Source organism: Hemiscyllium ocellatum, chromosome 45 (assembly GCF_020745735.1).
Source record: "Hemiscyllium ocellatum isolate sHemOce1 chromosome 45, sHemOce1.pat.X.cur, whole genome shotgun sequence".
NCBI classification, from domain to species: domain Eukaryota; kingdom Metazoa; phylum Chordata; class Chondrichthyes; order Orectolobiformes; family Hemiscylliidae; genus Hemiscyllium; species Hemiscyllium ocellatum.
The window spans coordinates 15817080-16032846 of NC_083445.1; the positions used below are offsets into that span (position 1 = coordinate 15817080).

The 215767-nt window shown below is 40.5% G+C and overlaps 2 protein-coding genes across 6 annotated transcripts in view; both read left to right on the forward strand.

Moving 5' to 3' along the window:
• The first annotated feature begins 15854 nt into the window (after positions 1–15854).
• Positions 15855–197178, forward strand: brd4 (bromodomain containing 4). Of its 5 annotated transcripts, none has more exons than XM_060855027.1 (22): positions 15855–15911; positions 91874–92192; positions 108442–108579; positions 111269–111407; positions 112322–112626; positions 113346–113744; positions 126512–126640; positions 128862–129068; positions 132947–133161; positions 135825–135875; positions 138247–138533; positions 147994–148113; positions 157641–157763; positions 174278–174339; positions 176711–176948; positions 178612–179178; positions 180064–180170; positions 182095–182260; positions 188059–188189; positions 190834–191060; positions 193213–193426; positions 195496–197178. In XM_060855027.1, exons 2-22 carry the CDS (start codon positions 91908–91910, stop codon positions 195562–195564), a joined length of 4179 nt encoding a protein of 1392 aa, XP_060711010.1. In that variant the 5' UTR covers positions 15855–15911; positions 91874–91907; the 3' UTR covers positions 195565–197178. The 5 variants fall into 5 exon arrangements, with proteins under 5 accessions (XP_060711010.1, XP_060711007.1, XP_060711008.1 ...); XM_060855024.1 differs by lacking the exon at positions 15855–15911 and adding an exon at positions 16404–17123; XM_060855025.1 differs by lacking the exon at positions 15855–15911 and adding an exon at positions 16404–17123 and having other exon boundaries at positions 176714–176948.
• A 12586-nt stretch (positions 197179–209764) lies between these two features.
• Positions 209765–215767, forward strand: part of LOC132835924 (epoxide hydrolase 4-like) — a 123685-nt gene continuing 117682 nt past the window's right edge. Inside the window, exon 1 of the mRNA XM_060855035.1 lies at positions 209765–210032. Coding sequence (XP_060711018.1) covers positions 209790–210032 — 243 coding nt within the window. The 5' untranslated portion in view covers positions 209765–209789. The remainder of the gene's footprint in view (positions 210033–215767) is intronic.

A 215767-nucleotide genomic window follows, 5' to 3' on the forward strand; every position in this document is an offset into this window, starting at 1 on the left:
GAATGATTAGGGATAGTCAGCATGGTTTTATGTGAAGGAAATCATGTGTCACAAGCTTTATTGAGTTTTTTTGAGGAAATCGCCAAGAAGATCAATAAGGGCAGAACAGTAGACATTATTTAAATGGACTTTAAGAAAGCCTTTGACAAGGTTCCGTGTGATAAATCAGTTCTTAAAGTTAGATCATATGGGATTCAGGGTGAGTTTGCCAATTGGATACAATTATTGGTTGAATGGCTGGAGACAAAGGGTGACAATGAGGGGTTGTTTTTTGGACTGGAGGCCTGTGACCAGTGGTGTTCCACAGGAATTGGTGCTGGATTTGCTTTTGTTTGTCAAATACACAAATAATTGGTGGTATAATGGACAGTGAAAAAGGTTATCTAAGAATACAAAGAGATCTTGATCAATTAGGTCAATGGACAAGAGAGTGGCAGATGGAGTTTAATTTAGATAAATGCAAGGCATTTTGTTGAAACAAACAAGGCCAGGAGTTACACAATTAAAAGGTGGGCCTTGGGCAGTGTTGTAGAACAGAGAGACCTAAGTGTTCAGATACATAATTATTTGAAATTTGCTTTACATATACATAGGGTGGTTAAGAAGGCATTTAGCACATGTGCCTTAATTGTTCAGATGTTTGAAAAAAGGAATTGGGACGTTGTGTTGAGGTAGTACAAGATGTTGGTGAGGCCTCATTCGGTATACTGCGTCCAGTTCTGATCACTCTACATGAATAAGAAATGCTTGGAGGGATATGGTCCAAGTGCAGGCAATTTAATTTAGGATTTTGTTTAGCATGGACTGTTTGGACAGAAGGATCTATTTCTGTGCTGTGTGACTCTATAACTGCAAGTTGGATTGGGATTGGGGATGGCTTGACTTCAATCATAGACATTTGTTTGTTTAGTATATTTGAATTTATGTCATATTAATCAATCATTATAAAAGTAAGGAAAGCTGTAATGGAAAGTGCAATGCTTTGAAAGTGAATTTTCAGTCCAAAATGGACATTTTCTGCTCATTTTCCTTTCAATTTGTAATTGTAATGCTTTTTCTTATTTGTACACACTGTGTCCAAATGCAATGTTGTAATATTTTGTTATCGAACAAATGATTGTAGATGGACCAGGTTTTACTGACCTGATTATGCCTTTGCTTTCCATTCATGCACTTTTGAGTCAGAACGCATGCTTTCCAAGTCCCACTCTAGTGACTGAGTTTTAACGATACCAGTGTCCAAGTATAAAGACCAGAGAAGCTGAATTTGTTCTCCTTAGATGTGGACCAATAGATGTAGAATTTTATAATTATTAAGGGTATAACTCTGGTAAATAAAGATACAATATTTCCAGTGACTAAATGGTTGATAATAATAAGATATCAATTTAATGTGTTTGGCAGAAGAACTAGAGTTAATGTGAACAGAGATATTTTCATATAGTGAGTGGTTAGGAGTTGGAACAAATGATGGAAGATTTTGGATATATATACAAAAATAGCCTTCAGAAAGAATTGTATACACACTTGAAAGTAAAGGAGGTATATTGAAAACAGTAGGGCAGTGGAACTAACTGGATTGTTCTTCAAAACAAGGTGCCAAATGGCCTCCACATATGTTTATTATGCTAAAGCCTCCTGTGAAGCATCTTGGGCATCTGTATTTCAGATGAAATATTAAGTTGAATCCCTTTTTACTGTTGTAGATAGATATAAACAAGACAATGGCACTCTTGTAAAGAATAGGGTGTTACCTCATTCTTGATAAAACACAGAGAAGTAGAGCACAGAACAGGCCCTTTGGTCCACAATGTTATGCCAATGTTTAATCCTAATGTAACTTAACCTCTCAACTCACTGCTATCCACGTGTATGTCCAGCAGTCACTTAACTGTCCCCAATGACTCTGCTTCCACCACAACAGCTGGCAATGCATTCCATGCAATCACAACTCTCTGCGTAAACAACCTACCTTTATACCTTCCTCCTTAAATCTTCAAACTATGACTCCTCGTACCAGTCAATTCTGCCCTGGAGAAAAGTCTCTGGCTATTGATTCTATCTATTCCACTCATTATCTTGTATACCTTGATCAGGTCTGCTCTCTCCCTCCTTCTCTGCAGAGAAAAAAGTCCTTGCTTATTCAATCTTTCTTCATAAGGCAAGCCCTCCAGTCCAGGCAGCATCCTGGTAAACCTTCTTTGCACCTTCTCCAAAGCCCCTGTATCTTTCCTATAGTAGGGCGACCAGAACTGGACACAATATTCCAAGTGTGGTCTCACCAGGGACTTGTAAAGCTGTAGCAAAACCTCACTGCTCTTAAACGCAATCCCTGTTAATGAAAGCCAAAACACCATATGCTTTCTTAATAACCCTATCCACTTGGGTGGCAACTTTGAGGGATCTATGTACTTGCACACTCAGATCCCTCTGTTCCTCCACACTGCCAAGAATCCTGTCTTTAATCCTATATTCAGCATTCAAGTTCCAAAATGCATCACTTCGCATTTATCCAGGTTGAACTCCATCTGCCATTTCTCAGCCCAGCTCTGCATCCTGTCTATGTCACGGTGCAGCCTGCAGTAGTCCTCTATCTATTGACGACACCTCCAACCTTTGTGTCATCTGAAAATTTACTGGCCCGCTCCTCAACCTCCTCATCCAAGTCATTTATAAAAACTACAAAGAGCAGAGGCCCAAGAACAGAGCCCTGCAGGACCCCACTCAACACTGACCTCCAGCAGAATGCTTTCCAACTACAACCACTCTGCCTTCTGTCAACCAGCCAATTCTGAATCCAGATAGCCAAATCTCCCTGTATCCCATGCTCCTTGACTTTATGAATGAGCCTACCATGGGGAATCTTATCAAATGTCTTGCTGAATTCCATATACACCACATCCACTGCTAGACCTTCATCGACCTGTCTTGACACTTCCTCGAAGAACTCAGTAAGATTTGTGAGGCTTAACCTGCCCCTCCACAAGGCCATGATGACTGCCTTTAATTACACTATGCTTTGCCAAATAGTCATAGATTCTATCCCTCAGAATTATTTCCAAAACTTTGCTGACCACAGACGTAAGGCTGACTGGTCTGTAATTGCCAGGGATTTCCCTATTACTCTTCTTGAAAAGAGGAACAATATTCGCCTCCTTCTAATCCTCCGGTATGACTCATGTGGAGAGTGAGAAGGCAAATATCATTGACAGCAGCTTAGCAACCGCCTTTCTCGCTTTCCGGAGCAGCCATGGATAAATCTGGCCTGGCCCTGGGGACTTATCAATCTTAATGGGCGGCACGGTGGCACAGTGGTCATGGGCGGCACGGTGGCACAGTGGTTAGCACTGCTGCCTCACAGCGCCAGAGACCTGGGTTCAATTCCCGCCTCAGGCGACTGACTGTGTGGAGTTTGCACGTTCTCCCCGTGTCTGTGTGGGTTTCCTCTGAGTGCTCCGGTTTCCTCCCACAGTCCAAAGATGTGCGGGTCAGGTGAATTGGCCATGCTAAATTGCCCGTAGTGTTAGGTAAGGGGTAAATGTAGGGGTATGGGAGGGTTGCGCTTCGGCGGGTCAGTGTGGGAGGTTGGGCTGAAGGGCCTGTTTCCACACTGTAAGTAATCTAATCACTTAATGTTTTCCAAAATTTCCAGCACATCAACTTCATCAATCTTGATCTGGTCAAGACTGTATCCCAGTTTTCATTCAAGTTTTCACTCAAAGTTTTCATTCACAACAGGTTCCCTTTCCTTGGTGAAAACTGAAGCAAAAGACTCATTTAGGGCTTCCCCTATCTACTCAGACTCCACGCACAAGTTCCCTCCGCTATCCCTGATCGGCCCTACCTTCTCCCTGATCATTCTCTTATTCCTCACATATGAGTAAAATGTCTTTGGGCTTTTGCCTGAAATGTCGATTCTCCTGCTCTTTGATGCTGCCTGACCTGCTGTGCTTTTCTAGCACCACACACCCGAATCTAGTCTCCAATGTCTGCAGTCCTCACTTTCGCCTGTTAGTTCAAATATCCGAACAAATACTTTTCCCTGAATCAGTACTACTATGAAACAGTCTATTTGCCATTATCACATGAACAAATTAATATGGAATTTTATTCATGACAACAGTAGCTATAATTTAAAAGTACATAATTGATGGTTGATACGTGCTCGAAAATGGGTTTCAAGACTGCTACAAATATCCAATGTTGTCAAATTGCTACATTCACCTGTCAGAAAATAGCTATTGAAATCTGCTACAAAGTGATTGGGTGTAAGAATTAAAAAAGTCATACATCTGTCCTAATTGGTACCGTAATCTTTGCTGATTGCCTTTCACTTGATTGCACTTAATTGCTGTGAACTTTGTTGCAAAAGCAAATAATGGGGACGATAGAAATCTGAAATAAGTATAGAAATTGCTGGATAAATTCAGGAAGCCTTGCAGGAGACAGACAAATAGAATTATCAATAATCTATCTTCAGAAGTCGAAAACATAGCAAGGAACAAGTTTGGGAGTGGGGAAAGGGGTCACATGAAAGCAAAGAAGGATTCAGAGTGACTTTGGAATCTAAGAGTTGTTGAAGGTCACGATCCTTGACACTTGACAGGAAAGAAGAACTTTTTAAAAAAAATTCCATATGACGAGCATATAAGATGAAACTGTAGACTAGTACAAATCTGAAATGAATTGTTTCTTCTGAAGAAGGTGCTTGAGAATGCATATATGGACAGGGAGATGAGCTCATAGGTATCAAGATCATTAGTTTGAAGAATGCTAAATATCACAGAAATAACTGCAATCATGAGTGTTCTGAATGATGCAGGGTCTTCTTGTTCTAACAAAATCAGCAGAATGTCGAATGGTTTTGGATGTGCAATACTTGCTTATTCCTATAAGACCAGAAGAGCAGAAATGAGACCATTCGGCCCATCGTGCCTTCTCCACCATTTGATAATGGCTGATAGATTTTTCAACCCCCATTTTCCTGCTTTCTCCCAAAAACTTTTGATCCCCTTGATAATCAAGACCTTATCCATCTCTGCCTTAAATAACTCAATGATTTGACATCCACAGCCCTCTGTGGCAATAAATTCCACATATTCACCACTCTCTAGATATAGAAGTTTCTCCTTATCTCCTTTCTAAAGGGTCTTCTCTTTACTCTAAGGCTGTGCCCTCGGGGCCTCGTCTCTCCTGTCAATGGAAACATCCTCCCAATGTCCATGCTGTCCAGGTTGTTCAGTATTCTATAAGTTGCAATCAGATTCCTGCTCATCGTTCTGAACACCATCAAGTACAGTGAGATTTCCTATCATGATCTGCTTAGAATCAGCTGATATTGAGTTTCTGTAGCTCCAACCAATGTGATCACTTTTATGGATATAGTCTATGTCAACGTTGTGTTTAGGAAGTAAACAAGTAGTAATCAGACATCAGTTCTACTGCTAACATGCACTAATAATGAAAAGTCTTTCACCAGCTATTTCCTAGTGAGTTGAGAACATAGGAGAAGGAATAAGCCATCAGGCTGTGAGAAACAGAACTCACTCAATTAGCCTGAGACAAAGCCTTGGAAACAAGAACAATTTATTGCAGCCTTGCAAGTACCAGACGCTTCTGCAATCAAGCAGAAATGCGCGCGAAAACAGAGCCTGTTAGCATTCTTATTCAGTTTACAAGTTGCGGAATCACGCCTCTCTTTTCCCATCCTATCATAAGCCGATTATCTCACTTGTTTTTTCTCTTATTTTCTTATCTGGCTATCCTGCTGTCCTTGTCTGCATTCTTTGTTCCTTGTTTGTTACCGCTTGTTCTTTTATCCAGTTTTTCTTATCATACTATAAGCTTTTTGTGAAATTCCCCTTCTGCTTCTTTTTGTGGTCAACTACAACACTTGAAAGTTATTTCCTAGCTTAAAACTATTTTCTTTAAAAGACCTTCTATATTCATTAAAGTCTTAGCCTTAAGTATGCTACATGCTACAAGAATTCCGCAACCATTTGTATAATGTTCCACTTCCCTTCCCCCCACTACACCCCCTCCCCAACCTGCAAAAACAACATCTCTAATCTCCCACAAAGCCAGTTCCATTCATCCTGTAATTCCTGTGCTCGTTGACTGACATTGACTTCTCATTAAGCAATGCTTCAATTTTTAAAATTCTCATGTTGGTTTTCATATTGCTCCGTGGCTTTGCAACTCTTTTGTCACTATAATCTCTTCCATCCTTACAACTCATTGTGATATTTGCAACCATCCAAATCTGACATCATGTGCAACATCAATTTTAATTGCTTCACCATAAGCAGCTATGACTTCAATTACGAGTGCCCTAAGGTCTGACTTTTCATCCTTTACTCACTTATTACAACTTTACTCTTATATCCTGTTTGGTCATCTGCCCTAACATTTCCTGATGTGGTTTGGTGTTAAATTTTGTTTGATAATGGTCCGTAGGATGTTTTACATTGTTGAAGTTATTTCATAAATATATTGTTGTTGTAGAGGAGGAGAAATGGATAGTTTGGATTAAGGTGGCTCCAACTTGAAAAGTCTGTTGGATGAAGTGTGGAACCAGAAGGAGAATTTCCAAACAAAAACTAAGGCATACAAAGTGGATCCTACAGCTGAGGGCTACAAGTCTAATAAAAAGGGATTCTGATTATGAAAGTAAATCAGAAACAACTACAAGAATAAACAATAAGTGCTTCTGCTGGTATTTAAAAAGACTAGCTAATAGCACCCTTGGAGGATGTGTTATGATGTTGTGGCTTTAAGAGGTGTATTTTGTCCTTTTTAAAAGAAAAGACAGGTTTTAAGGCAGAGGTGGCGACCATCCTCTGAAAAGATAAATAACTGGTGAAGCCTTGGGTGTTTTTTTTAAAGCTGGAACAATAGCAGCAGCCTGAATGGCTGTGGTCAATCTCTCACCAACAGGACCAGGAGTTTGTTTTTTTGGCTTTTATTAGCAGAGCTGCTGGGTTGTGAAAAGCTTCGAGTAAAAAATGAGGTCTGCAGATGCTGGAGATCACAGCTGCAAATGTGTTGCTGGTCAAAGCACAGCAGGTTAGGCAGCATCTCAGGAATAGAGAATTCGACGTTTCGAGCATAAGCCCTTCATCAGGAATAAGAGAGAGAGAGCCAAGCCGGCTGAGATAAAAGGTAGGGAGGAGGGACTAGGGGGAGGGGCGATGGAGGTGGGATAGGTGGAAGGAGGTCAAGGTGAGGGTGATAGGCCGGAGTGGGGTGGGGGCGGAGAGGTCAGGAAGAGGATTGCAGGTTAGGAGGGCGGTGCTGAGTTGAGGGAACCGACTGAGACAAGGTGGGGGGAGGGGAAATGAGGAAGCTGGAGAAATCTGAATTCATACCTTGTGGTTGGAGGGTTCCCAGGCGGAAGATGAGGCGCTCCTCCTCCAGCCGTCGTGTAGTTGTGTTCTGCCGGTGGAGGAGTCCAAGGACCTGCATGTCCTCGGTGGAGTGGGAGGGGGAGTTAAAGTGTTGAGCCACGGGGTGATAGGGTTGGTTGGTTCGGGCGGCCCAGAGGTGTTCTCTGAAGCGTTCCGCAAGTAAGCGGCCTGTCTCACCAATATAGAGGAGGCCACATCGGGTGCAGCGGATGCAATAGATGATGTGTGTGGAGGTACAGGTGAACTTGTGGCGGATATGGAAGGATCCCTTGGGGCCTTGGAGGGAAGTGAGTGTGGAGGTGTGGGCGCAAGTTTTACATTTCCTGCGGTTGCAGGGGAAGGTGCCGGGGGTGGAGGTTGGGTTGGTGGGGGGTGTGGATCTGACAAGGGAGTCACGAAGGGAGTGGTCCTTGCGGAACGCTGATAGGGGAGGGGAGGGAAATATATCCTTGGTGGTGGGGTCCGTTTGGAGGTGGCGGAAATGGCGGCGGATAATACGTTGTATGCGCAGGTTGGTGGGGTGGTAGGTGAGAACCAGTGGGGTTCTGTCTTGGTGGCGGTTGGAGGAGCGGGGCTCAAGGGCGGAGGAGCGGGAAGTGGAGGAGATGCGGTGGAGGGCATCGTCGATCACGTCTGGGGGGAATCTGCGGTCCTTGAAGAAGGAGGCCATCTGGGTTGTGCGGTGTTGGAATTGGTCCTCCTGGGAGCAGATGCGGCGGAGACGAAGGAATTGGGAATATGGGATGGCGTTTTTACAGGGGGCAGGGTGGGAGGAGGTGTAGTCCAGGTAGCTGTGGGAGTCAGTCGGTTTATAATAGATGTCTGTGTTGAGTCGGTTGCCCGAGATAGAAATGGAAAGGTCTAGGAAGGGGAGGGAGGAGTCTGAGACAGTCCAGGTGAATTTCAGGTCGGGATGGAAGGTGTTAGTAAAGTTGATGAACTGTTCAACCTCCTCGTGGGAGCACGAGGCAGCGCCGATACAGTCATCGATGTAGCGGAGGAAAAGGTGGGGGGTGGTGCCAGTGTAGTTGCGGAAGATGGACTGTTCCACATATCCTACAAAGAGGCAGGCATAGCTGGGGCCCATGCGGGTGCCCATGGCAACTCCTTTAGTTTGGAGGAAGTGGGAGGATTGAAAAGAGAAGTTATTCAGGGTGAGGACCAGTTCAGTCAGTCGAAGGAGGGTGTCAGTGGAAGGGTACTGGTTAGTGCGGCGGGAAAGGAAGAAGCGGAGGGCTTTGAGTCCTTCGTGATGGGGGATGGAGGTGTACAGGGACTGGATGTCCATAGTGAAAATAAGGCGTTGGGGACCGGGGAAGCGAAAATCCTGGAGGAGGTGGAGGGCGTGGGTGGTGTCCCGAACGTAGGTGGGGAGTTCTTGGACTAAAGGGGACAGGACCGTGTCGAGGTATTGGGAGATGAGTTCGGTGGGGCAGGAGCAGGCTGAGACAATGGGTCGGCCGGGGCAGTCAGGTTTGTGGATTTTGGGCAGGAGGTAGAAACGGGCGGTGCGGGGTTGTGGGACTATGAGGTTGGAGGCGGTGGATGGGAGATCCCCTGAGGTGATGAGGTCCTGGATGGTCTGTGAGATGATGGTTTGGTGGTGGGAGGTGGGGTCGTGGTCAAGGGGGCGATAAGAGGAGGCGTCCGCGAGCTGGCGTTTGGCTTCAGCGGTGTACAGGTCAGTGCGCCAAACTACCACCGCGCCTCCCTTGTCTGCGGGTTTGATGGTGAGGTTGGGATTGGAGCGGAGGGAGTGGAGGGCTGCACGTTCTGAGGGTGAGAGGTTGGAGTGGGTGAGAGGGGTGGACAGGTTGAGTCGGTTGATGTCACGGCGGCAGTTGGCTATAAAGAGGTCGAGGGCGGGTAGGAGGCCTGCACGGGGTGTCCAGGTGGATGGGGTGTGTTGGAGGCGGGAGAAGGGGTCGTCAGAGGGTGGGCGGGAGTCTTGGTTGTGAAAAGCTGCCACATCTCTCTTTGCTACAGCTGAAAGCTGGAGTTCTCACTCTCTCAGAATTGGCTTTTGATGTCCATTCCTCTTGGATTGGAGAACTGCATTTGAGATGATCTGTGTTTCAAATTTGCCTTTGGCATGGGTGTGTTTATGGGATATTGCTATATTGGAACAGTTAACTAGTAATAGTTAATGTATCTATTGTTCTGATAAGTTTTCCGATAGAATTAAGTTATTCCAATTCCTTCTCTCTTTTGCTGTATTTTACAGCAGTGGGGTTGCTCATCCACAATGTTCAGTACCATTGAGGACTCCTCAAGTACTGAAGCAGTCCTTGTTCAAATGCAAATAATATTCATGCCACACAAATGCTGGCAATCACCCTTTCTAATAAGACAATCTAACCATCACCCCTTGACATTCAATGGTATTACTATTGCTGAGTCCACCACTATCAACATTCCTGGAGTTACCATTGCCAGAAACTCACTGGACTCACTATACAAACACAGTGGCCACAAGAGCACTTAAGAGGCTATGCATACTGCAGTGTATAAGGAACAAGTCAGGACTGTGATGGATCACTTACATTTGCCTGGATGGATGCAGCTCCAACAATACACAGGAAGCTTGACACCATCCACGACAAAGCAACCCACTTGATTGTGATTACGTCTACAAGTACCCACTCCCTCCACCACTGACACTCTGTAGCAACAGTGTGTACTGTCTACAAGATTCGCTGCAGAAATGCAACAAACCCACAACCACTTCAATTTAGAAGGATAAGGGCAGCAGCTACATGGGAGCACCACTACTTGCAAGTTCCCCTCCAAGTCATTCACCTCCTGACTTGGAGATATATTGTCTTTCCTTCAGTGTCACTGAGTCAAAATTCTGGAATTCCCTCCCTAAGTGTATTGTTGGTCAACCTACAGCATGTGCACTGCAGCAGTTCTAGAAGGCAGCCAACTCCACCTTCTCAAGGGCAACTAGGAAAGGACAGTAAATGCTTGCCCAACCAGCACTCCCCAAATCCCCTGAGTGAATAAAAAAAAGGGACTCATGGCAGACAATCCACCAAGACATGATGGTCTACATCCAAGGGTTTTAAAGCAAGTGGCTGCAGAGATAGTGGAGGCATTAATTAAACTATTTCACAACTCACTAGATTGCAGGAGGGTTTCAGTGAATTAGAAAAAACACTAATAAGAGGCCACTTTTCAAGAAGAGAGGAAGACTGAAAGCAGGAAACAATAGACCAGTTAGCCTAACATTTATCATTGGAAGTGCTAGAGTCCATTTTTAAGGAAGAAACAGCAGGACATCGAGAAAGGTTTAAGACGATCAAACAGTCAAATGGTTTTATGAAAGAAAAATCATTTTGGCAAATTTGCTAAGTTCTTTGAGGCAATTAACAAGCAAAGTTGATAAGAGACAGCCAGTTGATGTAGTGTACAGTATTTGGCCTTCCAGACGGCATTTGATAAGGTGCCACATTAAAAGTTATTGCACAAGATAGGAGCTCACGGTTTTGTGGGTAATATATTAGCATGGATCAAGGATTGATTAACACAGAATATAGTGATTATAATGAGGTCAGCCAGGTGGATCTCATTGAATATGAGTTCTGTGATTGGGGGCTGTTAATCTGACCCAATCAGGGAGCCCTGGCTGACAGATAAAATCATGTCTGACATTCTAACAGCTGGCTCAAAGGGAACTGGACTGATGTCAAGGACTTCCCATGTGTTAATAGAGGGTGACCTGCTGACAGGATACTAGCCTCCGTGATGTTATTTTCAGAGGTGATGGCAAGTCAAGATTAATGGGTCTTATTACTTTTGGTCTTTCCAACCCGAATGGAATGCCAGAAAGATCAGTCCTTTGGCTTCAATTATTGACTTGGGGGAAGTGGGTAGAATGCAGTATATCCATATCTGCTGATGATACAAAAATAGGTGAGAAGGCATGTTGTGATGACGGAATAAGAAAAAGAAAGAGCATATAGATAGATTCAGTGAGTGGTCAACACTTAGCAGATGAGGTTTAATGTAAGAAATGTGAGGCTATGCACTTTGGTCAAAAGGCAGACTATTTTTAAAAGAAGTTGCCAAAGAAGTGCAGCAGAGGGGTTTGGGTATTTGTGCTCATGAAACACAAAACTTTAGCATGCAGGTGCAACAACTAATTAAGAAGACAAATGTAATTTGGGCTTTTATTGTTGGGGTTGGAGTTTAAATTTAGGTAAGTCTTGTGAAAAGCATAAAAAATAGCAAGAGCTGCTCCCAAAGTTGCTGAATATTTTGTCTGATTTTAAGAGAAAGTGAGGACTGTAGATGCTGGAGATCAGAATTGAGAGCCTGGTGCTGGAAAAGCACAGGTCAGGCAGCATCAAGGAGCAGGAGAATCGACATTTCGGGGATCAGTTTCTTGATGAAGAGCTGATGCCTGACCTGCTATGCTTTTCCAGCACCACACTCTCAACATCTTGTCTGATTCTGTCATTTCTTGCCATGCCCTGCATCGCTCAGACCGATATATTCCCAAATATAATTTCCAAATTAGATTAGATTACTTACAGTGTGGAAACAGGCCCTTCGGCCCAACAAGTCCACACCGACCCGCCGAAGCGAAACTCCCCACATCCCTACATTTACCCCTTACCTAACACTACGGGCAATTTAGCATGGCCAATTCACCTGACCCGCACATCTTTGGACTGTGGGAGGAAACCGGAGCACCCGGAGGAAACCCACGCAGACACGGGGAGAATGTGCAAACTCCACACAGTCAGTCGCTTGAGGCGGGAATTGAACCCGGGTCTTTGGTGCTGTGAGGCAGCAGTGCTAACCACTGTGCCACGTGCCGCCCATAAATGTGTCCCCTTATTGTGCTTGATAGAAAAGCTTGTGTTTGTAAAAATGTCATCAAAGCTCTTGAACTTGGGAAAGAAAACATTTTCAGCCAAAGTCTCTAATCCTGAATGCTTTTCCTTGATCCTGCTGGGACTGCTTATTGTACAAATACCAGAATTTAGGACCCTTATAAATTTGAATAGCTTGCCAGTGATCCTTGTTTAGATCAGGTGATGCATAGCCACTTAGATGAGGCAATGAAAGTAGCAGGTAGATGTGGAACTGTGGCATGTCGGGTTTTTGGGGAGACAGCAAATACAGCATATAAAATGTATGGTCCATAAGGAGGCTATTTGGCCCACTGTGACAGTGACAACAATGAAAAAACTAACATTTGGTCCACATCCCTGCAGATTATGGCACTTCAAGTGTATATCCATGTATTTTCAAAATACATAGGGCATCTGGTGCCCTAGTCATTGTTAGCATTTGTTAAAATATTTTCCTTAATACTCTGCCTCAGAAAAAAAGCCTCTGTTTATGAAATACTTTTTTCACATCACCTCTGAGCTGAACTTAAACCCTTCACCCAATTCATTGTCAAAGTCTGCTTAGTTGCTTTACATGTTTATATTTGCTCTGTCCCAATCACAAAAATTGAAACACTAATCCTGTTTTTGTCACTTACTTCTGCAATGCATCCAGACTTCATGACCTGCATTTCACCCTGCACTAAGATCCTGCTCACCAGTTACCTTTCCCTTACCAAATTACACTAATTTCTATTTTCTCCAAGGCATGAATTTCAAAATCTTCTTGCACTTCATGATGTTAGCAGAACAGCTGCACTGGAAAATCAATGCTATTTCGAGGACTATATGCTAGAAATTATCTCAGACATTTAATATTTCCATGTCATTGATTATTAACAATAACTGATTATTAACTTAATTCACTTACCCTATTTATTTCTTTTGAAAGAGCTCACTGCTAAGATTAATTTGGAGCAAAAATATTAAATAATGGAAAATAAAAAAGGAATCAAGCAAAGGGATTAAAAAAACATTTATTTGTTTACTCTAACTGTTTAATATATTTTTAAAAAGTGATACCGGTTGGGAAACTGAAAAAGAAGTAATGATAGAACACCTGATCACCATGGTTTCAATAATTACAATTCTGCATTTAGCTTCAGAAGCTTCCGTAACCGTGGTTTCAGTAATTGTTTACATTAGCTATAAACAGGAACTTTGAAAGTGAGAACCAAAGTAACTCAAATAAAATATTGGCATTGCTTCAGGCAAGAAAGAAGAATTTAATCTGTGAATAGTGTAAAGCATGAACAGAATATGTGTTGCAAAAGAAAATTTCTGCACATTCACAAGAATAGTGAACATGTGAAATGAATTGCTACGAAGAGCAATAAGCATACATAAGAGGAAAATGGAGTGGGTTCCAGAATGAAGAGAGAGTAGAGGGGACAGGCATGAATCTTATTAAATATGATGAGAGAAATGACTGTTTGGAACAGAAGTCAAGAATTTACACATATTAACTGGGTGGGCTGAATAGCCTTTCATTTCTCTTGCTCGTACGTCAGCTTCTTTAAAGATTCTTTTACTTTATAGAGGTAGGTGTCTGCATTGAATCCATTAAAATATTTACTTGCAATATTTATTCATCATCATGGAGGTTCTTCCATTCATTTTTTTGCCTTCCTTATTTGAAGATTCCACCTCTTTTCATACATTCTTCTTTACATCGCTGTTGAGTAGCTTTACCTCACTGCATTAATATTGAGTCTGTTGGAAAGCCATTTGAGTTCTTTACTTTACACAATTACTGAGCTTTACTGAATACAATGCAAAAAGTGAACCTTTTATCTGATCACTGTCCCTATACCAAGGAGTGGGGAGATGAACAAAGCATTGAATTCATTTCAGAGATTGAACTAAATTTTACCCTTCTAAATGACTCAGATCTCACGATATGCTTTCCCTACCACACAAAAAGTTGTTCCAGATTGCCAAGGATGGTGTCTCCGCCTGTTTGGCCATATTTAAAATGGCACTTGAATGAATAATCCATAAATGGAGCAGGCTTTTGAGGATCAGCAGTATATAGCCCAATTTGATAGTAATTTTAAAGAGCCCTCAAAGGGATGATGGGCCACATGACTTCTCCCTGTGAATGGTGAGCACCATACAACACCATCTCGACAGTACTGGCTTGATGTAGATGCAGTTTTAAATAGAGTATTATTACAGTCAGGCTATCCTGCAGTAGGTTTCTTCAAGAATGATTAGAAGTTTCTCAATCACTGACCCTGCAGAGCAAATATTGATGTCAAATGCAGAATTTGAGAGAGAAAAGCACTTAACGCTCAAAAACTTAAATGCCAGATTTGATATTTTAGCACTGATCTCCATATGTTTTCCCCAAATACAAAATCTGAACTATCATATATTCTATCCTCATATCTGTGCTACCATTTTTTCAGTCAGAAATTGCAAATTAATAATAAGTCCGAAGATTAATTTTTGTTCATCACCTGTCATTCCATGTCCTCGTACATTCTTGTTACATTAATTTTAGACATATCTCAGCAGCAAAGACCAAAAACTACTGAAAAGTCCAAATTTTCAGATCTATGGAATTCGAAATGGTTTAAATATTTTCATGAATTTATGATACAGAAATACAGTACTCAAGCAGAAAAGAACGCAATAGAAGAAGAAAGTATGAGCTATGAATGAATGGGTGCATTCCTAGTCAGGAGATTGTGAGTTCAAGTCCCATTCCAGATAACCAACCACCAAAAACCTAGGCCCACATTCAGTGCAGTACAAAGGGAGTGCTGAGCTGTTCTTTAAGACAGATATAGAATATCACTCGATACTTTTCAAAGTAGAGTTTCATCTTCTCAGTTTCCTGGCCTTCATTTATCATCTAAAACATTTTTTGGTTATTGCTGTGTTACAACCCGGGTTCGATTCCAGCATCGGGCGACTGTGCACATTCTTTCAGTGTCTGTGTGGGTTTTCTCTGGGTGCTCTGGTTTCCTCCCACAGTCCAAAGGTGTGCAGATTAGGTGAATCTGCTATGCTAAATTACCCATAGTGTTCAGGAATGTGTAGGTTAGGTGCATTAGTTGGGAATAAAAGTAGGGTAGGGGAATGGGTTTGGGTGGGTTACTCTTCGGAGGGTTTGATGTTGGAATTGTTGGGCCGAACAGGCTATTTCCACACTGTAGGGATTCTAATTCTAATTGGCTGGTGGATGTCCTATGTTACACCAGGAGCTCTTATACTTCATTAGAGTTGAGTTAGCGAAATGGAAGGTCCTATTTTTAAACCAAAAATTTAAGAACTGTGGATGCTAGAAATCAAGCGAAAAAACAGAAATTGGAGTGGAGAATTCAGTTCTGATTTGAAGGGTTGTTGGATCCGAAGCATTAACTCTACTTTCTCTCCACATATCCTGTCAGACATGCTGAGTTTATCCAGCAATTTCTGCTTTTGTTGGAGGTTATACTTTACCTGGCCTTCAACAGTTAATGGGCCCATCAAGGGTCAAGAGGGGGCGGGCCCCATCGGTTTTCATTGACAGCTGGTACGCACAGTGCGTCTGACGTCACGCAGAGGCCGAAAAGGTTGTGTGGAACCGGGACGCCGCGCGCGCACACAAACACAGGTAAAAAAAATTACACAAACAAACAAACAAGAATTGAGAAAGCGATCAAAATCGAAAGCTTGGGTCTTTAGCAGCGCACTACGCAGTTGGGGTTTTCTCACGGTGGGAGGTGGAAGGAGGTGAAGCCAAAACAGGGTCAAACCTCGGCGAAAAGGCGCAAGTGGAGAGAGGGAAAAAATACACAAGAGTTGTGGAGCGGCCTATTGAGGCCTGTGTGTTCGGAGAGAGGCGCGGCGACCTTCGCTGTTGGGGCCGACCGTTGTTCAGTAATCGGACAATCAGGGATGGTAGGCCGAATTCCGGCCTGGTGTGGATTTCGAAAGCGGCTTGCTGGGAGGGCGGAAAAAATTTGGGGCGGGGGGAGGGGAGGGGGGGGCTTGAAAATTTGCGGCGGTCGAAGGCTCTATCGTCACGTGTTGTGTCATGACCAGTGACGGCGCGAGCGCTATGTCACGTGATAGGGACCCCGCCAATCCCACTCCGTCATGGCGGAGGGAGGAGGCGGCGGCGGCGGTGGTGGCGACGGCGGCGAAGAGTTGCCCCGTTACCCATTTTCTGTTACCTCCCGCCTCTTTCCTTTTTTCGTCCCTCCTCCTTTCCCCGACCGCGAAGCACCTTTTAGAAATTTTCCCACCGTTACGAGCTTCCCTTCCGTGGGGTCTGCTCTTCGACGCCACAGTTTTTTTCAAAAAAAAGACGTCCTATGACTCGCACACTGAGGTGGTGGACCAATGGTGGGGAGGATTTGAAGTCACGTGGCAGGCACAGTCCAATGGAATGGTGCGGCGGGACGTCACGTGCCCCTCTCGGCGAATGGGACCGGTCAAGATGGCGGGCGCTATATAAGGTGTTGTCGAGGGGGTGGGGGTTCTGCCATCTGGGAAACGGAGACTTTGGTTCAAGGGGAGTCGCTTCGTTGTGGATTTAAAGCGCCGGCTGTGTGTGGGTGGGTTGGGGGTGGATTCAAGGGGTCGTTAAGGGCCCAGCAGCGTTGGAGAGAGAAAAACCGGCCCGGAGGGAAAGGCAAAGTTTCGACGGGGAGGGGGTGCTGTGTGTGAGAAGGTAGAAGTGGAAAGTCGCTCATACACTCACCCTCCCTCCTCCCCTCGCATCTTCAAAAGGGCGCCGGTTGCTTCTTCCAGGAGCTAAGGGTGGATTTTTAAACGGCAAGATGGAGCGCGAGAGCGGTGCCTCGGCAGGCCCGACCACACGGTGAGTGTCGTGGCTGGGCCAAGGCTACCCAGCGGTAGTGGTCCAGTTGGGGATGGGAAGAGTATGATAAGAAAGGAGAGTCAGAATTCAAGGGTGAAGTTTAGAGGTGAGGTGGGACAAATGGAAAAAGCAGGAGGGAGAGGCCCGATTGTGGGCAAGGTAGCGGGTACGAATCAACTTTTATTGTTGTCGGCGCAGAGCGGGAAACTGCTTCCTGACGCCATTTTGTGTGAGAGAGGCCCAGAACCGGGGCGCACTCGGAGCTCGGCGCCACTTTCACATCTGTTTGTGTGTGTATATAGAGTGTGTAGCGGAAGAGCAACGTCTACTTTCCCAGGGACCCACATTGCCATTGTGGCCACACATCATTTTTAAGCCGTGTAGCCAGTTTTCAATCCACCCACAAGGAATGCGGTGTCCGCCTGTTAGAAAGGTACTCTATCTATTAGTTCTTTCCCCCCTTCTCTAAAGCTTTGCATTTGCCTCCATCCGCTGTAATGGTTACAGGACTGAAGTGCCGTTAGTTTCGCAGTAAGCAAATGTATTTCTTGAAAGTCGCTGTTTTAAAACGTGCAGTTCGGATAGAAACGTCGCTCGGACCGCGTAAGCGGTGGCGTCGGAATTAAATATGCTTAAGATATTTTGATATTTTCCCCTTCATAAGAGGCAATTTTAAGTTGTCCATCTGTGTAAGGTAGTTGCTACTATTTGTTTACTTAGAATATAGTTTCATATGCCGATCAGTTCCTGATGCATAAATGAATGTGTATAGAGTTGTGATTTCTTTTAAGTTGTATATATGCAGCGGCGTTAGGAACCTTGTTTTCTTTGGTCGTTGTGTAGTTGCAGGTTTTGGCATTATGGGATACGTAGTTGCTCCATTTACACTGACTGGAGCGATGCTAATATTACAATTACAGGAACCAGAGAAGATCATTCATACACTGTAACCTTTGCATGGCTGCATTAGAATTTTGTTCGGCACAAATAAATCTATCAACTTCAGATCTGGTTGGGACAAGCAGATTTTTGTTGTTGTTGTGCAGTGTCTTTTTGATCACATTTTATTATCTATGAAATGTTATGAAACTGATGCACCTAATTCTTTTGACACTAAACATCTTGCACTCACTAGGAATTTGCTCGTCTGATCCAAAGTGGGTGACTTCGCACTTTCCCTGTGCTGTCTTGCTTTTGCTCACTTGTATAGTTATTTTTGTCTGTTTTTTTTATATATATCCAGCTCATATCTGCAAGTTGGTATGTCAAAGTTGTTCATCTAATTCTAGCGCATATAAGCAAAGGTGAGGTGCTCCTCCATATCCTGGGGTAAATCTCTAGTCATATTTAGCCAGTCAGACAACTCTTTATCCCCTGTCTTGGTCTTATACATCTATCTAATTAACAACTCTCATCTCTGTTAACTTAATTTTTCTGATATTTTATTTACAAATTTCTTGTAGAATCCTAACTGATTTGCTTTCTGGAATTCCACAGCAACAAATTCTTTGACACTCCCTTATTAATGTTTAAGGAATTTTGAACTTGGGTGATTACCCCTCACCTTAACTTCTGGATGGATAAATGATTTACCATTTAAACATGGTTAATATAAAGTTATTTTATTGATCTTGAGTACGTAAACCAAAAGCACTTTTTGGGGGTAATGCATTTTGTTTGAAGAATGCTTGTTATGATAACCTCAGTCTTGCTGTTCTTCAACCTTACATTTGCTGTGCCAATGATTAGCATGGCCAATTTTTATCTAACCAAATGCCAATATGAAAAAGGCTGTGTTGTGATTTCATATTATATCTTATTAATTATGCTATATTTAGTGTACGTTATCAATAGTAATGTGTTTTTTTTGTGGCTTAATATTTTCCAGTGAATTTAATATAATAAATTATAGCTAAACTCAAGACCTTAATGCACATAAACAATGGATAATTAGATTACGTTTATTTTATGCTAGTTTATAAATTGCCATAATGTTGAACTTTATCTGCGTTAATGTAAAGTTTTAGCTTTGTTTCTAAGTGTCTGCTATTTGCTTTTAGCAAATGGAGCATTTTGATGCATTTGGAAGTTATGCAATAAGGGAACTGTGATCCTCTGAAAAACTTGGTTGTTGTGGTCTTGGAGGCCAACTTATAATGAATCTATAAAAATTATGTCATGTTGCTATTGTTTTCCTGATGAAGGGCTTATGCTCGAAACGTCGAATTCTCTATTCCTGAGATGCTGCCTAACCTGCTGTGCTTTGACCAGCAACACATTTGCAGAAGTACATTCTTGACCTGTTAAATCTGTGTCTGCGGAAAACGTCACTGCTTTGTGTGCTTATGGATTCAAGTTGTAGTTCTCTTGGTTTTTCAAAGCCAATTTGAGGTGCTTTTACCATGCGAAATAAGAAAATAGTATGCACATGCAAAATAATCAGTGTGGTAGATAAGTTGAACTTTACATTTCATCTATGTAAATTTGATTTGCTCGTCACACTGTAACTTAGTGTCCTGATTGCCCCAGGGATGATGTTTTCCTTGTTTGCTTGTTCATTATAATTCAATGATGAGAAGCTAAAAGCATGTGGGAGAACTAAGCTGCCATTGGGACTAATTTATTGACCAGTACAATTTTTGCTATGTCAAGTATTTGGATTGTGACCTTTTCAAAATAAATCAGTCAAAGCATGAGGTGATGAGGAACTGCTTTCTGAAAACAGATGCAGTCAATTTGAAGGTTACTTCACTGTATGCTTTTGATTCCTGCAAAGGAAGTATAAACTTTTAAGATGGCAGATTTCAAACAGGAATTCCTAGGGAAGTATTTTGGAAGTTGAACAGCTTGGGGGATTTGGTGAAAGTGCCTCTTCATAATCTGTGGGAAACCTGCCAATATTGGTTTCTTTCTATACCATGAATAGATTGCACCGATGAGATTCTGTCTTCCTCCTTACCCTGTTTTTTTTCCCCCGTTTTCCATGGACATGACTTTTTTAATAGGATGTTATTTCCTTGTATGCTGCTGCATTTCTATTTTTGGAGAATGTGAAATCCAAGTGAATGTTACCACAAACTCCATCCCTTCCTTTAGTAGCTGTATGAGGCCGAATCATATTATTTGCAAGCTTGCTTCTGTGTTTGACCTGGAGATGAGTTTCCAAACCCAACCATGTCAACAATGCGGCTGCCTTGCAACATGCGTCCTGTCTTAGTGCAACTTCAAAGACACTTATCCATGCCCTTGTCTTCTTTAGGTTCCACTACTCCAATTCAGTCCTGGTGGCCTTCTGCTTTCTTGTCTCCAAATCATTAAGTTCATTCCAAATCTACTTTGTTATTTCAGTCTAAAGTTCAGTTCACATTTCACTGTTGTGCTCCCTGATCAACACTGGCTCCTGATTAAGAACCTCACTTAAATTATCATTCTTATTGTTATGTACTTCCTAAAAATAAGGAATGTCTTGGAATAGTGTGATTTTGAAGGTACTGCATAGATTCAAGGCAAAGTCATGCAATGTTCTGTGCAAATAGTTACACGTAGTTTGAAATGGACATCTGTAGATTATGAAAATGATACCATGCAGAGATCACAAACTGAAGTAGAGAAATTTTAGCTTTGCAACCTAACAACTGCACTGAACAATAAGGTAAACTGTAGATCAAGGTCACTAAAAGGTGAATTTGCTGACCTTGTAGAGTTGAGAGCTGGTGGGGTGGCTTAATGAGCATATGGTGTCATTTAAACTTATTGGTGGTGATTTAGTTGTACCTTTTGCACTTCCAATGTGTTTATTGGTTTGTGTTGATCTAATGAATTTAGTCTTTGAATTATTTGGTCTAGACAGTTAGTTAACAATTTGTCATTATCATCATGCTAAATTGAAAGGCCTTTAGACTGATTTATGGTGTTGAAACTGAGCATCCATAATTCATCAGAATTATTTACAACTGCAATCTGTAACTTCATGGACTGACATTCCTTTGTTTTACCATTGCAAATAAGCTGAGAAATAATTCCAGTTTCAATGAAGAAAGCAGGGGAGCATGACAGGAGAAACAATAAGCATGCCAGAAAAAAGTTTCTACGGGTGAAACTAACTGCGAAAATGTGGAAGCAAAATGCAGTCGGCAGGGCTAAATGATCTCCACAACCAATAGATCAGTCTTTTCTCATCTAGTCGTGACTGGTGTGGAAAATTAAGCACCTTGGAGGAGTAATCTCCAGAGATCCCCAGAGTTGAGAATATGGAAGTCCAATACATCAGTGTAATAGCCAGCGTTGATGTATATGTAGTCAGTGGCTGATCCATCTCAACTGCCTGTTGTTCAGAATGACATGCCAGTCTTCAACTAATTTGGTTCATTTCTTCATAATATGAAATAGTTGAAAATATTGGATATTGTAATGGCTATGAGATTTAGCCATATTTTGGCAATGACATTAACTGATACTAAGTACCAACACTGGCATCTACCTAAAAATCTTGGTAACCTGTCGAGGTCTGTCCTCTGCACAAATGACAAATCTAACACTTAAATTACTGACCGATCAGTCAAATCATTAGCTAATTTATCAAAAGAGCTATCCAGTTTTGTCGAACAGTACTTGAAAAGGAGTATCCTGCTCTCTAATATTCAGGTTCAGTTCTGTCAGTGCTCCTGACCTCTTTCCAGCCTTGGTCACATGGACAAAAGAACTAAATTCTAGACATGAGGTGGGAGTGAGTTCAAATGGCACCTTGATGTCAAGATCAGAATATGCTAGGAAGGAACTCTAACAAATCTGGACTTAATGAACATTGGGCAAAGCTCTTCACTGATTGGAATTGTACTAGTGCAAAAAAAGGTGGGTTGTGGTTGTCGGAGGTCATTCATCTCCGTCCAAGGGCATCATTGCAGGAGTTCTTCAGTTTAGTCTCCTAGCTGCAACAATCTAAAACTACTTCATCAGCTTCTCTTTGTGAGGTCAGAAGTGAGTGTGTGTTTGCTGATTGAGATGCTGAAGCAGTCAGTGTGCACAAATTCAGGACAGCATTCAAGTAAGGGCTGCTGAGTGAGTAAGGTTGTCTGGTACTTATTGTTAGGTTCTTTTTCTTGAGATTCTTACACACTTGATGCAACTGCGATATGCCAACTTCTGTGAACAGCTAAAATTTATTAAAACATGTACAAGGTTTGGAGGAACCCTTAACAAGGCGTCGCGGTGGTTATAAAGCCTGACGAGATCTTTGAACAAAGGGGCCAGTTTTTCCTTTATACAAAATTTTTTTCATCAGTTAGTAATGCCCACAAGACAACCCTCAGCTGCTCCCCCATAGTCATGTGCAGTTCAGAACAATGCAGTGACGACTATTTCCAGAAAGAATGTAATTTAGATCATTCCTTCAAAGCAAGATCTGATGTAAATCACTTATTTTTAAATGGCGGGCTATAGTCAGAATTTTAATTTTAATGTTCTTAGTCATCTGCTATTCAGAATCAATATGTAAATTTTTTTCCATACCTGCAAATCAGAGAAACTTACCACCTTACCTACAGGGCATCCAATTTCATACAGGTCAGCAGAGCAAATTAACCCCTTAACATTCTCACTTGAGGTGGGAATGACCATATTGAATGTGCCATTAAACTCTGCATCAACTGTGTGATTACCAGATATTCCACCCCCCCCCCGCCCACCAAAAAAAGCATGCAGCATTCTATGCAATGACTGTACGAAATGCTATAGGGCAAACAGGCAGACAACTAGTAATCTGCATCCGTGAACACAGCTAGCCATTAAACTCCACAGCCGGCTGTCCCTAGTAGCCGTACACAGATGACAAGGACTACAGATTCAGCTAGGACAACGCTACGATTATTGGACAAGCTAAACAGGACAGCCAGAGAATTTCTACAAGCATGGCACTCCGCCACAGAATGTATCAGTAAGACTGAGACCCAATATACTGGCCACTACAACAAACAACCAGAAACAGCAAAATGGAACCAAATAAATTTTAGAAGGCACAGTACAGCAGTGCTTCAGAGGACGCTCCAAAGCACCAAGATGTCATCTAGACAGGGGAAGAAATATCTGCAACTCAATATCCCAGCTCGGTGAGCAGACGCATGACCATGACAACCAGCATCTGAGCTACAAATCTTTATACAAACCTCGAAGAATTCCGTGAAGATAAGAGAATGGGTAGATGTCTTGCCTGTTTAATGTTTGGGAGAAAGGAATGGTGCAGGTCTGTGAAGGATGGGCTACATTCCGCTTTGATTGCTGATTTTTACATAAGGCCATGAGACATAGGAGTGGAAGTAAGGCCATTCGGCCTATCCAGTCCACTCCACCATTCAATCATGGCTGATGGGCATTTCAACTCCACTTACCAGCATTCCCCCGTAGCCCTTAATTCCTTGTGACATCAAGAATCTATCAATCTCTGCCTTGAAGACATTTAGCGTCCTGGCCTCCACTGCACTCTGCAGCAATGAATTCCACAGGCCCACCACACTCTGGCTGAAGAAATGTCTCCGCATTTCTGTTCTGAATTGACCCCCTCTAATTCTAAGGCTGTGTCCACGGGTCCTAGTATCCTCGCCTCATGGAAACAATTTCCTAGCGTCCACCCTTTCTAAGCAATGTATTACCTTGTAAGTTTCTATTAAGTCTCCCCTTAATTTTCTAAACTCCAATGAATATAATCTCAGGATCCTCAGCCGTTCCTCGTATGTTAGACCTACCATTCCAGGGATCATCTGTGTGAATCTCCGCTGGACACGCTCCAGTGCCAGTATGTCCTTCCTGAGGTGTTGCGACCAAAACTGGACACACTACTCCAAATGGGGCCTAACCAGAGCTTTATAAATTCTCAGTAGCACAATGGTGCTTTTATATTCCAACCCAATGACAAATTAATCCTTCAGTATTAATCCTTGTATATGTCTCAGTTAAATGTTATACAAATAATTTGGTTATTTTGCAACTTGAGAATCTTTGGTTTTTTTTAAATCAGCTTGCATTTTTGCAAACCATATCCTGTACTGTACAAAAAGGAGTGGTGTACTGTGCAGGCTGTTTCCTCTGTAGATTTTCTAGTTGGAATTTTTTGGTGAAATGCAAAGCTTATGAATGAGTCTGTGGGGGAATGTAGGTGGATGTGCAGTTGATAAATGCAACAGTTCACTGACAAGTGGAGAAGTGCAAAGCAGCGACAGTGATTTTGAGGTGGATATATCTAGGTCTTTGGGAATATTCTTTTTATTATGATGAAAGTGAGAGTTTTTTTTATAACTGTGTGTACTGATTCCATGTATTGTTAATTTACGTGGTTGTGGCAAAGTCTGTGCTGCATAGGGAATTGTTAATTGTTGACTGGGGTTGAATGCTGCCATAATTGAAAAGTCTATATCGTTTGATGTCTGGATTGTCACTTTAGAGCCAAGAGTTGTATCTCTGGAGATGTCGGTCTGTGGCTGTGAAGGGCTTTAATGAACTTTATACTTTGCTTGACAATGCCTCTCAATGCCCAAAATGATGCTGATAGGACAACTTTTTTATCGGAAAATAAATCTTTCCGGGTCCTTCACAATTTTAGTGCTAATGAGACATTAAAGAGTTAATTTGCTTTACTGACTGCAAGAAATTGAATGCCCTGGGGTAAGGTAGTGTGTATTTGCCCTATAGGTGGAATGTGAGAGGTTTACATGGCCATTTCCTTGCCATTCAGGGGTAACTTCGATTTTTCATCCCCTAATCAGAAATCTGTAGGAACATTTATAGTTGGAATCTGACTACTCCCCTAAACAAAGGAACCTCGATTATCCAAACGTTCTTTATCAGACCAAGACATCAAGGTAGTGATACTTGGCTAAATTGTGTTATCCGGCATTCAGTTATCTGAACAAAATATTCCCTGCCTGTGTCATTTAGATAATCGAGGTTCCTCTGTAGTTGCAAATCGTTTTTTTTGTAACAGGTTTGACTGTTTAAGGGATGATTTGCATTGTATCTTGTGTGGCCTATTGCAGTGAGGGAGTGACTGGGGGTTTTCTTGTGGGCATTGTAACTGTGATTTAAAGATTTTCTAAAGGAAGGACTGTTTTCTTCAATAAGCTTTTGCCACAGCCCCATTGCCCCTGCGATGTTTGTTAAAGATTTCTCTAAAGCTTGTACTGTACTGTGCTTAATAAATTTGGTTGCTTGTTCACAGAATTTGGTGTGTTGCAGTTGAGTCGTGTGTAAAAACCTCAAAACTTAACTTTCTGGTTTTGATATTTACCCTTGATCCTTGGTAGAATTTTATGAATGATGTCTAGTTATTGGTTCACAAACTCTTAACTAGTAACCTCCACAACAAAGATGTGTGTTAGTCAGTTGAAGACAGCATATTAGATTCTTGAAGCAGAGTGCACATAATGTCAGGAGAATTATACCATTTCCCACCGTTTATTTGGTTTTCACTTTTATTTAAGACCACATTCAGTAAAGTCTGATGTTTGCAGGATTTACAAGTATTCATTTTGTAATGGTTTATTAAACCAGCTTATCTTGAGCAATATGATTCATGTGTTATGATGGAATTGAGTAAAAAATGAGGTCTGCAGATGCTGGAGATCACAGCTGCAAATGTGTTGCTGGTCAAAGCACAGCAGGTTAGGCAGCATCTCAGGAATAGAGAATTCGACGTTTCGAGCATAAGCCCTTCATCAGGAATAAGAGAGAGAGAGCCAAGCAGGCTGAGATAAAAGGTAGGGAGGAGGGACTAGGGGGAGGGGCGATGGAGGTGGGATAGGTGGAAGGAGGTCAAGGTGAGGGTGATAGGCCGGAGTGGGGTGGGGGCGGAGAGGTCAGGAAGAGGATTGCAGGTTAGGAGGGCGGTGCTGAGTTGAGGGAACCGACTGAGACAAGGTGGGGGGAGGGGAAATGAGGAAGCTGGAGAAATCTGAATTCATACCTTGTGGTTGGAGGGTTCCCAGGCGGAAGATGAGGCGCTCCTCCTCCAGCCGTCGTGTAGTTGTGTTCTGCCGGTGGAGGAGTCCAAGGACCTGCATGTCCTCGGTGGAGTGGGAGGGGGAGTTAAAGTGTTGAGCCACGGGGTGATTGGGTTGGTTGGTTCGGGCGGCCCAGAGGTGTTCTCTGAAGCGTTCCGCAAGTAAGCGGCCTGTCTCACCAATATAGAGGAGGCCACATCGGGTGCAGCGGATGCAATAGATGATGTGTGTGGAGGTACAGGTGAACTTGTGGCGGATATGGAAGGATCCCTTGGGGCCTTGGAGGGAAGTGAGTGTGGAGGTGTGGGCGCAAGTTTTACATTTCCTGCGGTTGCAGGGGAAGGTGCCGGGGGTGGAGGTTGGGTTGGTGGGGGGTGTGGATCTGACAAGGGAGTCACGAAGGGAGCGGTCCTTGCGGAACGCTGATAGGGGAGGGGAGGGAAATATATCCTTGGTGGTGGGGTCCGTTTGGAGGTGGCGGAAATGGCGGCGGATAATACGTTGTATGCGCAGGTTGGTGGGGTGGTAGGTGAGAACCAGTGGGGTTCTGTCTTGGTGGCGGTTGGAGGAGCGGGGCTCAAGGGCGGAGGAGCGGGACCCCGCTCTCCACCGCATCTCCTCCACTTCCCGCTCCTCCGCCCTTGAGCCCCGCTCCTCCAACCGCCACCAAGACAGAACCCCACTGGTTCTCACCTACCACCCCACCAACCTGCGCATACAACGTATTATCCGCCGCCATTTCTGCCACCTCCAAACGGACCCCACCACCAAGGATATATTTCCCTCCCCTCCCCTATCAGCGTTCCGCAAGGACCGCTCCCTTCGTGACTCCCTTGTCAGATCCACACCCCCCACCAACCCAACCTCCACCCCCGGCACCTTCCCCTGCAACCGCAGGAAATGTAAAACTTGCGCCCACACCTCCACACTCACTTCCCTCCAAGGCCCCAAGGGATCCTTCCATATCCGCCACAAGTTCACCTGTACCTCCACACACATCATCTATTGCATCCGCTGCACCCGATGTGGCCTCCTCTATATTGGTGAGACAGGCCGCTTACTTGCGGAACGCTTCAGAGAACACCTCTGGGCCGCCCGAACCAACCAACCCAATCACCCCGTGGCTCAACACTTTAACTCCCCCTCCCACTCCACCGAGGACATGCAGGTCCTTGGACTCCTCCACCGGCAGAACACAACTACACGACGGCTGGAGGAGGAGCGCCTCATCTTCCGCCTGGGAACCCTCCAACCACAAGGTATGAATTCAGATTTCTCCAGCTTCCTCATTTCCCCTCCCCCCACCTTGTCTCAGTCGGTTCCCTCAACTCAGCACCGCCCTCCTAACCTGCAATCCTCTTCCTGACCTCTCCGCCCCCACCCCACTCCGGCCTATCACCCTCACCTTGACCTCCTTCCACCTATCCCACCTCCATCGCCCCTCCCCCTAGTCCCTCCTTTTATCTCAGCCTGCTTGGCTCTCTCTCTCTTATTCCTGATGAAGGGCTTATGCTCGAAACGTCGAATTCTCTATTCCTGAGATGCTGCCTAACCTGCTGTGCTTTGACCAGCAACACATTTGCAGTTATGATGGAATTGATCATGGTCTTAAATAAACTTTACAGGTCAAATTTGCAATGCTGTTCCTTATTAAATAGTGTAATATAATAATGTTTTTTACTAAGACTATGCATTTGACATGAATCCCTGCACAAAAGTCAGTGTAAATAAAATGAGGGTAAACATTGCAAGGTGTTTTCTTGCACAGCATTGAAAAATGTTTTCATGTTCTTTCAGTGAATTTTGTAGCTCCATGTTGTTCCATTTCCCCACTTTTTTGACAGACAGAAATGTCTTCCCTTTCTTAATTTTAGCTGCTAATTTTAAATACTATTGTCTCTACAGTGTTATGTTCCAGGCAGCACTGCTTTTGATTCTGAACTGATTCTGATCCCATGTTTTCCATTGCAAGAACTGCCACCTCTGAAACGTCCGTTCAGTGTTCAAAATACTTAGCTGTATTTTGTCCTTGAAACTCTTCACTGTGCAAAATGTCAAAGATAGGTGACAATATTCAGTTTTGTATTAAGTTACATTCTCCTTGAGTTTACTGTCTGAAAGTGGGTCCTTGGTAGTGTTTGCCAAGCCATGAAGAAGTTGCAGATTTTTTACTTACCTACACAGGGCAGGGATGCATGTTTCCCTTTTCAGGGATAGGGATCAGACTACTGCATTTGATGTCAACAGAGCTCATCAGATCCCCTTTAACTTAAATTCTTCAGCCATTATGTATGGTTGGGGCAGACCCTGAGTAATTGCTCTTTCAATCACAGATTCTGCCTTTTCTACTTTGGTTTCTTAAGATACAAAATCTACCATTAGAAGTACTAAGGGAGGGATGGAACATAGTTTGGAGTTTGAGGACTAGTTATCGTGAAAGATAAGGCAGTCCTGGGACCAGGAAACGAGGAGCAGAAAAAATGAGATGGCCAGAAACTCTAATGAGGTAACATTAACCATTTGTATTGAGAATCTCTTCAAGGGTAGCAAATGAGTGAGATGATGTTCATCCTGTTGTTAATTTCCCTGTAATCCTGTGGTAATGGTTGGGGAGACTGTTGAATATTTTTAGAAATTGAGAACAGTATTTGGTGATGAGGGTCATGGTTTCTTTTGTTGTAGCTGTTAAGGTGCATTTAATCTGCAGGTATAAGTTTGACCGATTACTTGTCAGCTGATTTCAGTCCTCAATCAAAGCAAAGCACGTGGAGAGAAGAGTTTTTCCTCCTTGATCTCTTCTGACAACTGCTCTCTGTCCTTCGAGAGCCCAATGTGCACAGAGACACGAGTTCCACAATGACCTATATAGTCATTTTACAAGGAGGAGTGTCCACATAAGGCAACATTCATAATGGACAGGGTGACCATTACAATCAGTGAGTGTCAATAATAAAGATTAACTAATTTGCTGTTACACATTGAATAACTGGCTTCACATAATGAATAAGTTTCACCTTGTTAAACTGACCTTACATACTGAGTGCTTCCAATATTGTTAAATGGCTCTGCATAATGAACGCTTTTCTCCCTTGTTAACCCATTACCCTTGCCTCCAGCACCCCATTGTTAATTGTAAGTTCTTATCTGATCTGAATCTTGCTCAGCTGAACCTCTTATTTTACTAAACTCAAACTTAACTCTTACTCTGCCTGCTCATACCCTATACACATTCTTAGTAGCCCTGGTGTCTTGACCTAAGGTTTTCAGACATTTTGATCTGCTTTACAAACTATGAAAAGCACTTGAAGTGAGCTGAGTCCAGGGATTGTGGTGAAGTTTGATTGTTAACATGTGAAAGATGAAATACATTAACTTCTTTGGCCGTTGGTTTTTCTTAATCACTCTTTCAAAAATAAATCACTTTTTTTCTTGACCCTACAGTGAATGAGTGAAAGAGTAGCCCCATAAAATCAACAAGTAACCCATGACCAAATTATATTTCCAAAAAAGCCTGAGGTGGTGAGCTAGCTTTGCTATTTCACTGTCTTGTAATTTGTATACTACTTTTAGAGTTTTGTTCACTCATGTCACATCTTCTTTGACATTTTACTCCCGTAAGATATGATAACAGAAGAGAGCCATTCAGCCTATCATTGTCTGCTGTGCCATTCAGTGAGACTAAGGCTGATCTGATGACCTTCGACTCCTATTCTCTTGATTTATCCTTTACTGATTTGCCAATCTCTGCCTAGTCCTGATCGCAACTTGATATTACTTTTTCTGTATATAAGAGCTTCCTAGCTTGATTTAATTTACTTTGCCTTTGATCTGTAAACTCCCAGCTCCTCCTCCACCCATGCATGAGTTGTTCTAATTTATCTCTGCTGTTCCCTAATTTTCATACTCCATAGTTAGGTTTCTTCTGTAAATCTTTGTCCTCTTGAAATTCCCCTGAAAGATGATCTTAATGACCATTATTTTGGGTACACGGTCTAAAATTCATCACTAATTTTAACTACTTGTTGGGAAGCAGCATTACTTTTCGCTGAAGAGAATTTCAGGCTTTTTCAATGGGGACTTCCACACTCATTTAATTATTTCATACATACCTGTGCAGTTGTGTATGGGCACCAAGTTAAAATGGTTGGTCAATAGTTTGCCATTGAAATGACGGAGATGAGTTGTCCAAGATATTATATTGGTCTGCTTCATATGCATTTTTTTGTAATCTGCTGGTTAGAGACACAAGCAGAGGCACTTGGTGACTGAATATGTTACTTTGTGTTTGTAATTCTGGGACTTTTAATTGGTTTTATAATCTCCATTTATAATTGTGTATTTCTCCTGAGTATAAAGTTCAGTTGTGTTCTTCATTGCCAATAGGTTTCTGCTGGTTTGGAGAGCTCATTTTGCATTTAAACTTTTCACGGTTCTGTCCATGTGGGCTCGTTTGCTCACTTGTGGAGGAATCCGTGGATAAACCTGCTTTCCTTTTTGATTGACCCATTGGGGGATAGAGGTTCTGGTATAATGAGAGTTTCGTCAATGCAAATTAGTTATAATGTGATTGACACATTGTGGATGCTGTTTGGATATCACAAACTTTCTACTGAATGGATATAGTGATGTTTCTATAGTACAAGGTTGCAAAGGAACACAACTATTGCGTTATACCAGAATACCCTGTACATTCAATTTAAATACTTCAACATCAAAAAACCCTACTAATGTATGGCTGGAAAAGCCTTTGTTTAGATTGGCTGTATTCACTATTGCTCTGGAACTCATCTCAAATGTGGGCAGTCACATATATATGTAGTCTTATCAATATACTTCAGTTTCTTCCTTTATTTGTACTTTCTGTCAAAGTGAATAGTGTGGTATTAGGTGCTCTTAGAATCATTTGATCTTGGTTAGTTGTGAAGGGGTTAAATTCAATCATTAATTAGATCATGCTCCTTTTGAGACTGTTTTGCAGTACTCTAAGCAGTGAATACTCTTAACTTTTTGTGACCTCAATATTTAAAATGGATGAAACTCTTTTATTTTGTATCACATTTTACTTATGAACTGTTATCAGACTAGTTTCCGGATGCTAAGGCTCAAATCCCACCAAGGTATCTGGTAGAAATATGACTATAATGAAGAATGTGGAATTGAAAGCTAGTCTTGCACAGTGGCCATGAAACGGTTGCTTATAAAAGCCATCTAGTTCTCTTAAACCTTTTTTTTGAAGGAAAGGGCACCTGCCACCCTCACTTGGTCTTGTCTCCAGAACACAGAATTGTGAATGACTCTTAACTATCCTTTTCAGTTGATCTACAAGCTGTTCACTTACTATAAAGAAGAACTGCATTGGCACTTCAGCCAGTACTTTCTAAACTGACAATGGCAGATAAATGGGAACACCACCTGCAGATTCCACTCCAAGGTACGCACCACCCTGACTTGTAACTAACTCGCAATTCCTCCAGTAGTGGTGGGTAAAGAATCTGCTCCACAATTTGGTGACGGTTGATATATTTCTTAACCTCATTCTCTTGTCAACTTCCTGTAAGCCTTTGCCCCTTGCCAGTCAAGAACTTGCCTATCTCTTTCTTAATGACTTGGCCTCCAGCTCCCTCTGGAAAGACATTTCTCATCTTGGTTCTAAAGGTTTGCCCCTTTCACTGTGAGGCTGTGCTCTTGGGTCCTAATCTGTCCTGCTAGTGGCAACATCTGTGGTCCACCCTGTCCAGGCCCCCCATATTCTGTGTTTCAGTTAGATAGCTCCCTCTAATTCTAAACTCACATCAAGCATAGATCGAGAATGCTCAAATGACCTGCTCTCTTTCACCTTCTCAAGGACAATGAGAGCTAAATGCTGGCCCAACCAGGAATGTCTGCATTCAAAGTTTTTGTTCGAGATTTCATGCTTTTCCAGTTTACTGTTTTTATATTGGTATTTATTCATTGGATTTGTGCATCATTGCAAGATTAGCATTTTGCCCATTCCTAATTGGTCTGGAGAAGATAATCGTGAGTTACCGCATTCCCTGTGATGTGAGAATATCCAAAGGTCTGCCAGAGTGGAGAGTTACAAGGCTTTGACTTTGACACAACAGTGAGGGATCGGTGATTGTAGATTCAAGTCTGGTTAGTGGCAATGGGAAAATTTGATGATGTTCCCATGCTTCTACCCTTGTCCTCCTTGGTGGTGCAGGTCATATCTTTGAGTCGCTGAGCTACACAGACCTTTGGGCCCAACTCATCTATGCTGACTAGTTTTTCCAAAATTAATCTCCGTCCCAACATTTGCCCCATATCCCTCTAAACGCTTCCTATTCATTATGCTTATCCAGATGCCTGTTTAATGTTGTAGTAGAACTAGCCTCTGTTAGGTTATTTTTGGAAATTCTTGTGCACTTGATGCAACTGCAATATGCCAACTTCTGTGAACAGCCAAAATTTATGAAGTACAAGCTTTCTGGAGGATCACTTAACACACTTGGCAGTGCTTGCGGAGCATGTCAAGCAAGGCTCTCTGAACAAGGGAACAGTCCTCCCTTTTTAATGCAGAATTTTACATCACCATCAGTAATGCCCAGAAGGCATCCCCCCCCCCCCCCAATAGTCACATGCCACTTCAAGACAATGTAGTAATTTGATTATTTCTGGAAATAAAGTGGTTAGGTTATTCCTTCAAGCAGTGTGGGCTAGGTTGTCGTATTCTGTCTGCAAAACAACCCCCCGCCCCCGAAGGTGTCCAATTTCTCAGACGTCCAGCAGAACAAATTAACCGTTAACATCTGATCTCCACTGCTTCCTCTCGCGGTTCATTCCATTTTCCCACCACCCTCTGTGAAACAGTTGCCCCTTAGATCCCTTTTAAATCTTTCCCCTCTCACCTTAAACCTATGCCCTCTTATTTTGGACAACTCCTCTCCTCCTCTTCCTTCCCCCCCGCCCCTCAGATTTTATAAATCTCCATAAGGTCACCCTTCGGCCTTGACACTCTAGGGAAAACAGCCCCAGTCTGTTCAGTTTTCCCCTATAATGCCAATCTGGCATCATCCTTGTAAATCCTCTCTCTACAAGGTTCACAACATCCAAAGGGACTAGAATTACACACACACACTATTCCAAAAGTGGCCGAACCAATGTCCTGTACAGCCACGATATGACCTCACAACTTCCTGCTCCTCAGATGCTGCCTGAACTGCTGTGCTCTTCCAGCACACTCTAATCTAGAATCTGGTTTCCAGCAACTGCAGCCCTTGTTTTTACCATACTCAGTGCACTGACCAGTAAAGGCAAGCATGACAAACACCTTTTTCACTCCTAGATACCTGCGAATCCACTCTTTTAAAAAAAAACTATGAACCTGCACACCAAGGTCTCTTCTGCAGTACTCCCCAGGACCTTAGCATTGAGCATATACTCTTGCCCTCTTGTACAAGGAGGTATGGTTCTTGTCAGTCTCTGTTCATCAGGTGCTAATCAAGTTGGCTGCTTTGATATAAATAGTGTTGAAATTCGTCTGAAAATAACTATAATCTAAACTTTATTTTTTTAGAAAGAGAAATATAGAAGTTAAGCATTCCTTGCACAAAGTATGTTGAATTTGTTGAAGTGCTGTCCATCAGAGGACGTTTGAGGCAAAGTCATTGTCTATTTAAGGCAGGTATGTAGGCTCTTGATAAAGGGTTCAAGGGTTGTGGGAAAAGAATAGTTGAATAGTGGAAGAGATGAGGTGCTGGAATGGTCCCCTATGCCTTGTTTTATTGTCTTTGAAAAGATGGAGCAATATACATAGTGAAATGCCAATTGCAATAGGTAGCGAGTGCTTTTAAAAACAAGCTGTGCAGTCCAGTGTAATGTTTCTAAGACTCATTGTAATGAAATAAAATTGTGCAATGTTGAATTCATCAGCAATTTTGTCTAGAGATCTTTGTAATACTCTTAAACAGTGTGAAATTCATTTGTTGTTAATAAAACAGTGGCTTCAAATGTTGTATGTGTTTGATTAGAAATGAATCAAAAGTATTAATCAATGTATACCAGAACTATAAACTTGACATTGCTCTAGCCTTAATTTTTCACCCTTTTTCTACTTGATAAATGTCTCTGCATGTGGCCTTGATGAGGCCGATGCTTCTCCTACTCTGATGTCTGCTGTATGGAGGTTGAACCTTGGACCACCATAACTCCTTTCTTATTATTTGTTACTACATGTTGCGTCTTTGCGGGATGATTTGGAAAATGTTTTGATTCAGTTGTGTTCACACTCAGTGAAATAGATGTCGATCACTCCAGGGTATCAGCACGTGATTTGTGCACGTACTGTATTTACTCACGTGATAGTCTTGTGTAAAGGTCGACCCCCTGTTTTCACAAAAAATTCTGGAATTTTCCATTTCTCATGTAAATGTCGACCCTAGTTCTTCACAGATAATGGGAGTTAGTGTGTCAGTTAAGGTTTTCAATCTGCTGGTCCTCATGCTCTGTTCTGGGTCTTCCAGGCTGCCGACTGTTGCTCTTTGCATTTTCAGAATGACTATAATTCATTTTTTAAAATTTGTTTTGAGACTAGTAGTCAAAAAAATTCGACTATTACTCTTGCATGTACGGTAATTCTGAAGGAATGATGTCGTGCTCCAAGCAGTGTTCTAGATCACAGTAAACAGACGTCTCTCTGCCAACATGTTATTCAGGTGGATGGAATAAAATGTATACACTGTAGAGCAGGGAGTTTTCACTTGCCATTGAATCAACACTTGTTCCTCCAATGCCAAAACAAATTAACTGGCTACTTATTTAGTCACTTTAATTGTAGGACCTTGTTCTGGAAGCATTTGTTCTTTTCAGTAAAGAAGTTGTGATCCTATAAAATCTATTATGAAATGTTTGGGATGCCCTGAGTGAATGACTGTTTGTTGTTATTTCTGGACTAATTTTAAACAGGAAGAGCTGTCGAGGCTGGTATACTGGAATGTTTATTTTTGGTAGACTTCATTTTAAGTGGTGCAGGCTAAGATTTATGCTGATACTGTGCAATGTTGGTAATGTGTAATGCATTAATCTGGTTGCATTCCTGCATTTAAGTAATCTACATTGAAAGTTTTTTGTTAATGTAAAATGTAGGTAGGCTGTTCGCAGATCAAAAATGACTTCCACAACATCGAAAGTGAATTAAACATGCTAATGATGAGTGCAAGAACATGAATTGCTGCTACAGTCAGACCCATCTGTTCGTTGTTCTCATCACCCAATATCTGGATTTGTCCTTCGACAAAAGTCCTGTTTGCTGAGAAGTTAACTCTGAAAGTCAGTGTTCAATGCATTGGGTGGTGGTAGTTTTTGTAAATCACTGAATATAACTAAAATATTCCCTGCAATTTTATGTAATCGCATGATTGTGAATATGGCATGTGAAATGTGCGGCTTTGAAAATCCATAGTTAAGAATAGAAAATTGTATGTTATGGTAATATGTATGGTTGATTTTTCTAGTGTTGCATCTAGCATGTTCTAATGCAATTTTAATGTAGACATTAAAATTTGTGTAGCTTGCAATCTTTGTTCTATATTTTGCTCCAGCATTATTTCTTTATTTCTGTTCATTGAGAAACAAGATGTACCACATGAAAATGTCTGAAATACTTGTAATAGGTGAAGACTTTTTTTCATAGCACAAGTTCAAGTTCAGAACAGTACAATTTGGAAAATAAGTATACAAATTGCATGGTTGAAATGTGGTTTCACTGATATTCTGCAGATACTACCATGTTCTGGACTGGATTGTGTCCCTGAGATTTTATTTGCATGGTCATGACTATACCCGCACATTAATGTTCATTTTGTATATGCGGAGTCAAGTCTCTGGTGCCTTCATACCCGACTGCTGATCAGGATAAATTTGTTAAAAGAAAAGACAGGTGGTTTTCAAACTGTTTAATATTTATTCTGAAAGTTAGCTTTGGGGAGAGGGAACGCCAGTAAACTGTTAATGCTAAAGAGTGGAATGCATAATTTTTTTGAAATTAGGTGAGAGCATTTAATGTGTTTTTTAGAATGTAAATTTGAAACTACTTGATATGGTGGATGTTAGAAGCGATTTAAAAAGTAAAGACTCTGAATATCTAGAAATATATTAATCATAAATAGGTAATTTGACTTTGTATCTGTAAGTAAAAAGCCTGAATACTCTGTTTATAAATTCCTTTATCATTTTCAGTCATATATCCCATCTAATCATTCAATGAAAGCTATACACTCTGAACTGTTGAATTGGAAGCGAATTCTGCACTCTTGATTCTGGAGCTTCCTCTCTGTATAAAATGTTCTTTCCAGTGCGTCTATCCTGTAGTTAGTATATTCTAAACATTGCTGCAATTTCTCCTGAGTTATCTTTAATTGTACTATGACACTAACCCCAAATTCCCTCCCTTTCGCTGCTCCATTGTCAGCATAAATGGCAACTCTGCATGTTACCAGTCAACAAGAGAAAATGATAGTTGAAAATGTGTCGCTGGTTAAAGCACAGCAGGTCAGGCAGCATCCAAGGAATAGGAAATTCGACGTTTCGGGCATAAGCCCTTCATCAGGAAAATAATACCTGTTTAAATGCTTGGTAAGTGGGTTAGGTGTTTTGGCTCAATCCTTGATGGTGAAATATGCTATTGCAATAATGAGTATTTTTGGGTATCTCTTTGTACTATGCCAAATTTTTCTGACAGATTTTAAATACACACCTCTGTTTTGATGGTATCTTATATATTTGACTTGAATTCTGTTCGCTTTCTATCTAAAGTGCTCTCAATCTTGCATCTTCAATGTTATTTTTGTCTGGATCTTGGAACATAGAACAATATTTTTTAAAAATTGAATGTAATCTGTAAATGTAAGTATTACGTTTGGGATTAGAATGAGTTGCTGCCAATGAATTAACTAATATCTAAACATTGCAAAATTAAACTGTGGCTCTCAGGAAAAAAACACGCTTGTTCCTGCATAGATAACAATTTTCTGAATTAATGGGCACCTGATATTGTTAGGTTCTTTTTTTCCTTGAGGCTCTTTACACACTTGATGCAACTGGAACATATCAACTTCTGTGAACAAGCAAAATACTAAATATTGTACAAGCAGAGAAATCCATAACACACTTCACAATGCTTGTGAAGCCATGTCACCGGGATCTCTCCGAACAAAGTAACAGTCCTTCTTTTATATAAAGTCTTTACATCGCAGTCAGTATTGCCTACAGGAGAAATCCCAGCCATCCCCCCCCCATAGTCAAGTGCCACTCAAGGCAGAATGCAGTGACCTGACCATCTCCAGAAATGATATAATGTATCCCTTAATGGTCAAATCTGTTGTGAATCATTTTTTTAAACTATGGGGAGTAGTCAAAATTCCAATGCAATGTTCTTATTGATTTTGGTTAGGAGGGTGATGCAGTTCTTTTATTCTGAATAACTAGGAATTGGCTCTGAATGCCAAGAGTTGGAATATAAATTCCTTGCAATCTACCTGTAAGTTAGAGGCATCCTATCCTCACCTCGGACATCCAATTTCCTACAGGTCAGCAGAGCAAATTAATATCTCACTGGTGCAATTATTAGCTTGTACACTTAGACACTTGATGCAACTGTAATATGCCAACTTCTGTGAACAGCCAAAATTTATTAAGCAAGTACAAGCTTTGAGGATCACTTAACATTCTTTGCAATGCTTGCGGAGCATGTCAGGCAAAGCTCTCTGAACAAAGGGACCAGTTTTTCCTTTATACAAGATGTTACATCACCATCAGTAATGTCCAGAAGACAACCCCCACCCACTCCCCATCGTCACATGCCACTGAAGATGCAATGTAGTGGTTTGATTATTTCCAGAAACAGTGTGATTAAATTGCATCTGAATAACAGGAAATGGCTTGTAGGTTTTTTACCTTCTCCCTGCAAGACAGAAACATACCACCCTGTCCCCGGGGCATCAAATTTCTTGTAGGTCAGCAGAACAAATTAACCCTTTAACACCTCATCATTACAACATTTAAGAAGCACCTGGATGGGTGTATGAATAGTAATGGTTTGCCCACCAAGAGTACATTTTGTACCCATGCCATCCTGACCCCACATGCTCATAAAGAGGATTTTGTGGAGTTGACAGGGCTCTTTCTGCCATTGTCCTTTTTTTTGAGGTCATTGCCAGGTGCACTGTTTTTAAATCAGCTGTTAATCTAGTTCAAATTATTTACTCATGTAAAGTACTTCCTCCAACTATTATTCAACGTGGAGTTCTGTTGCATCAACCAAGGGAGGATGGTACCTGAAGCCACAAGACTTCGTGGGGTCCAGAGTAAATGTTGAAGATTCCAAGGGCAACTTCTTCCTGACTGCCACTGCGCTGGCACCTCTGTTGGATTTGTCCTGCCTGTGGGACAGGACATATCCAGAGGTGGTGATGGTGGCATCTGGGATATTGTTAGGTATGATTCCGTGAGTATGATTGACAGTCAGTATGTTGCTTGACTAGTCTGAGAGACAGCTCTCCCTATTTTGGCACTGGCCCTGTGTGTTAGTGTGGAAGATTTTGTGGGGTTGGCAGGTCTGTTTCTGCCATTGTCTTTCCTTTGGGTGGATCAATGTCAGGCAGCCTTTGTTGTAAATCATCTGTCAATGTAGTTCAAATTATTTACTGTTATGAAATACTTTGAAATGGTTTTCAAATATTGAGCGATGATCTTTGTTACAAATTATATTATTGCATGTCGCACATTCAGGAAGTTGGTGGTTTTGTCATTTTAGTACAGTCTCTCATCAGCTTCTACTTTCACCTTTTTTCTTTTGTTTTTCATGAACATAACATGATTTTAAAAGTCTGGCAGTTTTCCAAACCAAGCAGTGATTTTGGCATGATGAGCTCCAATTCAAGTAGTTGCATGAAACTGCAACTACTTGAATGTAGTGAGTTAAATTTTTTTTGTTAATCTGGTAGTATTGTAGATATTATGGCAATGGATTCTTTTCTGAAACTAGCAGCTCCAGAGCTTAGTCTAAATACTGTACTAATTTGGCCTCAACCGGTTTTCCCAACTTTCCTTTTTTGGTGAATTAATTATAGATCTTTCAGAAAGTGGGAACAATAATATCTTAGTCTCATTATCAGCTTCAGTTCTGTTTGCAGTTAAGTGTGAATCTCTGTGTGTGTTTCTTTAATGGAGCTCCAAGAATATTTTAAAAAAAAAACACCACCTGCCTAACTGATTAGAGTTAATTTCCTAGTTATTCCGAAGCCAATTTACATTGTCATCTCTCAATATTTACATTTTCATCTCCTATTCAGAAATCAGTAAGAGCATTACAATTGGAATTTTGAATACTCCTTGTAGTTAATAAAAACGATTCACGACAGATTTGACCATTATTAAGGGATGATTTGCATTTTGTTGTTTCTGGAACTGTGGTCATTGTATTGTCTTGAGTGGCATGTCTCTGGGGGAATGGCTGAGGGTTGTCTTGAGGATGTTACTGACTATGGTGTAACTCTTGTACTGTATAAAGGAAGGACTGTTTCCTTTGTTCAGGGAGATCTTTTGACACTATTCCACAAGCCCTGTGAAGTGTTGAGCTTCTCCAAAGCTTGTACTGTACTGTTGACTTTATTAATTTTGGTTAACAGAAGTTGGCGTGTTGCAGTTGTAATAAGTGTAAAAATCATAAAAAGAACATAACTGATGAGATAACGAGGTAGTGATATACATGAGCACTATTTAATAGTGAGCTTGACTTTATCAATGTTCAGCTGCTAAACTTTTGAATAATGTGTAGTTTTCGGTTTCATTTGGTTGGTAAACCTTTCAGTGGACTTGATGGAACTGCAGCAAGTGAACCTCTGAACAACCAAAGTTTTTATTAAGCAAGCACAAGCTTTCTGGAGGAACCCTTTAAAGTGCTTTGCAGGGCTTGCAGAGCAGTGTTAAAGATCTGTTTGAACAAAAGGACAGTTCTTCCTTTGTACAGTACAACAATTCCACATTACAGTCAGTAACGCCCACAAGACAACCCCTTGCCATTCCCTTAGTCACATGCCACTCAAGACACAATGTGATCACATCATTTCCAGAAACATTGTAATGTAAATCATCCTTTAATGGCCAGATCTGCTGTGAATCTTTTAAACTGCAGGGAGTAGTCAGAATTTTAATTGCAATGTTCTTAATGATTTCTGAATAAGGGAATGATGTGATTCTTTTACTCTGGATAACGAGGAAATGGGCTGTGAATGGCTAGAGATGGGAATGTAAGTTCCTTACATTCTACCTGTAAGACAGAAACATACCACCCTACCCTCTGGATATTCAATTTCCTGCAGGTCAGTAGAGCGAATTAACCCTTTAATATCTCATTCCTTTTATTGAGATGGTTATCATGGTATGAGAAAGACGTTACCAGCTTATTCAAAGAATCTTACAACCAGTGCTTAAGCAAGTAATCGACAAACAGCATACAATGATTATAACAACAAAAGTTACTAGCTTATACAATAGATAGAATACCCAGAATGCTCCAACCTGGGGAAAAAAAAGTGCTTATCAGTAAAGTTCATAAATCCACAGACCTTAGTGACCATTCCACCCCCTCCCAAGTTGAGGGGGTGGGGTGGAATTAACAGAATTACCTAAAATATCCTTCACTAAAGTCCAACCTGAAGACACAATCCAGTCTGTCTTTGCTTACCCCTCCATGGAAAAATCTGAATTCTTGGATATATATTTAACAAACCTGGCGGGACTTCAATCCTTGTGGAGGTGCTTCAGATGGAGGATATCAATGTATCTGAGTGTGAAGTGCTGCAGCAGCAGGGTAGGTGAACATAGCATTCTTTGCTTCTGCTCTGCTGTTAAATGTAATAAAGCCAACTGGCTGTTGTGAAGTTACCTTGATCAGCAAGCCTTCATATCCCTTAAATGATTGAAAGACCAGGCTCATCTGGTTGAATGCCCTTGCAATATGAAGGGGTCCAATGAAATCTTAAAAAGAATTGACCTCTCGACCTTAAATTCTAAAATTCTCTAAAAATCTTAACCAAATATCAAAATTAAAATGCAGTCTTCTTTTTGTAAACACTCTGCATTTTAAAAAAAAGCAAAGAACTTATGATTCTGACAGCCAACTCATTGGCGTACAAGTGCGTAAGATACCTCTGATTCTGTAACTGCAGAGTCCTAGGCAATTGAGGGGTTGATTGAGTGGTAGGTTAAGGAGAGAGAGATCAAGGCAAATGCGGTGGCTCAATGGCTAGCACTGCTACCTCACAGACCAGGTTCGATTCCAGCCTTGTGTGACTGTGTGGAGTTTGTACGTTCTCCCTGTGTCTGCGTGGGTTTCCTCCGGTGCTCTTGGTTTCCTCCCACAGTCCAAAGATGTGCAGGTTAGGTGACTGGACCATTCTAAATTGCCCATAGTGGTAGGTGCATTAATCAGAGGGAAATGGGTCTGGGTGGGTTAATCTTCGGAGGGTCGGTGTGGACTTGGGCCAACTTCTATGAAGAACCAAGGTGTTATTAAGTAAATACAAGCTTTCTGGAGGAACTCTTAATACACTTCGCAGGGCTTGCGGAGCTGTGTCATAGATCTCTCTGAACAAAAACACTTCTTCCTTCATACAGTACCAGAGTGTCTCATTACAGTCGGCAACCCCCTGCCATTCCCACACAGTTACATGCCACTCGAGACACAATGTGGTGTAAACCATCCCTTTAATGGCCAGATTTCTTGTGAATCGTGTTTTTTTTTACTGCAAGGAGCATCAATTTTAATTGCACTGTTCTTACTGATTTCTGAAGAGGGGAATGATTATAATTCTTTTCCTCTGAATAACGAAGAAATGGCCATACAAATGAATCTGGCAAAGGATGGGAATGTAAATTCCTTACATCTGACCTGTACGACAGACGTCCCACCCTAGCATCGGGACATCCAATTACCTGCAGGTCAGCAGAGCAAATTAACCATTTAATATCTCACCGGTCTGTCTTTGTTGACCATGCCTGATGCTGAGTTCCATACAGTTCAGCCACTGAAGAGTTTTACCCGCGTTCCAATTGTCAAGTAGTCTTGGCAAACTGCGCAATACTGAGCCAGGATTGTAGTCAGTCTGGAATACCTTGGTTTGACATGTACATCTGTACATTGAGATGTAGCTAGTAGTGAGGAAGGTTACACTGGACGCGTGGCATGTTCAGGATCCATATCCTTTCAATTTAGTGTACGTATTTATTGTAATATGTGGAGTGAATCAAATTGTCTGAAGACTGACACCTTTTTGGAAACTTTGTACCTTGGCAGTTCTGAGAGGATGGTTACAAATACTTGTGCGTTCCATGTGTTCTAATAGACGTTCATAGGTGTAATCACATTGCAGGTTTGAACTTGAACGTGAGGTAGGCACACTGTGTCGGCTGCTCTTGTATTTTTACACTTGTCTTGTCAACATTGAGGATGATTATGTTCATGGAGAAGCTACTGCCTCCTAATTAATTGTCCACCACCATTCAGGACTGGATGTGGCTGGACTGCTAAGCTTTGAGTTGATAATTGATTGTGGAATGGCTTATATTCTAAATAGCTTAAATTATGTAATGTGCTGCCTTCATTTCGTAATTATGTTGTCACCTCTTCTTTCATGTGCTTGATGTCACTGAGTACAGTCCTTTGTACTGATTGAGCTTGCGTTTTGATGCCAGGCCCTATGCATTTTATGTTGTGGTGGAATATGATTTTGCTGTTCTGAATCTGTTGTAGTTTGGTAGTACAATTCAATAATGAAAAATGTCATTGTGAAGGTGCGTCTTGATTCTCACCCCACTGTTATAAATCATCTGCAGCACTGTGCATGCACATAGTTGCTCTCCTACAAGCTTAAGCCATTTAAAATACAAGTATCACTTGAATAAATCATTGTTTTAATCATTTAAGATGTGACTCCTACTGGCCTGTATGTTGTCCATCCTAAATTGCCATTAAAGATGCTGATCAGATGCTGCCTTGAATTGCTGTGGTTCTTTGGGACAACTTTGTACTTCTGCATAAGTTGCCAGGCCATTTCAAGAGCGGAGAATCATCCACATTGCTGTTGTTCTGGTGTGGAGAGATGCTTGCTTGTCCTCAATGTTTCGTGAGGCAAATAGGTTTTACTCATGCTCCAGGAGTTTAGTTATCAGACTACTTCAGATTTACCAAACCTATTTAATTAGTTGAATTCAGTTTGACAGTTGGAGCTGAGATTGAACTTGTTTCCAAATTATAAATTGAGGCATCTGGATTACTTGCCCTATAGCATAACTAAAGATGATTGACACTTCGATTCAATCTGGACATTGTTGCCTAAGCTGAGTATTTCAAGTATTCTGTTTTTGCATCATGTTCCTAATATAGCATCTAGCTTGTCAAATTTAATCTGCCCCAATATGGATAACGTCACTGATTTTGAGTTCTTCATATTTGAGGATGCATGTCAAAATTACTTTCTCTTCAATAATAACTGACAGAAATGTGCGATACTATGTTGAACAGCAGAAAATGCATTTCAGTTGACGAAATGAGTTTGATTTTGTAGCAAGTTGGTGATTTTTGTACCTCCAATGTCTTTAGATTACTTAGTGTGGAAACAGGCCCTTCGGCCCAACGAGTCCACACCGACCTGCCGAAGCGCAACCCACCCATACCTCTTCATTTACTCCTTACCTAACACTACAAGCAATTTAGCATGGCCAGTTCACCTGACCCATACATCTTTGGACTGTGGGAGGAAACCGGAGCACCCGGAGGAAACCCACATAGAGATGGGGAGAACATGCAAACTCCACACAGTCAGTTGCTAGAGGCAGGAATTGAACCCAGGTCTCTGGCGCTGTGAAGCAGCAGTGCTAACCACTGCCACCGTGCCACCCATTTCCACCGTGCCATCTTGTGGATCTGCCTGCAAGTGAACAATGCCCCGAAGGGATGTACTGTTATACTGCATGTAGAATCAAATTAAGTCATGTATTAAAAGTCATCTATCTTTACTGATGTGTGTGCATATATATCCAGCTCCCTCTGCTCCTACACACGTTCGTATGTGTTCTTTCTGCCAGTCATACAATTGATTGTCATCTCCCACCTATTTGCCCACTCCATTTTGCCTGTGTCCTTTTATGAAGTTCCATCACCCCTTGCTCTGAATTTATACTTGGAAATTGTCCCCAACACGCTAAGATCTAGATCATGAAGGGAAGGCCCTCCTTGGAAAACCCAATTACAAACCTTCCTTGAGTCTTAAAAAGTATCCTTTGACTGTTGTTTCATGTCCTTCAGCCAATTTTGTAACCATATCAATACTATTCCTCCTTATTCCCAAGCTAAACTTTCCTCAAGTCTGTTTTGTGCCACTGTATTAAATGCCTTTTTGAAATCAGTGTTTGCTACATCATTTGTATAATACCCTTATCAAGCATCTTACCTTTTGGAGAAATATCCAAGTTAATGCTGGTCTTTCGTAATCAGTTCACATTTTTCCATCTGAATATTAATTTGAATGATTTTCTGAAAGCTTCCCACCACCAAAATTAAACTGACTGGTCTGCAGTTGTTGGGCTTATCCTGAAAAAGGGCATCATATTTTTCACACTTCTTGAACCACCTCTTTTGTCAAAGGAAGACAGATTATGGCTGGTACCTTGGAAATATCTTGCATGCAGCTCATCTGTCAAATACCAGCAACAGCCTATCTGTTACTGCTATTGTCAAACCTAAACCCTGCTCGTGAGTTTTCTCCTCTGTTACAATGGCTTAGGTAGCATCCACTTTGGTAATACTAGATGCAAAATATTATTTATTTAATACCTTTGCCGTTAGATCGCTTGTCTCGTCCTTTTATTGGCCCTACTTTCTTTACCACCTCTTTTACTAATTGTGGCAGATCCTTGTCAGGTATTGGCAAAATAAATGCAAGTGTGCAAACAATTTAAAACTCAAAATAAGCATTGATTGCCAATATGTACTTGTCAATGCACAAGAAAGATAACTGAATAAATGCCATGAATATACAAAGTTTAGTATTAATGAAATTGCACCCAAGTTTCAATAATGTATTCTACTTGTTTAGTCTGAAGATCACTGATTATCTTTACGAGGTACTTAGTCCGAGGGCAAGTAGAACATGAATTGTTGGCCAAGAGAATTACTGTCTGCAGTAGTGCTGAGCTGTCGCACAACAATTATTTCAATAAAGACCAATACAATTGAAACCCAATCTTGCACACACAAAAAGAACCTTGAAAGAAAAAAATCCTCTTTGCATTTCACACAGACCTCGTCTTGCTTCCAGATGGCAGCCGAAATATGTTTTTGAGCAATGCTGACAAAAGCTGTGCTCTTCTTGTGTAGATTTTTAAGCTGTCTTAGCACACTGAAACTGTACCTATTTGTTATTACTAAAGTTAGTTGTAAAACTCTCAAATGCTAACAAGCACGAATTCCGAAGTTGGCAAAAGCACTCTAGTGGTACTTGTCAGTGGTTTGAGGGTATGTAGTATGCTTTTGAGTATTGGTAGGCCAGGAAAACCCTGGTGTATGAGAGCTAAGAAATTATATTCACCTTTTGAGGCTCGTCTGGAAGAACCAGTCTGAAGTTGATTCACTTCAATGTTATTTATGTATTTCATCCATTGATTTTCAAACTTTTAGTATGTCTGTGATGCATGATATGTTATAGGAAATGCACAACTTTTATTGGTGCATCTCATCTCGTGCTGTAAGAGTTTGCAGTGCTAAAGATGGACATCGAACTTTGGAGTAGGTCTTTTGGCCCTTCAAGCCTACTACACCATTCAATAAGGTCATGTTGACATGGTTTTGGTCTTGCTCCACTTTTCTGTCTGAACCCAGACGTTTTGTTGGTGTCTGAAAATTCAGGAATTACAAACTGATGGGAGTTTTAATGTTGATCTGATTTTGTTTCTTAAGAATCTTATTTTTTTTACACTGCTTCAGTGCAGTTGAAATCAGGTGAGAGATGGTGTCAGCACAGATTGAGAAAACTGAAAGCAGCAATTAGTTTATTAAAGCTTGTACAGGCTAGGTGACCCCCTTTGACTCTATTTGCAGGTGCGCCAAGTCGAGTCAGTTTCAAGCACTGAACAAAGGACACATCTTTTGACCGGTCAGTTGGCCATACTTTCAGATACTCTGGCCACTCCCCCACAGTCACATGCCATTCAAGACCGCCCCCAGTTACTCAGTCATGTTACCCCAAATCCAATGGCAAGATGAGATCATCCTCAGTGATTTATGCAAGTGCTCATGACCAAATTCTGGATAATTGTTATGCAGGTGATTTCCTGACTCATGATTTCCCCAAGACCATGCAGGTGCTGCATAACGAGCTTCAGGGGATGGCCAGAAAGCATTCCTGGATGGAAGAGATTGAATTATAGCTTAGCTTGACAACAGCAGGGAAGTAATAGCAAATGACTATCTAAATGAAGTGTAAATTACAATGGATGGTCATCCACTTTCTTTCATGATTGTCAACCCTGTCCAAAGTGCAATTTTCCCTTTAAATATTACATTAAATGGGAATATCTCTCTTGTAATGTTAAAAGATTAATGCCCAAGATGACAGTGGAAAACAATTGCCAGTTAGTTTATCACCATGACCTTTCCTACTTCAGCTTATTCTGCAATCCTGCAGTTGAGATATTTTGGCTTTCATGTTTCGAGTTTGTTAGCACAAATGTGCTTTCCTGAAACCTTACTCATGTCATGTCTCAATGCTTTACTCTATGATCCACTGTTTTGAGGGCTTTGAATTTCACATTTTAAGAAAACATTATTTATTAAACTGCTTTGCCCTTCCATTTTCTTTCCTCTTCTGAAGCTGAAATGTTTTTCCAGATGTTGGCTACCTCTGACATTCTATTGGCAGACATTTCCTCTCTTGACCTCTATACACACCTGCTTTCTATCAAGAACTGTTGGATAAGCAGCTGGGAGTTGGTAACTCTGGCTGTGTATTTATTTTTGTACCGTAACCCATGGATGTTAAAAGTGGAAGCACTTCCGGTTGTCTGTTTTAGAACAGTGAACTCAGTGTAGATCTGTGATCATCCTAGCAGATACAGTACTGAATGAAAGTAGACATCAGCATAAATACCACTCTTCCCTGGCTGTTTTCAGTTCTGAAGGGTCACTGGCCTCTACGTTAGCTCCTGTTCCCCTCTGTACATGCTGCCAGACATGCCGAGTTGCTCCAATTTGTTTTTGTTTCTATTCAGATTTTTGTTTGTAGTTTATTTTCTTTTCATGGTTAATTAACTGCTGCATCTATTCAACGTATGCCCAACTTGAAGTTCTCCTTTCTCTGGAAGTATTTGTTATATTCGATCTTGTTGTTATCATTACTTTTATTCTCCCTCCTAGTATTTAATAAGGTATTTGCAAAAACTTGCTTATATCGCAGTGTCTCATTCCTTTGGCTCAGACTTGGCCACATTGATTCCAACTGGATTCTCCTCTCTTTTTGTTTCGAATCTACTCAATCACAGAAAGGTTCATGATGTGCACTGCTTTTCAGATGGCTGTTCTTGCCACATTCTGAGATTCACGCTCGGTATCACTTATCATATATATAATCTGAGCTTTCTCCATCAGCACCACCTCATACAGTCTCAGAGCTGTCCTGTCTCACCCATTGCTTCTGGTTCCATTTTATTCTTTTGGCTCATTTTTCTTTCGAAAAGGAACTGTCTGCCTTTCAGGCTTGAGGAATGCAGGCTTCAGCTGCTCAGAGGTACTCGAACCCTCTGTAACCTTCCCCTTCCTTTTTCTTAATTCCATCCCTTCTCCTAATCTATTTCTTGTCAGCTATTTATGATACTGCTCTCTGCCAAATATGCTGTGCTCAACAAAGGACATGGTGTTCTCATTTTTGTGCAAGCAATGACATTGTACTCTTTCATTTCTTTCATCTGTGCCCTTTTAATTGGACAAGAGTCCTCTCCCTGTCCCATACATCGCTTCACCTGTCTGAATGCTCTTCCTGAGCCTGGACCCCACTGTCTAGCCTCTTAGCTGCACTTGACCTGCTCATTTAGACAGTTGAAGTGCTCACACTTGCCTCAATCTTTCTGCACATCTTGCCTGTTGTTAACTTGCTATGAACTGACTGCATGCTATGCCCCCCCGATCAAACCTGCCAAAATGGATGATGCTGTTCATTGTCATCATGACCTTGTTGAGGTTGAGTGCCAGATCTCTAGTGGCACCTTTTGTTTCCCCAGTCCGTAAATTATTGGAGCAGGTTTAAGCCATTCAGCCCATTGATTCTTGATGCCTCACCACTAGATCATGGCTGATACGTTAAGTGGATTCTCCTACCTTCTCTCTGCAACCTTTGATCCAGTTGCTAATCAAGAAACTTTCAGAATTTCTCCATTTCTCTCTTAGAATGCATGTGCTCCACAAAAATGCATTTATCTGTAAAAGTGACCCCCAAGCTTCCAGTTGTTTTCTGCTTCCCGCCAACATATTTGTTGTAGGTCTGGTGAGGTTTGACACAAGCTGGAGCAATGATGCCATTACTTGTCTACCTTTTATGGCCTTCAGGTCTCCATGCGGAGCATGAACACCGCCTTCAGAACACTTCCTGAACCCAAATCATGAACTGTTTTCTCCATACCTGTTGCTAGACCTGCTGGGTTATTTCAAGTTTACTATTTTTGTTTGTTTTATAAAACTCCAGCAGCTGTAGTTCGTTCTTTCATGTTATCACAGTGGATAGTGCCTTACCAGCTAAGCCTATAACAAGCTTCAAGTGAACATGGTTTAATTATAGAGTCATGGAGATATACAGCATGGAAACCGACACTTTGGTCCAACGTGTCCATGCTGAGCAGATATCTCAACTTAATCTAGCACCTGGCCCATGCCCCTCCAAACCCTTCCTATTCACATACCCATCCAGATGCCTTTTAAATTTGCAATTGTACTACCCTCCACCACTTCTGACAGCTCATTCCATACACGTACCACACTGTGGAAAAAGTTGCCCCTTGGATCTCTCTTATATCTTTTCCCCTCTCACCCTAAGCCTTATACCCTCTAGTTCTGAACTCTTTCCCCACCCCAGGGAAAAGACTTTGTTTATTTACCTTTTCCACGCCCCTCATGATTTTCTAAACCCGATGCTTCAGATTCTGTTCCCGCAATTCTCACTGTTCACTTTGAAATTGTTTTGTTCACAAAAAATGAAAAATATGCATTTTAAAGTGTATGTTCTAGGCAACCAATTTTTTAGAAATCCATGTTGCTGGACTTAAGAACTGAAGTTGGTTATCCCTCACAGGATAATGTTAAAGTGGGGATGGTTTTTATCCTGTGGCTTAAATATATGCTAAATAAACTTGATTGCAGTGAGTGGGTTTGTGGTTTACTTCCAATATTGCCTGGTATTCTTAGAAATGGAAGAATAGCTACATTATTATGATTATGTCTTGGAAATGGAGAAAGTGAGGAGTGCAGATTCTGGAGATCAGAGTTGACCAGTGTGGTGCTGGAAAAGCTCAGTAGGCTAGGCAGCATCTGAGGAGCAGGAGAGTTGATGTTTCGGGCATAGTTTCTCATGAAGGGCTTATGTCTGAAAGGTTGACATGTCTTGAAATTAACTTGTTTGCTTAAATTATATCTTGACACTCTGCTTATTAAGTAGAGCTTTTGGGTGATTTGTACTCAGTTTTATGTATGCAGGGAATCAGTGGTGCAACTGTAATCAAACACTGTTGATCTTAATCTTCCCATATGATCGACTGCACATAACTTGAGCTCTAGTGTCATAAATGTCCATGTCCCTAGTTCTGATTCATTCCTTCAGTCTTGCATTTTAATTTTTGATTTCCGGTTTCCTTCCATTTTCTCTTGAAGGTACTGACTTTCAAGAGTGCGTAGTTCACTTAACAGTAGATTTCCAACCAGCCATTCTGTTGAGTTGAAGCATGAGTAGAGGTCATTGCAAGAAAATTGAACCACAGAATCAGAGTTGTTACCGTGAAAAGGAAGCTCTTTTGGCTATTTGCCTGCTCTGGCTGTTTAAGCATTTTGACTTGGTGCCTGTAACCGTTCACATTGAGAGATGTGTAAAGGAACAGCGGGTAGATACAGGTAAAATAGTTCACTTGGTTGTTGAATCGTGAATCCTAGGGACATCATTTAAGAGATGAAAGAAGGTGGTAAATCTGGGGGCATAAAGGGTGGATGGGTAAAGGCACTTGAGTGTTTGATCCACCGTGATTGTATTGAATGGCAGAACAAGCTTAATGGCCTATTCCTATGAAAATAATCATCCAGCATCTTGAGTGTCACAATTAAACCTGCATTCAACTCCCTTCCAGATAAGTGCATTTTGATTTTGGAAGCTTTCTCAATTTGCATTTACCTTTGCAAAGCACTCTTAATATGCATTCTTGTCCCCAGTCCTACCTACCATTCTCATAAAGCTGTTCCTCTAAACTCCTGGATGTAGCAGGCTTCCCCTTGGTAGTTAGAGTTAGAAGATACTTCTAGCAGATTTAGTTGTTTTTGAGAGAATGTTACCAGATGTACGTTCAGTTATATAAATTTTTTCTTTTCTGAAATAAGAATACAAAATGTCATATCTGCAGACAGAAACAAAGGATTACTGTAGGTAAATTTTTGCTTGAACTTGAAATATTAGCCATGTTACAGTTTTACAGCAAGTGTAGAGATAGGAACATGTGGGATGGATCAAAAAGCATAGGGAATCATCAAGCTGGATGCTACTGTAAGGATCCCAAGGTGTCTTATGTTGAGGAAAGTGGCTTGAGCCCTGAGTAGAAAAAAAACAAACTCCTGATTATTGTGGTATTCCTCAGTTTGGTGCAAGGGCAAGAGGAGAAACTTTGATTTATGTCAGGAAAAGGAATCTCTTACATGGAAATAATAGTGGAAGTGAGTTTTGGCGAGATGTTTAGGTTTAAAATGTATTTATAAGAGGTAGTGGTGGTTGTACTTTAAATGATTATACCGTTAAGATGTTTTGTTTCAAAAATGAAATCTCTTGTGATTTCATGACTTAGTTATTTTTCTTGTTTCTTGTTGGAAGCTTGAATTGAATTAGAGAAGATGTTACGGGGGATTGATAAAGTAGGTTTATGAAAGATATTTCCTTGTGGGCCAATTTAGAGTGTGTGATCATTAATTTTAGGATAAGTGGTAGCACACCTAAAGCAGATGAAAAATTCCTTCTCAAAGGATTGTGAATCTGGGATTCTGTGAAAACGCCAGAATTCAACGGATGTTAAACATTCAGTTAATTCAAGATAAGTGATTTTTACTTAATCGGTCAATTGGCTATTGTTAAGTTTCTTTTTGTGATTCTTAGATACTTTTTGCAACTGCAATACGCCAACATCTGCGAACAGGCAAAATTTATGAAGCAGTACTAGCTTTGGAGGGACTTGTTTTGTAAATATATTTATTAACAAGAAATATCAACTTCTTGGAAATAAAACCAGTACAATAAAGAAAAGCGCAAATTACAATAAACTGTCTACTAATTGTCAACCTACTCCCATGATACAAAACAATCTAACACTGCAAACAACACCAATAAATAAATGGCTAATAAAACAAATCGAAACACAAAAAGCAAAATAGTAATGATCGGCGCAAACTCCCAAACAAAAGAACGGGTGTGTCGTATATATACCAACATTAAGTTAGAAGTCTCCCTCCAGAGCTCAGCAAACCTAACCATCCTGGTTAAACAAATGCCCTAGCTAAAGTAGCAGACAAATCTGTATCCAAATAACTTTTTTTAAAAAAAAACACCTGTCATATCTTAGGGGAAAAAAAGTCTGTTGTGTGGTATACCATGTTTGTCAATAAAAAAAATCCAAGGGAATGTGCTCCACAACTAACTTCTGCCATACCAGCAAACCCAGCAGGTTCTCAGACACCCAATTCATCAGAATGTTCTTCAGTGCACAGTAAGTAAGGATTGTCTCTTCCAATGCCTGTCTAAAGATAAATTTGGGAGACCTATGAGGAGAGGTATCGGGTCTACCTTGACTTGGGTTCTTAATACCCTCCCTGTCTCTCCCGCCACAGTGCTCAAATAAACACTGAGCCTGTGCCATGTCCAGAAGTGACGGGTAAGAGTACTTACACATTTTACATTTGGGGCACATTGAAGATGCCCTTTTTAAAACTTCTCCAGCCAGTCTGGTGCCAGCTGAACCCTGTGCAGAACTTTAAACTGTATAGCGCATGTCCTCTTAACAGATTGAGATCTTTCGCACATTCTCTCGTATGTCCTTCCATGTTTCAGAAGAGATCTCCACTCCAAGCTCTTGTTCCCAGACCTTAACTGGTTAATGTCCTATATCAGTCTCTGTCACCCAGCAGGCAATAGAGGGCACTAATAGGGTGCTTGTGGAACATTGGAACAACCTCTGTATCAGGCTTATAGGGCTGAGTGAGAAACATAGCTTTCTTCTGGATGAAATCCCTAACCTGAAGGAAAGGAAAAGGTCTCTAGGCAGCCCGACTACCCCAATCAATCCTAAAGTTCGCAGACTTCACCACGTTGGTGATGACCGCGGCCATAGGGTGGCGATATAAATCTTCTTCCTCCCCCTCCCCCCATCTCTTTCCTCCTCCCCCTAATCCCCCACCAGCAAAGACCCCACTCAACCAGAACTGCTCTAAGACTTAAGGGATACAGGCATTCCACCGTGCATCTAAGGAAATCGCCTAACCTTTTAACTGATCATTGCTGACCTGCTCAGTAGCCTTATAATATTAGAAGGCCTACGGCCCCTTTAAAATCTTTTTAGGTCCTCTTTGCCAATATGGGCTAACGTCTTCTCCAATTTCAGCACCAAGATCATAGATGGAATCCTGAAACCTGAATTTAATAAGAGATGGGCCTGTATGAAGCACAATCCTCAGGAACCTTACCCTTAAGAAATATTAGCTTCTCTCTCAGGTGGTGGTAAGCATTCATGCATACCACCAGGAGTGATTGTACATCTCCAACATTGGCCCTGACAGAATCCCTATGAACTCCTTAAAACTCACCTGGGAGACCATCAGGACTAGGTGCTTACCCCCTCTGAAGTTGCCTAGCTGCCTCCTGTATTTTCTGGGCATTAAGGAGAGAGGTCAGTTCCAAGGTTACCCCTAGGAAGTCCAGGCTTCCATTTTAACCCACTTATTCTCCTAACTTTCAGACTGGTACAATTTCACAAAAATTCCAAAATGCCTCATTAAACCTTTTTGGCATAGAATGTAAGGACCTCTACACTGTCTCTAATTGTTTTAATGGATTGGGGAGCATGCTCTTTCCTAGTCAGATGAACTAAACACTTCCCTGGCCTATCCCCATACTCGAACAGCCTTTGTCTAGCAAAAGCACGTTCGTTCTTTGTGATTTATGTAAATATTGCATTTAAGGCAGCCCGGAGGACTGTGATCCGCTGAACCATAGTCACCGAAGCTCTGCAGTTTTCAACTGCGTCTCCAGTAGATACTGCTGTTCCCCTTTCTGTAATTTCTGGCTAGTTGAATAGGAAATAGCTAATCCCCTAGCAAAGCCCTTAGCAGTCTGCCATAGCATAGACGGACTACTAGGCATGCCTGAGTTGATGGTCAAGAATTCCTGAAACTCCAAGAAGTACTCCACAAATTTGAAAACCTTAGAGAAAAGGATCCAGATGCCTATACCGCAAACCTCAATCCTCACTCTTGGTCTTCACTTCTGGATATACTGCCACATGATCAGTTAGCTGTGTTCCCAATTTTACAACCCATAATCTAGCCGCGAAGGATTGAGGGAGCCCAATCCGTGTGTGCCATTTTATATGGGTTTGAAAAAAAGTGAGGTAGGATGAAGGCACCTCCAAATATCCACCAGCCCCAACTCTTTGCATTAGTCAGTCACCTACTTGGCCTGCAAAGAAATAATTGGGGCCTACTAGGCATCTTGCCCACTGTCTGATCCAAAAGGCAATTGAAATCCCCCCCAAATAATAATGTGCTGTGTTACAAAGGCACTCAACTTAGAAAAGGTACCAACCAAAAATTTGAGGGGATGTGCCGGAGGACAGTAGATATTTAAAATGCCATGGTACTCCCCATGTATCACAAACCATCCTTGCACATCTTTCACCTGCTCTAATAACATGAGTAGAAGATTTTTCTGGATAAGTACTGCCACTCCCCTACTTTGAGTGGTAAAGGATGAAAAGAATACCTGGTCTAAACCCCCTCCCCCAGTTGTAGTTTCAGGTGTTCTCCATGATCAAGGAAATTTGACGTTTCGGGCAAAAGCCTTTCATCGGGAATCGGGCTTTTGCCCGAAACGTCAAATTTCCTGTTCCTTGGATGCTGCCTGGCCTGCTGCGCTTTAACCAGCAACACTTTCAGCTCTGATCTCCAGCATCTGCAGACCTCCCTTTTTACTTCTCCACGATCAAAATGGGCTTCCTGTAACAGAGTGATATCAACCCTTTCCTCCTTAAAGCTGGAAAGCACCTTTTTTTCTTTTAACAGGCGAATGGCTTCCCTTGATGTTCCAGGTGCACCATTTAACAAGATACTTAGCCATATCCCGTTTTAGAGATCCTTGAACCCTGTTTACAATGCGCCGGCACAAGTAAGTAAAGACTCAGTCGCAAAAACTACTCTAACATAACTACAAGCAACTATTGCTACCAAAGAACTACAAGGAAAACCTTACCTTGAATGGGAGACCCCTGTCCATATGGGTTATTCACCCTATCCGCCCCCTCCACATCAATTCCTGAGAGTCTGTCTGGTCCCTGGACTTTGAAGAGGGGCTACTGCTGTGGCCTCTGGTGTACCTGCTGCTGAAGGGGAGTATCCTACCTGCTGTTTGCTTGTTTCTTTTCCCACTCCCAAATATTAATGAATGTTTGTTTTCTGTAAGGTTTTGAACTAATAATTCCTCCAAATAAGTTGGCCAGGGATGGCAAAAAACACCAATATGCCTTGGCTGTTAGGCAGAGCTGTCCACAGCAGTTCTACAGAATTGCCACCATCTTGCTGAGTCCTTTGGAGGACCCTTAACACCTGAGGCATGGTACATTGGTGAAAACAAGCAAAGGCTGTGGCTGCGGATGAATAGGCACCGCACAACAATCGACGGACAGGAGTGTTCCCTCCCAGTTGGGGAACACTTCAGTGGTCCAGGACATTTGACCTCAGACCTTTGGGTGACCATCCTCCAAGGCGGACTTTGGGACAGGCAGCAGCGAAAAGTGGCCAAGCAGAGGTTGATAGCTAAGTTCCATACCCATATTGAGGGCCTCAACTGGGACCTGGGTTCATGTCACACTACAGGTGACCACCATTGCACGATACATGTGCACAGACATACCTGCACACGCATGCACACCCCCCTACAGGGACATGCTCTCACATGCATCCTGAGACTTGGACTACTCTACATTCATGTGTGTGCGCACGCGCACACTCACAGTCGCTCTCAATCCCCCCACCCCAGACACACACCCACACAGATTTAAGACACTCTGCATGCACATACCCATATGCACACTCACAACTACCCAACCCAGACAGGTGCACACAGACACAGATCCACGTGCACACGCCCATGCGCACACATACGTTTGTGAGGTGAATTTGTACTTGCAAAGTTAGATTGTACTTTGCTCAAAAACTGCATGAATTCATGTAAAACTCTGTTATCTCACTTTTTAGATTAGAATCAATCTAAACATCATGGCAGAAACAGAGAACACGGGGCTAACACCTTGAACATATTGTCTAGCTGACACCAATTGTTACAGTTAACCTGAGAATGCAACTTTTTTTTAAAAAAAAGTTTTGTGATTTACACATGAAAGAAGTGAAACTATCATGGTATTCGAACAGATGAAAGACTCAACAGACAAGGTATTTTTCAATGTATAATTTCAGTTACATCACGCTGTAAACTTTTGCTATAAATTCTGTTCCTTACAATTGTGTCCTCCACAACCACATGATGAAAGAGTGGCACTCCAAAAGCTAGTGTGCTTCCAGTTAAACCTGTTGGACTATAACCTGGTATTGTGTGATTTTTAAGTTTGTTTCTAGCTTTGTTTAAATATTGGGAATTGGTCTTTTTTTTAAAGACTGCTTGTTGAGAAAAATTGTAGTGTCCTTAACTTTTCAAAACCTGCCAGTGCTCTTTCTGAATGTGATTTTTCACAGTATTTGTAGGACTGTCATCTTGGAGTGCTTTTAATTATGGTAACATTGACATGGCTATTTATTGGAAATGTATTATAGACATGTCCTTTTGGGCTTATTTATTGAGTCATGTATGTTAGTTTGCTTAGACACCTTTTCAATAATGTATTCAGTGCTTTCAAAGCCTTTAATTTGTAGTAAATGTGACCCAATACTATTTTAGGTGGAAATGCCAATATTGCAGTGTAAGAGATTTGTTTAATTTGGGTACAGTATACGAATGCTTGCCTTCATGCAAACTTTAGTTGTCTTCAAGTTATTGCAGAATTATAACTTCACTGTTGAGTGTAACTAAGAAGATAGACGTAATTTTTTTGAGTGGGTGATCTTTTGGGTTATAGAAGTTACTGAATTTTAGGTTTGTGGTTCATTGATTTTGTTGTTGAATCTGCAATTCACTTTAAACTTGACTGTTAACTTGGGCATACTGCATCAGGATTGTTAGCTCTATATGAATGGTTGCTTGTGATTGAGATTCATTTTTATCTTTTTCATTAAAGTATCCTTGAGATTTATCCCATGTATGTTACACAAATTGTATTATGCTTGCAGAGGGTACTCAATGAATAAATGCTTTATTTATATAGCCCCAGTCATTGTGTTGATTTATATTATGCTTTTCCTCTGCCACCATAATAAATATCATATTCTGAGATTCTGTTTTAAGCATCCTTCACAATGGAGGAGTAACTTGAGCCATAATTTGTGAAAATGCTCGACTATAATGGAGCTGGTGAAACTTTATTTATTGTCACTTTGGAATCTTGTTCATTTTAAGTTTGTTTTCAATTATATATGGTTGCTGTTAATCAGAAGTTTTAATGTGTACTCTGATCGGTTAGGAAAAATTTTTTGTTTGAAAGGCAGAGGTGAATTCATTTAGGCTCCAATGGAACAGACAAATTATTATTGTAACAGAACTAGGCACAGAGTTTAACTAGATATTACATACTTATAGGAATGCCTTTATTGTTCCAAGGTATATCTTGGTTGCAGGGGAGAAGGTGAAGAAGAGAGAGCAACAGCTATTTGGGGTTTCCTCTTCCTTAATTTGCTTAAACACTTAATTGTAGAAATAGACTTTCCATTCATCTGCTGTAAAAATGTGATTAGTTTGAAATTTGGATTGTAAACTGAAAGTTACACTACAGCTCAAAATGGGCAAATGCAATTCTAGTTAGTCCTCATTCACTGTAATGAAAGGAAATAATTGCGATCTGTTGCAGATGTGAGATCAAGATGCGTATGTTAGAAGTGGTGTAGTGGTGATGTCCCAACCCTAGACTGGGAGGACCAGGTTCAAACCCCACCTTTTGAAGTGTAATAACATCTGACCAGGTTTATGAGAAAAGTGGTCAACTTTAGAAAAAGTACCTTTAAACTTAATATTGAAGGCAAAGAAGTTCCAAGGCAAGGTGAGTTGGTAATATTATTTTAAATCATAGAACTGTTGCGATCCAGAGGAAATTTTTCAATTAGAGATGGGAGGACGTGTCTCAGGTATAAATGAATATAAATGAACAGTTGATAGATCACATTTTTAAAAAGTGAGAAGAGGAATAATAGCAGGTGTTGATAGCAAATCAACTTGTTGCCCTGTTTTGCTCCCTCCAAAGCAAAATGCTCAGACCCGTTCATCTTTATTCTGGGCCCTGGAGGAAGAGAGAACGATCGCCTTCGTGCACAGAGACCTGAGTTCGCGGTCTTCTCTGGGCCAACAGTTTCTCAATGAACTATTTTACAGGGAGGACCATCCAGAGAAGACAACGTACATATTAATCTGTTGCAGTAGCAGAGACCAATCCCTTTACTGTTATACAATGAATGTTCTTAACCTTGTTAACTTAACTCTTTCCCTGCCTGCTTATACTCTATACACATCGCCTAAAAAAGCATAAAGTTTGACAGTCTCCTTGCCTGGATGAGTGCAGTTTTAGTTGCTGAAAGAAGTAAACTAGAAATTAAGTCTTTCACAGTTTTGCTGTTAAGTTCTTTTTCTTGAGACTTTACACACTACAACATATCAACTTTGAACAGCCAAAATTTTATTAAGCGCAGTACAGTTAAAACTTTCTGGAGAAACCTTTAATACACTTCACAATGCTTGCAAAGGGATCTCCCTGAAAAGACAAGACAACTCCCAGTTGCGCTCTCTACGTCACATGTCCCTCAAGCAACAATGCAGTGACCACATCGTTTCTAGAAACAGTATAATGTAACTCATCCCATAATGGTCAAATCTGTTGTGAATTACCTTTTTTTTTAAACTACAAGGAGTAGTTAAAATTTCAACAGCAATATTGTAATCTATTTTGAACAGAATGATAATGCAAATCGTCTAAATGGCAAGGGGTGATAATGTAAATTCACTCTGACTAGGAATGGCAAGAAATGAGAATGTAAATTCCTTATAATCTCAGAGGCATCCCACCCCAGCCTCGGCACATCCAATTTCCTGCAGGTCAGCAGAATAAATGAACCCTTTAATATCTTATTGTAACCCATCACAAATTGTCACCCTCTATGTATTATAAATAATGTTATACCGTTAGCACACAGTCCTCCTTGGATAAGCTAGGAAAGTACATGGCCAGTCATTCTAACATAATTTGTAGGTGTTGGAACCATTTGTTGTTTGATGTTATTGTAGAGCAGGCGAAGGGTGGTAACAAACAGTTTGGACCAGTGTCAAGCAGGGCTGTGTCGTCATCTCAATACTTTTAAATCTACTCCCTTCAATCATTCACCTCACCGCTGATGCGCTCCCCTTTTTGAGTGGAGCTAACTTAATGAAACAGTGGAAAATTATTGAACCTCCACTGTTTTCAAGTTTGAAACTCCAGTTACTCCAATCAGTGTCAATGAACTGCAGTATGTGGATGATGCTTGCGTATGTGCAGTTTCGGAGGATGTCGCCTAGACCATTGTCAACCCCTTAACAAAGACATATGAGGTCTCACCCTGAACATCTGGAAGATGAAGGTCTCCAATCTGGCCTGGCATTGTGGAGCTCAGTGCTGATTGTCAATGTCCATGGGAATGCCTGACCTAACACTTCCAATATTTGGAGTGTTATGTCAGGCAAGGGGCTTACTGATGGAGATCCAGCATCATGTCCAGTGTGTTAGTGCAGCCTTCAACCACCTGAGGACAGTGTTTGAGGACAGCATCAAATCCAATACCAAGCTCATGGTTTACAGAGCTGTGCTGAATCTCTTCTAATAATCTCTTGAGACAGTAGACACCTCAAGGCGCTGAAACAGCACCACAAATTGTGTTTGTATGAGATTATGCAGATCCATGAGGACATCCACCTGACATCCCCAGCATCAAGCACTGATCACCCTTGATTAGTTGGCTACAATGGGCTGGGCATATCGTGAGCATGACAGGTTTAGGATCTTTGTTGTTTCCCTGAAGTTCTTAAACACTTGATGTAACTGCAACACACCAGCTTCTGTGAACAAGCAACAAAATGTATTAAACGCAGAACAGTACGAGCTTTCTGGAGGAACCTTTAACACACCTCACAGAGCTTATGGGCTCGTGGCAAAAAGCGCTGTCTGAACAAAGGAAACAGTTCTACCTTATTTAAGAATGTGCAAGCAAGGTGACCCTCTTTGATTCCTCCTCTCCCCCCCCCCCAGTAACTGTGCAAGGTTGAGTCAGTGAGGTACTCACAGCACATTCCCTCTACACTGGTCAGCTGGCCATGCCCACAGATGCTCTGGCCACTCCCCCACAGTCACATGCCACTCAAGACAACCCCCCCCCCCCCCCCCCCCCAAAAAAAAACCAAAAACTCAGTCAGCTGCTAGCCCAAGTCCAGTGGCAGGACCAGCTCATCTTCAGAAACCATGCAAATGCTGATGCTTTAATCCTGGGAAATCGTTATGCCAAGACAATGAAAGTGTCAGATACCTCAAGCCAGAAAGCATTTTTGAATGGAAGAGACCAAACTGATAGTTTACTCCCCTGCCATTGTCAAGTTAATGTCTAAATGAAGTGTAAATTATGATGGAAAGTCATTCGTATTCTTTCATCACTCTTGTCCCCACCCAAAGACAGTTTAATTCTTTAAATTACAATAATGCCCAGAGAGAGTCCCATTTAATCTTTTAACATTACAACAGCGACAAGACTCCTTAAGCAGTTGCTGCCCTTCCAGCTCCGATATGGTAGGCAAGCCCAGGTGGGCAGAGGAAGTGCTTCGTGGTGCCTTCAAAACCTTACTAAGTGCGCTATTTCCACCGACACGTGATTCAGTGGTGCAACACTATCCAAAGTGGAGGAGGAGTATTTGAGAGGACGTTTAGCACTTTGAGACTTGCTGTTAGGAAAAATCAGAAACTAGGCAAAAACAATGCAGGGCTTGCGCTGCCACATCCATTCTCTTACAGTGACTGTTACTTGCCCCATAACAGACCCTGCAGAAGCTGCTTCGATCTGTACAGACTCCAACATAGTTGCCTTGAGAGTGGATGAGAGACATCCTTGTCTGTGAGGGGTCACCAATTATGATTGGTGGGAAGACTTTTGGGAACCTCAATGAACGATGAAAGAAACACTTGGAAAGATATTGGTTAACTGAATATGCAAGGGTTAATAAAAGATTTACAAAGATTTTGTCAGGGTTGGAGGGTTTGAGCTATAGGAAGAGGCTGACTGGCTGGGGCTATTTTCTGAGGAGCGTTGGAGGCTGTGGGGTAACCTTAGGTTTTTAAAATCATGAAGGGCCTCGATAGTGTAAATAGACAAATCTTTTGTCAGGACAGGGGAGTCCTGAAGATGTAGGTTTAAGGTGGGGGGCAAATATTTAAAAGGGATCTAAGGGGCAACTTTTTGCGTAAAAGGTAGTGCATGTATGGAATGAGCTGTCAGGAAATGGTTGAAGTTTATATTTAAAAGGCATCTGGATGGGTATATGAATAGATAGGATTCAGAGGGATATAGGTCACATGCCGGTGAATGGGACGTGATTTATTTGGAATAACTGGTTGCTTGGATCTGTTTCTGTGCTGTACATCTGTGACTGTGTGACCATAGATTAGTTGCAGGACAGCAGCGGGCGGTTTACTCTGTCTCAATGAAGGTTTTGCAGAAGGAATACATTAGCATAGTGCCATTCTTTTTCACCTCCCTGGATAGGTGCATCTCTGACAACCTGTGAAGCTTAGTCCCATTCAGGACAAACCGGCCCACTTGATTGGCATTCAGTCTACAGCCCTGAATATTTTCTTCCTTAGCCCCCACAATGGCAAGTGCATACCAACTGTAGGATTGACTGCAGCAACTCACTCGGACATGTCTAACAGCACCTTCCATATCTACAACCTCTATTTTGAGGAGGACAAGGACAACAGTTGCAAGGAAACAGGCAACTTCTCCCTGTTGTACACCATCCTGATTTGGTGTGATCATTCACTGTGTCAAAGCATATGTATGTCATGTGGATACTCAGTGGCCACATCTCATTAGTAGATAAATGACAAGGCTGTTCCATTAGTTTCACTGTTGTATCTCTTTGTTGCAAAAATTATTGGACCACAATCTGCAATAAGGGAAAATATTCTTTTTATTTCGCAAGTTATGAAGCAGTTTAATTTCTTTAGGATTTAGAGATGAGAGAGATGGTTAGGTGGTGATCTAATAGGGATTTTCTATTAGCTGATATGGAGTTGTGATGGAGGTGACAGGTTTTCTCTTGATAAATGGATCAAATAACAGGAGAAAACACATTTTGACAGTGGTTTTAAGTTTCTTGGTAAGATGAGAGATTTTGTACGTAGTTTCAGTTGAAACACTCCAGATCCTATGTTGGAAGCAGCCATTAAGTCTATGGTGAGATGAGTAGGTGCTTCTGAAGCCTGCAGGGTTACGGGCAAAACAACAGTATAAGCCTAAGTGGTAATTCTGTTATGCAGATGACTTATATTGGTTGAGGTTGATTTCTGCACACGAAGACAGTGAGTTGCATTTAACCCTACTGCGAATCCTCTTGCAAGGATGCCTGCCTTGAAGAAGTTTTCCTCCTCTCTCTACAAGAATTTCAGTGAGTCCCTCCCCCACTGCAACTTCCAGGTCATTTCCTCTGCCCTGAAGCGCATTCCACCTATCCACTTCACCCTCTCCTCCCTGACCTATCGCCTTCATCCCCTCCCACGCTCACCCATTGTCCTGTATGCTACTTTCTCCCCACCCCCACCCTCCTCTAGCTTATCTCTCCATGCTTCAGGCTGACTGCCTTTATTCCTGATGAAGGGCTTTTGCCCGAAACGTCAATTTCGCTGCACTTTGGATGCTGCCTGAACTGCTGTGCTCTTCCAGTACCACTAATTCAGAATACATTAGGAAATATGTTAATTGTAAGACCTGAGTAAAGATGACATCAGTGTCATCCTGCGCCAACTGGTTTATCAAACTAGAATTCTCTTTTTAAAGAGCTAGACGTGAGAATGTGTATAACACATGAGCAGTTAGGGAAAGAGTAAAGTTTTGGTTTGCGTGACAAAGGCTCAGCTGGCATGTATTTGACCAGATAAGAATTTGCAGTAAACAGTGAGGTATTGGAGGCAAGGGTAGGGTGGTTTAACGAGATGAAGAACAGCTATTGTATAATGCCAGTTGGCTTAATCTTTACAGTAACGGTCATTCAATTAATAAAGGTGTTGCCTTATTTGGATCCTGCTCCCTGTAAGTGACTATATAATTAAGCATCTGTTTGAGAGAAGACCGAGAACTTGTGTCTTTGTGTACGTGGGAATAAAGATGGAGGTAGAGCTATGCTGTATCTGAGTGTTTGCTTCGACTGATGTAGAAACGGGATGATAATTGTAGACGAGGGGCCTTCTGAGCTACTTGTTTTTTTAATTCTGTCCTGTACTTAGGCTGACCTCTTTCTGACTTCCTGGTTTGGTTTCAGCTCCCTAATAAGAAGGGGGAATGCTTTGGTCTTTAGTGTGGTTTGTTTACCCAAGTATTAGGGAGAACAAAAGCTGTTTGAAGTTTGAACTTGGTCTCGTTGTTTTGTGAATGCAGATTTTTAGATATTTCTGTCCCCGTTTCATTGACTTTTGGGTTGAAGTCTCAGGATTCCATCACTTAATGATTTTTTTGAATAATGCACTGGAGTTTGAAACTTAATGTTGATACCTAGGACTTCATTATGCAGGCACTGGAATAGGAGCCAGGTTCTTCAACTCTGTCAACCCTGTTGATTGAAAAAAACTGTACATCAGAGTCAGTATGAAAAACTTAGAGATCATTCAGGGGGTTCATAGCAGATAGTGGGTGATCCTACTCTCTATCAGGGCATCTCTTCAGTTATTTGCTATGTAAAATTTTAATATTTGCAAGATAAACCACCAATAGTCATTAACTGTGGGTTTTTACTTGAAACCTCCATTTGCTCAATAGTTAGGATCTGAAACTTGACTATTCCTTGTTTCTGGAAAAGCGGCATTTGTTCTGATGCCTCTGTATTTGTGGATACTGTTCTGCGCAGTACAGTGGAACGTCGGTCATCCAAAGGGGACAGGAGGGTAGTATTTTGCTCATTTAATTGAATTCTGGATAACATGGTTAAGCTAAGCACAGGATTATCTGGCAAGATCCTGATATTTGGATAATCGAATGCTGGATAATTGAGGTTCTTCTGAAGAGAAGTAAAATGTTTTTTTAAACCTGGCATGTGAGGCTTCAATTGATTACCTGGTGTCTTCCATTCTAATTTGATTTCTTTATCCTGTATGTTTGTTAAATATACAGCTTGTGGCTTATCCTTAAATGAAAGAAGAACTATGTAGTTTATCAATGGCTGAAAGTTGGCTCTGATATGTGGATTTGGTTTCTGTATGCTGTGCTGACTTGTACTAAAACCAGTTGCATTTTTGGTTGTATTAATTATTTGTGTCTTTTATTGTTGCATCGTGGATGTGAACCACAGCATTGGTGAAACACACATTAATGGGGCGAAACAAAATAAGCCTAAACTGGGCTGAATGGCCTGTATCTGTTACATAAAATGCTATCTATGCTGATTTGTTTTTAATTTTGGCATCGTCTAATTGGTTTGGAAAGGTTCTGGCAATCTGTTAAAGTTGGCCAAGAATAAGAGCCAACTTTGTATAGCTTCAGTAATTAAGCTTTACTTTTAGGATACTCAAATTGCTGGTGTAACATGAGCCATGTATCTGGTATGGAATCTGTTGACCACTTGCACTATTTGGAGAGGAGGGAGGTATCCCAGTTCACTTTTCTCAAACAATGTGAAATGACTAACTGGCCTTTCAATCTAGCTTTTTGTTCAGTAATCTGGTAACTTTGAGACCTGCAGTAGTATACAAATCCAAGTTTCTTCCTTTGTGAAATATGCTTAAAAATAAGTGACATTCTTGCTACTGAATGCAGGTTCATAGTTCCTTGAAAGTGGAGTCATAGGATAGTGAAGGTATTTGGTGTGCTTTGCTTTATTGGCCAGAGCATTAAGTATAGAAATTGGGAGGTGATGTGGCTGTACAGGCCATTGGTTAGGCCACTTTGGGAATATTGTGTGTCATTCTGGTTTCTCTCCTATCTGAAGGTTGTTGTGAAACTTGAAAGGGTTCAGCAAAGATGTACAAGGATGTTGCCAGGGTGGGAGGGTTTGAACAATAAGGAGAGGCTGAATTAGCCAGAGCTGGTTTCCTTGGATTGTTGGAGATTCTGGTTGAGAATGTGTACAGGGTAAAAGCAGGCAGGGAAAGAGTTGAGTTCTGAGTTTAGTGGAATGAGGTTCAGCTTGAGCAAGGCTCAACAGATAAGAACTTGCAGTTAACAATGGGGAGCTGGAGGCCAAGGTAATAGGTTAACACGGTGGAAAAGCATTCATTATGTAGAGCCATTTAACAATATTGGAAGCATTCAGTATGTAAGGTCAGTTTAACAAGGTCAGTTTACCTTAACTGGCTTCACATAATGTTAAAGAACATTTATTGTGTAACAGCAGATGGCTTAATCTTTGCTATTGACACTCACTGACTGGGTGACCATTACAATCAATAAGTAAATTGCTTTATCCGGATGGTCCTCCCTGTGAAATGAATAAATAATTCATTAAGAAACTGCCGTTCTAGAGAAGGCATTGAACTCTTGTTTCTGCACATGGGTGATCATACCCTCTCCCTCCAGAGCCCTAAATAAGGATGGAGGTTAAAATTACACTGTCTGAGCGTTTTGCTTTGACTGAGAGGTGGGGGATGGGTACGGAAGAAAGGGATGACTGGGTGACCTTTATAGGGATTCATAAAATCATGAGGGGCATTGATAGGATAAATAGACAAGGTCTTTTCCATGGGGTGGGAGAGTCCAGAACTGGAGGGCAAACTTCTAGGGTGAGGCAGAGAAAGGTATAAAGGGGACGGAAGGGACAACTCTTTCATGCAAAGGGAAGTGCATGTATGGAATGAGCTGCCAAAGAAAGTGGAGGAGGCTGGTACATTTGCAACATTTTAGGTGGCATCTGGATGGATATATGAATGGAAGAGTTTAGAGGGATATTGCCCAAGTGCTGATTAGGTTAGGATATCGGTTGGTATGGACCAGTTGGACTGAACATTCTGAACTGTACATTTCTGACTACTGAAAATGTAAAGGAAGCTGAAGCTAATATCTCTTTAGTTTGGAAAGGAGCAAGCTGTAAATCATAAGCACGGCTGAAAGACTGCTTCTAAAGTTAAAGTTTGTGCATTATTCAACAGCAGAGGGTACAAGTACTTTTGTGACAGAGTCAAGAACACCTGAAGAGAATAAAACGTAATTTGTTTTGCTTCCTGTGGAACTGAACATATACACTATTTTCTAGACCAGTGTTCCATATTTACCAAAACAGCTATGTACATCTTCATCTTAACTCCCAGTTGCATTCAGTAACTGTAGCATCAAGCCAAAAAAAGCTCTGATCTGATTACAGGCATGTGCATGATTTGCTAAGTTTTTTTTGCCTATTTCCCTTTTTTTTGTGAGCAAGGGGGAACATGCCACCTTGCCTCACTTAGCATGACAGCAGTGTTGAGGCAGAGAACTCTGCTTGGTTAGCGAGTGCCCTGGTTCAGGTATTCACGCTGAGCACTAATGTTTTCCCACAAACGTTCTCGGTCTGTCCAATGTATGGTAAATTTGTTTAAGCATTCTTACTGTGAGAAAAGTCGTCTACCTATTTTAAGTAATGTGAATTGTTTGCAGAATGCAAATTAACCTGGGCATTCCAACTTATTGAGAAACACTGTTTTTAACCTCTCCATGTGTCAGAGTACAGAAACTAAGCTATGCAATAACTAGTCCAAATAGTTTTAAGCAATGTTATCTTTTGCATTACTCTCCATATTAGATTGCTTTCTTCAAAGAATACTGCTCAGAATCAGCTCTGTTGCATTGGACCTTTGCCAGGCAATTAATTGAGACGGCTGTTATGAGCAGCTTTCACCCTGAGTAGCAGCTGTTGAATTGAGTTCATTGGGAATGGAGATTGAGGAAACAAATATCCTGTTCACCAATTGCCCTACTGACATATATAGTGTGCTCTGTGCCAACAAATGCTCTTATTGAGGTTGGTGGGGGGGAGAAAGAGGAATCTCTTTCCCTTTGGTGAAGATTACATTTGCAGTCTTGAAAATGTAACCAGGATTGTAAATGTGCGATTATTGTATGCACGCACATGTTGCATATTTAGTATTATAGTCCTGAAATGGGAAATGCTGTTAAACACATGAACTATAAAGCATTTAAAATACAGGCCATTTGGCACAATAGATATAACCTGTAATTTATGCTTTTACACCTTTTTCCCTTGTGCTACATCTCTGCTACAACACACATGGGAGAGAGAAAAGAATCCTCCATCTGCCATAATAACAAGTGGGCTCTTTTTAGTGCATCTTGTAACAGCCTACAAGAGGAATGACTTAAAGGCAAAAGGTTCCCTCAAGCAACCGTCCTCTCATTCTTCATTAACCCTTATTCTCTCCCTTCCTGCAGTCAGGTTCATACACCACTGAAGAAGTCTGAGAAAGCAATTTGTATTACTTTTCTAACACTTCAAGTATTTTTAAACGTAATTTTCCTCACCTGCGTTCCTTTTTCAATAGTATGTCGCACAATACAAAACTTTGACCAAGCGTCTGGCTGTCTTGTTTTGAGAGTTGGTGCAATAAGCTTTTTATTTTTAGTCCAGTGCATCAAAAACATGCTAATCCCTTCCTCCCTTGGTTTTATTTTGAATGTAGTGCAAGTGTACTCCTGATTGCATTTTTACATTCAATGGATTTGTTCTTAATTTTCCCATAACCTTGCATGATTAGTAGATGAGAAGGATGAAACTGATGATCAGCCATGTTATCTGACATTATTTGTAACAATTTACACCATGCATCATCACAAAACTTAAGATCCCATGGAATCTATACAGTGCAGAAAAGAGCCATTTTGTTCCATCTGGTCTCCACGGACCCTCCGAAGACCATTCACCCAGGTTCACCAATATCTCCATAATTAGCTAATCCATCTACCTGCACATCCCTAAACTTTACGGATACTTTTAGAATGGCCAGTCCAACTACCCTGTACATGTTTGGAGTATGGGAGGAAAGCAGAGCACAAACTCACTCAAACAGGGTGAGGACTTGTAAACTTCACTGGTCTCCTCCCTATCAGAATGATGTTGTGAAATTTGAAAGGGCTCAGAGAAGATGTACAAGGACGTTGCCAGGTTTGGGGGATTTGAGCTACAGGGAGAGGCTGAAGAGGCTGGGGCAGTTTTCCCTGGAGCATCGGAGGCTGAGTGGTGACATTTATAGAAGTTTATAAAATCATGAGGGGCACAGATAGGGTAAATAGGCAAGATATTTTCCCTGACGTAGGGGAGTCCAGAATGAGGGGGCATAGGTTTATCGTGAGAGGGGAAAGATATAAAAGAGACCTAAGGGGCAACATTTTCACGCAGAGAGTGGTGCATGTATGGAATGAGCTGCCAGAGGAAGTGGTGGAGGCTGGTACAATCCATTTTAAATAATGTAATTGTAATGGGTATATGAATTAGGAACAATATTTTTAACATTAAAAAGCTTTTTTTAATATGCAAGAGATTTTGACAGATACTTTTGTGGGTGGTTGCAACAACAAAGCAGGATGGAACTAATGCGGTGAATTTGCTTCAGCCCATGTGTCGTCTTTTGTTTCGAGTAAAGACCTTCCCACCCACAGCTGCTCTCCCCCTCCATGTAAGCACCTTGTCAGCATAATTAGGGTAGGTCCTCTGTGATTAAGCCACAGCTGGAATGTGATTAATATTCAGATTTAACCAAACTACATCCCTCTTTTGAATAGCGTGTCTTAATGAGCCGGATGTTTTATGTAGATAAAGCTCCTTTTTTTTTGACTGCCTATTTGTCAATCAACCTGTGTGTAAACAAAGCAAGATATTCACAAGACTAAGTCAGTAGTGTAATTGGTGCACTTGTTACTGTGTATAATCCTTTTAACTTCATTGAACAGTCTATTAGATTATTGGTTGTACTGTATAAACGATTGTGGTCAGTTGTAACTGAAAACCGTTGACCCTAGAGAGTTTTTAAATGAATGATGTGTGCTGGTATTTCAACGAGCACTTGTTTAAAATTGCAGTTGTTATATTTTAAAGTTCTGTTCGAATGCAAAAAAGTGTGTTTTAAAGTTACAATCCAAAAGCAGATAAGAGTAACTGAGTTGATGAATATTGATACATATGTTACAGGTATGAACAATACTCATGATAGCAGGTTAGTAATCCAGTGGCAGTGACAAATTAATCCAACAAAAATGAATTCACATCCCACCGTGGCAATTTAAGAAATCTTAAATAATGAGGTCTTGAAATAAAAAGCTAGATTCATTTAACTGCAGCCATAACTTTCAGATTGTTGTAGTCAATTATTTTATGAAGAAAATTTGCTGACCATTGTTAGCTTGGCTTGCATGTACCAACAGGCCTAGACCAAAATAGTTGTTGAAAACAGCCCTTAATTATCTTGAGTGACATTCCCAAGAAGAGAATACATTGAAAACTATCCCAAATCTAAATGTACATGGTGTTCCTTTGGAACATTGTTGTGTTTGAATCATGTTGTTTGAGTTACCGAAGCTTTGATTTGTCATTGTGCTGAGCTTTAAAGAAATTGAATCGTGTGGGGAGAAAAGTATGCAACACTTCAATTTATGTAAGTGGATCTCCTGTCATGTTATCCCATTTGACCTCAATTGATGACGTGCAATTCTGAGTCTGTGGATTTGAGTCCTACTTAAGGAGAACAGTTAATTGAGACTCACTTGTTAGAGATAATGTTGAAAAACAGTTATGGCACAATACAGGCCTACAATGTAGTATGATTTTGTCAGTGGGAACAGGGATCCTGAGTAAAAATGAACTTGACAGTTCCTTGCTGTCTATTTTCTTGTTCTGCAGCATCTCTTGCCCTCCCTCGTTACCCTGTGACTTAAACTGCATAGTGCTCTAATAGCTTCAGCAGTCCCATCTCCATTGGACGCAGTCCATGAAGCTTCTCCTTAATTTCTGACCTCTTACTCCATCACCATTTTTCTACTCTGCCTCTCCACACCGTACTTGGCCATTATGAGGCTTTCTCCAGCATTCTGCATGCTATTTCATTGTGTTGTCATGGGCCAGTTATGTAAGTATTCTGGCTGTAAGAGATGGTCAGAAGCTGGGGATTCTGCAGTGAGTAAGCTTTTTTACTTTTGACTCCCTTAGTCTGCCATCCAAGAAGGCACAGCTGTGCTCTGATGCAGTGCATTTGTTTGGATGGAAGTCTGATCGTATTGAAGAAGCTTGATACTATCCGGGATTCAGCAGTGTACTTAGTATCTGTTCTTTTTTCTGAGATTCTTGTACACTTGATGCAACTGCAATGCGTCAGTTTCTGTGAACAGCCACTGTATTTTATTAAGCAAATACAGTACAAACTTTACATGCTTGCGAAGTGGGTCAAGAGGTCTCCCTGAATAAAAGATTTGGTTCTTCCTTTATATAAAATCTTTACAGCACAGCCAGTCCCCCCTCAGTCACATGCCACTCAAGACACCATGCTGTGGCCTCATCATTTCCAGAAACAGTGTTATGTAAATCATCCCTTAATAATCAAATCTGTTGCAAATCATTTTTTTTTGTAAATATAGGATGCGGTCAGTTGTTCTAACTGATTGTGATTAGGTGGTGATGCAAATGGCTCTGAATGCCAAGGAAATGGCCATGTAAATGGCTCTGAATAGACTATAGGTGCAGGAGTAGGCCATTCAGCCCTTCGAGCCTGCACCGCCATTCAATATGATCATGGCTGATCATTCCTAATCAGTATCCGCTCCCTGCCTTATCTCCATAACCCTCGATTCCACTATCTTTGAGAGCTCTATCCAACTCTTTCTTAAATGAATCCAGAGACTGGGCCTCCACTGCCCTCTGGGGCAGAGCATTCCACACAGACATCACTCTCTGGGTGAAGAAGTTTCTCCTCATCTCTTTCCTAAATGGTCTACCCCGTATTTTTAAGCTGTGTCCTCTGGTTCGGCACTCACCCATCAGCGGAAACATGTTTCCTGCTGCCAGAGTGTCCAATCCTTTCATAATCTTATACGTCTCAATCAGATTCCCTCTCAATCTTCTAAACTCAAGGGTATACAAGCCCAGTGGCTTCAGTCTTTCAGTGTAAGGTAATCCCTCCATTCCAGGAATTGACCTCGTGAACCTACCCTGCACTCCCACAATAGCCAGAATGTCTTTCCTAAAATTTGGCGGCCAGAACTGTACTCCAGGTGTGGTCTCACCAGGGCCCTGTACAGCTGCAGAAGCACCTCTTTGCTTCTATATTCAATTCCTCTTGTTATGAAGGCCAGCACGCTATTAGCCTTCTTCACTACCTGCTGTACCTGCATGCTTGCCTTCATTGACTGGTGTACAAGAACACCCAGATCTCTCTGTACTGCCCCTTTACCTAAATTGATTCCATTGAGGTAGGAATCTGCCTTCCTGTTCTTGCCACCAAAGTGGATAACCATACATTAATCCACATTAAACTGCATCTGCCATGCATCTGCCCACTCACCTAACTTGTCCAGGTAACCCTGTAATCTCTTAACATCCTCATTACATTTCACCCTTCCACCCAGCTTTGTATCATCAGCAAATTTGCTAATGTTATTGCTGATACCATCTTCTATATCATTAACATATATTGTAAAAAGCTGCGGTCCCAGCATGGATCCTTGCGGTACCCCACTGATCACGGCCTGCCATTCCGAAATGGAGCCGTTTATCACTACCCTTTTGTTTCCTATCAGCCAACCAATTTTCAATCCAATCTAGTACTTTGCCCCCCAATACCATGCGCCCTAGGTTTACTCACTAACCTCCTGTGTGGGACTTTATCAAAAGCTTTCTGAAAGTCCAGGTACACTACATCTACTGGATCTCCCTCATCCATCTTCAGAGTTACATCGTCAAAAGATTCAAGAAGATTAGTCAAGCACGATTTCCCCTTCATAAATCCATGCTGACTCTGTCCTATCCTGTTACTACTATCCAGATGTGCCATAATCGCATCCTTTATAATAGACTCCAGCATCTTTCCCACCACTGAAGTCAGACTAACTGGTCTATAATTTCCTGCTTTCTCTCTCTCTCATTTCGTAAAAAGTGGTGTAACATTAGCCACTCTCCAATCCTCAGGTACCGATCCCGAATCTATCGAACTCTGGAAAATCATCACCAACGCATCCACGATTTCCCGAGCCACCTCCTTCAGTACCCTGGGATGTAGACCATCAGGCCCCGGTGACTTATCAACCTTCAGAACTAACAGTCTCTCCAACACCAAATCCTGGCAAATATAGATTCCCTTAGGTTCAGGTCCTTCAGTCACTGTTACCTCAGGGAGATTGCTTGTGTCTTCCCCAGTGAACACAGATCTGAAGTACCCATTTAATTCTTCTGCCACTTCTTTGTTCCCCGTAATATATTCCCCTGTTTCTGTCTTCAAGAGCCCAATTTTAGTCCTAACCATTTTTTTGCCTTGCACATACTTGAAAAAGCTTTTACTATCCTCCTTTATATTATTGGCCAGTTTACCTTCGTACCTCATTTTTCCTCTGCGTATTTCCTTCTTAGTAATCCTCTGTTCTTTAAAGCTTCCCAGTCCTCTGTTTTCCCACTTACCTTTGCTATGCTATACTTTTTCTCTTTTAACTTTATATGTTTCTTAACTTCCCTCGTCATCCACGGCCGCCCATGCCTCCTTCTGAGATCTTTCTTCCTTTTAGGAATGAACTGATCCTGCAACTTCTGCATTATATACACAAATATCCGCCATTGTTCCACCACGGTCATCCCTGGCCCATTGAACTTTGGCCAGCTCCTCCCTCATAGCTTCATAGTTCCCTTTATTCAACAGAAGTACTGTCACTTCCGACTGTTCCCTCTCCCCCTCAAACTGCAGATTGAAGCTTATTGTATTATGGTCACTACTTCCCAATGGCTCCTTTTTACTTCGAGGTCTCTGACCAATTCTGGTTCATTATACAACCTGCCTTCTCCCTGGTCGGCTCCAGCACCAGCTGCTCTAAGAATCCATCTTGGAGGCACTCCACAAGGTCTCTCTCTTGAGGTCCAATACCATTCTGATTCTCCCAGTCTACCTGCATGTTAAAATCCCCCATAACAACTGTAGTAACATCTTTGTGACAGGCCAATTTCAGTTCCTGATTCAACTTACACCTGACATCCAGACTACTGTTTGGGGGCCTGTAGATGACTCCCAAGAGTATTTTGCAGCTCTATCCACACTGACTCTACATCCCCTGACTCTAGGTCCCCCCGCGCAAGGGATTAAATATCCTCCCTTACCAACAAGGCCACCCCACCCCCTCTGCCCGTCAGTCTGTCCTTATGATAGCACGTGTAGCCTTGAATATTCATTTTCCAGGCCCTGTCCACTTGAATCCACATCTGTTATCCCCACAATATCGTATCTGCCAATTTCCAAAAGAGCCTCAAGCTCATCCATCTTATTTCTAATGCTTCGTGCGTTCATAAACAGTATTTTTAATTTGTTATTGCTCTCACCCTTCCCATCAACCCCTATTCTACTCAACCTTACAGCATGATCCCTTTTCGAATTTTCTGCCTCATTGAATAATGGGGGATGATAATGTAAACTCCTTAAAATCTATCTGCAAGTCAACGGCATCCTACCCTAGCCTTAGGACATTTAATTTCTTGCAGGTCAGCAGAGCAAGTTAACTTTTTAATATGACAGTACCCATCCACCACCTTCAACATTCAGTTGTCCCCACAACTCCATGATGAACTGCAGCAACTGAAGTCCTCCAGCATTTTCAGCAGCTGACAGCACTGACATATGTACATGTCTATCCCAGCCCCTCACCATCCTGACCAGTATCATTTCCCCTGCTACCTGGACTTCTAGGATTTGTGCACAACAGAAATTTCCACATACAAGTTCATGCATCACTTGTCGATCAGTCCAAACACAACTGCAAGGCAGACCTGCCGCTTCATGGGAGTGTTGATGTTGATTTAGTACCACAGCAAACTTTGCCAGTTTATCAAGAAAAGCAGTTAAAAAGAAAAATACCTCGAGCGACAGATTTATCATATATTTGGGATTTACTGCGACCTGTATAAATGTTGTAGATCAGAGACCAAGGGTTCAAGTACGTATTCTTTGAAATTTGCATTGTGTGTAGACAGGGTAGATTAGGTGGTGTTTACCATGTTTGCAGTCACCGCTCCTCTTTTGAGGATAGGTGTTGGGAAGTCATGTTGAGGTTATGAAGGATGTTGGTCAAGCCTCTTATGGTGTAATATGTTTTAGATTAGATTAGATTACTTAGTGTGGAAACAGGCCCTTCGGCCCAACAAGTCCACACTGACCCGCCGAAGCGCAACCCACCCATTCCCCTACATTTACCCCTTTACCTAACACTACAGGCAATTTAGCATGACCAATTCACCTAACCTGCACATCTTTGGACATGTTGTTTTGATTGCCCTCATAGGAAGGAGATGAAATCAGAGGGGTAAGACAGATTTACCAGGATGTTGCGGGAATGGTGTTTGGAGTTACAAAAATCTGCTAAATTGTAATGTTAAAAGATTTAAATGGGAATATCTCTCGAGACATTAAAGGGTTCAACGGCACTCTTTGGGGATGACAATCATACAAGAATGCAGATGACTCATTTTGTTTAGATAGTTATATTCTACTACTCTCTTGTTGGCAAATTAAATTATCATTCAATCACTTCCATTCAGAAATACTTTCTGGCCATAGGTATGTCGCACCTGCATTGTTGTGGGGCATCACTGAGTCAGGAAATTGTTTGCATAACTATTCCCCCAGGATTAGGGCATTAGCATTTGCATTATCTCCACAGATGATCTTATCCTGCCATTGTATCTGAGGTAACTCATGACTGAGTAACTGAGGGTTGTCTTGAATGGCATATGACTGGGATGTGTTGATAGAAGTATCTGTGAGCATGACCAAATGACCTGTATAAAGGGGATTTGTTTTCTTTGTTCAGGGCCTTACTTTGACTCCATCTCTCATACCGAGGGGGTCAAAAGGGGTCACCTAGATTGTACAAGCTTTAATAAACATTAACTGTTTGCAGAAGTTGGTTTGTGTGAATTGTCTTGTGTGCAAAACCTCAGTAAAAGAACCTGGGACTTTGTTTCACTGGAGCAAAGGAGGTTGAAGGATGACCTTCGAGGTTTACAAAATCATGAGGGACAGAGTTAAGTTGAATGATGCGTTTTTCCTAAGGTGGTGTAGTTTTAAGATGAGATGAATAAGATTTTTAAAAAGACATACACAGTGGTTTACATTTGAAATGACCTGCCAAAGGAAGTGGTGGATGCAGGTACAGCTAGAACATTTTAAAAGACATTTGGGGAAGTGCATGAACTGGAAGGTTTGGACGAATATGGGCCAAACACAGGCAGATGGGCCTGCTTCCAGGTTGGGTTGGAGGGCCTGCTTCCAGGTTGGGTTGGAGGGCCTGCTTCCAGGTTGGGTTGGAGGGCCTGCTTCCAGGTTGGGTTGGAGGGCCTGCTTCCAGGTTGGGTTGGAGGGCCTGCTTCCAGGTTGGGTTGGAGGGCATGCTTCCAGGTTGGGTTGGAGGGCCTGCTTCCAGGTTGGGTTGGAGGGCCTGCTTCCAGGTTGGGTTGGAGGGCCTGCTTCCAGGTTGGGTTGGAGGGCCTGCTTCCAGGTTGGGTTGGAGGGCCTGCTTCCAGGTTGGGTTGGAGGGCCTGCTTCCAGGTTGGGTTGGAGGGCCTGCTTCCAGGTTGGGTTGGAGGGCCTGCTTCCAGGTTGGGTTGGAGGGCCTGCTTCCAGGTTGGGTTGGAGGGCCTGCTTCCAGGTTGGGTTGGAGGGCCTGCTTCCAGGTTGGGTTGGAGGGCCTGCTTCCAGGTTGGGTTGGAGGGCCTGCTTCCAGGTTGGGTTGGAGGGCCTGCTTCCAGGTTGGGTTGGAGGGCCTGCTTCCAGGTTGGGTTGGAGGGCCTGCTTCCAGGTTGGGTTGGAGGGCCTGCTTCCAGGTTGGGTTGGAGGGCCTGCTTCCAGGTTGGGTTGGAGGGCCTGCTTCCAGGTTGGGTTGGAGGGCCTGCTTCCAGGTTGGGTTGGAGGGCCTGCTTCCAGGTTGGGTTGGAGGGCCTGCTTCCAGGTTGGGTTGGAGGGCCTGCTTCCAGGTTGGGTTGGAGGGCCTGCTTCCAGGTTGGGTTGGAGGGCCTGCTTCCAGGTTGGGTTGGAGGTTTTTGAGATTCTTACACACTTTTTTATTTAGAACCAAATTTTATTTAGCAAATACAGTACAAACTTTGGAGAAACTCTGAATGCTGTTTGACACGTGTGCGAAGCGTGTCGAGGTCTCCCTGAACAGTAGAAGAGTTGCACCTGAGTCGGTAAAGCCCACAAGACAGCCCCCAGTCATTCCTGCGCAGTCACATGCCACTCCAGATAATACAGCGGTCACATCACTTCCAGAAACAGTACAATGTAAATCATCCCTTAATGGTCAGATTTATTGTGAATCGTTTTTATAAACTTCGGGGAGTATTCAAAACTCCCAATTGTAATGTTCTTATTGATATCTGAATGGGGGATGAAAATGTAAATAGTAGGAGATGACGATGCAAATTGGCTTTTGAATAATGCAGAAATGGCCGGGCAAATGGCTCTGAATGCCAATAGATGGGAATGTACACTCCTTCTGTTCTACCTGTAGAACAGAGACATCCCACCCTGGCCTGGGGGCATCTAATTTCCTGCGGGTCAGCAGAGCAAATTAACTCATTAATATCTCAGAATGACTCTGAATCTCTGTCTGAATAGTTGTTTGAGGGTGTGAAAGAGAAGGCGGTCTGCCCGTAAGTCTTATTTAAGGCAGTTTGGAATAAATATTTGTGATATATGCTGTAATAAAGTGTAAATGTTGTGTATACCACTGCATTACATTATGACTTGGTGTGTCTTTAAACATTAATCATGTGGACCTCTTCATAACCATAATATTTGGGTCATATGGTACACTCCTAGTCCTATAGGTGCCAGTTTTAAAAAAATGATTGCTGCGTGTTACTGTTCCTTCATTGTCTCTGGGTCAAAATTCTGGAACCGGCTTCCTGAAAGCGTTGTGGTGGTGCCTTGCTGCCATGGACAGCAAATGGGTGACCCGCCACTTTAAGGGTAATATGGTTAATCGGTGTTTCCCTAATCAGTACATTCCATGTCTTTTAAATAAATAAAAATGTGTAAAGTCCAGTTAGAAGTCTACAGTCATTCCTCTGATTATCTAACCTGTCAGAACCTCGAGCTTCATTCTTATCAGTCAATTTGGTACTTGGTATATTGAGGCCATTCACAACGTCTTTGAAAGCAGAAATCATGTGTGCAGAAACCGACCTCTTCAGACTTCATTTATTGGTCTCCAGAAAAAAGCGGAATTGAAGAGTCTGTCAAAGCAGTAATTTAAGATTTGGTTTGATTTTTCAAAATCTGAGGTTCTAGTTAATTGTCAATATGGTTAACCATTAATGTTATAATGTAGAAAATGTCTGATTTGGTTTATTGTTGTTACATATAGCCATGAAACGTTATATGTGAGTAGTACAGATAGATCATAGGATGCTTAGAGCCAGGCATAAATGTTATGGCTGTACAGGAAGTGCACAAAGCGCGGATAATGTTATTTGAAATTGGTCCAACCAACAGTCTTAACTGCAGGGACGAAGCTGTTGTTCAATATCTTGGTTTGTGTTCAAGCTTCTGGATCATCTGTTGACAAGGTTGCGAGAGGGCATGACTTGGGGTGGGGAAGGTCTGTGGAACCTTTGCATGGCAATGAGAAGTATAAATTAAGTCCCATGCATGGGAGGTTGGCTTCTATGATGGTATGGGCTGTGCACACAACTTTGTGTAGTTTCCTATGGTCCTGGACATTGCAGTTGTCATACCGTGATGTTATGCACCTGAATAGAATGCTTTCTGTGATGCATCTGTAAAAGTATCTGTGAAATCAGTATCGTGAATGTGAAGTTTTAGCTGCATCAGTGGGAAAAGCTACTGCTTCATCATAGAATGACTATTTTCCCTCAAAGGAAGTCATCTTAACTTTACTCAGCAAGTTGTGTGGGATGGTTTGGAAGATGATGGCAACTCTAAATTGGAAGTTACTGCGTTGAAGGTACAGTTTCTTGATTCTTTTGAGCTTGCAGTCCCCCACGTAGTGGGAGAGTTGCTATTGATTGCAATACCTTCACATTTTAGGGGTAGGGACCTCTGATATTCCAGATCTAGTTGAGGCAGCTCCAAGCATCTGCAGATTGTTTTCAGAGGTTTGACAGGGTAGCAGATGTATTGATAATAGTGTTGAATTGAGGAAGCTGTGGTGGATGAGACAGTTACTACATGTTCTTGAATGCTTTTCTAGGCACTCTTATTTGATATTTGAGCTTTGGATGTTAAATATTGCTTTCTCCACGAGATTTGTCAGTCTTGTTTTTCCCCCACCAAGTTTCCTGTTGAAGTTTGTTTGGTCATTATACTGAGGTACTTCTCAATTGACCGATAAAATAGATTGATTAGCAACTGCAGGAGTAAAGCTTGCAAAAGGAAATTGGTTTTCATTCATAGCAATGTTTCTGTTGTGCATATGTTAGGTTCTTTTTCCTGAGATTCTTAATGCACTTGTTGCAACTACAATATGCCAACCTCTGTTAACAACAACCAAATTTTAAGTACAGTGCAAGCTGTGGAGGGTCTCTGAACAAAGGAACAGTCCTTCCTTTTAATGTTAAGATTTTGTATAAAGTCAGTAATGCCCACAAGACGACCCTAGTCACTGTCCCCTCCACCCACCCCCCAGATACTCACGTGCCAGTCATGACAATGCAGTGACCATATCGTCTCCAGAAACGATATCATGTAAATTATCCTTTAATGGTCAAATCTGTTGCAAACTACAGGAAGTAGACAAAATTCCAACTGTAATGTTCTTTATTTTGAACAGAATAATGATGCAAATGTAAATTGAGTAATAGGAGATGGCCAGGTAAATGGCTCTGAATGGCAAGGGATGGGAATGTAAAATCCTTACAATTTACCTTTTAAGTATCCTAGCCTTGGGGTATCCAATTTCCTGCAGGTCAGCAGAGCACACTAACTCTTGAATATTCCACACAACCCTGACTCAAACTGTAACTATTTTTGTTTTCTAGCCCTAGTGTTATGAATCCTAAATTTACTTGGCAGTGAATTCACTACTGGCTTGACTTCAGGGATTGGAGACCTAAAAATGACATTTTTAACATTCCCATTTTGCTGTTAACTCAGGATATTCCATGGTGACAAAGGGCAGAGAATCTCAGCTATTATTCCTATCTCAGACTAGACCTCTGTATATCTTTGAGATTATACTGACAGGTGTCCAGGAGACTTTAAAGGAGTCATGCTGGCCATACTGTTGTGCTTTCTAATTGTTTTGGATGGTAACCTCCTTTTGAGGCTGGAAAATTGAAAAAATGGGGCAAATTACAATGGAGGTGAAACAGCTATAACTCCGTCAAAATACCTGCCTCAGCTCATGACCCCGAACTTTCAGCTTGTAAATCCCACTTGGGCTCCCACACTTTGGCAAGCACTGCCATTCTGTATGAAATGTATTTTGTATAGTTGTATAATTATTTAAACCTTCTAATTTATTCTAGATGAACGTGGAAATTATCTTTTGTCTTACTATTGTTTATTACCAAAAAAGGATGTATATTATGAATTCTCTGGAATTATGTATTTATATTGAGAATTGGATTTCTCTCAAGCAGGGGAAAGAAGGTAATTGAGTATGAAAAATTATAGGATTTTCACATGGTGTTCAGAGAAATTGACCTAGTTACAGAATTTAATGCATCATTTGAAGTTTAAAGTGGAGTTCATGAAACTGAAGGCTTAATGCTGCCCAGCAAAATTTAAGCATCAGATCAAGGCCAAAATACGATCATGTACTTCTGTCATGCTCCCTTGCATCTCAAGCCAGGACAAGACCAAACCAAAAATGTCAAATGATGTACAATCTAGAAATCTTTCGTCATCCTGTAAGTTTATCAGAGAGCGGCTATGTAATCTGGATGTGAAAATCCACCAAATGAGCAGTTATTAAATTTAGTACTTCAGTGATTGAGAATTTGAAAGATGCAATGCAAGTAGAAATTCTAGTTTGGATAAACTAATATGGTTAACTTTCTTCGGCACTGAGCGCTTTATTTATCTGTTTTTAATATATTGGCTCCCGGATCACGCCATGTGTAAATGAGCCATAGCATACGAGGGACTGTTGACACCCCTGACTTCACTTCAGTGCTCCTATCATTGATTTAACCCGTCATCAATTTTCAGACAATCATGTTTGGAAAATTCACTCCTTTTCCAGCCTGACCTTTCCTGCTCTTTCCTGCTGTTGTGCCTTTTTTTTTGCACGTTTTACAAATATAGCTTCTAGGTTGAGGTATAATTTCTAAAATTAAGGTTATAGAGACATCTCATTTGAAAGATGAGTAAGAGGTCTCATTTCAAGCTCGACCTATGTTTATGCCAGTTAAGTGCGCAAACACTGCAACATGGGTAACCCCTATCTGTGTCCTGATAGGAATGATGTAACAACAGCTAACTTAATGGGGATAACCTTTTCAAGGAATATTCCCAGTCAAAGCAGTGTTTTGAAGGCGAAGGATGAACAAAAGAAGAACTTTAACCATTTTAGATTAAATGAGAGGTAATTAGTTTGTGTCTCAGGGGCATGCCATGTGTGACATGTTGTAGACAAGCTACCTCTACAGCAACATGTTTCACTTAGCTTGTGTGTTTGTTTCTCTGATACAGGCAGCAAGAGAACTTCCAGCAGGGTCAGCTTGGAAGGTGCTGGGAAGGCAGTAGTGTAACTGGCACTAGTCAAAGCAAAGATGTGGAGGCTGTTGGGAACTAGCTGTGTTCCTGAGTTGTAGTCACGAAGTGGGAGTAGCATGTAGGGCCCATGCTTGGAACTCTAATCTTGTGCAAAAGGAATTTAAATTAGTTCTGTTTGGCAAAGGAAGCTGAAGGGTTCAGAATTAGAACGTGAAATCATTGGAGAAGAAACAACCTCTGGAAGTTCAATGCAGAAAATGGGGGAGATACTAAATGAGTTATTTTGCATCAGAATTTACTGTGGAAAGGGATATGGTAGATATACACTGTAGGGAAATAGATGGTGACATCTTGCAAAATGTCCAGATTACAGAGGAGGAAGTGTTGGATGCCTTGAAATGGGTCAAGGTGGATAAATACCCAGGACCTGATCAGGTGTACCCGAGAACTCTGTGGGAAGCTAGGGAAGTAATTGCTGGGCCTTTTGCTGAGATATTTGTATCATCAATAGTCACAGGTGAGGTGCCAGAAGACTGGAGGTTGGTAAACGGGGTGCCACTGTTTAAGAAGGGTGGTAAGGACAAGCCAGGGAACTATAGACCAGTGAGCCTGACAAGTTGTTGGAGGGAATCCGGAGGGTCAGGATGTACGTGTTTGGAAAGGCAAGGACTGATTAGGGATAGTCAACATGGCTTTGTGCGTGGGAAATCATGTCTCACAAACTTGATTGAGTTTTTTGAAGAAGTAACAAAGAGGATTGATGAGGGCAGAGCAGTAGATGTGAACTATATGGACTTCAGTAAGGCATTCAACAAGGTTCCCCATGGGAGACTGGTTAGCAAGATTACATCTCTCCGAATACAGGGAGAACTAGCCATTTGGATACAGAACTAGCTGAAAGGTAGAAGACAGAGGCTGGTGGTGGAGGGTTGTTTTTCAGAGTGGAGGCCTGTGACCAGTGGAGTGCCACAAAGATCGGTGCTGGGCCCTCTACTTTTTGTCATTTACATAAATGATTTGGATGCGAGCATAAGATGTACAGTTAGTAACTTTGCAGATGACACCAAAATTGGAGGCATAGTGGACAGTGAAGAGGGTTACCTCAGATTACAACAGGATCTTGATCAGATGGGCCAATGGGCTGAGAAGTGACAGATGAAGTTTAATTCCGATAAGTGCAAGGTGCTGCATTTTTGGAAAGCAAATCTTAGCAGGACTTATACACTTAATGGTAAAATTTGTGAGAAGATTTTTAGCTCGGGTGCTCGTTGTTGTGGTCTGTTCGCCGAGCTGGGAGTTTTTGTTGTAAACGTTTTGTCCCCTTTCTAGGTGACATCTTCAGTGCTTGGGAGCCTCCTGTGAAGCGCTTCTGTGCTGATTCCTCCGGCATTTATACTGGTTTGAATCTGCCGCTTCCGGTTGTCAGTTGCTGTCCGCTGCAGTGGTCGGTATATAGGGTCTAGTTCGATGTGTCTGTTGATACGAAACGACATGACCAGCTATCCCTAGTAGCCATACACTCAGATGACAAACAACACACATTCGATTGGAACAACACCACTATTATAGGGCAGGCCAAACCGAGAACAGCCAGGGAATTCCTAGAGGCATGGCACTCATCCACAAATTCTATCAACAGACACATCGAGCTAGACCCTATATACCGACCACTGCACCTAGAAAGGGGACAAAACGTTTGCAACAAAAACTCCCAGCTCGGTGAACAGAACCACAACAACTTAATGGTAAGGTCCTAGGGAGTGTTGCTAAACAAAGAGACCTTGGAGTACAGGTTGAAAGTGGAGTTGCAGGTAGATGGGATAGTGAAGAATGCATTTGATATGCTTTCCTTTATTGGTCAGAGTATTGAGTACTGGAGTTAGGAGGTCATGTTGCGGCTGTACAGGACATTGGTTAGGCCACTATTGGAATATTGCATGCAATTCTGGTCTCCTCCTATTGGAAAGATGTTCTGAAACTTGAAAGGGTTCAGAAAAGATTTACAAGGATGTTGCCAGGGTTGGAGGATTTGAGCTATAGGGAGAGGCTGAACAGGCTGGGGCTGTTTTCCCTGGAGCATTGGAGGCCGAGGGGTGACCTGGTAGAGGTTTACAAAATTGAGCATGGATAGGGTCTTTTCCCTGGGGTCGAGGAATCCAGAACTAGAGGGCATAGGTTTAGGGTGAGAGGGGAAAGATATGAGACATCTACCGGGCAACTACTTCTCACACACGGTGATACGTGTATGGAATGAGCTGCCAGAGGAAGTGGTGGAGGCTGCAACATTTAAGAGGCATTTGGATGGATATATGAATAAGAAGTGTCTGGAGGGATATGGGGTGTCAGGTGGGAAAAGATTGTGTTGGGATATCTGGTCAGCATGGACGCGTTGGACCGAAGGGTCTGTTTCCATGCTGTACATCTGACTTTAAGTGCCAGACTGGAAACTGAGGAGAACCAAAGTGAATTCTTTCCACTGTGGCGGCCATTTTGATTGAACTGTGAAGAAATGAAGGAAGTCTCAAAATTGTTTATTGTACTGTAGAAGTCATTGGAAATAAGTGCAGTATTAAATGTTTTGATTTAATAGGGTTAATTGATTAGTGTCTATGAAATGTAATTTCAGTTTAGAAACTTAATTATACAGTAGAAGTTTTTCAATGTGCGATCTTGTGCATTTCTTGCTGTCGAGTTTGACTTTCCTTTTTAAGGTCTCCCTTAAGCAGAAACGTGCTTCAAAGACGTTTCTAGAAAACTACTAAATCTCAATGTGAAAATGCAGATTTCTCAAATACTTAACGAAATTTAAGACTGTTAGAACAAGGTTTGCTTCACTGCTGGAGATGGGGGAATCAGGAAATGTTGAGATCTACAAGCTTTGCTGTTTTAAGGCTTGATGGTATTGGTATACAGTAACTTGATAAGTTAATATGCTTGAGATTAACATACGTGGTAAGGTCACATAGGATTCAGGTAATTTATTACTTTGGATAGGAGATTGGCTAACAAAGCTGAGAGTCTGGATAAATGGGTCTATTTCAGGTTGGTAATTGTGAGTGAATGAGGTGTTGTAGGATTTCGTCCTCTGGTTCTGACTTTTTACAACCTATATTAATTTATGTCAGGAATAGAAAGTAGCCAAATTTGCATGTGGCCCAAAAGGAGCTGGGAAAGTCTGTTGCAACGAAGGAATATTATTCCAAATGTGTCAGGGTAGCTGAATGGACCAAAATTTGGCAAATGGGTTTAAAGTTGATAGATGTGAGGTGATCCATTTTCGGCTGAAGTGTAGGCAACTTATCTAGAGAAGACTTATAGTGCTTTGGTGTGGCGGTATATGGGTGTCCTTACACTCTTAACAGAGAAAAATAGTATGTGGAAAATAAGGCAAATGGATTTTGGCACTTATTGCTAAAATATAAAAGTGAGGAAGTGTTGCTGCAACTGGTACAAAATATTTGTGAGACTGCACGTGGAGTACCGCATACAGGTTTTGCCTCCTTCATTGAGGGATATTGATGCATTGGAGTTTGTACAGAGGAGATTCATTAGATTGACTCCAAAAGTAAGGGTTTGTATTTTGAAGAGAGAACAGTTTCAACTGAAACTCTGTGTGGAGTTGAGAAGAATGAGAGAAGATCTCATTGGGGGATATATGGTTCTAAAGATGATCAACAAAGTAGACATAATTTTCCTGGTGGGGAAAACTAGAATGAAAGGTCATAGTTTAAGGATAATGAGTAGTGGATTTAAAATTGCTGAGACATTACTTCTGAGTGGCATGAATCTATGGAATTTGCAACCCTAGAGTGCACTGAAACAGTGGAGTAAATTTGAGTAGGCGGTGCGATTGAGGACTCTGGTTCTGTACTTGGATATCAGTAGGATGATGGGAGGACCTGATCAAAATTTATTATCAAGGGAGGCCTTGATTTACAATGGCCCATGAGATGATAATTCCACTGATAAGAGAGATGAATACCTGAGGGCACAGTATCAGAGAGAAAGTACAATCCTTTAGGACTGAGCTAGATGGTGAATCTGTGGAACTCATTGCTGCAGAGAGCTATAGAGACCAAGTAATTGACTGTATTTAAGACAGGGCCTTGATTAGTAGGGCGAGCAAGGGTTATGGGGTGAAGGCAGAAGAATAAGGTTGACAAACGCAGCCCTTACTACAGATAGTTCTGCAACATGGTGTGTTCTTGTGCAATTCCTGTTGTTGAAGAATTGCACTTCAGAAGCAGCGTTTAGTTTTGGCGATGCAATTGTTTTGCAGCCAACGCATGTTTTAAAAGTTCGCACTTTAGAAAGAGTCTCTAATTCATCAATTGTGCTAAAACGAATTAAAGTTTTGGAACACGTTATAGCAATGACCTGTATCTCTAAACTAATGGCTAATTTCTGAACTGATGGTTATAAGCTTGACATAAACATTCCTATCTATTTACATCATTCGGAGTCCGGTGAAGCACTTAATGTTTTGTTGGAATTGATAAAATGATGGGTAATTTCTAAGGGAATTTCTGCCTTGATTTTCTATTTTAAATGAAACTTTATAAGCATTTCTGTTAGACTGTGTAGACTGAAGGACTAACGCTAAGCAAAACTATTCTGGGCAGGAGTGAAAGGAACAGGGTGGTCATTATGGGAGACTTTAACTTGCCCAACATTGACTGGAAATGCTATAACTTTAGTATGTCGGATGGATCAGTTTTTGTCCCATGTGTGCAGAAGGATTTCCTGACACAGTATGTCCAAGGGCTGACAAGGGGTGAGGCCACATTGGATCTGGTATTTGGTAATGAACCAAGGCCAGGTGTTTGATTTAGTGGTAGGTGAGCACTTTTTGGAGAGTGACCATAAATCAGTTACATTTAATTAAGCAATGGAAAGGGATAGGTACACACCGCAGGGCAAGAGATATAGATGGGGGAAGGGCAATTTATAATGTGATTTAGGCAAGACTTTGGAGGCATAGTATGGGATAACAAAATGCAGGGGATGAGGACAATTGAAACATGGAGCTGGTTTAAGGAACAGATATTGCTGTCCTTATATCCCCTGTCAGAGAGGGAGTGTTAAGGTAAGGCAACTGTGGTTTACTGAAGAAATTTTATCTCCTTTTAAAAGGAAAAGGGAGGCTTATGTGACGTTGAGATGCGATGGTTCAGATGAGGCAGTGGAGAGTTAGATTAACAAGGAAGGATTTAAAAAGAGAATTAAGAGGAGCAAGGAGGGGACGTGAGCAGTCTTCAGGTACAGTAAAGGAGAATCTTAAAGCTTTCTATAGGTAGGTGAGGAATAAAAGGATGATTAGGGTAGGAATAGGGCCAGTCAAAGAGAGAGAAGCAGAAAATTGTGTGTGGACCCTGTGGAGATCAGAGAGGTGCTAAGTGAATATTTCTCATCTGTTTTCATTCAAAAAAAAGGGGGAATATTGTTGAGGAGAAGACTGAGATACAGGTTATTAGACTTGAAAAGATTGAGGTTGGTAAGGAGGTGGGCTTATCAATTCTAGAATGTGTGAAAGTAGATAGGTCCACTGGGCTGGATGGGATTTATGAGGAATTTCTGGGAAGCTGAGGAGGTTGTGGAGCCTTTGGCCTTGATCTTTGTGTGTCATCCTCTACAAGTTTTTAGTACCAGAGGATTTGAGGATTAAAAGTTGTGCCCTTGTTCAAGAAGGGCCAGGTAATTATAGATCAGTAAGCCTTGCATCTGTTGCAGGAAAAGGTTTGGAAAGGATTATAAATGAGGATTTATTACCAACTAGCGAGCAACAATTTGATTTCAGATAGTCAACATGGTTTTGTCAAGGGCAGGTCATGTCTCTCAAACCTCAGGTTTTTTGAGAAAGTGACCAAGCATGTGAATGAGGGTAGGGCATTTGATGTGGTATACATGGACTTCAGTCAAGTCTTTGAGGTTCCACGTGATGGGCTGTTGGAGAAAATGTGGAGGCATGGGATTGAGGGTGATTTAGCAATTTGGATTGGAAACTAGCTTTCTGTAAGAAGGCAGTGAATGGTGGTTGATGGAAAATATTCAACCTGGAGTCCAGTTATTAGTGGTGTACCACAGGATCCGTTTTGGGACCACTGTTGTTTGTCACTTTTATAAATGACTTGGGCGCAGGCATAGGTGGAAGGGTAAGTAAGTTTGCAGATGACATTTAAAGTTGGTGGACTGATGGACAGTGTGGAAGAATGTTGCAGGTTGCAGGGGGACTTGGATAAACTGCAGAATTGGGCTGAGAGGTGTAAAATGGAATTCAATGCAGGTAAATGTGAGGTGATTCACTTAGGAAAGAATAACAGGTGGGCAGAATACTGGGTCAATGGAAAGATTCTTCGTAATGTGAAGGTGCAGAGGGATCTTGGTGTCCATGTACACAGATCCCTGAAAGTTGCCATCCAGGTTGATAATACTGTTAAGAAGGCATACGATATGTTTGGCTTTATTGTTGGAGGGATCGAGTTCCGGAGCAGTGATGTTATGCTGCAACTGTATTAAAATCTGATGCGGCCGCTCTTGGAACATTGTGTACAGTTCTAGTCATCCCATTAATGAAAGGATCTGGAAGCTTTGGAAAGGGTGCAGTGGAGGTCTACCAGGATGTTGCCTGGTCTGGAAGGAAGGTCTTATGAGGAAAGGCTGAGGGATTTGGGTCTGTTCTCGTTGGAGAGAAGGTGGCTAAGAGGGGAAGATGATCAGAGGATTAGATAGGGTGGCCAGGGAGGGTCTTTTTCCGAGGATGATGATGTCAGCTTGTACAAGGGGCATAGCTGCACATTGAGGGGTGATGGATTTTTAAGACAGATGTCAGAGGCAAGTTCTTTACGCAGAGTGGTAAGAGTTTGGAATGCCCTACTTGCCAATCATGTTGACTCAGCCACATTAGGGACATTTAAACAGTCCTTCGATAAGCATTTGGATGATTGATGGGATAGTGTAACGGATGGGCTTAGATTAGTTTAGGTCGGTGCAACATCAACATCCGAAAGCCTTTTCTGCGTTGTTTTGTTCTATGAAGTGGTGAGACGACCAATGAGGGTAAAGCATATCTGCCTGATGCAGTTGGTATCTGTCCATGGCCTTAACAATAGGGTCACTTGTGGAAAAGAAATCCTGCCTTCACAATATATTCTCAGAACTTTGCGTTGTTATTGCTATCACTGTGTTAAATGGGGCAGATTTCAAACAGATCTAGCAAATTCATATTGAGCATGCATGATGTACTGTGGGCCTTGAGCCAAATTGTACTCCAACACAATCTGCAATCTCATGATCTGGCATGTCTCCCACTTGACCATTTTCATCAAGCCAAGGTATCAATCCTAGATCAATAGTGAGAGAGGGTGTATGAGGAGCAGCACAAGACATACCTAAAAATGAGGTATTAATCTGATGAGGCTACACAGCAGGACTACTTGCATGCCAAACAGCCAAATCAGCAAATGATAGGCCTAACTGATCTCACACACATCCAACAGATCAGATCTTAAGATCTGCAGCCCTAACGCATCTAGTTGTGGCGCGTGAACAATTAAACAACTTGGTGGAGGAGGACCCTCAGCAAATATCTCCTTCCTCTGTAATGGAAGAGTCCAACACTTCATTGTAAATATAGCAACCTTACCTCTTGTAACAATTTTCAGCCAGAAGTGCTGAGTATGTGGTCTAGCTTTGTCATGTTCCCAGCATAACAATTTGATTTGCTCCGTGATATTTATTGAAAGGGACTTGAGGACAGTTCTGCTATAACGCGCTGCTTCAATGCGGATTGGCTTTAATATGATTCAAAATTTTAGACTGTTATTTGTAGACTGCGAACTTTCCTATATTGGCTATACAGCAATTACGGCCTCGTTAGTTTAAATAGCCTTGCGAGGTTTTCTTGATATGAGATCACACTGTTAGATTTTTTTTGTTGATATTCTTACACACTTGATGCAATTGCAATGCGGCAGCTTCTGTGAACAGCCAAAATTTATAAATCAAGTACAAGCTTTTTGGAGGGACCCTTAACACTCTTCACAGGGATCATGGAGCCGTGTCAAGAGTTCTCTGAACAACAGGACCAGTTTTTCCTTTGTCTAAGATGTTACATCACCATCAGTAATGTCCACAGGACAACCCCCAGCCACTCTTCCATTGTCACTTGCGACTCAAGACGCAATGTAGTGAGTTGATTTCCAGAAACAGTGTGATGTAGATCATTCATTAATGGCCTGATCTGGTGTAATCAATTTTTTAAAACTGTAGGGTGTAGACGGAATTTTAACTGCAATGTTCTTAGTCGTTTTAAATAGAAGATGTAAATTTTTTTAACATTCTACCTGCACGACAGAAACATGTTGAGAGTGTGGTGCCGGAAGAGCACAGTAGGGCACCCTACCCCCAAGACATCCAATTTCTTGAAGGTCAGCAAAGCAAATTATCCCTCTAACATCTCAGCATGAGAACAGAACTTCTGTTATATCAGAACTGATTGTGTTGTAAAGGCTATGGGTCCAGATATTATTCTGGTAATACTGAAGATTTGTGCTCCAGAGCTTGTCATAACCTTAACGAGGCTGTGCAGAGCAGCTCTCAACACTGACATCTACCCAACCATGTGGAAAGTTGGCTATGTTTATCTTGTTTCGTATGTACAAGATGTATCCAACCTGACTGACTACCACCTTATGTTCTTGATTATCAGTAAGGTCATGGTGTCATCAACAAATCCTGTCCAGCAATAACCTGTTCGCTGACACCACGCTCTGGTTCCACTCGTTCGAGACCTCATTTCATCCTTAGTTCAAATATTCCATAAGTGAAGTGTGACTGCCTTTGATCTCAAAGCTGCATTTATAGAATCATGTCATGCAGCACAGAAACAGGCCTTCGGTCCAAATCATTCTTGGTGACCAATTTTCCCAAATTAAACTAGTTCCATTTGCCTGCATTTGGCCCATATCCTTGTAAGCCTTTCCTATTCATGTACCTGTTCAACTGTGTTCTAAATGTTGTAAATGTATCTGCATCTCCTGCTTCCTCTGGCAGTTAATCCACATATGACCCACTCTGTGTAGAAAAGGTTGCACCTCTGGTCCCTTTTTAAATCTTTTCCCCCCTCACCTTAATATATTCTCTGGTTTTGAACGCCTCTCTCTGAGGGAAAAGACCATTCACCGTATCTCAGCCCCTCATGTTTCTAATAGACCTCTACAAAGTTAGACCTCTACAAAGTCACCCCTCAACCATCTCAGCTCTAGTGAAAAAGGTGCCAGGCTATCTAACCTTTCCCTGGACTACAATCCTCCAGTCCCAGTAACATTCTTGTAAATATTTTCTACACCCTCTCTAAGTTAATAATAATCTTCCTATAGCAAGGTGACCAGAACTCTACACAGCGGTCAGGGGCATTCAGCCTCTGATCTTCGGGTGACGATCCTCCAAGGCAGACTTCGGGACACTCAACAATGCAGAGTAGGCAAGCAGAGGCTGATGGTCAAGTTAGGAACACACAAAGATGGCCTCAACCAGGACCTTGGGTTCATGTCACACGGCAGGTGACCCCACTACACCATATATTCTCATACACACACACACACTCACACAGACCTCATCTCATGCACATGGTGTCACATATACACACGCCCCACATTCTCACCCACGAATACGACCTCTCACAGGCATATACTCCATCACACACGCAAGTTTATGGGGTGAATTTGCATTTGCAGATACATATTACTTTGCTTAAAAAGAACACCGTCTGCAAGTAGTCAATCCATTTATTATTTTATAAACTCCTACTATGGAAATAAAACCAGTTTGACTCAAGATTTGGGTTAAGACTCTAACCTCACACCCTTTTAATGCACTGTCTGAGCTGAGGTGTCACTTTTTTTTCATAAAACCTTAAGTTATCTTGAAGGTGACGGAAATGAAGTTCTGGGCTTTACATATTGATGAACCAAAGCCTACAACCCATTCTAGAAGGTGAAGGACTTCACAACAATCTAGGTTTGTTCAGTATATCATTTCAGTTGCATGACACTGATCTTTTGTTAGGCGAAAGTGAGGACTGCAGATGCTGGAGATCAGCTGAAAATGTGTTGCTGGAAAAGCGCAGCAGGTCAGGCAGCATCCAAGGAGCAGGAGAATTGACATTTCGGGCAACATCCTGAAGAAGAGCTCATGCCCGAAACGTCAATTCTCCTGCTCCTTAGATGCTGCCTGACCTGTGCTTTTCCAGCAACACATTTTCAGCACTGATCTTTTGTTATAAAGTCTGTCTTGTGATTCTCTTCTAAAACTACCTGATGAAGGAGGAGTGTTCCAAAAGCTAGTGCCTCTAAATAAACCTGTTGGGACGATAACCTGATGTGATTTTTTTAAACTCCTATCGATGAGCCCAGTGGACTTGTGCGTTTAAGTGTGCAACCACACAGGAGTGTGGCATACTATTCTATAATAAACAATCCCTGTGCATCAGAGAAATTAACAAATGTTGTAGCAATGGTTACTGGCTTTTGGGCACAGCTAATTGCAACCATAGTCTGGAAACAGTTTTTGATGTGGCCAGTGGCTGCATATGTTTTTTATTGAATCTTTGCTAAAGTTCAGTATTGTAATAGCAATCCCAATAACATTTGGCGTGGTAAGATGAAATTTGGGCAATTCTGGGAAAGCAGGGTCTTGAAGTCATTTTTGAAAGACGCTGTACAAAGCATGAAGAGTTGGAAGAATTGAGGCAATTACTTCAGGTGTAGCTTAAGTTAATATTCATATGGTGAAAGTGGTTTATTATGAATCTCACTTCAGTAATGATGCAGACTCATTTGAAAGTTTACCCCGAGTATTAAATCTGAGTTGCTAGATGGGGTATTGAGTATAAGTACTGCTGCATGGGGTTTCAAGAGGCTCTAATTCCACCCTCTCTCATTCCAGGTTACCAGGCGAGGTCTACAATGGGATCAATGGTATGTCAAGTGAAAGTGGTCCAGGGAAGAGATTAAGAAAATTGTCAGCGATGGGGGATGGCCTAGAAAGTACACAAATGTCTTCAACACAGTCACAATCTCAACCCCAACAACCAAGTAATGTTATCGGCAATCCACCCCCTCCTGAAACTTCCAACCCTAACCGATCCAAACGGTTGACGAACCAACTGCAGTTTCTCTCAAAAGTGCTCTTGAAGACAATATGGAAACATCAGTTTGCATGGCCTTTCCAACAGCCTGTGGATGCTGTGAAACTAAATCTGCCTGTAAGTTGCTTGTTTTACCTTTGAATAAAGAGTTTTGTTTTTATTGCTTTGTAGGTCTACCTTGTCCTGTCTTCATGGAAAAACCATGTTGTTCAGTTACTAACGTGTCTGCAAGTATTGGAAACCCTGCTATATTATTGCCTGTTAACTTGGGATTTATGGGAGTAACTTCATTGTTCCCGCTGTTGGGATTGAGGGCAATCAGACTAGAATTAAACATACTATATTAAGTGTTAGTCTAACTTAGCAATATTTGCCTTTAAAGCAGAAGGCAAGGATTCAGGTTTCACTCCAGAAACCTGTAATATTTGAAGAACTGTTTTCTCAGTGTCCTTTTGCTTGGAAACTATTTTGTTGATTGCTATTTGTGGGACCTTGTTGTGATGGTGTGCTGAATTTGTCTCCAGAACAAAAGTGGCTGCAATGCACAATTAAATTAATAGGAGGAAGTGAACTGCAGATGCTGGAGATCATGCCTGAAACATAGACTCTTCTGCTCCTCGGATGCTACCTGACTTGCGCTTTTCCAGCCCCACAGTTTTTGACTCTAATATAATTTAATAGCCTGAGTGATATACAAAGGCAGTTTCTTCATATTTTATGGAGCTCATTCAACCACATGATAACTCATTTTGGGACCCTGCTTTTAACAAAGGTGAAATTTTTCTGTAATTTACATTTTGAAGTCTAAATTACTTGAGGTACGCAGTGATTACCTACGATATGTGTCATATATTGCATTGCATTTATGCCTGTGTTCAAGTTCAGTTGTGATCCACCAGGTACTAAGGTCCCAAGTTCAAAATACTGTCAGTGCAAATAGTGAAATTCAAAAACGAGTGTCAGCTGAATTATTTTGTGGCATATCTGGTTGTATATGCAAACTCCATAGTGGAGAAGCTCTGAACAGTTTGTTGCACATTTGTGGCAGGTTAGCTGCAAAATAGGCATTTACCAGAACATAATCTGAGATTGATTTCCAGCTGCTGAGAATCAACTTTTCACTAAAGATGGTGTGGAGGTCTTGGTGTGAATGTTTCGAGCACTGTCATTGATCCTTTGTGTCCAGGTGTCTTTTTAAACAAATTGGTTTAATTTAAACTGTTGTAAACTACCTGGTCGGATTCCAAACTAGTTGTTTGTATGGGAACAGAATTAGATAATTGACCCTGGACATCGTCTAATCAATACATATTCAATATTGTCAGTCAAGGTAAATAGCTTGCATATCTGTCTGGCCTGATCTAATTTGGTCGTGAATTCTGCAAGTTGCTATGTAAATTCTATTCTCAGCATGCTATTCAGTTGCCATTTTTGCATTGTCCCAAAAGAGCTGGTATTTTGAGACATTCGACTGTCTGAGTGAATGGCAGCATGGTGGCTCAGTGGTTAGCACTGTTGCTTCACAGCCCCAGGTACCTGGGTTTGATTTCAGCCTCAAGTGATTGTCCTTGTGGAGTTTGCGCATTCTCCAGTGTCTGTGTGGATTTCCTCCACAATCCAGATATGTGCAGATCAGGTGAATTGGCCATGCTAAATTATCCATAGTGTTCAGGATGTGTAGGCTCGATGCATAAGTCAGGGGAATGTAATAGGGTAGGGCAATGAATCTGGGTGGGATACACTTCAGAGGGTTAGTGTGGACTCGTTGGGCCAAATGGCTTGCTTCCACACTGTAGGGATTCTATCTGTTCGATGAACAGTCTTTTGATTGCCTGTAATGCCAGCATATCCTTCTTTAGATAAGGTGGCTAAAACTATTGACAGTATTTCATCTATGGTCTGATGAGTGCCTTGTATTGTTTTAACAAGTCCTTCTTACATTGTTCAAATAAAGACCAAGATTCCATTTGCATTCTTTATTGTTACAAAGCGGAGGTTGACCCTTGTCTGATAATTAAAACTGAAGCACCTAGAGAGGAGCATCTTGCTTTGTAATCTGATAAGCGTGACAAGTGGGAGAACTTGCCCCTCTCCGCTGCAATCTGTTGTAAAGGTGTGGTGAAAGAAAATGAAATGTTTTCACTCACTCTACAATTAACAAGTAACAATTTATTTGCCTAACTCCAACAGTGAGCAAATTAACAGAATTCCTAACAAATTGAACAATTACTTCCTAACTGAATTAAATTCTGTTGGGATGGTGTTTCAGTAGCAGATTCCACATATATCCAGTTAATAAGAACAATGAATTAAATTGTAGTTTGTCAAAGGTCACAATGAACTTTGTATCATCTTCTGTCATCTTCCTGTCTAAAATGCCACCTTAGTTATTTTCTGGTGTCAAAAATATTCGCTGAATATGCCATGTGCCTTTGCAGGTAGATGCTGCTTTTTTTCTGAGTGCTGGAAAGTTCTTCATCTTGAATTGGCAGTTGACTGTTCCTTCTTTGTCCAGTTGCTCCTTTGTTATATACCCCCATCAGACATCAAATTCCTATATGATTGGTCTCAAGTTGTCAACACCAGATTTGAATTTCATTGGTCCTTTGTCTCCAGGTGTCTTTTTAAACTAACTGGTTGAATTTAAACTGTTGTCTGGGTAAAAATGCTGTGAACTGATTGGCTTTTTGGTACAGTGTGTCAATTGGAACACTTGCAAATGCTGCCCACAGGCATTCATTTTCAAAACTTTTAAGTATTAAAAGCAATTAAAGGAATGATGCAGTGCTTTCTTTCATTTTACAATTTTGCCATTTTAACACAGCAATTCACAACCCCTATTATCTACAAAACTTTATGGTAGCTTTTTGTGACTCATACACGAGAGCTCCCAAATTTGTTCTTCAGCTGTCTGCAGTCTTCCCTTATAAAAAAGGAGGGAAATTTTTTTGATCTTACGTTTTCTTATGTGATCCATGCTAAAAACTACCTCCAAAATCCCTTCAGTAGTATGGAACCTTTTGCAAATCAAAATATGATGCATCTGTTGCTTCCTGTTTATTTATTCTGCTTGATGCTTTCTCAAAGTATTCTATTGAATCTGTCAGACATGTTTCTCCTTCACAAAGCTGTGCTGACTTATCTTGCAGTTGTACAGTTAGGTGAGGCTGCACTTGGAGTAATATGTTCAGTTTTGATCACCTTGCTTTCTGAAGGATGTTATTCAACTGGAAGGAGTGCAGAAGAAATTTACAAGGATGTTGGCTGGACTCTAGGTTTGAGTTATAGGGAGAGGTTGGACAAGCTCGGACTTTTCTCTTTGGAGCATAGTACACTGAAGGGGGTCCTTTTGACGTGTATAAGATCATGAGGTGCATGGATGGGGTGAATCCACTCTATCTTTTTCCCAGGGTTGGGAATCCAGGACAAGAGAGCATTAGTTTGAGCTTAAAGAAGAAAAGACAACCTGAGGGATAACTCTTTTGAGGGTGGTATGCATATGGAAAGAGCTGGTATTGGAAGTGCCACTTGATTATTTAGTAATTTTGTCACCCTATCAGAGTCTGCTGCTATGAAAACTGATGCAAAGTATTTAACTCCTTCACAATTTCCTGGCTTTCCAGTGTTATTTGCTCAACATCATTCTCTAAGGGGCCTATGTTCACTTTGACTTCTCTATTCCTGATATTACTTAAAAGCTCAAATAAATCCCAGTTGTCTGGTTTACTGCCAATGTTTGCCACACTATGTATTTTTTTCTTTCAATTTGATGTATTTAATGTCCCTGGTTAAACATGATTGTCTCATCCCCTTCCCAGAATCCTCCTCCCTTACTGCAATATGGCTTTGATTGTAATAACTAGAAGATCATACTTGTTAACCTATATGTACACCATTAATTAACATGTAAGGCCATTTTCTTTGTATGCTGTTTGTAGAATTTAGGATGAACAAATTTTTAAAATTCCATTCAGAAGATACTAATGTTGAGTTTATAATTTAAATTCAGTTTCTCACTTGAGTTTGGTGCTTTTTAGGGACCAGCGTGTTTAACAAAAAGGTTTAATCTGAAGTTTCCAGACCAGGATAATTTAGAAAACTTCTGATTTCTCAAAACTGAAAACATAGCTATTCAGATGTTTGAAGGCCATATCGGCAGGTTTGCTAAAGATCTAGTGAACGATCGTCACAGACCAAATAAGCTGAGAGAATGTGAAAGAGTTGAGATACTAGGGTAATTTCCTGGATTTGGATATCTATGGCAGAGAGTATTTTTTAATGAGCTGATGTGGGCATCACTGGCTGGCCAGCGTTTGTTGCCCATCCCTAGTTGCCTTAGAACCGGTGGTGGTGAGCTGCCTCCTTGAACTGCTAGAGCCCATGTGCTGTAGGTTGATCCACAATGCCTTTGGGGAGGGAACTTCCATAATTTTTAACAATGATTTTCTGTCCAAGTCAGAATGGTGAGTGGCTTGGAGGAGAACTCGAAGGTATTGGTATTCCCATGTATTCGCTGCAGGTGTCCTTCGAGATGGAAGTGGTCATGGGTTTGGGAGGTGCTGTCTGAAGATCTTTTCAATTCCTACAGTGCACCTTGCAGATAAGACACACTGGTGTTACTGAGCGTCAGTGTTGAAGGGAGTGGATGTGGTACCAGTGAAGCAGGCTGCTTTGTCCTTGTCCTTGTCCTTGTCCTGTATAGTGTCAAGCTTAGAGTATTGTTGGATTTGCACTCATGTAGACAAGTGGGGACTATTCCATCCCACTCCTGATTTCTGCCTTGTTGATGGACTGGCTTTGGGCAGTCAGGTGAGTTACTCACCACAGTATTCTATGTCTCTGACCTATTTGTGGTGTTGTCCTTGTCATCTGTATGGCTGTTCGGGGCAGCTGGTAGTCTGTGTGGATTGCTAGTTGTCTGTATGCTCTCTATTGTGTTTTGTGCAGTCTTTGCATGAAATCTTGTAAATTACGTTATTCTTGCACATGATCCACATCCATGAACAAACTAGCCACAACTGCTCTCCTGAGTAGCCATACGTACAGATGACAAGGGCCACAAATTTGACTGGGACAACACTATGATCATAGACAAGATAAACAGAAGACTGGAGAATTTCTAGAAGCATGGCCCTCATCCATGTACTCCCATCAACAAACACACAGACCTAGGCCTAGTATACTGGCCACTACAGCGAACAATTGTAAGCAACAGGAATGGAATCAAATGAGCTTTCAGAAGAGACAATGCAACAGTGCTTCACAGGAGGCTGCAAAGCACTGAAGATGCCACCTAGACAGGGGAAGGAACATCTGCAAATCAACTTCCCAGCTCAGTGACCATACCCACAACTATGGCAATTGCTACCGGAACAACAAATTTGTACGTAGACCTTGAGTAAGTCTTCAGTACTGTTGCCAGAATGTTGTCAGAACCCGTAGCCTTTGCAGTACCCATTGTATCCAACTATTTCTTGATACTACAAGGGGTGAATCGAATTGCCTGAAGACTGGTATCTATAATGCTGGGGACTATTGGAGGAGGCTGAAATGAATAATCCAAATGGCACTTCGAGCTGAATATTGTTCATGCTTCAAGCTTTATATTTTGTTTGGATGTGTTGGGCTGTTCCATCTCTGAGGATATTTGTGGAGCTGCCTCCTCTTCCAGTCAGTTGTTTAATTGTCCACTATTCGGAAGTGGCAGGACTGCAGAATTTAGATCTAACCTCGTTGTGGGATTGCTTAGCTCTGTCTATCACTTGCTGCATATGCTGTTTGGCATACAAGTAGTCCTGTTTGACTTTACCAGGCTGGCACCTCATTTTTAGCTATGACTGGTGCTGCTCCTGGCAAGTCTTTCTGCACTCTCCATTGAACCAGGTTTCACCACCTCCTTGCTTAATGGTAATGGTTAAGTCAGGGATATGCCAGGCTACAAGAATACAGATTGTGCTGGGCTACAATTCTGCTGTGGATGGCCCATAGCACCCCGTGAATGCCCAATCATGAGTTGCTAGATCTGTTTGAAGTCTGTCCCATTCAGAACTGTGATAGTGCCATGCAATGTGCTGCAGGTTACACTCAATGTGAACATGAGATTTTATCTCCACAAGGGTTGTGTGCAGGTCACTCTTGGCAATACTACAATGGACAAATGCATGTCTAGCTGACAGGTTAGTCAGGATGAGGTCAGGTATGTTTTTCCACTTGTTGGTTCCTTCACCACCTACAGGTCCAGTTCTAGCAGTTATATAGGACCAGTAGTGTTATTGCTGAGCCACTCTTGGTGGACATTGAAGCCCCTCACCCGAGTTTAAGGGGTAGGCCATTTAGGACAGATGAGGAGAAACTTCTTCACCCAGAGAGTGGTGGGTGTGTGGAATGCTCTGCCCCAGAAGGCAGTGGAGGCCCAGTCTCAGGATTCATTTAAAAAAGAGTTGGGTAGAGCTCTCAAGGAGAATGGAATCAAGGGTTATGGAAATAAGGCAGGAACAGGATACCAATTTGAGGATGATCAGCCATGATTATAATGAATGGTGGTACAGGCTCGAAGGCCTGAATGGCCTACTCCTGCACCTATTGTCTATTGTCTGTTGTCTATTTACATTCTGTGCCCTTGCCATCCTCAGTGCTTCTAAATGTTCAACATGGAGGAGTACCGATTCACCAGTTGAAGAAGGACAATATATGGTAATCAGGAGGTTTCCTTGCCCACATTTAACCTGAAGGCATAAAACTTCATGGAGTCCAGTGTCAATGTAGAGGACTCCCAGGGCAACTCCATTCTGACTCTGTGCCATTGTACTACTACCTCTGCTGTGAGTGTCCTGCCAGTGGGACAGGACATTTCCAGTGATGGTATCTGGGGCATTGTAAGGTTTAATTCCATGACCATGACTATGTTGCTTGAATAGTCTGTGAGACAACTCTTCCAATTTTGGCAATAGCCCCTCAGTGTTAGCAAGGAAGACTTTGAAGGTTTGGCAGGGCTGTTGTCTTTTTCCAGTACCTAGGTCGGTGTCAGATGATCTGTTCAGTTTCATTTTTTTTTGAGACTTTGTGGCGATTTGTACAACTGAATGACTTGCTCTCTGAAATGGCCTGACAAGCCAAAGTCAATCACATTGCTGTGGGACTGCAGTCACATGTAGGCCAGACCAGGTGAGGACAGTAGATTTCTTTCCCTGAAGGACGTTTTTCCAACAATCATCAATGATTTCATGGTCATCGGTTGATTCTTAATTCCAGAGTTTCTTCATTGAATTCAAAATCTGCTATCTTCCATGGAAGGATTCGAACTGCGGTCAAAGAACAAAGAAAATTCCAGCTCAGAAACGGGCCCATTGGCCCTCCACGCTTGTGCCCATCCAGATCCCCTCTCACCCTGTCGCCTATTTTGAGGAACTGTATCCGTCTGCTCCCTGCCCATTCATGTATCTGTCAAGATGCATCTTAAATGACATTACCATGCCTGTGTCTACCATCACCTCTGGCAACGTGTTCCAGGCACCCACCACCTTCCATGCATATCTCCCCTAAACTTTGCGCCCCCCTCCCCCCCAACTTTGAAGTTGTGATTTCTAGTAATTGAGTCCCCCACTCTGGGATAAAGCTGCTTTCTATCCACCTTGTCTCTGCCCCTCATGATTTTGCACACCTCGATCAGGTCCCCCCTCAACCTTAGTCTTTCTAATGAAATTAATCTTAATCTACTCAACCTCTCTTTGTAGCTAGCATCGTCCATACCAGGCAACATCCTGATGAACCTCTACTTCACCCTCTCCAAACGGTGGCTCAGTAGTCAGCACAGCTGCCTCACAGCGTTTAGTTCCCCCCTCGGGCAAGTGTTTGTGTGGAGTTTGCACGTTCTCCCCATGTCTGTGTGGGTTTCCTCTGGGTGCTCTGTTTTCCTCCCACAATCCAAAGATGTGCAGATCAGGTGAATTGGCCATGCTAAATTGCCTGTTGTGTTCGGTGCATTAGTCAGGGATGAATGTAGGGGAATGGGTCTGAGTGGGTTGCTCTTCGGAGGGTCTTTGTGGACTTGTTGGGTCGAAGGGCCTGTTTCCACACTGTAGGGAATCTAATCTAATCAAAGCATCGACATCCTTTTGGTAATGTGACAATCCGAACTGTACCGAGTATTCCAAATGTGGCTGAACTGAAGTCTTATACAAGTATAAGATGACCTGCCAAATCTTGTACTGAATGCCCCCTCTGATCTTGGAAAATGTACTGTATGCCTCCTTGACCACTCTATTGACCTGCGTTGCCACTTTTAGGGTGCAATGGACCTGAAACCCAGATATCTGTGTCAGTTTTCCCAGGGCTTTTCCATTTACTGAATAGTTCACTCTTGAATTGGATCTTGCAAAATGCATCACTTCACCTTTGCCCGGATTGAACTCCATCTGCAATTTCTCTGCCCAACTTCCCAGTCTATTTATATTCTGCTGTATTCTGACAGTCCCCTTCACTATCTGCTACTCCACCAATCTTAGTGTCATCTGCAAACTTACTAATCAGTCCACCTATTATCTTCCTCCAAATCATTTACATATATAATCACAAACAGCAGTGGTCCTAGTATGGATCCTTGAGGAACACCACTGGTCCTAGTTCTCCTTTTTAAGGAACTCCCTTCCATTACTAATGTCTTCTGTTGCTGAGCCAGTTTTCTACCCATTTTAGCTCGTACACCCTGGACCCCATGCAACTTCACCTTCTCCATCAACCTACCATGGGGAACCTTATCAAGGGCTTTACTGAACTTTAGTTTATGGCTGTTAGGTATGAACAGGTAGGGTAAGGGTTAAGTTTTGATTTTTGTGTAGAGCTATTTAACAATAAAGGAAGCAGTTCAACAGGGTGAAAAGTATTCATTATGTGAAGCCAGTTAAGGTAAAGAACTTTCATTGTGTAACAGCAGATGGCTTAATCTTTGCTATTGACACTCCCTGATTGTAACGGTCACCCATTAAATATGTATATTGATGTATCTGTATGCTCCTCCCTGTAAAATTAGTACATAATTAAGAAACTGGTGTTCCAGAGAAGGCCGTCAACTTACTGGAATGGGGGTGGGTTTGGGATGAGATCTGGACCTTGAGTGGTTCTCGGAACTCAAATTGTAGGGTCTAACTTTTTTCCCCTCCTAGATGTGGGTGTTGCTAGTATATCCACCATTGGTCTCTGCAGATACTTTCTATTTTAGCTCAAAAAGCGCACAACCTGCAGGCAGTCAATCCATATAACATTTTATAAATTCCTACTTTAGAAATAAAGCCAGTCACACTCAGGATTGCGATTCAGACGACTAACTTTAATATCTTTAATACGTTGTCTGAGCTCATGTCACCTTTTGTTACAAAACGTAAGTTATCTCCAAAACCTGACTTATAAGAAGTTCAGGGATTTACATATTGATCCATCAAACCCGCAACCCATTCCAAAAGATGAAAGACTTATCAGCAGTCTGGGCTTGTTCAACATGTTGTTTTAATTGCACGCCGCTGTGATCTTTTGCTATAAATTCTGTCTTGGAATCCTGCCCCCTAGTTATTTGATGAAGGGCCACCACTCTGAAAGCTAGTACTTCCAAATAAACCTGTCTGATTTTTTTTTTAATCCATTTGCTAAGGTCGTTCCTGTTCTGGTTGTGACATTAACTCCTTTTTGTTGTCTACACCCTGTACTCGTAGAGTCGTGACTGGCAGTGGTGTCAAACCTGGCTTTAAAAATTAGTCCAGTGACCCTGCCTTCATTGCTTTCTGGCTTCAGAGAAAAATTGGGTATCTCAGTTTTCATTATTTGGAGATGCCGGTGTTGGACTGGGGTGTACATAGTTTAAAAATCACACAGCACCAGGTTATAGTCCAACAGGTTTAATTGGAAGCACACTAGCTTTCCAAACGTCGCTCCTTCATCAGGTGTTAGTGGAGGGCTCAATCCTAACACAGAATTTATAGCAAAACTTAAGTGTGATATAACTGAAATTATACATTGGAAAAATTGATTGTCTGTTAAGCCGTTCATCTGTTAGAATACCGTAATAGTTTCACTACTTTCATGTGTAAATCACAAAACCTTTTTTAAAAAGTTGCATTCTGAGGTTAGCTGTTAACAACAATGGTGATAGCTAGACAATATATTGAAGGTGTTAGCCCCCTGTGTTCTGTGTCCATTCCATGATGTTTAGATTGATTCTAATCTTAAAAAGTGAGATAACGGAGTTTTACATGAATGCATGCAGTTTTTGAGCAAAATACAATGTAACCCTGCAAGTACAAATTCGCCCCACAAAATGTGTGCATGTGGGTCTTTGTCTGTCTCTGTCTGGGTTGGGGGTTGAGAGTGTGAGAAAGTGTATGTATGTGTGTGTGTGTAGTGAGTGCAGAGTGTCTTAAGTTTGAGAAGGGGTGCATGTGCATGAGTGTGGGAATGTGCGTGTCTGTAAGGGTGTGTGTGGGTGTCCCATACAACCCTGTCACTGTAGGCGCTGCAAGACGTGTCAAGAGTGTGGACATAGATACCACCATTGCATGTGGGGACACCTCCCACCTTGTACATGGCAGGTATTCATGTGACTCAGCCAATGTTGTCTATCTTGTTCATTGCAAGCAAGGATGCTGGGAGGCATGTTACTTTGGGGAAACTGAGCAAAGGCTACAACAATGGGTGATTGGGCACCGCACAACAATCAACAGACAAGAGCGTTCCCTCCCAGTTGGGGAACCCTTCAGTGGTCCAGGACATTTGAACTCTGACCTTCGGGTGACCATCCTCCAAGGCGGACTTCGGGACAGGCAGCAACGAAAAGTGGCCGAGCAGAGGCTGATAGCTAAGTTTGGTACCCATAGGGAGGGCCTCAACCAGCCCCTTGGGTTCATGCCAGGTTACAGGTGACCACCATTGTGCACGCTCGCTCCCGCTCCCGCTCCCTCTCTCACATACAGGCACTCCTATACACATGGAGAAAGTGAGGTCTGCAGATGCTGTAGTATCAGAGCTGAAAATGTGTTGCTGGAAAAGCGCAGCATGTTAGGCAGCATCCAAGGAACAGGAAATTCAACGTTTTGGGTATAAGCCCTTCATCAGGAATGAGGAAAGTGTGTCCAGCAGGCCAAGATAAAAGGTAGGGAGGAGGGACTTGGGGGAGGGGCGATGGAGATGTGATAGGTGGAAGGAGGTCGAGGTGAGGGTGATAGGCCGGAGTGGGGTGGGGGCGGAGTGGTCAGGAAGATTGCAGGTTAGGAAGGCGGTGCTGAGTTCGAGGGATTCGACTGAGACAAGGTCGGGGGAGTGGAAATGAGGAAACTGGAGAAATCTGAGTTCATCCCTTGTGGTTGGAGGGTTCCCAGGCGGAAGATGAGGTGCTCTTCCTCCAACCGTCGTGGTGTTATGGTCTGGCGATGGAGGAGGAGTGGGAGGGGGAGTTGAAGTGTTGAGCCACGGGGTGGTTGGGTTGGTTGGTCCGGGCGTCCCAGAGGTGTTCTCTGAAACGTTCCGCAAGTAGGCAGCCTGTCTCCCCAATATAGAGGAGGCCACATCGGGTGCAGCGGATGCAATAGATGATGTGTGTGGAGGTGCAGGTGAATTTGTGACGGATGTGGAAGGATCCTTTGGGGCCTTGGAGAGAAGTAAGGGAGGAGGTGTGGGCGCAAGTTTTGGATTTCTTGCGGCTGCAGGGGAAGGTGCCGGGAGTGGAGGTTGGGTTGGTGGGGGGTGTGGACCTGACAAGGGAGTCACGGAGGGAGTGGTCTTTTTGGAACGCTGATAAGGGAGGGGAGGGAAATATATCCCTGGTGGTGGGGTCCGTTTGGAGGTGGCGGAAATGACGGCGGATGATACGCTGTATATGGAGGTTGGTGGGATGGTAGGTGAGAACCAGTGGGGTTCTGTCCTGGTGGCGATTGGAGGGGGCGGGGCTCCTCCTGTTCCTTGGATGCTGCCTGACCTGCTACGCTTTTCCAGCAACACATTTTCAACTCCTGTATACATATACACGTGCACAGACGAGCGCACAGAGACCCACACACACCCTCACAGGCACACTTACTCCCACACTCTCATATGCACCCCCTCACAGACTTAAGACACCCTGCACTCACTACACACACAGGCACTTTCTCACACTCAACCCCCAATCCAGACAGACACACAGATGGACAAAGACCCACATGCACACGCACACAGTTTATGAGCTGAATTTGTATTTGCAGGGTTACCTTGTACTTTGCTCAAAACCTGCATGAATTCATGAAAACCTCCGTTATCTCACTTTTTAGATTAGAATTAAACTAAACATCATGGCATAGACAGAGTACACAGGGGGCTAACACCTTCAGCATATTGTCTAGCTATCAACATTGTTAACAGCTAACCCAAGAATGCAACTTTTTTAAATATATAAAAAGGTTGTGATTTACACATGAAAGAAGTGAAACTGTCATGGTATTCTAACAGGTGAAAGGCTTAACAGACAATCAGTTTTTCAAAGTGTAATTTCAGTGACATCACACTGTAAATTTTTGCTGTAAATTCTGTTAGGATTGAGCCTTCCATTACCAAAAGCTCCGAAAGCTAGTGTGCTTCCAATTAAACCTGCTGGACTATAACCTGGTGTTGTGATTTTTAACTCCGTTTTCATTGAAAGCTTGTTTGTTTTAACTTACGTGGTGTAATTGTAGCCTCTGGAAAAGAGGAACATGCTTTCAGCTTCCCTGCTGTCATATTGAGCTGAATGCTATCGCTTCCTTGCGACGCTGACTTGTAAACCCAGTTTTTGATCAGGGTTGGGGGATGAGATCTGGACCTTGAGTGGTTCTCAACACAAATTGTAGGGTCTAATTTTTTTTCTCTGTGGATGTGGGTGGTGCTGGTAGATCCACCATTGATTTTTGATTGTTCAGCTATTGCCAGTTCAGAATCATTCCTTGATGCAGTTAACGCTTTCTAGTGTTGGTGTTCTTGAGTAGGTATTGATTAGCGATATGTGATGTGGGGGGCTTGAATTTAACTGGTAGATTTAAGGAAGGAAATGGAGGTGGACGTAAGATCAGAATTTCATGTCACTCGGAAGCAAAGTTGTGGTTACTAAAGGTGGGTAGATGAGATTTTGGATAACACAAAAAGCTAGTTTAGAGCAAAACAATCTGTGGTGGATGGTTATGTAACATAGTTAAAGTATCTTGGCGAGAGCACTGGCTATCTTTGTGCAAGTTATTGCTGGTGATTATAATCTGCAATATCGTGTACTGCCTTATGTTACTTCATAGAATTGGCTGGACTTAAGTGTGTATCCCCGTATAGCCTCTTATTAAGCTGATACTTCATTCTGAGGTGATCTTCTGCATCTGTTACACCTTTCTACATTTTGCTTTCAATCAAACTTTTGCATATTTTATAATCAATTTGTTCATAGAAATTAAGTACCTCTCTAGAGCAGGTAGCACTTTTAACCTAACTCAGTGGGGCCAAAGGAGTAGGTGATGTGACTTTTCATGAGTTTATCGTAGTTCATGGAATTTGCCATTTATGCCCATACAATCCTTTTGGATGTATTTGCTTTCATGGTGGCATGTGGGCTGGCTTCATTGTGAAGAATATACTTGGTCTTCACAAGTACCGATGAAAACTGTTTCTTGTATATAGCATTAACCGTGACTTTGAGAATGAGGTCAAAAGCAGTAGATTTTACTTGGACTTCCATCAAGTCTGTGACTATTCTGGAGGCAGGTAAAGCTGAAACCAGAAACCTGAAATGGAAGGGATGCAGCAGAAGTTGGTTTGGTATAGAGAAAGTGCTGTTTTTAATCGTTAGTTGTAGTTGTCTTTGCCCCAGGATGGGCGATTTCAAGATTAGGAGGCACATTTTTAAGGTGAGAGGACAAAAATTTAAAAAAGATGGGCAAATTTTTTGCACAGGGTGGGCTCAAGTGAGGAACGAAATTCCTGAGGAAGTGGTGGACGTGGCTACAATTATCAAGTGTTTATAAGACATTTGGATAGATACATGCACAGGAAAGGTTTGGAGGGATATGGACAATGAGCAGTCAGATGGGATGAGTTTAGCGTGGGTTGATGTTCAGCCTGGGGTTGGACTGAAAGACCTGTTTCTGTGCTGCATGAGTCCATGATTCAAAGTAAGCTGTTTGCTTACATATTTGCTCAACATTGGCTGTGTTCTGTCTGGAAGCTATGCTCTTAAGAGACTTTGACTGTGCAGTAGTTGGTATCATGACCAAGCTTCACCTGTATATTGGAATGTTCAACCAAATGTACAGAAGTTATTGTGCCATTGTTCCTTTTGGAGTCTTCCACTGGATTGGTAGTTGCAAAGAAAAGCTGGGTGAAACTTCAGCAAGCATTATTGAAATCTTGCAGATCTGGCTGCCGCTGAAGAGAAACAAAATTTTGAGTTCAGTGACTCTTTTTCAGAACCAGTCCCTTGACTCGAAGTTGACTTTGCTGATTTTGGAAGTTGCTGATCACAACTGAGTGATTTCTTCTTCCACTTATTCCTCAGATATAGTTTTTGTTTTCATGGCACTGGAAGCTTCCTGGTGGTTTTTCTGATTTACCATATCAAATGCATATTATTGAATTTAGTTGTTTAATACATTCATCAACAAGCAGAGGCTATTGCTGATGAGGCCATCATTTATTGTCGATCTTTCAACCCTAAACTGAGTAGCTTCCACGATCGCTTTGAGGCAGATTTAAAATCCAAGTTCACCATGTTGCTATCAATTTGACCAGTACGTAAGGTAGACCAAATATTTAAAAGATGTCAACTAACCAGCTTGACCATGACTTATTGTGACATTATATATTATACGTTCTCACTTTTCACTTCAATACTTACTGGCTTACCCACTGAGGTGTGGTTTTCAGAGTTGAACTTTTTATTATGCGTTTGTAAGATTTGGGCATGGCTGGGAAAATTATGCTTGAGAAAGTGCTGGTGAGTTGCAGTCCTGAACTGTTGCAGTCCATGTGGTGTAGGTAGACCCTCAGTGCCTTTTGAGAGGGACTATGACCCATTTGTATTCAAGTGTTCTGCGACTTTGGATTATTGAACTTGTGCCCTGAGTTACAGGTCCAATGAAATATACCATTCTGCCAATATCTCCCATGTTTTAGCACAATTCCACAAAGCTTTATTTGGTTATAAACAGAATAGAATTGGCGACATGGGTGAACTACTGAAGAGGACGCAGCTCTGAAAGATGGACCATACCTCCATGGAATTTGTTTCGATTTTACGAAAACTACGTTTCTTTTTCATTTGGCTTTTGGAAGAAATGGCTAAAACTACTTTAAACAGTTTGCAGCTCTGAAAATATTTTGGGAGGAGATGCTACATGTTGATCGCAGGGTCCTGGGCCCACTGAGCTGAAGAGCTGTGATACTAATTGTGTTGTGCCTTAGGTGTGAAGCCACTTTGGGAACAGATAACCAAGCAGTTAAGCATCCTATAACCATAAGCTCCACTGTTGTCTTCAAAACTCTGTCCATATTTCAAAGCATCTTTTTTAACCTTAACTCTTTAGGAAGCCAGATTTTAATTTTTTTTTCCCTGCGTTCTGCTTCCCTCCCACGTTGTGTTGGAAACATCCTTGGTTGGGAACGGCATAAAGCTGGGCATGTTTTGTGATTGGCATTTTTTCCCTTCCAATTTTGGGATTGGAATGCATGGGGGTGATGTATGCTTGTTTTTATGTTGGGCTTCGTGCAATGCCTGCAGAAATCTTTATTCTACCGTATGGTATGTTCTTGAGCATAATGTGCTCTGCGTTAATGTTCTTTAACAACATAATGCAATGTTTAATTTTGAACTTAAAAATCATTTCTGAGTGAAGGAAGGCTCAGGAATATCGTGCTGCGTTTGTGGTAATAGTGGGTTCTCAAGTTGACCATTGCTTTCAGATGTGGACTCTTTCATCATTAACTATTTATTTGGCAATTTTGTTTCAATTTTTAAAATTACTAAAGATGACAAGGTTTTCACTTAATGTTCTAGTTGGGTTTCTTATGGAAGCAGTACTTTGTCGACTGTGCCTAACTTATGGTCATTATTTCACCTGATTGTATTAACTGTTGATTTTGGAATTGTCTCTGTAAACTGAACGTGAAGGTTCTACATGAAGTTGTCTGTATCAATGCGTTTGCTCTCATCTAGCACTTAAATGGTGCTTATGGAGTCAATGGTTGCATTAACTCTCAGTGGAGAACATGTAGATTATTAATGAAGTTTGAATGAAATTTTGTCCAATGTGTGGTACAAGGATTACCTTTGCACCTGAAGGCTGTAATTTTAAATTAACAAGTGATTGTACTGATCTGATTAATCTCTTTTCAGGATTATTATAAAATCATTAGGAATCCTATGGATATGGGAACAATTAAAAAGCGCTTAGAAAACAATTACTACTTGAATGCCCAAGAATGTATTCAGGACTTCAATACCATGTTTACCAACTGTTACATTTATAATAAGGTAAGATCTTGACATATTTAAAGTAAATAACATGGAGAGCAGCACATAATACTGTATATGTACAGCACCTCCATGTACCAGGAAAAGGCTCATAATTAAACTTCCTCCTTTTCTGAACTACTTTGCGTGAACGTAACCGAATCACATCATTCAGCTGTTACCTCACCCAAGCTACCAGTTTTCTATTGTAAACCTAGTTAGATAGGAACCCCTTAAGATTAAGTTCTCTTTGATGTCGAACAGTATCCAAAAGATCTGCTCCTGGATGAATGCACTTTTATGCATGTTCAGATAGGCGCTCCTCTGCTTAATACAATGTTATTCAGCATCAATTAGGTGCCAGTTGGAAAGTGTATGCAAGTTATTTTGTCACTGAAGTGCATGTTTGGTACTGGGTATGAGGGAATGTTTTGTGATACTAGTTGTTGGAACATTCCATTTTGTGGGGTGTCAGATGATGCATTTTATTGTGTACCCTGCAAAACAACAGTATTTTGATTTAACAGATGGAATCAGTAACTTTAGGTGAAGACACAGGTATTGAACATTAAATGCTTGGTGTTGTGTTGTGTTGCATCAGTTTGTGCTTTTAATTTTGTATGAAGGGATGTGATAGTATTTTGGAAAATAAAATGCTGGGTAACTCTGAAATGAATAATTTTAGTGAATACTTAAATGAGGTGATTAACGTTGCTTTATCAGCGATTGTGTTGAAATAAGAAAACTTCAGAGGGTATAAATGTCTCTTTGGTAGGTTGAACAGAATTGGAATCACCATTCACTGTGTGTTGCAAGACAGTAGCTGTCTGCAGAAAAACAATTGCAGCTACGTTTGCGAGCATGTGGTGGTGTCATTAAAGATTGATGCTAAATGATTACATTTGTTTGGATGATGTGCAGTTTACTCATTAGTAGTACTCAGTATTTGATCTCAAATAGTGTCTAATTCAGAAATGAGCCCGGAATTGCTTACGACCCTGTTAACTTTAGGAGCAAATTACTGCAAATGCTGGAAAATAGGAAGCCTTCAGAAATGAGATAGAGAGTCCAGTGGCAGTATATTTCTGTTAGGGTGAAAGCAAAGGCTGGTAGATGTAGGGATGACTAAAGAGCCGGAGGGTTTGGTGCTTAAAAAAAAGGAAGCATATGTCAGGTATAGAGAAGATCCTTAGAGTATAAAGGCAGTGGGAGTATACTTAAGAAGGAAATCAGGAGGGCAAAAAGAGAACATTGCTTTGGCAAATTGGGTTAAGGAGAATCCAAAGGGTATTTACAAATACATTAAGGACAAAACGGTAACTAGAGAGAGAATAGGATCTTGTGTGGAGCTGCAAGAGATGGGGGAGATATTAAATGAGTATTTTGCATCAGTGTTTACTGTGTTAAAGGACATGCAAGATATAGAATGCAGGAAAATAGATGTTAACATCTTGAAAAATGTCTGTATTACAGAGGAGGAAGTGCTGGATGCCTTGAAATGCATAAAGGTGGATAAATCCCCATAACCTAATCAGGTGCACCGTAGAATTCTGTGGGAAGCTAGGAAAGTGATGGTTGGGCCCCTTTGCTGAGATACATGTAACATGGATAGTCACATTTGAGGTGCAGAAGACTGGAGGTTGGCTAAGATGGTAAGGACAAGGCAGGGAACTATAGACCGCTGAGCCTGATATCAGTGGTCGGCAAGTTGTTGGACTGAATTCTGAGGGACAGGATGCATGTGTATTTGGAAAGGCAAGAACTGGTTATGGGTAGTCAACTTGGGTTTGTGTGTGGGAAATCATGTCTCACATAGTGAAGAAGGCATTTGGTATGCTTTCCTTTATTGGTCAGAGTATTGAGTACATGAGTTGGGAGGTCATGTTGTAGCTGTGCAGGACATTGTTTAGGCCACGTTTGGAATATTGCATGCAATTCTGATCTTCCTATCAGAAGGGTATTGTGAAGTTTGAATAGGTTCTGAAGAAATTTAACGTTGTCCGGGTTGGAGGATTTGAGCAATAGAGAGAGGCTGCGGGTGTTTTCCTTGGAGTGTCGGAGGTTGAGGGGTAACTAAGATCTTGAGTGGCATGGATAAGATAGACCAAGTCTTTTCCTGGGGGAGGGGTCCAGAGCTGGAGGGTATAGGTTGAGGGTGAAGGGGGAAAGATATAAAAGAGACCTAAGGGGCAATTTTATGCAGTAGTTGGTATATGAATGGAATGAGCTCGTGCATTTGCATAATTGAAAAGACATTTGGATGAGTGTATGAATGGGAAGGGTTTGGAGGGTTATGGGCTTGCTGGCAGCTGGAGGGTTTGGTGTTTAGGTTGGGTTAGGATATCTGGGTGGCATGGACAAGTTGGACCGAAGGGTCTGTTTCTGTGCTGTACATCTCTAACTATGACTCTATCACAGCAAGTCAGGCAGTGTCCATGGAGTGAGTAACCCAACGTTTTGAGTAGAAATGATTCCTATTCAGAACTGACTTGAAGTGTCGGGGAACAGCATTTCTGCAGTAGTGAGAGGGTTGTCCCGTTTCCTCCCCCGGTCCAAGCAAAACACTGAGAGACCGTATAGTTTTATCTCCATCAGTTTCCATTCACACTTTCTTTCTTTTTAACTTAGATTAAGAACTAAACATCATCTTTGCTTATTGCTATCATTAAATTGTCGCTACTGATTAATATTATTAAACTTTCATTAACAGCAAGGAGATGACATAGTCTTAATGGCAGAAGCTTTGGAAAAGATCTTCCTTCAGAAAATTTCAGAAATGCCACAAGAAGAGATTGAAATACCCATACAGCCTACCAAAGGATCACGGGGTAGGGGCAGAAAGGAAACAGGTAAATGTTTTGTCTTGTATTCCTTAATTAGGGGCTGATTCATTCAGGCTATCTCATACTTTAAACTTTCCATTATAGTATTTGGTATTTACATAATCAGTAAGAAGTCACTTAAATGGGTTGGAGCCTTATTGATTAGTCGGTGTATTTTGTCTTCACGTGATTTTTTTTTCTTCCTTCCTGGAAGATTCCAAATGTTTCATTCCAGCAAATGTGCACAGCATGCTAGACATACAGTTGTAGAATGTTTCCCAAGTCAGTGTTCTCCCAGGAAGTCAAAAGCAATCAACGGACCGCTATCCTATTTAATGGCAATATTTTACTTGAGCATACCAGTTTTGACATCTTCCGATATTGAGATATATTGGGAATCATTAAAATGCCAGCAAATAATTATCCTTTACTGTATGGAAAAGCAGCAGCGGTTTTGTGCATAGCAAGGTACCATGTCAAACACAGTTGCTAATTAATTTACACTGTTTGAGGGCAAACTGTTAACTAAGTTCTTAGTATAATTTACTGTGCACAACCTTTCCATAACTTGTACTTTTGTGGAATCCAACCACATTCATGTGGTACATCTGTGTTGAATCATTTCTTCCTTTAGCATCCTATCAGGTGAATTTTAGTTTTTTGCGAAGTGTTGTCGATTATTCTTACTATTGTATCTCCCCTAATTGAGATTGGCTTGTATGGTGGGAGAAGTATTGAGGTGCCTCATTTCTTAAAAAGGAAACCTTAAAAGAATTGTCCATTGTTTTCTGCTAAATGCTGATTACTATAGAGAGTAAGTGGTGTATAATAGTTGTTAATGGTTAATCTGTGTGTGGGACCAATTTCAAGATCTCTGGTTGGGGTTGAGATTCAGTCTGGTTAAATATTTAATATAGATTATCATTTTGTTTTTTGTTTAGTTCAGTCTAAACCCAACATGTCAACTGTACAGACTGTCACACAGACGACAATGCCAGCATTGGCACCAACACAGCCACAGCCGCAACCACCCCAGCGGGCACCTCAGGCATCTCAACCACCACCACCACAGCCGCAACTTCCGTCTGTATCAGTGCCAGCACCCACACCCCAGTCATTTCCTCCAGCGACTCCTGATTTGATAGTACAGCCACCAACGACGACTGTGTCGCCACATACGTCAGCTCCTCCGATGCCAACCCTCACGCCAACAACAGTAATGACAACCGCTTCGCAGCCTTCAAAGGTCAGTAATCTTTCAGTAGCTTTTTCACTGGTTTTGTCCTCTCTATACTTTCATCTTTTAGACTTGAGTCATCTAAATTCCAACAGAATTTGAATCAGCAAAATCCTGAATGTTTTATCAAGTATACTTGTGTATTTTTTGAGTGGATAAACTGCTTACTCTGAATTTTGCAAAGGATTTTTTGGTAGTATTTTGTATAACCCCTATTTAAATTAATTAGTTGTAACTCATTCATTCTCCAGATTGGGTACTGGGAGAGCAGATGAGTGAGAAGGCCCAACAAAATTGCAGCTGAAGTGTTTGATATCTATGTTTATTGCAAATTCTAAACAGCTCTCCCAAAGCAAGGAATTGTCCAAAGACACACTCCTTCCTTTTGCTGTATCTGTCCAAACAATGCAGTATTTAATGCAATTGAAGACACTGTCAACTTTTAAGACAGACATTGTCTGAAGATGCATGTCACCAGCTGTGCTTGTGTTTTCATTCATGGCTGTGTTGTGCTTTAAGTGTGAATAAAAATTAACTCGCTTTCTAAGAAGCAGTCAGACTTGGGAACTTTAATTTGTGTGACGGTGGAAGAACACTTTGAAATAGACTTTAATTAGTTGAAGGATAATTATGTGAATTGCTTATCTCCCACCCCCAGAGCATTGTTCAGATGATACTGTCTTTAGAATTGCAAGAATAGAGTCTCAATTGTACATTTCTCTTTGCAGCATAAAAAGGGAGTGAAAAGGAAAGCTGATACAACAACTCCAACAACCAATGTTGCAGTGAAGAGTAGAGAGTCTTCTCCTTTAGTGACTGAACCCAAACCTGCAAAGATTCCATCTAGAAGCGGCAGACCTCCAAAACCTGTCAAAAAAGAAATGCCAGACTCTCAGCAACAACACCTAGAAAAAGCTGGTGGTGGTGGTGGGGTTGGTGGGGTGGTTGTTGGCAGTGGAAAGGTTTCGGAACAGTTGAAGTACTGCACTGGCATTCTAAAAGAAATGTTCGCCAAGAAGCATGCAGCCTATGCCTGGCCCTTCTACAAACCTGTGGACGTGGAAGCCCTGGGACTGCATGATTATCATGACATTATTAAGCACCCCATGGATCTCAGTACTATTAAAGTAAGTTGATACCTACAATCTTGGTTGCTGAAATTTTAGAGCATGAATTATGTAGCAGCATTGAATCTAGTGTGTTGATTATGTTGTATGTGAGGACTAACCTAAAAAAACAATTTTTTATTATCCACATTGTGCATGTACAATCCCAAACACAGGCAGTTGAAGCCATTTAAAGTTGAGTGGGATGATACCTTAATGTACCATTATATATATTGGTCATAGAGTGCATGCATGTAGTCTGTAGAAAGACTAATTTGGACCCAGAAATGTTTAAATTTGTTACGTTTTGGAGTCGACCTCTGCCTAAGCTCTTGTTCCCATTATTAAAAGAACGCTGAGAATGACTTTTCTTGGTGTTTTTATATTGGTCGACAAAAGTTTGAACACAGATTTTTATTTGAATAATCATACTCTGATGTAGCACAATAATTAAGACTTTAAACAATGTTTATTCAGCATAATCTTTTGAGAAAAATGTTCTGAATCTGAAATAAAATAAAAATTGTTTGGAGCTGCTCATGTTTATTAAATTTAAAAACATGACAATATAAAACTGCAGAACTGCAACCTATCTAAGGTTAAGAGCTTCATTGTTTATTGGAAAAAATAATCAGATAGCCCTATTTACCTGTGCTTGTGATAATTAAGGTAGCTGATCAGGCCTTAGCTATGTTTCATTAAACTTTCAGTAATTTCTTTACCCTGTATAAAATGCCTTATACACTCTCCAGCCTTGTTGACTGTGAATGTTATCTAAATCTCAACTCAATGAATATTAAATTTATGTTTCGAATTTGTCCATAAAACAAATTGGAAGAAAGTTTGTGAGAAGATTTGTAGCTCGGGTACTTGTTGTGGTTCTGTTTGCCGAGCTGGGAATTTGTGTTGCAGACGTCTCGTCCCCTGTCTAGGTGACATCTTCAGTGCTTGGGAGCCTCCTGTGAAGTGCTTCTGTGATGTTTCCTCCGGCATTTATAGTGATTTGTATCTGCCGCTTCCGGTTGTCAGCTCCAGCTGTCTGCTGCAGTGGCTTGTATAGTGGGTCCAGGCTGATGTGTTTATTGTTTGAATCTGTGGATGAGTGCCACGCATCTAGGAATTCCATGGCTGTTGTCTGTTTGGCTTGTCCGATAATAGTAGTGTTGTCCCAGTCGAACTCCTGTTGCTTGTCATGAGTGTGTGGCTACTAAGGATAGCTGGTCGTGTCGTTTCATGGCTAGTTGGTGTTCATGGATGCGGATCATTAGCTGTCTACCTGTTTGTCCTATGTAATGTTTTGTGCAGTCCTTGCGTGGGATTTTGTGCACTACATTGGTTTTGCTCATGCTGGGTATCGGGTCCTTCGTTCTGGTGAGCTGTCTGAGCGTGACTGTTGGTTTGTGTGCTGTAATGAATCCTAGTGGTCGCAGTAGTCTGGCTGTCAGTTCAGAAATGTTTTTGATGTATGGTAGTGTGGCTAGTCCTTTGGGTTGCGGCATGTCCTCGTTCCGTTGTCTTTCCCTTAGGCATCTGTTGATGAAATTGCGCGGGTATCTGTTTTTGGCGAATATATTGTATAGGTGTTCTTCTTTCTCTTTTTGCAGTTCTGGTGTACTGCAGTGTGTTGTGGCCCTTTTGAACAATGCAACTTTTGCGTGTGTTGGGGTGGTCGCTTTCGTAGTTCAGGACTTGGCCTGTGTATGTGACTTTCCTGTATACTTTTGAGGTGAATTGTCCGTTTGGTGTTCTCAGTTGTCCTTTGCTTCCTCTCTAGTGAATCAGATTTCTGCGAGTGTGGCGTTGATGATCCGGTGTGTGTTCTCTATTTCTGTGTTTCTAATGATTACAAAGGTGTCATCCGCATATCTGACCCAGAGTTTGGGTTGAATTTGCGGTAAGACTATTTGTTCTAATCTTTGCATTACCGCTTCTGTTATGAGTCCAGAGATGGGTGAGCCCATGGGTGTGCCGTTGATTTGTTCATATATTTGGTTATTGAATGTGAAGTGTATTGTGAGGCACAGGTCGAGTAGTTTGAGTATGCAGTCTTTGTTGATAGGTTCCCCGTCTTGTTGTCTGTTCTGTATGTCCTCTGTTGTTTCTCTGGCTAGGATTTTGTTGATAGAGGTGAACAGTGCCGTTACATCACATGAGACCATAGTTTCTTCCTTGTTTATGTGTATATTTCTGATGTCCAAAAATTCCTGTATTGATTGTATAGTGTGTCTAGATCCACTGATCAGGTGTTTTAGTGGATGACACCTTCGTAATCATTAAAAGCACAAAGAGAACACACACCGAATCATCAATGCCACACTCACAGGAATCCGATTCACTAGAGAGGAAGAAAAGGACAACCAACTCCCATTGTTAGACGTGATGGTACAGAGAACACCGAACAGAGAATTCACCGCAAAGGTATACAGGAAAGCCACACACACAGATCAAGTCCTAAACTATAAAAGCAACCACCCCAACATACACAAAAGTAGTTGTATCAAGACACTGTTCAAAAGGGCCCCAACACACTGCAGTACACCAGAACTGCAAAAAGAGGAAGAACACCTATACAATGTATTTGCCAAAAACAGATACCCACGCAATTTCATCAACAGATTCCTAAGGGAAAGACAGTGGAATGGTGAAGGGCTTATGCCTGAAATGTCAATTCTCCTCCTTAGATGCTGTCTGACTGGCTGTGCTTTTCCAGCACCAAACTCTGACCTCAAAAAAGTTGCTTAGTTGTAAAAAGATTAGCTTTTGTCTTCCCGTCCTAATTAATTTCTTAAAGGAAACAAGGCTATCTTTCCCTTCACTATGTCAGTGCTTACACAGCTAATTATTTTGAATGATGTGGTTAGTTATGACTCTTCATTTTGCTGTTAGCCTGATTGTGAAGCAGCAAATTAATATCAATTTTTATTTAACCCATTTCTCTAATCAGCCTGTTCTGAAATATTATTATATGCCTCTGGTGAGACTTCAAACTGGTCCTGCTGGTCCAGGGGTAAGACCACTGCCACTGTCCTACAGAGCTTCTAAGCAGTAAATTGCACCGCATGAAATTGATAAGCTGCATCTGACATCTGTATCTTGTGCGCTTGATGATCACGCTAGAATGATAACTGGAATCTAGATTCAGACCTGATAGCAAATCTGTCTTGGTTTCTTAATGTGCTCCCCCTGTTGCAGTAACTTATTCTTCCTTTTTAAAAATGGCAAGCTATAAATGTGTATAAAGTCACCCAAGAGTTTAATGTTACAAAGTGAGTTTTGTTAAACCATCCCTTTAGGAATTCCAAGAAATACGTCTATGTAGGTCATCCAAGTGCAACTCCAGGTTTGTTTGGCAAATTCCCACTTGTGTAAACTTGTAGCCAGAGGATGTTATTTCCAGTTTTAATAAATATGTTGTTGCACTTCCTCTTTATTAAAAAGCTTAGACATTGTTTTACACAGTTTGTTTGAGGTTGAGGTATCTCATTGCCAGCAGGTTGGTATCTAAACCTAACAGTTTTCCACTTCTCGAGTCTTTTTATGTGCAAGTACAGGTGTTATTTGGACAAGCTGGATAAGTGGGCAAATGCTTGGCAAATGCAGTATAATGTGGGTAAATTAGATCACTTTGGGAGCAAAAACGTGAAGGCAGATTATTGTCTGGCTATGAAATGAGGGGTAGGGGTTGGAAGTGTGTATTGAGGCTTGGGTGTCTTACACCAGTCGCTGAAGGTTCAACCAGTTGTCAAGGCAAATACAAAAGAACCTCGATTATCTGAAGGATACGGGCGGGGAGTATTTAGTTTGGTTAATCGAATGCCAGATAACATTGATTAGCCAAGAATTGGGACGTTGGGATCTTGCTGGATAATCTGATATTCAGATAATCGAGGTCCCGCTGTAATATGTTGGCCTTTAAAGTTTGAGCCCGGAGCTGGGATATCTTGGTGTAAATACATAGGATCTTAGTGAGACCACACGTGGAATATTGTGTGTAGTTTTGGTCTCCTTATGAGGAAGGATGCTCTGCAGGACTTACTCATTTAATGGTGAGGTCCTCGGGAGTGTTGCTGAACAAAGAAACCTTGGAGTGCAGGTTCATAGCTTCTTGAAAGTGGAGTCGCAGGTGGATAGGATAGTGAAGGCGGCGTTTGGTATGCTTCCCTTAATTGGTCAGAGCATTGAGTACAGGAGTTTGGAGGTCATGTTGCGGCTGTACAGGACTTTGGTTAGGTCACTGTTGGAATATTGCGTGCAATTCTGGTCTCCTTCCTATCGGAAAGATGTTATGAAACTTGAAAGGGTTCTGAAAAGATGTACAAAGATGTTGCCATGGTTGGAGGATTTGAGCTATAGGGAGAGGCTGAACAAGTTGGGGCTGTTTTCCCTGGAGCGTCAAGAGGTTGAGGAGTGACTGTAGAGGTTTGTAAAATCAGAAGGAGCATGGATAGAATAAATACCCAAGGTCTTCTCCCTGGGGTGGGGGAATCCAAAACTCGAGGACATAGGTTTAGAGTGTGAGGGGGAAGATGAGACCTCGGGCAATTTTTTCATGCAGATGGTGGTAAGTGTATGGAATGAGCTGCCAGAGGAAGTGTGGGAGGCTGGTACAATTGCAACATTTAAAAGGCATCTGGATAGATATATGAATAGGAAGGGTTTGGAGGGATATGGGCCAGGTGCAGGCAGGTGGGACTAGATTGTATTAGGATATTTGGTCAGCATGGACGAGTTGGATCGAAGATGCAGGGCGGATGCTTCGATGACTGGAGAATCCAGAATTAGCAGTCAGTGTAAGGATATAGGGTAAGTTATTTAGTGATGAGATGAAAAATTTATTTATCCAGAGAAAGTGAACGAGTGGAGTTTACTACCACACAAAGCAATTGAGTCTAAAGCATTGTATGATTTCAGGGAGTTGGAGATAGTATGTGCGGCTAACGGGATCAAATGATAGAGGAAAAGCAGGAGCTGGCTACTGAATTGAATGATCATCATGATAGACCAGGTTTGAGGGGCCATATGGTCTACTGTCCTATTGCTTCTTTTGGACCTTTGCACTTGAGTGTCAGTGCATGTGTTTACTGAGTAGAGGGCACTAATTTAATTTAATTTCTATTGATAGGGATTTGTTTTGTGTGCTCCTCATTCTTGAGATTTCCAATCTTTGGTGCACTGTTAGTGTGAATTGCTAGATTGAACGTCAGCGTCTTCCCTAAAGCCATTCTGGGAGACAGTGATGTAACTAATCTTTATGATATGGCTAATTTTTAGGTTGTAAAGCTATCTGGGATAAAGGTGTGTAGACTGGTGAGTCAAAGAACTGGAAATGAATTAAAATCAGGGAATATGAGCCAAATTAAGAAAATTGCACTTAATTTCAGTGACTTGTAAGGTGCTTAGCAGAAGCAAAAAATTTAACTATTTAATTTCATTTATGGTTCTGTGTTAAAACATGTATATTACAAAAATGGATGCTGCTCATATCACTGTAAAAAAGTAAGTAATAGTCAAATTGTCTAAAGTAGAAATAGATAACTTGGAGGCACTTAAATGGTTGGCAGTGCTAAGCTTTTAAAATACATAGCTGTGAGATTTCTCTTTTAAGTTAACTGATCAGCAGTGTAACTTGGGCTGCAGTTTTCCAATCATAAGGAAGGAGGGTTCCCAAAGAATTAGAGTTGAAATCTTTTCAAAAGGAATGAAACAAAATCAATTACCTGCTAACCGAGCAACCTGACTTCATTGTAACTGTGTCTAGAGGTTATTGAAAATAACATTTATTAATATTTAATGTTGACAACCAATAAGAATTTGTTGTTTGCAAATCTTATTTGACTACTTTGATATTTTTAAATTGTTGGGAGAGTGGATAAGAGCAATTTTTAAAAATGTACTTCAGAGGAGTTTGATGAAGTGCCAAATAACACAGCAAAATACATGCCTATGATATTAAGGGGCAATAGGAGCAATGGTACAGAATTCAACAGGAGCACCTGGATAAAGTTGCATGGGATAATGCCTTATTGTATCATCATATACATAGAATGCATGCATGTAGTCTATAGAAACACCAATTTGGACTTTAAAATGTTTAAAAATTGTTGCATTTTGGAGTTGAACCCTGCCTAAGCTCTTGTTCCCATTATTAAAAGAATGCTGAGAATTATTTTTCTTGGTGTTTTAAATACAAATCTATTTTTATTTGAATAAGCATGTGATCTAGCAAAATAATTAAGACTTGAACACAAAAATGTTTATTCAGCAGTGGTAATTTCAAATACAATGTTAGCATTATAAAGGGGTGTTTCCTGTGAACAGAATTAGAAATACTGTTATTTCCTCGACCTCGACCTCGATTTGAGTACTCATGGCACAATTTATGAATGACCCAATATTAAAAATCAAGATTTGGGAGGGTATAGACTTGTGAAATAGTTCATGGTGGAGAAAATTCAAGTGTGGGCGGATGCATTTTGGAAGGAAGGACAGGCAGTGTATACTAAATTACAACTAAATTTAGTGGGAGAATAGAGAAGCATTGGGTTTACTTGCAGGAACTTCTGAAGATGACATTAAGATTTTGTAAAAATGTGTATAAAATTTATAACTTTGTAAATGGCATATGGAAACAAGGTCATTGAATATGCCAGTTTTGGAAAACTCGCTTTAGGATAGATGCAAGCTCTTGGAGGTTACAATGGAAATTTACTTGCATAAGGGAATTTATGTAGTGAGACAAGAGAATTTGGGGTTATTCTTGAAAGTCCAGTGGTTCCATAATGTTTTAATAGAGATTCAAGATGTTGAATGGTTTTGAATGTCATTTTCTTTTTATTTAAACCTGGAATTGTGAAATGAGGCCAATTGGATAGTTTCTTCAAGCATTTGGGAGTAGAGTGGATTTCAATCACCACCATAGCCTCAGAGCTACCTGTGATCATAAATTGTTGGTTATGTTCCTTTAAATTTTAATTGCAGTAATTAATTGCATAAATCTTTCAAATCCGAGCACTTTAAATCCTTCCATAAAACCAAAGTACCACAGCTGACTAGAGTCAATGTTCACTTGACGCAGGATAGATTCGTTCATCCCATTCTTTTCCTTCTCAAGGAAGCAGAGAGTTAATTTTTGAGATGTTTTAATGGCCATGGAAGTGGTAGAGATATCATGAGGCATGAATTCATGGGGGAATATACATTTTAAGCCTACTGATTGCTGGGAAACAAAGTAAGGTTGAGGGCAATTAGAATAACTGGAAAAGATTGACTTTAGATGAATTTTACTCATTTTTGGGGACTGTACTCCATGTTGTAATTCCATATGCTTATAATCAAAGACCGCTTAGTCTGTTGACTTGACTACGCTACAGTTTTTAATGTGAAACTTCTTTAATATGTCTTGGAGCAATTTCATAGCATTTTATTTGCAGTTACAACTATCTTGGTATGCAGTGTAGAGCTTAGAGCAAATATCCGTTGCATCACATGGTTGTGAAGCAAGTCGATTTTTTTAGCATCTTGTTTGTGTTGGTAGCTTTTCAAGTTGTAAATATTCAGTAATTTACTCAGTCCTCCAGAGATTGGGTAGGTTTTGAGTCGGTTGTTCACTCCTTGCCTTTATTCCCAATTATGCAATCCTTACCATAGGCGCAGTGATCCTTGGATCTTTTAGTTGCTGATGTGTATTAACCTATTAATTACCTGTTGAGTATTTGACGTTTTGAAGAAATTATTTTAAGAAAATCTATCAAGATTATTTGCTTGGATTGTAGTAACTGGATAAATGCCATATTTCATTATCACAGTGAACTAGTTATTGAGCAAAACAAAAAGGTTGCATTATCGCAAACAGCCACCGAAGCAACAACTAAACGTTTTCAATATTTAATGTGGCAATGATGCATTACTATATTTTTTAAAAAATCTGATTTCCTCTTGCTAGTATTTGTCTAGCATTCTTGTCAAATGTTGAACAGTGCAGGCCAAATAATTAATTGCTATTCATAGTTACTAAGCTGCAGGATTTAAATGTGAAAGAAATGCCATTGAGAATGTTCTGAATTCTTGTGAACATGTTAAATATAACATTAGACACAGAACAATCATATATGTCATAACTGACTACAAAGCAACGTCAAACAGAATCTGGGGCAACAGTACGTCTGTACCCGACAAGCTCAATGCATTCTACGCTTGCCTTGAAGAGAAGGTCAGTGAGATGATGTCACCAATTCAGACAGCCTCGGATGCACCTGTACCCATGGTCGCTGCCACAGAATTTAGATTGGCCTGTTTGAGACTGATGCCACAGAAAAGACTGACCAGGATGGAGACACTGGTCTTGTATTTGGATCCTGTGTGGACCAGCTGGTGAATTATTCCTAGACATCTTTAACCTCTCCTTAATATGATCTGAAGCCCCCACCTGCTTCAAGAAGACAGCCATTATCCAAGTGCTGAAACGTGTTCATGCAGCATACCTCAATTACCATCCGGTGGCTCTGACCTTCATAATTATGAAATGCTTTGGGATGGTAGTGAAAGCTCATGATCCTCTGCAATCTGCCTACCCACGCAACAGGTGCACAGCAGACCCTCATCCCTGGAACATTTGGATAGCAAGGATACCGATGTCACGCTCCACCGGCAACACAATTACAAACAAATTCGTCTCTGAATTCTGAGACCTAGGTTTGGCTATCCCCTCCAATTGGATCCTCAACTTTCCTGCCCATAAACCATAATCTGTAAGTATAGGCGGCAGCACCTCTTTGACCATAATCCTTATTGGTCCCTTCAAGAGTGTGTACTAGAGTGTCCTCAGCCCCCTATTATCCTCCTTACACACTCCGGACTGTGACCAAATTCCCCTCCAACTCCATTTACAAGCTTGCTGATGACGCTATTATTGTAGGTCGGATTTCAAGCAACAGCGAGACAGAATACCGGAAAGAGAGTGCTGTTGTCACATCATGCTACTAAGCACTCGATCTCCATTGATGTCAACAAAATGAAGGAGTTGGTCATTGACTTCAGGAAGCAGAGTGGAGGGCACGCCCTTATCTTCATTAAAGGTGCTGAGGTGGAGTTGATCATAAAGTTCCTGGCAGTGGTGATCACCAACCATCTCTCCTGGTCTATCCACGTTATTGTGGTGTTCAAGAAAACATGACAGCATTTCTATTTCCTCAAGCAGCTAAAGAAATTCGGCATGTCCAGAAGGACTCTTAATATTAGTAGATGCGCCATAGAAAGCATCCTATCTGGATGTGTCACTGCGTGGTATAGCAGCTATTTTTCTCAAGACCACAGGAAACTGCACTGTCCATCACACAAGCTAGCCTTCCATCCATTGCCTCTGTCCATATTTGCTACTGCCTCGGGTAGCAACCAACATAGTGAAAGCCAATTCCCGCACTGGTGAACTTACTTTTATCCTCTTTGGTCAGGCAGATAATGTAAAAGGTTGAATACATGTACAGACTTTAGAACAACTGCTTCCCTGCTATTATCAGACTTTTGAGTGTATCTCAGTCCTTTTCTTTTGAGTGGATCTCTCAAATGTTAATTCTGATCTCTCTCTGCAGCTATAACACTGTATTCTGCACTCTGTTGTCCTACTCTGATGCACTTATACATGCAGTTCGCACCATATAATCATGCAAGACAACACTCTTCACTGTATCTCGGTAAATGTGCAACAATTAGTCAATCAATTGTTGAAATTGCTAAAAACAGATCTTGTAGACATAAAACTCCTCATCACCTATGAATAATTTAGTTGTGGCCTCATAATATTATCTATGCATTTGCTGCTGTTTAAAGCAGGCGACAAGTGCTGCAGCAGCTCCACTGCCAACTGTAGTAAAAGGAATGCCTCCATTGTTTTTGGCTGTCTGCTAAGTTGAGCATGACAAATCTTCAAGTTCCATATCAGGTTGCAAATCTTATACTTCTGTGTTTATGAATGTGGATTTGTCACACCCATCGCAGTCTTTAAAATTCTTGGACTTGAAAATTCTTTGTGCGCTTTTCATTTAAAAAGGTAATGTAGATTTTGTAATATGTTTTTATTTTTGGTCTTCCCTTCCATGTTGGCACTTATCATCCAGATTGCCTTATTCTCTCATAAGGCCTACTTGCTGTGGTGAAACTGTTCCATTTAATTCTTGTATGGGATCAAGGAGAATTGAAGAGTTGGAAGGAGAAGATATCAAAGTCCTCAAAAATGAAACTGAATTGATGATCCTTTCATATTTTTAACTTGTTTCATTTGTGTGTTCCTCAATGCAATATAAGAAGCAAAAAGGGGTTTATTCTCAAACTTATAAATTTCAGTTGCATTTACATGGTCTTTGGAGAAGTCTGGGAAATGTTCTACAGTCTCACAAGGATCACTCAGCTTACTTCTGTGCATCCACTTTGTAAGGCAAGTTGATCTGTTTGTTTTGGGGCATTGAGGACCTAGAAATACGTTAGGAACTTGGACGAGATGTGAGGTTAGATGGAGGAATTGGACAGAAATCAAATAAAATTTTGGGAGGAGATTTTAAATACTTTACTAACTGCCAAGCCTCAGGATGTGTAAGATCTAATAAGAACCAAGGAAAGTTATGATTTGGGGATTTTTCAAGATCAGAGTGTGATGGGGGAGAGCTTGGAGAATGTATATGATTTTCCCCACTGCAGTAGATGTGGCAATAAAAGACTACTTGGTGACTTCTGCTGCCGTTGGACCTGTTAATAATAATATTAGAGATGAACCAGTTTTTTTTTTAATATTGTGCTATCATATTAGAAGCTAAGGTCATGTATTTGAAACCTCCAGTTATCATCAATAGATTATGACTATAAATGTGAATTGGATCGATAGAATATTGCTCACCATGTGGTTGCATAGTGGTTCAGTGGTTAGCATTGCTACCACACAGCAATGAGTTTCGATTCCAGCCTTGGGCGACTGTCTGTGTGGAGTTTGCACATTCTCTCCATGTAAATGTGGGTTTCCTCCAGGTGCTCAGGTTTCCTGCCACAGTCCAAAGATGTGCTGATCAGGTGAATTGCCCATACTAAATTGCCCTTGGTCTTAAGTGCATTAGTCAGAGGGAAATGGGTCTGGATGGGTTATTCTTCGGAGGGTCGATGTGCACCTGTTTGGCGGAAGGGCCTATTTCCATACTGTAGGAAATCTAATATAAAATTGATTTGTTTTCTTGCTTATTGTTTGTAAGGTCCTAAGTTGCAGACTGTCTCTCATTAGCTCAACTTAGAAACAAGTGATCCATTCCTAAAATGTTTAATTTCTTAATTGAATATCTTATTTATGTCGTACATATATTGTTGTTTTGAGCAATCTCGCTGACTCCTAATGATGTGATTGTCTGTTCACTCTCATTGTTTTATCATTGGTCAATCATGATGTCACCTTCTGTAGATCCTGTTGCATAATTATGGTTACCACAATTAATGTGTACCTCCATGGGTTTAATCAGTTGGTTAGGCATTAATAACCATGTCCCTGCTTACTCAACAACTAGATTGTTCAAGCCTATTTAAATTTTTGGTCTATAATGGAATAATTTTTTTTAATGAGCTTACCTTGCATTTGATGGGAATTTCTGCTATTGGTTGGGGGGGGGGGGGGTGGTATGGGGGAGACTGTTGTTGAATCATTTTGTATTTTGTGTGCATATTGACTGTAATTTCCTATATTACAACAATGACTATGTTTCTAAAATCCTTAGTCAAGTACTTTGGCCTGAGGCCTGGAATGGTAATATGAAACAGGACAAGTGTTTATTCAATGGGCTTACTTTCCATTTGTGATTAAATGGTGCAGCTCATGCTGCCTCTTATGGAGTCCAAAGCAAATCAGTGTCAGGGGTTGGGAGTCAAGAAACAGACATTCAAGTTGAGGAGCACGTAGTGAATAAGTAAGTGTTTACAATTTGAGAGTCTGGGATCTGAATAGCAATGGAAGGTGACTGAACAACACCGTTAATATGTCTGACTTGTTTCTGATTGACATCATGTTCTGTGTAGCACAAAGTATATATTTCAGGTTATTTCTACAAGATACTACAGAAGGACAATTAATTAGTATTTTAGGATACACATAGGTACTGTTGATGTTGTGCTTCAGTTGTGATGGAGGCATGTGTAGGTGGTGGCAGTTTCTGTTGTGCAAAATGCTGTTGAGGGGTTATGAAGAGCATGGGAGCATAAAAGAGGAATCATTGAACTGAAAGCTTTACGTAAGTGATAAGGATGTACTTAATATGAACCTTGGGGAGAATAAGGAATTGTTGAATAACATCTTTGTTTTCTTGTGATCTGTGTAGAGGGATGTTGGGATATTACACTGCACTTCGTGCATTTTTCTTTCCTGCTTTATATAAATCTGGTTACTATGAAGAGTAGAGGATAAAATTTTCCCTTTATCAAAAAAGGCATTTTTAAAAAAAAGTTCATGTCAGAGCAAATTGTTCTCCACTTCCTTGCTCCTTCTGGAAGGATTCACTTGTCTCGTAGACTTTTTTATACTTGTAACGTTGCTCTGGAATTTTGGGTGCACTGATTTTGATACTTTTGATACAGTTAGGTTTGGCTGTATAGCCCAGAGAGTAGTATGCAAGTCTCATCAACATTCCACCCAAAAGCTTTAGAAATTGTAATATTTTTGTTTTGAACGAAGTTCTGTAGTTCCAGCAGTACAGTGGTTCCTAACTGATTACAAACATGCTTGTGAATCTCCCATGTTTTGACTTAATTTCCTGTTGTTCTTCTAGTCAAAAATGGACAACAGACAGTATGGTGATGCTCAAGAATTCGCTGCAGATGTTCGGTTGATGTTCTCTAATTGTTACAAGTATAATCCTCCTGACCATGAGGTGGTGGCCATGGCAAGAAAACTGCAGGTTGGTTTGGTACTTAACAGGGATATGCTGTATTGAGTTTTGCTTGTTGGTCTGTAAAGTTTTTTTTAATCATGCCTGATGAATTGCTTCAGGATAAATAACTCTGGTGTAATCGGTATTTGCTCCAATTTTTTTGTTGGAGTGAGTTCACATTCTTGGGAGGGGTGGGGGTTGGTGGTTGGTGGAGGGGAGGAGGAGAGACACTGACCATTAATTTTTGGTCACTGAAGTTTCAATCCAAAGTCTATCATTCTCTTGCCTCTGACTGTGAATGTTCAGGATATGCTTGCAATAATCCAGATTGATACTTGTGTCATATTAATAGTAAATTCTGTTATTAGAGGTGCTGCTTCAGTTGATGTACTTGGGTCTCACCAGTCTTCTCAGTTGGCATTTAACTGTTTTTTACTTGCATTGTCTTGCTGATTACACTTCGTGCTTTGGGAGGTCCTGAGGCTCTGAACAGTGACTTCCTAACAAATGTGAAAATACTAATGTTTATTGCCTGTCATTTGTCTGGTAATAATTGGAAATTGCTGTTTGGTTCGAGTTGCTCTATTTTGAGAACAATGGAAAGGGAACGGTGATGAATTTATTGGAGTGTGGTGAAAGAGTTGGGCATGTTGAAAGTTATGAAGAAAGACTCCAAATTGTCTTCCAAATTGAAGCACAACGTTGAGGAAAGTCCTGATATTTTAAAATTGAAAGCTTTTATTCATAGATCAGTTTGGTTTAAAAATAAGCATTCGGCAATGTAGTTATGGAGACTGAAAAAGAAATGAGAATATTTTTAATCTGAATTATTATAACATGGAATCAAGTGGATTTGGAAAGTATCCAAGCATGGATGCTTGGAAACTATGCCTCCAGCTAAAGAACGACTACTGATTAAACGCGATGCAATGTATGGCTTCCTTTTATGATTAATTGCTACACAATTTATCATTAAGGGAGATTTAGCTGAGTGTGAGCCAGTACTGAAGCCAACATTCACTGGTATTAAATTTGCATCTTTTAGACCTTTTACAGTCTTCCAAGTTTTCAAATGAAGCAAACCTGGAAGATAAACTTTCAAAACGATATCTCTATGCCCCCACTTTTTGGTATCCTAATTTTTGTAAATGAGTTAAAAGGTATGGTTCTCATTGGTACTCATGTCAACCTTAATTTCATCCATTTACTGTTGCACTATCTCTTATTTGAAATGGGAGAAGAGGAATTGCTCAATTCTTGATATGTTTTGTGACACAGTTGAGTTTGATAACATTATACATTTTTGTGCTCACCAGTAAATTACAAGAAGTCTTCTTTTAATAATTTTTTCCGTTGTTTTTCAAGTAAGATTTTATTAGCAGAGAATCCATTCCCAACCTAAGAAAGCTGGAACTGGCTCTGCTAGCGCTTAGAGCACTTTTGAACCTAAGAGGGCACTTAGCAAACTTGTCAGTTTGTCACCTTGTGGCCAGGCTGAACTTGTTTCCAGTTCATCTCTACTGGTTTACGTGAGAAGATGCTTGAATTTTGACTTAGAGTTAGTCATGAGGCGCTAGTGGAAAATAATAGACTTGAAATGATGCTGTACATTTTGAGTAATATTATGCTGAATAACATTTTCTTTTTAAAGTGCAAGGTTAATGGTATTTATTCCTGAAGTAATTGAGATAAAAGTAGGGAAATATTGCTGGGCAAGGCATTGGTAAGACTGGAGAATTGCATGCAATTTTACTCCCTTTAATTGAGAGATGTAGAAGAATGAGGGGGGATCTGATTGAGATATACAAGATGCTCAAGGGGATTGACAAAGTGGATGCGGAGCGGTGTTTCCTCTTATAGGGCAATGTAGGACAAGAAGTCACAGTTTTAGGAAAAGGGGTAGCAGTTTTAAAACTGAAAAGTTACTTCTCTCAAAGGTTTTAGAGTCTATGGAATTCATTACCCCAGAGTGTAGTAGTAGCTGGGAAATAGAGTAAACTTAAGAACTCGATAGGGTTTTAATGTGTATTGGAGTGAAATGTTATTGGGAATGGGCAGGGAAGTGAGGTTGAGGCAGAATTTGGCCACGATAGTATGGAACGGAGGCACACTGAGTATTGCGTGTGCAGTATTGAACGGAGGTGAACTGCCTACTTCTGATTCTTGTCTGTGCACTCATCCTAGTACTCAAAACAGGTCGCTGATTAAAAATTGGCATTCTTCATTTTGGCGTTTTTGTCTTTGTCAGGATGTGTTTGAGATGCGTTTTGCAAAAATACCGGATGAACCTGTTGAGCCAGTTGTTCCATCTCCTCCTCCTTTGCCACCTCCGACAAATCAAGTGTCATCCTCTTCCTCGAGTGACAGTAGCAGTGACAGTTCTTCTGACAGTGACAGTAGCACGGATGATTCAGAGGAGGAGCGGGCGCAGAGGCTGGCTGAGCTTCAAGAACAGGTACTGTCTCTCAGGTGACTGTACAGATTTATTCTGCATAATTTCAGTTTGCACTTTTTTTTATGATCTGTGATAAGCAGGTGAAATAAACAATCCACAGATCGTTTGTAGCTTAAAAAAAATTGTGGCTTCTTATGTAAGGAAATCTTTCATTAGGAATTATAATAGTCAGTATATCGACTGCAAATTTGAAATACAAAGGAATCTCAATTATCCGAAAGACACAGGTGGGGAGCATTTCATTCGGTTATTCAAATTCTGGGTAATTGAATGCCAGATAACATAGTTTAGCCAGGATCTTGCTGGATAATCAAATGCCAGATAATTGAGGTTCCTCTGTATATGGCTTGTGATTGTAGTGTTTATGCATCAGTGGGTGTGATCTAATCATGGGTAGCATTGGGCAAAAGGCTGAAATATTCTACTTTCCTCCCAAAATTGAGCGTTTTGAGACTAACAAGTGAGATTGAGATTGTCGCCCTCTTTGGGATTGAGATATAATTTGTGTCACTTGAACTTGACTGTTTGGTGCACAGTGACTTTGTTCGATTAATTTGATTAGTTCATGAATGAGATTATGTGGCCTGATTCTCTAATGTTCACATTGAAATGTTGTCTTCGTCTGCAGTTACCCATATTATTTATATTTCTATGCATCCTGCATGTTTGTATAATTTAATTCAGGCTTTTTGGATTGCAGAGCGTTGCAAGGACACTGCAACAACTAATAACTCACACAGCATAACTAATGAAGCATTTTTCTTTATCCGAATGATATCCCCAGCCACTGCTCCCTTTTTCATTTGTATCCTTTACGTATCTTTTTTGTGTCTCCATGTTGCTGTCACTTCCACTTAAATTACATATTCAGTCAGTTCTTAGTCCAAACCCATCTATGGCTTCATTGTTTCTGTATGCATCTTTTGGATTCTTAGCCTGGTTCTTATGAATTATTTTTCACAAACATGATTTTTAAGTTTTAGCGTATTGTGCCTAATGACCTGAAGGTGCTGTTATGATGAGTAGGGCACTGGATTAGAACTCTGGAAAAGTACCCAAGATCAAATATTAAAACAGGACAGAATACAGATAACTTGATATGTTGGGCTATAGTATAGTTTCATTGCAGTTGTACATGTAAACAATTGGCTATATTCAAAACAAATTTTTTAAAAAATTACGTACAGTTGAGTCGCACGTTTCTCTCTGGGGTTGAATGTTAAGAGCTTTATACACCAAACTATTGAAACATTATTTCTAATACATTCATGAACTTTGTGTCTAGCAAAGCCAGCATGTATTCCCTTGCTCTAATTGTCCTTTAATTTGGTGCCATTTGATTACTACAGTTCATGTGGTGTACACATTCCCGTAGTGCCATTCAGAAGGAAGTTCTGGATTTTAGACCAAAGTGAAGGAACAGCAAAATAGTTCCACATCAGGCTGGTATATGGCTTGTAGGGGAACCTGCAGGTGGTTGTGTTTTCATGTATCTTTTGCTTTTGTTTTCCTGGATGGTAAATATCAAGAATTGGGCAAGGGATTTGTAGACTATTTGTAAATTGTTAGTGTAAATGACAGGTTCAGTATTTCTTTTTCTGATTCTAATCCCCAGAATATTGGTGGGGTCAGCAATGGTAACGCATCAAGAACGTTTGGTTTAAATTTTTTTGCTGGAAGTGGTCTCTGCCCAGCACTCAAGGCATAAATGTCACTTAGTCCAAGTTTGAATGTTTTTCAGGTTTTGCTGCATGCAGGCAAAGAGGGCTTCACCATTTGAGTGAATGGTAGTAAATACTGCACTTATCAGTGAACACTCGCGTGGGGTTAGTGTTGATAATACAACATAAAATCAGAAGTGAGTTTGCCTTCAATTGCATGTTATTTCTAGCTTCAGTATTACTATTATGTAGATTGCATTCTTTGGGGTCTAGTTTGAGTTCAAAATTCAGACAAAATCTTAATTGCACCTGCTTTCTACTGGTGAATACATTTACAAATGACCTTTAACTTTGGATCAGTTAAATAGTTACTGAATCAGCTGCCTGATATTTTAGATTAAAAGTGCTTGGCATTGATTTAATCAGTAATGTCTTAGCCCATAGTTCAGTGATTAATGAAATTATTACACCACATTTAATGAAAGGTCAAATTTGTTGTTTGTTCATAAGTCTACATTTCTCCTTACGAAGAATTTCATCTGGAAGCATTGCAATTTTTCCATGTGGATGGTGACATTTTGCTGTCTTCCCACTTGTTGAGGCATTTAATTATAGTCTATTTCTTAGAGTTCAAGTGGTTAAATGTGTTAATCTTGAATATACTTGAGTTCGTCACACTCCTGTCCATACCTGGGGAATATTTAATTAGATGCTTTATCTCACCTTAATCCTGCTAGGCAGATAAAATTAAGTTATGGCAGTCAAAGGAAAATCAGTCACAAGGTGAAGAAAGAGGTCCTTTTGATAAGCTAAAAGAAAAATGATGCTTGGCAAAAGCTGACATTTTTAACATAGATGCAGTCATACATAACAATAACTTGATTGTATTCATTCTGAGGAACAACAGAAATGCCTATTGTATGCTTGGAAACCTTTGAAAATTAGATTGAAGTCATGATATCAGAGTTGTCTGAAAGATACCAAATTAACTAGTAAGTGCAATGCTTGAAGATGAAATCCTTTAAGGAGAAATGTAGACTTAAGAACTAGCAACAAATTTGGCCCTTCATAAAATGTTCTATAATCAGTTCATTACTTTGATCTCCGAACTATGGGCTAAGACATCCCTGATTACATTGCTACCAAGTGCTTCATTGGTCAAAGTATTGAGTATGGGATTGGAAGGTCATGTTGCGACTGTACCTGATTAGGCCACATTTGACACAGTGTGCGCAATTCTGGTCGTCTTCCTATCAGAAGGATGTCATGAAACTTGAAAGGGTTCAGAAAAGATTTACAAGGATGTTGCCAGGGTTGGAGGATTTGAGCTATAGGGAAAGGCTGAATAGGCTCGGGTTGTTTTCTCTGGAGCGTCGGAGGCTGAGGGGTGACCTTATGGAGATTTACAAAATCGAAGAGCATGGATAGGATAAATAGACAAGGCCTTTTCCCTTGGGTGGCGTAAATCCATAACTGGAGGGCATAAGTTTGGGGTGAGGCAGGAAGATATATGAGAGGGGGAAAGATTTAAAAGGGACCATAGGGCAACATTTTCACACAGAGGCTTGTGTGTGTATGGAATGAACTGCCAGAGGAAGTAGTGGAGGCTGGCACAATTGCAGTATTTCCAAGGCATTTGGACGAGTATATGAATAGAAAGATGTTGGCCAAGTGCTGGCAAATGGGACTAGATTAAGTTAGGGTATCTGGTTAGCATGAACAAGTTGGACCAAAGGATCTGTTTCCATGCTATATGTGTCTCTGTCTGACTCTAAGTGATGGGGATTTTTCAGCAGATGCTTTAATGCAGGAGGCAAGTGCTTGGAAGTTGCAGCATTGTTGCTTTATCATTAATATTGATACCAAGAGGAAACTACCTTCTGCATGTCTTGATTGTGAGAACATTGAATGTTCAGTTGTGAACATTTTAGTGTTTTCTGAAATACTGTGTTGCATCTAATCTGTCATAACCTGACCTTTGAAATAATTGACCGTGTCAAATTACAAATTATTAAAGAAAAGAATGTTTTCCCATATCCCCTTTCCTCCACACCTACACCAAACCTTGATCTTTATGTGGATGTGAACCCATGAACTTGAGTGAGTAAATACTAAGCAACAGCTGTGTGTTCTGACTTGCATGCAAACTGTTCATATGGGTTCATCAGTTTGTGGAGTGAACTGCAGTTAAGTCTGACAAGTTTTTTTTTGTCACAGTTGAAAGCGGTGCATGAGCAGCTGGCTGCCCTTTCCCAACCACAACTGTCAAAACCAAAGAAAAAGGAAAAAGACAAGAAAGAGGAGAAAAAGAAAGAAAAGGAAAAAGACAAGAAAGAAGAAAAGAAAAAGAAGGAGGATGTGGAGGAAAAGAAGAGGAGCAAAGCTAAGGAGCAACAGCCAAAAAAATCAAAGAAGAACAATGCAAATACCAGGTAATTCTGTTCACTAAGTTTTATATTTAGGACCAGTTTCAAATATGAGTGAGTTTGCATAAGGTTGGTAGCTCAGATTGAGGTTCAGGATGTAAGCTTGCTCACCAAGCTGTAAGGTTTGTTTTCAGACGTTTCATCACCATACTAGGTGAGCCTCTGGTGAAGCACTGGTGTTATGTCCTGCTTTCTATTTGTGTTTAGGTTTTCTTGGGTTTGTGATGGCATTTCCTGTGGTAATGTCATTTTCTATTCTTTTTCTTGGGGGAGTTGATGTGATCCAAATCGATGTATGTTGGAGAATAGCAATCTCTTGTAAATAATGACTTTAGCAAAGATGAGTGGAGGCAAGGCAAGAGTAAGTTCCACACTTATACAAAAAAAAAGTGCACATTGATGTTTAATTTGTTGATCTTGACACTGGAAATGATCAGATTTCCTAAACATGGCCAATCAAGGACTGCATTGCTAGCTTCTAGCTCTCCTTAAATGCTTTGTGGAGGGTTTTTTGTCCACGATAAGACCCTGTCAGTGTCATAAATGGATGGAATGTTTGGCCTTTTGCATACAGATGGAAACTGTTTAACCTATCAGGGATTGCTCAAGGGTTTGTAATTTTAGACCAAATAAATATGGTATTAATCCTACCTCTAAGAAGCTCCCAATATTTAGATCCTTGCACTGTATAGTATGTTGTGGATGTTACAGTTCAGGAGTGGAGCGGTGACTCAGTGGTTAGCACGACTGCATCACGATACCAGGGACCCAATTCCTGCCTTGGATGACTGTGAAGTTTGAACATTCTCCCTGTGTCTGCGTAGGTTTCCTCTGGGTGGTCTGGTTTCCTCCCACAATCTAAAGATGTGCAGGTCAGGTGAATTGGTCATGCTAAATTAGTGCATTAGTCAGGGGTAAATATAGAGTAGAGCAATAAGTCTGGGTGGGTTACTCTTAGGAAGGTCGGTGTGGACTTGTTGGGCCAAGTGGCCTGTTCCCCATACTGTAGGGAATCCACTCTAATAAAACTTCTGTTGGACTTGTATGAATAGCAGCTTTTTACAGTCAGATGTTTCAAGGTGGTGTGCAGCAATTTAAATACTTGAAGTATAGTCGCATGTTTAATAGGAAATCAGTTTGAATATTTTAAATTTTTATAACCCATTGTGGATGTCTCTAAACTTTAAGGTACTAGACATAACCTACATTAAAAGAAATCGTTCTTTTAACAATGAACAAAGATGATCTAGTGTGCTTTGTCCAAAAATAAGGCGTAATAGTATTGTAATATCAGGGAATATGAGCACAAAGACTAGGTGACTCAACAATGATCCTGGGTATGTCTGCTCTCCAACTCATTTCTTCCTTGCGTAAACAACAGGTATCTTCCCAACAATGTGGAAAATTGAGAGGTGTCCTATCGCAAAAAAACTAGACATTCAAAGCGCTCAATTATTTTTCTGTCATTGAGTTCAAAGCATTTATTCAGGATGATTTCATAAAGTGCTTATTTTAGAGCCAACTGGGGAGCCTGTTGTTCTATGCATGGCAGTGGGGACAGGATTAATTAGTAACCTTGTGGTAAAAGTCTATTGGCTAGAGACGCCAACATAGAGTTTCAATTGTAGGTGTCAGATTCTTTTTTTAAAACCTGAATAAAAGTAGTGAATGAAGCTAAATCAAACTTGTGAATTATGAAACTAGAGTAGAAGCTTTGAGAGTAGAGATGCAATGGTATTTAGAATCTTCAAAATAGAAGTACTTTCAAAAGTGGACCCAAACAGACCTGAAGACATGCTGAGTTCAGTTTCTTTTGTTGGGGGGGACACCCTACATGGCCTGAACTGATCTAACAGTGGAGTATTTCAACACTCCATCCCCACAAAATGACCTGAACTCAGTATGCCCTCAAGTCTTGTCTGGTCCAATTCAGAGACTTGGGGGAGGGGGGCAATATTGCTTTAGGTCTGCTTCATTTAAGTAGTGTTTCCTTTTCCCAACGGGCCCCAATGGACCTAGTGTATCTTGATAAATGCCACTCTTTTGATTTGTTTGTGCCTGATTCTTCTCCTTTGCAAAATTACTTAGACACCAATGCACACAGTATGTGTGCACAAAGGTGTTGGGTACCATTACAGGAGGTAATAACCATTCTGAACTATTTAAGTGATTCATTAAGCGAGGTGACAAAGATTTCCCAACACAGTTGCAGAACCTGACCTGTCCCAAAAATTTGAATAGACATATTGTGACCTTGGTTTTGACTGTACTTTGGGACAGTAGATTAAAACTATGTAAATCTATATACTGTCTTCTAATTGAATTCTAAATATATATTATGTCCACCAAAAATACCCAAAGTCTTTGGATAAAGGATATCTGACCTGTCTTTGCCAACTCAAAAACAAATCCTGATGTGAGAGAGAGGCTCTCTGAGCATGATGCATCATTTATGGCTGTTTAGGAAAGTAAAGAGTATTGCCAAATTCAAAGAAAAACTTAAGCTTGAAAAGATTAATGGTAGTTCAGTATATTGGCCTGGTATGAAGAACCAGCAAAGAATAATTTAGAGGGAGAATGTAGCTTTCTTGCATTCTAGCTACTCATCTTGAAAACAAAGATTCTGCGTGTATTTTTAAGAAAAGAATAAAGCTAATGTTTCTTTCTAGAGAGTCTGGGGAAATTGATGGAAAACAAGGAAATGGCAGAAGCGTTAACAGGTATTTTTGTATCTTTCTTCACTGTAGAAGGCTGAGAAAATTTCTCATACAATTGAAGATCAAAAGATGAAAGGGAAACACTTAAAACAATCAGCATCACCAAGAAAAAGATGCAGGGAGGACTGACAAGTGAAGTGTGGTGTTGGAAAAGCACAGCTAGTCAGGCACCGTCCAAGGAGCAGGAGATTTGGTGTTTCGGGCATGAGCCTTCCATCAGGATTGGAGCAGTCAGCAGTCCTCACGGGCCTATGCCTGAAACATCAATTCTCCTCCTCAGATGCTGTCTGACCTGCTGTGCACATTCAGCATCTGTAATCCTTGCTTCTCCTCCCGATAGAAGTAAAGGCTGACAAGTTCCGAGGAGCAAATGGTCTCCAGGTTCAAGTTCTGAAAGAAATGGCTGCTGAGATGCATTCGTTACAACCTTGCAGAATTCCTTACATTCTGGAAATCCATAGCTTGTACTTCAAAGATTAGAAACAGAAATTGGGAAACTATAGGCCAATTAGCACAACACATCACAGGAGTGTTGGTTTGAATATTGTTATCAAAGATGCTATAATGTGATATTTAAAATGTCTTTATGGGGTCAGGCAATGTTCAACTTGGTTTTGTGAAAAAATTTATTGGGAATAGATAATGGGAAGCATATTTTGTAGCAGATAACCAAAGTTTTCATCCAAGTTGATGTTATCAGAGAGGCTAATCTTTTTGTAGGTTGTCAAGCTGTGGCGTCCTACCTCATTGATTCATGTAGGGACAGTATATATCGTAGATATCAATGACTTCAAGATCAGTAGGAAAATAGTTTAGAAGGAGAGTCTGCAAAGGATATGACAGCAGCACTACAAGACATAGTTGAAAAACAATAGGCATCCCATTTAAGGGATGAGTGAGGAGAAATGATTTCTCTGAGGATAGTTAGTCTATGGACTTCTCTTTCCCAGAAAACAACGGAAGGTAGATGATTGAATTCGGAGGCTGAATTAGATAGATTTTGAAAGACTAGAGTTGAGACAGACTAGAGTGTGGAATTGAGACCACAGTCAGATTAGCTACTCGTGCTCCCAGGTCTAGTGTTTCTGTGTCAGCCTTGTTGCCATCTTCCAACAAAATAACAACGAAGTGTTACTACATAGCACTTACTCCTTAATAACTTGATCACCATTACTTAGAGTTCCATCAGGTCAGGTTCAGAATATGAAGAGCAGATCTGAATTCTCGAGGTAAGGTCAGAGTGACTGTCCTTGACATCAAAATAGTATTTGACTTGTATGAAGCAAGCCTTGGAAATCAGAGTTACTGGGATCAAGGCAAGTATGTCCACTGGCTGCAGGGGTTAAGTTAAATGTGTTGGATGGTGTGCTAGTGAGTTGGCATTTGTACTAAATTGTTGCAATGGCAGCCAATTGAAAAATATTCTATTGAACTCCTGATTTGTAATTCTCAGATTTAAATTGAAATCAGTTGCTTCAGAATAATGAGCTTCTTGTAACCAAAGTACTTTTCAGTGAATGAGATGGGTAGCAGCGACAAGCGGGATCTGAAGAGAAAGCATTCTGCGTTGCAATTCTAACTGTTACATGCTTGTCAGTATCTGAGAATGCTCCCTCTTTTAGTCATATTTCTATTAGGATAGCAAGGGAAAACTCCCTTCAAAATGGAAGGGATAGCGTAGTGCAAACTTCTTACCACACCTGGTCATAGTAGAGGTAATATGCTATAACTTGCTGTTAACATTTGGCATCTTTTTAAATAAATAGTATTAACTACTTTGTCTCCCTATTGTTTGGATGGTTGGTGACCATAATACCTTGTATTTGAGAGAATGGGTTACCAAGCCCCACCAGGAGCTTAATTTGTTCGTTTTGAAGCAGTCAAGTCCATAGTACCCTTCCAGATAAGTTTGTCTTCAAACTGGCAAAGTATTCAAATCATCCTTTCAATATGCTTCATTTTACTGTTAGCATTAGTTTTCTAATGCTAACAGTTAAATGAAGCATATTGAAAAATATTGATTTTTCAGTTACTTGATTGTCAAATAGGCTGTAGTAGTCTTAATAGCTTAGATGCTCCAGTTGTTTGATGTTGAATTGTCTTCTGGACTTACTTCAATTCTTTGTTTTTACTTCGTCCTAAAATCTCTGCTTTCACAAAAGTAAATCCTTAATTTACTTCGTCTTTCCTTCAGCTTTGTGTTCTGCTCTTTGTAATACTGTTTAATATTTGAAATTATCATTTGAAATGTTCAATTTATTTCTGTGCGTGAATGGACAGTGTCGGTTCAAATGTCTGCGCAGCATTTATATGTATTGTTGCTGTAAGCCTACAATTGCCACGTTTGTTTGAATTCTACTTGCTTTTCCTTCAGAAATCTGAAGAGCATCAAACCTGGTCCTGCTTATGACTCTGAGGAGGAGGATAAGTGCAAACCGATGACATATGAGGAAAAGAGACAACTGAGCCTGGACATAAACAAACTTCCTGGTGATAAATTGGGGCGAGTAGTTCACATCATTCAGTCCCGTGAGCCCTCACTGAGAAACTCAAACCCTGATGAGATTGAAATAGACTTTGAAACGTTAAAACCCTCTACGTTGCGAGAGCTAGAACGATACGTTACATCATGTTTACGGAAAAAAGCGAGGAAACCTCAAGGTGAGAGTTAGCCCTCGCGGATTTAAAAAAGTTGTCACCTCACTATAAAATCGATCTAAAACTTTGGTTGTGCGCATGAATCAGTCTAATCAAGCCATTCTTAATACATCAGCCATTCCCTCTAAATTAAATCTGTTCTCCACTTACCATGCCATTTGCTTTTTTCTGACTGCAAGGTGTGTTGGGAGCTTCTCTCTCTTCTCCGATCGCGGCCCCACTCCATTTCTCCCTGGACAGGCTTTTCCAAGTATTACCTCTGAAAGCCGGCTGTTAGGTAGTGACTAAGATGGACATAGGATTTGGGCAGGGTATGGGTGAGCAACATTTTGCATTAAGTTCTTTCTTGGACCCTAAACTATGCTATTACCATTCTGTGGATTATCATGACACTGTATTTGTGTCATAAATGGTTTGTTGAAACAGTGGCCAATGATTAGCTTAAAATGGTAAATACTGAAATCTGAAATAAAAACAGTATATTCAAGATGCATCTGAAAGAGAAAATGTTTTGTCTTCTCACTGACCAATAGGATCAAGATAAAAATGGACAAATTGAGTATCATCATAGATATTAATGCTACAACTGCTTTTTGGAATAGCTTTCTGTACAAAATTTCAATCGTATATTACGCGCTAGACAAACTTGCTTGATTTTGGATTTGATCCCATTGGGCGCAGTCTTAGCTTTTAAAATAAGCTTTGTGGAACATAAGCAACATTACTGCAACTCTCAAGTTACTGCTAAATTTGAGTCATAGCTATTTACTGCGCCCAAGAAGGCAACTTGTTTCCTTTTGTTCTGTCTTTTGCAGCTGTTCCATGTGCTGCCAGAATGAATATTCTTTATGCACGCGGCAGCCAGTAATTAGTTATTTGTTCACCATTCAAGGTGGAACATCAAAATTATTCCCTTTTCCAACCCAGGGCCACCACTTTTTCAGTTGAAGGTTTTGATGTTGGAAGTAAATAGAGGGTGAATTTTTCTGTCAGCCAAAATGTCAGCCTGACATATTGGGGTAGAAGAACGCTGGCATTTCCCCCCAGAACAAGGATTTCTGTATTTTGACAGCATGTCTTGGCAAATCAGAATCAAAATTTAAAAGAGCTGGCAGATAAGTCAGTTGCCAATATTTTCATTGTGAAGCTTTAGCATTCCATGACTGGGTGATATTTCTTGTCCTAATCTAGTCAGTTTCTGCCCACAAAAAGAAACAGAGCCAGAGTGAGGATTTAAAACATGGCAAAGAATTTGGGACACTTTATTCTTCCCTGTTCAACTATGAAGACAACCTTAGGAATAAAAGCTGTGTTCTAAATTTAAAATTGGAGGTGTAGTGGACAGCAAAGGTTACCTCCGATTACAACGGGATCTTGATCAGATGGGCCAATGGGCTGAGGAGTGGAAGATGGAGTTTAATTTAGATAAATGTGAGGTGTTGCAAGTCTTAGTAGGATTTGTACACTTAATGGTAAGTTCGTAGGGAGTGTTGCTGAACAAAGACCTTGGAATACAGGTTCATAGCTCTGAAAGTAGAGTTGCTGGTAGATAGGATAGTTAAGGCGGCGTTTGGTATGCTTTCCTTTATTGGTCAGATTATTAAGTACAGGTATTGAGAGGTCAAGTTAAGCTGTACAGGACATTGGTTCAGTCACTGTTGGAATATTGGCGTGCAATTCTGGTCTCCTTCCTTTCGGAAAGATGTTGTGAAACTTGAAAGGGTTCAGAAAAGATTTACTAGGATGTTGCCAGGGTTGGAGGGTTTGAGCTATAAGGAGAGGCTGAACAAGCTGGGGCTGTTTTCCCTGGAGCGTTGGAGGCTGACGGGTGACCTCAGGTTTGTAAAATGTTGAGGAGCATAGATAGGATAAATAGACAGCCTGTTCCTCACGGTGGGGGAATACAGAACTCGAGGGCACAGGTTTAGGGTGAGAAGGGAAAGACGTAAAAGGGACAACTTTTTCATGCAGAGGGAGTTGCCAGAGGAAGTGGTGAAGGCTAGTACAGTTGCAAATTTTTAGATTTGATTAGATTAGATTACTTCGTGTGGAAACAGGCCCTTCGACCCAACAAGTCCACACCGACCTGCCGAAGCGCAACCCATCCAGACCCATTCCCCTACATTTACCCCTTCGCCTAACACTATGGGCAATTTAACATGGCCGAGAAACCTAACCTGCACATTTTTGGATTGTGGGAGGAAACCGGAGCACCCAGAGGAAACCCACGCAGACACTGGGACAATGTGCGAACTCCACACACAGTCTTGCCTGAGATGGGATTTGAACCTGGGTCTCTGGCACTGTGAGGCAGCACCGTGCAAAGGCTTTTGGTTAGGTATATGAATAGGAAGAGTTTAGAGGTATATGTGCCAAGTGCTGCCAAATGGGACGAGATTAGGTCGGGATATTTGGTTGGCGTGGACAAGTTGGACCGAAGGGTCTGTTCCGTGCTGTACGTCCCTATGACTCTATTCTACTTAAAGTAACTGATGTGTGGCAATGGGGAAAAGAATCTAAGTTGAAGTGAATAGTTAAGTAGAATAATGAGGTCAACTTAAAAAGAACTGAGGCATAACAAATCAAATTATATCCATTTGTTAATCACTTGGTATTTATAAACAAATTAGTTCTTACTAGAAATAATTTTATAGTAATCCTACCAAATAGCGCAGCCAGTGTTGCAACAGTAGAATATGGGCATGTGTGGGCAGTGAAACTGCTGTACATGACTGCTTATACGAAACATGTAAATAATCTGTTCAGTCATTGAGCTGGAGTAAGAGGTGGGAAGACTTAACAGGAGGAGAAGAATATCTGGTTTATTCTGGATCACAGGGGCACCACACACAGGCATATGAAGTGTGAGAGACCTAGTTATTAGAGATAGTGAAGTGTTACAGTATTAGATAAAATAAAGAAGGCATGCACAACGTACATTAAGAACTAAGGATTGAGCAAATGAAGATTGAATTAGGAAAGTCTGAAATAAACTATACATCGTTTTAATATTTTCTTTAATGTAAGCAAATAAGTGACAGAAGAGTAATTAAATTTATTAGGGCATCCAAGGTAAATCTGTATCGGGTAATGGTGAAATTGGAGGGATGCTCAATAATTACTTGTTACAGTTTTCACGAAGGCTGATGAAAATAAAGAAAATGACTCCAGTGTTAGTTGTCTGAAGGAATATGAAGGAAAGAGTTTCAGAAATGTCAGAGTGAAACTTTGAGTTAAAATAGATTGCACTTGCAGATACAGTGGAAGATAACTCAGACTGGTACATATCTATACAATGAAACACTTAAAAAAAAAATTGAGGATTTTTTGGAAACAAATGCAATCCTACTTTCAAAACTGGAGCTATATTTGATTCTACAAGCAATAAGCAAGTGGACTTGCTATACTGATCAGAGTTACTGGAATCTATCTATCTTACACAAGAATTACTAACTTTCTTAAAGTGAAATGCTAACAAATTTTGCATTTGCACAAAGAAACCAATGAAGTTGATCCTGTTAGGCATTGCCTACTGCACCTAGGATAAGAGGCTGGCAAGATGATGTTGCTACACTTGTGCCATCAATGATTTCTTTCAGGTAACTCCCTCAGAAGGCTATGGGAAAGTGAGAAGAAATCTACTTGCAGAATGGTTACAGCATGAAGTAAAAGGCTACTTTGTTTTTGTTTGTGCAAGCCCTCTGAAAGGTCAATTTACCTAAACCAACTCCCTGTAACCTTCCAAGTGTTTTCTTTTAAAATAATGAATAATAACGGTCCCTTTTCAAAACATCAATTGACACTGTCTACTACATACATTATGTTTTAGATTCTAACCACTTGCCTCCACAAAAACAAGTTATTTCTACCACCATTGTTTTATTTATCAGTTATCTTAAAAATTGAATCTAGATACTTGGACCAGTCGAGGCATTTTCTCTCTCTCTGTACTTGTGCAGATCCACCATGATGTTACATGTCTCTGTCAAACCTTCTCAATTTTTCTCTGTTCAAAGGAAAACCGTTCCAATGTGTGGTTCCTAGAAGTGGAAGCAGTACTCCAGTTCAGAGATTTTTCAGGCTTAAAGTTTTAACTACAAAGCCAAAATGCTGTGCAGGCTGGAAATCTGAAAACAAACCTGAAATGCTGGCAAAACCTCCGGTCAGATAGCATCAATAGAACAAAGTAGTGTTAAATGTGTCAGGTAGATGACCTTTCACTGTTCTGATGAAATGTCATTGACCTGCCATCAATGCCTGTAGATTATCCAGCTTTTTCTGTTTGTATTTAAGGTGACTTAACCTTGCTTTTGTACTTTCCTGTTAGTATCCAAGATGTCGTGTGCTTTTTCATTCCTTGACTCACGCATGTGCATCCAAAGTTCTTCTGCTTCTACATCCCCTTGAAAATTGTGTCCTTTGTTTTATACCTTTTTTGTCTCTGTACCTTTCCTGCCAAAAAGAATTAGTTGGTCTACACTTGCTCTACCGAGAAATCTGCTCCCTGGCTTTTTGCCTTGGGGAATTCCAACAGCATCTGCTAAATATTCCAGCTTGGGGACGGGGGACTGTATTTGAAAGTTCAGCATCAAATATCAACAATAGAAATAACGATGGCTGTCTCCAAGATGGAATAAGTGTTAGTATCAAAAAACTACAAACTGATTTCTGTAGACCTCATTGTGGCCAGTTTTTACTTCTGGAGTAGTGGTGTACTTAGTTTTTGCTATTACATATTCTTTGTAGTACACTTCAAAGCATTTGGTATCTTGAAATTTCTGTCATGTTTTAAACATTGAAAACTTTTTAGTCCACACAGTGGTTCAGTTGTTAGCACTGGTTCGATTCCAACCTCTCGCAACTGTATGTGTGGAGTTTGCACGTTCTCCCCGTGTCTACATGGGTTTCCTCTGGATGTTCTAGTTTCCTCCCACAATCCAAAGATGTGCAGGTTAGGTGAATTGGCCATGCAAAATTGCCTGTAGTGTTTAGGGTTGTGTAGGTTAGGTGCATTAGTCAGGGGAAATGTAGAGTAATAGGGTGAGTTACTCTTATGAGGGTTGGTGTAGAGTTGTTGGAATGAAGGACCTGTTTCCACACTGTAGGGATTCTATGAATTGGAAACTTGCTTTGTGGCCAAGCACTTGGCTCTGCAGGAATTCAAATCATGGTAATGTTCAGGGTCGAGTGCAGCTGCCATCAATCACTGCCATTTAAGTATTGAAGCTCCAATTGTGGAATTATTGGTGCGATTTGATTACACGTTATCAGCCCACAATTCTTGAGGTAATATGACTTCAGATCCTGGGGTTAAGGGAAATCAGTGAAATATATTCTTAAAAATGCCTTCTGGATAAATGTGAGCTGAAACTAATTTTGGATCTTTCTGTAGCCAAATTCAAATCCCATTCCTGGTGGTGTTTACCAAAATTTTTAGATAATGGGACATGAATCTTCAATTTGTTGACAAGTTTAATTTGGGTCGAAAACCGGAATTTCTGTGTTTTCTGTGCTCATGTTAAAGGATGTTAATGTACAGCAATAGGCCCCATTTGGTTTTGAAATTTAAGGTCAACATTCACTGTTCCTAATTGATGTGAAGTCCACCTGGATGCAGAGTAAAGCTCTATCTAAATGTGTTCAATTTGTTTAACATCAGAGAAAAATTCTATGATGTGTCAGGATCCTCTTTCTCATTTATTTGAGGATCATTCTTCTGTCAGAGGAGGCTACAACACAGAAAATGGTCCTCCAGCCCATCAAGTCTGAACTGGTCAAAAACAAGTGCCTCATTGTTCTAATCCCTTTTGCTAGCACTTGGCCTGTGGCCTTGAGTACCTTGGCATCGCTAGTGTGCATCTAAATGCTGAAATGTTGAGTTTTTTTTTGTCTCTACCACCCTTTATAGACAGTGAGATCTGAATCTCACTGTATAGACTGCAGGACAATAAACTGTGTCCTATAGAGGCTGCCAACTGAATCAAACCAGGATCTGACGTATTTTGTTTATCTTGGATGTCTGAAGCTGGTGATGAATTTCGCTCTGTCCCACTCTGCGTACACTTGGGGATCAATCAGTAAATGTGTTTATTAAATAAACAATAATGCTTGTAAAACCTTTCAAGTTATTCCTTTTGGTCGGTCTCTGAAAATCAGACTTAATATCCAAGTAGTCACTGACCAGCTTTGTCATGTTTGCTGAACATGTGTCACCACAGACTGTTCAATTCAGGAATTTTGAGAAAGGGCTGATTTCTATCCATTGAAGTTATCACACTACATTTTTCTGTACTCTTTGCTGTAAACTTTATTTCAAGAATTTTTGTAATAAGTTTATTCTATCCTGTTGGAAAGTCTTAAATGTTGCTGCGTTAATTTATTGGAAAATAGTCTTTCACTTGGCTCCCTATTTACTTCAGCTACTTGACAATTCATGGGGAGATTTCAGGAGCTTCTCTCCAAGCAGATCCAGTGATCCAACAAGTGGATTATTGGAAATTCCCAAGTGGGCTGTTCCTGGTTTACAGCTCCAGATTTACATAAAGCTGTGTGGTCTGAGATGTCCATTTTATACGAAAATTTGTTTGTTTGGGCCAGGGTCCTAAGTGTTTAAAAACAGTTTTTAATTTGAGCCAAGATGTGAGATTTTAATTGCATGTGTTTAGGATAAATGAAATCTAAATTCCTGAACTCATGGACTTAATTCCATGTGGCTCCTAATCTTTCTCTTAACCCATTGTTTTATGATTAACAAACAAAGATCAAAAAATAAGAGCAGGTTTGGCCATCCCGTCATTTGAGTATTCTCTTCCATTTAGTAAAATCATGATTGAGGTCTACTGTTTTTCAGCCCTATTCCCATATCTCTTGACATCTGTGTCCAAAATAGCTATCAATCTCAGTCCTGCTCCTGAATCCTTTTATTCCAGTATTTGAGTTGGGCACTCTTGTGGCATGATTCACTTTTTTTTCTCCTTCCCTTGTCTACTTGGGTTGTATCAGATGTAATGTCTGGTGTGGGTGGAGCTGCAAATTCTATTCTCCACATGACCACTATAATTTGTCACTATGCAGCTAGGCTGCATGTATGATTCCTATTTGGTATGGTTAGTTATAAGTGCATAGAATATGTGTATAATTAAATATAATTGAGGGGAAAGCATCTACTTTCACTCGCCCCTTTACCCAAATCCATTGTCATTAAATTGGCTTCTGTTGCTTGTTAACCAGATCTATAAGGTGATGCTCGAGCAAGTCAAATATTTTGTCGTACAGGAATATATGTCAATCATTGTTATGTACATGGCATTTGGTTAGTGTTAATCATGCGAACAGTTGAGGGCCTGAGATAACTGTTAGTACACAACAATGGCTGCTGTTAAAATTAACTCATTGTTTAGGATTTCATTGTGGTATCAGACTTGATTTTCGTACTTTTTGGACTAAAATAAACTGAACACCATTGCTCAACCTTTTTTCTTCGTTTTTCTCCTCCCTATTCTCTTTGAATCTGTCATGCCATATTGCATCTTTACCAATGTACAATACAAAGTCACTATTTGAATAATTTCATTTAAATATGTAGTTTCTTCAATTATGTGAAATGAGAAATAAGTAATGGGAAAACTCTTGTGGATCGGCCTTGGACAACTCATTATGGCTCTGATTTTTGGCTGTTTTTCATGTTTCCAAATGAAATTACTTTCCACGTGGCAAGTGCTTAAATTCCCTATAGAAGCAAAAATGGAGCAACTCTAACCAACTACTTGTTAATTTGTCGTCTTCCATGCCAATAATTTGACAGAGGCTGCGAGACTGGACTCTGAATTCACATGCTCAATGCCACTGAACACCTTTTGAACATCCGAGTCTATCTGTGGTTTGGGTTTCTTCCCAGACCACATATCCTCCCTTGGAGACAACTTATAAACACTCAATATTAAGATTCAACACACAATTTGGTTCTTGTGATTCCAGGATATAACTCTGCTCTTTTTTAGGCCATTGGGATATCCACATTGGGAGAAGGATTTGCTTTTCGTCACTCAGTACTTGAGGAAATGTTGCATCGTGCTTTAGAAGAAAAAAATGCTCTTGATAATTTGAGATTTTTTGAGTACTTAGAAATGGTTTTCGGGCAGTGTTCATGTTTGCTGACACAAAAATGCCTCGTTACTCAATGGGTTCTGTTGTTTTAATGGCATGATTTGGGTGATCACGTCTTCTGTAACTTATTCTTCACTGTGTTATATGTGATTCGCTTAACTTGTTAGGAAATTATATGAAATTTTCAGTCTGTTTAGGAAAAAAACAAAATTCTTACATTGGGCATGTGATGATTTAAGATCATTGATAAATGATCTGCTCCATTATGTCATTGTTCAACCTGTGTATGGGCACATGTGGGTGGGGTGGTGATGTCACTGGGGTTTCTTAGAATAAGAGTCAAAGCAACAGCTGGTTTTCAGAGGTACATTGTTTCCTTTTTAATCTTGAACTTGATCTATCTTTACCTGTGAAACTGATTTTATTATTGTAACTTTGCAAAATTCGCTAATTGCAGCATAGTGATATCATGATTAAATATTAAACTTGTGTTTGTGCAAAAAACCATCTGTGTGAAGATATGTGATTGTTTTCCCCTTTTCAGGCAATGCCCAACAAAGCATCAAGTGGTGTACTGAATCAGACATTCTGTCATGCCACTTGGTGGAGGGGCTTGTATAACTCATCCTGTTGAATCAATGAGACTGACCATGTCGCTCTGGTGAAATAGTGAATATTTCCTCGGAGAGCATGGAAATCACTTGCCCTTGTGGCAGCTTGTGTATGGTGGCTATGGAGGTTTTAGTACAGCTTGTCACATGTTATGGGGGAAGAGACAATAAATTGAAATTATTTACTTGATAAAAGGCTTTTTATTTTTTAAAAAAAGTGGGAAAGACAGAATTAATTTCCTTTCCCCAGAATCCCTGAGAAATTCCTTTGTTGGCTCTAAGCCACCTTTTTGAGGTGATTGCCCTTAACGTACTTGGCAGTGGCAACCCAAGATTACATTAGCCTCTGTCTGACCTTCCCTACACAGTTCATTAAAACAGCATAACTGAGGTCAATGCCATGATGAATTAAACCTTATGCTTTGTTACTACCCCCCACCCCACCCCCCTCCTTTTTTTGTGATTTTAATCTGCCTTTAAAGTGGGCCATGACCCCTCTATTTCAGAATCCTTATTCTTCCCAAAAATTGCTGAAGTCACTTCAGATTAATGGCCTTCAAGAGCAGTCACAAATTGTGAATGTTTTTTTTTGTTTTCCTACAGCTGCTTTCTTTTCTTTTTGAATTTGCAGAAACCTTGCATCTGATCCCACGTGCCAAACTAGAGTAATTTTATTCACTGTGTTGTACCTGTGTACCGGTACCAAAGTGTTTGGTCCAAATCTTGTTGTGTGATGCTGTTTGCAGTGAAAAAAGTCCCAGGGAAATCGAACGATGACCTCCAGCTAGACTCGAAGAGTGAGCTGGATACCAGGTTACATGACGTTAGCGGCCAGCTGAGCTCTGGGAAGAAACCAGGCAGAAAAGGTTGGTGTAGTGCAACCTTGTGAAGTAGATCTTTAGGTGAAATAGGCTGGGGCCACGGATCAAGTCAGTTTATATGTTAATGTAATAGTCTTCATTTATCTTTATAGTACACATACCTCTCAAACTGCAACGTATTTATGTTGGAATTCAGACTGATATTTGGGGAAGCACTGACTTTCTGTAGAGTCAGCAAGTTTGTTGATTTTACTTGGTTGCACTCTGCTACTTTCTTCAGTGGTGCAGTTTTATGTTGGGAAGCAGTGATTTTAAAACAAAAGCAGTTGAGAGGTATGATGGTAAATCTAATCAACTTTATTTACTGGGCTGAAGTGATTATAAATAAATGTTTAATTTGGGTTATGCACCACAGCTCATAACAATTTTTTCATTCATTAGTTTAGTTATAGGCAAGAGTTAAGATATTTTCATTACCTAAAATTAAGCTATTAAAGGAGTTGTCTAAATGACCCAGTGTCTCCTCTTAATGTATAATACAGTATGAAATTGAGAAAATATGCTTTTCTGACAAACAAAATCATTCCTTTCAGTTAAAATGTAGATCCTGAAACAAACCATTAATTGAAATGGCAGACTCTGCTACTTGCCAATACTTGTTTCTAAATATTTCTCATTAAAGTGGAATATTAATTCACTAATTCAGTGCATTGTCGTTCTAACAAAGTTGGTTTCTGAACAAGATGGGGATTAAAGTTGCCTTTTTACTGATTGCAAGATGTTTGAGAAGTCTGCAAATGATAGAAGAATTTGTTAATAAAAGATGTGTCTCAACAATCTGACAAATAACATTTTGAAGTAAAAATCTATCCCTTCTCACTCACTCTCCCATCTCGGTGGTGGGAAAGAGAGAATTGAACCCAGTGTTGACAGTGCACTGTTTGTCCTCACTGTATTTTGAATTTGAGAAGCATTTACATTGATCAAGTGCTGTTTGTGTATGACCTCTTAGATGTTTTGGAGAGTTAATAAAATATTTTATTATGTGCACCCCTTCTGAGGCCATAATCATTTATTTTTACCGATGACTGAACTTCTCATTGTGAGACTTTAAATTAGTCTTTGTGATATAACCTCTGCTCCAATTCTCATTGCCAAAATATTTACAAACATTTATAACCTAGATATTGCTTCAAATTCTGATATGAAATTTAACAGTGAGTTGTGGTGCATTTTATCTTGTCCTGTTTTCATCCTCCACTCTTAAATTTACTCCCTGCAGGTGGCTCGTCATAAACTGATGGAACTTCTTGACTGTTTTCATTGTTCCCAGTTATCATTACATTACAGTTATTCCAAGTTATCAGTACATTAGAGTCACTCACTAACTTGGGAGTCATTTTGAAGGTTGAGGTTTATCTTGACTGTAGATAGGTCTGTCTGGTTAAAGCCAGTTTGAGTCATTCCATGTAGCTTCATATGCCGTGTGTTGCAGGATCTCGTGTAGAACTGGGTAAGATCACACAACTGGTTTCCTAGGTAATGGCAGCTTATCTAGTAGCCTTCTATGTTGCAAAATTACAAGTAATTTTGTGGCATTTTTTGGAAATCAAATTAGGAGCATGGGATGTTGTGCAGTATAAGTTTCACAAACAGAGGTTGCTTCCCATTTATCTTGAGGTCACTGGCAGGTTCAGGCATTATTCCTACTTCTAAATGATTAGACTGACACGATACTAAAGTTTGACTTTGCTCTCTTTATGTTCCATGCTGGTAAAAAGTGAACAGTGCTGAGCGGAGACCTGAGCCGACTTGGTCACTTTATTCTCCTCCTTTGTATTCCATTCAAGTTCATTAGCATTGAGATGATTGTCGTGCACTGACGGTTGATCTACCTGCTTTTGGGTCTCTGGTACCTTTTTATTATTTTAGACGTGTCTACCTGATTATCGAGGTGTCTTATATTTGCTATTTCTACAACATTGCCCAATCGTGTGCATGTTTCAACTCATCTGCCTACTCTATGGACTTGACTTTCTATGCACCCCAGCTCTTTCTGGCATAAACCTGAAGTCATCCAAAACTGTTGACTATTACTTGAAACAAGTTCTGCTCACCAATCAGTCCTTTGTTCACTGACCTGCGTTAGCTTCTCTTGAACAATACGTTTTTAATCTCCATTATTGGGGCTGAGGTAACTAGATTCCAAGTTTTGGATTCATCCCTGATGAAGGGTTTTTGTCCAAAACGTCTGTTTTCCTGCTCCTCTGCTGCCTGAGCTGCTGTGTTTTTCTCGCATCACACACTCGACTCTAATTTCCAGCATCTACAGCCCTCACTTTTTCAAAGTTTTGGATTGTCCTCTCACCTTGCTTTACTACATTTTGGGCACTCCTGCAAAGGCACTCCTTTTTAAAAAAAAACTACTTTTTGACTAAACGTGAGTCATTGGACTTAAACCAAGCCTTACGTAGCTTGGTTTAAAATTGCTTATAATGTTTCTTTGAAGCAATTGCAATTAAGATAGTCTGTAAAGATGGATTATCTCGCAAGTAACATTCTTTTGTGAAAGTTGAATGAGTTATTGATAGCAGTCTTTGGTTTGCAATGTACATGTTTTAGCTGTTAACTTGGTTTTTATCTCTAAGATGCTGGTATGAAATAGCTAACCAAAGTGTAGGAGCTGCTCAGAAACTAACAGATCAGTTATCTGCAAGTGCTTCTGAGCTTCAGGGCTACAAGTCAGTGACATTCAAATAACTATTTGACAACAGCTTAAGATATATAAAGGCAACCCTGCCAATATCTTCTATTCCATTACAACAAGGCAATAAAGCAATCTCGTAACTCATTTGCCCTTAGCAGCAAGCTTGTTCCTAAGTCATGAGCTAACTGTTAGAATGATGACTTTGTGATGGGAAACGTTTGCTAGTTGGTTGGAGAAGAACCATTTGGATAAGTTTGCTCATTGCCTGAGGATGCATTAAAACAGAAATGTTGATTTCTTCATTGTTCTGGGGAAAGCAATTCCATATCAAGAGCCTGTGAAGAGCTGTATGAATCTTTTTCAAGAAATGTCATGATGGGTTTGACAAGAGCAAACAATGGCCATGAAATGTTCAGCCCACAGACTGGAAACTTCACAGCTCAGAAAATAGTCCCGTTGTTATTGCAAGGGAACGTTATTGTATAAAACATGAAAGAGCAAAGTGATAGAGAAGACGTGGAAGGTAGGAAACATCTAATGTGCCTTGGTTTGAGTCTCAGGATGATCTGTAGCACAAGCAATTAAGTGACCACCCTGCTGAGAACCAAACATTGAAGGGAATAGGGAAGCAGTCCATGTGTGCTGGAGAGCACATTTTAAAGAAGTACTCAACCACAACTAACTTTGACTTGAACATCCTCAATTCCACTCCACCTAGCTTAGCCTTGGCTTTGCCTTGATGTGCAGGGAAGTCCAGAAAGCTTTCTGCCAGTTGAAAACAACAGAGCCTCTGAAGCAGATAGAAACCGTGGTACCATTCTACTATTTTACTTGTTGGGCCGAAGGGCCTGTTTTCACAGTTTTTTAAAAAAAATTCTGAAATACAGTGGGGATTTACTTCTCATGATTACATAATCTCCTTCCTTATCTAGTAAGAGGATATGTTCCAAGAAAATTTCAGGAATGCTGTCATCGAGAGTCTAATTGCAGAAGGAAAATAAGTTGGAGTAACTGCAGAGGAGTTGGCCTGCTGTTTGCCATGAAGATTATTAGCCACATTCTTCTATTGTCTTCTCTTAGTGCCTGAAGAGCTCCTTGAAGTTGCAGTGTGCTTTTCACCCTTCAAGGTATACATGATCTCCACTGCATGGCAAGCCCAAGAAAATTTCAAAGAACAGCAGGGAGCCTTTTGATTTCACCAAGTCTATTACTTTTATGAAGGCTGGTTTGTATCCTCTCTGAAATTTATTGCCATCGTCTGCCTACATCACACTGACGTGCAAGCAATGATTGTAAGTACGATCACAACCTACTTATCCTACCCCAGGGAAGGCCTGGGTCAAACAAGACTAGGACACTACACCAATCTCCTTTTGCTTTCTTCCTTGATGAAGTACTACAGTTCAAGCTTGTGGGTAATTTGCAGGAGGTAGAGGTACACTACAGAGCAGGTGGCAAACAATATCTTTAAATTCAAAACTAAAGTCACTCCAGCCTTTGTCTTTGAGCTTCTGTGTGCTCTATTTGACATTTGTACGCACATTAGCGCAAATGCCAGCACCAGGTCATCCCTGACTCCTCGGAAATAAAGAAAATGCTTCCAACTGACTTTCATGGCACAGCCTTCCGTGCTATCAGTTTAAGATCCTGAAAAATTGTGGACCATTTTCGACATCTAGGGAACTTCCTCTAGACAAAAATGATAAAATTGTTTGCCTCCAGTGTGTCTGCTCAGCCTTTGGCTGATTAAGAGTTTTTAAGGATCGGCATCTCAAAACCTTGATTTATAGTTTACTGATCAGCAGTGATCTAATTGCTTCTTATACTTGGGTACTTGTCAGTTGTCCAACTCAAGGTGCTGGTGGGTACCATCAAAAGTCTTTCAAATCCAGAGGTAAGATGGTTCAAAGGTGCTGTCGTCTCAAGTCCAAATGCTCAACATTAGGTTCAGTTCACTCAACCAGCTCTGTTGGACCACATGTATCATCCTTATTTTTTGTTACTGAAGCAACTGCTACACTCAGAACTTGGCTGCAAGGCAGCTGAAATTCTTTCGAGATATCCTTTAAGATGCTTGAAGACAAAATATCTGCAACTCCTAGAATCTCAAGCAGTTGACAGACAAATGAAGGTTTAGTCAAGGTGACATCAAGAGCATTGAGAGAATGCACAGTAAAGGAGTTGAGGCAGAGGAGATTTGGCTGGATATTTGACTGAGCACAATCATTTACTGGACATTTCCAAGTACTACCTAGCTCATGTGTGGCAGAGTCTGCAGATTATGCATTGCACTTGCTTCCACTCAGATGGATTCAGAGATAGATGTAAGACATCCTTGTTCAGGCAGAATTGTCTAAGTGGAGATTTGTTTGGGCTAAGTTTGTTAGAACGGGCTTAAATGAGAAAGCTGATCATTGGCAGTTACCATTTGAAAATAAACCAAGAAAAGAGCATGAGTTGTAAGGTAGTTAATTGAAATGTAATGTTCTGAGACCTTGCATTGACCCACATTAACCATTGTTAGGAAGCCAGGGATGAATTAACTCAGTCTGAGTGGGGTTGGACCCGATGAAAAAACATGGCTTAAATTGCATTTCCTACTCAGTGAAACATTGCTAATCTTGAGTTGAAGGACAAGCTTGTAACTCCCATATGCAGCCTACGCTCATTAATCTAATTTATTGTTGTGCCAGTGACAATGGTAATGTCTGGTAACTTTAATACCTGAATTTGCACACCACTGTATTGGTCATTTGTGTTTCCTGTGCACCATTTTGATGAGAAGACATCCTATATGGCCGCTTCCTGTTGGTAACTTAATTAAGTTTGATCAGAGCTGAAGGAAATGGTCCTTGTATGCTATTATTCCATTAATGGTGATTCCATATTATTAATGGTATTGTTTCAGATTGGCTCCAATAATGACTCGAGTCCTGGGTAACTCATCCAATAGTTCAGCTTGGCTCCGACCACAGCTGAAAATGTGTTGCTGGTTAAAGCACAGCAGGTTAGGCAGCATCCAAGGAATAGGAAATTCGACGTTTCGGGCATAAGCCTTTCATCAGGAATCCAGCATCTGCAGACCTCATTTTTCACCCTCCGACCACAGCTGTACTGAAATTGAGATCAGTAAATCTGCGAATTTGATTTTAATTGGAGATTTTTAAATTTAAAATTTGCTGCAAATTTGGGGAAAATGCAGTTGATATAATAATGTCCATCCCTATCTGCTTCATGATTTAAGTTCTGTTTGACAACCTTGACTTTGTTCTCTAAAATTTGGAAACCATTGGGCAGCCCAGTAAGTGGGGACACAGTTTTCCATCATAAATATTTTTGTCTTCAATTGTTCAGTATTGGTCACATATTTAAAATGGGAAATTTTCAGTGCACCAGTGAACATTAACCCATATTTTTCCATTTCGGTAAGATTAGAACAATAAGGTGTAGTAAGATGAGGACGCTGTTGATATTCTACAGAGTTGAATTGTTGTATCAGGTTAGCTATCTTATTTTGTTTGAAGGCCTCTGACCGAGGCCTGTGCTTTTATTGCAGTTTGCTTATTCTCTCCCAAGTAATGTTGTTGTTTTCTTGAAGCTGCTGTTTCCTTGTGGGTATCCCTTAGTAACTGTCCAAGTGACTTGTTTTCTTTTAAGAGCTCTAGTATGTACTGATACTTTTCCCATACTTCTAAGAACTGCCTTCTAGTCAGGGTTGCTAGATCATGAATGCTCACTTGAAACATGTGTCTCAGTTTTAACACCTGATAATCTGGTTAACAGTAAACCTGTGTAAGAACTTTTTTATCTTGTTACTCTTGTTTCAGCACAGTCTAGATGACAGTGGCGAGAGTGATCACTTATTTGCTTAAACTGCAAATTTTTTTCTGACTTGTAAATAGTTATGTTATATTTTACTATTAATTGCAAATAGCATATTGAGGTGCCTGCTGACCCCATTAATGTTATCTTTCTAGTGTGCATTGATCCAAAAATGACTCGTTCTAGCCTGATTATCAGGTGACAGAGGTTCAAAAACTGTTGAAATAGACATTGACAAACCCAAAATTGCAAGGTAGATTTTATTTGTTTTGGTAATAAGATATCTTCAAAATAAGTATACAACAATTAGGAAAAGGAGTAGTAGCATGATCATCTTGTGCTATTGAATAATGTCTGTAATCTTCTCCAAACTGCTTTGTTGCTCTGTCCTGTACTCTTTGACCAAAGTTTTGGTGTGGTGTATACTCAATGACCATGCACAATCCTCTGACAAACACCAAAGTCTCAATACTCCCTTGAAGGAATGTCCAAAATGGATGATTCCCAGTTTGATTCCATCCAAGGAACACAGTCTTGTCGATATCTGCTGTAGAGCTTCTCAAAATTAAGTTTAAGTGAAATCAGTTTTTATTCTTAACTGCAGTCAATGTAGGTCCACCCACCCCTATATTGCCTCACCAGAATAATTTCCTTGTTCCAGAAATTAAGTGGAATGAACCTTTATTACAAAAGCATTGGAAAAAGAGACGAGACTGTACACAGTTCTCCAAGTATGGTTTCACCAAAGCCCTAAATAATTACAGCAGAACTTCCTGACTCTTAACCTCCTCTCAGTAGGGACCTCAATTTTCCTCATTGCTGCTACCTTCACATTAACCTTCTGCGATCTGACTGCAAGAGCACTTGAATTCTCTGTGATACGAAAGGTAAACTGCCAGTTATACTGAATGATGATCATGTATGAGAGACATGGTGGCCAGCTCCCCCTGAGATACACATGACATTGTGAGATTGACCGTGATTCTGCATTGGAGATAAAGCTTCTAAATTGTTAACTCTTGCATGGGTGATCAATGCAAGCTTTAGTCCATAAATATGAGCAAAATATCAAGAATATTGATATAAGGCCATAAGGTATGCAACTAGCAATTCATTCAGCTAATCAGGTCAGCTCTGCCATTCAATCGTGACTGAAGTTTCTCAACCCTATTCTCCCACTTTCTCCTCATAACCCTTGATCCCCTTGACAGTCAAGAACCTCTCCACCTCAGTTTTAAATATACTCAGAGTGCTTCTGATTTTATTGTGACTTGCATTTATTGCCATCTCAATGGTTACAAAAATGATCAATTAAATATCTAAATGATTGAACAAATGTCTAACGTTATTGCATCAACCTTTGTGGCATTTTGTATATTTTTATTATACCAGGTTAAATTAGATTGCTTACTGTTTCAGTCTTTGATACTAAACTTAAGATTCACTACTATGAAGGCATCCGAAATGAAGAATACTCACCTAATGCCCACTTGGCTCCAAAACCTTTGTTCTCATTCATGGCAGACATAATTGAACACGTTCGGGAGCCAACACCCAATTGAAACTTGATGATACCATTGTCGTTGATGCTTGAAGTATATTTGAAATTTGACTTTATCTCTCATCAAAGAAATGAGCTACTTAACCCAACCACTGCAGCCTCCTTCCATTTTTTACCATCCAACCTGAACATAAGCATGCTTCCTAATAATTTTCGTTGCTCTTTAAGAGCTGGCATCTTATTTTCCTTTTCTAAATAATTTTGAAGAACAAAATACTGCCATTTGCAAATGCTACCAGGTAACAACTGTTGGTTGAGTTATCACTTTATGATTTTAAACTAAGTTTGCTTTAAGGTCTTTTAAGTAGCCTTTGAAGTATCAGCCATAGCTGTTAGTTGGTAGTTGAATTGCCTCCAAACTGGTTTCAGATTCAAGTTCCACTTGAGCTCAAAATTTAAGGCTGATGCTGAAATACAATACTATGGGAGTGCTAAGTTATTGGAAATGCCAGATGAGAAGTTAAACTGAGGGCCTGTTTTGATCCCTCGGGTGGACATGAAAGATTTCATGACATGAAAGATGAGTAGGGCAATTCTTCCCAGTGTACTAGCCAATATTTGTCCTTGTATCTGCATTATCAAAGGGATTATCTGACTAAATGAGAGCCTTGTTCACCTATATCTGTTTGCCACAAAATCTGCATTTGTAGTAACTGGTAAAAGACAGTACATAATGGGGTATCAAGTGCTTTAGAACACCATTGTCATGAAAGGCTTTCTGTATGTAAGATTTTTGAGAGGATGCAATCCTTAACTATTCTTCTTGTACAAATGTGTAATCAAAATTTTAGCCAGGCATAGGAAAACAATCAACAAAGCATTTTACAATTTGACCTTTTAGGTTATTTGCACACCTTGCAATTTATAGTCAATAAGATATTTTGTTATACTTGTGAATGTTATTTATTGTTACATCACTCTGAGTCCTTATTGTGTTTATCAATCTGTTTTAAGCTTGAGGAAATGAATATTAATTGGGGCAAGCATTCTGCTAGAATTTTTTAGTTTCATCGAGACTGAGGAAATGAATCTTTTCACAGAAATGGACTATATGATAAAGGTTACTTGGGCTGCACAATGACATGGTATAATGCAGGCTTCAGATGCCAAGCACTTGCTTATGACCACATTACTAAGATTCTAATGTGAGCTAGTTTAAAAAAAATTAAGCAAGTGAACTTACGGATGTAGCTTTTCTGAATTAATGGATTGTGAAAGTTACTAAAGTTTCTAGAGTTAAGAACTTAGCAAACTGCCTATTTTGAGAACAAGTATAGCCCTTACAGGTTCTGTGCCTCATTTTAGTGTTTGAGCTGCAATATGAAGGAATTGCCCCAAGAATGAGTAATAAAATGTTAAATATCAACAAAGATCTAACTTGATATTTGCAATTAAGAGCTATGTGAAGCAAGTTTGGCTAAATATCAATTTAGGATTAAATAGATTATGCTTTATATTTATTTATTGATTCTTTTTATGCAGCGGAGAAGCATGACGTAAGCATGGATGTGGGAGGTCCTTCAAGAATGAGAAGCAGCAGCAGCTCTTCTGAGTCAGACAGTAGCAGTGACTCCAGCTCCTCTGAGAGCAACGACTCTGAAACAGGTTAGCGTCAATTCTTTCAGTAATTGAGCCTGTTGCTAGCCTGGTGCTGGCAGTGTCCATTTTCCCTCTGCCCCCACCTATACTCCATTCACCACCCACGATAGTTTCCAAGCAACAAGTGACTTCTAAATACAACTGCAATACATACAGTTTGCCAGATTAATGGAGTTGGAGCCCTTTGCCAATAGTTTAAAAGATCGACATGTCTGGAAGAAATTCTAATAATCTGTTAAAGCTGCATAGAAAAATACGTGCAATAATGCTGACATTAATGACAATGGGAAGCCATAAAGAGCTTGAGTTGCACTTAACTTTATAAAGCAGCTTCAACAGAGATTTTTTTAAAAAAAATTCTTCTTGGAAAAAACAGGATTGTTTTTTTTTCTACCTCTCATCTCACGAAAGATCAACGTTTGACTACCGGCAAATGAAATTTGCTACTACACCTATCTAAAAAAAATTTATGAAGGATTTCTGGTCAGAACATATAACATGTGGAATGCAGTTTACAAAACATGGTGTACACGTGTGCGCAGTTCGTGTAGTGTTTCACATGGTTGGTGCTAACACAATGCATTCTATGGTCACTGGGGCAGGTTCAAGATATTCCCCAACTCCGAGTGCACTGTGGACTTTTGCGCAGTAGGACAAATGTGCTTAAGTATAGCTTCTAAAACATTAGAAACACATCAGAAGGAGGAAACAAAAGCTGTTGGGCTGCAGATCTTGTGGTATCCTTTTCAACTGCCACAGTTAACAGATGATCTAGGTCCTATGTTCTACCACTTCATCTTCATGATCATTGACTCAGCGAAGCTACCGTAAGAATAGCAAGTAAGCTGTATTATTTTGTAAAACTGTTCTTGATTTGTAAAAAAGATAAAATGTTTGCAAGTTAGCTAGTTGCATTGCTGGAACTCAGTTTTCATTTGGGGATCAAATATTTCCAACTTGGGTTGTGTGATTTGATAGTGATATTCTACAAAATTGATTGTTTTTCCCTGCTGAGATGTACACCTAATCGTTAGAAAATCAGTCGTGCATCTGTGACATTGTCTAGTGTTTCTAGATAAGTCTTATCCAAAAAACAGAGCCATTATACAGCTTTTGGATAAAGAGCCATTTTGTTAGATTCAGTGATCGTCTCTCCACTTTAGATCCTTTAAACATGTTTTACCGCAACAGCTATTTTTCAGTCTGGGTTCTTGATTTAAGAACTGTACTCTTATTCTTGTACCCTTGACTGAATTCTAGGCTTCAAAAGTCTTCCCTATCCTGTGTTCTGTACATACACTGAACCATAGGATGTTAGTTCACAGAGAACTGCTTGAAATCCAGGATTTTTAACTGGTGTACCTTAAAGAAGGTTTTGCGGTCAAATTTCCTTCATACTTTGCAGCTTTGTTTGGGGCAGTTCAAATTTTAGTACATTGCAACTTGGATCTACGGAATCTTTGCCTTCAAGTACCCTCTTAAAAAGAGAATTTCATTCCACTGAAATTATCTGTCATTAATGAATTATTTATATAAAGTTGGTTAGAAAAAAATGAACAATGGATTTCTAAGCAACAAATAAACTGGAGCTTCAGTTTGCAGTTGGCAAAATTCGTTACACATTAGTTAGTCATCAAAGATTTGTCAATAGAATTGTTAAGGGGCTCTTGCTGTGTATGTATTTAATACATCCAAGATGGTAACTGTAATTTTATTTTTGTATTATGCAGTCCATTATCACAAATGTGTTATGATATGTATGGCCTTTGGATGCTGTGATTTCTTACCCTAATGCTGTCTTTCAAATGAGTGAACTTTTTTAGTTATACGCTGTACTTTTCTATAGATTGACTTGTGTAATAGCCACAGAGTGCAGAGTTTGCAACTGAGAGGTCAGCCAGCTAAATGTATTTTGATTCTCGTTGTGGTGGAATAAAAATAACTGAGGCAACCTTGTACACAAGGACTGGACCACAGTCATGTTTGGAGATTGTGGTTATATAAAATAGACCTAACTTCTGAATGTCAGAACATACTTTTGGAAATAATAAACTTCATCGGTTCATGAGGATCACCTGGATATCTCCTTGGCTTTGGTAATAAAGTACCAAGTGAAAATCATTCAAGTATTGAGAATTTTTCTTTTGAAAGTGGAATAAGCATTACAGAAAATAGTGTGCCATCCAGCTGTGTGAGATCTCCAGTAGCCCGTTTGTGTAAACCAACATTTGGATTAGATCGGCTGATTTTTGGTTTTAATGAAACAAGGTCAAGTTGGTGAGGAATTTCTGACAGCCACCTGAAACTTGGTGAACTAATTACAAATTATGGTAGCCATATGCAAGACTTTAAGCATTGTACATTCAGTATTGCAGAATAGTTTTTTTTGGGGTATTCTTAAAAAGTTCCTGTTTTTTGAATTGAACTAGCTGGCAGTAATATATTAGACAGTCTGATTAAAAGTTGACTAATTCAGATTTTACCCATAATGTTTTCACTTTCTTACATTGTGTGTTATCCAGCATAGATTGGATCTACTGTGTCCCAGCTGAATTTAGTCGTTTTCGTATACTTTCTATAAAATAGGCAAGTCTCAACTAGCCCCACTCCAATGGCATACAACTCCTTGCTGCCAGTCTATCACTTAACCAGCAAGTTTTTGTGATTCGAGAAATGAATTTGTGACCGAAGGTCAGCCTATGCTATTGCTAAAAATGCCCCAAAAACTCATAAAATTCAGACAGCTATCACTGATGTTCCAGCTGAAATCTTAGTCTTCTCTCCTCACCAGAATTCAGTGCTAGCATTCCAACCGTTGTCCTGCTTCAAATTAATTCCACAGATCAAATATCAATCTGACGAAGTGTCAGATTGCAGCATATGTGGAAGACCATTAGGGTCACAGTTCAGTATTCTAATGTCCATTGGCCAGATCTAGCATTCATGCAAAAAGGGTAATAATATATTATATGAAATGTCACTATCTAAATGGCTGACTTGAGCTGTCTGGTTACCCAACTAGGAAATATTGTATTCCTGGTAAGTGTGTTGTAGGATACATCAAATGGTTCCTAGACCATGAGTGTAGTTTAGATTACATTCTTTTATAGCTGGATGGTAATGAGCATGACACTGGAGCAGAAAAGGCAAAATAAGGAATTTAGAAGTTAAAACTTGAAAGAAGTTGATCAGAGTAAGCAATTACTTGTACTTGTACCTAATGTTTGGTATAATACATTGAGTTGTTCATTTCTTATTGAGACTTGAGAATGTATGCCAGGCACACAGTACCATGCTTAGAATTTATCCTTGAAATGTCCCACAGATGTCAGAAACAAAAGTCCTAATTAAAAAAGTTAAATTCAGTTTGGCTGAGTTGGAAAGACAAATACTTGGTTTTTGATCTTGAGATTAATCCCAGTTAGTGATGCGTAAACAAATTTGATCAAAAATGTCATTCTTAACTATCTCTTCCCAATTTCTTGTGCATTTATTAGTTATACTCACTTTTGCTTCCTGAAAAGTGGATGTGGTGTTTGAGCACAAGTTATCAAAATAATGAACACTATATAGCTTGAAAGCTGTAGGGATAAGTGATTTAGTTTTGTACTTGATGCGACAGGTGCATTGTATTGTGTTTAACACAACCACTGTTACAAATCTGTAAAATATAAGTAGTTCACCCTTGTTAAGGAATTTAAAATGCTATGTGTACTTAATCTGGCATTACGGTTCATCAATTTGAATGAGGAATAGGCTGTGTTTGTGAAGCAGCTATGTATTTTTTGTCTTCTGCTTTTTGAAGTTCTAGGTGACATTTGATGGGAATTTTATACAAACTGTTTCATACTCTACTATCCTGGCCTTGTCTGAAATGGTAGGAAGTGCTATTTCTCCAAGATCCCAACATTATTTTTGCTTTTCAATGAACTTGATTGGGAAGTCTACAGCATTTAGTTAATACTTAGGTATCAACATACTTCATAATAAGAAGAAAATACTTCATAAGATGTTACAGAACAATATACTTCTACTGAGCCTAGTTGCTATTTAGACTGAGGGCATTTCCATGATACATGCCAAGTTGCATCTCTTGGAAAAGTGACTGATGTGCCAGAGTTTCAAGTCTCTTTGTCCTTGTTTCTCTGGGTTTTGATCATAGTTTATCATGGTTTGTTGCAATAGGACCCACCTACTCACTAGCAGTAGGTATCCTGCATCTGATTGCTAAAACCATTACTAAATTCACACGATTGATGTCATTCACTTTTGACAATGTTGGGTGTAAATTTAACACCAATAGTTTCTGGTGCATAAACCTTTGGATTTAGGTATATGTGTGCATTTCTCAAGTGCTACAATTTGAACAATATTTCTATGACCTGCATAATTTGGTACAACTTTGAAACTGGCATTTCAGTCGGAGACCTACAAGGAAAGGATTGCACACAAATTTTAATTATTTAAGGTTCAATTGCTAGAATTTTCTTCATTTTTTTGTTGGGGGCAAAAGTAATTTTTAATAGTCAGTTTACTTGCTGTTCTGCTTACACTAATGCTTTTGACTGTGGGGCTAGGTCCTTGTATGGGGATGCCTCCTAAGGAAAAGAGAAGTTCGACAATAGACTTGGGCCTGAGCAATTAGTTTTAGTTTGTGACTGGCATATCTTTGAAAGTAAATGCTTAAATCTTTGGTCTGGTAGCATTCAGATTGTGCACCACAGTCTTTCAGGACCTAAATTGGTATGGATTTGTGTTCATGGAATAGTATGGTTTGGAATTATGAGTGAGGAAATGGTGCATCTGTCCTGTTTTTTGAGCAGTTTCTTTTTGGAGAATACTTTGCTTAGTGTTTATTTGAAACATGTTTCAGAATTCATTTCAGCCCTTAGTTTTGGAATTGAGGCATTGTATTTAGTCAGAAGTAATTTTTGGCAGATAAGGCAAACTGAAGTAACAGACTTTAAACAGTACTTTTTTAAATTTAGCAGAACAGGAGCTTTTACTTCTGTTTTGGGAATGGCATAGCTGGCCCCTCAGTCAAAACTTTAGCACTCGTTGGCTACTTTGTTTGAACTTTTTTTAAAAGCTAAAAGATGAAATTTGTGAACTTTTTGGAAAAGAAACTGGAGTATGTATGCCAATTTTATTGTGATGAAACAATTCAGTGTTCCACAACTGTTGTTTTTTTGTATGCAACTGTATATCTTTATTTATTTTGACTTTGCATGTTTTGTAATTGTGGGGAAAGTTTTTTTTGCTTTTTAAATCTTTTGTATTTTTCTTTTGACTTTGGGGTCACAAGGATTGATTGGAGTAGCTGTTTTTTTAAATATGCATTGCATGCAAGAGAAACCTTAGTTAAAATCTACATGTAGTGTTTGGCAGTTATTAAAATGAGACTGAAAGCTGTATTTCTGGTAAAACAGCTGTTTTAACAACTGGAGCTTAGAAGATTGTATCCTGTTTATCATGAAATTTTGCAGACTTTTTTTTGAGTTTAGTCGGTCTGTGGTCAGCTCTACCTGCAGCCTAATTGAGGTGCTTGGTTTTTTTTCTTGTTAGAGATATTAGAGTGAGATATCATTAAACTGGGAAGCTTTTTTTTGACACTGCATTGTGTCAATATTTTGTGCTCCATGCCTGAGAACTCCAGGTAGCCATAAGGCAAAGTTCTTCAGTATGACTGCCACTTGGCTACTTTTCTTTTGCACGTTCCAATCAGCTTATGAAATTACTGTCAGTTGACCCACGGCCATTTTGATATGGCTGTAATCTTGAAAAAGAAATTAATCAAAATTTCGTGGATTATTTTTCCATTGATTTGCCATTTTGCAATCAAAATTGGTGCGCTTGCCACCTGTTCATTTGAAGGGGGGTTTAAGTATATTTGATAAGAAAACTCTTGGATGTTGTCCTATTAATATGGTAATGAGTGGTCAGTTGCAAATCTGTCTCATTAGTTTTGCCATTTTAACTCGAATAGTTGAAATTGGTACATTGCATTTAAACAGTATTCCTTGCGTCTCTTGTAACTTCCTAATTGAAAGATAGATGAAAGTAGCTTCTTTGTTAGCTTTAGAATCCTCTCTAATTTTCAAAAATCTCTACCCTGTTCTCCAAAGGAAGTAAATTCACAGTACAAACCCACTAATGTCTCTCAACTTGTTCTCTTCCCTCAGAGTGATTAACTGTGACTGAACAATTACACCATCACAGAGAGAGATACTTTGGTTAGGCTGGACCATAATCGATTTGGCTATATTTCATCCAGTATATGCTGCACCCTGGTTTGTGAATGTTAATTCAGTCAGTAGGCATCAAATGTTAGACAATATTTTTCCTTTTAATCAGTATGTTTTTAGATTTGGTAATGTCTAGTAATGGCTAAAATGTTGTGGGTGGAACTACACTGGTTTGGTGTGCTTGACCCATAATGTCCATTGTAGCCAACCATTGTGGTCAGACCTAACTTTTTGTGCTTTATAGAGTGGCATGATCTGGTCACACCATGCTCTGGTATGGTGTGGTCCAACTTGGGAAACAAATGTAAGAGCATGCTCACACTCATTGGTACAGTCTTATTTTATTTTGCCAAAATACTCATTCAAGTTGCTAAGGTTGTTTGTTTGTAGATATTCAAATGACAGTAACACTATCTTAATACTTACCATGATCCTGCAGTGCAGCTGGGGACAACAATTGATGAGCAGAAAACACATGAACATTTGCATCTTGGAACGCGCAACATTGTAGGAAGTTTTGAGTATTTTTAATTGATCTTCTATAAATACTTTCCAGCCACTTAGGTCAGTTTTAATAAGTGTTTAGTATAGTACTCATGTTCAGCTGTAAAAATGATCCCATTCGATGGAATGTGGGATTCTTTCAGATGGTCTTTTGAGATATCTGGCAATTTCCCATCTATGTTCAAAATTTGGTCCAATTTGATTTTGCAGACAGATTTTATTTCATAACCAATCTTTCAAAGACTGGATGTGTGATTGTTCTGAAGTGTTTGAATATATATTTAGCTTGTAATAAAACTTAATTTCATTGAACATCAGAACAATATACTTTGGATTGAATTTTTGGAGACCACCTAAGTGCAGCTTTTGGTTATAGTCACTCAGTTATTTAAAATAATCTTTAACGTGATTGTCATTGTGGGGAATTGTGAAGCTCTGAAATTTTAATCTGATCATTTAGCTTGTCATTATTCATATGCCATTTTCACTGTTATCAATGTCCCTCTCAAATGAACAATTAACTGGATATAGTTACCAGAAATGCAGCTTTTGTATATATAAAAATATATTTTTTACTCTTTCTACTTTTCTAGTTGTATATGTATCTGATGCATGTTGACTTTATATTTGGGGTTAAATTATATATGTTTTTTTTTACTTTGTATAGTTTTCTACCTTTCATCAGTTCTCAAATAAAACAAGTTTACAAACCAGAATGTGCGTGCTTGGTGGGTTGAGTTGTGTACTGTATGGTACTATTTAGATCCCTAACTCATTTCAAATCTATAAGCAATATGATGTACTCCATTGGGTAGGTGATCACCTCGACCGGTAAGTTGACAATACATCCAAAATGTAGGAAATTTGAAGCTCACCCCTTACCAGACGCAATGTGGAGAAACTCCACAGTTGTAGATGTAATCTCTGTCCATTACATTTTATTCTAAAGTTGGAATAGAAGAACACAACAGATCCTATTGGATCTGTAAACAGAGATCGTAATACAAAAATGAGCAATGTGAGTATAGATCCTGCAGTCATACAGACCTGTTTCTGTGACCTCATTTCCATGTCCATCTGTTTGCGTGAGATTAATATCTCTATCCCTACCATGCAGTCCATATCAAGTGATGATTGTTGGAATTGATTTCAACCTTACTTCAAATTACTCAAATTCATTATTTGTTCTGATGTGACCATTCAATTTTGGATTTCGAGCAGCTTGTCCACCTAACATCAATCCAAATGCGATTTGATTAAAATTCTTTTTACAAAGAAGCCGTAATGTTGGAGAGGTGATGTTGGGATGAGGGTAATTAATATTGCTAGAAACAAAGATGCACACACAAATCTTGATTTTAGAATTGTCAAAGTCTTTGAGTTTCCTCACTTTTGGAATGTCAGAACAACTTTACACATCTGTGTGGTATTGTAAGCAGCAAATGCTTATGCATCTTGAATGCTACCATTATTTTTGGAATTCCTATTTAGTGTAAAAATATTCATGAAAATGGTGAAGCATCACGTTATGGGCACTTCTGAAGAGAATGATGATTTTTGCCTATTATCAAATTATATATAAGTTTGGAGGATCGGGCACTTTTCACTTGGAGGTAGAGTCTAAAACACACTTGGGCCTGTTTGTTCCTTCGGAATTGCCATGATTTTTGATTCTGCCATCCCTATCCCCAAGAAGTAAAATAGAAGTCCAAAAGCAATATGGTGATTTATTTCTGGAACCATTAGTTCCCATGTTACACAGGGGCTGACTTAGTCTCTATTGTTTCTCAGATGGTTCACAAAAATGAATTGATTTACTGTGAAAGCAAACATGGCAACAGGTTTATATAAACTGGGTGTCACATGTAGGTAGATGAGTGACCAATTAAATATTCTGAAATTGGTGATCCCTCAATCAATGTTAACTAAGACCACAAGAACTCTTCTTTGAAAAGAAACATGGAATCCGTAATCCCATAAAGAAGGCTTTCCACATCTTTGTCTCTCGCTCTCTTGCTCTCGCGCTCTCTCACACTCTCTCTCTCTCTCACACTCTCTCTCTCTCTCACACTCTCTCTCTCTCTCACACTCTCTCTCTCTCTCACTCTCTCTCTCTCTCTCACACTCTCTCTCTCTCTCTCTCTCACTCTCTCTCTCTCTCTCACTCTCTCTCTCTCTCTCTCTCTCACACTCTCTCTCTCTCTCTCACACTCTCTCTCTCTCTCTCTCTCTCTCTCTCTCTCTCTCTCACTCTCTCTCTCTCTCACACTCTCTCTCTCTCTCACACTCTCTCTCTCTCTCACACTCTCTCTCTCTCTCACACTCTCTCTCTCTCTCACACTCTCTCTCTCTCTCTCACACTCTCTCTCTCTCTCTCTCTCACACTCTCTCTCTCTCTCTCTCTCACACTCTCTCTCTCTCTCTCTCTCACACTCTCTCTCTCTCTCACACTCTCTCTTCCCCCCCCCCCCCCCCCCAAAAACCACCAAAACGTTGTATGCAGAATTCCTGGAGTTTGGTTTTCATGTTAAACATCTGAAGTGCTAATACAATCAATGGAGTACGTCAATCTCCTTAGGCAAATTTTTATACTTATTTTGTGGAAAAAAAGGTATTTAATAAACTGGAGTAAGGGCATTTTAAGCTACCATGTTTAACTAGCTCCATGTCAAACTCTTTTAAATAGTCTTGAAAATAAGATGGAATGGCTGAATTTGGTGAATTATATGAGGAAACATTCCTATCAGCAATGAATAAGTAACACACTCATCATTTGAGTCAGGATATTTGGTTCAAGTCCCACTCAAGCTTTAAGCTTAAAAATCTAAGATGACACACCTAAAAGGTATAACTATATTGTCAAGCCAAAATCAGTCCGCACTCTTCAGATGCATGTAAAAATCCCATGATCAATATTTTTGCTTTAGTTGTAAGCAATTAAAAACACATTATCTGGTTATTATCAAATGCAAATTGAATGTCATTTCGATCTTACAAGTGATTGCACTGAAGTACCTTGGCTTTCAAGCCTTAATCAGACTGGGTAAAGTCATTCCATAGAAAATTCAAATTACATTCATTTGATAATTGAGACTTGACATTATGAATGTGAGGTGATGACACTTTGAGCTTCGGAACGGATGTTTGAACCATCTTAATTGTATGTCAGGTTCCGAAAGGCTGTCTTTTTTTCTTGGGGATGCCACACGGTCATGCTGAATTAGTCATTTCTTTAAACGCTACTGGAAAAGTGCTCACTGTGAGGGATGCCTTCCTTCTCTAATCAACCTGTTCAGATGTTGTTACCCCATCTCGAGTAGATGGGATTTGAGGCTCTGTCTCCTGGCTCGGAGATAGGGACACCGCAATTGCACCACCACCACCCCTTGGATGCCTCATCCTCTCTTGGAATGCAGAGAATAGATTCTGATTATGGAAGTTGATTGACAGTCACAATTGTAACAGTTACAGAACTCTGTACTGGATATAGAGGTAACCTATATAATATTCAGGCCAGTTATTTTCTTGGGATCTTCGCTCTTCCTTGTTCTCCTTGCTTATCTCTCACTCTCCCTTCTCTCCACTCCATATTGCTGTACATTGCTCCCTTCCTCTCCAACTCTGCTTACATCCCCACACCCCACTGGCTTCCCCTTGCACCTCCTTCGTTTGGTTTCCCCGTCCCTTCACTCCTTTACTTGCTTCCCTCTCATGCTGCTTTGCCTCCTCTCCCCTCCATTGACTCCTTCCCCACGTCATTCCACTTTGCCCTCTCACTCCCACCCCTATCTGCACCCCGCTTTTCTTTTCTCTTCCATCCACCACTCGCTTCTCTTTCTCCAACCCCCACGGCTTCTCTCTCTTTCTCCCCACTGCCAACCAACGCTGTTCTCTTACACCCCCCCCACCACCTCACCACCACGGACCAGCTTCTCCCGTCTGCCCCACCCTCAGGTGGCTTCTCTTCCCTGACCCCCACCTCTCTCTGGCTTCTGTCACCCTGCCCCTTTCTATCCCCACCCACACCTGCCCCCCCTCCCCCCAACCACTCTTCCTCCTAGCTCCTCGACCACTGCACCCCAGTTTCTCTCTCCCCGTTCACAGCTTCTCTCTTCTACCCCACTTCCGACTTCTCTCTTCCACCCCGCTGCTCCTCCCCCCTTCCTTCCAGCTCCTGTCTTCTCCCTATCTCTGCAGCTCCTCTTTCAATTCCCCCCCCCCCCCACGCCATCCTTCCAGCTTCTCTCTTCCTCTCCTGTTCCTGCTTTTCTCTCTTGCCACCCCACCATCCAGCTTCCCCCTCACCGCGGCCGCCCCAGCTTCTCTCCTCCACCACACTTACTTTCAGCTTTTCTCCCTGCTCCTCAGCTCTCGCCCACCTTCCAGCTTTTCTCTCCATGCTGTCCAAATTTTCTGTTCCCCATCCGCAGTTTTTCTCCATTTTCCCCCTCCCCACCTTCCAGGTTTTCTCCCACCCATCCCAATTCAGCTTCTCCCTCCACAGCTCCTCTTCCCTTCCCCACCAGCTTCTCTCTGCCCCTCCCCCAGCTTATCTCTCTTCCCCCTAAACGCCTCAGCTTCTCTTCCCCGCCACCTGCTTCATGCCTTTATTCTGACCCTTCCCATTTCTCCCCTCAGACACTGCCTCCCTTTGGGCACGCAGCCCCTTTGCTGTCCCTCTCCTGTCTCTCCCTATCCCCTGATCCCAAAGTTTTTGGTGCCATTTTACTACATCAGGTAATCCCTGCTTTCATTTGAAATCTTCATCACCCTAATTTGAAAAGAATGCCATTGGATTGCAGTGACCTAAGTCAGGGGGTTGCCAGGACATTTTTCTGTGTGCCTTTGGAGAAGAAAGATGCAACTTGGACTAAATGATACAAGAATGTTAGATAATTTGACCATGTTTATTTGTTAATTGTGCTTGCCTAAAATACCAGTATGTTTGTGGCCAAGGCAAAGTGTACCTATGTGATGCAGGCTTACTTAAAAGATGAGATCACCTTATGTCAAGTTCTCAGCAGCTATTTTAAGTATAGAATATTTTTGAACAATTCACATCTGAACCAAATTAGCTGCTGTTCAATATTTCTTCTTAACTGCAAAGAAACCTAAAGTGCTATTGCACAGATCACCGCTTACATCTCTATCGTTCTGTTTGAATAATCAACAGAAGTTTTGGTTCGTTTTAGCACCAAGGAAGTGAATTGTGGCCCCTTTGCTTACAGTGAGCGCTCAAGTGTGATCATGTGCACAGAAAACTAGAAATGTGCAAGTATTTCTGTTGTAACCTGAAATAGTAAATGATAGATTCTGCATTTTTTTCTTAATGTGAGTAAGTGTGTATTTTGATAGTAATATTAACATCTTAATTTTTATTTCATAATGTGCGCTCTTCCCCAAAATTTTGTCCTTATTTGTAAATTTAGTTTTGATTTTTCAGTTTCATCTACTGAAGATTTTTAAGCATGCTTTCCTCTGGCTTCATTGTCCCACATCTTCCAATGTTGCTGAGAATTTGAGTGTTTTTTGCGAGATAATGGTGTTCACTTCAATCTTCAATAACTACTAATAAGAATTATAAACATGCAGTAACAGTAGCTGCTCATTTGGGAATAGTTTGTTAAATGGGGAGAAAAATTACTTTTCACCAATATTCATCTGAAGCTCTGCGATTGTACATCAGTTGTTAAGGTACTGGGAGCAGGAACTTTGGAACTTTAAGTGTAGTAATCCGTGTCATACAGCTGTTGGTCAGAAAATGCAATGCCTGGTCCTTCCCTGCATATTTACTACTTGCCTACAATTTGTCAAGTTAATTGAAAGAGCCAATCTGTAAAAGAAGGAGCAGGTAAAAGGATAATTAATTACACACACATTTGGAAAGTCGAGGAAAGAGAGTTCAGTTTTTGAAATGATTAACCACATGGAATCTTCAGGTCTGCATGAAAAGATCAGACACATCGAGCAAGAACCTCAGGATTAGTTTTTGAAGTAGTCATGTTTAATTCTGCTTAAGATACTAAATAAATCCTCTTGAATTTTTGCTGTTGTACATGGAACCTCATCAGTGGTTTACAAAGGATGCTAGCTGGGGAATTGCGAAATGCAATTTATACGTTGATATTTCAGGACTAGAATGTAAATGAGAGTGTACCATTGACTTGGCTTTTCTGTGACTTAAGTTATTTTAAAAGGCAAATAGAAGGCTCAACCTGCTGAATTTCAATGAGTATGTGTTTCTTGGGAAATCTTCAGTGAATTGAATAATTCCTTTGAGCTATTCTAGTTGCTTTTATATTGGGATATCTGCTATTATCACTTCAGCACAGTGTTTTTTGTGCAGATATAAGCAATATCAAAATAGTTTTTTGGTGTTTTGAATGGTTTTCTCAGTCAGATAATTGAGGCATCCAGGTTTAGAGTAGAAATCAACATGTCCAACTGCTGTGCATTACAGTGGCTAACAGCAAAAAAAATTTGTAATTTTTAGCAGCAGTCCAATTAACATTTTCAAATGTTCTTTGATATTTCAAATGGGTGGCACGGTGGCTCAGTGGTTAGCACTGCTGCCTCACAGCACCAGGGACTCTGGTTCGATTCCAGCATCGGGAGGCTGTGCAAACTCCACACAGACCTTCTCCCCATGTATGCGTGGGTTTCTTCCAGGTGCTGCAGTTTTCTCCCACAATCCAAAGGTGTGCAGGTTAGGTGAATTGGCCGTTCCAAAATGCCCATAGTGTTCAGGGGTGTATAGGTTAGGTATATGAATCATGGGTGAATGCTGGGAAGTGGGGTTGGGTGGGATACTCTTCGGAAGGTTGGTATGGACTTGTTGGGCTGAAGGGCCTGTTTCCACACTAGGGATTCTCATTCTAAATGGAGAATAATGAAGCATCTGGAGGAAACCCAAGCAGTCATGTTTGACCTTACCGAAGCTGATGGTGGAGAAACTATTGATTCAGTTTACTGCCTCCAACCTTGAAGAAAATTGGAGGCTCCATGTCACTATCTTAAGAATGCACACGAATCTCAAGATGTTCCTCATCAGTTTGGCAAAGCGCATTGTATTGTATTAGAGTAGATGGCAAGCATATTTTATTGCCAGTAGTCATGTAACATTCCAGAAAATGATTAGTTATTGCGAGAGTTATTGTACATGCAGCCATAATACAAATTGCAGTATATTGCAGGTTTATAGGATGCTGGATGAGGCTTCATTGCTTTGCAGTTCATTAAATTTGAAGTTTGGGGTCACGTGCAGTGTTTGAGACTATACTAAAGAGGCAAAATCTGAGCAAGCTTGCTTGATAAATGACCCATTAAGGCAAAACAGAGAAAACAGTGTACCTTATAAGTACCAGTCAGGTTTATATTTATGTAACCTTTCTAAAAAAAAGTCGTCTATAGCCTGTTGAAACCTTTTCACGTTCAGCAAAGCCATTTTGCAGTGAATTTTATTTTTATTCATTTTTCTAGCATGTTCCAGCTTTGTCTGAACAATGTGCCAAATTATTTTTCATCTGTTTATACTAGTTTAATCAAAAATTCAACTTTAGTACGCTATTTCATGCAGAGTTCTCTCAATGAATTGGTTTGTTTTGTGAGAAGTCTAAAATATCTCAATGTTCTGATTTAAGTGAGAATTTGCTTGAAAAGCACTCATTCTCAACCCATTCAATGCTCTCCCTCAGCTTCTTCCTTGAAAGCAAACTTTGACCAAGTTAGGATCATGTCTGATCTTTCCCCACTTTGGTACTAAATGTGTTCTGTATACCTTGGCATGTTTTAAATGCAAGTTAGAGTAGATTTGAGTTGTTTATATATGTGGTGGTGTGTTCCATTTGGGAAGCTATCTTTTTGGTTATCTGAAGATATGAATTTCATTCTCTCAAATCTGAGGTCCAGATGTTGCTATGATATTTATGTAGTTTCCTGCCCTACACCGAATATTGTAATGAGTGGCACTTTTCTGAAAATGATTTATGTAAGCTGTTAGAGAAAAGTTGGATCTGGGGGGGGGGCGGGCGATAACTCAAAATGTTTTTGTGACTGAACAATTCATTTGGGACCAGGATATATCAGTGAATTATTTGAGAAAATCCATGTTATTTCATTAGTGTTTTCTATGCTAATATAAATCAGTTTTGTCTCTTAAGCACAAGTAATTTTGATAGCAATCGAATGTTAGCCATGGTGAAAAGATGTTATCATGATCCCATTAAAGTTACTGAATGATTAACAGCACCTTTTGTTGAAATGTGCTGTAAACTGGTTTGGAGGATGTCTTTGGAATCATTTAACTAGCTCCTTGCTGCAAGATAACACGATGAAACAGTCCACTTAAGCATGTAATTGATGTGCTCTGAGGAGCAACGCAAAAAGACAAAACCACATTAATCCACAATACTATTTGTGCACAGAGGTGTAAGCGTTTGAGTGGTACTTTAACCCCTGTGGACCTGACAGTTGTTTATACAATGTGTTGAACTGGAGTTTGAAAATCACCTAATTTGTGCCAAAAACAATCCTTTTTTAGATTTGATTGTAATTCTATTAATCCCTAAGACAAAATAGCATGTATCCTATATAAGATGCTAATTAAATTGAACTTTTCAACAGCTACTGTCTCTGGTTGTATTAAATGAGGAGAAACTGATGCTGTGATTTGTTCATCCTTGGATCAGCAATTGGATGGGCAATAGAAAACTAGTCTCATACAAACACAATTAATTAGATACTGTGCTCAAAGTTTGTTTTTCATGAGCAGACAAAATTTTGTTGGCTCACTTAAGTTGATGTCTGCTATTGAATTTGAAAGACTCATTTTAAACTGGTTTAGAGGAATTTGGAATGGTCAGGTGATGAACCTTAACAAGAAACTGAGTTATTGATATAGAAAAGAAAACTGGCTAATTAGCCTACAGAATTGTAGGAAATGATAATTGCATATCACAGCTGTCTCATAGTAGGGAGGCACTGAAGAAAGGGAGCCTGTTGATTGATATGCTGCCTCTGCAAGAGAAAATGAGACCTAAGCCCTATTGTCAGTATTCATGCAGCAAAAAATAGGAGTAATTAGAAACTGGTTGCTAATGTTGTTTCGTAATGGAGGAAGAAAACAATGTTGTAGGAGCAGAGGACAGCAATTGAAGCACAATAGTAAACTCCTGAAGTGGGAATCTGAACTGTCACGTTACATTTAATTCTTAAGCTTTGAGGGGATAGGTTAATGTGCAGCCAGTACATATCTTAATAGAATATAATTAGTTGTTAGACAACTCAACCGTGTAATTAAAGTCTATTAGTATTTCTATAAGATACCAAATGATTTACCATGAAAAGTAGAATTAAACATTGTACTGACGGAGAATTGGGGTGTTCATTCATTTGTAGAGGCATAATTCCAATCCCCAAGGGAAGGACAGACAATCCAGAAGGGTAACTTGGAACCAGGCAAATCATGCTGGTTGATGACACATGCATACCTTGTGGCTACAGGTGGAATGCAATCAGGCAAAAATGCCACGAAATTGGGGAGTATTTGTAATTTCTAGCCCTTTTTTAAAAAAGAGATTCCTCCCTATACAAAGGCTGCTATACATTTTTCTTGGGATGTAAACAACTCTTGCTGTAATCTGCTGTAAGCAGGTCCTCTGTTGGAGCTGTTTAAAGGAAAAAAAAAGTCAGCTGGAGCTCTTTTGTATACAGTATGGATTAGATGCGGTTGTCCGTCAGCCAGCACGTCTCAATTTCAACTCTCTTCTGCAGAGATGCCACCTAAAGCCAAACATGGCAGCCACAAGAATCGCTCTGGACGGGAGCAGAAGAAGGTAGGAATAAACGATGGGCTGAGACTGTGTGCTCTTTTTACTTTCGGGATGGGTTGGGGTTTTTAGTGTCTCTTCACTTACTACTTTGCAAATTTACTTATTTTATGCAGATTTCCAAGATACTGTGCTGTTTCACTTGATTTTCTGTTTCTTCCCCTCCATACCCCACCTTTTTAATGTTTTTATCACTACTAGCCAAGACAACAGGCTGGAAGTCAGCTTTCCTGATATGTTTGCAAACAGGCCCATTTGTAATTCAAGTAATCTTTGACAAGTAGGGGAGGAGAGAGGAAAATATGGCCTAATGTCTCAGATGTTGCTTAGTGTTAAAACGTTGTGAAGGTGTAGGGTTTAGTCTCCTCCATCACCTTTTGCTCCTGGCCACAGGCTAATCTTGGTAGCACTGAACTGGGCTAATTTCACATCAGGGAAATCTGTTATCTTCTATGCTGGGCTTGAGTGACGCCATCAAAGGACTTGTTTCAGTTTACTGCAGCCATGGTCTGGTGCTGCAAAAGTACTGTTGAGGGATGGAATAAAGAAGAAAGCTGGAATATGTCATTTGAGAACTGTAATGTATTAAATGTTAAAAAGAGCCTTTTTTATCGTAGTCCTCCTAGAGGAATTCCCAAATTTAAAAGCTTACAAAAATGCTACAGCACTGCTTATCTTTGCCTTATGTTAAATCTGTTTGAAGAATGTAGAAAGTTGCGAAGTGTTTTGATTTAATAGTTGTGACATGCTTGAAGATAATACTTCAGTGTCAACTTCTCTGTGATAAATGAATAAGTTTGAGATCTACCAACGCCTTTCTCCCCCTAATATTTGTTTGCTCTGGTAACTAAACGTCACCAAAAATGTGTAACTTGGAATGATATACACTTTGGAGCACATGAGTAGGTCACTTATCCCTGAAGCCTGCTCTCGTGTTCATTTAGATTATGGTTAACCTGTACCTCAACTCCTGTTTTCCTTCATATCTTGCTGCCAAAAATCTGTCGACTTCAGCCTCCACTTGCATTGGATCTGTTTCACGATATTTTAGGAGAAAAAGTTCCAGTTTTGTACTATGTTTGTGGGAGAAGGAATCCTTGAATTCCCTTTCTAAATGGTTTATCTCAGTTGTTCATTCCTCAGGGAGAGGAAATAGGTTTTTATCTACCCGGTTAAATCTTTTGAACATTTCTAAACTGAGTGGTCAGATCAATTCTAAATTTTCTACAGGGAGTATAATGTGAATTAGAGAATCACTTCAGTGGATTCTATGCAGAACGCTGGTGAAATCCATTTACGCTGTTGAGCTATATTAGCTTAAAGTTTACTGTAAAGCTTCAATCTTGCAAGCTTTTTTCATCAGATTCATTTATAAACTGTGCCTTAAACTACACTTGATTGCCTGCTGGTAATGTTTTTCTTTTGTTATTGTGTGATGTTGTGGACTTTAAAGGTAGGGGTCTATATAACCAACTAAGCCACCAAAGGGAGTTTTGACAAACATGGATATTGGTAGCTGCAGGAACTCCTATGTCTGAGATTGCATTAGTGCTGTTGGTTATGTAAAACTCTTGCTTTTAGAATGGCAGTCGTGTAGAAGTTGGAGTGTTCGTCAAATTCCTGCAGAGTAAAACAGACTATACAGTATGTCATATGGGAATCAGTGATTTGCATGTTGGAATGGCACTTAACCTCTTGACTGCAGAGTCAACAATTCCAATTCCCTCTTCCCTGAAGGATGTCGGTTAGAAGCATCAATCTTGCTGATCCCAATCTTCCCCTGTCCTCACAGCCCATGATGCTGGGTAAGGCTGTTGTTGTAGCTCCTGCAGTTGCTTCATAAAGTTCAAGATGAGCTTTGCCGTTTCCAGCATAATACCTCCAAGCATGATGCACACTATTTTGAAGTTGTCAATCTTGTTCTTTTGGAGTACGTTTGTGTGATGCCATTTGTTACACCAAAGAAACTGGGAGATGCAGTTTTAATATTACAGTCCCTGTTTGTTGTTGTTCCCCATTCACTGTACGCATCTGCAAGTTGAGGACCAAATGACAGGAATTTGGAATGGACTGTTGTCCCGTCTGGGTCACATGAGTATACCAGCAGTTTGTAATATTTATTGTATTAAACTTGGGAGCAAATATGTGGTGCTTAGCTATTGAGTGAGGTGACTGGCAGAGCTGAGGAGAAAATACTTGATATTTAATCAAATAATGAATAAGCCAATTCCAGAAAAGTACACCGGGCATCTTAAAGATGAATAAAACATAAAATGCCTGATTAAGACCTAAAATTAAACCAATAGTATAATATTGATTACAGCATTTATTACTCAGCATTGTATAATGAAAATGTTTCTTCCCTCTTTTTCTGCAGCAGCACCACCACCACCACCACCAGCCACAGTCGATGAAGCAGTCACCTCAGTTTATACCTACTTCTCTTCCAATCATGGAGCCACAGATATTGACCAATGCCTATGATGCCATGCCACACTTTGGGCCACCCATGATGCACCTTCCACACCAGAGTGAGCTGCAAACGCATTTGCCACCCGCTGCTGAGCAGCACTCTCCCCCTCATCTCTCTCAACATTCGGTGGTGTCTCCTCCAGGTTCGTTCACATGGTTGGTTTAATTTTTCACCTTTTCAGGAAGGTCCAGCAACACTCTTGAGAGGTTTTGTGAAGCTGCACTATTTTTTGGCTTTTCTCCCTATGAACCTCCATGCTGGAATAAATGTGTACTGTGTCCACTTGAATTTTGACAAAATATTCAATGGTCTGGTGACTTAGTGTGCTTTTTATCATTTGTTGCAAAAATGTTTGCTGAATAAATTATACTTACTTACAAGTTACATTACTTTTGTGTACATGGGCCTTGCTTACTCTACACACTGGAATCTGAGTATTACAGCATGGGAAGAGATTTTTTCAATCTGTAGTGTCCACATTGATTGTTAAGTGTCTTTACTGTCATACCATTTCCCAACATTTGACCTATAGCCTTGTATGTTATGGCATTTCTGAAAATGTGTTGCTGGTTAAAGCACAGCAGGTTAGGCAGCATCCAAGGAACAGGAAATTCGACGTTTCGAGCCAGAGCCCTTCATCAGGATTCCTGAAGAAGGGCTCTGGCTCGAAACGTCGAATTTCCTGTTCCTTGGATGCTGCCTAACCTGCTGTGCTTTAACCAGCAACACATTTTCAGCTCTGATCTCCAGCGTCTGCAGACCTCACTTTTTACTCGAAGATGTTATGGCATTTCAAATGTTGTCTAAATGCTACTTAAATGTTGTACTGGTTCCAGCTTTTTCCACTCTTTCTAGACCGAGTTCTCGTTAACCACTTTCCTCTGCATGTAAACAGTTCTCCTTCATTCCGCTGTAAAGCTTTGACCCTTGGCTTAAATCTCCATGGCTGGTTATTGACTCCTCTACCAAGAGAAAAAGTTTCTTCCCATCACCCCTAGCTATGCATGCCCCTTTATAATTTTTCAAATCTCAGTTAGAGTCAGACCTCTCCCTTGGCTTTCTCTGCTCGAAAGAAAACAGCCCTAGTCTGTCTTCATAGATGAAACACTCCAATCCAGCCAACATCCTGGTGAATCTCCCCTGCACCCCCTCCAATGCAATCTCAACCCTCCTATAATGCACGGAGAACTGCACAGAGAAGTCCAGTTTTTGCCATATTCAATGTTATGTACAGCTCCACCATAACCTCCCTGCTCTTAGGTTCAATGCTTCAACGAATAAAGGCAAGTATCCCATGTGCTATTCCCAGTACCACTTAACCATGCTGGGTAGAGTGCCTGTGGGTTCCATTCTTCTTTGAAGAGATTGGGATTGAGAGACAGACCTTGGAAGCAGTAGAGAGGGATTTCCTGATAATTAAAGACTGAAAAAAGCCTAGTAAGTGGAATTCTGTTTGTAGTCATGTAGTGGTATATGTGAGTCATTGAAATGGACAAAATAAAGATTCGAACAAATTTCAAGAGCTGCTTCAGGAGATGTGGGTTCAAGCTAGTAAAGGGTACTTTTCATGTTTTGAAATTTTTTCAAAACTGGGAGTGATCAATATAGGCTGGAATTCCAGTGACAGTAATGGGAAATAAAGCTCATGTAATTTAAGAAACAGTTGGATGCTGCAGAAGTGAGCTGGCATGTAAAGAATACGGACATCTAAAACTATTTCTGACCGTTCTCCTGCTTATTAAACCTGTTTTTGAAAAGAGCAATTAAATAACCATTTCTCCTTTTTGATATTTTTCCTTTTGTAGCTTTGCACAGTAGTCTGCCTCAACAGCCATCCAGACCCAGCGGGAAAGCCGCACCACTACCTCCAAAACAGCCACGGCCCCTTGCACAGTCTCCACCCATGGTTCCACAGCCTATATTACAGCCACCGCAGATGACGCAACCGCCAGCATTGCTGGAAGAAGAGGAACCACCACCTCGTCTTTCAATTCCCCTTCAACCTAGTCAGATGCATCTGTATTTGCAACAGCTGCAAAAGGCACAGAATCAAACCCCACTCCTCTCAACAGTCCAGACCTCATCCCAATCCCAACCTCAACCCCAGCCAGTCCACAGTCAGCCCCAGCCCCCTCATACTCAGCCCCAGCCGCTGCCTCACACTCAGCCTCCGGCACATCCCCAGCCCCAGCCTCTACCCCAGCAGCAGGTGCCGCAGCAGCATCAACCGAGGCCACTTCACATGCAGTCTATGCAGTTTCCATCCCACATTCAGCAACCACAGCACCAACCTCCCCAGCAGGCGAAACCCCAGCAAGTCATCCAGCACCACCACTCACCGCGACAGCCGAAGCCTGACCCTTACTCTACAGGTAAGGAATCCTCCAGCAATTTATGTGAAAATACTTGTGGTGGGGACATGGTAGGGCATTGTCAACCTGGAGTACAGGCACCTCTCGTGTTCTAATTGCATATGAACTTATCAAGAGAAAATTCTAAATAGAGCTGGAAGTGTATTTGAAAGGGAAAACTAAAATCAGGATTGGATAGATTACTTGGAAAGAGCAGGAGAATGGTACTAAACTGAATAGTTGTTTTGAAGCGTCACTCACTTTGTCTGAACCATAGTTTTGCTTGAGCAGTAAATAAATGCTCAGGTTTCAGTTCATGGGATGTGGGTGTCACTGGCGTGACCAACGTGAGTTCCCCCTCTGAAATCGCCTTCGAACTGAGTGGCTTACTACATCATTTTGAGTGGTGTTTAAGGATCATCCTGAGAGTTTGACATCATTTGTAGGCCAGATCAGGTGAAGATGACACTTTTCCTCCCTTGAAGGACATTCCTGACCCAATTAATTTGTTTGTCATTCTATAGTTTTGTCACCATTACTAAAGTTAGCTTTTGATTCCAAATTCATTTGAATTTGGTTTTTAATCTGCTTCTGTCTCTGGATCACTAGTCCAGTGATAATATCACTCTGCAATCTTGTGTCCATCTGTGTGTGTGTCTCTCCAGAGAGCCTAGGAGGTTTGTTGTAGAGGAGTATGAATACTTGTACATAAAAATCAGATGGCTTCTGCTGAAAAATATCTACTGTAAGGTGTCCATCTTCAAATAGCTTTCTTGAGTCCATGTACTACAGAAACCTAACTACTGTGCGCAACTTGGAGTTCGGAAATTTGGGTGTCAAAAAAGTTACAAACTGCTTTGATGGAAAATTATTTGCCTCTTTTGATTTTTGGTATTCTTGTCTCAGCTCATTTGGCAGACGTGTCCTCACCGCTATTGATGCATTCCCCACCGCTGCCACAGTTTCCATCCCTTGTCCAGTCACCACCGAGAACTACCCAGAATAAAAAGCAGGTAAGCAATACTGGTGTGAAGTCACTTTTTAGTGGATTGAATATGGAGCTTCATGAAATCTATTCCACTTTTGACTGCTAAGTATGTTAGATAATTTGAAAAGCATTTTTGTCAACTTTCCCAGTCAGCATCCTGACAGATATGGATGTAAGGAATGGGTGAGAGGCACTGGGTGGTGAAACATGGCTCAAATCATGTGTGCCTACACAAATCAGCATTACTAGGCCTTCTAACAACAGGAAACATCATAGTGAATGCAATATCAAATGCTAACCGTGTGGATCTACATTTTCAGGGAGGATTAGCTGGATTCAGTTAAAGCTGAAAATTATCTTTTGTGGTGTTCCCCTGTTTTCCTTGTCTGGGATCAGCACAGATTCAGGATCCATTCTCGGGCCTTTATGGTTGGGATAGTTCATCTACATATTGCCCTAACCGACTGAAACATTGGAGGATTTATTATATAAAACAAAGCAATGGTGAATTATTAACATGGGGTGCGGTGTTGTTACTTGTGATGGCAACTCCAAAAGCCACGACTTTGCTGAAATATTCCCAGTACATGTGCTACTCCAGGATGGCAGCAGTGAAAAGACACTGTCAATCCTACACCTCACTCTTTCTATCCATCCTCCACATAGAATAACATAACTGAAATTTGGGACCCAGTTCCCCTTCAGGCCGTTGCTATGGATATTGACTGCATTTTCCCTGAAGCTGTTCTACTAATGAACTCTTTTGCAGCAGAATGGGACAGCTTAAGGGATATACTGAGAGCAAACACTAAGTACAGTTGAGTCCTATTCATTTACTGTACTCAACTGATTAGGGTTTTGCATTGAATGTTTTGTTGTGTACTTTTAATTATTCTGTAAACCTCTGGGAATAAGACAAAATTTTATTGTTTCTCTGAAGCAAATTAGGATTTTACTTGGGAGTAACCATGACCTCACTTCTAAACCTGTAATTAAATTGTAACTGATTAACAATCAGCCTGGTACCTACAGTTCTCATACCACAGTTTCAGGATGTCAGGCCTAAGTATAGCATATGGGCAAAAACTAAACCCAATCAAGAGGAATTTGCAGTTCTTTATTATAACTGGAGTTAATGCAATGATTAAGTGTCAACGTGATAGAAGTTCAGGTAAGTGTCTTTACTACCCATACACACACCTTGTTGAGTTTCTCCACCCAAGTTATGTCCGTGCAGACTTGATGGGCCAAAAGGCCTATTCTGCACTGGCGGTCTGCGAATTAACCTGTAATTCCGTCCTCTCCACTTCTATTTTGCTGAATAACAATTTCTCAATAAACGACTGTTTTCCGCATTGCTCTCAGTTCTGTGAGAGACAGCCTTATGTGATTTACTGTGTGATTATTTTTCTCTTCTTTTCCCCCAAGCAAAACGGTCAGATGTTTGGTTACACAGACCTTAGCATAGAGCATAGTGTTGTCTGAGAAGCCACTGCCCTGCCTTGTGGTCGTTAGAAAGGCATCTTGTCATTTTTTTTTCAGAAAATTGCTGCAAGCTTTTCTTGTGGTTTTTTTGAGTTTTGGTTTGATTAGATGCTAATTTATGGAAATGAATTAAGGGAAGTGGAGAATGGAACACTTCAGCATCATAACTAGTCCAGTGCTCTGTCGGGTGCAAACTGGTAGGATACAGAGCCGTATTTGTACTATGGTTACTTTTTAAAATCCATATTCTGATTGGAAAGTATCTCTTAATTTCTAACACAAGCCATTTTCTTTTCTGTTGATACTGAGAATTAGTGGAATTTGGAGCAGGCATTGTGCTGTTGAGGAACATATTGAGACTGTGCTATTTCACTTCAGTCTTTTGGTCTCGTAGTGTGGAGACTGTTTGATCGCATGAGGCCTGAGTTGGATTGGTATTTTTTTCATGATTTACTATCTTACAGGAGCCAAGAACTCCCTCAATAGTGCAATCTCAGCCGATGGTGAGTGTGAAAGAAGAGAAGAGTCACTCTTCACCGGCAATCCGAAATGAGGCATTCAGCCCTTCGGTACGCCAAGAATCATCAAAGCAGAGGGAGGGAGGGAAACCACCTCCACACCTTGGGCACAGTAAGTAAACTCATGGAGCTCACATAAAATTCCTAAGAGAAGCAAGAAATTTGTTACATGTTCTACATATAAACTTTCCTCAGAACAAGGGCATATGACCTTAGAGCTAGGCTGATCAGGAGTCCTGTTAAAGGTACAGTTTGACATATTGTAATGAAAATCTGAATCATTTTCTTCAAAGGCTGTTGGGGCTGTACATCAAAATTGAAATTCTAAAACCCATGCTTGTATGATTTTGCACAATGAGCAATGGGAGACTAGTGCAAATGAGATGATCCATTTGAATTGAGAACAGGTGCAAAAGGTGAATAGCCTTGCTGTGCTACCTCAGTGCCTTAACTCATGTATATCCCTCAAATGTCACTGCTTGGTCATTTCTTTTGATGTTTATGGAACATTGCTTTGTGAAATAAAAGTGTAGTGTGGATGCTGGAAATCTGAGATCAAAGTGGGAAATGCTGAAGAAACTCAGTACGTCTGGTGGCATCTTTGGAGAGAAACAGAGGTAATGTTTCGAAATCAGTGACTCATTGGAACGGAGTATGTTTGGAAAATGGTTTTTGCACTGTTGCCAAAAGGTGAGGTGCAGCATGTGGACAGATAGTGAGGGTGCTTAGAGCAAAAGAGAATCCTAGTAGAGGATAATAGACAAAGTAGATGTGAATAATAGAGAATAGGTCACCTTTGTTGATAGCTAATGAATGGAAGCAAGCAAATGGTGGGGTATTGGGAACCATGATGAAAATGGATAGTGTTTGTACTCTGAAGTTGAATCCTGAAGACTGTGAATTGTTTAATTGGAAAATAAGGTGCTTTTTGTCCAGCTTGTGCTGGACTTTGCTGGAGCATTACAGCAGACATGATGAATTTGTTTGCCAACTAAGCCCCTCTACTTCCAAACAATTCATAATATTAAAAGGCTTGGTTGTGCTGTGGCACTAGGTAAATACTGGGTTTCTCCTGAAGTTCTCCCTGGTCCTGGATGATAGATATTTATTCAGATAATCTAATTTATCTAATTTTGAAGTTTACGGATGCTTTCTGTGAACAGATTGGTTGCTGCACTGCGTTGGTGACGACTACTTGGATGACAGTAATAAAACAGCTGCTTGAGATCTGAAACAAACACAACTAGTTGGAGAAATTCAGCCGGTCTAATGGCATCAGTTGGGGAGAAAACAGTTAACATTTCAAGTCTGGTGACTCTCCATCGGAACTGGACGATGTGTTCTAATGAGTCATTGAGCTTGAAACGGTTACTGTTTTCTCCCCGTAGATGCTACCAAACTTGATGGGTTTCTCAATCAATTTCTGTTTTTGATTTGATTATAAAGTCATTTTGGGATATTGAGGTCTTGAAAGGTGTTAGTGTTGTAAATCTCTTTCTAATACCAAAGAAAACAAAGTTTTTGTGAGATTTGAATTGAAATTTAGTGAAGAAAATTAACTTTCTTTCTAGTCAGTCATATTTTTCTCCAGTTGCCCGTCCACCCCGTGATCATGATAATAGTTTAAGTGTACTGAAATTTGGGTATGTTCATATATTCACAATCACAATTATGGAATGATTATAGCATAAAAAGAGTCTATTTGGCTTTCTCTGTCTGCACCAGTTCCCGGAGTAATAAATCATGTGACTTTCCTCCACTTTATTCCCACCATCCTGCATATTTCTCCTTTGCACAAAATTAAATTCCTTCTACAGTGCCTTGATTGACTCTGCTGTCCCCACTTCTAGGCAGTTTATTTCAGGTCTTAACCATGTGCTCTGTGAAGAGATTTCTATTCATGTCTCACTTGCTATGTTTGCCTTTACTATAAATCCATGTTGTCTTGTTCTTGATGTTCCCATCAGTGGGAACCTGTTTCTCCACCTAGTCTGTCAAGACAATCTTGTCTTAATTATTTCTTAGAATCATAGAATCACTGCAGTGCAGATGGAGGCCATTTGGCCATCGATTTTGCACTGACCCTCTAGAGCATTCCACCCTACCCCCATAGACCCTCATTTATTATAGTTAACTCACTTAGCCTGTACATGCCTGCATGCTATGGGGCAAATTAGCATGGCCAGTCGCAACTAATCTGCAGATCTTTTGACAGTGCAGACACGGGAAGAAAGTGCAAAATCCACACAGACAGTCATCCGAGGCTGGAATCACTGAAAAGTTAACCACTCTGCTACCTGAGGAAAGCAATCTTCCCCAAGCAAAGCAGTCCCAACTTCTCCAGTTTATCCACATAACAAGTTCCTTAGCCTGGGAGCCATTGTATATTGTTTCTGAACTTCCTCTAATACTTTTCCTTCCTGAAAGTTTGGTGCCCAGAACTGGACACCGTTCCAGTTGAGCTCTTTATGGCTTTTATCTTACCCCTAAATGGACTCTAGGTTTGCCATATTCACACCAGCTTTACAAAATGACTCCTACATTGGGTTATTTTTGAAAGTGGGTTAATGGGTTCCAGATTATCACATCAGTAAATTCTGAGATGTCCATTTGACCTGCTGTCATGGGGATAAACATCTCAGAAGAAGAGGATAAATAGGAAGCTAATTGTGCTGGTGTGGGGTCAGCCTGTACATTTGTTAATAAGTTAACGGGACTAAGAATTCATGCAAAGATAAATAAACGTGGCTTTCTCCAAATAGAAATTTTCTGTTTGGCTGTCATCAAACAGATCCTGATGTTGATGCAGGTCTCTGAGAGTAGAGCAGAGACGGTGTTACTTTGTGTTATACAGTGGGAAAGGACTGAACACTGAAGGTGGGAAGAATGAGCGATTTGTGGATTGGACAATACCCAGTGCTGCTATTGAAGTGTTCCAGTGCTCAACGGACCATTTAGAAGAGTCTGAGGAGAGAGTCTTTTGAAATACTGTACAATTTGAACATTTGTGACCAGAGTGAAGGAATGATTATGGATGTACTTCATCGATGATTATCGTATCTGGAACCTTCACGTGCAAGGCTGCTGTTGTCAAGTGTGACTCGAACTGGAGCAGTTGAATGGAAAGCAAGAAATTTTACAAAATTTAAACCAAGTCGGAAAGACATGATGCCACAGTTGTGTGGGAAGTAATGCGAGTGCTTGAAACCAAGTGAGGCATATGTTTGATTTGATTACTTGATATCTTTCACTTGTGAATAAATGTTTGAGCTATGTTGATTTTTAGTTCTTGTTTCAGTAGTAATTTTAAATTAAAGCCTGTCTAACGATTGGTTTTATTGGCATCATAGGGATTCCTTAAGTTGTTGGACTCCATGGGGATTATATTGAAGGCTAGCAGGTGTGTCCCGTAACTATGAAAATAGGAAAGAAAATAATAATTAGCGCAATTTGTTCTCCCAGAGGCTGATGGTTTGATTTTTAATTAATTGTTTTATGTATAATTTCTATCTCTAACAGTGCAATAGTTTTACTTTTTCCCACTCACTATCATGCTCAATCATCTATAATCCAGAAATCAGAACTCCTATTATGGAGTGTCACAAACCATGTTTTCCTCCTACAGCACTATCCTAGCAATGCCCCTTTTAGGAATGGAATCGAGAGAAGAACAGGGGTAAAATAATGTGTTACTGCGAGCAGAAGAACTATACGGGATTCCACACAATGTAGATGAAGTTGCAGCTTAGCTGGATTAGTTACTGGTTTATGATTAACACGTGTCACTTGACATGCTAACCTACCTAGTCTTTTCAGTTGGTTGTGCATTTAAGGGCATAAGAAATTTCAAGGAGAGACTATCAAAAGCCCTGCGAGCATAAGAAATTGCAGGAATAGCTATTTGGTCTTAACCCTGCTTCACTATCCAATAAAATCATGGCTGATCTGATTGTGGCCTTAACTCCACTTTGTCTATGATTCGCGAAGAACAAAGATTCAATCTAGTTTTGAATATATTCAATGATGAGGCTTCCTCTACTGTAGGGTTTTGATGACTTCAAGGATTAATGACACTGACAGCAAAAGAAATTTACCTCTCTTTTATTAAATGGATGACTCCTGACTCTGAAGTACTGCATCTTAGTTATGGATTCCTCTTGATGGAAAACATCCCCTCGCATCTACTATGGCAGTATCCCTCAAAATCTTCTGTTTCAGCTCCTCATGCTACTAAACTTCCATAGGTGTAGGTCTAACCTCCTCATAAGACAACCCCTTTACCCCTAGTTGATCATCTCTAAACTACCTGCAATGTAATTATTCCTCAAATTGGGAGACCAAAACTGTACTTGGTCTTCATGGTGTCTCACCAATCCCATATAGTTGTAGTAGGCCTTCCTATTTTTTGTATTCCATTCCCCTGCAATGAATATTGATATTGCATTTGCATTACTACTTAATCTGTTTAAATTTAAAACCAGTATTAATGGGTGCATTCTCCATGGCAACACCGTTACTAATTTATTTGCTCTGTTTGTCGACCAATCAGCATTCTCCTGTTATGTAATGTAAATTCCTCCTCACTTTAATTGGTATTCTTGTTAATTGTCCTGATGTGTACAAGATAGAAATATTTCAGCTTTATCTTTCAGTAATTTTTAGAAGTTCTCATCTACCAAATAGCTGGTAAATTATTATTCTTAGTTGTACAAACTCTTGTGTTCTACCCTTTACATGTCGCCTTTTCAAACACCTCATTTGCACGTTGTTATAAATTTCTACTGCTTGCTGTTTTCAGCCTTAGCAGATTTGCATTGAAGGTAGTGAGCACACAGGTCTACTGTCACTTTACCATTTATTGTACCAAATTGGATAAGTTCTGGATCCCGGGTTACTGGTTATCTGTATTTATTGTGGGTGCAGTGGTCAACTATCTCTTTCTACTCTTTCAAGAACAACATAGTAATTAGTTTTGACATTATCCAATGAGTAACAAAGATTTGGATCTCTCCAAAGCTGTGTCGATATCGTTTAAGAGTACTATAAATGACTGGGGAGTGAAAGCAACTAAAATGGCTTGTGTCCCTGAATTCCTGATCAGAAATATCTGTTGTGTGGTAACACAATCACTTTTCAGTGCGAAGGTATCATTCTTGTAGATAGTGAATTTCCACCCTAAGGAATTTAGAAATGGAGTCAAAATGTAACAGTAGATGAAGTATGACAAAGATTTGTGACTGGATGCATAAAGAGGTTTGCTTTTGAAGCTTTTCCTCTTGCACTGATCAGGTCAGATGCAAGAATTGCTCATTCTGAAAATGTGACCTAGTTTGTATTGCATGAGAAAACAGTGCTAATTGATCAACGTGTTGCCTCTGAGTCAAAGTTTAGCCATTTGTCTGTAATGCATTGTTGGTCTTTTGGAAATTAGGCATTCTTGCACTTGTGATCAGTGCAAGGCAAAAAGCTTCAGGATTTTTCCTTTTTTAAATCAATACTCAAGTTTTATACATGCTTACTCACATCTATTTTCCCAGTGATTGTGGGGGTTGGGGCAGAGCCATGATTCAGTCTTTGTTCAAAATCCCAACATTGCACAGCTAACCTTTGTATTCATTTTTAAGCTTTCCAGATGGTGTAACTATTTGACTTAACAGGTTTAAGCTTTTTTTTAACCCCAAATTGGATTTAGTGCCGTTTTGTATTTGGTACTGTTTGGATTCCTCCAACATGAACCACTGTTCTGCCACCAAACCGAGTTAGGATTCTAGTGCAGTGCTTAGATATATTCTGCTTCACTCGCTTCCCAAAGCCAGTAATGCTGGCTGGGAGTGCTCATACGGTCAAATGTTGGTAGCTGCTATAGAGGTACACAAAATATTTGAACAATCTCTGTACTATTTTCTACAGGACCAGAGATGAAACAAATGGAAGTTGCTGGGCCAGTGATTCGACCTCCAGAACATGGCACACAGCCTTCTCCTCAGGACAAAGACAAACAGAAACAACAAAAACCCAAAACTCCTGTTGCTCCCAAAAAAGTGAGTTTGTTCATACATTTGCTGCTGTGCTGCTGGTGGCCTTTTCTCTCTCTGCCTCCCTCACTACTTCTTTGTCTCTCCCCACACAATCAAAAAGTTGTGAAACAAGTGATGGCTCCTTGATTATTCTTCACATGCTTGAAGCCAAAACTTCACAGCAAGATGCCCTCAATGGCAAATAGAAGCTTGTTTTTCTATTTCCTTTCCTTACCCAAGAGCTAAGACTCTGATCACATTCTCTGGAAACGCTTGCATCACAGATTAAAACATGCAATTTTCTAATTTGAAACAGCATTATACTAGGGTACTTTATATCTCCAAGGTTATTTTGGTGCTTTTATTTATTTGCTGACATGCAGTTAATTTCCTTGTTTTTCTTCCTTCATTTTAGCTGCTGCTGCTGTGCTCCAAGTTGTCTTTCAAATCTCTGAACTTGCGAATGAAATGCTTAGTTATTTTTTATTCTTGATTTGGGGCATGTGGGTGTTTCTGTCTAGACCAGCATTTATTGCCCTCCCAAATTGCCCAGAGGGCAGTTAAGAGTCAACTACATCGCTGTGGGTCTGGGGTTACATGTAGGCCAGATCAGTTCAGGACAGATTTCCTACCCTAAAGGACATTAGTGAACTAGATGGGTTTTTCCTGGCAATCACCAACGGATTCATGCTCATCATTAGACTCTTAATTACAGATATGTATTATATTCATTCAGTAAATAGATTAATCAGTCCATTGCGACAGTTTGGCCATTCATTGAGATCACAACTGATTTGATAATCCTCAACCCATTTCCTGCCTTTTCCCCATAACCCTTGACTCTCTTACAATTAACAAATCTTTGTCTTAATCTTGAGTATTCTTAATGACTCATTCTTGACAGCAATCTGCAGTAAAGAATTACATAGACACTCTGACCTCTGAGAAGAAGCTCTGTCTCATCTGTGTTAAATAGATGATCTCTTGCCCTGAGACTGCTGTCTGCTCCTAGATTCTCCTAGAACAGCAAACAGTCTGCCATGTCAGATCTCTAAGAATGTTGTACATTTCAATAAGGTAGTGTTTCATTCTAAACTCCCTTAATATGCAAAAGCCCAATCTATTAAATCGCTCTTGGTACCCAGGATCTAACTATTGAACCTTCTCTGGACTGCCTCCAACACTCTTCTATCATACCTTTGGATAAGGGAAAATAAAGTGTTCAGTATCCTAGTTATGGTCTGACTAGTGCCTTGGATAGTTTTAGCAAGACTTACTGCAATCTTTAACAGTGCGCAATTCCCTTTTGAAATAAAGGCTGATTGTCTACTTACCTTCCCAATCCATGCAGCTGGACCCTGAAGTTCCTCTTTGTAGCTTTCTACAGTTTGATTCTTTTTCAAGCTTATGCTTTATCAGTTCTTTTTTCTCCCTCTCAAACTGCATAACTTCACATATTGTCCACATTCCATTTACCAAGTTTTTTCTACTCTCTCAACCTTTATCTCCCTCTGTAGCGGTTTGGTTATCCTCATCACTTGCCCACCCATCTATTTTTGTCATTTGAAAATTTGAAAATAGATTCACCCAAGTCATTTTAGTACATACTGTCAATAATTGTGACCCCAGCGTTAATAGTTACGGCACTGCAATAAGTATAGGTTTCCCTCCTGAGTATGGGTCCTTTACTTCAACCTTCTGTCTTGGAAGATTATTACTGATGTATCTATTATCTAAGTATCTACTTTGTCCTTTAACATCCGTGGATGTAACCCATGAGGTCTGGACAGCTTGCCGGTCTTTGGACCCATTAATTTTCTTCGTACATTTTCTCCAATTAGGGTTTATTGTCGTCTCTTTCCCCCCCAACCCCTCCATTTTACCCCTTGATTAGTGAAAATGATATTAGTGTCCTCCATGATGAAGATTGCTATGTATTTAATTCCATTTCCTGGTTCCCCATTATTATTTCCCGAGCCTCATTCTTTAAGGGGACAATGATCATATTAGTACACTCTAACTTATTAGGTAGTTAAACAAGCTCTTACTCTCCATTTTCTTTGTTAGCTGCTATTTTCTTTTTTTTTTTGGCCATCATCTGCCTTTGAAAATTTTCAATACTTTGGCTTGCAGTGTGGCAAAGATTAGATTCATGTTTTTTTTCAGTTTGATACTGTCCTTATCTTTCCTTGGTTAACTGTGACTTGCGTATCCCTTTGCGTGTACCTTCATTGCGATCTTTATTGGAGAGTCAGAGTCGTAGAGATGTACACGGAAACAGACCCTTCAGCCCAACCCGTCCATGCAGAACAGATATCATGACCTATTTTCTTCAATGTCTGCCATTGTTCTTCAACTATTGTTTCTGCTGAACTCTTTTCCCAGTCCACACTTGTCCCCTGTACTGTCATCTCTTAATTATGTTGTGCAATTGCTATGTGTTAGTGCTCATTAACATGTCTATATATGTGAGCATTTCCCAATTATTGTTTTAAAAACTCTGCAAAGGTTTCATGTTACATTTTATGACGTTTCTTCCCTTTAGTGCCTGTAAAGTTATTTTTTGAAATCTAAATAGTGCTAGTTTATTATTGTTCAGTTCCTTTGAGTTATCCACACCTTGAAAACTTGTTTACAGTTCTGTATTCTTTGTGGACACGTACTTTAGGATCTTAAGATCAAGAACATGGGCTCTTGGGCAAGTCTGGTAACAAAGGCTCCTTCTAATCCTTCATCCACGGCAAAATCTTCGAGCGACAGCTTTGAGCAATTTCGCCGAGCAGCACGGGAGAAGGAGGAGAGAGAAAAGGCACTGAAAGCACAAGAGGAATTCCGTAAAATGCAGCAGGAGGCAGCGGAGAAAGAGCGACTCCGAATGGAACAGGAGAGACAAAGGCAAGCCTAACTCTTCGGTTTAATAGAATTATTAAACTTGTGTAATGCCTTGGTTACATTGTCAAATATGAACAAAGTTCACATGCAATGCCTGCAGTTGGCTGCAAATGCTTACTTCCGGTGTTCTCATCCATGTTTGAACCGGTCACCAAGATTTTTATTTCCTCTGAACCTGCTAACACTAATGGATTGGTGAATCTTGAGCACACAATGCTGTCAGGAAGACTTGTAGTGCGGAAGAAGAAACCTTTGTGCTGAGGACTGTCAAGAGGAGGGAAGATTTCTGGCTCATCAGCTTTCTTCCTTGTCTTGTGGTGTTAAATGCACAGTGATGCACCTTCAGGCTCATTACTGACTTGCATTCCATATCAAAGGTTGCAGCCAGAGATTTGGAGCATGCTGTCTCAGATTTTCCTTTAAAAGTGTGTGGGTGAGGCTACTGTGCATGATGTAGAGCAGTTTAGGTGGGATGTTAGATGTTTGGTTAAACTTATTTGAAGCCTAGCTTCTCAGATGTGTGACTCTGCTGTTAGATTCATGCAAACAGCATTGGGTTGTCTGCATACCTTAAAGGGTTTGGAATTTTACCATTTATATGGTAGCTGTGAAGGTGTCTTTCTGTTTCAGTCTGGGAGCATTTTAAATAGTGATTTGTTAAATAGTGCAAATCAATTTACTTGGCTGTTGTGTATAAAAATCTGTGTGGATAGACATTCCTTCAGATTTAGTTGGACGATTATTTAAAAAAGTAACTTTCTTTGCTCGTTTCTGTCCTTCCCGTCGTTTCTGTCCTTCCCGTCGTTTCTGTCCTTCCCGTCGTTTCTGTCCTTCCCGTCGTTTCTGTCCTTCCCGTCGTTTCTGTCCTTCCCGTCGTTTCTGTCCTTCCCGTCGTTTCTGTCCTTCCCGTCGTTTCTGTCCTTCCCGTCGTTTCTGTCCTTCCCGTCGTTTCTGTCCTTCCCGTCGTTTCTGTCCTTCCCGTCGTTTCTGTCCTTCCCGTCGTTTCTGTCCTTCCCGTCGTTTCTGTCCTTCCCGTCGTTTCTGTCCTTCCCGTCGTTTCTGTCCTTCCCGTCGTTTCTGTCCTTCCCGTCGTTTCTGTCCTTCCCGTCGTTTCTGTCCTTCCCGTCGTTTCTGTCCTTCCCGTCGTTTCTGTCCTTCCCGTCGTTTCTGTCCTTCCCGTCGTTTCTGTCCTTCCCGTCGTTTCTGTCCTTCCCGTCGTTTCTGTCCTTCCCGTCGTTTCTGTCCTTCATATTCTGAAAGGAAAATAGACTTCACTATTGATTGCTCTTTGCCATTAATTTCACTTCTGTCTGGCTGGTTAAGGAGATGTCTTAGGCCATCCATAAAGCTTGAAGTGGGGATTTTGCTTATGATTGTACAAATGCTCAATGTCCCTTGCAACTCCTTTGTTTCTGAAACAGGTTTTGACCACATACAGCAAGATCTAAATAATATCCAGGCTTGGGCTGATCAGTGGCAAGCAGCTTTGCCACCACTGATGTGCCAAGTAATAATCATCTCTAGCAAGAGAAAATGTAACCTTTTTTAAATGGCATTGCCATTTCTGAATTCCTGAAGTATCAATATCCTGAGGTTGCCATTGAACTAGACCAGCTATGTAGCTACAGTGGCTAGAACAGATCAGAGGATAGGAATATTTGCCATATGACTCAGCCCTTGACTCCCTAATGCCTGTTCAGTATCGACAAAGCTCAAGTCAAGAGTGTGATGAAATACTCTTCACAAGTCTGTCCACACCAATTCAACACTGTCACCTCCACACCCTCTTGACTTGGAACTATATTGCTGTTCCATGAGTCATGAGTCAAAATCCTGAAATTCTTTACCTGATGTCATTGGGTATACCTGCAATGGATCAAAAAAGCAGCTTAGCAAATGTTGTCTGATGTTCCTGGAAAGATTGAGTTGGGTGTCCACCTTTCTTACTGGCATTGAGCTTGCATTCCCAGTTCCTTGCCTCATGACACTTCTAATTAATGGCGAGTGCTGTTAGATTCCCTACAACAGCAAATCTTCGGTTATTGGTTGGGTATATTATTAACCTGATGACCACAACTGTTGTGACTAAAGAGTGCGATTTCAACGGCCCTGTCTCTTTTGGCTGGTTTTGACAGTGTTTTGCTTCTGAGTGCAGAGGCCGAGATGAAGAGGATGCTTTAGAGTGTGCTCGGAGAGCTCACGAGGAGGCAAGAAGACAGCAGCAGCATCAGCAACAACAGCAGCAACAACAACAACAGCAGCAGCAGCAGCAACAACAACAGAGCTCTCAGCCAACTTCACAATCTATGCTGGATCAGCAGCGAGAGCTCGCAAGGAAGCGAGAGCAGGAAAGAAGGCGGAAGGAAGCGGTATGTTTCTGTCGTATTTCATAAAGATCGGTCTTGACTCCAAGTTGAAATCTGATTTGTTTGTTGTTAGTTTGTATTTACTTCGTCTAAATGCGGTGGTGGTTACTGTTGCTGCAGTTGAGATTGGATATACCTGAGCTAGAATTTTAGATTTAAAAACTAGCTTGACTTTTCTGCTCCTGATTGTAATCTACTAACCCCTCCTCTGAAGTGGACATGTGCAAATCAGAGTATTCAACTTTGCCATTTATTCCAGTACCATGTAGTTCTTTTAGTAGCCACTGAATATGTCCCAAAAACCGCTGAGTAGTGATGATAGGCCTCCAGCTTCCTGAAATAATAATCTTGCAAGTGTCAGAAATTAATTCTACAAAGGTTTATTTTTAAATTAGCTGCTGCTCTTTCATGAAATGCATTAACATCTGAATTTCGACTTCACCATGCTGTGCTGATGATTTGAGTTTTAAAATGACGTGTTAGTTCTTTTTAAAAAAACAGATGTAATTAAGCTTGGAAGATTTTGACAATATAGCTGGGAAAGGTGTGAAGTGATCCATCAAAATTGGGCTAAGTGTGAATTTCTTTGCCTTGGATTCAATCAGTTTATTCCATTTTCACACCACTTTTCCTTGCAGTGACTTCAAATTTGTATTTTCCTCAGATTTTAATATGTAGTGACAGTGTGTACACAATATTTCATTGTGTGGAATAAATTACTGCAACTTCGTTGAATTGAAACCAACCTTTCAGGATTCTTTTAACATGTTCTTGTTTTTATACCCATCGGGTTTGTCAGGATATTCCAAAGCGCAGATTACCTAACTGCTTCATAGAAGCAGGGCTTTCGGCTCATTGAATCCACACCAACCCTCCAAAGTGCCTTTGCCCCAAACCCATCCTCACCTTACAACCCTGCTTTTTCTCATGGCTAATCAACCTTACCTACACATCCCTTTACACTATGGGTAATTTAATATGATCAATCCACCTAGCCTGCACATCTTTGGACTGTGGGAGGAAACCAGTGTATCCAGAGGATGCTCACGCAGACACTGGAACAATGTGCAAACTGCACACAGACAGTCACCTGAGAGTGGAATTGAACCTGGGTACTTGGTGCTGTAAGGCAGCGATGCTCATTACTGAGGTCCTACATTTGGGGGAGACACAATTAAGGCTAATTCATGCTGATTTTCTTTTCACTTTGTGCACGATTTTAAAACTTGGCCTGAGTAAGAGGCTAGGTATGATACCACAGAAGGGGGATTAATATAAGCTCCAAGGGGAATGTGAGGTCTATTTTTCCTATATGGACCGGGTAGTATTTCTGTTTCAATCTTGGCTTGCCAGGATTTGTGTTTTCTGTATAATGTGGAAATGCTTTTCTTTGAAATGTTATTCTCTGAAACAGTGAGGTGTTTTAGTAATTTGGCAGCTAGTTAAATCAGTTAATCTTTGGCACTGATGAAGTTCTGTATAAGGCACAAGGCAGTAGAGACTCTTTAACAGGTAAATGATACCTGAATTTCATCATTAGTGAAAGGGGTTAATCTGAGAAAAGGGCTGTAGCTCTGGTTGTTTCTATTACAAAGACCTTTTGGTGCTTTGTTGTGAAATGATTCCCCTCTGAGTCCTAATGCATCCTACACTGTTTTCTGCAGGCTTTTTCCATTGTGTTTTTGAATTTAGAAAAGCAGTCTAGAATAATCTGGACCCTGCTGCAGGTCTATACTACATTTGGAGTTCTGAGCAAATCCTGAACTGTTTATTGATGTTGGGTGATCCCAGTTAGCCTTTCGAGCCTGTCCCATGCCATTCATTGCAATCATGGTTGAACTCTGAACTGAACAATCTGAAGTTAGTGATGGAACGATGTCCAATTCCATGATAGTGAAAGAAAGCTGTATATATCTGACTTTAACCATATCCTTTAATATCTTCTGTTGACTAATATTGGCTTGGGCGTACCAATACAATGTGCCATTGTATGTAATTTAACCCTGCTTTAAATGGCTAAGAATATAATTAAACTATGCAAGCTAAAATGTTGCATCTTTTCTTTGATTTAGATGGCAGCTACAATTGACATGAATTTTCAGAGCGACTTAATGGCAATATTTGAAGAGAATCTCTTCTAAGGGCCTCCTGATGCTGGATATCCTGACTCTTGAAAGTACTACGAAACTGTTTTCCATGAGTTACGTGGCACCGTAGTGTTTCAGCCAGGTTCTTGGTGCACGGTCTTTCTGCATGTGTGACCCAGTGAGTGAGCGAATCATTCAGTCAATGCCTTGAATGGATGGACGGACATGGATGGACAGAAGTCTGCCTTACATTTAACCCACAATATAGGAATGAACAAATAGACAAAACAAAACTTATCGATGTTGTGTAGAAAACACGTGCACAACTGTGCATCCAGCTTTCCGAATGATACTACTGTAAAGGGGGGGAGGGGGGGTTGTACCCGTTAGCTGCAAGGCTGTCCTCGCCAAGCTCCTTCACTATGTAAGAAAAGACACAGTAACATTCTGATGTATCCAATCAAACAGGGTTTCACTGTTGCCGTGTGAGGGCCCTGTTTGCGAAACGGTTTCTCTGCGTTGGTTCTGTAAATCTAGTGAGTCTCCTTCACTGCTAATAAGAGGAGAAGAGGGTGAAGACATGATATATTTAAAAAACACAGATTGGGTGAATACCTTTGTAATTGGGAAAACCGGGCCCTTCACTAAGTCACAACAGTATAATCTGGATAGACTATTTAAGCAGTGCGACTTTGTGTTCATTACTTTTTTTTTACAGTGCATAGTGCTGTCTGCGGATTTTGTTTATCTACAGAGTTTCCAGTTACTAGGCTCAGTGTGTTCTGACAAGCCATGTGATGGTTATGACAATACAAAAAAGGGAAAAAAAATAATCGTATGTCAGAGGTTATGAGTTAAAACAGCAGTCCCATCAAAAACTTTGTTGTTTTTCTTGTTTTAAATTTCTTTTCTGCAGTGTTTGGGATCAAAGCTGGACTACCAACCAAAGTAGGTGAAATTGTTTGTCTCGTTACCTCAGGAGATACGAATGTTGAATGGCACTGCTGAAACTGTTTTGTACTGTTGTCCCTCTGAATAGTAGAGATACAAGAGCTGACTTTCTTTTCTGCAAATAACCAGAGGTTTAAGCCGCCCTCGAATAGTGTTCGATCGATGCTGTATAGTGGGTATAGTTGGTGTGACGCTTAAAACTTGTTAAATGTTTTCTGTAATTAAACACTTACTTTATTCATGTAGCAGACTTTCAATACTCTTTGGAGGCCCAGGTGCGTGAGTTTTATCTTTTAACTAACTGGTCGATTCTGGGCTTTCTTTCCTTCTCCTTCAGAGGGGTGTACAAAATATACAAGCTGTTTCTGTGCAAGTGTCTCATTCGTATTTGCTAAAAGCATCAAGTGAAGTGCTGGCTCTCCTAGTTAAACTCCGCAGCAAGAATTAGACGAGTGATTGTTTTATTATTATATGGCAAGATTTAAATTAATGTACCATTCCTCGTCTTTGCCTTTAAATATAATTTTATTTTTTCAGCTGTTTTTAACCTTTTTTCCTTTTTTTAAAATGAACATTTTAATGTGCCAAAATACCCACTATACAGTACCAGCAGATCCAGTGTTGGCAAGTACCTCGGTTTAGAATCAGTTTCACTGAAAGGCAGAAAAATTGCATTTGGTCTGTATCGATTATTGAATAAACACACCTTTTATACAATATGCTGGCGTCTTATTTTTTTAAACCAGAGATGGTTTCCAATGGTGTTCTTTTAATTGTCACTGTTTTGGAGTGTGTGCTAATGATCATCATAACGATGATGCATCTTAAGGCAAGAATACATTATTTTCCCTTACCTAAAATTGAGCCTGTACACAATGCCTGTAAATAGTCAATATTTCTGCTTTGGCTCCCCATCTTTAAGGCTTGTAGATAGTTACTTGGAGTAGCTTGATGGGATGGATAAAAATGCTTGTTTGGATGACGCGATAACATGAAAAACCTGAAGATTGAGCTGATGGGTCCAACATTACTTTCAAATGTGGTCTTTTTGTTTTAGATATGACAGTTCTCTGTCTTCCAACATTAAAATTTAATGATGTCAGTGCAACTGTATAAAACGACGCATATTTTTCTATTGGAGCCTTCCTCTGAGAATTCCTGTAAATACAAAGATGCATATTCTTAAATGGCCTGCTTCAGATAATACCAACTATTGTATTCAGACACAAGATTATGAAATGTGTGCAAATGACTTTGTTGGAGAATTGGCTTTTGATTAGTGAGGAGTTGGTCAGTCATGATGGGCTGAGTGGTCTTTTCATCCTTTGAACTGTGGTTCAATGGATTCTACACGAATTAATGAAGACATAACATTGAGTGAAATGGAAGCTTGCCTCGTATATTTAATTTTGGTGGGGAGGGAGGAGGAAGGGAACTCCTGTGAATATTCACAGAAGCTCAACTGTTGTATGTTATCCAGTTGGAGAAAGTGGTGTTAACTGTTGAAGGAACTTCAAACCCCCCAAAATATGCTGATAAATTACAATTGCTACAATCTGTTTGATCTTCAAAGCATCAATTTGATGATTTACTCTCCATTAATATATCATGGAGTAGTTTTGAGCAAAAGAAGGGGATATGTTCAAAAATTAGTTTTAAGTATGTCTGTTTTGGGTAGTTGAATTTAAAATACAGAACTGATTCTCAAAAGGTGTGCATTTTGTTGCTCCTGCAAACAAGGCATCTATATAAATTGCTACTTGTTCAAGTATTTCAGATGGTTTTAGTCATGGGCAGCACAGCAATAATTTTTTTTTTATTTTGTTTCCAACAAAATTAATGTGCTTTAGAAATGTTTAGATTTTCTTTCAAATCTTCACTTAAACTTAGCTTAATATGTCAGTTCTGCAACATGTATATTTGGGAAGCTTTGAGCGAGGGTTTCTTAATTGGAAGTTTGGTATGAAATCATGGTGCACCCTTTATATGTAAAAAAATAAATGCTGCATATACCTTGTGCAAATTATCTTCAATCTGTCCCATAGTTAGAACCCTTTAGTGTTCATTTAAAAGGCTTCCTTATGTTTAAATGTCTTAAATTTCCCCTTGACCTCTGCTCTCAAGGAAGAAAAAAGTCCCATTTTCTTTCCATTCCTGTATAGTTTGTCTTTTTTTCAGCATTGGAATTTTATAAAACTCAGATGTGTTAGATGTGCATAATGTGAAGGTTTTTGTTTGAGGTGGAGGGGTTGCAGTGTCCTTGTCCCAAGGAACAACACAGCTATGATTACACAATTGGTTGCTACTTTAAGAATTTAGGAAGTGCTTTTCACACTTGAGTTTATGTATACTTATCAATGCTGAGGCTCTTTTCGAGTAGTAAAAGATGACTTTGTGCTTTTAAACACTTTTAGTGGTTGATCAAATAGGAGTTGCTGCTAGTGTTTTCCAAACTTTGATGTTGTGTCTGGATCTTTCCTTAAAATATGATTACTGTACACTTATATTTGCAACATATGCAGTTTGGATTTTAACTTAAGATGGAACAAAATTGAGTAAATCAGAGTATTTCCTCTGTTTTTGAGACAGAGTATCCAATATTTAATTCAGGTACTCATTTTTTCAAAAAAACAATTCCTTATTAAGCTGCTATTCTCAACCACCACACTTTTTTGCTTCTGGAAAACTGTGGACTTGAGCTTATCCAGTACTTCAGATGAAAATTGACAAAATGTGTTCTATTTGTGTGAAATAGGATTCCTGTTGATACTTAACTGCTTAGCCAACATTCAAAAATGCAATTAGTCCAAAGCAACCAAGCCAGATACAGACAATACTCAATTATTAAAGCTACTTGAGTATAATTGTTGACCATCTGAGAGATTTCTGTACAGATTTACTGAAGTTTGACTTCACAGTGTTCATAACTTAGTAAAAATTCAGAAATGGCATTTTCTCTTTGGCCTTAAACCATTTGTTTTTCTCACTGGTGACTTAATAATTTCCAACAGCTTTGAGTCATTATGCTTGCTTAAAAGCAGACTTGCAATCAAAAGAGCTTATTAAGCATTTGTTGAATGGAGATTTGTACTGGACTTTTACCTAATTAGTTGCTCAACATTAAAATAGAGCGAAGTCCTTTGAAATTTACATCTGGAGATTCATGTAAATGAATGAAATGTTTCATTATAAGTTGTAAGTGGTCTGCCAGCACTTTAAACAAGCAATGACAATCAGGGACTGAAGCATTGCTGCATTGGAAGGTGCCCCCAAAGTTCTGTCTGATCACTGATTAGGATTCCAGTTGGTTTATACAGTTCTAATATTTTGTCAAACGTAACAGTTGTACCGTACTGTTAAGAATTCCCTCCTACGCTGTGCTTGCAGAGCACTCATCTGTTGCACCTTTTTGATCACCCATTAACACTTCATTGGAAAATGAGGGCTTGCGGGTGTTGCACTTATTTTTGAGCAGCAGTTGTGAAAATAGTCAGAAATCAGTTGTATTTCAGAATACAGGCAATAAACTAGCAGCTAGTTTATTGTATTTTGAAGTGGCTTCAGCCCTCACGAAAGCTACCTAAATCCTGTCTTAGGTATTCTAGGAGCTTAGGTTTGGAAAAAAAAATCCAAATAATAGCTCACCAATTATTGCCAAACTGCAGATGCAACTGGTTTTTGTATTGAAGCTGGATATTATTGATTTTATAAACCTGGTTTGCTTTATCAAAAACATAATGATAAAATGGATGGTAATTGCAATGGCTAATGATTGTAAAATGTTTTACTGTGTAGCCAAGAGTGACTAGCTTATTCATCCAATACATAGTAGAAAAACTGCATTTCACCAGTCTGGGTTACCAGAAAATAAATATTCTTTGAATCTCTGGCTTAACTGTTGTGTATTAAAGGCACCAAACCCCTGCATATTCTAAAGGGGAATGTACCTTCATGGTCAGTTCTCCTCCAGTATGTATAATTTAAAGCTAATTGCTAAGGAAGGAATTAATTTTGAGTATAATATTCCAAACTGTCATTGCATTTTGTAATGGAATGTAACAACATCAAAGTCTGGCAATTGCTTCCAGTTACATTGCCATTACATTTCACAACATCCTCAAGACAACTTTGGAGAGAAGAAAACTATCTGATTTTTGGGGTGCCTCTGAGAGTTAGTTGCAAATATTGGCTTAAGTCACCAATGACAATTGAGAATTCTGGGGAAATCAATAAGCCAGCACTCTCACCTATAGGAGATGTGTTCACTCAAGCTCTGTACAGTAAGTACTTTGAACACATTGGTATTGACAAAAATATGTTTTTGAACTGATTAGCTCTGCAACATACACAGGATTGCAATTGTTTGAAACAAATGGACACATTTGGGTTGTGGAAAAAATGATACTATGTACATTAATGTATGCAGAGAACAAAATATTTGGTAAAACATAGCAATGATTGATTTTGCATTGGTTTTAGACTGTCTTCTAACATTGCTAAATATTATTCATTGTTTATTGACATTTTGGTCAGAGTAGGTGATACTCATTCTGTTCTAATACACAACTGTACACAAATTGTTTATAGTTTGTATTCCAGTCATCTTTTTCCATAATATTTTTGTTTTTGGTTCCTCAGTTCTTGTGAATTCTGACCCCCCCCCCCCCCGCCACACACTTGAAAGAGAGAAAATGAATTGTTCAATGATATGCAATTGTTTTGTTTTTTGAATATCTGCCAGAGGCATTTACAGTCCTTTTCTCGAGTTTGTATGCTCAACACACACATTTTTACGTTATTTAATGTTTGTTTTGTGATAGTTTAGACTTGCAAGGATTGAAAGCATCATAATGTGATGTAAACTAGTAATTAGATAGTACAATCAGCCTTTTTTAATGTAAAACAAATGACAATGTCACTCATGTACTCAAATTCCCAAGTTCTCTAATTATGTTGAATATGAAAATGCTTGTATTAAACTCTTCAGATTTGTAGAAAGAAATTGCGAGATTTTTCCACTTGAATTACTACTTTTTTTGTGCAGTTATTGTTGAAATAAATGTTTTTACTGAACATAGAATAAATGTAATACCAGTTTGGAATAATGTGATTGAATTGTGCAACTGTTGCAGAAATCAAGTGGAGCCATGGCAGAGGCTAAGATTTGGGATTGTGGCAACCACTTTATGCAAATACATGCTAGCCTGCTTTCAAAATACTAACCTGGAAAGCAGAAATTTATTGATTACTACTATGTAATCAGTAGCTTTTTTGAAGTTCTTGGTTTTGGGGGTGGGGCAAGAGGAAGAGGAGACGATAAGGTATACAGTTTGGCATCGTGAACACCCTAGAATGAACAAAGTTAGAACATCTACAAATACATTTATTTATAGCAGTTACCATATTTTATACAATATCATTGACAAACGTTTAACTTCTATTTCTTGTCCAGTGTTGAACAATACGTTGATGTAAAAGAATCCATGATTTTCCAAAAGGAGTATTGCTAACATCTATCTTGGTATGAATGAATAAAAATGTTAATGCAACAGAATTCTTCTGATGCTTATCCCATTTAAAAAAAAATGAAGTTAAACACAACTTATCCATTTATTATTAAATAATTTGGTGGGGCGGGGGGAGGTGGGACAAATGAGAGGTCAAATTCCATTGGATGCAAAGATTATTGCTAAGAATTTAAGCTGATTGCTAAGTCAGAATACTGGATAAGTTCCTCTGCTGCTTTTGTTTTCCACTCTGGTCATCTCTAATGCACCAGAATTGGCCTCATTCTATAGAGCGATTTGACAAGCAATGTAATATGGGGATATATATACTACTAACAGTTCAGTCAAGTTCTGCTTGGCTCTGATCATCGATACAGTTTGCTGTCTGACAAACTGCAAAGTTGGGAAACATTACTTTCTTGTGCAAAGACAAACAGAATGGGGCAACTTTTTCTTTAAGACTCATTGAGAAAATCTCTTCTTGCTCCCTGAAGAATAATATGAAAAGGTTCTTATTTTTTATCTGGGGCACTTCTGATTAATTAATCAGCAATATTTTACGAGAAGTACATGTTATAAATGTCCTGGAGTGCTAGAGAAACCTAGGTCTAGACATAACTGTGGAGAAAGCAACAGTTAAACTTTACACTCCAGAACTGAATATGTGGGAAAAGTGATAGGGTATATAATGCTCCCCTCTTCCTACTGCAACGAGTAGAGCAGAGGGAAAGTTAGGAGAGTAAGAGGGGGAGAGTTGGGAAACGGCAAAACCAGTTCAACTTGCCTGTATTTGGCCCATATCCCTCCAAATCTTCCCTATTCATGTACTTATCCAAATGTCTTAAATGTAACTGTACCTATGCTTCAGTTTAAAAAAACGTCTCAGCCTATTTTAAAACTCAAACCCTTCATTCCTGGCAATGTCCTGGTAAGTATTTTCTGAACCCTGTCTAATTTGCTAATATTCCTATAGCAGGGTGACCAGAATGGCGCACAGTACTCCAGAAGAGCCCTCATCAATGTCCTGTACGACCTCCATATGATGTCCCAACTCGTAGACCCAAAGGTCTGAGCAATGAAGGCAAGCATGCTAAAACCTCCTTAACCACCTTGATGGAAATCTGTGATGCAAATTTCGAAGAATAATATACCTATCTTAGATTGAAAGAAGTGCAACTAAGTCATGGGAGTCAGAAGAGAGGATAAAAAGAGAGTGTTACACCAACTATGATTTCAAGAACAATGAGGGATTGCAGGTGATAAGAGTGCACCATGGGTCTCAGAGGCACCAATCCTTTAGAAATGCTGATGGGTGGGACAGGATGATCATTTGAATGAAGATGGTAGAAATTGAGCACTGTTTCCATTGTCGTTTTTAAAAGGAGAAAGGTGAAGGCAGAAGTGAGAGAGAGAGCACAAATACAGTTGAGGGTTCTGCTCATCAGAAGGGACTGGAAGAAGATAATCATTTTGGGGAAAAAAAGGAAGACCTTTCACAACAGTGGAATCATTGCCAGTGCTATCCTTTGGAATTGATATGACAGATCTCGAAACTCCGAGAATGAAATGGCATCATTGCAAAAAGCGGGATCAAGTTTAGATAGCAGTAGGAGTTGGTAGGTTCATAATGAATATTAGTAGATAGTCTGTCCCTGGAAATGGAGACAAAGGAGGGAAGTGAGAAATCGAACCAGGCAGTTAGAAGGGTGAAACTGGAAGCAAAATTGACTAATTTCTGTAGTTTAAACAAGAATTTGAAATGGCACCAATAATTATTAATGCACCAGAAAGAGATGTGTGGGGACACGAAGGAAGTTTGAAATAAATAATATTCCCCAAGAAAATGGGAATAACTAAATCTGTTCCTCTTTAAAATTAGAAATTTGACACTGCAAGAATTATAATACAGAACATGGGCTGTTTTTGATACTACTTGTACAGACTGTAATTCATATAACCTTGGCTGCAAGTTGTGAACAAATATTGTTTTTGTTTTGAATGCTCTTGATAAGAATGACTCCGTGTCAGAGTGCCTGTGTCTGTGAATTTCAACTTTGTGATCTTTAAGACTGCTTGTGATCATTAGGATGATCAGACAGAGCAAACAAGAAATGCAAGGTCATTTCCTTCACCCACAAGTCATAAGTAGAAGTTAAGAAATGAAGATTTAAAAAAGGCTAGAAGTCCAGAGTTGCACACTGAATTCTTGGATATGGTTCAACACTTGGGACCAATTGTTCCTAAGAGAATGTCCTGATTGACAAAAGAAGGAATAGGTTACATTTCTTCTGTTTGTCCCTTCTTCCCTGCAACTATCTTCACCTTGATGGTAATTCAATGTGCACCCAGAGCTGTCTTGCTCCTTGTCTATTAAACACTCACTAAACTGTGTGTTGTACTGTTCAGGTGTGATCAGCATCATGACTGAGCCAGACCTAGTGCTTGTAGATTTCTATCCATTACTGCTGGTAACACAGGGGCTGATTATATTTAATCCTTTCCCTAGGATATTTATGCTAGTTATACAGCTGTAGATGAAATGATTGGTAACCTTCGGTTAAAGCTCACTCAGTGTGTCTGTCAGTGATCTCTACCTCTTCAATTTCCGCCACAATTGTCTCCTCTTGATCATGTAAGAAACCACTGGTAACTTGTCCAAGATGCAAGCTAAGATGGCAGGTTGAAGATAGAGGCACCATAGCCGAACTGCTCAAAAGCATAACTTCAGTTGAGGGTTATTTCAAATTATTTTAGGAAACTAATTGGCTACCTACAAATGCCCAAACCCACCAACTTCCATGGTTATTTTCATGAACTTTCCTTCCTGTTCTGTTACCCAGCTGTGGTGCATTTGATTCGATCTTCCATCATTTCTGATAAACATTAACCTGATATGCTAACTACATGTTTCTGTCTCCAGTTGCCAAACAGGCATTTCCAATTTTTATTTCATAAAGCCAAGCTATATTGTCTGCCCTGCTTGGCTCTTGAAATTGAGATCATTGTACTGCACTTACTTTATTTGCTAAGAACCATAAATCAAATGTAGGCAGCTACCTTTTCAAAGGTTTCATCTCTTAAGTTCTTAAATCTTGCAGCATATTTTTGTGATTATTACTTTGCCATGTGTTTTCACAAAAGGCTAGATATAATTTTAGAATTAAGCAACACTGTCATACTCCTAATATTTCCTGTCTCTGTATATTGTACCAAATGTTTTCATGAATTATCAAAATTCCAATTTGTTTCCAGTTGTGAAACACAGCACATTTCCATCTAGGATGTGATGTCGTGTATTACATCTATTAAATCTGTTTGTTTGTAATGGACTGCCTCTGCCATTTCTCTAATCAAAACCACTACTTTGCAACATTTTGATGTAAGATGCAGAATTTGTACTGTGGCCGATCTCATGTTTTCATTGCTTTATTTTCATCTTGATGAAGGGTTTATTCATTCGGAGCACCTACGTTTTCCTGGTAGTCTCTAAAATATCTTTTTTCCCCACTTGGATTACTTCTAAAAATCTCTTAATGTTCCTTTCCTGAACTACTTTTAAAACCAAAATAATTGCTTTTGCTTTATTGACATGCATAATTTGATAATTGTTAATGTTTTACCCATTGTTTGAGAGAAATTGAGCTCGCAACTTTTTAAGAAGTATTTTAAAACGTAATCACAATTTATATCCATGTTTTAAAAAATATAACACTATTCTATATAGCATTTCTTAATGGTTCCTAACTAGGGAATCACGATTGCAGAAGACTTTCGAATCTTATGTAACAATTTCACCTTTGTTTAAAACAAAAACACGTGGGATATGGGTGTTGCTGGATGGGTCAGCATTTATTGCCTGTGCCCAGTTGCTCGAAACACAGTGGTGGTGAGCTGTTGCCTTGAAGCCTTGTAGTATGTGTGTTGTAGGAAACCCTGCATTGCCATTAGGAAGAGTTCCAGGATTTTGATCCAGCAATAGTAAAGGAACAGTGACTATATTTTGAAGTCAGGACAGAGTGGCTTGGAAGGGGAACTTGCAGACGGTTGTTACCGTGTATCTACTGCCCTTTTCTCAGGTTTGTAAGGTGCTGTCTGAAGATTTATTTTGGTGAATTTCTGCATAGCATCTTGTAAATAGTACACACTGCCATTACTGATCATTGGTGGTGGAGGGAGTGGATGTGGTGCAGCCAAGTTGGCTGCTTTACCCTGAAAAGTCAACTTTGAGTGTTGTTGGAGCTGCACCTATCCAGACAGGTAGGGAATATACCTGCATACTTTTTATTTGCACGGTGGCCAAAGTTTGTGGAGTCAGGAGGTGAGTTACTTGCAGGATTTCTCACCTCGAACTTGCTTATTGCCACAGTGCTGTAAAATGAATTGAGTTCTTTGTCAATTTTCACAAATATGAACGCTGATAATTTAGATGATATGATGGATAAGAATCAGACAGGACATTGTGAAATCCACTGTTCAAAATATTGTGAATGGGATCTTCAATGTCCACTTGAGGGAGCACCACTTCACTTCAAAAATGTATCTTTTGGATTTAAGCAGTTTATGACTACATTGTGTGAGATTAACAATACAGCTCACGTGAAATTATGTAAACAGTGAAAATCTCATTGTGAGCAGGCAGATCATTACCTAGCTAACTTAGAATGAATTCTATCCTGTTCCCATGAAGAATTACCCTGTTCTGTGGTTTAGTGTTACCTTTCACACTAATTTATATTGAAAAAGAAAATGACCATCTCCCTATCAATGCTGGCCTGCTGTACTTCAGTCCTGTTTACTCCATGTCCCTATTTAGAACCAATTCCCCTTTTTCCCACAACTCTCCCCTCAAATTAAAGCCCCTCACTGTACTGTCCACCTCAACATCATTTACTTCCAAGACCCCTTTACTGCTGTATGATTTGTCACATTTCTTCATTAAGCAGAACCTCTTGTCTTGCTGGGTGCCTCGTACCACTAATGTTCCCCAATGCAAAAACCCTTTGTGCACCTCTACCAAGTCTGGGAAGAGGGTTGCTCACCTAATTATTTCTCAGCCCCTTCCCCCCCCCCCCCCCCCCCCCAGTCCTGATGAAGAGTTAAGTTCAAAACATTGACCCTCTCACTCCGCAGATTCTGCTGGATGTGGTGTGCTTTTTTCAGTGCCACACTTTATCGATTCTTACTTCTCAGCATCTGCAGTCATCACTATCTCCTCTGTACCAAGTCTTCCAATCGAAAAGCCCTTGGAAGTCTAAGTCCCAATTACTCATTAACTAAAAGCCATGGGGTTTTCATTGTAATAAGGGCTTGGATTGGGAGGAATTTGTGTGTACAAGAAAACTTTCTTATTTAATATGTGAATATACCAATTAGAGAAGGAGCAACACTTGACCTCTTGGTAAATAAGGCAGGACAAGTGACTGAGGTGTCAGTGGGAGGAGCACTTTAGGGCAATTGATCATAATTCTCACTTTCAAAATAGTTATAGAAAGGACAGAACTGATCAATAAGTTAGTTCGAAATTGGAATGAAGGCCAATTGTGACTGTCTTAGACAGGAACTTTAAAACAAATTGATTCGGGGAGGCTATTTCCAGGTAGAGATAGTTGGGAAGTTTTTAAAAATGGGAAGACAGTTCGAAGCCAGTACTTTGTTGGTTTGGAGGACAAGGCTGATGGGTGCAGGGAATGCTGGATAAGTAGACAAATTAAGGGTCTGATCAAGGAAAAGCAGGAGACTTCTATTAGATATAGACAGCAGGAAAGGAGCTGGAGGAATAGAAGGGCCGTAGGAGTATATCTGAGGGAAATCAGAAGGGCAAAAAGGGGACATGGTAGCATTAGCAAATAGAGTTAATGAGGATCCGAAGACATTCTCTATGTACGTTAATGGCAAAACATGAATGAGAGAGAGAATAAGGCCCCTTAAAGTCAACTGTGTGTGGAGCCACAGGAGATTTGGTGAGATACGAAACACATTTTGCATCAATATTTACTGTGGAGAAGAAGAAAACACCTGAGTAACTTGGGGAAATAAACTCTGATGTCTTGAAAAGAGTTCATGTTATGAAAGAGCTGCCGGAGGTCTTAAAACCTATAAATAAATAGATAAATCCCTGGGATCTGATCAGGTGTTTCCCTGAACTTTGTGTGAAGTTAGAGAAGAGATTTTTGTATTTCTCATTCAAGAGTAGAGGGTTGCTTTTTAGACTGGTGGCCTGTGAGCAGCACTGTGCCATAAGTATCGATGCTGGGTCCACTTTGTCATTTATATAAATGATTTGGATGTGAATATAGGAGACATGGTTAGTAAGTTTGCAGATGACATTAAAATAGTTGGTGTAGTCAACAGTGAAAAAGACTTCTCAGAGTGGCAGCTTGTGTTTGTGAGGTGTTGCGTTTTGGAAAGGCCAACCAAGACAGGACTTGATTAGTTAATGGTAGGCCCCTGACACATGTTGCTGAACAGAGACCTAGGGGTGCAGGTTCCTTAAAAGGGGAGTCTCAGTCAGATAGTGTGGTGAGGAAGGCATTTGTCATACTTGATGGCACAGCTTTCATAGCAAAAGTTTATAGTGTGTAACTGAAATTATATATTGAAAAAGACCTGGGTTGTTTTAAGCATCTCATCTTTTAGAATGACTGTTGGATTCAGTTCTTTCGTATGTAAATCGCAAAACGGTTTTTAAAAAAAAGTTACATTCTCGAGTGAACTTTAACCATTGTTAGTTGTGTCGTCCCAGAACTGAAACCGATGAGCGACTTAACAAACAATCCAGGTCTCTTTCAATATATAAGTAAAAAATGAGGTCTGCAGATGCTGGAGATCACAGCTGCAAATGTGTTGCTGGTCAAAGCACAGCAGGTTAGGCAGCATCTCAGGATTCCTGAGATGCTGCCTAACCTGCTGTGCTTTGACCAGCAACACATTTGCAGCTCTTTCAATATATAGTAAAAAATGAGGTCTGCAGATGCTGGAGATCACAGCTGCAAATGTGTTGCTGGTCAAAGCACAGCAGGTTAGGCAGCATCTCAGGAATAGAGAATTCGACGTTTCGAGCATGAAGGGCTTATGCTCGAAACGTCGAATTCTCTATTCCTGAGATGCTGCCTAACCTGCTGTGCTTTGACCAGCAACACATTTGCAGCTCTTTCAATATATAATTTGTTATACTGTAATTTTATGCTATCGATTATGCAGTATAAGATTGTAAGACACAATCACCTGATGAAGGCTTAGCACTCCATGTAGTGCTTCCCGATAAATTTTTTGGATTATAACCTGGTGTTGTGATTTTTGTACTCTCCTATCCAACACTGGTGCCTCTCACCCTCCACTTTAGGAGTTGCAATGTCACATTGTGTCTGTGCAGGACATCATTAAGGCCACTTTCGGATACTGTGTACACTTTCGGATACTGTGTACACTTTCGGATACTGTGTACACTTTCGGATACTGTGTACACTTTCGGATACTGTGTACACTTTCGGATACTGTGTACACTTTCGGACTCCCTTCTGCAGGAAAAATGTTAAACTTGAGAGGATGCAGTAAAGATTTGTAAAGATGTTGTTTCCTCATGCTGGCTGGTTTGCTGTACCTTTCAGCCTCTTGCCTACTCTCCTGCTGAAGGTGCAGCGCTTCGGAAGCTAGTGCTTTAAAACTAAACCTGTTAAACTATAACCTCGTGCCCTGTGATAGTTTTTTTGAGCTCCAGGACCTGCACGGCACGCACCCAGCGCTGATTGGCTGTCGTACTTGTCAATCACCACAGACAGCCCAACGTGCAGGGGCGGCAAAGTGGCCGCGAGCACGGCCAAGATGGCGAAGCTGGTGTCACATTTTCTGGTGCTGCCCAGCCGTGTGGCGCTAGCTGCCGCCGCCGCCACCTACTGGATCGCAGTCTACACGCTAACGACCCTGGCCGGCGGCTTGTTCCTTCTGCGTATGGCCTGGGTGGTCATCAGGAGGCGAGGTCGGGCCTTCGAATGGCGGCGCCGGGAGCGTCCGCCGGCCTGCCTCAGCGATCCGTCTCTGGGGATTCACGGCTTCGTCCGAGTGAAGGTATCGTCCGCGGCCGCGGAGGCCGTTGGTTCACGTGCCGCATTTGAAACCCGTTTCAGTTAAAGCACCGGCGCACTTTGGGTTTGCGCGTGCACATGATCCACGTGGCCTTCTGGGATTTGTAGTGCAGCCGAATATCTCGCATGCGTACTCATCCCTGGCTGCCATTTTCCGCTGACCTAGCAAACAGATGTAGGCCATTCTGTCCATGGCCTACATGTCGGTGTGGACTTGTTGGGCCGAAGGGCCTGTTTCCACACTGTAAGTAACCTAATCTGATCTTAAAAAAAACCTGAGACAGTGGTGACTGCTGTCCCCTTGTCAACTCTACCCTTGCTGTCTTACAGGTGCACTGAGGCACTGTGGCCTTATCAAGCTTCAGGCCATAGTAACGTTTATGACACAGAAAGAAGCCGTTCAAACGGAGTATAACTGTGCCAACTGTGCCTAAGTCCCAAGGAATTCTAATCAGACCTTCCAGCATCTGGACCATGGCCTTGCATATTATAACACTTTGAGATGCACATCCAGCTACCTATTTAACTAGTTCAAAGTTACCCACCCGTATCATCAAACTGGGTAGTGAACTTCAGTCAGACCATCTAGGTTAGAAATGTTTTTCCTCATATGCCTTGTCATCCTACACTCAACCATTTGTTTATATGCATTTGGAAAAGCAAGGACTGATTGGGGATAGTCAATGTGGGATTCAGGGGAAATAGCCAATTGAGTACAAAATTGGCTTGAAGGTAGGAGGCAGAGGGTGGCGGCGGAGGATTGTTTACTTTAGGCTGGAAGTGTGTGACCAGTGGTATGCCACAAAGCCCACTGCTTTATGTCATTTGTGTAATTGATTTGGATGTGAACATAGGAGGTATGGCTAGTAAGTTTGAGATGACAGCAGAGTAGGCTGTTTAGTGGAGAATGAAGAAGAATATCTCAGTACAATGGGACCTTAATCACATGAGCCAATGGGCTGAGGAGTGGCAGATGAAGTTTAATTAAGATAAATGTGAGATGGTTCATTTTGGAAAGGCAAACCACGACATTACTTATACAGTTAATGGTAGACCCCCTGGGAAGTATTGCCAAACAATGAGACCTGGAATACAGTTACACTGTTCTTTGAAAGCAGAGTCACAGATGGATAGGCTGGTGTAGAAGGTGTTTAACATGCTTGTCTTCATTGATCAGGACATTAAGTATAGGAGCTGGGCTGTAATGTGACTATGTGGAACATTGGTGAGGCCACTTTTGTGTACAGTTTGATCACCTTTTTGTGGAAAGAATGTTGTTAAACTTGAGACAGTGCAGAAAAGATTTACAAGGATGTTGCCAGGACTGAAGGGTTTGAGCTACAGGGAAAGGCTGGATTTTTTTTCCTGGAGCATCGGAGACTGAGGGGTGACCTTATAGAAGTTTATAAAATCATAAGGGGCATGGATAGAGTGAATAGCCAAGATCGTTTTCCTAGGGTGAGGGAATCCAAACCCACAGGATGGATGCTTAAGATGAGAGGAGAAAGATTTAAAGACGACCTGAGGGGTAACATTTTCACACAGAGCATAGTGCTTGTATGGCATGAGCTGCCCAAGGAAGTGATGGAGGCAGATACAGTTACAACATTTAAAAGGCATCACAATGGGTATATGAATAGGGGGATTTTAGAAGGATATGTGCCAAATGCTGACAAATGTACTAGGTCAGATTGGGTTATCTGGTTGATGTGGATGAGTTGGACTGAAGGGTCTGTTTCCATGCTGACTGATTCTATGACTCTATAATCGCCTGCATACCACCATTTTCTTCAGGACAGCTAGGAATGGGCACAAACTGCTGGCCCAGCCAGTGACCCACATCTCCCAGGAATTAATAAAATTATATTGAAAAATGAATTCAATTCTTTAACGTTCTGCTCCAAAGATTTATCTTGTACACAATCCAGGATTTTAAGCCACAAAGCATTAACTCTAATTAATATTATCTGGTATATATGTAAATTGAAGAAACCCATTATTGCAATAATAACTGAGTACATTATTTATATAATATCCAGCATAACCACAGTTTGGTGGCATATAAACAACTTCCACCAATATTTTCCTGGGGTGTCGGAGGCTGAGGGATGGCCTTAAAATTTTTAACATAAGGAGAAGCATAGATAGGATGAATAGCTAAAGTCTTTTCCCAGGGTAGTGGAGTCCAAAACTAGAGGGCATGCATTTAAGGTGAAAGGAGAAAGATTTAAAAGGGACCTAAGAGGCAAGTGTTTCATGCAGATGGTGGTGAGTGCATGGAATGAGCTGCCAGAGGAAGTGGTGGAGGTTGGTACAATTACAACATTTGAAAGGCATCTGGATGGTTACATGAATAGTTTCATTGAAATTGATTCTTCACCTTGACCCATTGATCTAAGATTCTCACTCATAAATGTACTTATCCATCCCATATTAATAAAACTAACCCACCTCATTATCCCTTTCACCTATCCCTCTTAAATGATGAATCTCCCTGAATATTCAGTTCCTAGGCCTAGTCAACCTGTAACCATGCTTCTGCAATGGCAATTAAATCATATTCATTTACTGTTATTTTACCTAAAATCTTCTATCTTTTTGTGACTGCTCTGTGCATTTATATAGAGTGCCTTTAACGTTATCATCTTAACATTATTCTGCATTCTGATCCTTTTAACTGTTTGCCTTGTTTCGTCTGCCTTCCATTTTCACTTACAACTTCTCTACTACTTGCTACTAAGTTTTGTTTCCTTCCAATCTGAACTCGCTCTTCGATTCCCATACACCTGCTAATTTAGTTTACATCTTCCTAACAACCCCAGTAAATCTCCCTGTAAAGATGACAGTCTCAGTTTTGTCCATCTTGTACAGTTCTCATTGTCTCCAAAATATGTCCCAATGTCTTAGAATCATAAGATTTGATCCCTTCTGTATCAATTCTTCAGACATGTGTTCAATTGGTCAATCTTCCCATTGTTATTTTCAGTAGTGTGTGTAGTACTGGGAGTAACCTTGTGATTCTACTTAACTGTTTGTTTTCCAAGTCCATTAAATCTGCTTTCAGAACTTCATCTGTCGTCTTACCTACATCATTGGCTCTTTTGTGGACCACAATCTTTGGCTATTCATCCTTCACAAAAAAAAGAATCATCATAGAATCCTGAGTGTGGAAGCAGAGCATTTCAGCCCATCAGGTCCACACTGAAGAGAATCCCACTCAGATCCACCCCCCTAACCTACTCCTGTAACCCTGCATTTGTGTGGTGATCACCTGTGTGCCCCCTTTGCCTATACACTCCTAATATGTGGTATGGATACTTCTCGAAGCACACTATTCATTAAATTCTCTGCCTTACATTAGCACTAGAGTGATTCTAGCAGCCCCTTGAATTCCAAAACCTGAAGCTGAAGTTTTTTCAGTGAGTGATACTTCCCACACATGTATTAGTTAAGGATAATGTTGCTATTTTCAGGACTTCCCACTTATCAGAGGTGACATTCGAGCAAGCTGCTTGCCATGTATTAACCTTACAAACTATAGAGAATATCTTACCAGTTCCTCACCAATCAGCTTTTTCACCATATTGAAGTACAACTCAAATGCTGGAAACTGAGAAAGAAAAGCTACCTGCCTCTAACACTGTCATGAAACTTACAACTTCAGGCTATTCAACTGCACTCTTTGCAAGTTGCAATCAGACTCTTGTCTTGATTATTTTAACTTAATCTGTTCAGACATTTATGACACAGGTTTGCATAGGTGAGACTTGAACCCAGATCTCTTGACCCAGACTACCACAATACCAGAAGAGCTCTTGGACCCTGTACTACACTAACTGCAGCAATCAGCTCTGATGCAACGATGTAAACCAGATTGATTTAGTCACATACTTAACTAATATTAACTTCTTTTCAAAAGAAGCTTGTTTATCCTAGCCTGAAGAAACTTAAACTTAACTTGAATAATAATTTTTAGTTCACTGATATAAGAATTGATTTTTCAAAAAATTTATTCTTAAGGTTTCTTCATTCACCAAATTCCCTGCTTCACTCTGTTTCTTGCACTCCACAATTAATGGTGAGTGATTAATAAATGTGATTAAAGATGCATGTACGTCTTTTCTGTGAATGGCATTTTTTTTAACAATAGTTCAAAAATATGTTTGGTTTAGTGACCTACGATTACAGTTCGGTTCCTGGGAGGAAGTATGTACTCTAACTAGAGTCGAGACCACACCTGTGTGCAGTTCTGGTCTCCAAATTTGAGGAAAGACATTCTGGCTATTGAGGGAGTGCAGCGTAGGTCAATTCACGAGGTCAATTCCTGGAATGGAGGGATTACCTTACACTGAAAGACTGAAGCGACTGGGCTTGTATACCCTTGAGTTTAGAAGACTGAGAGGGGATATGATTGAGACGTATAAGATTATGAAAGGATTGGACACTCTGGCATCAGGAAACATGTTTCTGCTGATTGGTGAGTGCCAAACCAGAGGACACAGCTTAAAAATACGGGATAGACCATTTAGGACCGAGATGAGGAGAAACTTCTTCACCCAGAGAGTGGTGGCTGTGTGAAATGCCCTGCCCCAGAGGGCAGTGGGGACCCAGTCTCTGGATTCATTCAAGAAAGAGTTGGATAGAGCGCTCAAAGATAGTGGAATCAAGGGTTATGGAGATAAGGCAGGTAGCGGATACTGATTAGGAATGATCAGCCATGATCATATTGAATGGCGGTGCAGGCACGAAGGGCTGAATGGCCTACTCCTGCACCTATTGTCTATTGTCTTTTAAATGTTGTAATTGTACACACATCCACCACTTCCTCAAAGTTCATTCCACATGCGAACCACCTTCTCAGTTTAAAAAAAAGTCTCACGTCTTTTTTAAATCTCTCTCTTATCCCCTTAAAAATGTGCCCCCAGTCTTAAAATTTCCCATCTTATAGAAAAGGCAACTAACATCAATTCTTTCTATATCTCTCATTACTTTGTAAACTTCTATCAGGTCACCTCTCAACCTCATGCCCTCCAGTGAAAAATGACCCAGACTAGAGTCATAGAGATGTATAGCATGGAAACAGATCCTTGGGTTCAACCCGTCCATGCCGACCAGATATCCCGAACCAATCTAGTCTCACCTGCCAGCACCCGGCCCATATCCCTCCAAACCCTTCCTATTCATATACCCATCCAAATGCCTCTTAAATGTTGCAATTGTACCAGCCTCCATAACATCCTCTGGCAGCTCATTCCATATGCGTACCACCCTCTGCGTGAAAAAAGTTGCCCCTTAGGTCTCATATATTTTTCCCCTCTCACCCTAAACCTATGCCCTCTAGTTCTGGACTCCCTGACCCAGGGAACTGACTTTGTCTATTTATCCTATCCATGCCCCTCATAATTTTGTAAACCTATATAAGGTCACCCCTTAGCCTCCAATGCTCCAGGGGAAATAGCCCCAACCTGTTCAGCCTCTCCCTGTAGCTCAGATCCTCCAACCCAGGCAGCATTCTTGTAAATCTTTTCTGGACCCTTACAAGTTTCACAACATCTCTCCGATAGGAAGGAGAATTGCACGCAATATTCCAACAGTGGCCTAACCAATGTCCTGTACAGCTGCAACATGACCTCCCAACTCCTGTACTCGATGCTCTGACCAATAAAAGAAAGCATACCAAACACCACCTTCACTATCCTATCTACCTGCGACTCCACT

Excerpts from the sequence above, each read along its gene's own strand:
- brd4 (XM_060855024.1), top strand. The coding sequence starts at position 17,083 with ATGGAGCGCGAGAGCGGTGCCTCGGCAGGCCCGACCACACG. Across the intron at positions 111,408-112,321 it reads TAGGGGCAGAAAGGAAACAG|TTCAGTCTAAACCCAACATG; the intron begins GTAAATGTTTTG and ends TTTTTTGTTTAG. Across the intron at positions 113,745-126,511 it reads TGGATCTCAGTACTATTAAA|TCAAAAATGGACAACAGACA; the intron begins GTAAGTTGATAC and ends TTGTTCTTCTAG.